A 288358-nucleotide genomic window follows, 5' to 3' on the forward strand; every position below is an offset into this window, starting at 1 on the left:
CAAGACCATGATTCTCATCTACGTCACCTACCTGGGAAGAGACATTCCAGGTGGGGGAAGGAAGAGGGGCCATTTAGAGATGATGGGTGCAGCTGATGGGATCCAGGAAGAAGGAAGACGCAGGGGAGACCTCCGGCCTGGCTTTGCGTGGTTGGGGAGTGCTGGTGTTGGCAGAGCCCCTGGATAATGATAACTGAACCCAATAGCAATGGCCTCTGTACTTCCATAACCTTCTGATGTCCGTGGACTCTGTCAATTCCATGAAGCCTTGGGAGTTACACGCAGAGGCCTTACCCCAGCCATTTGGTAGCTGAGGTGGGCCAAGGTCTCAAGTCCCAGTTAATGTGCCCTCCCCTGCCCTGCACTGATTCTTCCGAGCCTCAGGCCCAGAGGCTAAGACTATCTTTTTTATACCTAGAGAAAAACACAGTGAAAATTATTTAATGCTTTTTGTGTACATGTATTGGGAAGAAAAATAGAGAAACTTAAGAGGGGACAGAAGCAAGTGTATTAGAGGAGAGAGGAGATTGAAGGAGGACATTGGAGTGGGGGCTCCCTCGGGGGCATTCGAGAACTCAGGAGTTGGTTTCCATTGTAGTGAGAGTTGGGGTCCCCTGGATTCTGCCTACTGACCTGGTTTAACCTTGGGCAGGAAGCTCATTCAACCTGGTGTAGGATCCCATCCATGGTCAACCAGCAAAATCCCACATTGTCAGGAGCCCAGTGGAGCGGTCAAGATGATGGTCTCCTGGGAGCTCCAGGCATTTGGGACCTGCAGGCATCCCTGACACTCTGGGACCTGGGGAGGCTGCTGGGGCAGGAGGCTTAGGGGAGGACCAGAATGAGCAAAGGCCCAGCAATCTTTCAGGCCTCTCTGGCTATCAGAGGAGAAAAGGGCCATCCCAGGGGCCTATCCCGCACCCACCCCCATCTTTAGCTTTCTGGAGTGGTACAAGCCCTGGGCTGCCCCACCACCACCCCTCCCTGCCCCTGGGCTGCAGAAGGGAAGCCTGTAATGCATAAGGGATCAATTCCACAGCAGGCTCCTCCCGCCTGCTCAGGTGAATGCTCCAGTGGGAATTATTTCCCTCCAATTCAGTGGGAAATAAGCAATCTCTGCTTTGAACAGCCTCTGAATGGAAGTCAGTGCATGAGATGCAGTCTCGAATGACAACAGAGAGGCTATAAAGATGACTTCACTGATAAAACCTGTTTTTTCCTTGACTCTTTGCCTCTTTTACATTTTTGAGGCTGTACAAAACCCTTTACAGACTTTCTCACCTGTCACTCTTCCCCTGCTCTGGGGAACTTTGCCCTTCTATTCCCAACTCCCTTCTCCCAAAATGTGGTCATCTTTTGTGATTGCATCTGGGCTTGTCTGTACAGAGGCCACTCTGTGCTTGTTCTGAAGTCCATGGAGGCACGGTTTCTCTCCCCTCCTAAACCACAAGCTCCAAGGGCGGAGACCTGCCTGGAGAGAGCAGGGTGCGGGTGGCTGGTAACAGAGTAGCAGCTGACCCAGCACTTGCTTGATCCCATGGAATGTGCCCATGAGCACCTGCCCCCCACCCAGGACCTGCAGGCTCCAGCCTCTTCTATTTGTGCTCCTTGGGAGATGCCAATATTTTTTTTACTTTCATAAAAACCACCCCATGGAGGCCATCTACCCTAGATAGACCCAAGCCTCTGTCAACTCTGTGGGCGGAAATGAGGCCTTGGCCAGGCCCTCCATGGACCCATCTCCGAAGGCTCCCTCTTCTCTTGATGTCATACCTGCAATCCCACCTATAGACTCCACCTCACTTCAGACCTCAGTAGTGGCATGAAATTAAGCCAGACATCTTGGCCCGTCTCTGCACCGTGTTCACCTGGCCTGGAGTCTGTCCCTGGCCTAGTGGCAGTTCTGACCACCCGGCATGTGCCCTGCCTTGATCTCCTTGATCTCACATAGTATGGGGACTCTGTCTTGTTTTTGCAAATCCCCTCACTACCACACTGAGGGCCCCAGCCTGGTTTTTGGAGCCCTCTTCCTGAAGAAACATTTCTCAGGACCCCTGCTACCTGCCTGGGTTCCTGACTAGCATCTCTTTAGATATCTTGTTTCTGAGTACAGCTCTACCTGGGGGCACCTAGATTTCCCTAGACCGCCAGGCTGTGGCATATTATACCCAGACTCTTATTTTGTTGTCTGGTGACTTCCAACATAAGTCTGACTTCCCGAGGACAGGTGATCTCCTCAGTACGTGTCTAACCATCGTGGATGTGCTGAGCTCCAGGCCTGGAGCCTCCAATGTCCCCGTCCCATTGGAAGCAATTAGTCCATATTCAGCAAAGGCTCAGACACAACACATTCCAGTATTGGATACTTAATAGGCTCCAGGCACTGAACTAGGTAGCAGCAATATAGCAGAGACAGCAGGCATCATGGAACTCAGTGGTTATTAGTGTCTAGCTAGGCTGGGCCTGCTCTTGCCTAAATTTCAAGTAAGTAAGTTCCCTCTGCCATTGCCTACCAGCTCCAGCTCTACCCATCTCATCCCGAGGGCCAGCCACAGTTCTTAGCCCAGCTCTGCAACACAACCTCTGTCAGAGGGGGTGGTGAGCCATGTTGCTTGTTGGCTTATCTCAGTCACTAAGCCCTAGAAACAGAAAGAGAACGTGCTTGAATTTCCTGCTATCTGTGAATTCCATGGTGGGGTGGGGAGCAGCCTGTCATTTTCAGAGGATGACAGTGCTCCCGGAGGCCCAGGGCCCTTTTTAAAGCTGGCAGTAAGTCATTTCTCACAACAGAAGTGCCAAAGGAAGTGTGCCAACCATTAGCTGACACCTAAGGCTAGAGAGCAGCTGGAGCAAACGGGGCAGAGAAAGCCCTAGCATGCGGGTCACCAGACCCAGGCTCCTGCTGTCCCCATTTCCAAAGGCAAGCATCAGCCGCCACACAGCTCTGCCGCATGACGTGAGTTTTGGAGCCAAAGAACCTAGTCAACTCCCGGCACTGCTGCTTACTAACGACGTGATCTTGGGCAAGTCACTGTGAGACTCTATATCTTCTTCTGCTGAAAAGGAGACGACTCAGAATGAAATGAAATCAATATAAAATGTGTTTGAAAAAAACAAAGCACAGTGAAATTCTAGTGATAACTGCTGCTTCAATAGCCATTCTGCCCTGGATTGCAATTCTGTTCTTGAGAAGCACATTTAGATGACAAAGTGGAGGCCCATCGGTCTGCAAAGGCCCTGAGGGCAGCAGGCACCACAGTTGGAGCCAAAGGCAGCAGCGGCCCAGGCTCCTGGGCTGCAGGGCCTGGCCCAGAGTTTGGGGCAGCACTTCAGGTGACTCACTTGCAGAGCTTTCCAAAAGCCCTGGGCAGAAGTGGCGTGCTTCAGGGCTCTGGTTCATTGACTCTTTCAGGGCTTCAAAAGTGGCTTGTGGAGATCTTAAAACCCATCTCCTAGCCCTCTGGCATGCTGTGACTAACTGGCACCCATGTATGTCCTTCCATGGCACCAATAGGTGTATGTCTTTCCATTGGAATGAAAAGATCCTCAGTTGGAGAGAAGCCACAGACCCACCTGGGGCACTCGGGCAGGGCCTCACCTTCTGGCTGCCTCCGCATCCATTTCTAATCACAAGAACTTGCTGGTGACCTTGAGACCGTGCCTAGCGTGCTAGGCCCAGTGCCTGCTTTGCATACCAGGGAGAAGAGCACAAGATGATAATCCAAAGTGTTATTTTACTTTGGAATTCAACACATGCTGCTTTTCCTGGGAGAATTATTCCTTTAGTCATATTTAGTTTCAGTTAATAATATATTGAATTTGTATTCTTGGAGAACCTATTCTCTTTGATGACCGGAGTTAGTGGCTTGGAAGCACATTCTGGGGACCGGCCAGGGGAATGGGGTGGGGGCTAGGCTGAGAACCTAATCTTGATGGCAATAACAGCCACATCAATGCTTAAGACTTGTTTGGCTACATTTATCGGGAAATTACCAACCAAATCCCCACTGTCAGAAATTGCCATTAATATGTCAGAGGCATGCACCACTATGGCATTATGAGTCAGAAGGCAACAGAAGAACAGAACTGTAGGGGTCCTTCTCTGTGCTCAGGGAAGGACTGGGCTTCCCAAGAAAACATCTGTGCAGGAATGAGGAGCAAAACCTAGAGATGTGGAAATAGTGTGTTGCACACACAGCTGTATGGTCTGGGAACAGCGTGTCACCACGAAACACGGAAGATCTGTTTGGAGGCAGGAGGGAGGTACACTCACTCAGCACCTGTTACCTGCATGCTGGGCACGGCGTGCAGATGATGCTACTTCTTTTTCGGCATGAGGCCAGGTTCTGGACCCAGTTGCAACCAGGAGTGCTACATGAGTGGTCTCTCCCGACTTCCTCCATGCCATGCATATTTCTTGGGTGCCTCCTGTGTAGCAGACTTCTTGCTAGGTGCTGGGAATGCAGCACTGAACAAAAGAGATGCCAGCCTACTGTCTTGGAATTTACTGGCTGCTGGAGAAGCAGACACTAAACAAGAGGGATAAATATTATGAAAAGGAAGCAGAGGCTGAGGGAGTAAGAGACTGTTATTTAGAGCCTGAGAACAAGAGAGCTTCCCTGAAGACAGGACTTTAAACAGAGCCTTGAAAAACTGGAAGAGGAGGGGAGGGAGAGATGGAGGGAGGATCCAGCAAAAACAGCCAGTGTCAGGGCCCAGCCCGAAGGAGTCCAGAGACCTTGGCACAGCTGAAAAAGAGGAGCCCGCAGAGGACCAGGGGAGAACCCAGAGAAGGGAGGCCTGAGATACAGTCTGGGTTCCATGGTCAAGGGCCTTGCGAACTATGTCAAGGACACATTTTCCTTAGGCAATGAGAAAACACTGAAGGATTTTAATCAGGAAAGTGACAGGACAAGATTTGCATGCCACACATGCTCACCATCTAACGAGCTCAATTTGGCAGTTGTTTCCCTTGAAAAATGGTAATACGCTTAACCCACTGCCTACTTCAGAAAATCAACTGCAGAACAGGTCATCTGTAGCAGCGGCAGAACCTCTAGGAACCATGAGTGAAGGATGGGGACTGAGGCTTCTTTTGGTTGCTGTTGTTGACAATGGCTTGGATAGATTGCTTCGTTTTAGGATTGTCTTGTTCACCCGGAGGAAATCTGCAACCGGCCAATTTGTGCAACTCTGAGATCAGTTGCATCGTCCTTTCTGGTGTCATGTCATACTGTTCTTCCCAGGAGGACAGCCTCCTCCTGGCTCAGAGTGTGTCATCGCCTGGGAGGGGGAAGGCAGTTGGAAGGGTCGGTGCAAGGCTGGATCTGTGTTTGGGGATTGTTCTTGCTGCTTCAAGCCCTGGGCAGCTGTTTCCAGGGGAGCAGAATGCTTGGCATCACTTTCAACTCACGGAACATATTCTTGAAGCATCTTTCAGAGGCTCCGTGGGTTGTAATGGGTTTCTGATATGACAACTGCTTTTTGGCCATGGTTGGTTAGCTCCGTTGGACAGAGCATCGAACTTCAAGCCAAAGGCACAGGCTACATAGACACGCAGCTCTGTTTCATGGGCATGGATGATGCCTTGAACTCCAGCCAACCATGGAGATAAACAGGCCTGTGGTTGAGCCTGGCTCCCCCAATGAGTAGCTGAGACTGGCAGTGAGTTACTGGAATTGTCTGCTTCTGTGTGAATTCTTTCCCTGTTAGATGGGGAGGATAATAACACCTTTCTCCCAGGGTTGTTGCAAGTGTCAAATGACACTGAAGGATTTAAATGAGATCATGTGAGATCACATGGTAATGCACCCGGGGCACAGGCAGCTGCTTATAAATGGCAGCTCTTTCTCTTCTTGGAACTGAGGGCTCCAGACAAGAACATGCAGATGGCTCCGGGCTCTCCCAGGGAGAGAGGGAAAAACAAGTCCAAGTACAGTCTCTCTCCACAATGGGTCAGAGCGCTGGCTTCACGTGGCCAAAGAGAGAAGGCACAGGATCCTGTGTTGCTTGGGAATAATTCCAAAGGTGGCTTCGGAGATACCTAGATTAGAAATGCCAGGGGAATTCAGAGCAGGGCCAGGACTTCCAGGCATCTGAGGTCATTAAACATGACTCGGGGCCTGAGGCTGCACATTGCAGAGTGTGGAATGGGCCAGTCGGCAGGAGGTTCCCCATAGTGTCCTAGACCGAGGACCCGGAATGACCTAAGAATAAGCACAGAATCCTGGAGCCGGAGGAGCATATTCAAACCCTGATTCTCTCACTTCTGGCTGCGTAACCTTGAGCAAGTCATTCAGCCTCTCTCTGCCTCAGTTTCCTTTCCTAAAAATGATGGTAATCGTATTGTCTACCCGGTGGCATTGTGGTAAGAGTTAAATGAGAAGCATGCCAGGTATGTGATGAATAGGTATAGAATAGCTGCTCCTCCTAGGAATTATTATACCTCCTCCAGGTATAGAGTAGCTGCTCCTCCCAGGAATTATGCCAGGCTTTGCACAACTCCAGGACTTGGGCACATTGGCCCTTCTGAGCCCCACAACCTGGCTCCCGTGCTCTCTGGAGGTGAGCAAAGCCCACAGTCTGTGCCCCACACTCGCCATGCTGCATTTCCAGCATCTGTTTTTGTGTCTATCTGTCTCCCCAGCAGACTGTGATCTCCTTGAGGGCAGGCTCTGCATCCCACTTATGCTGCATGTCAGTGGCAAGTACAAGTCTCTAGCCCATCAGAGGTGCTTAGTAAATCTTTGCTAAATGAGCGAATGCTGACTTGATGTCATGGCACCCATGGCAGTCTCCAACCTGCCTGCTGCTCCTAATCTCCGAACCTACTCTCTCCCCTGCCCTGGGCCTCGGTGTTCTCATTTATGGGAGGAAGGTATTCACCTAGAATTAACTTCAGGTCCTCACCCAGCTTAAAGAAACTGTGATCTTTGTGATTCTACAGCTCTTATTTTGTGACCCTGGGCTCAGAGCTAAGAAGATCCCGCCCCCAACTGTGTAGTGGAGGAGAGTAGAATGGCTTATTTTTGGTGGAAGTTGGGGGTAGGAGTGAGAAGTAAACGCTCGAGGAGGAAAAGAAGTTCCTGCCCGGGCTGCAGAAAGACGCCGTGGAGCCTTTGCCAGTGAGTAGCCGGAGGAATGGAGGGTTGAACTGCCAAGATGTGAGGTTTCTCAGTTGCTTGACTGCCGTTCATTAACGTGCGACTCTGCGGAGATGGGCCATGTCTTGGAAAACCATTTTAATAACTGAGAGCAAATGGGATTAAGGATGCTGGCTGGCATCTGGCCAGGACCGCGTGGCTCTCATCCACACGGGGAGTTAATTTGTCTCTGCCGATGTTGCCTGTTGATTATCGCTCATAAGATTTTCTTTCAGGTGTTTCTCTGCAAAGTGTTTCTATTGAGTGGGTCTCCGGCAATGTGGTTTCTGGGGGCTCTGTGAGGGGAGAGGAGTGGGGAGCAGAGCCGGGTAGTGTCTAGGATCAAGGGAGGCCTGGGGAGCGATGGCCAGTCGAGAAGGCAAACCTCGTGCCGCGTCTACACAAGGTGACTATGGTCCTGAATCCGGGGGTCCTGGGGCCAGAGAAGCCCTGGCCCTGCCACCCCCAACCGTGACTATGGCCCTGAATCCGGGGGTCCTGGGGCCAGAGAAGCCCTGGCCCTGCCACCCCCAACCTCGCCCTGGTCGCCAGTCTCCCTGGCTCTGTTTCCACAAGGCGTGCTGCGGAAGTGACTGGTGAACCCTACACAGCTGTACACACGTAGCTTTTTGTGTTATTCCCTCCCAGTCCACAAGCCACAGCTGGCTTTGAATATTCACATTCATGGAGAAGACTATGACCCGCAGAATTTCAAGTAATGGATAATCCAAAAATGTAATTTGACTTGAAGCTTGTAGTGTGCAATCCCCATGCCCTCACCTCATTCTGAGAAATCCTATTTTGAGAAATCGGAGGCTGTCTGGATTTAAGTTTTAAAAATTCAGTGTTTGATATTTAATGACCTGAAGTCTGGGATGGGGGAAGTACAATTGGGTAGCCTGGAAGCACGCCGGACTGTGGGAAGACTGAGATTAAAGGTATGGCCTGGCTGGTAGAATAAACACGTAACACATTAGAGCTGAGGTTGTTGCTTATGCGGTTTCTTGCTTTACCTCCATCCTCACGCACCCTGGCCGCCCCCACTACTCTGTGCTGGCCTGAGGAAGCTGGCCAGAGGGTGACGCTCGAAGTGCCTCCGGCCTTACATCCCACCCCATCCTTCTACTCTTTCTTCAGGCACAACTGCAAATCTGCTCCTGTCGCTTTCGTGTTTAAACCCCACCCCCGATCCCCCCACCACCAGTGGCTGTTTGTTACCTACAGGCTGATACTGAAACTCCTGCTTGCCCAGGGTAGGCTGTCTGGCTCTGATCTCCCATCTTCCATTCACTGTCGAAGCCCCAGCTCTGTCCCCCACCCCCGGAGTCCTCATCCTGTGCACCGCCCTGGCCATACAAACCGTGTGTCCCGCACGCCTGGGCCCCGTCAGCTTTCACTCTCCTGCTTCCCTGATTTCCTTCTGTTGTTATTTCCCCCCACCAATCATGAACCCCTTTGTTGGAACTAGCAGTCCCCCCCCCACCCCCATTCCTCCACCCAGAGGCAACTGGGTGTCCAGTTCTCAATGTCCATAGCACAGAGTGAATATCCCTGATCTAAAATGCTTGCAACCAGAAGCATTTTAGGTTTCGGATTTTTTTTGGATTGTGGATTTTTTTGGATTTTGGAATATTCGCATACACATAATGAGATATCTTGGGGATGGGACCTAAGTCTAAAAATGAAATTTATTTATGTTTCCTATACACTTTACACACAGAGCCGGAAGGTGATTTTATATAGATTGATAATTGTGTGCACGAAACAAATTTTTGGCTGTGTTTTGACTGTGGTTCATCACATGAGGTCAGGTGTGGAATTTCCACCGGTGGCGTCATGCCAATGCTCAAAACATTTCAGACTTTGGAGGATTATGGATTTTCCAACTAGGGATGCTCATCCTGTATTCTGCATCATCCCTCTCTCATTGTTTTCTACCTGTTTGCTGATATAGATCTTTCACCAACTTGGAGCTCCTTGATTCTTGATTTCTTTATTTTCATATTCTAAGAGCATAGGGTATGGCATGGCACCTCAACACATATTGAAACTTGAGTGGGAAGTATTTCGGGCCATTAACAAAAGGACTAAAGAGTAGAGAGTCAGGGATGAAATCAGAATGGGTAGTGTGCGTGGTTTCATCTGTGTGTGTGTGTGTGTGTGTGTGTGTGTGTTGTACACCCACAGACACAGGATGAGTCAGTGTAGCCCCTGAGCCCACTTCCTTCCTGGGTGTAGACAATCAGCACTGACCGCTGTCCGGGCCACTGAGAGGGTCTGGCAGTACTCGGGAGGCCTCAGCACCCTGTTGGGATCTCTGCTTTACTAATGACCTGCCGTGTGGCACTAAGCAAGTCATCAACATTCTCTTAAGGAATTCAGAGAGTGCAGGCAGTGTGGTCAAAGAGGAAGAGGCATCAAAGAGTGGATCTAAGGTCAGGAAAATGCTTGCAAGCTTGTGAGATTTTTCGCTTTCTATTATTCCATTTCATTACTGTTGGTGCTAAAATAGTAATGTTAAACAATTGAAAAATAAAGATCTTCCAGCTTCTAATTAAATCAGAATTTCCAGCAGCAGTTGCGGGGTGGGGGGTGCAAGAGTTGATATTATTATTTTTAGGGACAGGATCTTGCTCTGTCACCCAGGCTGGAGTGCAATGGTGCAATCATAGCTTACTGCAGCCTTGAACTCCTGGCCTCAAGTGATCCTCCCACCTGGGCCAGGAATTACAAGTGTGAGCCACTGCACCTGACCTATTTTTAAAAAATAAAATAAACTACCAAAAATAAAGAAAAGCCCCGCAGGTGATTTGAACCTGCATCCACGGTTGAGAACCCAAAGTAGCCCCTTCACCTGGGCTCATGTGGTCTGGGACACAGTGCAGTCAGGCCAGGGCAGTACTGCCAGGTCTAGGGGGCTGATCTCCTGATTCCAGCGACTGCAGTGCTGGCCAGGCAGCCGGCCACCTGACAGGAGATGGGGCATATGAGAGACCACTTAGCAAGTTTCAAAGGGATGATGCCCAGGGATTAGAGGGGATGTGGCTTAATTTACAGCAGGAGAAGATTGGGTTAGATCAAAGCCCCAGAAGGGTTCCCAGTGAATATCCGTCCTTTGTGATGTGGGGAACCCTGCTGCCATGGAAGCTGTGAGACTCTCACAGATGCCTTACTGGAGTTGTAGGGTTCTGGGTGCAGTGAACCCCCTTCCCAGCACTGAGTGGGAAGAAGTTGCAAGGCTTGTGTGGAGCCAGCTGTGGATAGCAAGGGCAATGGGCCAGGGACCAGCTTGGCTGCTCACTGACCTCAAACCCTGGGCACGTCCCTCCTCCTGCCTGCGCCACAGTCTCCTTCCTGTCTATGATTTGAGGAGGGAGCACAGTGAGCGTAATGAGCCAATTCTCAGCCAGCCTGGCGCTTGTTTGTACACACTAGTCAATGCAGAAGACCCTGTTGGCCGGGGGTGGGGGTGAGGGGAGGATTGGCTAGAGTGAGGGTGCCCAGCATTCACCCTGGGGGGTGGAGCAGAGGTTGGGGTACTTACTGGTCTCTGGCAGAGTTGAGGGAACCCAGACCCCTGTGCTCCCAGCCGCTGCTCAGACTAAAGGCTTCCTGTGCCACCGAGTGGGCTGGAGGGAAGGGGAGAGCAGGGGAGATGGGCCTTATGAATGAAAGTTGCTTTGGGAGGGGGAAGGAGAGAAGGGGAAGGAAGGGGAGAGGGAGCGGGGAGGGCACAGAGGAAGGAAAAATGCAGCTTCATCTGCTTGTTTGTGTTTCTTGTATTTAAGATGCCGACTCCTAGCATATTTTTAAATCCATCAGACATGAAAGGCTGATTTAAATAGACCCGCAGTGTGAAGCTGATGATTTCACTTGCCACAATAGGGAAGCTGGCAGGGCTCTGGCCAGGATCCAGCACCTCCCTCCTCGCCAGGGAAGCTGCCGAGCAAATCGCTCTGGGCTAGATAGACTTCCAAGCCAGGTGCTTTCCCCTCCCTGATGGGGACGTAGAAAGAGTAGGAGGGATGGTGGGGAAGAGGAGGAAGAAGTAGGACAGGGAGGAAAGTGAAGAAGAGACGGGTTAAAGGAGGGAAACTGAACTTGAGAAATGAACTAGCCCCCCTGTCCTCCTGGGCCTGGAAATCTTCCTAGCTCAGGTCATCCTGACTCCCTGTACCACCTGTGCTGTATCCTCTCACTTCGCCCTCAGATCCAGGACTGTGGGGTGTAGATGGGGGCCTTGTAATCCTTTGTACCTAATTTCCCAACTGCATTTCTAAGAGCAGAGCTTCAGAAAGTTCACCCTGTGAGGCAGCCTGTTTCCTTGCTAGACAGCACTGTTGGAGATAAACTCCTCCGTTGGGATAAATTGAAATCCTTTCACTCTGCCATCACCAGTTCTAATCCGGCCCTCCTGAGTCCCTCAGAATAAGCTTAAAGCCAAAGTCAGCCCTTCATCCCCGAACTGCATACTCAGGTTCCCTCTCCAGCGCCAATCCTTCTATGCTGATTTCTAGTCTTTACCGTAAATTATTACAATGCAAATCTCTGCAAAACCAACATATTTCTGGGTGTTAATTAATGTATCTCCTGCTATAGTCAATGCAACAAAATTCCAGGAACCACACAAGATTTCTGCCACTTGTTTTTGTTGTTGTTGTTGTCATTCAACACACTCTGACGATCTACTCTGGGGCTAGGCGAGGGGCTCCTGTTGGCATACAGGATATGAAGGTCTGTCGACCAGAAGCTTGTCTACAGGGTGCGGGGCCACACTCAACAGAGAAGCGTGTTCATGGGCAGGGGTAGAAGGTCCAGGAGCACTGAGCACCCTCCCACTGCGGAGCTGAGAGTCGGGTGAGGTGGGGTGAGGCCCTCAGGGGAAGGAGGGCGGGAATTACGGTAGAGGCATTTGTACGGCATGTTAATTTCTGCTTGTGCATTTCTAGCTGTTTCCTCCCCTGAAGCACAGTGAAGCACCAAAGGCTGTACGTGAGCTTGTCTTCCTTTCCAGCTCTCTCATCTCTTAATATAACCTGAGACAAACACTGAGTGTCTTACAGCTTCAGTTGCTGGGGATCAAAGAGAATTGAATCCTTCCTTCATTCATGGAACATAAATGTTTGTGACAGTGTTTCTTGTTAAAATTTTTTATTGTGGTAAAATATACATAACATAAAATTTACAATTTTAACCGTTTAAAAATATACAATTCAACGTCATTAAGTATATTCCCAATAGTGTGTGCAACCATCACCACCATCCATCTCCAGAACTCTGTCATCATCCCAGTGTGAAAGTGTTTTAGAAACCATATATGTAAAAGCAGGTCAATTAGGAATGTGCTAGCTGAAGTCTTGACCGGACAGCAAATTCATCCATCCACCTACCTACTGTGTTTATGTACCAGGCTTGATAAATACAGAAACGAATGAGACCAGAACTACAAGGTAAGAACCTTGTCGTCTGTGATGCTGGGCCCCCTGTCCTACTTCAAAACAGAGTGGGAAGATAGAAAGGATTCTTAGATGAGTCTCTAATTGAAGGAATTCAAGTTTTACTTATTCTCCTTTCCCAGGGAAATGGGAGGTGCTCTCACCCATGGCCTCAGCCTTTCCAGTTACCAAGAAGTGTGGGATTTTCTCTCTCTTTGGTATATTGTTTTGTTGTGGTCTCTTGCATGGGGAGACAGAGGACGATGTAATAACTATCATTTGTTTAGAGCCTTTCAGCTGACTAAGCTCTTTCCCAGGAGTTCTCTTTTGACCTTCACACGAGCCTGCGAGGGAGTAAGGCAGAGAGCACTATTTTGCAGATTTGAAAGCAGGCTCAGAACATCAAGCAGCTCCAGGTTTTGCCCAGGGCCACCCAACTTGTGTGCAGGTCCTTATTCCGAGCAGGCCTTTGGGGCTAGAGGAAGCTGCTGAGAGAGCCACAGCTGGGTAAGGGCAAGGGAGGCTGCTTTCACAACAGGAAGGAGGAGAACAGGGCAGGGAAGCATCTTTTGTGTAGAGGCGTGGAGCCCAAGTCACATTGAGTTGTTGAGCTGCCTGCGGGTAATGGATTGCTACTAGTGGCAGCTGTGGAGGCCGCGGGGTGTTGAGACGGATGCTTTGTTGGGCACCACACTGTCTGAAAGGCAATTGAATCGCAGCAGCTGGAACATGCCAACACTTTGTTTCAAAAGCAAGCAGCAGCAACTCATTTGCATCAGTGAGGCAAATCCTAAGGTCTACCTAGGCCACAGGTTAGGGACCTGGGACTCCAGTGGAGCGGCTCACCAGGGGGTGGGCCTTGTTCCTGAGAAAGGATGCTCTGCTCTCACTTGTTCCTACAAGGTGAATGTTATTTGTCAGACACTGGACCAAACATGTGGCCACAGAGATGAATGCTCCTGCCCTCAGGAGCTCAGTCCAGTGCCTCTAAATCATTAGAGCCCTGTGGGCAGTGTGTGTGAATAAGCACCATACAGAAGGGCGCAATTTGCTTCAGTGCAGAGTGGCCTGGAGAGCCCATGCGCCTGATGTTGGGCCACACCCTGACACTCTGCCCTTGACCTAGTGCAGCACATGCTCAGTGAATCCCAGTTCCCATCATGTTTCCCAAATTCATTCTGAGCTTCACATGTTTTGATTTCTATTTATAAATGTTTCTTTAAAAATCCCCTTCTCTCTGTCCATGGTCTTCAGGCATTTTTGCTTAGCACTGCAGTGTTGTTTATGGGTGGTATTTGCTATAGGTCAGATGGATCCACTCATAATTCATTATGATAGCACAGGCCTCACTGGTCCTAGGAGTCCTGAGTTGCTGGGAGAGGAGTCTCCCGGTGCTACGGCAAGAGCCTGCAAGTACCACGTTCGAACCAGAGCCAAAGCCTTGATGAAGTCCCAGCTCTGGGAGGGGGTCAGTTCTTGGACCTGACTCAGCCCTAGCCCCAGAACGATACATGACACACTTTGCCCAAGCGCCTCAGTTTCTACATTGATTTCGGGTCCTCTGCCAAGCACCATATGGTTTCCCAATCCCTGTCATTTCTAGCAATGTTCTCCCTAAGTAGGGCACTTTGATTAAATTGGTTCCACTGAATTGTAGAAAAGGTGGAGTTATGATGTTCTTTGTCACTGCTATTGTTAGTAATTAATATGTCTATTAATAGAAACAGCAGCAGAGTTAGGAAGCAGGGGAGGAGATTTAGAAGGTGGCTGTATCCTGTTAACCCTCTCCCCTGCCAGATAAGAAGGGACAGAATAACCAATAAAGTAAAAATCCCATGGCTTTTGACTAAACTTTGTTGGAATTTGTGCAGCCTCTTTCTGCTCCCCAGAGGAAGGGAGGAGAGGTGGCAGTGCTCCTAAGGCCAGCTCAGAAACCAAGCTCGGGCTTTGATCACAACCAGCAACAACAGGCTACTTAAGTCTTGGGTTTTGTATGCATGTGTACCCATAATTTCATTATTTTGAAGTAATTAAGCTGGCTTTTTAAAAGAAAAGCTTCAGATTTGCCCTGATTTGCAGTCTTCCCCTGCAATCCCTTTTGAGTAAAGCTTTGCAGGATGACTGAATTCTTAGAAGGACAGGGAAGATTGTCTGAGCACGTCTGGCCTCTCTTTACTTCCCCTGAGAGACCGGATAACTCCTTGGGCAGCTCACCTCCTCCAGAAGGGCAATAGAAGCTCAGGAAGAGGGGAGGCGTTCTCAGACCTGAAGGGCCTCCTCCTTCTTAGAATCCAGAAGAAAGGAGAGACCTTAGAGAGGAGGGTAGAGGTCAAGCTAAAGAAAAAGGCCAGAGTCCTAGCTGGGTTGTGTGAAGTATGAGAAAGAAAGCAGAGATTGGCAAGCAGAATTTGGTTTGTGCACAGGACAGGTGGCTACCAATTAAGCTCTTTGAGACTTTAAGCTATTTTAAATATGTTTAAAGACCTAAAGTAAATCATGTCTAAAGAACTAAAGGAAAGTGTGAGGACAATGTCTCACCAAATAGAGAATACTGATGAAGACAGAGAAATTATAATAAGGAACCAAATTCTGGAAATGAAAAGTACAATAATGGAAAAGAAAAATTCACTAGACAGGCCCAACAGCATATCCGAACAGGCAGAAGAAAGAACTAGTGAGCCTAAAGATCAGTCAATTGAGATTACCCAATCTGAGGAACATAAAGAAAAAAGAATGAATAATAATAAACAGAGCCTCAGAAACCTGTGAGACACCATCAAGCATGTCAAACGCACATACTGGGAACCCCAGAAGGAAAGGAGAGAAAGAAGTAGAAAGAATATTTGAAGAAATAAGGACCAAAATCTCCCCCAATTTCATGAAAACTATTAATCTGCACATTCAAGAAGCTCAACAATCTCCATGTGGGATAAACTTAAAAAGATCCATAGCTGCACACGTCAAAATGAAACCATTGAAAAACAAAGACAAAGAATTTTGAAAGCACAAAGAGAGAAACAATTCATCAAATACAAGGGTTCCTCAATGATACCAACAGCTAATTTTACATCAGAAACCATGAAGGCTGGAAACAGTGGGATGGCACAGTCAAAGTTCTTTAAAAAAAAAAAAAAGAAAAAAAGCTGTCAATCAAAAATTTTATATCTGGCAAAACTATCCTTCAAAAATGAAGGATAAATTAAGACATTTCCAGATAAACTGAGAAAGTTTATCTCTAACAAGAGAGTTTGTCTCTAACAAGCCTGCCCTACAAAAAATAGTAAAAGCAATCCTTCAGGCTGAAATGCAAAGGCACAAGATAGTAATGTGGATCAACATGAAGAAATAAAGAGTGCTAGTAAAAGAAATTATGAAGTCAGATATAAAACAATACAAATTTATTTTTTGTTGCTAACTCTCTTTTTCTGATTTAAATAAAAAACTGTGTATGGCAATAATAAATGTATGTTGATGGGCACAAAATGTATAAAGATGAAATTTGTGACAATAATAGCATATGGGAGGGGAAAACAGGACCACTTTAGAGCAACATTTTTGTATACTTGAAATTAAGCTGGTATTAACATGAACAGATGGTTATAAATTCAGATATTAATGGTAATCCCCAGGGCAACTACCAAGAGAATAATTCAAAAATACATAGTAAATGAAACATGAGAATGAAAGAAAATATCTATTTAACATAAAAGAAGGCAGTAATGAAAGAACACAAGATTTAAAAAGACATATGATGTATAGAAAATAAATAGCAAAGTGGCAGACAAATCTTACTTTTTCAATTATATTAAATGCACATAAATTAAACTTTCCAATTAAGAGATTGGAAGAATAGATTTAAAATACATGATCCAACTATATGCTGTCTCCAAGAGACTCACTTTAGATTTAAAAGTACAACTAGATTGAAATTAAAAGGATGTAAAAGATAAAGATATACAATGCAATAAAAAGAGAGCTGAAGTGGCTACACTAATATCAGACAAAATTGGCACGGTGGCTCACACCTGTAATCCCAGCACTTTGGGAGGCCAAGGCAGGCAGATCACCTGAGGTCAGGAGTTCAAGACCAGCCTGGCCAACATGGTGAAACCCCATCTCTACTAAAAATACAAAAAAATTAGCCAGGCGTGGTGGTGGGTGCCTGTAGTCTCAGCAACTTGGGAGGCTGAGGCAGGAGAATCGCTTAAACCTGGGAGGTGGAGGTTGTGGCGAGCGGAGATCACGCCACTGCACTCCAGCCTGGGCAACAAGAGGGAAATTGCATCTCAAAATAAAATAAAATAAAATAAAATAAATCAAGTTTGAGACAAAAATTGTTACCAAAGACAAACAAGGACACTTTATAATGATAAAGGGTCAATCCATCCAGAAGAAATCACTATTATAAATATATTTCAACCTAGCGATAAAGCCCCAAAATACATGAAGCAAACTGAGGTCTTTGAGAATAGAGAAGGCAGCTTTGTCCTAAATATTTGATTGCCATAACCTATTATAGTGGTTAATATCCAATAACTAGGGACTCATTCCTTGGAGTTAAAGGTTTGCCTCCCCTACAGTTCTTCGTTAAAGTATAAATATGTCCCTGGAAGCCACCAATTGTGTTGCAATTCCATTTAGCTGAAGTTGGTTTAAGCTCCGTTGGAGCAGTGACTGCTAGTGACAGAGACAAATGGTTGAGCCATTTTTGATAGATTATATAGGTATGGCCTGGCCTGGGCCCAGGAGGAAAGCAGGGAGAAGAAGCATCTCAGAGTGGGTAGAAGTATTAAGAATAGAGAAAGAGTATAGGATGAGGAGCAGGGAGAAAGCTAAGGTATCACAGGGACACAAAAAAAGTATCACAGGGGAACAAAAAATAGTCCCACAGAGAGTGTGGGAAACAAATGCTAGACAAGGAGCAAAGCAACTGGGGCACTGCATTGTGATGAGGTTCTTGGTTTGGCAACTCAGCACTGAGGGCAGCATCAGCCCCTAGAAGAAGCAAAAGGTATAAGAACAGGAGAGCAGGCAAGAGCCGGGGATGGCAATGAGCACAGGCCATTCATTGGTAAATACCCAGGAGTTGTGACCAGGTCTGAGCTGCCGAGTGATTCCTGGACTACCACAGAGAGGGAGGGAGAGAGGGCTGGGTGCTGAGATCAGGCAACAGGCACTGGAAGGCATAGGCACTGATAGAAAAACCAGGAAACTAGGAAACTCATAGGAACAAAGAACAGCGAGAGGCAAGCCAGATATGAGCTCAGAACTCAGGCAAACAGGCTGGGCAAACAGATGCTCAAATGAGGTTGTGTTTGTGAAAGTGCCCAGTTCTGGGCAGATGCTTAGTAACTGTTAGCTGGTTCTAAATATAAAACTGAAGCAAGGCAAGTGGCCAGGACAGCAACTCAATGTTGACAACAAAAATAGCCCCTACGTATTAACACCTCTTATATTCTGGGCACGTTGCTAGGTACTTTACATACATTACCTCATCTAATACTAAAATGACCCTGTGAGGTACACATCGAAAATTCCAGTCTATAGATGAATGTGGATCCTGGTTAAGTGACTTGCTCAAGGCCATTACAACGATGTGAATGACACAGAGCCAGAAGTTTCCTCTGGCAGCCTCTGGGCCACAGTGACATCCCAGGGTGGCTCTGATCAACACGGTGGCTTAAAAGGAATGGGAGGAGGGGAGCTGAGAGCTGGGGACAAGGAACTTCTCAGAGTTCCTCTGGAGTCCCAATCCTCCACTTTTTTTAAAGACAGAACCTCACTCTGTCCCTCAGGCTGGAGTGCAGTGGCACCATCATAGCTCACTTTAACCTCAAACTCCTGGGCTCAGGTGATCCTCCTGGCTCAGCCTCCTGAGTAGCTAAAGCTACAGGCTCATGCCACCATGCTCTGCTAATTTTCAATTTATTTATTTTTTTATTTTTTTATTTTTTGTAGTGGTCGGGTCTTGCTGTGTTACTCAGGCTGGTGTCAAACTTCTGGTCTCAAATGATCCTCGGGCTTAGCTGGGATTACAGGTGTGAGCCACCACACTCGGCCCTCTCCTCTTTTTAAAAGGGGGGTTGGGGAAGAGAGCATCAGAGGCCTGAAGACCCTCCCTGCTCCTTTCTCTCTCCTTTGAAGAATCATGGTGATTTATCCCACATGCCAGAAGGCCAGGCACTAGGTCACTAGGGCCACCCTTCCCTGCCTTAAACCTTGCATGGCCTGTTTCTAAATGGAAGAATGCAGCGGAAAGCAGGGGCAAGGAATTAGGAATAAAGACATTTGTGGGATTAGGGAACCCCAGGAATGGTCTGTTTGCCCCATAAATCCCAATAGCTATATCTGCTTTTTTCAAAAGCAGAAGAGTGAGTTTACTTCCTCCATGGCCACCATGAGCTTCTATCCTTCCTTTCCCTTCCCGCACATGACACACACAACACACACGTGCATGTGCGCGTGCACGCACACACACACACACACACACATTGGAGGGCCACCTCTGGGTGACCCATGCATCCCCTCTCCCTGCCTCATCCTATTAGTGGGGCCACCACCACTGCTCTTCCCTAGGGGAAGGGAGTTTCCTGTGAATTCTCTTTAACCTTGGACTGGGGTCCAGGGCCAGCCTATGATGGAAAATAAATATGTCATCCTGTGCATCTGAGCAAGAGCTCAAAGCATCAGATATCCCATCCCCTCATTTTACTGATGTGGTGGGGACCAAGGAGGGAGTGGGCTTGCTTAGGATCATGGAGCACCTCCTGGTACCCAGTCCTCATTTTTGTTCTGCACCCTCCATGGGCTCTCTGGTTCCTGCAAGTGCTCAATGAAAGACAGAAGTCTGCAAAAAAGAGGTAGGTACTTGCCTGGTGACCCAGAGAGCCTCTGACTGTTTTGGGAGTCTGGAAGGAGGCTATTGGAATGCCTTGAGAACTCTGGCCAGTGGCCTCTCCCCCATCCACGTGGCTGTGTGGGGTTGTCTTCAACTATCTTGTTGGAAGCCTGTGGACACTTTCTGCCCCTCTCCCTCTCTGTGTGCCCCACTTCGGTGTGGACCACTCACTTTCCTGTGGGGGCCTGGGTCTGCAGGCCCAGTGATTGGCAGTTGTCTTTGTAATAACTTTCAATTGACTTCCTACTCAGGGCAAGAGTGCTGTAACAGCTGGCTAGTGATGCCGGAGCTGGCTGGGAACTCACCACCACCCAGCTGCAGGAATCTCACGGGGCCCAGATCATTCCCCCAGTCCGAATGCCCTGTGCTATTGCAATCGGGGGTGCTGAAGCCAGCAGCTACATTCTGTTCACTTCTCAAACACCAGCAAAATGTCAACATCACAGCCACACTGAAAAAAAAATACAGTGTTCTGAAATAAAGTAAAAGAAAATAAAATGAAGTCAGTAACTATGGCCCTCGCGCTGCCTGCATGTCAGTCTACCCTGTTAATCATCACGTATGATTTTTCAAAGATCTATTTTGAGAAACATTTAGAAAATGGCTTTTATATAGCTATATATACCTCATTTATACCCTCCAGAAATGGCCGCTTTGTTTAGCAGCAGATGGCTTTCTTCCACTAGTTCTCTTTTCATTTCTCAGTCAAAGTTAAGTAGGAAGTCAACCTACTCCCTAACCCCAGGCATACACTTATCACCCACAGTCCACCCTGGAGTCAGGGTTGTAGGTGGGGGGTGAGAAGGAAAGGCTGTGGGTTCTCCCTAAGGCACTGTTCCACAAAACCCAAGGGGACAAAGGCAGCGGGCATGGTGCTGAGAGGGAAGGCTCAAAGCTGGGATTAACGAAAGAGCAGAGCCCCCGGGTAGGGGGTAGAATAGAATGTGGCTGCCCTGGTTTGCTGCAGTCAACAACTCGGGTATCTCAAGGTCCACGAAGCATGTATAAGACTATCCCTTTGGCCGCCGCAGAACAGGGGCCAAGAAAGATTAACTACCCCGGTGGCACCTGAGTGCTGTACCTTTGGCCTGCAGGAAGCCGCAAGTCGAGCCCTGCATAGTTGTCATGGCAACAGCAGTGCTGAGGCTCCTAAGGGCAAGGGGAGGAGAAGGGGGGGTGGAGAAGGCACGTGGTGGCTTTTCTGGAAAAGCCCATCTGTTTCTTTCCCCTAGGAAACTAAGTCGGGGAAAACAACAACAACAACCAAGGAGGGACGGCATCTGGGGTCTAGAAAGAGAAAGGAGAGAAAAGACTCTGAGATGCTCCAAGAGCAGCTCTCCTGATGGGATGTGCTTCCCTTCCTTTTGGGGGAGGTGAGTGACTGACAAAGAAAAGGACTGGGCGGGCCCCGGTGGGCGGCATCTGTGCAGGAGTCGTGTGCAGGATCAGGGCAGGCTCTGTGACCTCAGGTTTGCTGGGGGCAGTCCTTGTAGGACCCTATCAGCCACAGCAGGATTTCTTCTTAGCAGGGTGGCCGACCTGAATGGTGTCCTCTCTCACTGTGTCTTCTTGCTCCTTGAGGAACCTGGGAGAGGGGAAGAGATCGTGTCAGTGATGGAGAAGTTGATAGGCCCAGGGGCTGGCAACCTGGACAAGCTACCCTCAGGTTACAGGTCATCTGGGCCATATGGAGAGAACCCACCCTCACCACGGCATCAGAGAGAGTCCTGAACATCTCCCCCTGGACAGTACAGGTGCACAGCTGTAATTGTAAAGCCAGAGAGTTTAGTTGACATGGATCCTTCAAGACACCTCCTCCAGGAAGCCTCTCCTGATCCTCTAGGTAAGCCTAAGTGCCCCTGACAGCATCTGACCCTTCCTCTGTCATGACCCCATCACCCAGTGTCACAATGCGTGGCTTCCCTGGCTGTCTCCCTCGACACAAAATGAGTTGCTTGGGACTGAGACTTATCTTTTGTCTCTGTGCCTCTGCAGCCTATCACAGTAACCAGCACACAGGTGAGGCTCCAAAATATACTGATGGGTCGTGACCTCTGCAGTAGGGCTGTGCCATGTGGCCACAGCTCCACATTAATTGTAGGAGGTGAGGAATTAAAAATAATGGTAAACACCTGTCTCTGCTTTATACTTTCCAAACGCTTTTGCGTTACGCACCTCCTCTGATTCTCTCAACAACCTGTGAGTGGGCAGGAAAGGAAGGTGTGATTGATGTTCCTACCTTCCTGACAAAGCTCAGAGAGGCAGGGCATTTGCCCAGGGAGTCAGGGGCAGAGAAAAGCCTAGAATGTTTCCTTGTGATACTCCATAACCCTATAACCTCGCCAATGCATAGAGGAGTTGTTCTGGGCTCTTAATTACTCAAAGAAAAATATTTTTAAATGCCCCAGAATGAGTGCTGAGCACAAAATGGGCTCTGTTAAGTATTTGCTAGACGGATGAATAGATGGAATGAAATGAAGGCCTAGATGGATGAATGAATGAGTGAATTCTTAAGTATTAGAAATGAGTCCCAGCATGGTTTTGTTGTTTAAATTTTTGGTGTAGACCAGGAACCAGTCTTTTCATGCTACCAGCACAATTACCTTGGTTACCTCCCATTGATTTCCCATCACAGCCCCTCTTCTTTCTGGTTTCTACACCCACTCCTTCCTCCCACACCCAGGAACTCATATTATAACCCATTCTTGCCTCCAGCTGGCTTCCAGCTAGTCCCTGCTAAGACATCAGCCAGTGCTGAGGGGCCTCTGATCTGGCCTTCCCCAGAAGGATTGGCATTTAAAAAGAGCATCCCTAGGAAAAGACAGCCTTTAAGACTCAGAAGAAGACTGCAATGGGGGTGACAGGTAGGGATGCTTTCTTTCCCAACATCATTGTTTCAGAAAGCTGCTCCTGATGTTGCAATCCCATACAAAGGCCTAGGCCTATACTCAGAGGGCTCTGGCCAATAGGGAGGAAGGGGGGTCAGAGGTGTGGCCTGGGTGGAGGGAAACACGGTGCCTCCCTGAAGGCAGACACAGCTGGACACAGCAGTTACTGCACCTGGGGAGCACATCTCTTTACCTGGCCAGATGGAGCAGGGACTCTTTGGTGTTGTGACCAGAGTAGGCGCTGCATTCATAGAAGATCAGATTGTTCTCCTAGAATCATAAAACAGAGCGAATACAAGAGTATTGGAGTGAGAGGGGATTGTGGGGGGTGGTGGGAGAGCCCCCTTGTGCATCTACCTACAGCCTTCACTTCCTCTCGCAGGCCCCTTGACCTTCCTCATAATCCTTCCCCACTCTGTACATGGCTGATTTCTGTCTCCACAGCCTCCCTGACTAATGCAAGCTCTGTAACCATCTCCCAGGTGAGCTATAACAATTGTAAAACAATGAAACCATACGCTGTCTTAGTTCCTCTTTACACTTTCCCAAATTCCTCTCGAGTACACACATGCTCATTCCAGGTTACACCAGCCCTGTGATTCAGGCAAAGACACAAAGGCCAGGGTGGGCAATATTCTTCCCCCTTTCACAGGCAGATAAGCTGTTCTGTGGGTAAGATAAGCTCTCTTTCACAGAGAGGGCACTTGGCTGGCTTGTTCAGTCCCACACTGAGTTAATGGCAGAGCTCCTTGCAGCATGCTTTTCCCAAGACAGTGGCATTCCATAGGCCTTGGGGACAGGTGTCATGAGGCACTCCGGTAGGAATTCTCTTTCGCACCAGTTAATTAATACTCTAGCTGCCCTGGCTGTCAGCACTGGTGCACCAGACTGGCCGTCAGCTCATTAGGATGAGGTTGTGCTGCCTGCGTGGTGCGGGAGCCCTTGGTTAAGGCTCATCATATTCCATTGATCACTCCCATTAATAGATTACTGGTGTCATTATGACAATGCTGATGGCACAGGGCCCTGGCTTTTAGATGGCCTGTTCTTGGAGGCTGATGCCCCGAGTGGATGCAGGCCAGTTGAGTGAGGACAGTTCTGTGACTGTAGCTCAGGAGGCTCTGCCATGCTCCCAGTGCAGCTTTCCCCATCTACACCCACAGGCCAGCTTGACCCTCTGCCCTTTTCACCCAGCCCCATGGGCTCTATCTCTCCCTGCATTTCTCTCAGATCTGCAATCTCTTGGGTCAGTCTGTCAAAGAGTAGAAGTTCCATGGGGTGGGAATAATGGGGAGGGGAGAGAAGGACATAGGACTTAGAACTGGAAGACATGATTTGCCTTCCTGCCTTGAGTTCTGACCCCACCTCGGGTGAGCTGTGATAATACGAATGTATCACTTAACTCCCGAGTCTTAGTTTTTTTTTCACTGACAAAAAAAAAAAAGAAAAGAGAATGGATAGAATCTTTGGGTCCAGGTATATTTTGAAATCCAGAATTTTCTGAATCTTAGAAAGGTAATACATGTATATACCATATATTATATAATACCCTCAGTGGATTTCAGACAGCATTCTATAATCAAACATATTACTATTTCTTCAGTGAAACCTTTGAATATTCACTCAAAGTGAGGTTACAACCATGAATAGCCTTGTGTCATTTCTGATCAGATTTTTCTGCCAGATAAAATACAAAACAACCCTTTCTGTTTTCAGAGCTTTTTGGATTTCGGAATTGTGGACATGTAACTGTCTAGTGACCCTCCATGTAGATACCTGCCAGGCCCTTCCTCCTCCTTTTTCCTTGAGTCTTACCATCTGTGCTCATTCTCCCAGGCTCTGAACTCACGAAACGCTGTTTAGGATGAGCATGCGAAGAATTACAGAATCATGGGGCTGGTAAGCACCCCAACCTCCCAGACACACAGTTCCATGAAAACAAACTCTGAGGCAGTAAAAGAAGCCAAGGAACCACGTTTTGTTGCCTGATTTCCATTAAGCCCCATTGATTCCATTTTTGAGCAAGGGGCTCCATGCTTTTCAATGGTAGGTTTTCCAGTGTGTCTCCTGAGTTTATCTTGAGTTCACGACTTTGAGGCTCAATCCTGACAGAAAGGATGAACTCTCTAACACAGTGGTCTGCAGAAGAATACACTGCTTTGCAGAGAGTGAGTTTTTCATCCCTGGGGGTGATCAAGTGGAAATGCAGATTGGAGGGGGACTGAAATAAGTAAACTATTGCTATCTTAGAATGTATACTTCTGAGTTACAAGGAAGGGACTTTAGGATAATTCCCCATGCCCTAGTGGTCCCTAACCAACTCCATCTTGCAACCTGTGGCTTTCTATGCAAAGTTCTACATGCACAGGAGCTGGGCCATTCCCAGGATACCAAGACACCCATCTTTTCCAGTTGCTTCCTTCCCATGGCACTTCCGCAGAAAGTCCCCACCAAGGCTCTTGGGCACTTGCCCGACTTCCCTCGGGGTCACACTCTGTCCAGAGAGATGGAAATGCTTGCTCTTTACCGTGGCAAGCTGCTCTCCGAGGCCCCGGGGGACTTCCCGCTCCTTCTCGTTGTCAAGCTTATTACCCAGCAGAAGAACAGGCACCCGGTCTCCCACAGCTTCCTGCAGAACAGAAAATGTTTTCAACTGAGAGGGGTGTCATAGGATTGCCCAGAGGGCAGGCTAACAATGCCGGCTGGACAGATGGGACCTTGCTTGAGAATCCCCTGCTGCCATGAAAGGTGAGGCCGTAACAGAGTCATCCTGAAAGCAGAAAACAGCCGCCTTCTCCAAGAGCCTCAGTTTATCACGCTTCTGCAAGGTGCCTGAGGCCTGCCTGTGGTGTCTCCTAGTCCCTGTGTGTGCAATGACCGCTCCCCCTTCACGATGCTCCTTGGATCTTAGATGGAACAGCAGGCCCCCCAAGGTGTGCTGGATGAGGGGACAGTTGATGCCAACAGGCCGCATGCCTCCTTCCAGAGCTAACAGCACCCTGAGGGCGTTCCTAATTGGCCAGGCTTAGTCCGATGGACCAAGGCCATGAATGCCCCATGGTTTGGAGTTGTTCTGGAGGCTGCTTTGATTAGAAACTGCATCACTAGAGGCCTCCTGATAGCACATAAGCTTCTGAGGGTTGGATCCAAATCTGCCTCATGGTCTTGCGCCCACAAGGCTCCATAAATGACTGCCATGTGCCTTGCTGGAGGCGGGCACCACAGACCCCTGTCACTGGGCGCTTTGGCTCTGAAGAAAGCCCTGTGTAAGAAGGAATGTTGTGGCCATAGCAGCTGCACTGCCTGGGCCAGAAGTCACAGGTATATTCAAGGTATCACATTGTTTACTTCCCCAGTGGCTGTGGCTTACCAGCCAGGGGCCTGCTTCCCGGGTCTCCACCTCCTCCCTGGTGAAAGGGGCACCGTATGTGTCTCTCCTGAGGGCGCCCAAAGGGCCCGGGACCACCGACTGCCATTCAATGAGTAAATGCGATAATGTGCACATTGAAGAAGGTTGTTATTTTTACTTAAATATTTAATTAGGGGCTTTTAATCATAATTTAGTAACAAATAGTTATTCATTGTAGCTAAATGTTTTACTAAATAGAGGGACCTGTGGGATAACAGAAGCTAATAAGCAGTTACAGTTTTGCCAATACTTTAGCTGCTTTACTTGAGCATTTCAAATAAATGTCCAAAGTCCATCTTACAGATATACCAATTTTAAATTTAAATGCTATTATGTTTGAAATTAAGCCTCAATGTTTCCTTAATCTATGCATTCATTTTTACTGCCGTTTAATAGGGGGAAAAAATTCTTATTTACCAAATGAGAAAGTTAAGGCTCAGAGAATCAAAAAGAACATTCAACACCATAAGCACTGAATTATGAGAACTCTTTAGTATATGGGTCCTCACTTCTCCAACCTTTTCCTCTAGATTCTTATTTCCAATCAAGTCTCTGCTACTTAGTGTCTTATTAACTGGAACTCTCTAAAAATGGTATCTATTGGTGAGATGGTAACTTGTGTTTGCAATGATGACTCAAAGGCACTACAAGATCTTACAGTGTCTTCTGACCCATCAAAAATAGATTAAATTCTGGACACTGCAGTTGATGTCCTAAGTGGATTGTACACATTCCAACTACTTGAAAGTGAGAAAGCCACTGATGGCATATATGGAACCCTGTGGCCCCCTATTAGCTAGAGCGTTCGCTAATGGGAACACCCCCTCCTCTGACCATGCTGTGCCACAGGATACTTGTGCGAAGAGCTCTTCACGGAAAGGGAAGAAAGGAGGAGGAAGCAGGGAAATGGGCCAAGCGGCTTGCTGTTTAGAGCACATGGGAGAGAGATATTTGTAGATTTATGTGTGAGGAATGATTAAGGCTTGTGGGATTTCTTGACATGGAAACTCTGAAAATATGAGCATCAGACTTGAAATCCCAGGGCAGAATTCTACCCCAGGTTTTGTTATTATTTGGAATGGGCACTGGCTTCTGTTTCCTCGCTTGCAAAGGGGATGATGGATACTGAATGACCCAACAGGACGGGGTAGGGAATGGGTCATAAGCCCGACATCTGGGTCCTATGCACCATAAACAGCAATGGTGCCTCTTGCGTCCTGGGAAAAGAAAGGGCAGGTTTCTTCTTCTTTTTTTTTTTTGGGAGGCTGAGGTGGGTGGATCATGAGGTCAGGAGTTCAAGACCAGCCTGGCCAAGATGGTGAAACCCTGTCTCTACTAAAAATACAAAATTTAGCCAGGTGTGGTGGCGGGCACCTGTAGTCCCAGCTACTTGGGAGGCTGAGGCAGAGAATTGCTTGAACCTGGGAGGCGGAGCTTGCAGTGAGCCAAGATTGTGCCACTGCACTCCAGCCTCGGTGACAGAGAGAGACTCTGTCAAAAAAAAAAAACAAACCAAAGCAATTCCTGGATATAAAAATAAAGGAGCTTAGAAGGAGCAGAAAAAAAAAATTTAAAAGCAAAGCACCCAGCAGGAGCTGCGGTTTCTGTTCTTTGTATTGTTCCTCTCTTACACAGCCACTCTGGACAACTGGCTTCCCTGCAGGGACCCTGGCCTGCCACCGATAAAGGAGAAACAGACTCATCTCCAAATATTTGGCAAAAATAAATGAGAATACCCATAAGACCAGGGAGTGTGCTAACTATCACAGTCAGTCACCATCACCCCGGCCCAAGGTCATCAGTCTGTGGCACAGGGGCAGGGAGAGGAGCTGGTATTGGGGTAGGTGTCTCATGGTCCTCTCTGACTTTGACCCCAAAAGTCTTGAACTATCTGTCTAAACTTTACACCTTTCTCATACCTAACTAGGTTTTCAGCCTGCATACCACTCAGCACAAGATGTTCAAAATTACCTCCTAGATGAAGCAACACCTCCTTCAAGCCCCTAGGGCTTTGGTGAACAGGTCTCAGGTCTACTCAAACTCTGTTGTCTTGAGACTGTGAGAGATGTTGGTAGAAATCCCATCAGCATTGACAGGTTGGAGTGAAGTCATCTTAGCTCCTTCATCAGGCACACAATCTCTCTTTAGGAGACGTGGGTTCTGCCCTAGCTCTGTCACCATCTCTCCATGTGACTCATCTGAGTCTCTCCTCTTTTTTTCTGTGTCTCTCTGTTCCAAAGCCAGGTTCTGTTCTACGACCCTCTAACAGAGAGCCTTCCCTCCACCTTCAGTTATTTCAGCTGCCTTTCTGTGAACTTGAGCTTGTTGGAAGACAGACTTGTTGAAATTCAAAAGATCACCCATCTCTGACTTTAAATAACAAGAGCTGTCAACTTGGAGCAGTGGATTGGCATTCAGCTCAGAATGTGCAGCTGCTGGGTTTGGTTGGTTGTTGCCTATGTGCATGTGTGTGTGTGCGTGTGTGTGTATGTTTTAATATCTATTTGCTAGGAGGCATGAAAAAGCACTTAGCTGGGATAGTGCTGCTATTTCTCTGGAGCTAGAGCAAAAATTTTTTCAGCACATTAAAGCATGCAGTTATGCTAAGAAAAAAAATGCCTGCAAAATTATATCTTGGGGGTTTCCATATTTATCCATCCCCTGGACTATGAGTCAAAACAAGATTTATTTGTGTGGTTCATTTTAAACTGCCAGCACTTCAAGCTCAACTTGGAACGTGGAGAAAAAAAAAATCAAACTGCTATTTTTTGCACCATGCTGTACATTGTCACCAATGACAAAGATCGCAGAATGAGGTTTAGCTAGCAGCCCAGGAAGGGAGAGGGAAGTGGGCCAGGACCCCTTGAGCTGAAGAACTGTTCTGCTTTGAGAGAGAAGCAAGAAGGACTGAAAAGTAAATGAACACCTGCTTTTCAGGAGCAGATTTCAGCCATGGACCACAGGACAAGAGAGAAGCAGTGCAGTGTGGCAAAGCCCTCGCTTCCAGATCGGGTGGTGCTGCTGACAAGTGTGGGCGCCTTTGGGAAAGTCACTTCCTCTTTTTGGATCATAGTTTTTCTTACTTATAAAACAAGAGGTTGCATTAGATTAATCTCCACGTTTTTTTCCAGCTCGGAAACACTGGTCTATTCGGCTTAACTCCGCCAATTCTATTTCACTTCCTCGACTCACATGCCCAGGAATCTAGTGCTATCAGAACGGCAAGAGGCTCTAAACAAGAAGCTCAGCATCCCAGGACTGCAGACACTGGGGGCCAGCAATCTGGCTCTGGGGGAAATACCAGCCCATACAGGCTTGTACAGGCTGGCATTCTAAATGCTATTTTCTCTACCCGACACAGGCCCCAGAGTCTTCTGATGTCCAGTTTGTCCCATGGCCACACGTGGGGCCTTAGAGCCTGACTAGTTTCTTTTCCATATTGGAATGGTTAAACCAATTCTACCCAATTGAGACAAGAAATTGGGGGTGGGTTGGAAATGCCGAGTTGGCCGAAAGACTGCCTGCGGTGACTTCCTATAAGGCACTCAGGAGAATCGGAACAGAGTGCATCTGCTTGGGCCTCTTCTGCAGAAGGCCTGCAGGCAAGGTAAAGTTGCCTAGACTGGGTGAAATAGCAGAACAAGGGCAAGGCCACAGTCTTCCCACCTCATCAAGCAGTGCTGGTGCTCTCTTGCACCAAAGGATTTTGGTTCCCTCTGGGCTGGAAGGACCCTCAAGAATCTCCTCATCCACACACATTCCTGCTCCGTCTTGGCCTCCCAGAGAGACAGTCAAATGCCATCATACACTGTAGAATTTGGGGGCCGGGAGGGAGCATTTGGTCTGCTGCCTTATTGAATGATTGGCCAAAGTTTCATGGCCAGGAAGTGATCAAGATGGGATAGTAAGAACTTCCTTTCAGGGAACTCCACTACCTCCCCTGAGCATCTGTTCCCACCCTACACAACCTCTTCCAAGAGTCTTTCCCATGCAGGCATGTACAGCAACTGAAGCCCTTTTTTCTTGTATGCTTTTCAGGTTGAGGGAGGAAGGGGGACTGTGAACAGCTGGCCACCATTCACTTACTAATAAGGCTTCAGAACCTTGAAGACTGTTATTAAAGCTCCCCCTCCACCCTCCCTTCTCCAGGCGAGGGAGTTGGTAAAGTGCTCGGAGCTCTTTGGAAAAACAAGGTGCTCCACAAATATAAGGTACTTATTATTTTCAGTTCCCCTCAGATCAAATTAGGTGTCAAGTTTTAATCTATCACCTGACACCTCTGATTGCTGGTTGCCAAGGCAGAATGACTTAGCTTTTCAAGAATCTAGAGAATAATTGCATTTATGATGGCACCGTTCCACACCTTCAACACACACTCTGCCATTTGACACAGCCTCCTGCACTTGTTTCTGAAACTCTGTGCTGCTGAACTGAACGCATTGCCTGGTCTATCATACTGAGTCCCAGAGCTCCTAGTGTGTGCTGGACATGCCGCAGATGTGTAGTAAATCCTTGGTGAGGGGTCACAGGCATCTTCGGAAATGACTTAGAGCTCTTCTACTCACAGGGTCATCCCTGGACCACCAGCATCAGCCTCACATGAGAACTTGCTAGAAACACAGAATCTCAGACCCCAGTCCTGACCTGCTGAAGCAGAGACTGCATTTTAAGAAGTTCCCCAGGAGAGTCCTATATATGTTAGGGTTCAAGGAGCACTTGTTTAGCCGGGAACAGTGGTGGCTGAGAATCAAAATTCCCTGGGGAGCTGTTCGTTTTATTTTTTATTTGCAGGCCCTGAACCACTCTGGGAGAGAAGGCCCTGGCCTCTGTTCCCTTTAAAAGCTCCACGTGTGATCCTGATGTTCACCCAGGTTTAGAATAATCAATTAGAGCTTAAATGTACCCTTGGCTAATATCTAAAAAAAAGGAAAAACTCAAACTAGAAATCATATAGAAAAGCCCTGTTTACACATAAGCAATTCTGATTTAACTATGTATAGATGTGCCATCTCAGCCAGGCTTCCCGAGCCCACAGACACACCAAGGCTTCCGTGGGCCTCTTAGCAGCCACACACCGCTGATGCATTTCAGCCCCGTCCCACAAAGCAACGTCTCTGGAGGATGACTAAGCTGATGCTTCGAGCTGTGATGGTGGCCTTCTGAGATGTCTTCACCTCCACCACCAAACTGTTCCACCTCTTCTTCCAGATCCCAGGCTCTGTGCAAAACAGGAGCCTTAGAAACGACACCCCCTAATGACAGCAGAGAGCGTAGTTCCCCGAATTTGTCACCATCCATTCCCATTAATCCCAGACCCCCTGGAGGCTTAGCCCTAGCACACACCAAAATTTAGATACTGGGGGACAACTAAATGTCTGTGAAAAGGACAGGTGACCCTGGAGAAGTTAGGCCTTCCCTTTCTTCACTTTTGAATGAGATGGCCATACTAGATGGGAGATTTTCAAAGGGAAACTCTTTTGTCTAACAAAATTGTACCTGACCTCCAATATGCTGAAAAAGGCAAGGCAGCTCTGACGGAGATGGGGGATGAGGGACCTGGATCCGTGACCACTAAACCTTCCCCTGCCGCTCCGCAATCTCTGGGGAATCTCAGTCTGATTCCAGGGCTCCAAGGAAGAGAGTCTGGAAACCCCTGGATTAGGTAATCCCTAACATCCCTCCTGGTGCTTAACTTCTGCAAAGAAGATAAATCTGCTTGGTGCTTCCAACAACAACAACAAAAGTAAAAAAAGAAAAGAAGAGAAAAATCGTGTCGTAAGCTCCAAAGTTTAGAAAGGAATTACTGCTGGATTCACCCATACCATTTGCTTCCATTATTAATTTGGTGTACAGGCAATCTACTACCTACTTTTCAAAACTTGCATTTTCTCATTTGTAAGTGTGTTAGGCACAGTAATTTTGAGAAATAATAGGTATTAGGCAAATTCTTGATAAACCCTTGAATCTGGCTTCCATTTTGTTCCTTATTTTTCTTGGTAATCAGAAGGATGCAGATTAACAAAAGACAGATGGGTGACCCAGACATGCAAAACTACAGAGAAACTGGCAAAACTACAGAGAAACTACAGGCAAAACTACAGAGAAACAGATTTGGGTGAAAGGGATCATGGATCTTAGGGCCAAAAGGGTCAAAGAAATGGACAACTCCAAGAGTCTGCCTTCATAGCAATGTGGTATCCATTCATTCATCCAGGAGTTGTTGGTCTCATGCAAAGCATCCAGGTTATAGCAACGAAGATGCAGCTTCTGTTCTTAGGCAGCACGGAGTCCAGTGGGACACACAGGCCGGTAAATAAGCGATTTGTAGCAGCATGATAAATATGTGATGGGATATGCAAGGTTTTATGGGCTTGGAGCAGAGAGCTGAACATAAGCTTCATGAGGGCAGGAGCTTTGTCTCTTTTATTCACTGCTAGGATTCCCAGGCTCTAGAATAGTGCCTGCCGGTGTTTTGAACAAATACATGAACAAACCATGAATCCTGCTGGTGGAAGGGGCGGGACATCCTACTTGGCTGTTCTGTGAAGGAATCAGCCGAGGCCTGGCAAACAGCAATTTGTAGCTTGTCCACACTGGCATTGGCCTTGAGAAGCCTGCACTGGAGTGGTGGAAACACTAAAAAAAGAAGCATGTACAAAACGACATGCTGCAAGTAGGAATCATAAACATAGAGTCTCCCAGATAATTCAGAATGCAAAGATAACACAGTTGCTCTTGGGCCCTGCCAAGACTCTTGATTTTGAGGTGAGCCTGGAGCCCTCACATTCTGGATCAACCTCCCCTTGTGTGCAGAGCTGTGACAGAGGCCCCCAAACATTGCACGGTGTGGCTCCCGGGCAGGGCATAGCTGGGCCTACTGGAGCCGGAAAGACTCAGGGGATAGGGAGAGACGCTGGTGAGAATGAAGGAAGAATCTGGTTGTGACTCAAACACTGATTTCTCCAGGACCCTTCCTTGACACTCCACTGTGTCCCCTCCCCCAATCCAGTCCCACTCAATCATGGCCCAGCAATGACACAGCTGCTGGCATAATCTGGATTTTCCGTGTCCCTCTCTCCATGAGGGCAGGGACTGTGTCTGTCTTGTTCACTTCTGGGTCCCCAGGAACTGGCCTGGTACTGGGAACTCAGACGAATAGAGGAACACATGCCTGCATCAGTTTGTTCCTGGAAAAGGCAAGTTCCGAATCAGATTTTGAAAATGCAGAGGCCCGCGTGGGAGATGGACAGAGAAGAAAAAAGAAGCCACAATCAAGCCTAAATGCTCCTAGGAAGGTCGCCAGCTCACCTCCACGCTGCTCAGCCACCGCCGGACCGACAGGAACGACTGCTTGTCTGTGAGATCGTACATGACGATGACACCATCAGCCTTTCTGAAGAACTGCTGGGTGATGCACCGGTACCTGCCACAGAAGGGCCACGGGTCAGGCACGCATGGCCTTCCCTCTGGAGCCCAGAACTTCGGGCAGCTCCTCACCTCTCCTGCCCAGCCGTGTCCCACAGCTGCAGGGCCACCTGAGAGTTGTCCACATTCAACGTCTTCACACGGTAATCAATGCCTGCAGGGTGAAACGGGCCTGTCAGGGCTGCCCTGGGCCAGGGGCACCTCACTTCCAAATCAGGAAACAATGCTTCCAACATCTGAAATCACATCAGGCCCAAGGTGACAACCCTCTCTGTGCAGCTCGTGGGAGGCAAAATGGAGAAAAGAACAGAGCACTGGATGGGGAGGCATGGGACCTCAGCTGTGGTCCTGTCTCTGCCACTTATTAGCTGTGGAACATTGATCAAATCACTTAACCACTCTGAACTGCGGGCTCTTCACTGTAATACAAGCCATACGCTCTTTCTTTCCCTCCTTCCCTCCCTCTCTCCTTCCCTCTCTCTTTCCCTCCTTCCCTCTCCCCCAACTCTTTCTTTCTTTCTCTCTTTCTCTCTCTCTCTTTCTCTCTTTCTTTCCTTCTTTCCTAAAATTCTTTCAGAGGACCCCTAGTAAAATTCAAATGTCCTAGGGGTATGGCCTCCATCAACCAATGCAAAGGTATGTGGAGGAGGAGGAAGAAGAAGGAGAGGAGGAGGAATAGGAGGAGGAGGGTAGGAACTGGCAGGTAGAGGAAAGGACAGAACAGAAGGGGTAAGAGAAAAAATCACAGGCAACGTTCACCCTTGAGATGGATTAGAGCTCCTAATCCTACCACTGGGTTGTTCACAACCATCTCTCCAGGGCTGTGACCCTACCTGGGGTCCTCAACCCCAGAGAGAGGGGGCAAGGTCAGTGAAGTGCATTCTGCATCCCACAGCAGCCCTCATAGGTCAGGACCTCAACACAGGTGTTTTGATACAGGTATTCCCCACTCCTGCATCCTGTAAGAATGTTTGCAAAGGCATAAAGAGGTTCGAAAGTACATCCCCCCACCACCACCATAAGTTCCAGATCTTAGAACTTTAGGGCATCTCCCGCAACCTTCAGAAAGGCCTCTGGAGGGCTCAGGAAGACAAACAGGAACAGCAGCTTGGACAGATAGAGACAGAAGAGACCAAACAGATAACAAAGAGGCAGTAAATGGAAAAGGTCATCCCAGCCACTGCCGCTGGGCAAAGGCTAGTGCATTAAGACCCACGAGTGAGGAGACGTGGGAGGATCATCCACTTCCAGAATGTCAGGGGCAGCAGGGAGTCTAGAGGCCCTCTGCTTCACAGATGAGGGCCAGAGAGGAGTGCAATCGTCTGGGCTGAGAAAGAGTGATTTCTCCCATTAATAGAATGCTTTCTATTTCCAGCATTTCTATGTGCTGCCTCTCCACCTTCACAGAGTCCCACCGTGACATCCATGTGAGTTATCTGCACACACATGCGCACACATGCATATGTACTCATACATACATGTTCACACACACACCGAGAGATGAAGCAGGAGTCACGAGCCGTCATGCCCTGCCCGAGCTGGTCGGTAGCAAGGTGAGCTGCAATCCCAGCTCTGAGGCTCACTGCTCCTCCTGCAGCCAGACTCAGGGCACAGGACACAGGCAGCTTTGTTTCACCTAGAAGGCCCAGGGCTAAGTGCTCCCAGCAAAACAGATTACAGTGGCTGGGAGGTGAATCCAAGGGTGTTTTCTTCCTGGCTAGAAGTGGAGGGGCTGTCCTGGTCTGTGCTCTGGGAGACAGAAGGGGCTGCCTGCTTTCTGGTAACAACTCAGGGGAAAGGCATCCATGGTCATACAGCTTCAGGGCCAGATCCGAAACCAGCCAGTGCTGCCCGAGGACAGAGGCCTCTGCCTGCTGGTAAGGCTTGCAGGTAGACGGGCGGGGAGTTTGCTGGGGCAGCTGGGTCCTGGCTGCCCTCAGCTCCTGCTCCACCTCATGGGCTAGGTGCTTTGCTGGAGGACAGGCAGCTGCCTCTGGCAGGGAGTGAGACGGGCAAAAGAGTGTGCTGGAAAAATGTTCTGTGCTGTGGTGAGCTTGGTGAGACTCCCTGCTGGACACGCGATGTGTTTCTCTCTGCAGCCTCAGACAGGCAGGCCGAGGAAGCAGATAAACAGGCTCTTGGGGGCTGGGTGTGAAGGACACAAGGAAAAGACAAGGGGGTGGGGATGAAGAGGCGGTGTGTGCAAACATGAAGCCAGAGAACACAAGTCCAACGGGATAGACAACACGGAATAACTGGGGACCGGAGGGCCTGGATTAAACTGATTTTAAGACTACCACCAGTTCTGAAATCTCAGGAGTCAGGAGACCGTGGTGTGCGTTCCTGTCTCAGCTCTGCCACTGACCAGCAACGTGACCTTGATGGCATTGCTGCAGCTCATTTTGGGGGGTTCTCTCTCCCCGTCGGTAGATGGCAGTGAGATGGAGGCATGAAGGGATGGAGGGGCTAAGTTGGATGCTCACAATCTTTAAGTGCAGCTGGAGCTTTCGACCCTCACGTCGAGGTGACCCTTGTTTGCAAATGAATTGCTTCCCGAAGGACGGCTCAAGTCAGGAGCCTCCTGGCACCTTGGAAGGTGCTGTGGAGATGGTGTGGGTTAGCGCTGGGCTGATGGTTGCCAGGAGGGTGACCTTAACCTTTCTCGAGGTGACAGCCCTGAGCTGTCATAAGGCAGGAGCGACGGGGAGCAGGGGCAGCAAGTTGCTCTGGAGAAATACCTTAGGGGGCTGCTGCAGGGATTTCTCTGTACAGATGTGCAGTGGGACAGACCCTGGACAGGTGGCCAAGAAAGGGCAGGGGCATTCTTCCAGAAACAGCTTCTGGAAGAAACACCTTGGATTCTGGCCTGTGATTTAACACAGGGAGGTTGTGAACCAAAGTGGAGAAGTGGGAAGAATGCTGGACTCGGAGTCCTGGGTTCCAGGGAGATCCTCCATTGTGGATCTCAATTTTCTCCCTTAAACACGAGAGGATGTAATTAGACCATTCCCAAGGTTCCTTCCAGACCTCGCATTCTGCTAAAACCATCCGTGCTGTCTCCAGGATGCCTGCAGGGCTCAAGCACCTGCTCTTGACGGAACAGGCTGGGCCCTAGGTGGGGCAGGCAGGATGCCCCAGTCACCAGTTGCACTGGAGCAACTGGCATTTCACACAAGCCACTGGTGCGGTATAAAACATGCTCTTATGAGGGAGCGGGAGAGCAGGAAGTTGGAGGACCCCTCGGAGGATGGAGGTGAGCTGGAAGAACAACCAAAGCCCTGCCACTGTGCTGTAGCTGCTGCCCTTGACAGGAGATGGGCTGGAGCCCTGTGGGGTTGGATAGCTTTGGCCCGAGAGGCTGTGACTCTGTGGCTGTTATATCTCTTTAAAGGGGGCAGCCTGCAGGTGGCTGGTGTGACATCTGCTTCCTGACATGTGTCCCAGAGCAGGGCCTGCAGTGTGGCAGGGAAACTAATTTGAGCTGCTGCTCGAGCATGTGTGGAGTGGTGTGATGAAGGGCATCCTGATTTGGCACTTTTGATATTTTTTCCCCTTCCTAAATTGGAGGGTGTTTCCATAATTGGCCTCCTGGGAAGTGCAAATGAGTCTGATTTTCTATTTTTCAGAGCCTACCATCTCAGGGCCACAAGTCGAAAATGTAAACGGACCCTGATTTTGTTGTCAGGAGAGGCAGGCCACATGCACACTGCTCAGGGGACATGGCTCTGAGGCCTGCAGGCGGGGCACCCTCTCCCTGCCTCCCCCAGGCCTGTGCCAGAGCCGAGACTGTAGGGCCTCCCCCATGGAATGCCCTCAGGGAGGGCAAGTCGACCTCCCAGGCGCTGTCTCCTGTGTTACCATGCTCAGCACACTCCCAGCTGCCCCTCCCTCAAGGCCAGACAAGGCCAGGCTCTTCTGAGCTTGGTTTGCAGGCTCTGCGCTTCTTCCCATCTGGGTCCCAATTTTTTGTCTTGGGATGCTCTCAGTCTCTGGGTGAAGTTGAGCCAAAGGAAAGGCATGGGAAGATATTCCAGGTGTGATAACAGTGTAAGAAAAGGCCCACCAGTAAGGATGGGACACCTGAAGCAAGGACAGGACACCTGAAGCACATAGGCAGGGACCCCTCTCTGGGAGAAATGTTAGAAGGGCCAGTTTAGGGTAAGAGAAAGAAAATGGAGTCTCCCCAGGCAGGACTCTGGACCACTCAAAGTTGGTCTTGTAGAACCAGCTTGTCACACAGCCAAAGGTTGAAGATGGTTGAGTCAGAGACCCAGGCTTGGAGGCAGTCTTAGGGTGCTGACATAGTTTGGATTTGTATCCCCACCCAGACCTCATGCTCAATTATAATCCCCAGTGTTGGAGGTGGGGCCTGGAGGGAGGTGATTGGATCATGGGGGTGGATCCTTCATGAATGGTTTAGCACCATCCCTTTGGTGCTGTCCTCATGATAGAGTTCTCATGAGATCTGGTTGTTTAAAAGTTTGCAGTACCTCCCCTGTCCTCTCTTCCTCCTGCTCTGGCCATGTAAGATGTGCCTGCTTTCCCTTTACCTTCCGCCATAACTGTAAGTTTCCCGAGGCCTCCCCAGCCATGCTTCCTGTACAGCCTGCAGAACCATGAGCCAATTAAACCTCTTTTCTTTATAAATTACCCAGTCTCAGGTATTTCTTTATAGCAGTGCAAGAATAGACTAATACAGGTACCCAGTTACAACCTCTCATTTTTCAAATGAGAAAACTGAAGCCCTAAGAGGCACCACATCCTCTTGAGGTCACACAGCTTGTCAGTGGCGGGGCCCAGACGAGGACTCAGGACTTCTGATGTCTCACTGAACCTCCACAGCCCCTCCTGCCTGCACCAACCTCTGCCCACCTCCAGAGGCAGAAAAGCGTCCTCACCTCTCATGGGGTGCTAAGTGCATACAACTCAATTTAGGGACACTATGGCATGGAAGAGAAGGTAGTTGAGGGGAAGGTATCAGCACCAACCAACTGAAGGGAATTGTGAACAAGCCTCTAACCTCTCTGGACCTCAGTTTCCTGATCTGTCGACAGTGCTGAACAGTACCTGTCCCCCGGGGTTGTCGTGAACATAGATGGAAAGGATGACTATAAAAGCTTCTGGTAAATATTCAGGTCATACAAATACATTTTCAAGTACAGTTGACTTATCAGCTCAGTGAAATAGGCATGCAATGTATTTGTTTTTTATTGAGTGATTCACCCTTCTGTTGAGTGATTCAAGCTGAAACGTCCATATGCCCTTGGGTCTCACCACATATTCCAGTGCAACCCTCAACTGTGGGTGAAGGGATTAAAGGCCTCTATTTAAATAAAATATCACCCAGAGTGGGAATACATTAAGCCATGATCATCCATTAATAGCTGAGCCTAATGAGCTTCCACATTGAAGTCCAGCTGTCGCCCAGCAGGCTGGGGACTTAGGACAGATACAATGCGATGGGTAAAAGAAGCCATCCAGGAGCAAGGCCAGGATGTAGCAGGCCCTCAGGAAGACAGGGGGAGGTGTGGCAGGATGTGGGTCTCGGGAGGAGTCCCGGTCAGTTCAGGGGGAGCAGGAAGACCCAGGACCCTGCTGACAGTGGGGAGGAGTGGTCAAAAGGAGGGGGTACTCATTGAAGAGGGGAAGGGGACCCAAATCTACCTTTACCAAATTTAGTTCCATAAACCCAGGGTTGGACTTACAAAGTACTCAGGGGTCCCATCACACACAGGATGAGCTTAGCAGCTAGCAGCGTGAGGGGAGGTGGCTTCATCTTGCCCCTCCCAGCCTCTCTGTTGAACAGAGCAGACACCATTATCCCTACTGGCCAATCCCCATGGCCCTTCCCATGGGCTTCTAACGCTCCCTGCCCTGGGCCCCCTTCTCACAAACTCCCTTCCCAAAGATCGGCCTAGGACCCACCTCAGGGATGAGAACTCACCCACAGTGGCCGCCATGCCTGGGGAGAACCGGTCCTCACAGAATCTCCTCAGGAAGGATGTCTTCCCCACCGCGGAATTGCCCACGAACACAATCTTGAAGAGCCGGTCAGGGGCAGAGGCAGAGCTTTCCTCCTGTGGACGGCACACAGTCTGACCAACTGCAGGGAATGGTCTTGCCAGCCCCTGCCCCAGCCACCAGAGGCCCTTTACCCATCCCTACAGTGGCCCTCAGGAGGTGCAGACCGGCCTCCAGACCTGCACCAGGAGGCTGCCACAGCCTCAGAATGCAGTGAGCATAGTCGGTCTTGGGGCATGGAGGCTTTTTCCAGCATCTGCAGGAGGGAGGAGAAACAGCCACCCAAGCGACATTTGCTGTCTGCCTCCTGTGGCAGGGAGGCAGAGGCTGACCCTCGATTCCGGTGGGGTGGAGGAGGGAGCACGCTCACGGATAAGGACAACTCGGTGCTCCAAGTGTGATAGGGCACAGAGGAGGGGATCTGAGCGGTGGCTTCAAGAGGGGGCAGGAATTCTTTCTGTGGGGAAGGACAAGGTGGGGCATTTGCACAGAGAAGGAGAGAAGGACGAAAGAAGGCTTATCCACATCACAGGGACAGAGACGTCCCAGGTTGGGACAGGGAGCTCCTTATTTCTGCCCTACCCTGGGAAGCCTGGACTAAATGGAGGATGCTCTTGCCTCCCTCTCCGTCCATCTCATCGGTTCCCATCGAGGCACTGCCATCTTCCTTGGGTAACTGAGGCACGAGGGTCTCCACTTAGGAAGCTGGGAAATGCTAGGCTGCTGGGCAAAGCTTCCCAGAGTCAGCCAGTCACTGCTGCCCTGTCTCTTGGGCCCAGCAGAGGGAAAGGGCTGGGACAGGAAAGCCCAGAGGGGAGTGAACTTGCTCTAGGACAAAAAGCAAGCAGGAGGTAGAGTAAGGAGCCACCTTCCAGCACAGCATCCTTCTGAGGAATGATCATTCATTCCAGCAGCTGCCTCTCAAACGCAGGCATCTTGCCTTCAGGCCCAGCTCAGTGTTGCCTGGTCACATGGGGAGGCTCTTTTAAATCTATTTAAAAGTGAATTTGGGGGAATTAGCTCCTCTCATTGAGCAAATACTATAATGTAGTGGCAGGTGTATTAGCAGTACTTGAGTTTCAGATAAAAAGCCATTAACTGCCTTTTGAAGAGAAATCAATTCCATGCAGTATTTAGGAGAGAATTCAAGGTCATCTACAAAAATTTAAACTAAAAGTTAAAAAAAAAAATAACAACCAACGTGCACTCAAAAACTATGCCTCCTGCCCCATTTTCTTTATTCATGCAATGCACAAGGGCACCAACTCTCTGCTGGTCCCTGTACTTTTAATTGTTATTTATTTGAGACTAAAACTCAATGTATCAATCTAATACACCCAAGCACAGTACAGGATAGGGAAGGTGAAACCCAGGATGGCAGGAAATGGTCCTGGTGGTAGAGGTGTTGCCTGATCCTTAGCCCTGTGGCCACTGCCCCTCCCTGGGCAGAGCACTTTTATTCTGCAGGCAAAAGCCCATAGACATATCAATGGCTCAGCGTCAGGCAGGACTCACCTCACAGGGGCAGCAAACTCTCAGGTATGTTCATGCACTTAACCCACTGTCCCCTCTGGGGGACAGGCCACCTGCCACAGGACAATAAGATGGCTGGATTGTGGGGAGGGGGCCGGAGAAGGAGTACCTGGCTGGGAAATCAGAAGATCTCTTCTCACCCTCCCTCCCTTCATGCTTTTTAATTTAAAAAATAAGGCTTTAAGAAATAAAATGTATGCTAATTTTTAAAATTAGGAAATACACAAAAGTAGAGAGGAAATTAATTCTTCATAGTCTACCCTACCATCCTGAAATGGTCACTATTCATATCTTTTTATTTTTATTTTTTAAGAGACAGGGTCACATTCTGTTGCCCAGGCTGGAGTGCAGTGGTGTAATCACAGCTCACTGCAGCCTTGAACTCCTGGGCTCAGAACTCCTCCTGCCTCAGCCCCTGGAGTAGCTATGACTACAGGTATGCATCAACATGCCTGGCTAATTTTCTTATTGTTTGTAAAGACTGGGTCTTCCCATGTTGCTTAGGCTGGTCTTGAACTCCTGGCCTCAAGCTATCCTCTCAACATGGCCTCCCAAAGTGCTGGAATTACCACCATGGCCTCCCAAAGTGCTGGGATTACCACCATTTTACCAATTCATATCTTGATGCATTCCTTCCAACTTTTCTTTATATCATCTTTGTTTTATTTACAGAAATTTGAGATATATAAAATTTTATCCTACTTTATCATATATTATTAACTTACAAATTTTTTTAGTCATTGAAGAGTTTTGAAAATACTTTTAACAGCCGTATAATATTCTAGTGAATTAATATACTATGTCTTATGTCCCTATTATTGGACATTTTTTTAAAACTGTTTGCTATTATAAATAACTCTTGCATTCTTGAGTTAAATCTTTGTCTGATTTTGGTTATTTCCTTATGAAGAATTCCCAGCAGTAGAAGTGCTGGTTCAAAGGATATGGTATTTTTAAGTTTTTGATTCATATTACCAAATGGGTTTCCAGAAGGGTTGTACCAATTTACACCTCACCAGCCTTGTATGGCACGGCCGGCCTTGCAGTAGCCTTCAAACGAGCGTACCTTCTCTTGCTGGAGCTGTTATGTGGCTGCTAGTGAATCATACTTCTTCCCTGCTGCAGTTTCTGTTCCCAGCAAAACGGCAGCAGGACCTCGTGGAGTGGGCACAGAAGTGAGAGAGCTCAGTGAGGAGGGCTGGACTCCCCATCACTGTGGGGCTGGCCTCTCTCCCCTCTGAGCTCTGACTTTCCCATCTGTCAATGGGGAGAATAAATTTCTGATCTGACTCATCAGATAGCAGTGAGGATAAAATGCCATAGCAGATGTTTGAGCAGACGCTTAAGCCTTTTTCCTCAACCCCAGCTCCTACTGACCTCTTCTTTCACATTTTACGGGGACATCTTGGAGTTATATAAGGCCCTATTTGTACCCACTGCCAGCAAGTGTAGGTCTGTGCATTGAAGGGGATGTGGAAGGGCATGTAGGAGGGAGGGGGACCCCACATTGGTGCCACCCAGCTCTCCACTCTCCCCTGCACCAGGGCCCTTGAGGAGTGATCTGCAGGCATGAGTCTTAATCCTGGCCTGAGAATGGTAACCTATGCCGGGAAGTCCATTAGGTAGCTCACACCCTAATGCAGCCACTGGGAAAAGTTCAAGGCGGCAAAGGCTCAGTTCTCAACGGCTGCCGCGGCGTGCAGGGCGGAGCCTCTTTCACACTGCCGTGGATCGTTCTAAACTGTTTCAGAAGGCTGAGTGCAGGATGAGGGCTCGAGGGGCCTATTCCGAGGCCTGGGTCCCAAACGAGGCAAAGAACATCTATCACCATGAGCCAGGGGAGCCGCTTTTCATATGGTCTCCCTTTTCCTACAGAATTTAGCAGGAAGACCTGGAGGGAAGTACAGGGTCACACTGAAGGGAGGAGCAGGCAGGGAATGTCAGGATGAAAGTGTGATTAGCTGATTAAGAACCAAGAGAAAAATGATGGTATGCAAACTTTCTAAAGCAGGGCCTGGTTCTGCTAAGAGCAGTTACAAAGCATGCAACTTTAAAAGTGTATGAAATTGTATGCTAGGAGCTTGGCATACAGTCTATCTTAAGTAGGTGCTCAGTTAATGCTTTTGAATCTGAATCGGAAGACAGAGCACAGGGTCGGGAAGCGGGCAAACAACTGTGGGATGTGATGAGGTTTCTCTTCAAATAATCTGATCAATCTTTTCTTCTTTAATTCAATTTTCTCAATCCCCAATTTTCTCCTTTTTTCTCCTTTTTTTCCTTCCTGCCTTTGTTAAATGCCCAGGCATGCCACAGTACCAAGCGTTATCAGTACCAGCTCACATTTCTTTCCTTATTTGGAAAGGGGACTAACTTTCTGGCTCATTACAGACACCCCTTCCCCTTTCCCTCCACTTTCTTTTACGTGCCCACCCTATCTAAAAAAAATCAAATGCTGAGCCAGCCAGGATTAGTTTAGATTGTATGACCCGACCCCAGCCAATGGGGAAGGACTTGCGTCAGAAATAAAGGCTCTCGTGCCCCTTTGTTGAGGTGTGCTCTCATGGCAACTGGCCAAGAAGGCACCCCTCTGCGCAGAAGTAGAACTGCTTTGCTAAGAATCCTTTGTTCAAATGTTCAGTTTCCTTAGGATTTTGAGCGTTATTACAAACACAACAGAGATTTAAGGAGAGTTTATCAGGACCCCTGAGTCTCCCCCCATGACACTCAGCTAAGCAGGGGAAAGTGGTATTTGGAGGACACATATGTGGTGAATCATAAGACCTGCAGCATCTGACCTCCTGAGCTGCCTCTCCGGGTGCTTGGCCTCAAATGCAAGAGACAGATCATAGAAGTGATGTGCGTGAACCAAGGTAGGCTGTGCCCTTACCTTACACAGGGCTTCTTTTCCAACAGGCTGCCCTCGGGGGGATGTGGGGGTGAGTTTCAAGGGTGGGGCCTCCGGGATCTGTCCCTGTACCCCCTGGTCAGAGACCTCTTCCTCTTCTGAGCATTTGCTCAGGGGTTGCTCAAAGCCACCATCCAGGAGCTGGGGCAGGGGGTCTTCTTCAATGGAGATGATTCTGCGGAGCGGCCGGGGGTATGGACCCCCAGGCCCTGGCTCCCCGGTTCCTGGCTCCTCTTCTGTTAGGGGATACCCACTCAGGCCCAGGGAGCTTCTCCTTGGGATGCCAAACACCTCCTCCTCCTCCTCTGACTGGCTACTGGGGCGGGGAAGAGAGAAGAGTTGGGAGGATTTCACAAAATATTTCAGTACGGGCTGCATAACAGCTTTTGTGACTAACAGATACCCAAGGAGCATCACACCTTCGGACAAGAGCAGTCCGGGAGAGGGAAAAACAAACCAGCCAGCATTCTGCAGCTCATTCATTCAACACGCTTCCACTAAGTGCCTGCTGCCACTGCTGTGGCAGATGATGACAAAGATGATGATGATGATGACCAAGTATTAAGTAAAGATGCCATTTACAGATGGACATAATCCCCGTCCTCACAGAATACTTGATTTAGTGGGGGATTAAAGCAATAATGACACAAATAAATACATCATTTACAAATTGTGAGACTGCTATGAAGGAGAAGGAAAGGTTGTGAAGAAACATGTCTCAGACTCAGATATAAAGCACCCCGATTAACATTAGCAGGTGGCCTTGGCTCTGCTCCCAGCACCAGCCCTTACTCACTGTGTGTCCTTAGGTAAGACACTTCAACTCTTCAGGCCTTGCTGTAAAACGTGGCCCATCTGCTCTATTCCCAAATAAGTCAATGCATAAAAACAGACATGTTTGCAAAACATCCTCAGCAGTGTGAGGGGTGCTGTTGCTTTGGGAGGGCCCCCCACCTCCAGACATAGCAGGTCTGCTGGCTCACAGGCAGCTTCCCCCTAGACAAGAGGCTTTGGGTCAGAAGAAAGCCAGGCAGAGCATCTCCATCCACCTCTCCTTCCTCTCCCTTTCTCTTCCTCTTTCTGTATCCCTAGAAGTCACAATCAGGAGTAAGTGGCTCAGAGGCCTAAATATCTTCTAGAAGCATTTGAGCACTAAGGGCAAGGAGAAGCTGTAGGCAGTGCAGGGAATCGGGGAACTGGATGTGGGGGTCAATGCAGGGTCTGTATTTTCAGTAGGTTTTGAGAGCAAAGGCCTCACAGAAATTGTCTTAAAGGAAGTTTGACAGGGAGGACCTTAAGTCCAGAATTGAAACACACACACACACACACACACACACACACACACACGCTCATGCACGCACGCACACAGACTAGAAAAGAAAATGGAATGGGGATGAAGCAGTGGGGTGATAGAGCCAAAGGAGAAAGGAACTAAATGAAGGACACAGAATATGCAGAACAGAGAAATACACTTTCTTTTGCTCCCTGATTTAAAATATGTATTACTCTTAAAGATCAACAGTAGAAAGGAAAAAGAAAAAAAAATGCAGGTATCACCATCCTGAAATTAACTGCGATTCTGCAAGATAAATTACGATATAGTGCTTGCTTGAAGAAAGGGTGAATTAGTTTGGATTCCTTGATATAAAAAATAAAGGATTTGCAGCAATTAAAGCACCTTTCCTTTGACTTATAAAAACAGTTTTAAAAAAGCCAAGTGTCTTCTTTCCAGTAAACTTCCTATATATTGCATCAAGCTTATTAAGTGCTTATTTGTTTAAGAACACAACTGGTATTCCCATCTACTTTTACTCTCTGCTTACACACACACAAGTGACTATTTGTATGTACACATGAGCAACTATGCATACACACACACAGAGCATGTTTTTTCAAAGGCTTTGCAACCAGAAAAGAAATAGTCACTTAAACAGGCCTTAAAACAAAGCATTTCTTGGAAAAAGCTTTCTGTCTGGGAACTTCTCAAGCACTACTGCCATTCTGTAATACCTGCATCACGGCATGACTGAGTTCATTTTTGGTTTTACCACCAAGTGCTCTCTGCCATCCGTAGGGACAGCAGCTACTTTTGTCAAAGCCTGCATTAGAATTCAGGGCTCACAATTTGTTGCTTACTTGATTATTGTCTGCTTCTTCCACTCAACCAGAAATTCAATGACACAGAGGTAGGTCCATTTGGCTCACTACTGTATATCCAGCAAACAGCACAGCACCTCACACATAGTAGACACTCGATAAATAGTTATTAAGTGAGCATTTAATAATGGAGATTAATGGTAGGACCCATGTCTAATTTATTTTTGGAGGCTTTACAGAACTCAAAAGAATGTCTGGTACACAGTAGGTAATCAGTAAACGTCTGTTGAATCAATCAATCAATCCATTCCATTCTGAGGAACCAACAGGCCAACCACTATTGCAGAGATTTGGCTCCCAAATTGTATCTCATTATTCAGCTATTTAGAACAAGAATTCATGATGATCAGGCCCAAAGGTTTTACTGATGAGCTGATTTACATCTCCAGAGTCACTTCCCCTCTGCATATCTTTTTCATTTCATGCTTGCAGTCTTCAAGGTCTCTCTGGGTCTGATACTGAAGAGTCGGGATGCCTCTATCTCTCTGTGGCCATCTATGTGGACACAGCACATGCCAAAATGAAGAGTGGGCAGGGGACTGGTTTGTCTCTCAATGACCAATGAGCCAAGCCTTGGGTACTCAAGCTCAATCATGTGCTGCCCAAGAGCAACAAAATGCGTTATGTTTGAGTTAATTAAATATAAGTCATGGAAATGATCTGTCAAGCACAGGCCCCAGCCTTGTCTGTAAAAGGAGTTAACTACTGGAGATTCTATTTGACAGTTTAATTAACCTTCATAGCCAATATAGTCATGTTCCTAAAAAACCAAGTGCATCGGCTGGGCACAGTGGCTCACGCCTGTAATCCTAGCACTTTGGGAGGCTGAGACGGGCAGATCATGAGGTCAGGAGTTCAAGACCAGCCTGGCCAACATGGAGAAATCCCATCTTTACTAAAAATACAAAAATTAGATGGGCGTGGTGGCGCACCTCTGTAATCCCAGCTACTTGGGAGGCTGAGGCAGGAGAATCGCTTGAACCTGGGAGGCAGAGCTTGCAGTGAGCCGAGATTGCACCACTGCACTCCAGCCTGGGTGACAAAGCAAGACTCTGTCTCAAAAAACAACAACAACAAAAACCCCAAAACCAAGTGCATCCATTCTGCTCAGCAGACAGCAGTGTAGTGTTGCCCAGCTACACACTCCCTCCCTCTCCCTTGACCCCTCTCCTCTGCTGCTCTGCAGTCCCTCTCTGCGAACACACAGTAGGGTGGGGCAGCCTCAGAAGACAATGGTCTGTCCTGTGGGGTTTGCTCTGCACATTCCCCCTCTGGCTTGGATGTCAGAACAGGGAGGGGCATGTGTTCCAAGATTTGAGGGGAGTGAGTGCAGCTGACCTCCGTTTCCGCACCTCTCAAGGGGTCAGCAGGCACTGAGTATGGGCCCAGAGCCAGCTCCCAGTGAGCCTGAGAGGAATGAAGCGATGAGCAAGTGGAGATGACTTACCTCCTAAGAATCCCTCTGCTGTCCACATATTTGCCTATCACAGAGCCAGATCTCTTTTTCCAACTTGCTCTGGAAGCAGCTGTGTTTGCCTTGGCTGCCTTATTTTTCTGTAGAAACACAAAATGTCCTCAGATCCATGCCTATTTGCCCCGATGTTTGAACAGAAAAGGGCTCATGGTTCCTACCTCATAGACTAGGCTCTAGGCAAAACTCTGAAGGGAGTAGGCAGGGTTCTGGTCTCCCTGTTAGCATCTAGCCACTCTTCCCTTTTGCCATCATCCCTTACCAGAATCCCTCCATCTCCCTTCCAGTCATCTAATCAAATGAACAAGTACACAGTTTACAGCCTGGGGTCCATCATGCTATTCACAGGAGCACTGATGATTTGTAAAAGGAAAAGAAGAGATAAGTGTTTAATGCATATTTTCTATACATATTTCTAATGCATCTAGAAAATATACATTAAACACTTATCTCTTCTGAAAAAATGTATCTATATTTTTGAAACAGGGTCTTGCTCTGTCTTCCAGGTCAGAGTGCAATGGCATGATCACAGCTCACTGCAGCCTCAAACTCCTGCACTCAAGCAATCCTCTAGCCTCAGCCTCCTGGGTAGCTAGGATTATAGGCGCCCTACCATGCCTGGCTAATTTTCTCATTTTTTGTGGAGATGGAATCTTGCTATGTTGTCCAGGCTGGTCTTGAATTCTTGGCCTTAAGTGATCCTCCTGTCTCACTCTCCCAAAGTATTGGGATTACAGGAGTGAGCCACCACACCTGGTCAGACAGAAAAAAGAAAAAATATTTACAGGCATAAAAAACTCTGTGAATCTTTAATTCACACTCTTCTGTCTGGCTCCAATCCCTTTTTATTTCTAAAGCCTCAGATGTAATGAGAAAGTAACTAGCCAGGAGGATCAATTAACTCAGTGTTCTGTCCTGAGCTAGCACAAGGTAGTTCAGCTCTTTGGTGGAAGTAGGCTGGGTGTAGATAAATTACTAACATCTGTAACACAGAACCTGGGTGGAGCAGGGGTTTACAACCCCCTTTGCCTATGCTCCCTGACAGATGTCTTCCAGGAGATGAGGAGCGGGAGTTAGACTGCAGGAAATCTCTCTCGTTAATTAGCCATCCCATGATTCCCAGTGATCCTTAATGAGAGGAGAGGCTGCAATGCTCCCAGAGCCCCTGAAGGTATGGCTATGCTGATTCCAAATCAATCTTCAATTCTTATTGAATTTATCCCTTTCTTTGATTCCCCACAGAAGTTAATTCCATACCCCTTTCAAAGCAGAATGAGTTTGGCAGGTAAAGGGAAGGGAGGTGAAGGGATTTGGGTGACATTTAGTTAGAAGTTTTAAAATAAATTCAATGTTACTTCTAAAACAATTATAACCATTATCATCATCAAACAAACATGTGTAGGCTCAAGTCTTGCTCTAATAGTACACACAGGTGGGTGGCAGAGATGTTTGCTGCCAGTCAGCAATGGCAAAGAAACTGTGGCATAATACAGTCCCTCAGGGATTTGCAATTATAAAGCAGGTCAGATCTAATTTAGGGCAAACCAATTGCCTTCTGCTGACCATATCTAGGTCACCGTTCAGCTAAGGGTGCAATCCACATCATCCCCTTTCCAAGAATCTTTCTCAAAGATTCCTGTTGTATGGAGAGGGGATGGGAATTCACTTTCCTCGTGTGACAGCGGAGGTCATGGTCCAAGGCGGTAAATGACTTGCCCAGGGACACACATGAAATTCATAGGATGGTAACCCTGATAATTAGGAAGTCACATCAATCAATTTGGCCTTCATTTTTCTTCCCTTCAAAGCACCCAGTGGCTCCTGTCTAAAGGGAAAGATGAGTAAGAACATGGAATCCTAGGTTTTGGCCAATGTGGTCTACAGTGAGGACCTTCAAATAAATATAGGATTTCATGTCGTTTAGGAAAGTGTGTGTGTGTGTGTGTGTATATACGTACATACATATACACACACATATACACATACATACATATATATGCACACACACACTATATATAAATATATATAGTTTATATACATATATTTATATAATATATATTATATATATATTTATATTATATATATATATAAACTGCAGAATGCACTTTGGGGTTCATAGCTGGGAATTTCATCCGTTAATACTAGAGGTGGAGAGGGCAGTCCAGATGACCTCAAAGTGCTTAGCAGTTTTGTGATTCTACAACTCATATATATACATATATATATACACACACTACATATAGAGAGAGAGAGAGACATGGTACTCAGGTATGGAAGAGTAGGGGTCCCTATAGGATAGAGAAAAATTGTTCATAAAATCAAGTATGAAAACAGTGAAATACACATTTCTAATGTGGTCTATGACAGTATAAAATGCAAAATTTTCATCGAGATAAAAATTTAAATGAAGAAGAAAGGTGTGAGCATTTTGGTTTAGAAGTGATAATGACATTTCAACTGCACCATCTCATGGATAGAACTATCATTTCTGCATCCAAGAAATGTGCGACCCTCCCAAATATTTCAGTCTTGTTGTGCCAAGAGGAAACTGCATTACTCTGTGGAAAATTAACACATTGTTACCCAGTAGGCCACCCTGAATTTTTATTATTTGCAAAACGTTTTCATGCCGTCATCCTGCCAAATAGATCCCGAGTGTCAGGACATTGCTGGGCCAGTCTCGACATGGATCTGGCTGTCCAGTGGACCACAGCCCTTGGTCCCCCACAGGTAAGGGAGAACTGGCCAATTACCTGAAAACATATGTCCCGTTCATCCCGAAGGTGCTTGTTCCTTTCCCTGTGGATGGTAAAGGGGAATCTATTCAAACATGGAGTTTGCAGTTGACAGATCCAACGGCAGCCAATTTGCTAGTCAGATGGGCGCAGGGGAAGGTGTGGTATGGAAGACAGGGGAGTCTGTGGAATCTCCTTCCATAGGGATGTGATTAATGGTAGAGGATAGTTTGTGTGTACAGATAGGTACACACAGATGTGGGGGACAGACTGAATGCCCTTGAGACACCCGTGGCCCATCAGGATTATGCATGGCCTCTCTTATTATTAGGGGCACCGCCTACAGAGGGGACCTCAGCATTCCAGCTCCACCTGGGAGCTTCCTGTTGGGCTCCCTCTTTCTTTCTCTCTGTGCACCATTCATTCATTCATTCACTCATGCATGCATGCACGCATTCACTCAAATGTCTCCTGAGCACCCACTGCATGTCAGGCACTCTTCTAGCCATCAAGGTCACACCAATGACCAAAACAAAAAGTTCCTGCCTCACAGAACTTGTATTTTAGTAGAGGGATAACTGTTATTGAGAAAATAAAGCAGGAAAGTGGAGTAAAAGAAGCCAGAGTGTGGAGTAGTATTTCAACTACAGTGGTCAGTGATGCCCTCACTGATAAGACAGCATTTGCACAGAGCCTTGAAGGAGTGGGAGAAGCATTCCAGGCAGAGGAGAGGCTAGGGCAAAGCCTTGTGCTGGGATACACCTAGTGTGAGCAAGAAATAGGAGGAAGTAGAGTGCCCAAAGGGAGAGTAGTCAGGAGATGAAGCGAGAGAAAAAGTGGATGGTGGTCAGGACCTGTCTCTTCACAGCCCAGTGGGACACTGTACGAACTTTGATTTTTACTCCAAATGAGATATGAAGCCAAGGGGCTGGGGGTGGTGGGGGTGAAGCAGATGGCAAAGAAGTGTCAAGATCTGGCTTCAGTTTTCAAAGGATCCCTCTGGATGGGTGCCAAGAACAGATTGCTGGGGGCAAGGGTGGGGTCCTGACACTTGACGAATATTTTTAGCAACATGGAGGTCATTGGCGACCTGGGTAAGAACTGTTTTTTTGGAACAGCAGGGGGAAAAGGCCTGATTGATGGGTTGAGAATGTGAAGAAAAGGAGTGGAGACAGTGAATGTGAACAACTCTTCTGAAAGTTTTGTTGTAAAGGGGTTGAAGAAATGGCAAGGCAAGTAGCTGGGTGGGGAAGTGAGGACAAGAGATGTTAGACAAGAAACATTAGAGTATATTTGTAGGTATCTTCAAAAGAGATAAAACTGACAAGGGAGGAGAGAAAGAACAAATGCTGGACTAGTCCTTGAGGAGCCAGGAAGGGACAGGCTCTAATTCTACAGTGGGAGTTGGGCACGGGGGTGGGGGGTGGCCTCTGTGACGAGTATGGGGAGTACATCCACCGTAACAGAGAAGAAGGCAGAGACATGGGCATGGGAGGAAGCTCTTATTGCATGGTTCCAGCTGTGAAACAGGAGCAAGCGTGAGGATGGAAAAGGAGGAGTCTTTTTTCCAGGACTTAAAGTAGGAGCAGTTGGGAAAGTGAGTTGACTGGGTCTGCAGCGCGACTGCAGAATGCACTTGGGGATCACAGCGGAGAATTTCATCCGTTAACACAAGAGGTGGAGAGGGCAGGCCAGATGACCTCAAAGTGCTTAGCAGTTTTGTGATTCTATGACTCTTCTGGCCAGTGGCCTCTGAACAAACCCACACTTTTGAAGGGGAAGGGAGGGCACAGCCATGGTTAGCCCCTGATCATCATAATGCAGCCATTTATGGAGCACTTATTGTGGGCCAGGTGCTCCGCTAAGTGTGTTGTAAACTATAGAAAGAGATTTTAGGTGGGGCCTGAGGAGTCACCACCTGGGCAACTGACTTCCAATTCCACCAGTCTTGCAGAAAACATTAGGAATGTGCCAGGGTTGTTTTCAGTTACCTGCATGAGGTGAGCAGGCAGGCACACAGCCAGGGCCTTCAGAATAAGTCAGGAGGGACATGGAGGTTATTTCACAAGTCCTGAGAATGGCAAAGTGAGCTGCTCATGCCAGAGGGACCCTCGCTCCGCGCGGAGCTGTGAGTTAGCACCCTTGCACATGAGCAAGGACCTTGGGAGACCTGGAAAGTCCCACGTTTTTTGGAAAGCAGGCTGCGTTGTTTCCTGCTTTGTGGCTTCCTGCTTAATGGGGATGTGGCCATCCCCATACAGAAGCCTCAGTATTTAAAGAAACATATCTGCTTTTGTTTGCATCGCTGCTCTACTGTGATTCCTACTCACATGCATCACCTGATTCTCAAAAGAAGCCAGTAAGCTAGGCATGGGAAAATTAAGACTCGGATTGGTTAAGTCAACTGCCCCAGGTCACACAAGCTAATGAGAGGAAGTGCTGGGTTTTGAATCAGATCCAGCTTCAAAGTGCATGTTCCTAATCAAGTGCCCTGAAATTGCTTGCGTTTGTAGCCACCGTCCTTCGGATGGCAGCCCTTCTCACCCCGTCACACCCCAGCTGTTGTCCTGATTCCACCACCGTCCCACCCCTACCCTCCCCCGACATTCCCGCTGTCCCCCACCCCCGCCTCAGCATTATCTCTCCCTTGATTCCTGGTGGTTTCACTGTGAAGGGGAGATCTGCCATAAGGCCTTTCCTCCACCTCTCAGCTTTCATTAGCCATTGGGGCTTAAGCTTGGTAACCCTGGATCGATGGCACAGAAAGGCCTCAGGCCTTTTGTGATTCTGCACAAATGCTAGCCTTCATTAAAAAGACCCATAAGTATTTGTAGAGAGCTGCCTTGTCATTCTCCCCTGGTCATTCTCTTTGAATCTACCCTTTCATTTTTTTCTAAATGCAATAGAAAAAAAAGACCCCAAACTCGTCCTTATACGTTTTGTTCTCTTCCTTTTACTAAAGTCTTCCTAAGAATCAAGACCTTCTCGCAAATGGATTATAGCCTGGTCACCTAAGAACCCCTTTACATGCTCCCTGGCTCTGGAGGCTGAATCATGTACTGAGCACAATCAATCTGAAACGCATTCGGGTTAAAGCACTTTTCCATTTGGTAGCATCATAGATGCCAGACACAGTGAGCTTCCCTTGCTTTCACAAAAACAAAAGCCTTCATAACATAACTGGGAAGTGATTCAAAACCACCTGCACTTCAAAAATCAGAACCCAAGGTCCTTCTGTTTCCTCACCATTCCCCAAGAGGTGCTCAGCAGGCAGTGACTTAGAAACCTCATGGGCAACATCAAAAATTCCATCTTTCCCCACACGGGTTTGTCTTTCTGAGGAGGGGAGGGTGGTGCACATTCCAGACCAGTAAACTTTGAGTTTATTGCTGGGGGTCTTTGAAGGCTGAGAAAGCTTCTTGGTGCTCTGTTTGTGATTCATTTACTCATCCAACAAACATGAACAGAACACAGCCGAGTTATGGATTTCCATTCTGGCCCCGTCAGCGAGTAGCTGTGTCGCCTGTGGTAAATTACTTCTTTCCTCTAATATCAACTTCCCCATCAGTAAATTCCTGTGAATGAACTGCCCTACTCACCTAACAGTTTTGCTGACAATGAATGAGATAGTATTTCTAGCATAGATTAAATGCTCATTAAACCCAGCTCTGCTCGCATGTGATCAAGTACCAAGCACAGTCCTGTGAGGGACTCAGAGGAATGGGACAGAGCCTCCCCACCAGGAGGAATAAACTGGATGTGGGCGCGTGTGTAAACGGACCAAACATAATACAGTGGCTACTCGGTGGTCCAAACACTGCACCGGGGACCAAGGGAATTGAGGGCGCTCTCTCAGCAGGCACGGTTTTCCAGCACGTAGGCAAGGATGACCCTCAGACTGGTCCTTCCGACCCCAGGCTTCTGGGAGGTGCTCTCAGCACAGGCCAGTACCCACCGACGCACCTTAGGAAATCCAGCTGCTTGAGGAGCCCGGCCTTCTCGCGCTGTAGACTCTCTGTCACACGGTACACTTCCCTGAGGAGGAGGCAAACACATTGCAGTGAGCTCCGAGGTGGAAGCCGGATGCCCGGACCCCTCATGCTGGAGACCAGCAGGTGATGCCACGCTGGGGACGGAGGGCATTGGAGGAACGTGGCCTCCTCCTGGAGAGCTCCTACAGTATGCAAGTGCTTTGGGCATCACACATGGCCAATTTGGGAGGTGAACTTATCCTCATTTCACAGACTCTGACCATCAAAGAAGTCTGCTAAGTCTTTCCAGTTCACACAGACAATCCGCGACTGAACCAGGGTCCCCTCCTAACCCCAGACCCAGCTCATTCCACAGCCACTTCACATGCCACCTGTGAATAGGCTGGATGGTCACTAAAGAGTTGGTCCAGGCTCAAAAACCAAACACCACATGTTCTCACTCATAGGTGGGAACTGAACAGTGAGAACACGGACACAGGAAGGGGAACATCACACACCAGGGACTGTTGTGGGGTGGGGGAAGGGGGGAGGGATAGCATTAGGAGATATACCTAATGCTAAATGACGAGTTAATGGGTGCAGCACACCAACATGGCACATGTATACATATGTAACAAACCTGCACGTTGTGCACATGTACCCTAAAACTTAAAGTATAACAATAATAAGATAAATAAATAAATAAATAAAAAAGAGTTTGTCCAGGCTCCAAACTGCCCTATCCTATCCAGACTTCAGGGAATTCAAATCAATATTCTTCTCCAGTCAGATCTTGAAGGGTGAGAGCAGAATTTGTATTACCTTCCCTCCCATTCTCACCCCACCCAGAGGCTGGTTCAGTATGTTTTTAGGAGCTCTGGAAGAATCACCTTCTCTTTCCCACCCTCCTCCCAAAGTCTCCAGATATCTGGGCTTTTCACTATTGGGCACTCATTTCTCTGACTTATGATCCAGCTGTAATGCAGAGATTGAATGTATCTATTATAATCACTGATATCACTGTGCAAACGTGTTAATTATAACACGAGTTGTGAGGAAAGGAAGAGAGAGGCAGGCAGGCTGTGAATCAGGGCAACTAGAGGGCAACGCAGGTGGGGAGGTAAGGGCTGTGTCTGGTTTGTTTACATCGATACCCTCAACACAGTGCCTGGCATGGAGGTGTAATCAGCAAATAGTTGTAGGAAGAAAGAAAAGAGAGAGAGTAAAAGGTGAGGGGGAGCAAAGAAGGAAGAAAGGGAGGGAAGGAGGAAGAGAGGAAGGAAGGAGTGAAGGAAGGAGAAAAAGAAGGAAGAAAAAAAGAGGAAGGAAAGATGGGGTAACTGGGGAGGTCTTCAGCATCACTCAGGGAAGAAAGGAAAGAAAAAATAAGAACTCAGGTGATAATGGGAAACTGGCTTTAACTTCACAATTCTGTCTTCATTTTTCCTTCTGTGTTCTATACCATGCTTTAGACATTTTTTAATCACCCTCCGATCTTACTACAAGGGTTCATAGTTTCACGTTTCCAAACTGCAGCACAGCTTTTCATGTAGGGAGCATCTCGCAAGTTGATACAGGCGTCACTTTCCATGGGCTGTCAGGGCTGCCAGGCTGTGCACACACTGGGCTGGGCAACGACCCCTCTGCCACCCCATCAGTATCATTACTGAGCTGGCAAAAACTGCACCAACATGCTGGCCCACAGGACTCTCCTGCCAAGCTCCTATTAACCTGATTCCTTAAGCACAATGTTTCTTTTTTTCCCCAGTTTATAGAATAATTGTAAAGTTAATTTACAGCAATAACAGGCTGAATGAAATTCTAAGTTCAACTCAGACAATTCCAATTAAGCAACAAACTTTCCCTGGCTCCTGCAGAGATGCAAATTCCTGACATTTTATTGCCAATTATATTTAATTTCAACTTGAAGTAAAACAATGTATTTCCCATTATCCAAACTGGGTCTCTAAACCCCTGTCTGGGACTCTGCTGTGATGAGTGCTCTGTGAGCAGAGCTGCCCGCTCCCGACTCTGGGCCCTGGGAGCTGAAGATTCTGGTGCTGTGCTTTAGGGTCCCCCCACCCCACCCTGTGTCCTGCCTCTCTCCAGGGGTGGCCAGGAGCTCACAGCTTTTTCCTCTGCTCAGGAAAATCATTCACCAGGGACTTAAGGTCTGGGTTCTCATGGAGTGTTTTACCAAATAGCCAGTTACCAAATTCTAAGTCTTCTCTGGCTCTGCATACACAGCACCAGTGACCACTGGAGCTACATATCCATACATATGTATCAGAAATACATGTGAATACAGGTACTGTTCTATTTGTCTAGTAAACATATATCTGCTTGGATATTTGTACATCCATATATACACACATATATTCAGAAATACATTTTTGTGTCAACAAAAGAAAGGCACTTCTGAAAAAAGAAAGACACTTAGATATTTGACTAAATGACCTCTAAAGTCCTTCTAACCTAGAGGTTCTAAAAGTGTATGCATGGGTAATATGTAAACTGAAAGGGAAAGAACCTGCGTTTGTTTGGAGTGGTAATTGGTGAGGCGTTTATGGTTACCCTTAGGGAACTGCTGTTGGCTGTTTTAGGGGAGGGATGAGCTATGGAGTAATTCACAAGCCACACTGTCAAGTGAAAAATGCAATGCAAATGCAGAACAGTATGCTTAGTATGCTACTGTTTTATAAAGGAAAAGTGTGCCTGTATGCATGCGTGTGCATGTGTGTGCACGCACATATATGTGCCTGTGCCTGCATATACACAGCATACTCTCAAAGGATCCACAAGAAACCATGGCCAGTGGCTCTGATGACTGCAGATCGGGGCCATGTGGGGGACACAGACTTCTTTTTGAACGTATAATCTTTTGTGCCTTTTGAATTTCCTGCCTTGTCATAACTACTTACTCAAAATAAAAGTTAATTAAAAAACAGAGTTGCTGCTTCTCAGCTGACCTTCATCTTTACATTATCTCTCTGCTTGATAGTTCTTTCTTTATCTCATTTTAAAATCTACTTCTGCTACCTTGAGCATCTTCAGAGATCAGGAAAATTAATTTTGCCTGTTCAGAATTCTTGCTGATCAGTGACTAAGCCTGTTTACCTCCCAGCTCCACCCTTTCCTCTCCCAGCTGCTCTGCAGTAGCACGGGGCAGCAAGACCCTGTCGGAGAGCATGGGACTATCAGGAGAACTGGGCTCCGTCCTTGTTATCCGGCACTAGCTAGCTGCATGGCTTTGGGCAGGTCACTACACCTCTCTGAGCCTCAGAATCTTCATGTATGAAATGAAGGAAGTAACACAAAGCATCAAAGCCCTCTCCATCTGCCGGTCTGCAACCCCACTCTATGGAGAACAAGCTAAGCCTCTCGCTGCAGTGCTCTCCCGGCCTCCCTGGACGGGACACGCTCTCCGGGCCCCAGCATGCTCACCGGCTGCACAAGAAACTGCAAGCTTCTTGAAAACAAGTTTGTGAAGGTTCTGGAGTCATATTTCTCTCTTCCTCCCAACCCTCCCTCCCTCCCTCTTTTTCAATTCCCAGCCTCCAGAGATTGTGTCTCTGGCTTGGTTAATTAAGAAAAGACTTCAGAAAGCTTTGAATCCTCATGCTGTGATGTGATGCTCCAGCACTGGGTGTTTATTTCCATTTGCTGTTCTAATGCTTGTGCCTTCAGATATTTGTTGCTTTTAGAGCTCGATTGAATTTCAAGAGCCTGCATCCTTAATTCTGTTTGTAAAGCTAAATGCCTGTACCTTGTTGACCTGTTCTCAATGAGGAGGAACTGATTTTGCTTGTTCACAATGAAATATGTTGTCCTTCCACAATTGGTCATCCAAGAATTGGAAGTGAGGGGCTTATTTTAAGTCAGCTACTTGGGAATTTTTTTGTTTTTGCTTTTTTTTTAGGGTGAAATTCCCAGCTCAAACATGTCTCCTTCCTTTTACCCCAGGCAATTAGTGCCAAATGGTACAGGATTCCGCACATAAGTCAAACCAGCAGAGCAGTTTTATTTAGGCCTACGGACCAAAATCCTGCCAGCAGTCAGACAGAGTGAGCACCTTCACTTTCGAACAAGGGGAGTTAACATCTATAAAACAAGTTCTGGTAAGCAGCACTGCCCTTTTCCCTAAAATCAGACTTTCAGTACTACCTGGTACCTTTCAGGATCAGACACACAACTACCTTTTTCAGAATGAATAAATGAATGAAGAGTGCATGAACGAATGCGTGAGTAAATGATAGCCAGTCCGACTCTTGTAAGAATATTTTCTGCAGGCTTGTTATTCTCTAGGGAAAATCGGCAAGACGTGCCTAACTCTTAGCATCTTGGGATAGTTACTTAAACCTCTGAACCTCAGTTTCCTCCTCGATAATAGCAGAACCTGCTATACCAGGATAATTTTTTTTTTTTTTTGAGACGGGGAGTCTCACCCTGTCACCCAGGCTGGAGTGCAGTGGCACGATCTTGGCTCACTGTAACCTCTGCCTCCCAGGTTCAAGCCATTCTCCTGCCTCAGCCTCCCGAGTAGCTGAGATTACAGGCGTGCGCCATCATGCCTGGCTAATTTTTGTATTTTTAGTAGAGATGGGGTTTCACCATGTTGGTCAGGCTGGTCTTGAACTCCTGACCTCGTAATCTGCCCGCCTCGGCCTCCCAAAGTGCTGGGATTACAGGCGTGAGCCACCGCGCCTGGCCCAGGATGATTTAAAGATCAAACGAGAGGATGTCAAATTATCGACATAAGTGAGATATATTGAATGCCCAGCATGGTACCTAGCACAGAATAAATGTTTGCCAAATGAATAAGTCATTGACTATATGGATGCATGAATATACAAATAAACAAATGAGAGTCCTCTGCCCTGAGCCTCAGAGTACATTTGTTCTAAAACCTAATACTCCCAAGACAAGATAAATGACTGACTCTTCAGGGACTCCTCCAGCTTAAGGTGCAGACCCAGGCTTGATTCTGCCTCAGGTGTGCCTCTGCCTAGTAAACTAACCCCCATGGCTGGACGCCATTGGCAGGTCGGGCCCTGAGGGATGTGGGGTTTCCCCCTACTGGGACCACACAGTTGAATCTGAGGAACATGGTGAAAAAAATGGGCAGAGATGGAGAGGCGAGTCCAGGGCAGTGACACATGCTCCATCAGATCATATGCTGACCCTGGAAGCCTCCCTGCTTCCCTCTGGTCCCTCTTGGCCTCCCAGGTCTCTACACGACCACAGTCACTTAGGGTCTGTCTGCTCACTCAGCATTTGCCCACATACTATATAAAACAAGTTCTGGTAAGTACTTGTTTTATATAGTCATAAAGTAACATATGAGTACATATAAGTAACCTCATATTTGTTTGCGGAATAACATGTCTTTCAAATCACAGAATGCATTTTCTGAGAACGGGGCTGTACATTTCTTGTCAATCCTAGGCAATGCTGGACACAGAACTGGTCTGCTTAATAGTGTCAGAATCCTAGAAGAGTGTTAGAAGAGTCTCAGGGAGGAAAAAGCCTAAATCCTCTTTTCACAGGCAAGGAGACAGGGTCTCTGAGCGGCGAGGGGACATGCCCATAGTGGGGGGTGGTGCGGGAGGACAGCAGAGGAGTGGACAAAGGCTGGACTCACATCTCCTTCTCTTGGTGGAGTTTGCAGGCCTCTTGCTGCAGGCTTTCCAACTGCTGCTGAGCATCCTGGAGCTCCCAGGAAGTCCGCTCCAGCTCCCGGGCCAGCTCCTGGTTAGTGAGTTTCAGCTTGGTATTCTCAGCCTTGGTCTCATGCTTGTCATGATGCAGGGCTGTGCACTGACCTTCCAGCTGCAAAGGAATGGGGAGCAGAGGGGAATGAGGAGTGACCACCATTTTCAGGAGGGCCTGCCCTGGCCTCGCCTTGTTTTCTCCGCTTGGCAGGCAGGAACCGTCACTGACACCCCTCACTGGCCTCAAGCCTAAATCAGCATTGTCGTCTCCTCAGTTCACACGTACACACTCCTGTAGGCAAGAAGGAGATTTCAGACACATCTTGTCTCTCCCCTGTCTCCACATAGGACCACTAAATAGTCCAGGAGGAGCTGTTCCACTCAAAAAGACCACTAGCAAAGGAACTTCCACAATCCGTCTGTGTGAATGGCCTTGAGATCTAACCTAAATCCATCCTGTTGTCCTTTAAGCCAATTTCTTTTCCTTGGTCCTTGATGGAGAAGGGGAACAGCTAGATGGCCTGCTTCATAAAACCATCCTTCCCAATTTTGCACGCTGATAGCAAATCTATATATTCCCTTTTCTCCTCTCAACTCCAATTCCATTAATCTAGAGAAGCTTTTAAGAGTAGCCAGAAGCCCTGAAAATTCTTAGGAAATAACTAAAACAGTTCAAACAGAACACAGACCTTTTCTATGTCCCTAAAGCAACTAAAAACCCTGCATTTTTATAGCTTCAGCTTCTCTTGGCTGTTGATTATGCTTTGCAGAGCTTCCAATCCTCTCACCAGAGGAAGAATCAAACCAAGGTACATATATCATAATAAATTTAGTTTAATGAATATGGCCAGTAAGGGGAGGAAGAAGTAACAACAAGGAATTTGGCGTGATTCTCAAGAGGCTCCTGTGTAATCAGGCAAGCATGCAGTAATTAAATCGAGTGGCAATCATTCATTTGAGGGATAAATCTAATTGCTAGGAACTTAATGCATAATAGAGAGGAAGAGAAAGAGTAGGAGAAGCAAGGTACAACTGTGGATGGGGAAATGGGGAGGCAGCTGGCAGTTCCCGGAGTAGAAATCATCTTGCTGCAGAAGGAAAAAGACCTAAATTCATAGCTTGGGTAGCAGTAGCAGTGGAATAGTCTCTAGTCTTAGCAGGGCTGTCTTCAAGTAGATTTTAATGTGCTGCTAAAAATAGCCCTCTCTATTGAAATGGAAGCAATGTGTCTTGGTCTGTCCAGAGCTGGATTCCTTCCAGCACCAGGCACAACAAAACAGGAGGCCAGTGGCACCCTAGCCTGTCTCCCTCAGGAGCCCTTGCTAAGCAGTGGAGGCCACTAAGTAGGAGGCTTGCCTAGGTAGTCAGTCTTTCTGGGGTCGTTAGCCAGGTACTCCCAGCCATAGAGACAGCCATATAGACACTGCCCTGCAGAGGGCACCACCCAGCCTGCCTCCTGGAGGCTCGGGTACATCAGAGAGGAGTGTCTGGTGTCTGCATCCTTCCTGCAGGGAATGGAAGCAGCCACAAAAGATGCCAATGAACCAGTCCAGGCACCAAACAGCCAGGGAAGAAACAGGCTGACCTTAGAAGAACCTGTTCCAGCAGAGGTATCCATGGACATATTCTAGAGGGAAGAAACTTATCTGCAGCCTCCCCCCAGATATAGTGGTAGACAGTGTCTCTTGTACCTCAGCATTCCCCTCTTTTCTTATACAGGAGGCAGGAAACAAATTCAAATTTAGGCATTCTCGTGGCTCCTGGGTATAATTATAGGAACATGTCTGCAGATACCTCGTGGGGGAATGCTCGGCAACTTTTCCAAGTGAAACACCTGGTATTGGAGAAGTAAAGGTTTTATGTTGGGATCACCTGTGATTTTAAATGCTATCTTTTGCGCGACTAAATAGTTCTTCTCAGGTTAAAAACTCAAAAGTCCTTAAGTGAATGGCAGGGAAAGTGGGCAAGAGGCAGAGAAAAGGAGAGAGTGAAGAGCCAGGTACTCTGGGGCCACGGATGGCAACATACCCTTTTCTGCTTCTGGGTGAGCTGCTCCAGCTCCTGCTCCTTACATAACAGTTTCTGCTCCAGCTCTTGACTGCGGGCTTGAAACCTCTCTGTGTCCTGCCAAGCCAGAAAGAGGGACACACGGGACCCAAATGTAGCACACCCGGGTTATAGATTTTTTTTTTCCCACCTTGAACCTACTCAACATCAGGGCCCATCCTATTAGACCATGGGGCTTTTCCCACAGCACTGCAGGGCTCTGGTAACCTGCCTGCCCCATCAGGGAGGACCAAATGAGACAGAGATAGTGCAAGCGCTTAGTGAGGCAGGATGCAAACTCCCAGCAAGTGTGGCCATGTTCAATGACTATGCACCACCACCCTCCTCTCCGCCAAAAAAGGGGCAGTGTCAGCCAGTTGTGGAATACTGAATGGGGAGAATTGGGGCTGAGTTCAAACATCAGGCCTTGGTCTCCTCGTGTGCAAATTGGGGGTGACTGGGGGAGGCAGATGACCCCTCGGACACCTTCCGACCTGGATATTCTGTTCCAGGTTGGGCACTGGCATCGGATCCCTTAAATTGGCCTCACTCTGGAAACACAGGGCCATTTCCTCTTCCTCTTAAGGGTCTAAGTGTTCATATTTGCCCACTGTGACTGAAGTCTCCCAAGCCCTGCTCCTCAGGATGTTTTAATATCTGCTCCTTCCCTAGGCTGGGCTTCCCCCACAGAGAGGTGCTGAAGCAGGTGAGAAGGGGCCTGGCTATGGGACGAGGAGGAAAGTGTGTGGGCTGTCAGGTGCCTGATGCTCTCAGCAGAGCCAGATCTGTGGTGTAAGGCCCCTGAGCCGAGCGGGACACAACTTGGGTTTCAGCCCTGGCTTCATCCAACCAACTTGCTTCATTCTTCTGGATCACTGTTTGTTCACAGAATAGAAACAAAAATACCCATGCCATCTGCAGCACTCCACTTGCCTGAAGGCGGAATGGAGGTACAAAATGTGCAGGAAGAGAAGAAACCATTGTAACTGCCATATAACTCACTACCGGAGCCCCCTGGGGTTCCTGCGATATGGAAGGACTCTTTCCCAAGGAGGACAGCGTGGGATGCTGCACTAGACGGGTGTCCTGGCCTGACAGCAGCAGCAGCGCGGTGGGGGAACACGGCCCCCTCGGGCCAGAGGCCTTTGGACACCTCCATTCAAAGGCTCAGGATGCTTCCTTGCGTATCCTCTATCGATGTTACCAGGTTCTTCTGCCCATTTCTAGGCGGGTAAATGGGCAGAAGAACCACTGGGACAGCCTGTGATTATCCTCATGTTAACCACATGAATGGCAGAGGTACGATCTGACCAGACAGCACCTGCTCCCAACATTTGCTTCCAGAGAATCAGCCCCAGGGAATTTGCCTCCTTCAGCTTGGCTGCTGCTCTCTGTGAAAAATGCTGGGAGCAGCGAGTGGCTCCAGAATCCCCATGATGATGTGGCTGTACCCACAATGGGCCTACAGAGCATCCTCGCAATGCGCCAGGACAGGGCGTTCAGGGGGTCTAGCATCACATCCCGGGGTTGGAAGGTGCAAGTGATTAGGTACTTCCTTCACGGTCAAACAAACTGGTAAGTGTCAAGCCAGGATCCAAATTCTGGTCCGAGGGTCCAGCCTTTTCCATGATGTCAGAAACTGTAGCGCCACTATCCTTGATCTATCTCCAGGCAAAAGCCTTTGTATCTAATGGCTTAATAGTACTGCAAAAACATCTGAGCAGTTTCCATGTTCACGCAGAAGGCATAAATCTAAGCACTGAGCTTTAAAGGCATTTGGTGTCAAGAAGGGAGAAGGAGGGAGCAGAAGGGGACAGGGAGGCTGGGTCACCTACAGTGATGCAAACTTGTCCTTGAATTTTTTTCCTCTGACCTCTGCCCTCGCCCATTCCCCATGCCCTGGCCCAGCATTTACTTCCGAAATCACGTCTTTTCCTTTAGCTAGGACCTCTGACCTATAGTCATGGCCCAGGCAGAGGGGACAAGATGCCCCATGGAGCTCAGCCTCTCTGTGCAGGATGTCATTTGGGATAAAGGGGGTGGCTGTCCGATGGCGGGGAGTTGGGGTGGGGAGCTGCTGTTCTCAGGAACTATTTTGGGATCTGCTGATGAGAAGTGTGTGAGTTCTGTCTGCCGTCAACTAGGTTGAGGGGCAGGAGCAGCCAGAATGCTTTCAGGCGCTGCAAGAGGGAGGAGGCCTGGAAATGCTGACAAGCCTCCAGAGGGCGCTAATTGGAGGACATGACCAGATTTTCTTGAAAAGCACTCCGATTCCCTCTCGGTTTGAATGACATCTGCGATAATAAATGCAGCAGTGGTGTCGATAATCTGAGGCAGCATAAAACTTAAAATTGGCTCAACAGAAGGGGTCGTGATAATAGCCAGGCTTAGTGCTGAGCGGCAAGGGAGGCTGCCATCTAAGATCAAAGCCTTTTCTGCTGAGAACCGACCAAGTAGATAGTCCAAAAATGGGTACGAGAGAGTTCTCTGAAGCTTTTTTTTAAAATTAGTTTTATGAACATGTTTCCAGAAGGATCCTGCTTACCTTGGCAAAGAAGAGGATTTCGCCAATCCTGACCTCTTGAGACAAATGGCAGGGCTTGGGAAGGGGCTGATAAGGGTCAGACCAGGAAGAGGGAAGGGAGTTACCACTTCCTCCATGGTATCTGTGGAAGGTGGGATTTGTTTTTTCTTGGCTATTAAATTTTCCATGTGTCTAAGGGTAAAGGATGGGTAGCACAGGCTCTAATGCTTGTCCACTTAGGGGAGCTGCTGGGCACAGGGTGAACTGGGCTGGTGCATTTGGGTGCATTTGCCATATAAATCTAGGAAGTCAATGTCAGATCCAATTTAACAGGGAAAGCATGAGCCTCCATCCTTTCATTCATTCACTCATTCACTTGTTCATTCATTCATTCATTTAACAAACACTTGTTGAGCACCTAGTATGTTCCAGGCATTGTCTACGTGCTGAGGATACCTTAGTTAATAAAAGATAAAATCTCTGCTCTTTTGCAACTTATATGCTAGCAGGAGGAGATAGACACTCAATAAAAATAAACAAGGATATTACATGTCCTGTGTGAAGGTGATAAATGCCTTGAAAAAAAAAATACAGCAGAGAAAGAGGGAATCAATAGTGCATGGATGGGGGCACCAAAATCTTAAACCTGGGGGAGACAGAGCAGATATGTCAAGCTGGCCTCAGAGCCAAGCCTGGGGAGCATACACTTACCTTCAGGAGAAACTGCTCCTTCTCACTTTTGATTTGTTGTTCCATCTCCTCATAGAGATGCTGGATTTCTTCATCATAAGCAGCAATTTTCCTACAGAAGTGGCAAAAGGAGAGTCTCATCGAGGTTCCCCTACTCCACAGCGGTAGCTCCTGGAGCTCAGACACCAGTCCCCCACTCTGGAGCTGTGGGCGTGGGGGTGACAGCATAGGTCAGGTCAGCCAAGGCTATAAGATCAGTCCCTCAGCATCAGCTAACCCGACAAGGGATGCAGACCACAGAGGCCTTGCGAGACCTGCCCCTGCAACTGGTAGGTTTCATGTGGCCTCTCCTCCTCCTGTCCCCCAGCCATCACTCCTAGATGATCCCTATGCTCCTCGGTGAAGCTTCCCTGGACCATCTCCCTTTATTTTACTTTATTTCAACACAAGCCCACAGGCCTCTGCCAGACATATCATCCCTGTTCCCGCTGATCCCCACGCTCATAGACTATATGAAGTTGCATTGTGTGGGTTTCTTTCCTGTTCCGTTTCCTGGTTTATCTTGTCCCTGTTTGCATGCTTTCTCTCTGCCTGTCCACATCAGGACCCTCTGACCCTGCACTCTCAGGGGACTCTCCCTGTATGCCTGAGTTTGTGTGATCCATGTTTCTCACGAGATTCTCAAGAGATTCCATGATGATGACAACAAGAGCTACCACACCCCCCACCACAAAGCAAAAGCCACAATGTCTAGTGTCCGTGCCATCTCAGGCTCCAGGGCACAGGCAGACAGTGTGAGACAGGCGAGACCGGTTGGAGGATGGCGATGACAATGAGATGTCCTCATCCCCACTCTCCTTCTCAGCATCCTCTCCCCACTCTTTCCTGTCCCCCGTCAGAAAGTAAGTACCTAGAGAGATGAAGACAAACACACAGCCTATAGAGAGATGAAGACAAACACACAGCCATGGGGACAAGTTTTGTAGGTCATCCCCAGGGATGACCCTTTTCTGTTTCCCCCCTCTCCCCATGATACATCCAACTTCAATGCCCCTCCAAATTCAAACAGGAAAGATCTGGTATTAGCATTGGAACTGAAACTGGGAGTTACCACACTGAATTATTAACATTCCCAGGTAGTTGCATTTTTATACCTTTTTTGCTGACCATGCAGTGAAAGACCCTCTCTGTGGCCCCTACTCCCTGTCCTCTCCCCATCCTGTTAAGGAAACTTCAGGCTCTGTGAACAGGCTAATGTGGCTATCAAGGCCTGTTCTGAACATGCAACACACACACACACACACACACACACACACACACAATTGTGGCCCCTGCCATTCTAACTTAAATGATGGCAAGCCCACTGTGCCCTTTATTTAAGAGACTTCAATAATTGAGGAAACAGCCCTGGTTCTCAGTTTTAAGAGGTACTAGGAAGATTTCTGAACTGAACATAAAGGATGGGAATATATTTATTCCCCTGAGCCCTCCATCATTTTAACCCCTACCTCCCATGTCCACTTGGGCCTCCAATCCAGGACCAGATCTTCTCTGCTGTCCAAGGCTTTGCCACAGCCCAATTTCTGTCCCTTTCTCACCTGCCACCTGTTGGGAGAGCATTTTCACCATGTGCACAGGTGAACAATGAACAGGAGTCATTTTGATTGGCATCCTTCCAGCTTTACAGAAACCACAAATCTGACCCAGACAAAGGAACAGTGTGTGAGACTCCATGGTCAGGGGCATTCATCACAGAGCACAGCCTTGGAGTTCCCTTGCTTGGCTGCACCCCCAAGACCAGAAACTTGATTTTGAGTGACTGTACAATAACGGCCCAGGGTGGGCTCAGCAAGAGATGACAGTCCTCCCAGACCTCCACAAGCTGGGACCCCATCTTTATGGATACGTCCTGCATCCCTTACTCTTTTTGGCTAAGAGTAAGAAATCTCTTCTTGTTAAATGACTGATGTTTGGGATTGTTACTTTTGCTCTGAGATAACTCATAAGAATTAAAATAAAATCTTGGAGGGAAAGTAAGGAAAAAGGCTCATGCTATTGACCCTGATACTTCAGTGACAGAAGCAGATACAGTTTGAAGGAACTTTCAGAAAGCAAGATGTTTTCTCTTGGTCCCTGGAATGACCTTCCTGTGTTTGAAGAAACTCAGATGCTAGATGGTAAATGATATCAACGAAAACTTTAGACAGAGATTCCAGCTATATAAATACTGTAAAACTAATAAAGTAAGATGAGAGAAACTTAAACATTGATTTGGCTCTGCTAAAGCAATTCATATAAAGTTATTCATATAAATGGCTTACATTTATTTCTAATAACCATGCGGGGCATTAATTCTATAATATAATTAAATGTGCTATAGTAACTTTGATCTACTTTTTATTTGATTAAATTAACACACTCTAAGTTTTTCGTGCTCACATACCAGCTTGCTGGTATGTGAATTAAGTTATTTTACAAACCGCTAAAAAATAACTGGCAGGAAGATAGATACAGGGTTTGAAGAGTGCCTCCTCCTAGCCCTCACTCACAAAGGCTAGGCCTACCACAGAGAAGCCCTAGGATTCCAGGTGGGCATCAGAGATCCTGGGCCCAACCAGACTCATATATGGAAGCAAGCTTTTGGAAAGCTGGTCTGCTGTGAGACTCTCCAGGCTTGAATGACTATGAGAAGCCTCGATTAGAACACACTAATCCCAGGAATGGGGAAGATTAAGGTGCTGTGCATACCAGTCATGTCACTAAACCAGCGCAGGGATGAGAAGACTTGCATTCTGATCCCAGAACCAGCTCCTTTCCTCAGTGTGACCTTGGGTAAGTGCTCTGACCTCCTCACATCCTAAGGCGGTACCTGCCCTATGTTTCTCCCTACATTGTCATAAAGAACAAACGAGAGTGGATGTGAAAAGTGTCAGAACCACAGAGCCCTCAGTAAATGTAAGGGATTATTTACTGCTGTCATTTTAATCATGGACTGTGGAGGGCAAAGGGCAGTGCTCCCCAAGGGGAAGAGAGTCTTGGTTTCAAGGATAAAAGACCTGCTGGGTTTGGAAAGGCTGATGCAATTGGGAAGATGAAGAAGAAATAACTCAGTCAATAAAAGTGCCTGTCAGACCAATCCATCGGAGACCCAGGCTGTGTGCGAGCAGGAGCTGCAGAGCCAGGAGCCTGTGTCTGCAGGAGCCCCGCAGTGGCTGCGCGGGCAGTGGCAGCAAGAGACACTAAAAAGATGTGCACATATGGTGAGTCACATTCAGCAAGGCTCGCCATATTCTGCCATCAGGGGAAAGAGACAACTCATCATGTTTGCTTATCATATACATCCTCGTTGCCACAATTTCTAAAACCACTTCTATTGCCTAATGCATATAAACGGACTTTGAAGTCTTCTCTGTGAAGATTTTGCCATCTATTCCAACCCTCATGACCCCTTCTCTGAACTCGGATGACAGCATATGTCTTCATTTGATCATTTAACAATTAATCTTAAATAGTCCTGAACAACTGTTTCATTTGGGTTCATGTTGTCTCAATTAGGTTATAAACACGCAGGCATTTATGTCACCCACAGGGCCTGAACTCAAAATGTTAATGCCAAAAACCTGTAAAAACTCAATTTACAATTTTGGGTACCAAACTCAGAAGCTCATGGACCATTTCGAGGGAATACTAGATACCATGGGAGTTAAAGAACTTCAGAGTTGGAAGGTTTGTCTGATCTAACTACCTGTTTTTCCAGTGTTAAAATTCTTGCGACAATACCACGTCAAGGACTTAGCCAGACTAGGTTAGAATACCCCCAGTGACAGAGAACTTGCTGTTTCTCTAAGCAGTTATTTCATCTTTGGGATATTCTGGCTCACAGAAATCTGTCTTTCCATGACCTTACTCTTCTTCTGCATAAAAGCCTTTCATGTATTTCAGAACGGCATCAAGACTTCAAGGAGTTGCCTTGGGTTCAGGTCAAGCCTCTCCACTTCCTCCAACTGTGTCTCACATGGATTTTTTACAAATCCCTTTACAATTCCCTTCATGCTTCTTCAGATGGGCCGTAATGATCTTTCTCAAGCCATGGCAGTGCCAAACTGAATGCCCAGTGTATGAGTCTGACTTGTGCAGATTAGAGCTGACTATTGCCTCTCTTGTTCTAGATGCTGCATATCTATTCATACGGCCTAAAACCTCATTAACTTTTCTTGGCAGCCACATTACAGTTGACGTATGCGGAACCCATTTGTCAACTAAAATCTCTAAATCTTATGTCTGTGTGATCATTTTTGTTTTAAAGATAGTACTACTGAATCAAATCTCCTCCACTTTGTGCTTCTGCCATTGGCGTTTTGAACACAGAGCAACATCTCAAATGTAATTCTGTTAGATTTTGTGCTTGCTATTTCTAGTCCATCTTTCCAGCCTGTCACTATGCTAATAGGTTTCAGTTGGTCATGCAGTGTTTCAATGACCTTCCAAGTTTCGTTGACATTTTAAATCTTCAATCAGGATGTAGGCTAAATAATCTATAATGTTGGTTTTTATAATTTAATGTATCTGAGAGTTATTTAAAAGACAGTTTATTAAAAGGTACAAACTATTGGTTTCTAGTTTTATTATATTATAGTAAGAAATGGTTTTGGAATCTATTGGTTATCTTTCCTCTGTAGCCACAAACATGATCAATTTTTGTACAACTTCTAAGAGAGGGGTATATATTCTATTTGTAAGGCACACAATTCTATATTCATCTCTAAAGTGTATTCATTGATGGCTTCAAATACTTTATATCCTTCTTGTACTTTTGCCTGATTAATGTGTCAAATCTGAAGCAAATCTGTTAAAGTCTAAAGTCTTTTTTTTTATTAAGTTTTCTTTATTTTTTCTAAAAGCTTCTGCCTTATGTGTCTTCCTGTTGTGTTGTTTGGTGCACAAAGCTTAATATATGTTGTATCTTCTTTATGGATGGAATTTTTTTATTACTTCAAAACATTCCCCGTTTATCTTCCTATACTCATGCCATTGGAAAAATATTAGACAAAATGAGGACGACAACCTGTAGCAGAGATCTCTGAGATGTTAATTAGTGACATGTAGGCATAGCTATTCAACCTATCTTCTCTTAGCCATTCTCAAAACACTCCTTCTGGCTGGGCACAGTGGCTCATGCTTGTAATCCCAGCACTTTGGGAGGCCAAGGTGGGCAGATCACCTGAGGTCAGGAGTTCAAAACCAGCCTGACCAACATGGCGAAATCCCCTCTCTGCTAAAAATACAAAAAGTAGCCAGGTGTGGTGGTACACGTCTGTAGCCCCAGCTACTCAGGAGGCTGAAGCAGGAGAATCACTTGAGCCCAGAAGGCAGAGGTTGCAGTGCGCCAAGATCAGGCCACTGCACTCCAACCTGGGTAACAGAGTGAGAATCCGTCTCAAAAACAAACAAACAAACACTTCTTCACCTGGCTCCCAGAACTCAAATGGTATCTATTTAATTATTTCATTTTCTACCATCTGACCCTAATCATTTTGAGTTATGTAATGCAGAAGACACGAAGAAGAGGTAGATGAAAGAAGAGTGAGGGCAAGAGACATGAGTTCTCAGTGGAAGAGAAGGACAACGATGTGGAGGACCAGAGTTAGCAACAGTCATGAGCACTAATATTTATCCTCCCCGTCCTTTTCTTTCCCCATGATAGCTGGGTAGTTCTTCTGGCATGTTTCAGGGTAGTCTAGGTCACAGACCGTTTGCTGACACGGGTATGGTTGCCTCAAAGTTCATTAGATCCAGAAACAGAAGGTCTGGGTTCAAGTCTTGGTTCTGACATTTACAAACTTCCTGGCCTTGGATAAGTCACATTACCTCAGTAAGCCTGAAGTGTCCTATATCTGAAAAATCAGTTGGTAATACCTACTTCAGATAGAAGTTGTGAAGATTAAAAAAGATAATGCATGTGGAAGTGTCTAGCACAATAAGATGCATTTAACAAATTCTAAATAAATAAGTTTTCTGATTCTCCAGAGGCCAAGGACCCCATTCTGAGAGCCACTGCTCTATAGCTCCTTCAGATGTCAGCCAAGGGTCAAGTAGAAACTGGGGGGGTGGAGGATCAAGTGGCAGCTTGTTGTATGTGGTGTGAAGAAATGTGTGCAGGAATGGTGAAGGAGTTGGGGACAGAAGACACAGGGGTGGATAAAACCTGACGAGGCTCAATAGAGAAGACTAAATGTGGAAAGAGAAGTCCATACATCCCACCAACATTGAAAAGTGTCGATTAAGCCCTTCTTACAGTATGACTCTGGGCAAAATATTTTAGACTGAAGTTATACTCTCCGTGTAATTTAGCATCTAAGAATATTGAGCCCAGTGCTATAGTGGCAGGGAGGAAAGGAACTGATAGAAGAAGCCATGCACCATGAGGCAGACCCAAAAGAACCCTCCTAGGTTCTGGCTGATGGTCATCTGTGACCTCAGAGCCCAGCTAGGGGGAAGTAAAGGAAGCTACCTGCTCTGGTGGTGGGGAGGAGGGGGCAGTTATCAGGGGAAAAGCTAAGAAGAGGTGAGTTCAGAATAGGGAGATTTTCAACAGCAGAGGGGAGAGAGTACCAGTGAGATACTGCGGATGCCATAAGGGCAGCAGTGGATTGGAAAGAATGAGTCCTACTGAAAACCCAGATGAAAACCCAGGTCCAGCTCAGGGCATTAAACATCTTCACCCAAGATATCTGGTTCTGGCAAATGTCCCTCCCTAAAGGACGGCTGTGTGTGTGTGTGTGTGTGTGTGTGTGTGGTGTGTGTGTGTGTGGTGTGTGTGTGTGTGTGTGTACGCGCGCGCATGCACGCACACGCTCATGTGTACATCTTGTGCTGGGTTACTGGGGAGCTAAGGATGGGAGGCAGATGGGATATGAAAGAAGGATATAGGGGTGAAGAATTCATTATTCTAATGTAAATACAAAGCGTAGCTTGAGAGGCCTTTACAGATAATTTGCAGGGAACTAGAAGGTGAGATGTAGTTAGCGTTAACTTATCCTGCCAGCCTCCCACAGGAACTGTGAAAATTAATTAACCTTCACAAAGTGTTTTGCACATGGCGAGTTAAGGTGCTACGCCGGAGCGAAGCATTAATACTCAACATCACTGGAGCTCCAGCTAACGGCACGTAGGCCAAGGCCTTCCTGCTGTGGAATACTGCTTGGTCAAAAGATTTTTTTTCTGCTTTTTCTCTCCTTTGTCCTCCCTTTTAAATAAAATCTGTTGGGATTTCAGAGGGTCTTAGAAAGTCATCCATTCCCCGGCCTAGGTTGTAGGCAGGGGTGTGCTGAAATCATTCCAAGAAAAATGTAGCTTCTGCCTTTTGTAAATGAAAGTGTAGGCTTGGCCTTGGAGAGAGGAAATGGCATTTCTCTACAATTTAGGTACATTTCAGGAGCTTGAACTCAAGGCAGAGTTTCAGAAATGGCCCCTGGCCTTGGAGAGTTGCCATTCTGATTGCATGTGTCTTTGGGGCTGTGGTTTGATCAATTATGTCTCCCAGTTTGCAAAGTTAGATGCAAAGAGAAGGAGAATCCCTCCTCCCCATCACAGAATGAAAGCTTATAAAGCTCATGTATTCCCTATGCCTTTGGTTTTCAAGTGAAGAAAATGAGAGTCAAAACAGTGAAGTAACCAAATTTCCAAGGGTCAGAGTAGCAGGCAGAACCCAGGCCTTGACTCGGGTCCCATGGTTCCATTCACATCACTACAGTGTCTGGCCCAGCAGCCTAGGTTGTAAAATAGATAACTCCATACATTTGCATTTAGAATTGTCAGTCTTCCAAATTACACCTGGAATCTGTCAACTGGGGAGTGAGCACGAACTGGAGCAAGGTTATGGGGCCAACAGTCCACACTGCCATGGCCAAAGAGAGGCAAGATTATGGGAGTGGCTTGACTTCCATTCCCCCATGTTACCCACATTCCCTCCCACCCCCCGCCTCAACGTGCTGATCACAGAATGAAGACCCTCAACTGCAGAAGTCTCAAGAAGTCTGCTCTTTGCAAGAGAAGAACATGGAAGCAAATTCAGCTTCAGCCAGTTTTGTGCTTGGGATGGGAATGGTAAACAGGGTTTTAGACTCCCCACTGCCCTCTGCCACCTTCTTCAGGCAGCTGCAGTCCTCTGACAGCTAAGAAGCTCTCACTAGAAAAATCCTGTTTAGAGTTTTGTTCCCCTGAAATCAGTCTCTCTCAGTCTCTGTAATTATCTGCTTATCTCGGTCTCTCTCCATCTCCATCTCTCTCACACACACGTGGGCGCATGCACGTGCACACACATACATGCATGATTAGAGTAGAGCTGAATGAAAGGAAAACGTAAGAGTTTGTAGAAAATTCTGCAAAGGCTGTGAAATTGCCGATTGGATTTTCAAGATGGATGGTTTCTTCCAAATTAGATTCTGCTGCCTGTATAAACCAACTTTGCAGCTTTATCCTATTCTATAAAGCAAACCATTTTTTATTAGTCAGGTTTACAAATCATGCCCATGGTGTACACAGAGCACAAACTGTCCTCACTTTTCAATTTGCTCTCAGGGCAATGTTAACAGTATGCTCAACATAATAATATACCCACAGAAGACATGCATTAGATTAAGTCACAACCTCGTCACCTAGAGTCCTCGCCGAGAACTTCACCCTAAGAATAGGACTAGCATTCCAGATTGGAAGGGCACCATGGGATATACCTTTTGCTGGCTGACTGATTCTGGAAGAACTGGCTAAAGCAGCATTTCTCAGAGTGTGGTCTACAGCCTGCCTGTATCAGAACCGCCTGGGATGTGTGTTATGGTGCACGTTCCTGGGCCCCTTCCCTGAGACGCACCGATTTAGACTCTCTAGGGGAGGCGGAACTACCTTTTAATTTAAAAATCCTCTGGTAAATCTAAGCAACCTACCATTCAAGAACTATGCAGCTGAGGCCTTCCCCAAGGTCACTAAGAACTCTGTGGCATGTAAGGGCCACCTGCCAGGAATATGAAGCTTTATTTGCTGCCCTATCTGGAGGCAGGGCCAGTGACATGATGACATCTCTTCCCTGAAAAGCTTTGGGGACAGTTTCCTTGTCCCCGAGGCTCCACAACACAGGCTGCCGATCCTTAGGCTTGTGTGGGTGTGCAGGCCATCATAGCTGGGGCTGCTTGTCAGTCTGTAAGGTGCACTCCCTCCTGGTCTGGACACCTTCCCAGAGCACAGGGAATCACCATGGACAGGAAGTGGCTCAATAGCAGCTGGTAGGGGCTGCAACTTAAGGGCCTGTGAGCTCCTAAGAAACTGCCTGAGGTCTGATTCAGATGGACCAGGGAACACTGTGCAGATAAGGAGCTGATTCCAAAGAGGGCATGGGGACTGCTGCTAAGCTTGTCAAGGCCGATGCCAAACAGGCAACAACCAATGATGCCAAACAGGCAGCCAGCTGGTATTCCCAGGCTACAGAGCTGCAGAGGATTGAGCCGGAGCCCTCCCAGAGCACAGCCTGGGGTTGGCCTTTGATCTAGAAAACACTTTCCTTCACAGCTCAAAGCACCCCACTCAGATGCTGCCTAATTTATCCTCGCCCCCATACGTTACAAATACAGACGTTAAGCCCCCACCTCAGACAAGTGAACTGGTGCCCCTGGGGTGGGACCTCTGGCATCCCAAAATGGTTCTGGTGAAAAGTCTGGATCTACTGCTGCCTCCAGACAGCACTGCTCTATGTGCCCTGGAGATCTCAAGCTTTTGTTCCAGAAAAAGGTAAATGCAGGGGATGCTTTCCATGGCAAAGAAATTCCCAATTCTAAGTTCTCCCCAATGTCTACACTATATCCCTCATGCTAAAGTGTGAAGACCTCCACACATCTGCACTGTGAATGCAGAAGGGACTTGCTCAGTGGAAGTCTCACCTCCCTTCCTTGGAGAGAAGTAGAGGCCCAGAAGGGGCTCAAATTCGAAATTTCTTCAACCTCTGTGCAAAAGGACAAGGGTGTGGGAGACTGAATGCTCCCAGACTCCTTTCCTGCTCCTATTTGTGATATGCAGGTTAAAAAAAATTCATGGCTGTGAGTGAGGACTCTGGGTTGTTTCTAACAATGCTCCAGGACACTCTGAGGGGTTCTCCTGGCCTTAGCTATTGAGGGCTTGCCTAGCACTCAGCCACCTCAGTTGCCACCTCCTCCCTCCCAGGAAGTGGGGTAAATGTGAGGAGGAAGCTGGGGTGGGCCTTTTCCACTCACAGGCACAGTGCGACCTGGGGGATATGGCCCAGCCTGGGAGGCTGGGGACAGGGAGTGTGTGTCCTGCCTAACCTGCATAAGGCCAGACTCCCCCAGAGGTCAGCCTCATTTTCTCCGGCCCTGTGGGAGAAAGGTGTGTGGTCTGCACAAGGAGAAAAATTAGAGGCTATGCTGCCCATGGCAACGCTGTCTAATGTTTCATTTGCAGGAGGATTTTCTGGTCTGTCTTGTGCAGAATTTCCATGCATCTAAGCGCTATCTCCTTGGTGTGATCATGAACTCCTGAAGGAGAGGGACTCTATGTTCCCTTTGCTTAACTCAGAGCCTGGCATGGAGGGAGTGCTGGTTCGATGCTAGCTACGGGTTACACACAGACTGTGTTCCGCCTGGTGCCTGGCCTGGGGCAGACATGCAGCAGTCGTGACTTGAGCTGTCATCCCCAGCTTCTGGGATAGGCATTCATTGAAATGTCATCCACTGTAATGAAAAGTGAGTGTGTGGAGGCGCCTGGGAGATATTCTCACAGCTCACCAGAACCCGCTCTTCTTGGGATTCCTCTAGGCTCCCTCCCAAATCAGGCCATCCCCAAGAGAGTCCTCCCACTTCCTCTCTAAAACCTGAAAATGTCCCTCCCACAAACAACCTCACACCTCCAAACTCACTTTCTAGATGTCTCAGAATCACTAACCTCACCCTGAGTCATTTGCAAAGAATCCCAGTTTCGTATCCTATACCCTATTGGGATTTCCAGTCTCTTGTTTGACGTCTGAGTTACAAGTGCCTTTATACATAGGTCCACCAGCAAGGTGTGACCCACCTTTTTTTAAAAAATAGAAGGGACTAAAAGAGGCTCTAGTAGAAAACATCCGATGTTGCCAATAAGGAAACTGATGCACAGAGAGGTAATGCAAGTTGCCTGAGGTTACACAGCTGGTAAGTGCCAGTGGCTGGGCAAGAGCTCCAGTCCTTCCTGCCTCCTATTTCAGTGCCCTGCTCAAAACAGTCTGCAGTTCTCTGGTTCTGCATCCAGAGAATACCTCTGGAATGGGACTGGCCAAAGAGTTCAGTGAGTCCCCAATCCCAACACGGTTCCCTAGCAGGGAGTGGGCCTTGATCAGCTGACCCCAGAGCAAGCATGGCTGGCAGGGATACTGACTGAGGATGGGCATGGAGAGGCTGGAACCTTTGGCTGAGCTGGTTTTGCACATGCAGCCAAGAGTGGCTTGACTTTTATCTCAACAACGTTTCGAGCACAATTACTAAATGAGGACAAACCACGAATACAGCCCCTTAAAGATGGATGCCAGGGCTAAGCAGCTCTCCAGCAAGTCAGGGGTACTTGTTTCTTCCTGCAGAAATGCAGGCTAGCAGAGGAGGTCCTGCAGATGAGATGCCAGGCTAAGGCTGGGTAATTGCCCACTGTTTCAGACTGCAATTATCTCCTTAGAGAACAGAAGAATGCCTTCCTCTCTGGGAGAGACCACTTAACTTTTGCTGTGGCTCCTCCAGGTGATCAGTGCTGGGGTCAGAGAGGAGAAAGGGTGAAGTGGGGTCAGCCACTAATCTAGCCCCCTTATTTTATAGATAGGAAAACCAAGGCTCAAGAGAAGCCAAGAAATGTGAGCAGAGTCACAGAGCTAGCTGGTTGCAAAGCCACACATGACTCAAAACCAGAAACTCCTGATTCCGAGCCTCCCACTTCCCAAAGCTACACACTAAGCACCTGGACACCCTGCTAAAATGCAGATTCGGTGGGGCTGGGGGCAAGACTCTGCATTCCTAAGATGTTTCCAGGTGACGCCAATGTTGCGGGTCCATGGACTACACTTTCAACAGCAAGTCTCTACACTGTTGTCTGGAAGGATACAGGGATCCTTAAACTTAGCCTCTGATTATATTCAGGCTCAAACTCTCCACTTCAGCCAGACAAATCCTCTAAGACTAACAAAGATACTTATTTAAAATACTAATAATTATTATTTTGACATTCATTGAATACTTATGTGCCAGCACTGTTCCAAATACTTACATGCATTATCTCATTTAATACTGAAAACTCTGTGAGATGGATACTGTCCCTATCTTACAGATAAGGAAGCTAAGACTCAGAGAGGTTAGGTAACTTGTCCTAAGTTGCATAGCTAGTAAATGGCAGACTCAAGAATCAAACTCAGTTCTGTCTGATTCTTAATTAGGTAATGGCTACATAAAAATATACCCTTTAATCCTTCCCTTCTCTGAGCTTTGGGAGCCTCTCCCCAGAATGTTCTTAACAGTTCTCCAGCCAAACTATGTTTCCTCCAGTGATACTTGTCCTCAGCTTCCTCATAATGCAGAGTCCTAAAAGTCCTTTCTCCCCAGATCTGTGTATACCCAATGGACCTCAACAAGTTATTTTTAGAGTTAAGGTCGGGGAGACACAAGATGAAAAGGAGCCGGGACTCAGAATAATGTGTAAATAGATGATCTACACAGCAAGACACATGGTGATCTCTTCCTGTTCAATTAGAGGCTGCATGTTTGCTCTAAGACTATTTCAGCACAAACTCTGAAACTGCCTTCCAGGCTTTGCTGGAAGTATCTGAATGGAGGAGCAGGTGGTCTGTGGAACTGCATAGCCAAGGGATTGTTGAGGCTTCCTACAGAATATGAGCAAATCTCTGGGTGTGTACAAGATTTCATGGCAGAAGCATGAGGCAGGGCCTCCTCTGTATGCTTCCAAGCTCTACTCAAACCCAGCCCTGTGTTGTAGCCTCACCTTCAGGGTTATGAACCATCCCTAGTCATACCACATCTAAGTCCATGTTCATAAAATGCGAGTTCATGGCTGTAAATGTTTGTTAAAGGACTATGAACAGCACAGTGCCCACAACCATGCGTTAATTCTCATGAAGGGACTGGTGTCTAGCGGGCTTGCCCCAGTTTTGTGATATACCTGCCTGTTCTGACTCTGGTTCAGTTCTTCAGCAGCTTCTTCAGGGGTGTGAGTGAGGAGGACTCTGGGTTGTTTCTAACAATGCTTGGTCCTGTCTCCTGGAGAGGTCTTGGAGGCAAATAGGGCAGACGAAGAGACATGAGGCCGTGACGGGAGAGAGCGGCCAGGAGGAGGGACATTCAGCAGGGCTATAGGTCACCTTACCAAACACGCCACCTCTGCAAAGTGGGCTGATCTGGCCCTGGGGGATGGCCCAGTATGCTGGGGTCTTACTGCCTGGAGGCAAGCAGAGTGATTTTTCTTCTGGTCACGGGCACCTGGCTAGCTCACTCCCAGTCCTGGCTCTACTGTTCACAAGCTATGCCTTCTGGGGTGTACTACTTAACCTTTCTGGGTTTCCAACCCTCCGCCTGCAAAATGTGCAGATAATAAATGTGCAAAATGATAACCAGTCCCTCCTTCAAAGGGTTGTGGTGAGAACTAAATAAGCTAGTGTATAAAAAGTATTTAGAATAGTGCCTACCATATAGCTTAAAAAGGTGACGGAGAGCTTAAAAATACATATATCGTGACAGACACAGGGCCCGGTCCCCACTTTGGCAGACAGCAAAAGGAGGCATTGCACGATGTTTTGGCAGAAGATCTAAGAGAAAGTGCACCGTGTCTCTCTCTTCTTCACACATAGTTACAGAAAGCGGCTGACACTGGGGTACCCACCTTTTTAGGGCACACTCCAGTTCATTCTTCTCCTCATGGGCTTCTTGGAGCTGGGAGATGATTCTGGTCAGGAAGTCTTCAAAGTTGGATAGTAAATGAGGTTCCTCCTTCTTCAGCTGCAACCAGAGCTGCTTGACATCACTTTCACTGCAAGAGAAGGGACGCTCGTGTGGAAGTGTGGAGATGAGGCTTCACGGGAAATACAGAGGTTCCCAGACAGGAAACTGACAGCCAGAAACAGTACCGTCAGAATCATTATAAAGATGACAGTAGCTAGCGTGGACCGAATGCTTGCTGCATGTGAGGAGCTTCAAGGATATCAGCTCATTTCGTCCTCACAATAACCCTACAAGGCAGGAGCTGCAATTACCCCATTTACAGATGAGGAAGCAGGTGAAGAGAGGTGGAGTGAGCTGTCTAAGATCACCCAGCAGTAACTGATGGAGTCAGGGGTCCAGCTCAGGGCTGTCTGACTCCGGTGTTGGCCTCCTTCCCCACCTCGCTCTGCTGCTTCTGTTCTCCCGTGGCCTTCACGACGGGCTCATGGGGCTGAGCGTGCACAGCAACGTGCTCTGGTGCATCTCCAAATGCCAGGAAGAAGACAGGAGGACAGGAGCCCAGTGCGTGTAAGGACACACACTATGGAGCTAAAGCAGAGAGCTCGTTGCCCCCAGGAAGGATGGCTCACTGCTGAGAGGTAAAGACATGCCATGTGATGGATGGCAGAAAGCAATTGTCACTGCAGGAAGGGAAGAGAATATGCAGCACCCCACTGTGGCCTAGTGGCACTAGGGATGACTGACAGGCAAAAAGAAGGGAAGGAGCAAGTCTGAAAGATGTGCACACACAGAAAGACAAGGCGAGAGAGACTTGGGAGACGCAGAGGCCAATAGACAAAGGCACAGAGGCACGTGTGTACACAGCTCAATGACAGAGATACAGGGGCTCAGGCTGACACCCAGGGAGGGCATGAGGAGGAGACACACATGGTGGACCCTGTTCTCCCTTTCTGGAGAAACTAAAAAATCTGTGGCCAATGATCAAGCTAAGTTAAACATAAATCTGAAAGAGGATAGGTTTTAATTCAAGAAAAGTTAATAATTTCTCACAGCTAGCAGACAATAGAGTGTTATAGCATCAAGTTTGAAAGTTATATAACAATAAACAGTAGAGTTCAAGTGAAATTTCACAGGCTAGTTTATTATAAATTATCAATTAAACTTTATTCTAGCAAAGTAGAGAATAAACATAAATCTTATCCCGCAAACAATCAGGCTTTTGATTTTTTAAATTAATGGGCACAGATGTATTTTCCAACACTTTTTTCACATTTATATAACAAGATGTAATAACTAGCTCAGTTCATTGTCTTCTCAAAGTCTTTTGTTACTTAAATATTCACTCTGTGTCTTAATCTTTCAAGTTTCCAGCTATTGAAAATATAAGTCCTTCACCTCCTTCCATTGTTTCACATAATTACATTTTGATTTTTTACTCTGTTAAACTTTGAGACTTTATGTAATGTATATTTCACATTTAATTAATTTAACCTAATTATGGAAAATCGCTTATGACCCTCGTTTTATGAGGATAAAGTTATCTGTATGCCTATACTTCTCTTGAGCTCTTTCCAAAATTTGCTTGTCCATTACAGTCATCTGCACCTTGACAATCTGCCACCAACAGATTCCTGTTGGCTCCCCAGGAATCCTCAGGATAAGGAATAAAATTATCTGTGCTTGTATAACAAGCATTATATTTTAGAAATTTTCTTCGGAAGTGATACTTGTTAGTGCCATGCTAGCAATGCCCCTGTGGTATAGACATTACTCTCTGCACCCTGCAGAGAAGAGGCCCACTGAGAAATGGGTGGTGACCTCCCATCCCTGTGGCAGCTTGCTCCCTGCTGTGGTGTGAATGTTTATATCTCCTACAAATTCATATGTTTAAATCCTAACCCCCAACATGATGGCATCAGTAGGTGAGGCCTTTGAGAGGTGATTAGATCATGAAGGCAGAGCCCTCACAAATGGGACTAGTGCCATTGACACTGTGTTCTATAATTAGTATTGTTTTAAAACTCTGTATGCTAACTCCCAAATATGATATTAAATAAATGTTTATACTATTATGACTACATAAATAATACCCCTGGAGAACCAGGACTCTTCCTAAAATTACGCCATTATTTGTTTTACTTCCTTTCCCTGTCCCACTTCCCCAAATCCCTTACCAGTTTCTTCTGGGAGTACCTCACTAATAAATCACTTTAAGACAAAAACCACAAAAACAGAAATGTAAATGTGACTTGTCTTCCATTAAATTCCAGAAACAGAAGATCTGAGGATAGCTCTGACAAGGAACCCTCAGGAGAAGGAATAAAATCCTTTGAGCTTGCGTATTAAGCATTATATTTTAGAAACCTTATTCAGAAGGGATATTCAATAGTGCCATGCTAGCAATGCTCTTGGGAAATGGACATGACTCTCTGCACCCAGCAGAGAAGAGGACCACTGAGAAATAGGCCCACCTCTGATCAGTTATCTGGTCATCTCTAACACTTCATCCCTCTCTCCCTCCTTTCCTTGCTCCATCACTTCCACCAATTCTTTCTTCTATCCCATCCAAACATCCGCCTACTTATCTAGACCATCCATCCATCCATCCATCCACCCACCCACCCATTTCCTTATTAACTCAACAAGTATTTATTATGATCTGTTGTAAACCTTGCACTGTACTGGATGTCATGGGTGAATCTGGGAAATGGGAGAAGAGGAGGTAAGGAACCTCTCTGTTTCTCAGAATGAGTTCCATTCCTCCCAGCCCCACAACACACACACAGCATGTTGTGGGGGTCTTATTTCATCCTATAGGTAAAATTTAGATGTGGCAAAGGGTTCAGAGATAAGAGGGTCTCAGAGAGACACCATGGTGACCTCCCATCCCTGTTATAGGTTGTTCCCTGCTGTGGTGTGAATGTTTATATCTCCTACAAATTCATATGTTTAAATCCTAACCCCAACATGATGGTACCAGAAGGTGAGGACTTTGAGAGGTGATTAGATCATGAAGGCAGAGCCCTCACAAATGGCACTAGTGCCCTTATAAAAGAGGCCAGAGGAAGCTCATTCACCTTTCCTGCCATATGAGGACACAGTGAGAAGACAACTGTCTGTGAAGGAGGAAATGTGACCTCATCAGAGAGCAAATCTGCTGGCACCTTGACCTTGAACTTCCTAGCTTCCAGAACAGCCAGAAATAAATTTTGGTTATTTATATAAAGTACCACATCTATGGCAGTGTATTACAGCAAACCAAATGGACTGAGACACGCCACCATGAAGTAAATGCATTGTAAAATCAAGGTTCACCTTGCCAGCCCAGGTCTGTCTGTCCACACCTGCCAGGTTCCTGATGGAGCCAACTGAGCTCAAGTCCCCAGTGAGATTTGCAGACCCACCTGCTCCTCTTCCAACACTCTTTGAACTACTTAGTCATGGCAACAACATCTTGCCCCAGATTTCTGGAGAAGGGACAAGTCTTTCAACTTTTGATGAAAAACAAGCCAAAGCTCACTAAGCTGCCAAATCGCTTAGCCAATCGAACCACCAAGAAAAGTCAAAGTGCAGATGCCCAGTCTCGAACTTCTAGAACACACCAAGGCCACCCCTCCTGGGAGGATATGGGAGTGTAGGCTAGAAGGGATTCTGGGAGGTTTATCAATCCATTTCACTGCTTCCAGAACAACACACAAATCATTTTGGTGAGCAAAATCTTTAAAGAGCCCTCAAATCTTCATAGCCTTTTCTATTTCCCTATCTGAGGTCTCACAGCTGTGAATGTTTCCCTCATGCTGCAATCTAAGCCCACTTCAGTGAGGGTGGAAGTGGCTGGTCACCATCTTCTGTGTATCATTTTTTACAGACCGCTCTTGGAACCTCCACAAAACCTCCTCTTCTTCGGGACATCTCATTTTGGCTCAGTTCTGCACTGGCCTCACTATAGGTCCTCAGAGTCACGTCTGGTGGACTCTAATTGAGAACCTTGCCAGTAAGGCTGCTACCCTGCAGTGAGGGCCGGGCGGAGAGGCCCCTTCCTTCCATTACAGTGCCTCAGCTCACCTGCACTGCCTTCTCCTTCCCCCTTCTCCAGGAGGAGGTGTCACACTGTCACCAGGAATGGTCTCTGTGCTCTGGCCTGTTGTCCTTGGAGAAGCTGGGTCAGGTGTATGACTAATGAACTTCCCACCCACCTGTGCCCCTTCCACCTGCCAGCTACACCTTCTGTGGTCGACACCTGCTGCAGCCCCTTCCAGGCCTTCAGCAAAGCTGCTACTGCTGCTGGTCTTGAGTTCCACTTCCTGTGTAGCGCCCCCACCAGGATCTTCCCCAGGCACTTGCCTGTCCCTTTCTTGCCTGGAACACACTTTTGCCAGCCTTTCCCAGTTCTGCCACAGTCTACCAAATTGTTTGCTGAAAAATTCACAGAGCTTCGGCCTGCAAATCGTATACAGGCCTCTTCTCTCTTGTCTCCTCTTTATCATTTTCCACCATAGCCCCTTCTCTTCCCAAGCTCAGGAAACGTCAGCTGTAATCAGTAGGGCATTCCCACACTACAGGAAACACACACCTAACCCAAGACCTAAGGACCCCAAAACAAAAAGGCCAAAGGCAAAGGCTAAAGGGGCAGAAGGTATTACATGCTTTTCAGGCCCTCTGTTTGGTTTCTACTAGCTGTAACGCCACATTTTCCTTATTTTATTTTACTTTACTTCAATGTCAGGGCTTAGATCCCTGTGTCTATTCCAAAGCACTTTTTAGGGAAAAAAATGGTGGAGGGGTAATTATGTTTTGTTTGAGATCCCAGCCATCTACAATTTTCCAAGTAGTGGCCTGCTAAAAACTGCTTCATTTCCCACCTTGGCTTCCTGCACAAGCCTGGTTTGCCGAGGACACCGTGTGCAAATGCTTCCACATGATGGGTTTTGGCCAGGAAGGTGCCCACAGCTGGGGCAGCTGGGAGGCACCGTAGCTCTAGAGACCCAGGAGAGGTAAAGATGCTGGGGAGCTGACGGTGATAGGAAGCCTTAGGGAGAACTCCATGAAAAACCCTGAGAGCATGGTACAGAGCTCTGATGTGTGAGTGCCTCATGAGGAGCAAGGCTGAGCCAAGGACTGGGGGATAATGCATGGCCAGGAGTGAGGAAGGTAGAGGGGGTGGGAGAGAAGGAGAATAGGAATGATTCCTAAAGAAAAAAAAAAATGTAAACAGCAGAGACAGAGCCCAACACACAGCCAGGTCATCACAAAGGACAGGCCCCCACTGGCAGAACCAGCGGGCCTTTCCCTGCACTGCATTCCAGTGCAGGGACCAGCACCACATGGTTAACAAATGTTAATTGTTGAATGGACACAGGAAGAGGTTCCTACCAGGCTGGTCTCCATTCTACAAATCACTGTCACCACTTACTCTTCCAACACCTTTTGGGCTCCAAGTCTGTCCATCAGCATCCGGAACTGGGCTTCCTCATCTTCGCCCATCTCGCCCAGATCCTCATCCCCTCTGGACAGATACACCTTCTCTTCATGGCGCTGGGCCACCTGTTCACCTGCATCTTCCTGACTTGGGTTATTCTGGCTGAAGAAGAAGTGACCTGGGGGGTGCAGGGCACAAGGATCCGAATTAGACCATACCCATCCAGGAAAAGCTCAGCTTTCTCACCTGCCAGGAATCATTGACGGTTCATCTGAGAGAAGGAAAGGGAAGGGAAAGCCCCTCCAGCAAAGATCCATGGACATGGGTCCGTGGACACGTTCCAGATTCTGTGACTTTTCCATTTCCACAAACACCCCATCAGTGATGCTAGAATCTGGGAATGGCAGAATGCAAGACGGATACGGTGTCTCCTTTGTGGTTCTCAGTCCCTTAACATCTGGCTTAGAACGCATCTCTGTTGATTTCTTCTTTAAGCAACAAGGCCTTTCCCTGCACTGCATTCCAGCACCCTGACTGCAGAGGCTCCTATTGTCATCCTACTCATCCTCCCGCTAGCATCACTAGACTTCACATCTACAAGCTCCTTAACAGTTTCCAGTGTACTTCCTCCATACTCATACTGTCCAGTGTTACAGCAGTCTGTCTTATCCTCCCAAGTCAACTAGAAGCTCCTGAAGGTCAGGAAAGGCATCAGATACTTACAAGAAAATTATATGGCCCCACACATAAGGCAGATGTATGGCTTTTGATGTATCTGATAGGATAGTGTGTCTGGTTTCCTTATATTGTTCATAGATCTCGATTCTTCTTCCTCCTGGTTACCTTGAGAATGGCTAGTCTGTTCAAACCTTCTAGAAATTCCTCTGACAGCTGTTATCCCTCAACCTGGAAAATTCAGCCACACTTGGGTTGGAATGAGCCATCCAGTTGTCCCACCTTTTGGCCACTTTTCTATGAAGGCAGAAAAGGAGAGGCTGCAAATCTCATCACAGCTCCCCCTTTTATGCTATGCCTTCTGCAGAGCTTCTGTCCATCTCCCTTGCCAGTCCCCGTGGGAGGGAGCTTGGTAATGGCAGTGCAGTGGGCACTGAGCAAGCGGCAATGTAAGCAGTTGAGATGGGCAGGTGAGGAGGCCCAAGCAATCTAGAGCCTGGAGACCTTGAGCTCCAGGTCCCTGAAAGGAGGGCAGGAAAGCTTTACTACCTGCCCCCCAGGTCTACAAGGGACAGGAATGCACCTTATACAGTGTGAGGTAGACCCATAACCCTGAGGTCCCCAGCACCCATCAGAACTTACTAAATCCAGTAGTGAACTCCTGTGGGGTCAGATAGCCATTGCCATCAGCATCCAGGGCATCAAACACATCCTCCAGTTCCTCCAGGCTGAGCGGTAGCTCCTTATGCAGCCTCTGAAAACAACCCAGAGTGTACTGGTTAACACTGACACTCACTGGTGGGGGAGGTGACCTGGGACTGCAGAGCCTTCTGCCAGAAAGTGTCTAGAGTTCGGCCCAGTCCTACAAAAGCCAGTAGAAAGCTTCTGCATCCAGACTGCTTCACCATCCCTCTCCTCCTTTGCATGTTAGCACAACTACCATTGATTGGGTGCCTACGAATGTACTAGGCCATTTGCTAGGTGATTTATAAATAAACAAATATGTAAATATGCATTTATTTATCTATCTGCATTTAATTCCCATGACAACACTCTGAGCTAGGCACTATTATCTCTGTTTTACAGATGAAGTTTGCGGTGAAATTACCTGCTCCAAAGTCACATGGCTAGTAATGACATAGCCAGGAGTCAAATCCAGCTCTGATTCCAAAGCCAGCACTCTCAACATCTGTAAAGGACTCAGACTGTACAGGACCAAATACTTTCAGGATAATACACAGCATGGTGTTGTAAAGTTGAATGCAATCATGAATGCAAAGCATATAACAGTGCCTGCATACAGAAAGCATTCAATATAAAGTAGTAGGGAGGCAGAGAGAGAGAGAGACTCATGGCCCACTGAGGCCCCTCAAGGAAGTACATGGCAGAGCCAGGCTTCAAACCCTGTCCTCCCTGCTCTCCCTAAGCCCCCTTTCCTCTCCCGTACCATGATGCGGGTGTGGGTCATTTACTTTTAGAGGCCTCTCCTGCTGGAGGCCCCTGGTGTCCCAGTGCCTCAGCACTGCATTTGTAAGTGTCTGTGGACACACATTTTGGTCCTTGAGCTCTGAGGGGATATGGGATAATCCCCCTTCCTACCTCTGAGTGACCCACACCCAGGCCCAGAGTCCAGGTTCCACTCCAGCTCCCTGCTGACTGGTGAGGAATTCCTAATAAGATCTCAACTGCCATTGGCTTAAGGTATCAAGGCCCCAAGAGTATTTGTGTGTTAAAGAGGGACTGGACAAGACAGTGTGAGGAGGGTATCGCTGGATTTGAGTCTAGAGCAGACTCAGACCTCACAAGGAGGGAAGGGCAGAGAACAATTCATAGGCCCAAGAGCAAAGTAGCTGAGCTGTTGCTGCTCCCTTCTGGCCTTCTGCCTGATGTGCAACGGCCCCAAGCCAAGGCTAATTTGCATAGTTGAAGCAAGTGTCCCCTCATACCCAAATAATCTAGGTCTCCAAATGAGAACTCCCCAGAGAGTTATATCTCAGCCGATCATCTCCCCTCCTCCCAGTTACCTAAGCGGTAACTGTGCGAAATTGCCAGTGTGGAAGTGACTGACAGCTGAAGACAATGAATGCAGGGCTTTGTAAGAAGAAAGGTATATACCAACCTCGACAATAAAAAAGAGCCAGCAGGTGTGAAAGCCCATAACATAACTGGCAAGAATACTTGGCTTGATCCTATGGCAGTTCTAGCTGATAAGCCATAAAGCTTAATTTGGCAGGTACATGCATTAAGGGAGACTATGATGCATTATGAAGTGGGAAGACAGGCTGATGTGGAAGCCATTTAGAAGAATTGAATTAAATATGAATGGGCTTTTCAGAAAAGGAAGGAGAGTGAGAGAGAGTGTGCAAAGATTCTGGAAGTACATCTGCTTAGCATTCAGCAGAATCTCTGACTTATCAACAATCCATAAACCAGCTGTCTCAAAAGCTACAGTAGGAGAACACGGGTGAGGAGAGAGTCAATTTTGCAAGCAGGGATTTTATTAGCATCATTGGAAATAAGAAGCATCACACCTGAGGTAGGGTAAAAGCGCAAGCTCCTGGCACGCTCACATTCCAGTCCTTCCTTGGGATAATCCTTCCTCCTTCCCCACCCTCAGCCTAGGATTGCTGGATCTGATTCAAAATGTGGTCTCTCGCACTGGGCTGGAGCAAGAAATGAGCTACAAGAAAATTCCAGAGATCAACGGGACCCTCAACATGCCTTTCACTCAAACACCCCACACACTTTTCTCATGTTAGCATGAACCAGGAGAGGCTAGTTCACAGCTCACCTTAGGCACCATTCCTGAATCCAGCAGCACTTCGAACCCCAAATCCCCCTGTTGTCTAATCCCAGTCCTTCTTGTCTACATCTCAAGCCAGTTTCCTCCTCCCATTGTCAGCAAAGATGGGGAAAGCAATATTATAGGTTCCAAGTAATTCTTACTATTCAAGTGCTGGCAAATCAGCGCTGAGCACCTCTTCAGCCTTCTCTGCAACTGATTCTTCACTACACCTGATTCTTTCACCTTGTTTTGTTGGCCCTCCTTGAAAAATCTTTTAGTCTTAATAACCATAATTATCTCTTATTTATCGCTCTGCTCAGGGCCTGCAGAGCCACAGAAAACCGGCTCATTCTGGTATGGTCCCCTGGTACTGTTTACATTATTTTTATCATTTTTATGATTATTATTTTTTTTTTTTTTTGAGACAGCGTCTTGCTCTGTCACCCAGCAGAGTAGTGTGATCTCGGCTCACTGCAACCTCCGCCTCCCGGGTTCAAGCGATTCTCCTGCCACAGCCTCCCAGGTAGCTGGGACTACAAGCGCCCACCACCATACCCAGTTAATTTTTGTATTTTTAGTAGAGACAGGGTTTCACCATCTTGGCCAGGCTGGTCTTGAACTCCTGACCTTGTGATCCACCTGCCTTGGCCTCGCCTCCCAAAGTGCTGGGATTACAGGCTTGAGCCACCGGACCTGGCCTACATTTTTAACTAAGTGAGATAAGCAGGGTGGAGGGGAGCAAGATTATTTATTCCACTGTGCAATAGGCCTGTGAGGCTCTGAGATTAGCCTAAAGTCACAGTGCAGACCACAGCTGGGAAAAGAACTGATTTTCCATCCAGGGCTTGAGCAACTGTCTAATAGTTCTCCAGGGCATTCATTCTGTTATTCCCTCACCTTCATTACCTCCCACACCTACCCACCTACCAGCACCACCAAAATCAGAACACAAAGTCTCTCTTGCCAGCACCAAGACCCAGCCTGCCAGAGATTCTGTGGCACGCACAGCTTTTCACACACCTGGAAGGGTGGGCCAGGGAAAAAGAGAGGCATGAGGAGGAACTCAGCTTCCTATTCATACTGCCCATGGCCCTAGGAGCTCTTGAGAACTCCTTGGCTCCTTTAAACACCAGCCTCACTCTTTCTTCACTCTCAGCTCCTGCATCACTTCCTCCGTAAGGCCTTTGCACCTCCCCAGGTTAGGTCAGGTTATACAAGCTCCCCAAACTACCTTTCTCTCATTCATAAATCTTTCCCAATTAGCATTTTATATACTGATAGATGTGACTCGTTGATGAACGTCTGCTCCCTCAGTGCTCTGAGAACAGGGACCTCATTCGTTAGGCACTGTTGTGTCCCCAGGATCTAGCCCAATGCTGACAAACATGGACTATTTAGATAAGTGTTGAAGGAAGGCATAGATAAGCGCTTGACTAAGAGCAATGGCAGGAGACCCTGAGCTCCTATGTACAGAGTGCTGGTCTAGACCTCACACACTCCAGATCCCGACCAGCCCAACTGCTAATTCTCAGCAAGACTCATAGTGACTGGCCACCTTCCAGAACCTAGAACATGAGGCATCTACAGCAGCAGTACTGAGAGTTCATGCCCCAGAGCCACGGGAAAGTGATGTCTTTTGTTGCACTCCAGCCAGGCTCCTTTACCTTCCTGGTCACCAGCCCAGTAACATACCCCATGTAGCTTAAAGTGTACGGTTGCACAGCTTCAAACATGCTTCCATGACATTTTTATTGAGGAGAAAATCAGAGGATATCCATTTTTTATGTCCAGAATTACACTGTCCCTCCTTTTGGGGCAGTCACAGCATTCTTTTCAGACCCCCATTCCAGCATCAACCACCCTCTTCCCTGTGGTACAGCTCAGCTATACCAAATCTCTTTAGGACGAGAGTGGGAGGTGGGAGGGCAGGATCAACCTTTATCCTGCTTTGCACCTTGATGTGCTTGGCTTGGGCTGATTACGTGGTATAGGCCACAGTTTCTCAACCTTGGCACTACCGACATTTTGGAATGGACAATTTTTGGTTAACGGGGTAGTGGAGGGGAAGGCAGGGGAGGGACCATCCTGTGTATTATAGGATATGTAGCAGCATCCCTAGCCTTTGCCTGCTAAACGCTGGCAGCACTTCCCTCACCAGTCGTTTCAATAAAAAATGCCTCCATACATTGTGTAAGGAATATGGCTGTGCTTTGGTCAAAGATAGACTGAGGTAGAATGTTTACATCCTGCGTGACTCAGCAAGTTTAGAGTGCAGGCGTATAATTCCACTTGTTATCACAGCCATGTAGCCATAACATGAGAAGGCCATCACTTGGCTGTACACCACTATTGTCTGTAAAAGGTATAATTGTCCTGTTGACACTGTGCAGGCATGCTTGCACTTGTGCCCAGAGAAAGAGAGAGAGTCAGAGCTGTCTGCCATTGCAGACAGACTGCGGGGAGCCAGGACACATGCCCAAAGAAAGAATTAAGCTGCTGACCCTGAAGGCAAGGGAGAGCGGGCCACGCAGCTGTGTGTGGGGGCCGCCAGATTAAGTAGCCAAGACAGGGTGGACAGTGTGAGAAAGCTGTTGATGAAAGCTGCTGCTGAATAAAACCATATTCACCTGCCTACGGCCCCCTGAGTATTGTTTCTCCTCATCCACTCACTCCCTCCGGACCTCAGCATGGGCTGGAACCTATCCCCAAGCATGACAATTGGTGTAGTCGTGAACATGACACATTGCCATATGTCCTCCAGGAGGCAAAATTGCCGCCACTCATGTAGATTGGACACAAAGAATAACAGCAGCTGGATACGAGTGGAAGGTTCCCTTTTCAGCAGAAATGCCCGTTTCTTTTCTCTAAGACAGGACAGACAACTTGCACCTTAAAATTACAATGTGATGGTGCAGCTATTGTATAAAATGGTATGGTGTCTCCTCAAAAAATTTACAAAATAGAATTATCCTATAATCCAGCAATTCCACTTCTGGGTATATACACCAAAGAATAAAAAGCAAGGACTTGAACAGACATTTGCCTATCCATGTCCATATCAGCATTATTCACATATAGCCAACAGGCGGAAGCTACCCAAGTATCTACTGACAAAGGAATGGAGAAACAAAATGTGGTATATACATACAGTGGAATATTATTCAGCCTTTAAAAATATTCTGACACATGCTACGATACAGATGAACCTTGAGGACATTATACTAAGTGAAATAAGCCAGTCACAAAAGGACAAATATTATATAAGTCCACCTATATATGATACCTTGAGTAGTCCAATTCAGACAGACAGAAAATAGAATGCTGGTTGCCAGGGGCTGGGAATAGGCGAAATGAGGACATTCTTTTATGGGTAGAGAGTTTCTGTTTTTCATGATAAAAAGAGTTCTGGAGATAAATGATAATGGTGGTTGCAGAAGAAAGTGAATGTACTTAATGTCACTGAACTGCACACATAAAAAATGGTTACAATGGTAAATTGTGTGTTATCTGTAACTTACCACAATTAAACACAATCACAATGCAGAGGACATCAGGGACTGGGCTAAGGGACTGGGCTAAGACGTGGCACATACACAGTGCATTTCCAGGGATTTCCAGGTCCCAGTCTCAGGGCTGAGTGTGCTACATGCTTAAGCTCATTCAATTCTCTTTTAATGCTGGGAGGTAGCTATAAATAAATCACAGCTGAGAAACTGTAGCCTAGAGGGGTTAAGAGACACAAATTCGTATTACTAGCAAGTTGCAGATTGAGGATTAAAACCCAAGTTAATTTACTATAAAAATCTTTTAAAGTTTTCTAGTTAACCTAAATCAGGAGATAGCTGGCGTTTTCTGAAAACAGCCAGGGAATGCATATTTTAGGCTTTGTGGACCATTCGGTCTTTGTCACAACTACTTCCCTCTGCCACTGCAGTGTGAAAGTAGCCACAGAAAACACATAAAAGAATGAGCACATCTGTGTTCCAAGAAAACTTTACTTACAAAAACAGGTAGTGGCCCAGATTTGGTTAGTTTGCCAACTCCTAAATGAGTCTTAAGTTTGGCATAGCCAAGAATTCTGGGCAGTGTTGGGGAGGCAGGTGCTTGGTGTTGGTAGACAATCCTTTTACTCCTCCAAAAAATCAGGGAAACAGGGCTTTTGAGGCTCTAGGTTTTCTCAGAGAGATCTCCTGCCCATCCTCTCTCCCTCTCCCTCTCCCAGCTGATGGAGTCTCTTCATGCTCTCTGTAGCCTTTTCCTGTCTGTCCTTTCCTCTGAGGCAGGACTGATTCAGCCCCCCATGAAGCTTCTAGGGTACTGCACCAGACCTAACCCTGCAAAGCAACATCTACCCCAATTCTGTCTGGAGAGATCCCCAGGAAACCCAGAGAGATTCCTCATGAAGGACAGTGTGACACCTGAGGAGTCATAAGGGAGGCTGAGGACTCTCTAAACTTGGTTCACGCAGGTCAACGTCCATTATCTGCTACCCCTAGAGCAGAACACATGCATTTCACATGCCCGAGCAGAGGGCAGCTTGTGCTCCTAGCTTGAGTGTAGCACACATTGGGCTCCTCCTGGGTTTCTCCAGGTTTCTCAGGGACCCTGATTAAAAACAGCTTAAGCACCCTGCCCTTTCTCCCTGGGGTCCCTGCTCTATCTGGGTGAGTTGGCTACTTACTGGTGGGCTCCAATCACATGGCAGTCTCCCCACCCCTTGACAATTGTAAAGCCAATCTCACAATCCATTTTTAATAAGAAGAAAGAAGAAAAACAGCCCTGGAGGAGGGGCTTGCTCCTCTCATCCCATTTTCTTTTTTTTTTTTTTTTTTAACTTTTAAGTTCAAGGACACATGTGCAGGTTTGTCACGTAGGTAAACTTGTGTCACAGGGGTTTGTCGTACATATTATTTCATCACCCAGGTATTAAGCCCAGTACCCATTAGTTATTTTTCCAGATCCTCTCCCTTCTTCCACCCTCCACTGTCCAACCAGCCCCAGTGTGTGTTGTCCCCCTCCACCATGTGTCCATGTGTTCTCATCCTTTAGCTCCCACTTATAAGTAGGAACATGTGGTATTTGATTTTCTGTTCCTGAATTAGTTTGCTATGGATAATGGCCTCCAGCTCTATCCAAGTTGCTGCAAAAGATATGATCTTGTTCTTTTTATGGCTGCATAGTATTCCATGGTATATATGTATCAGCTTTTCTTTATCCAGTCTACCATTGATGGGCATTTAGGTTGATTCCATGTCTTTGCTCCTGTGAATGGTGCTACAATGAACACATACATGTGTCTTTGTGTCAGAATGATTTCTATTCCTTTGGGTATATACCCAGTAATGGGATTGCTGGGTCCATGGTAGTTCTGTTTCTAGGTTTTTGAGGAATTGCACACTGCTTTCCACAATGGTTGAACGAATTTACACTCCCACCAACAGTGCGTAAGTGTTCCTTTATCTCCACAACCTTGCCAGCACCTGTTATTTTTTGGCTTTTTAGTAATAGCCATTCTGACTGGTGTGAGACGGTATCTCATTGCGGTTTTGACTTGCATTTCTCTAATGATCAGTGATGACCTTTTTTTCATATGCTTGTTGGACACATGTATGTCTTCTTTTGAATAGTTTCTATTCATGTCTTTTGCCCACTTTTTTATGGGATTGCTTGTTTTTTTCTTATAAATTTGTGTAAGTTCCTTGTAGATACTGTATATTAGACCTTTGTCAGTGCATAGTTTGCAAAACTTTTCTCCCATTCTGTAGGTTGTCTGTTTACTCTGTTGATAGTTTCTTTTGCTGTGCAGAAGCTCTTTAGTTTAATTAGATTCCATTTGTCAATTTTTGCTTTTGTTACAATTGCTTTTGGCATCTTCATCATGAAATCCTTGCCCATTCTTATATCCAGAATTGTATTGCCTAAGTTGTCTTCCAGGGTTTTTATAGTTTTGGGCTTTACATTTAAGTCTGTAATCCATTTTGAGTTTTGTTTTGTATATTGTAAGGAAGGGGTCCAGTTTTGATATATTCTGCATATGACTAGCCAGTTATCCCAGCACCATTTATTGAATAGGGATTCCTTTCCCCATTGCTTGTTTTTGTTAGCTTTCTCAAAGATCAGATGGTTGTGGGTGTGCAGCCTTATTTCTGGGCTCTCTATTCTGTTCCATTTGTCTATGTGTCTGTTTTTGTGTCAGTACCATGCTGTTTTGGTTACTATAGCCCTGTCGTATAGTTTGAAGTTGGGTAATGCTATGCCTCCAGCTTTGTTCTTTCTGCTTAGGATTGTCTTGGCTATTTGAGCTCTTTTGGTTCCATATAAATTTTAAAATAGTTTTGTCTAGTTCTGTGAATAATGTCCTTGGTAGTTTGACATGAATGGCATTGAATGTATAAATCGCTTTAGGCAGTATGGCCATTTTAGTGATATTGATTCTTCTGATGCATGAGCATAGAATGTTTTTCCCTTTGTTTGTGTCATCTCTGATTTCTCTGAGCGGTGTTTTTAGTTCTCCTTGTAGAGATCTTTCACCTTCCTGGTTAGCTGTATTCCTAGCTGTATTCCTTAGCTGTATTTTATTGTTTTTGTGGCAATTGTGAATGGGAATATCTTCCTGATTTGGCTCTTGGTTTGGCTGTTGTTGGTGTATAGAAATGCTAATGATTTTGTACAAAGTACTGAGACTTTGTTGAAGTTGTTTATCAGCTTAGGGAGCTTTTGGGCTGAGACTATGGGGTTTTTTAGATATAGAATCATGTCTTCTGCAAACAGGGATAGCTTGACTTCCTCTCTTCCTAAATGGATGTCCTTTATTTCTTTCTTTTGCCTGATTGCTCTAGCCAGGACTTCCTATAGTATGTTGAATAGGAGTGGTGAGAGAGGGCATCCTTGTCTTGTGCTGGTTTTCAAGGGGAATGCTTCCAGCTTTTGACCATTCAGTATGATGTTGGCTGTTGGTTTGCCATAGATGGCTCTTATTATTTTGAGGTATGTTCCTTCAATACCTAGTTTGTTGAGAGTTTTTAACATGAGGTGCTGTTGAATCTTATCAAAAGTCTTTTCTGCATCTATTGAAATAATCATGTGGTTTTGCCTTTAGTTTTGTTTATGTGATGAATTACATTTATTGATTTGTGTATGTTGAACCAACCTTGCATCCCAGGGATAAAGCTTACTTGATCATGGTGAGTAAGATTTTTGGTGTGCTGTTGGATTTGGTTTGCCAGTACTTTATTGAGGAATTTTGCATCAATGTTCATCAAGGATATTGGCCTGAAATTTTCTTTTTTTGTTGTGTCTCTGCCAGGTTTTGATATCAGGATGATGCTGGCCTCATAGAGTGAGTTAGAGAGGAATCTCTCCTCCTCAATTTTTTTTAATAGTTTCAGTAGGAATGCTATCAGCTTTTCTTTGTACATCTGGTAGAATTCAGCTGTGAATCTGTCTGGTCCTTGGCTTTTTTTTTTTTTTTTTTTTTTGGTTGGTAGGCTATTTATTACTGATTCAGTTTCAGAGCTCGTAATTTGTCTGCTCGGGGATTCAATTTCTTCCTGGCTCAGTCTTGGAAGGGTGTATATGTCCAGGAATTTATCAACTTCTTCTAGATTTTCTAATTTGTGTGCATAGAGGTGTTCATAATATTCTTTGATGGTTATTTGTATTTTTGTGTAGTCAGTAGTAATATTGCCTTTGCCATTTCTAATTGTGTTTATTTGGAGCCTCTCTCTTTTCTTCTTTATTAGTTTTTCTAATGGTCTATCTATTTTACTAACTTTTTTTTTCAAAAAAAGAAAAAACCTCCTGGATTCATTGATCTTTCTAATGGTTTTTCGTGTTCCAATCTCCTTGAGTTCAGCTCTGATTATGGTTATTTCTTGTCTTCTGCCAGCTTTAGGATTGGTTTGCTCTTGGTTCTCTAGTTCTTTTAATTGTGATGTTAGGTTGCTAAATTGAGAACTTCCTAACTTTTTAATGTGGGCATTTAGTGCTATAAATTTACCTCTTAACACTGCCTTAGGTGTGTCCCAGATATTCTGGTATGTTGTATCTTTGTTTTCATTAGTTTCAAAGAATTTCTTGATTTCTGTCTTAGTTTCTTTAATTATCCCAAAGTCATTCATGAGCAGGTTATTCAATTTCCATGTAATTGTATGGTTTTTAGTAAATTTCTTAGTCTTCATTTCTAATCTGATTGTGCTGTGGTCTGACAGAGTGGTTGTTATGATTTCAGTTCTTTTGCATTTGCTGAGGAGTGTTTTATGTCCAATTATGTGGCCAAATTAAGAGTATGTGCCATGTGGTGATGAGAAGAATGTATGTTCTGTTGTTTGGGGGTGGAGAGTTCTGTAGATGTCTATCAGGTCCATTTGGTCCATTGCTGTGTTCAGGTCCTGAATATCCTTGTTAATTTTCTGCCTCATTGATCTGTCTAATACTGTCAGTGGGGTGTTGAAGTCTTCCACTATTATAGTGTGGGAGTCTAAGTCTCTTTGAAGGTCTCTAAGAACTTGCTTTATGAATCTGGGTGCTCCTGTGTTGGGTACATATATACTGAAGATAGTTAGATCTTCTTATTGAATTGAATCCTTTACCATTATGTAATGCCCTTCTTTGTCTTTCTTGGTTTAAAGTCTGTTTTGTCTGAAATCAGGATTGCAACCCCTGCTTTTTTTCTGTTTTCCATTCGCCTGCTAGATTTTTCTCCATCCCTATATTTTGAGCCTATGTGTGTCATTGCAAGTGAGATGGGTGTCTTGAAGATAGCATACCAATGGGTCTTGGTTCTTTATCCAGCTTGTCACTCTCTGCCTTTTAATTGGGGGCATTTAGCCTGTTTATATTCGAGGTTATTATTAATATGTGTGGATGTGATCGTGTCATGATGTAAGCTGGTTATGCAGACTTGTTTGTGTGGTTGCTGTATAGTGTCACTGGTCTGCGTACTTAAGTGTGTTTTTTTAGTGGCTGGTAACAGTCTCTCCTTTCATATTTAGTGCTTCCTTCAGGAGCTCTTGTAAAGCAGATCAGTGGTAACAAATTCCCTCAGGATTTGCTTGTCTGAAAGGTATCTTAATTCTCCTTCACTTACAAAGCTTAGTTTGGCTGGATATGAAATTCTGGGTTGAAGTTTCTTTTATTTATGTATGTTGAATATTGGTCCCCAATCTCTTCTGGCTTGTAGGGTTTCTACCGAGAAGTCTGCTGTTAGTCTGATGGGCTTCCCTTTGTAGGTGACCTGACCTTTATAGCTGCCTTTAACATTTTTTCTTTCATTTCAATCTTGGAAAATCTGGTTATTATGCGTTTTGAGGATTGAGGATGATCTTCTTGTGAAGTATCTTAATGGGGTTCTCTGCATTTCCTGAATTTGAATGTTGGCCTCTCTAGCTAGGTTGGGGAAGTTCTCATGGATGATATCCTGAAATATGTTTTCCAAAGTGTTTACATTCTCCCTATCTCTTTCAGGGACACCAGTAAGTCATAGATTTTGTCTCTTTACATAATCCCATATTTCTCAGAGGTTTTGTTCATTGATTCTCATTCTTTTTTCTCTATTCTTGTCTGACTGTCTTATTTCAGAAAGCCAGTCTTCAAGCTCTGAGATTCTTTCCTCTGCTTGGTCTATTCTGCTATTAATACTTGTGATTGAATTATGAAATTCTTGTAGTGTAGTTTTTCAGATCTATCTGGTCAGTTACATTGTTTTCTATACTGGCTATTTTGTCTGTCAGCTGCTATATCATTTTATTGTGATTCTTAGCTTCCTTGGATTGGGTTTCAATGTATGCCTGCATCTCAATGATCCTCATTCCTACTCATATGCCTAATTTTCTTTTTGTCACATCAGCCATCTCAGCCCAGTTCAGACCCCTTTCTGGAGAGGTAGTGCTATTGAAGGCACTCTGGCTTTTTGAGTTGTCAGAGTTCTTGCACTGATCCTTTCTCATCTTTGTGGGCTGATGTTTCTTTAGTCTTTGAAGTTGCTGACCTTTGGATTTTTTTTTTTCCTTTTATCCTATTCAATGACCTGGAGGGTTTGATTGTGGTATGAGGTGGGTTCAGCTGACTGGCTTCATTTCTGGAAGATTTTAGGGGGCCAATGCTCTGCTCCCAACTCCTGGACTGTGTGCTCTAACTCTAGGGGACCTGTATCAGGCCCTGGTTTTTTTTCTCTGGCTCCTCAAGGTTAGGAATCCATGCTGGGGGTGGGGGTGGGGTTGGGGGTGAGGTGCTTCTGGACCATTGGTCACTATGTTCCAGTGGGTGGTGTCAGCCAGCCAAAGCATTTTGTAGTGTGGTGGCAGTGGGATCTGTCCTTCTTTGTATGTGCCAACAGCAGCAGTGGCAGCAGCATGGTGGGGTGCACACTTATTGGCTGCAGCAGGGTGCCAGTGGGTGCTAGAGTGCCTGCCTCTGTGTGGGTGTTCACTACAGTAAAGAAGGCAACATGGCTTGGGGGGCCAGAGGCCCCTGTGGGCAACTGTGTGCATAGTTGTGCTGGTGGTGGTGTTAGCATGGGGGTGGGGCACTGGCTGGTGCAGGTCTACGTGCACTCTCTCCATCACCACAGTCATGGGTGATCACTCAGGGCAGGGAAAGGGTTTGCTGTTCTCTGTGCCTAGTTTCACTTCTGTGGCAGTGTTGGCATCAGAGTGGGGCACTGGTGAGGGCGTGGCTGGCTGGCTCTGTGCCCCCCAACGCTCCAACTGCAATGGTGGTCCAGCAGAAGAGGGAGGCAGAGTGCACTCTGGCCACAGCAGTGGCAGAACAGGGTGCATGCACACGTGCGTGCTGGCAGGGCAAGGAAGGCAAAACCTGCCTGCACACACATGCACCAGCAAAGCAATGCGGGGGTTGCCGTGGGCCTGGGGGAAGCTGCAATGTGAGGAGGGAGCAGGCAGGCTGGCGCATGGCCTTACGGGCTGCCCTACTGGAGCTCTCTGCCAGTCAGCCACAAGTCTACCAGCTATGATGCGGGCCCCCAGGACACCTGCGGCTGCTCCACAAGCAAGTGCATCCAGGCTGGGTCCCTCGGAGAGGCCAGCAGACCAACGGGTGCTCAGGTCAGACCAGCCCTGTCTGATGGACAAGACCGCCCTGCAGAGTTCAGGTCTGACAGTTCCTCTAGGACTAAAGTCTCCTGTGGGAGTAAGTCGAGCCTAGGGAGATGGGTTTCTTGTAAAACAGGTCAGTGCTAACAAATTCCCTCAGCATTTGCTTGCCTAAAAAGGATCTTATTTCTCCGCTTATGAAGCTCAGTTTGGCTGGATATGAAATTCTGGGTTAGAATTTCTTCTCTTACGGTATGTTGAATATTGGCCCCCAATCTCTTCTGGCTTGTAGGGTTTCTACTGAGAAGTCTGCTGTTAGTCTGATGGGCTTCCCTTTGTAGGTGACCTGACCTTTCTCCATAGCTACCTTTAACATTTTTTCTTTCATTTCAGTCTTGGAGAATCTGATTATTATGAGTCTTGAGGATGATCTTCTTGTGAAGTATCTTACTGGGGTTCTTTGCATCTGGCCGTGCTCTCCTACAGACGCTCCCACATCAAACCCTCTGGGCTCTGCATCAGCTGGCGTGGCGCCTCTACTTCTCTAAGCACTTCTCCCTGTCAAATCAAGTGTCCGTGGTGGTTGAGGGGTCTCCTCCTGCTGGGTTCCAAGGGCCCGTGGAGAGAGTGGGTTGCTCATTGCCAGTTCAACTCAGCCATTCCCCTGGAGTTGTTGGGAGCTGGGAATGAGTCCCCGTGCATGGTAGCCCCATGCAGGATTCCCAGCTTCCTCCCCTTTCAGCCCAGATTCTGTGTCTTCCCTCCAACCACTCTCAGTGTCTTCCCTCTGAAGATCTGTTAGGAGTGCACCAGTCATCTTGCTTCTTTGGTGGCAGCTGTTCCACCTGGCTGCGTCTAGTTGGCCATGTTGGCCAGCACCCCATTCCATTTTCAAAACAAATGCAAGCTGTCTGTGACTTTCTTCCCACTTGGCTTCTCCACTAGCTCCTCAGCCTCCTGTGTTCTCCCTCCCACATGGCCTGCAGCCTCTCCTTCCTTGAAGACCACTCTCTGCTGTCAAGGACATTTCCTGCTTTCTGAATTTGTGTGTATATGAAAAATGTGAGCTCTTTCCCTTCCAGTTCCCATGAGGCTGTGCTGGGAGCCTAAAGTAAAAAAGGTGGTGGTGGCCAGGCCCAGGAAGCTGGACACCAACCAAAGGGGGTGACTGTATGCACACCGCAGCCCCATGCGGAAGTGACAAGCCAACAACACAGATGACTGTATGCACACCGCAGCCCCATGTGGAAGTGACAAGCCAACAACACAGATGCCTGGAGGACCTGCTCCAGGAGAACCAGGGGGCATGGGGACTTTCTGCAGAGAGCCACAGCTGACCATGAGAAGCCTTTTGTTCTTCTTCTTCATGCATCTCCCCCAGCCCATCTTCTTTCAGAGGTGGCCAGCCGAAGCAGCCAGAGATGGTGCTTAAATGACATGCTCAGTTCCCTCTCTTGACAGCACTTGCCAGCCTGAAGAACTAAGCATTTCAAGTGCTTCACTGACCACAGATTCAGAAAAACTTTAGAAAATTAAGTAGACAGCAGAAATAAATGCTGTGGATGCCAAGTTATCGGCTTGATGGCTTGTTGATTCAGGTGTTCTCCTGCCTGGATCAGGAGTGAGGACTGGGGAGGAAGGTTGAGTCAGTATTTCTGGGACTTAATGTTTCTGACTATATTTCAAGTCAAATACAAGCGATTTCTTTAAAACTTTATACCTAGTTTCAATTCTCCATGCCTCCTCATCCTTTCATTAAAGAGTGGAGCTCAATGAGAGTTAATTAGGTTATATACAGCAAGAGTGCTGAGTTGCACAGTACATGTGGCCCGGAGTTGACCTCCATAAACATGAATTTCCTTTTCTTTCTGTCTAGAGGGAATAATCGAAAGTTAAGCGTGATTTTGAAACTACTACCACCAACCACCGCTACTGCAGACCTGTGAATGCCAATTATGAAGTTCACAGACAGGGGTTTGTCAAAGGTTTCCTCAAAACACACTGAATCTGGCCTTCCACATGGAGTGAGCCTTTGAGGACTGGGTTTTGGTGACAGAAACTTATTGGGGGAGTCATCACTGCAAAAAAGGGTAGGATGGGCTCAATTGTGGGCTGAGCTGGTGTTCCCCAGGTCTTTTCCCTCAATTTGTGCAACAGTTAGAGAGTGGAATAGCTCCAGGAGAAGCATAAGAACACCACCACATGGGGCCAGGGAGAGAAAGAACTGCCACACTTCACCTTGGGTCACACGGCTCCTTTCACAGCCTCCACACCTCGGAGCTCACATGCATGAGCAGAGATGGGGCTGAGCCTAATGAGGGTCCCCATCTCATTGCCCAACTTTGGTATATTCTGAAAAACTAGACTTAAAGAAAGAGAGCCTAGCCATTGTGCTTCCTCCAACAGCACAGGGATGCGTCCCTTCAAAAACTATTCTGATGGAGTGAGTGACACAAAGACTCAGGGGAAAAGAGCTGCTTTCAAAGTACTCTAGTGAAGTCTGTATTTTATTCACCCATGTTCAAGTGAAATCCTGACTGAAGCATAAGAGACTTCAGTCAGACACTGAGAAGTTTTTGAAACTAAAGAAAGAAAGGCACCAAACCAGGAGTGGGCAAACTCTGCCCCTGGGCTAAACCAGCAATCCCCTATTTTGGTGTGGCTAGTGAGTTAAGCCTGGTTTTTACATTTTTAAATGGTCAAAAAGAAATATCAAAAGAATAACAGTACTTGGTGACACATGGAAATTATATAAAATTCAAACTTCCTTGTCCATAAATAAAGTTTTATTGGAACATGGCACCCTCATTTGTTCGCATATTGCCTATGGATGCTTTTGTGCTGCAACAGCAGAGATGAGTAGTTGTGATAGAGACTGTAAGGTCCACAAAGTGGAAAATATTTATTCTCTGGACCTTTATGAAAAGGCTGCCAGGCCCTGCACTAGGCAATGGTGTGCACTGATGCTCTGCACACCATCTCTCTGGAGAACCTCTTCAGGAGATTGCAGTGTGTTTGGGTTTGAAGGTGAGACATGGGTAAAATGACCTCAGAAATGCCTTCCTCCCATGTTGTGGGAGAGGCTGTACCTATTCCTAAGGTACAGACAGCAGGAATGACTTTGTTATAACTCAAGTTGATGCCTTTCTACTTTTAGTTTCAGAAGGTTCTTCTCGTGTCTTACTTAAGTCCCTTATGTTACTGTTATCATTTCCCACAATCCTGGAGAGCTACTGAGGCAGAGAGGAAATAGCCCTGGAGTCTGACAGCAAGTAAAGGCCAGAAATAGAATGAACTCAGGAGGTCCGGCTCCTAGTAGAGTTTGGGCAGATCCTTCCTTCCAAGACAGAACTGATGGCATCTTTTCTGTTAAGCATGTCACCTCCCACGGGGCAAGCTCTAACCCAAGACAGGAAGACATTTGGCATTCTCGGTGGGCAGGCCTACCTGGGACCCCACTTACCTGCATATCCTTCCTGGCGATGAAGCCCTTGCCTTCAGCATCACAGGTCTGAAAGAACTCCTGTGCCTTCCTCAGCATGACTAGCTGGCCCGACGTTTGCTCCTGAGTCTCCTTCTGCTCCAGGCTGTCCAGGGGATGCAGGCAGGCTCCACTCCCCTTTGGCCCCTGGCCAGACCCCTGACCAAGTCTCTGGGGTCTGGAGACTACCCTCCCGTCAGGGGCAGCCATCGAGATTAGTCAGTTTCTTGAAGTCTTTTTCAGAACCTGAACATGGAAAATGGGAGAGAGAAGTGGGTGTGGTGGGTTGGAGTGAGGCTGAAAAAGAACAAGAGGGGATGAGAAGGAAGCACAGAGCCATCCACCAGTGTGTCCAGGAATTTCTTAGCAACTACGTCTTAATTAGCAAAAGCTCAGGACAAGGGGAAAATATTCCATGATCACTAATAGATCAGCAAACCCATCAAAGGGAGGAGGGAAGAGTGCGGAAAGAAGACAGACATCTCCAGATTGAAAGGAGATGGAATAGGGGAAGCCCAAAAATAATTTCTTCCAATTTAAACAACCAAACAACAACAAAATAGATCCTGATAGACCAGCTGCCATTTATAGAGCATTTACTTAGACACCATGCCATGGCCTCTATATACATTTTTTTCATGTAATTCTCACATCTCTCTGACATAGCCATTATCATCTTCATTTTAGCAGTGTGAAAACTGAGGCTCAGAGAGGTTGAGTGACTTGCCCAATATCACACAGCAAATTACTACAAAAGCTGAGATGGAAATCCAAGCCTGTACAACTTGTATGATCTCAGTCCCACCCTGTCCTAACTCCTCATCATTGCCGAGGGTGGCAAGCTCTCCTCAGGTGGATGCACTTGCTCCTACATCATTCACAGTCAACAAGTTCTTGGTGAGCTCTTACCCAGTGTCATAGACCTCGGCCACAGCTGTGAGCTCTGCAGTTTATTTACGTAGGAGAAAATGTGCCCCATTCTCAAGGAGCTTCATGTTGTAGAGGACTTGCCAGGCCTGGTTTGGTGACACCCAAGGCTGTTTTCAGCCCAAACCGAATCACAAATCATACACCTCAATCAGACTTTTAAAGACCCTGAAGGAGTGTTTTCAGAGGGTGTCTTGCAATGTGATGTGGAAGAGGGCATACAGAAACCTGGCTTCTAGTCTGGACTCCACTGCTGCTTATATGACCTTGAACAAGTCGGTACCTGTCTGGGCCTCAGTTTCCTTATCTGTATGAGGAGAACACTGGACCTGTTTGTCTTTAAGGTCCCTTCTAGTTCTGAGCATCTGTAAGTCTGTGAAATTGCCACATCATAAAATGTTATGAATTATAAATGTTATTAATACAAAACTCAGTTCACGGGATAAAAGGAAATAATAATATCCTTGGATTTTTTTTTCCATCTGAAGACTTTTTGGAAGTAGAATAGGTCCAAATTTTAAATACACGATGACATTTGGGTTTAAAAATAGAGATATGCACTGTCATGCATTTTGTGGCGAGCTGGAGAACGTGATGCTCTGGATCATATTTCCTGTGTCCATGTGAGTAAGAAAGGAGGAAAATAAGTGAATCACCAGGCAGGTTTCTCTGATTACCAGGCCCTGGGCCTCTGGCTCAGCTATACCATGTCCAAAGCAATCTAAAATCTGTTGATTTCAGTGATCATCTTCCACTTACCAGATTTGTCAAGAGCTGTGGGCTAGAGCTGGAAGAGCTCCTGGCCTCAGGAATGAACTTCATGTAATAAGGCCTTGACATTGCAGATCAGGCTACACCCTTTGCTCCGTGTGGCTGAACATGTAATTCCCACACTGACCCATCTGACCAGCCCCATCCTCAGGAAATGTTCTTTCTTGTCATCTCTGTGTGTGAACTGACCATCACCTAATCCTAAGCAGATTTAACATTTTCATTCTGTCTTCCCCAAAGGGAGCTGCCTTGGATGGAAGCCTGAGGGGGCAGGGCTGTGTCTCCATGGCTTTTATGTGCATTGTTCAGCCCACCTGCATGAAGTGCTGGCTTTGGAAGGGCTTTTGGATAATGATGGTGGTAACGTGAGCTTCTGTAAATATACCACATGAGCAGAACAGGCTGTTGTCTTCCTGGTACCTTGCTGGGACTCTGTCTGCAAGGTCTCTGCACCCAATAGGCCCCACCCTACTCCCACCTGCTGCTCCCAGGAGATGAGGTTAATAATATCTGTCATTCCTTGAGTGCTTTCTCTTGCCAGGCCCCTAGCATACTTCATCTTATTGAACCTGACATCCTCCCATATGGTAAGTATAATTAGGATTCCCATTATACAGATGAGGAAACTGAATTTTGGAGAGGTTAATTTGTATCAGGGTCTAGCACAGTCAGAGACCTCTTCTGCTATACACATTGCCTTCCTGAGACCCAGTTGTGGGCTTGCTCTTAACAGTGTACTCATCCCCAACTGATCTAAATCACCTCCCAGAGGCATATTCATCATTTTAACGGGAACGTCTTTAATTCATTCATTCATTCATTCATTCATTCTTTCATCCATTCATTTATTTCCATCTACTGATTACCATGCAGCAAGCTCTGAGCTAACACTGTGAAATAGTGTTAGGTGAAATAGTGAACAGGACATGGTCCCTGCCCTTAATGAATGAGTCTCTGAGAGTCCCTAATGGTGGGATTTCAATAATGGTGACTGATAGTTGGGGAAGATGTCTTAGATTGAGTCCTATATAGACTCTGTAGCAATCAACTACTATTAAATAGCTGTGTGACCTTAAGTGAGCCCTCAAGTCACTCTGGGCCTGAGAAATAGTAGAGAGGATTTCTTAGTTCCAGATCTGATGTTTGCTGGCTTTCTAACTTCCCTAGACCACTTTCCCTCTACCTCTGCCCACCTGGTAACAGGTGATGCATGACATGAAAGAATCAACTAGTAGTTCTAGAGAAGTCCGCTATGAGCAACCAGTAGACAGGCACCATGTCTTATTTGATTTTACTGCCAGTTTCTAGCCTAGGATATGGTACATAGTAGTACTCACTGATCATTGCATGAAGGAAGACCAATCTTTTGCTGAAGTCTTCAGAGGAGGGCCTGCAAGCATTTTTATTTCAGGCAGGTAGCTCTATATGTGGAATTTTTATCTTATAATGAGTAAGTCTAGACTTCTGTTTCCAGAAAAGATGTAGTATCAGAGGCTGGATTTACCCTCCCAATTGAAATAACCAAAATTCCAGAGAGAATATAACTTTAAAAATGGTTTTCAAGACACTAGACACCAGGAATGAAGGATGGTGATCCTTAAGCAGGGGCAGGACTATATTGAGCTGAGTGAAGCCCCTACAAAACAGGATTTAAAAAGACATCTACTCTCAGGAGCTAACCCTGCACTTACACAACCCTGAGAATTAGTATCTTCCTAAGAGCCAGCTGCTTAGGGTACAAAAATCTAAGGAGGCTTTCACTTGCAAAATTGTGCATCTGACAGTGATTTCTGCCTTAAATTTTTTTTATCATAGGGGCTTCACTCATCTTACTCTAGTTCAAGCTCTGTTCCTGAGACATAGGAAAGAAACAAAATGAACCCCAAGTGTGCCCTGTCTTATTATCTAAAGAGTTTTTAGGTCATGGCACGGGGAGGGGAAACACAGGCACAGCTTGGTAGACTACCTGTGTTGAGGAAACCCAACTATATCCTGCCTACGAGAAATGTGCTTTACACATAAAGACACAAACTGTTAAAAGTAAAAGGCTGGAAAAAGATATAACACATTAACATTAGTTAAGAGAATACTGCATATTAATATCAGGCAAAATGGATTACAGAAGGAAGGATATTAGCAGGAATTAAAAAGTCATTTCATATTGATAAAAGGTCAATCCATCAATATGCTATAATAATGCTAAACATTTATGTGTCTAATAGCAGAACTTCAAAATACACAAAGCAAAAACTGATTGAACTTCAAGGAAAAATAGCAAAGTCACAATGATATCCAAAGATTTCAATAACTTTCTCTCTCAATAATTTATAAAACAAGTAGACAGAAATCCATAAGGATACAGATGATTTGAACACTATCAACCATCTTGACTTAATTGACATTTATAGAACACTCCACCCAATGACAGCTAAATATACTTTTCAAATACACATGGAATACTGACCAAGATAATCCATATTCTGGGTCATAAAATGAGTCTTAACAAATTTAAAAGGATTCAGTTTGTACAAAGTATGTACTGTGACCACAGTGGAATTACATTAGAAACCAATAACAGAGAGACCTCTGGAAAATGTCCAAGTATTTGGAAAGAGAGTAAAACACTTCTAAACAACTCATGGGCCAAAGAAAAAAAGGAAAGGGGAAATGAAAAAATATATTGAACTAAATGGAAAAAAAAAGCACAATATATCAAATGTTGTGGGATACTGCTAAAGCAGTACTAAGGAAAAAATTTATAGCGCTAATCATATATACTTGGAAAGAAGAAAGGGCTCAAATCAATGACCTCAGATTTTACCTTGAGAAACAAGAAAAATAAATACAAATTAAACCCAAAGTAAGGAGAAAAAAATAATAAGGATCGGAGAAGAAAAAATGAAATAGAAAGCAGAAAAGCAATGGAGAAAATCAACAAAACTAAAAGCTGGTTCCTTGAGAAGATTAATAAAGAGACAAGACACAAATTACAATAGTAGCAATGTGAGGTGATATCATTACAGACACTATAGACATTAAAAGGCTAATAAGAGAATATTATGAATAACTTTATGCCAACAAATTTGACAATTTAGATTAGATGAACTGATTCCTTGAAAAACACTAAATACCAAAGCTCACTCAAGGAGAGATAGATTACATGAATAATTCTATATCTGCCAAAGAAATTGACCTGATAGTTAAACAAAAAATCTTCCCACAAGAAAACTTCAGGTCCGCATAGCTAAATTGATGAATTCTATCAAATATTTAAAGAATAAGTAATACCAATTCTTCTATACAGACTCTTTCAGAAAACTGAAGAGTAGGAAATACTTCCTAACATATTGTATGAGGCTAGCATTACCCTGATACCAAAACTGAATGAAGATATTACAGAAAAAAAATAGGCCAATATCCCTTATGAACACAGATGTAATCATTCTTCAGGAAATTGTAACAGATTGAGTTCAACACCATATAAAAAGATGATAATCCTGACCAACCAGGGTTTATCTGAGAAATGCAAGAATGGTTTAACATTTGAAAATCAATAATGTAATTTACCATATTAACAAATTTTAAAAGATAAACCTTTTGATCATCTCAATAGATACAGAAAACACATCTGACAAAAGCTACTCCTGATAAAAACTAAGAGAACTAGGAATAGGAAGGAACTGGCCCAACATGAAAATGGGCATCTACGAAAACAACAGCTAACATCATACTTAAGTGTGAAAGACCAAATGTTTTGCCCCTGGGGTCAAGAAAAAGACAAGAATATCTGTTCTTACCACTTCTATTCAACATTGTGTTGGAGATTTTAGCTAGCTCAATGGAGCAAGAGAAAGAAATAAAATACATTCAGATTGGAAAGGAAGAAGTTAAATTGTCTTTATTCCCAGACAGCAGGAGTGCTTATATAAAAAAAATCTGATGAAATTCACAAAAAGCTACTTATAAAATAAGTGAATTTGACAAGTTGCAGGACACACACTCAGTATATGATAATCAATTGTATTTATCTATAATAGCAATAAAAAATTAAAATTTAAATAAAAATATCATTTGCAATGGTATAAAAATATGAGATATGAATATATCTGACAAAGGATGTGTAATACTTATACACTGAAAGCTATAAAATATCAATGAGAATACAAAGAAGACCTAAAACAAATGGAGAGATATGCCATGTTCATGGGATTGAGAGACTCAATATTATTAAGATGTCATTTCTTCCTAAGTCCAATAGATTCATCTCAATTCCAGTCAAAATCCCACCAGGCTTATTTGTAGAAACTGATAACCTGGTTTAAAATTCACACAAAAATAAGAAAAACCTAGAATAGCCAAAACAACTTTGAAAAAGAAGAACAAAATTGGAAGACAAACACTACCTGATTTCAAGACTTATTATAAAGCTATAGTAGGCAAGACAGTGATACTGGCATAAAGACACACAAACAGATAAATGGAACAGAATATAGAACAGAGAAGCCAAAAATAGACCCATGTATATAAATGATTTTTGGCAAAGATGCAAGGCAATTCAGAGGATAAAGCATAGATTTTTCCAACAAATGATACTGAAACAATTGAATATCCATTTGCAAAAACAGCTTTTTTGTTTTTTGTTTTTTGTTTTGAGACAGAGTCTTGCTCAGGCTGGAGTGCAGTGGCGCGATCTCTGGCTTACTGCAAGCTCCACCTCCCAGGTTACGCCATTCTCCTGCCTCAGCCTCCTGAGTACCTGGGACTACAGGTGCCCGCCACCACGCCCAGCTAATTTTTTATATTTTTAGTAGAGATGGGGTTTCACCATAGCCAGGATGGTCTTGATCTCCTGACTTCATGATCCGCCCGCCTTGGCCTCCCAAAGTGCTGGGATTACAGGCATGAGCCACCGCACCCAGCCGCAAAAAGAATTTTAATTCACACTTTGTACCATATACAAAAAATAACTACAATGTATCATAGACCTAAACGTAAAACCTGTAAACATAAAACTTCAAGAAGGAAACATCTTTGTGACCTTAGCTTTGGCAAAAGTTTCTTGGGTATAACAACAAAAGTGCAATTCATTTGAAAAAAATATGACAAATTGGTCTTCATCAAAATTTGAAACATCTGCTCTTTGAAAGATACAATTTAAGTGAATGAAAAGCAAGCCACAGACTGAGAAAAAGTGTTTACAAAACACATATCTAATACAGGGTTTTTATCTAGAACACATAAAGAACTTTCAAAACTCATTAATAAGAAAACAAACAACCCACTTTTTAAAATGGGCAAAACATTTGAACAGGCACTTCACCAAACAAGATATAGGGATATCAAACAACTACATAAAAAGATAGTCACCCTCATTAGTTATAAGAGACATGCAACTGAAAACCACAATGAAATACCACTACACACCTATTGGAATGGCTAACATTATGAAGATTGACTGTACCAACTCTTGGCAAAGATGTGGAGCACCTGGAACTCTCATATATTGCTAGTAAAAATGTAGAGCAGTGCCATTCCTTTGGAAAACATTTGACAGTTTCTTAGAAAGTCAAACAAATGTTTAATCCAGCCATCCTAGTCCTAAATATTTACTCAAGAGAAGAAAAGCATGTGTACATACAAAGACTTGTACATGACTGTTAATAGCACTTTTATTTGTAATAGCCAAAAACAATGACCCAAATGTTCGTTGACAGGTAAATGGATAGACAAATTACGGAATGCCATTCTTAATTAAAGGGAATGAACTGTTGATCCTAAGCAACAAAATGAACAAATCTCAAAATAATCATGTGAGTGACAGAAGCCAGACAAAAAAGGCACATACTATATGATTTCATTTATATAAAACTCTAAAAAAATGAAAACATTTGTTAGAAGAAAAGAAGTGACAGTAGGCAGGAGTGAGAAGGAGGGATTACCAAGGGGCAACAGGAAATTTTGGGGGGTGTGGATATGTCTGCTACCTTAAGTTCATGAATATGATATATGATTCCATGACAGTTTCCTGGACTTATTTATTCATACACACACACATATACACATATACAAATGTATATTAAAACTGATCAAATGGTACACTTTACATATAATGCAGTCTGTTATATGTCACTAGCTGAACACATCTATTAAAAAACAGAAAAGAAGAATGGGTCTGGGTCAGAACCTTCTTCTGTCTCCCAGGCCTTGCAAATCTAGTCCAGTCCATTGTACTTATCCCAGGAGCCTGATTCTGTCTTTTACATTCAACTCTGGCAAGCAGGAAATGGCTGAAAATTAAGCAATTTCCCTATGAAAACTTTCAGTCTGTTTGTGTAGGGAGCTAAATAAACCCTACAAATAAAGAAGCAGGCAGAGCCCCTTGTGAAGACCACCGATCTAACACGGCTTCAGCCTCTTCTCTCTTAACACTGTGTCCCCTGGCTAGACCTGCAGTCTTTGCTGAGCGTCTGTGGCTTTCTCAAGACCAGTGGGAAAAAAAACAGCAGAAGTGCTTCTACTTTCATTTCCAAATAAAGTGGAAGCCCTGCATGAGCTCGGCTGTCTCCCATTTGGATGAAGCCCAAGGATGCCTTAATCTCAGGGCTAGACAGAGCTTTTTGTCTCACAGATTTGCCATTAGACCAACAGACAGTAAGCACATCCATAAAGGAGGAAATGGTAGAGTATATTCTAAAGGCAAAGGGAAAAGACCACCACAAGGAGAAAAGAGAAAATACTTTTTATCTGCCTGACTCTGTGAGAGTTTCCAGGCCACTCTCCTCCCTCCAGAATGGTTCCATAAAAGCCGTTATAAACAGATGGGAATTATCCAGTCCTTAAATATATCCAGGAAGATCTCCCAGATATCCAAGGTAATTCTAGCAGCTTAGTAACTGCTACAATCAGAAAGTTCGTAGATCAAACCTAAATCCCTCCTAAGGGTTCTAAGCTAATTTTCCCCTTAATCTAGAGAACAGCTGGTATCTCCTTCCACACCACACCAGTGGCAAACCTGAAAGCAGCCACTAAGTCATCCAGATTTCCCTTGAATGTCTCCTGCAGCACAGAGTTAGGAAATTGAATGGCCAAAAAGCATCTCCAGGATCCACTGACATCTCTTTAATCACCCAGGCTTCAGTGGGTGGGATCCTCCATATACAGCAGTACCTGGAAGCCCCAGTGATTAACTCGGAGCTGGCGATGTCTGATAAAGGCAAAGAGATAGGTGGGTCTCTTCAAACTGCAGAGAGGAGGAGGACTTGGGATTAGTGTCTGATGTGAGTGCCGTCTTGTGGAACAGACCCCTTAAACCGTGGGGTCTGCACTAACTGGATAATGTCAGAATTGAATTGACTTATAGGATACACATTTGGTGTCAGAAAAAAAGACACTACAATATTTAACAATCAATTTTCTGGGTTGGTGTAGGGGGCAGCCCTAATTTGTAGCATCTTCCTATCTCTGTGGTGTCAATATTCCCACTGTGACCAATTTCAACCTAGCAACAATCTATGGGCTCTCACCAAGAAAGAGATTGAGTGGCTGATGTTTCTGGAAAAGGGAATCAGCATCCCTAGTACTGTTTGCACAGGTGATAGTAGCTGATACCTCTTTAGAATGTATCCCCTCAACCCTAAACGTATAGGGCAGGACCCATTATTAAATGTCTTAGTACTTGGGGGGAAATGTGGGGTTTCACAGGGGGATCACCAGTTCTTCATGCCTGTGCCTCTTCTATACACCCCACAACCTGGGCCGGCCCTTGAGTGGGGGCAGGAGACAAGGCAGATGCAGGGACCCTGATGGCGAGGAACAGAGATGCTGAGCTGCGTCTCACAGGGCTGCTCTCTCCACCCCCCGTGCAGGAGGAAAGCGCTTGGCACAGGAGCCAAACCCAGCCAGAAATGAGACTTGTCCCTGTTCCACAGGACAGTGTTATTTATTTCTTTGACACACAGTGAAGTAGGGGGCTTTGGACAAATACCACCCCTTCTCTGATAGGCCTCCTGCTGTGGTGGATAAGAACATAAATTCCAAGGCCAGAGTGCCTGAGTTAGCTGTATGACTCTGGCAAGTTTCTTAAGCTCTCTGAACTTCATTTTCCTCATCTGTAAAATGAAGGGCCAGGGTAGCAACTTACATGTGTCAGCTATTACTTATTTATTTAGAGATGGAGTCTCACTCTGTTGCCCGGGCTGAAGTGCAGTGGCAGGATCTCAGCTCACGGCAACCTCCGGCCCCTGGATTCAAGCAAGTCTCCTGCCTCAGTTTCCCAAGTAGCTGTGATTACAGGTGTGTGCCACCATGCCCAGCTAATTTTTTAATTATTTTTAGTAGAGTCGTGGTTTCACCACGTTGGCCAGGCTGGTCTTGAACTCCTGACCTCAAGTGGTCCACCTGCCTCAGCCTCCCAAAGTGCTGGGATTACAGGCATGAGCCACCACACCCAGCCTGTCAGCTATTATTACTATATTGAAATCAAATTGGCTTCCTCCACCTCAGATTATATTATAATAAAACGAACTAATAAAAGAGCGAAAAACAAAACAAAACAAAATTACATGAAGAGAAACAACCAAGAGGTCCAAAAATCTACCCTTGACTCCCCCAGCTGGACAGGATTTCCTGGTGTGATTTTCCCTACCCCAGGCCACCAAGAAGGTGAATATGCCCCACCAGCCATATAAAGGGGCAGGTGGATGGAGGTGCATTTGACTGCCTTTGAAATGCGCAGTCTTTCCACTCTGCAGCCTGCTGTAGCTTCTGCCATGCTCCATCCAGCATCCCTTCTCCTCAAATTAGGTCCAATTTTCTTGTTCTAGTCTCAAGGGAGACAGGGAACAGCTGTCTCCTACCTCTGTAAAATACTCTTCCAGGTCTGGACAACTATTATTAAACAGCCCCCTTCACACTTCTCTTGCTCTATTATAAAATACATTAAAAGCCTTGATAATGATTTGAGGTCTCTGTGAGATGGTTGCTGTTCACCCTAATTCCTTCAATAATTAGTGGTTGTAAACCACTTCGAAGATAAAAGGCATTTTATAAGAACTAAGCCCTATTATGATTAGCTTTCCAATATTTCCTTGCTAAAGCCAATGAGAACATCAAAGCCAAACATAGCCACAGCATGGTATCTGGTGGTTAATTAGATGTATTTCAAGGCGTCTGGTATATATTAAAGAAACTGCTGCAAAATTTATCAACATTAAAAAAGTGTCTGCTTTCTTCCCATGAACAAGCTTTTTTCAAAGGCTGTCAGTGCTGATGCCTGCAAGACAAGTGCCTGAAGAGGACAAATTGCTCATGTATCCCCTGGGCCTGGAAAAGAGAGATGTAATAATAACACCTGGCTTGGTATAACATCCTTTCTTATCGTTGTCTATACAATTCTATATATACCAGATCTCCTTTTGTTTTGTTTTTGCAATTATGCTGTAATATAAGCAAGTAAAGTAACACTATCCCCACTTTACAGGTAAGGAAGTTGCATATGATGATGAAGTTTAGAAGCAGATCAGCGTGATGTACCTGGCCAAAGTCGGGGCTGCAGATCCGTTATCAAGGTGGTATTATCGATGCTCCATTCAGATACCCTTGAATACTTTTTGTGGACCCTCCCTCAGCATCCGTGTGCTTTCGCTTCTATCTCTCTGAACCTGTAACTCTTAGAAGGTGGACCCTTGAGCTATTGATTGACCCACTTTGTCCACATGGACAGAGCCAGAAGAGCCTGGAAGTTTCCCCCACCCCTCTAAAGAGCCCTTATCCAACGACTGACAGGCGTGTAATTATGAAAGCCCAGTACTCCTGCCTCCAGAGGGGACAAACTCTAGTTGTGATTTACACTTTAGAACACTTTTGTGGGGACAGAGGCTGGAACTTTGCTGAGATCTCACTATGTGTGGCTTTCTCCTACCTCCCATCCTGCTTCCCCATCCCTTATCAGGTTCCCCTGGAAGCCTTTTCTTCCTCCCCTCCCCTCCCCTCCCCTCCCCTCCCCTCCCCTCCCCTCCCCTCCCCTCCCCTCCCCTCCCCTCCCCTCCCCTCCCCTCTCTTCTTTTCGAGACGGAGTCTCACTCAGTCGCCCAGGCTGGAGTGCAGTGGCGCCATCTTGGCTCACTGCAAGCTCCGTCCCCCAGGTTCACACCATTCTCCTGCCTCAGCCTCCCGAGTAGCTGGGACTACAGGCGCCCGCCACCATGCCCGGCTAATTTTTTGTATTTTTTAGTAGAGATGGGGTTTCACCGTGTTAGCCAGGATGGTCTCTATTTCCTGACCTCGTGATCCGCCGGCCTCGGCCTCCCAAAGTGCTGGGATTACAGGCGTGAGCCATCATGCCCGGCCAGCATTTTCTTAATAAATCACCTGAATATGACTCTTCCTCTCAAGGTTGGCTTCTGGGAGCCCAATCTAAGATAATTCTTTTGACCCAACATTAATGACAACATTTTATATATTTTCTATGCGATATATTCTCCCAGTTCCAAACCTTCCTTTTCAAGTCTCCAGACCTAAATATCTATGTTTTCTGTGTCTGCTCCTAGGCCCTTAACTCTTAGCACTCTATTCTCAAAGCCTCTCTTTCTCTTGGATTATGATGTTCCAACTCTTTCTGGAAAAATGGTTGCAATTTCTCCAGCTATGTGGAAGGCACTGAACCTGGCAGCTGATGTGGGAGATACAGATTTGTATTGCCTTTCACAATGCACTGACGATCTAGCAGGGGACAACATACAAACAGCAGAGGTAGAGGAGGTGAGAAGAGCCACTTGTGTGTGCAATAAAAACTGTAGGCACAAACAACTCTCAGAGCAGTCCCCAAAAATAAAACTACTCTCCAGTAATTTTCTACACCATACAATTCTGACTCATTTTACTTAATTTTTGAAGCAGAAACTTCTCTCAAATGTTTAAGAAAATGAAAGTCAGCTATGGTAGAGATAATCCAAATGAGTGGATAATCCAATAAAGAGGAGGTTTTCTTTAAATCTGCTTTGCATTATTCTTTATAGTAGCACCACAGGAAGCTGTTTCAGAAAAGTTAAGTAATTTATTGCAGGAAAACAGCTAATTCATGAATTCAATCTTAAGTCTGCCTGACTCTTTACAACTTCAGTTTCTGGCCAGGCGCAGTGGCTCATGCCTGTAATCCCAGCACTTTGGGAGGCTGAGGTGGATGGATCACTTGAGGTCAGGAGTTCACGACCAGCATGGCCAACATGGTGAAACTCCGTCTCTACTAAAAATACAAAATTAGCCGGGCATGGTGGCACATGCCTGTAATTCCAGTTACTCAGGAGGCTGAGGCAGGAGAATCGCTTGAACCCGGGAGGTGGAAGTTGCAGTGAGCCAAGACTGTGCCACTGCACTCTGGCCTGGGCGACAGAGCAAGACTCCTTCTCAAAAAAAAAATTAGAAAGTAAATAAAACCTTGGTTTCTTTATCTGTAAAATGAGGCTAATGATTCTTACTTGCAGAATTGTTGCAAGGATTAAACAAAAATAATGCACCCAGCGTATCGAAAATACCTGATACAATATGGACTACATGGTAGGTGATTGTTATTATTATCATTCCCAGATATAATATGATTGAACCAGAGGCATTTTGTATGCATATATTAAAGGCTCCTAATGTGTATTACTAAACTGCTTTCCAGAAAACAGTTAAACAAAGCCCTAAGAACACTGCTAGGAAGACCTGTCTAAAACGCAGACCTGATCATGCCTCCCCATTGTTTTCAGTATCAATCTTAAACACACAGGACCACTACTACTTCTTTAGAGTCATCTCCCTCTTCTCCTACCACATTCACCTCCTTCCAAAGTAGTTCCTGTTCTCTCAGCTTTTTTGTGCCTCAGCATCTTCAAATGTATAGCTCAGTCATCTGGCATGCCCTTTCTGTTTGCCTGTGCTAAGTCTTACCAGTATTTAATATTTCACTCTATTCCAGCTAATATAACAAAATACCATAGACTGGATGGCCTATAAACAATAGACATTTATTTCTCCCAGTTCTGGAGGCTGGAAGTCTGAGATCAGGTGCCAGCATGGTTGGGTTCTGGTGAGGGCCCTCTTCTGAGTTGCAGATTGCAACTTCTCACAGTGTTCTCACATGGTAAGAAAGATGGGAAGTTGGCCAGGCGCAGTGACTCAAGCCTATAATTGCAGCACTTTGGGAGACCAAGGTGGGTGGATCACAAGGTCAAGAGATGGAGACCATCCTGGCCAACATGGTGAAACCCCGTCTCTACTAAAAATAGAAAAATTAGCTGGGCATAGTGATGCGTGCCTGTAATCCCAGCTACTCGGGAGGCTGAGGCAGGAGAATCGCTTGAACCCAGGAGGCGGAGGTTGCAGTGAGCCAAGATCGTGCCACTGCACTCCAGCCTGGCGACAGAGCGAGGCTCCACCGCAAAAAAAAAAAAGAAAGATGGGACGTTTACTAGGTCCTCTTTTATCAGGGCACTAATCCCATTAGAGTCCTCAAAGGCCCCATTTCCTACTATCATCCACTTGGGAGGTTAAGTTTCAACATAATGAGTTTTAAAGTGACACAGTTATTCAGTCCGTAGCATTCCAAGCCTGATTTCCCCAACTCATGTCCTTCTCACATGCAAAATACATTCGTTCCATTCCAACAGCCTCAAAAGTCTCAACTCGTTCTAGCATAAACTCAAAGGCAGAAAGTCCACAATCTCATGTAAATATCATGTAAATCAGATACGGCTGAGACTCGGTATTATTCATTCTAAGACAAATTCCTCACCAGCTGTGAACCTGTGAAATCAAACAAGTTATGTGCTTCCAAAAACAATGATGGGACAGGGGCACGACAGATGTTCCATCTCTAAAGGGACAGGCTGAGAATGTTCCAAATCTTTAAGTTCTCTGCTTTTGAATCGCAATTTCATCTTAAGTCATAGTCCTCCTCTCAAATTTTACTTTAAGCAGTCGAGAGAAACTAGGCCACCCCTTTAAACTTTGCTTAGATATTTCCTCAGTCAAATATCCAATTTCATCACTTGCAGGTTCTACCTTCTACAAAACACTGATGTGAACACAACTTAGCCAAGTTCTTTGCCACTTTATAACAAGACTGGCCTTTCCTCCAGTGTCTAATAACATGTTCTTCATTTTCATCTGAGACCTCATCAGAATGGCTTTTATCATCCGTATTCCTACCAATGTTCTGTTCAGGATGACTTACATCTTCTTTAAGATTGAGGCCTTCTCTACAGCTCTTCTCTTCTCCTTCTGAGCCCTCACCAGAACCATCTTTAAAAGTCAGGTCATGGCAATGTAGGCTTTTTCTAGCATGTACCTCAAAATTCTTTCAGCCTCTACCTATTACCCATTCCACAGCCACATCCACATTTTTAGGTATTTATTACAGTGGCACCCCACTCTTGGTAACAAATTCAGTATTAGTTAGAGTTTAACATACAAGATGCTATACTGAGGTGGAATAAAAAGCCATCCAAAGGGCTAAATTTTGACATTTTCTCCAAACCATAGTCTTTCTTGTATGAATCACTATGAGTTTGGATAGCATATTATTATCATGGATTTTAGTGGCTGGTTGAAAATGAGAGGAAAACAAAGACAACAATGAATCTAGCCTGCAGAGATAACCCCACTTGGTATCTTAGCCAACAGTTCCCAATTATTTCCCCATCAAACCCCTAGTCTTCATTCCCTCTCCCTTCCCTATTCTCGTCCTGTCTCAACCCCATCTGTCAAGAGGCTAGCAGGAGCATAGTATCATAGAAAGGTTCAGGCATCAAAAATAAAGTTCAAGTGTGAACTTTGCCATCCTGTGACCTTGGGAAGTTGGCCATTTTTTTTTTTTTTAAAGTGGGGATAACAGTTTCCTCCCTGCCTATCTGTATTAGGTCATTCTTGCATTGCTATAAAGAAATACCTGAGACTGGATAATTTAAGAAGAAAAGAAGTTTAATTGGCTTATGGTTCTGCAAGCTATGCAAGCATTGTGCCAACATCTGCTTGGTTACTGGGGAAGCCCCAGGGAGCTCTTACTCATGGCAGAAGGTGAAGCAGGAGCTTGCATGTCAGATGGCAAAGCAGGAGCAACAGAGAGAGAGACAGTTGGGGGTGAGATACAACACACTTTTAAATGACCAGATATCATGAGAACTCACTCACTATGGTAAGTACAGCACCAAACCATGAGGGATAGTGCTAAGCCATTCATGAGGATTCACCCCCATAATCCAATCACCTCCCACCAGGCCCACCTCCAAAACTAGGGATTACAATTCAACATGAGATTTGGGCAGTGACAAATATCCAAACTATTACTATATTACTATCCCATGGGAAGTGGCTGAAATGAGACAGCAGATGTGAAAGTGAACAGTGATGCTGTACACCAAAGTAAACACACCCTCCTCATTGCCAAGGGAGGCTGGACAGCAGGGAAATCAGGATTGGACAGGCTCCACAGTCGAACTGGCTCTGTGAGTGACCAGTGGCTGAGGAGCGGCTCTTTGCAGAGAGAGGCTAGCAGACCCTCTCTGGAGGCTTCCAGACCCTCGTGCCCACATGTAAAAGAGCTGGGCAAAGTGACAAACCCCCTCTCCCAGAGGCCTCCCTTAAATGAACTTAAGTGATACCCCAACAAGGTGGAATAGACCCTCCATCATCTAGTATTTTTAAAACTGTCCTCAAGAAGGCTGATGAATTGTTTCTCAAATCTAAGGGCCCACTGCTGATCCTCATGAATATTAAAAAACAGCTACAATAGTGCTAACAAGGCAGGGCCTGAAGTTGGGGTCTGGGGTGGGGGCAGATCTAGTACTCTGCAACCTGTCGCCTTTTGTTCGCTCACTCACCTTGCAGCTCCCGGCTCCTCGGAGGACCTGCAACTCTTCACACCTGGAGGGTACTTTGGCCACTGGTGACTTGAATTCCACCTAGGAAACACACAAGAGATGAATCACACCTTATTTTCCACTGAGGGTTACAACAGAAGTGGCTTTATAGCAATTTTGGAAAAACTTGGGAGGAAACATTGCTCCTACCGCATTGCAGTGTTCTGGAAGAAAACAGGCCTAATTCGTCCTCTTCCAGGTTTTGGAGAAGAGGAGGGAAGATGAAGGAATAGCAATGATAAGTCTGCTTAGTGACCCTGAATCCAGAGATTATGTCCAGCCTGATGGGAGCAGGCCCTTGTGCATGAGAAGGGGGTAGCCTCAGGGTTAATTGGACACTGCCCCCCCCCCCCCCAACAGAGCTCCAGCTCTCAGCAAGTGCTCTTGAAATTCTTTCCATCCAGTCCACAGACGCTGTCTACGCCACGGGAGCTCACCTTTGAAGATAGCGATATAAGCATTGTGGCAAGAACCACTGCCTTCCCTGAGAAGAAAATGCAGTAGGATGTACAAGAAAGCCTAGGGGCTACATAAGGAGGGAAAGCTGAAAAACGATGGAGGAGGGACAGGCTTAGGGACAGGGAGAGGATGGGCTTCCTTGCACAGGACAGTTTGGGAGTGTTACGACTGAACCTGGAGAGCAATTTTACAGAATGCTTTGGCCACATGCTGAGTAGCATGGTCTGAGAGCATGCTTGAAATGACTGAAGGGAGCAGTAGTGATTACAAAAAGGGGATTGGGATTATCTATTGTATAATGCCAAAGCTCAAACCACAGCTAGACCTGAAGTCCAGATGTATATCACCAAGGAATCTGGCCTCTGTGCCTCTCATATGCACAATTCACTGGAGGCAAATATTCATCAGCTGTTTCCTGTTCTATACGAGGTAACACAGCGCTCATGTTCATTCATTTGTTCAATGAATATTCACTCTGTGCAGGCACTTTTTTTAGGTGCCAAAGGCAGCAACAGGCAAATCCAGCAAGGTATTGTCCTTGTGGAGCTTATATTCCAGTGGGCAGAGACAAATAAAAATACACAGACCAAATAAGCACTTTTAGATAATGAAAAGTGCTGGAGCAAGATAACCCCCTCTCTAAGCCACCTGTTGGCACCCCTGTCCCCTGCTCCACTGGCATTGCTACCAGGATGCTGGAAGCAAACAAATGGGGAGACTTCACTCTCTGGTGTTTTCCCAGGCAGCAGCCCTCAGCAAAGCCAGTGCAGTGGGAAAACAGGAGAGGAAAGCTGCCCTGTCTTGCCCCCACTGCTGACACCTGGGAAACTCACTTAGAAAAAAATTGTTTAGACTATAAATAAGATATGAACAGTGTTATTTCTAGATGGTAACCTTAAGAGATGATTTTTATTTTCTTCTGAATTTTCTGATATTTTTATTACTACAATGCATTATTTTGCAATAAGGAGAGAAAAATATTTTTTAATGAGAAGATTGGCCTACCTACATTAAATTAATAAGAAATACATTTGGACAAATAGACAGGGGCCAGATCTTAGGGTGATGAACAACATCTTACCATATCACTTTATGGTTTACAAAGCAATTTCACAAAAACATCTCCTTCAACCCTTATAAGGCTTTCTCGAGGTTACATAGAAAATGCAGTAGAATGCCTGACCCTCAGGTCCCTGACTTCTAGGCCAATGTATTTTCCATTATTCCACTGCCCATCTGTAGCAGACCTTACTTCTCTTTACAGCTGAGGGATTCAGAAAGCCACTGAGCCCCAGATCTGAACTCTCTTGTCCCAAACCTTGCCATCTCCTAGAGTGACCATGCTAATTAATTCATGCATTTATTGATCTAGTCTTTACAGACCCCCTACCAGGTTCCAGGCACTGGGTGCATGGGATATGGTGAAGAAGCAAATAGGTCTCCCAGTGGGTTGGGGGAAAGGCTTTAACAAATGAGTGAATATATGATATAAATCATGGTAACTGCAGTACAAGGAACGTAAAGAGTATTCTGTGAGTGGCTAGTATGAGAGGGAGCTCATTTGGATGGTGGCACTAGCCCTTCACTCAATATCCCAGCAATATGCTGTCACTGAGTATACAACCAAGGTAAGTAAGACAGCTATTCTAAGATGGAGGCTGAGATTACAAGAGACCAACCTGAGTCTCAAAGTGTGTATGTTTTGGATGCCTAGACAGTTTGCAAAGCCACATGAAAAGTTAGTTAAGAACATCACACGTACTTATAATAATGAAACAGCTCCCTTAAACCCAGTCTGAAACAAGGTACAGTTTACCAACCAGATAGGTCATCAGAGATGTCCCAAGTCCACATATGATTGTCACTGGGAGAGGTCACTGAAGGCCAGGAATGTGAAAGTAAAGGTTAAACCAGACAACAACATGTAGCTAACAATAAAAGGGGACTTCAAAAAGTTCATAAAAATGGAATTAAAAGATGAAAATTACAAATATAAACTTGATTTCCCAACATAAGTTCCATCATGTTTGATACACTTTTTTAAGCAATGACAACAGCCATATAGTCCATCCCTAAAGAAATGAGGGTCCTGGGAACTTAATCATGTCAATGCAGTCTTTTTTGCATTATTAACTGAAGAAAAATGAGTGCCCTTTAAAGATTTAAGATTAGAAAACAAAAAGAAGTCAGAAGGAGCCAAATCAGAACTGTACAGTGGATGCCTGATGATTTCCCACCAAACCTCTCTTGAAATTGCCCTTGTCTGAAGAGAAGAAGGAGCGGGAGCATCATCCTGGTGGAGGACTCTCTGGTGACACTCTCCCAGGCTTTTTTTTTTTTCTTTTTAGGTGTTTTTCTTCTAATGCTTTGGCTTTCTCATAATAAATGCTCTCATAATAAGCAGATGTTATTGTTCTTTGGCTCTCAGAAAGTCAACAAGCAAAATGCCTTGAGCATTCCAAAAGACCATTGCCATGACCTCTGCTCTTGACTGGTCCACATTTGCTTTAACTGGGCCACTTCCATCTCTTGGTTTGATTGTGCTTTGTTTTCAGGATCATACTGAAAAAGCCCTGTTTCATCCCCTGTTACAGTTCTTCAAAGAAGTCCTTCAGGGTCTTGATCCCACTTGTTTGAAAGTTCCATTGAAAGCTCTGCTCTTGTCTGCAGCTGATCTGGGCACAAGGGTTTTGTCAAACATTGAGTGGAAAGTTTGCTCAATTTTAATGTTTCAGTCAATATTATGTAAGCTAAACCAGTTGAGATGTCTATGGTGTTGGCCATCGTTAGTTCTGTTAAACATTGCTCCTTTTTAGTTAGGGCACAAACAAGATGTATCTTTTCCTTGCAAATTGATGTGGATGGTCTGTTGCTATGGGCTTCATCTTCAATACCATCTCATCCCTTCTTAAAATGAGCTGTCCATTTGTAAAAGCTGATTTTTTCGGGGCATTGTCCCCATGAACTTCTTGTAAAGCATCAATAATTTCACAATTCTCCTGCCCAAGCTTCTCTACAAATTTGTTGTTTGTTTTTGCTTCAATTTTAGCAGAATTTGTGTTGCTTTGATAGGGGCTTTTTTCAAACTGATGTCTTTTCCTTCTTAGTGACTCAAACTAGATCCTGTTCAGATGTTATACCAAGTTAGTATGAGTTTATTTTGGTGCTAAAACAATTTTGAAATTCTTGTATTTTTTCTTAATAATATGCATTTTCCAGGAACTTTTGGAAGACGCTTTGTACAACAAGCCAGGACACTTCAGTGTCTAAGTGGATGGCACAGGCATTCCATACCACAGGACTTTAGATGGGGAGAGGACAGGAGCTGAAATGTCAGGAAAGGCTTCTGTGGAGCGAGTGGGATTTAAACTGGGCTTAGAGAGTGAATGGGATTTGGATGCTCTTCAGGATAATCCCATTTAGCAAGGTCACGAGAAATGCCCAGGAAACCCGCAGCAGTCGATGGGCCTTCTCTTCCAGATGCTAGAGGCTGGCTTCCTGGCCTCTAGCCTATCCTGGGACTTCAGAGTGAGGCTGTACCCGCTCCATCATGTCTGCTGGTTTCCAAGTGTCTCTCTAACAATGCTCTGAAGAGCCAGGAGTGCTGCTGGCCACCAAAGCTGAACATGAAGACTGATTTCCGCACTGGGCAAGCTGGCAAATGCTGAAAACACCTGGCTAATTAGCTCGTCTGCACATTGGGCTTTTACTGCAATATATCCATACGCACAACTCAAATACTTCCAAGTGCTGGGACCCAGTGGCCACAGAACATTCAAGTCAGGTTATGTTCTCAGCTGCCACTTGATATTGCAGGCCTACCACTGCGATCTGGGCTAGGGTAAGCTCCCCGGACACACCACCGACTGAACGATAACAACAGCAATAACCATAAAATGATGAGAGCACACTTTTATATGGTGCTTCAGAGTACACAAAGGATTTTGTCATTTATGCCTCTCATTTATGAGTCACTATCTTATTTGTAATACACCTACATTATTATATGGCTTTCAAAGATTACGCTATCTTATTTGTAATAAGAACATGCCAGCAGTTACGGATCCTGGTTGACAGCTGGGGAGGGCTGGGCCTGGGGATGCCAGATGTCTCCCATATACTCCTCCATGTGACACTTAGTCATCTTCAATGACACCTCCATCTCCAAAGCATTCCAACTCGGCGGTGTGGCCTTTGAATGGATGAAGAGAGCCTTAGATGAGGCTCAGGATTCTGTGCTCAGTTCCCATGTGACCCTAGATGGATCTCACTCTGTCTTAAGAACACTAGGCTTTGGTTTTAGACAGCCCTGGGTTCAAGTCCCAGCTCTGCCACTTCCTACCTGTGATCCTCAGGAAGTTATTTATCTTCTCTGAGCCAATTTCTCCTGTGTTAAACATGGATGATAATAGCACCTCTCATAAAGTTGTTGTGAAGATGATAAGATACACAGCACACAGAAAGTGCTTAGCACAGGGTATGAGCCGTACTTAGTGCTTTAAGTGCTAATTATATCATTACTATTATCATCATAGGGAAGATAGTGCAGTGTTGTTCCCTCGCCTGAACCCACAGACTAGGTCAGGACCCAGGGGCGTGGGCATCCTTCCTCTTTCTGCATGAGCTCAGCATGCTCCAGTGGGTGGAACCGAGGGCCCTGGGTGAAGACACCTTTTGTGGAGCAGGCAGCATTCTCTCTCAAGCAGCCGGGCTTGCAGGGATGCTCTTCTCCCAGTTTCCACGCCTTGGGGGGATGGTAGAGTCTTGATCCCAAGCCATAGACCTGTACTGTCCAATACAGTAGCCACAAGCCACATATGAAGGTGAGCACTTGAACTGTGGACAGTCTAAAGAGAGATGTAAGAGCAAAAGAGATTTCAAAGGCTGAGTTCAAAAGAAAGGAATGTAAAAGATCTCATTAATAATTTTTAGAGTGACTGCATGCTGAAATGATTATATGTTGCATGTATTAGGTTAAACAAAATGTTATTACAATGAATTTCATCTGTTTCTTTTACTTTTTTAAAACAATGTGGCCAAAATGGAAAATTATACAAGTGGCTTATGTTGTATTTCTAATGTGCAGTGCTGGTCTGGAGTGTAAGCTCCATGAAGGCAGGTGTCTCTTTGGTTCACAGCTGTATCCCTGGCATCCAGAAAAGCACCTGAATGAATGAGTGAGCCAGTGAGTGTGTGAGGCTGGAGGAGAGTTTACAAGAAGCTGGAGGTCCTACTTGAGCAGACAGGAACAACTCCTGGACTCCTTGAGTTAGGGTTGAAAGTAGGAATAACACAGGCTCCGTTCCAAAAACTTCAGGGTGGGGAGACTGGGACCAGGTCAGGAGGGGAATTTGCTCAGGAGGCCAAAGGTTAAAGCAAAGAAGAGCACCCAAGAGAGAATGTTTTGGGGGAATTAACACAGCAGATGTTATGATTAACACAGCCTCGGTTATGTGCAGATGAGGAAATGGAGGCTGGATTCCAACCAAGCACATCTCAAACCCATGCTCTTTCTGCTGAATCCCTTACCTCCCACAGGCAATGTAGAGGTGCAGAAAGAAAACCAGACTTGGGATTTTTTTTAAAAAAAGCATATTCCCCCATGTCACCGCTGATGTCCTAACCTCGGGAAAGTCACTTGGCCTCCTTGGGCCTCGGGCTCCTCTTGTCCTCCTCCATAGTAGGTAAATCACCAGATCCTGTCCATTTCATTTCTTTCTAATGGTGTGCAGAGATAGGAAATCCTATCCCGGAATGTAGTCTCAAAGGCTGAGCCCTGCATAGTTCCCCTCCTTTCATGCTCCAAAAGAGGTTCTCTGACTGAGGTTTCTTTGCATCACCCATATCAATGATTTGTTTAAGGGTTCTCTTTGATTTAACTTGGTTTTAGATGCTTTTCATCAGAAGCCAAAACCGTGCAGACTCTTTCCTTGATCTGGTAATGAAATTCCCTCTGAGATATTTAATACTAGAAACAGCCTCTGCTATACCATATTCTCTTTCAAGAAAAAAGACATCTAAATAACAAAAATCCTGCCATATCCAAATAAAAATCTCAGATTGTGAATGGACTTATCTCTCTTATATCTGCTTTCATTGTCCTGTTGCCATCCACACCAATGAATTTCCTACATTTTTTATAAAAATGGAAGGTGGCCAGGTACAGTGGCTCACGCCTATAATCCCAGCACTTTGGGAGGCTGAGACAGGTGGATCAACTGAGGTCAGGAGTTCAAGACCAGCCTGGCCAACACGGTGAAACCCCATCTCTACTAAAAACACAAAAAATTAGCTGGGTGTGGTGGCGGGCGCCTGTAATCCAGTTACTGAAGAAGCTGAGGCAGGAGAATCGCTTGAACCCAGGAGGCGGAAGTTGCAGTGAGCTGAGATCGTGCCATTGCAATGCAGTCTAGGCAAGAACAGTGAAACTCTATCTCAAGAAAGAAAGAAAGAAAGAAAGAAAGAAAGAAAAAGAAAAGAAAGAAAGAAAGAAAAAGAAAGAAAGAAACAGAGAGAGAGAGAGAAAGGGAGGGAGGGAGGGGGAGGGAGGGAGGGACAGAGAGAGAGGAAGAAAGAAAGGAAGAAAGAGAGAGAGAAAGAAAGAAAGAGAAAGAAAGAAGGAAAGAAAGAGAGAGAGAAAGAAGGAAAGAAAGAGAGAAAGAAAGACAGAAAGGAAAGAAAGAAAGAAAGAAAAAGGAAAGAAAGAAAGAGAGAGAAAGGAAAGAGGGGGGAGGAGGGGGGGAGGGAGGGAGGGAGAGAGAGAGAGGAAGAAAGAAAGAAAGAGAAAGAAAGAAAGAAAGAAAAAGAAAGAAAGAAAAGCAAAAGAAAAAAAGAAACAAATAAAAATGGAGAGTACTTAATACACCGCCAGGCTCTTGTGCCTGCCACAGGTCTCGACGGGATCCTGATGCTCTAAAGTTTTCTACTGCGTTAATCCCTCACAACATTCTCTCTCGTGTGCTCTGCTTTGCATTGACCTGTGGCGTGCTGAGTGAATTCTGCTCCTGACCTGGTCCCAGCCTCCCCACCCCGAGCTTTTTGGAAGAGAGCCTGTGTTATTCCCACTTCCAATTCTCGCTCAAGAGCCTCTTACATTTTAATCTAACCAGAGTATTTTAGAGCCAAAACTGACTTCTTAGAGAAGAAAATCTCACCCACTCCCACCCAGGTGAAACGCCAACATTATTTTTGATCAGAAGGGATAAAGAAAGATTTGCCAGTATCAACTGTGTCATTCTAAAGCAAGACGAAGTCGAATCATGGCGGGCAGAGCTGCTTTCCAACACAACCCCATGCAGGATGCAGAACTCACTTTATTACCCGCCTGTGGCTCAGCCACTTGTTGAATTATTATGGATTTTTAGTCTCTTCCCTCACCCACTCAGCAGAGTGGTTGACTGGCCAGCACTCTCAAGTGCTCATGAGAATGCCTGAGTTTTAAATAAGCAGCACGCACCAGCACAGCAAAGCTGCTCTCTCAACAATGATTACATGCAGAATTCCAAAGCCAAACAAATTCACCCAGCAGCTCTATTCAGCTAACATTTACAGAGTGACTCCTAGTATAAGATGCTGTGTTAGGAGCGGGGTAAAAAGCAAGTGAGGCCAGGCATGATGACTCACACCTGTAATCCCAGCACTTTGGGAGGCTGAGGCAAGAGGGTTGCTTGAGCCCAGGAATTTGAGACCAGCCTGGGCAACATAGCAGGACCCCGTCCCTACAAAAAAAAAAAAAAAAAAAAAGAAAAGAAAGAAAGAAAAAGAGAGAGAGAGCGAAAAGAAAAAACTAGCCAAGTGCAGTGGTAGATGCCTGTAGTCCTAGCTACTTGGGAGGCTCTCTTGAACCTAGGAGTTTGAGGTTGCAGTAAGTGAGCCATGATCACACCACTGTACTCCAGTCTGGGCAACAGAGTCTCAATCATGTCTCAAAAAAAAAAAAAAGTGAATGAAATGTTATTCTTCTCCTCAAATAGCTTATAGTCTAGTGGAGATAAATGCATGTGAAAAACTAAAATGTAAGGCAGAATGAGAAAAGGGCAATAAGAAAAGACATGTACACTGAAAAAAGACTAGAAGGAAATGTACCACAATATCAATGGTGGTTATCTTGTTTATTGGGTTTATGGGTGATTTTTATGATGTTCTTTAGTATTTCCTATATTCTCTGTGTTTATGTTAACCCCCAGGGCTGTGGGGAAGGGAAGGGAGATGGAAGACGTCCAGCACGTGTTTGGAAAAATGTGAGTAGGGAACAGGGTGCTCTGGCACAAGGACAGAGTAAGAGATAGGACAGGAGGGCTAGAAAGCCTTGAATGCCATGCCAAATTGACTCGGTTGCTCACTCTCAGTGTTTCAATGGCCTTTTGTGATTGTTGCTGATGCATCACCCATCACTGGATTAGACTTGTGTACACGTCTACCCCCACACATTTTTAGCTCCCTGAGGTCAGGGATCATGGCTCATTCATTCTGTAACCATACTACCCAGCACAATGACTAGCACATAACAGGAGTCAACAAAATCTTCTTGGATGTGTTGGATTCTAACAGGGTTATTCCTTATTTTGCAGGTTATAAGGAGTCATCAAGGGTTCCAGGACCTGATATATTTTAGGGAGTTCATATGGAATATATACCAGGCACTATGCCGGGAGCCTTAATTGTCTTAATTGACCCTACCTATAACCCTCATTGTCCACATTCATTTACACATGAGGTTCAGAAAGTTTAGGTAACCCGTCTAAGGTCATACAGTCTGAAGACAGTGTGGGCGCTAAAGTCAAACAGAAAGAAGTAAGGAGACTAGACCCATGAGAGGCTGTGGGGACCTGGAATGGCACAGCCACTCGAGAATGAAGTGTGGAGCGAGGCTGGCATCTGGGAGGCCGTATGGAGGTAGCACTTACAGCTGAGGGGTGATGAGCTCCGTGGCTCCTGCATCAGGCACATTTATCATTTCTGATGTCAGCACAGGACACACAGTACCAACAGGGACTCACCCTTGCCTTATTAGAATAGCTACCAGAAGTAGGATTTGTGCAAACAGCCCGTAACCACGCTGTGAATAGTCCCCCTCCATTCTCTCATCCACTGGCTTTTTCATGAAATTCCTAGACCCAGACACTTTCATGAAAATGTTGATACAACTGGCTCTGACTACAAATGTAAATCAATTTCCCTAGCCTAAACAAAAACAGAATTGGGAATCAGAAATGCTTTCTCATCCCATCTCAGTCACTGACTAAATAGGTACTCTTCATCTATTTCCTTCCCCTCTCTGAGCCTCAGTTTCCTTATCTGTGGATTGATTGGGCTGGACAAGATGATCTTTAAGATCCTTCAGACTACATCCAAAACTGTATGTTCTCAGGAACTTTGTATTCCTCCTTAGCATTTATGACCATCGTAACTAAACAATTCCTGGTGTAACTGGTGAACATCTATTACTCCTGCTGGACTGCGAGCTCCTTGAGCCCGGGGACTATCTGTCTTGTTCCCAGTAATACTTGCAGCCTTGACTAGAGTGCTGAGCATGGAGTAGCATGCCATGTCTGCAGCACAGACACATGGCGGCTCCCTTTCTCTGGGTTGGAGCTGTATGTGGACAGCAACCAGCCTTAGGCCTTCTCACCATGATAGGGCTTCTCTAATGGTGCTTGCTCTCTGGAGGACACTGTTTCTCTCCATGGTTCAGGTGGCCAGTTAGTGTCAGATTTATCCACCCTTCCAGCCAACCCTGGAAAACTCTTTTGGATTTTCCAATAAATAAGAGGAGGTCAGTGGGGTGGGGGGGGGGGAGGGTTTGGAAACTGTGTGTGTTTGCATTCAAAATACCCTACTGCTCAACTGGAAACGTTTTCACACATCTCTGACTCAGTGGCACAGAGAGATGCCTAGGGATGCCCCTAGGTGTCCCTAGGGGCAGCTCAGTGCCCCAGTGAGACTTAGCAACTCCAGCCGTGGTCCTCCATCCTGCTCCCTAACCTCAGCCCCACATCTCACGTTAAGAGGCCAGGCCTTTCTCTCTCAAGCCCATAGTAGGCAAGGATGCTGGGGTTCTTGTAGGCAGGAGGATGCCTGGAATGACCTCCACCAGGGTCTCTTATCCAGGGGATCCCAAAGCTGCTCCTTGGAGCCAACAGCTGCATTTTGGCCTGTGCTTACCATTCTGCAGTCTCTCTCTCAACATTAAATCAGTAGCCACTGACATTACAGTGTCAGTCATATGACGGTGTCCATAGAAGGAAGAGATCTCCTTCCTTTAAAGATGTTTATTTCCAGAAAATGAAATGAAGGCACTCCTATGCCCTTCCTTTGTTTCTAGGACAATGGGTAACGTCAAATCCCCCATAGAGCTGACAATCAAAGACTAAGAATAATCATGCATCAGTTGTTCCCGTCTGTTTCCTCCTGTCTCCTTCCAATCCAGGCCCCCAGCACCCGGCCCTAGTGCTCAGTGCATCACAGTCCCTAGATTCTTCTTGTCAGGCGGCATTTAATTGCTTTTCTCTACCCTTAAGGCCGTATTATACTCAGGGTTAGCTTTCTGCTCCCAGAGTATTGGCCCTTTCTGAGTTCACTGTTCAAAACAACACCTGGGAAATGCATGCACAGGATCCAGAAATGAGATTGGTGTGTTCTTGCACGAGCCCTCTCACACCCTCTCGGCTCCTGCTGAGCCAGCCAGAGAAGTCAGCGAGGACTCTGCTTTCATGGGCATTGTTAATGAAAGTTTCACTTGCTTAAGTTTGCAGAAAGTAGGGCATGGATCTGCGCTTCATCATGCAGTGCCCCGCGAGACGCCTCCCCAAGATAGCTAGCTGGTTATTAACTAAGCACAGCTGGCATTGTGTGTGCTCTGAGGCTGGCTGCTCTCATTCCAGCTTGGTGGTCTGAGCATAGGAGAAAATGGTCCCTTAGGAGAAGCTTGTCAGAAGTGATGTGACTTAGTTTAGATATCTGCAGGTGGGACTGACTTCTAAGACATTGGCAGGGCCATCCAATGATGTCAGCAATATCACCCGGACCGTCTGGGGCTGCAAAACAAATAGCTTTGCTGGGATTCATAAAGCCACCACCGTAAAGTGGAACGGCTGGTGTTGGGGAGGGGTGGAGTGCACCCTGGAGGGAGTGACCCTTACATTGATGGACAACAGAACACTAAGTGTTCAGACATCCGACCTCACCCTTCACTGGTTCCCACTGCTATGGAATGGAGTGTGAACTCGCTTCCTGGGCTGCTTGAGCTCTTTTGGTCTAAGGAGGCGCAGCAAGCACTATTTTCCAAAATAGGACAGGAGAGAATGGAGAAGAAGAATGGAGAGGAATTCATCTTTCCTAGAAAAAGGAAATATTCTCTGGTGGGGTTCTCCACAGAATCAGTGCCTGCTCCCCCTGGACAGTCGCTGTCCTATAATAGTGGTCCTGCCTCCCATTTTCCCTCCAGCCAGGCCTGCCTGCTTTCACTCACTTTGCTTCCATATGAGAAAGGCTCTCCCACATCTCTTCCATCTCACCAAATCTCCTCCACCCATTAGGCAGGGTTTTAATCTATAAGGGTTGCCGACGAATTATCAAAAACCAGGTGTCTTAAAACAACAGATTTCTTCTCTCACAGTTCTGGAGGCCAGAAGTCCTAAATCAAGGTGACTGCGGCGCTGTGTCCCCTCTAAAGGCTCCTGCAGAGAATCTGCTCCTTGCTTCTTCTGGCTCTGGTACCTCCAGGTGTTCCTTGGCTTGAGGCTATATCGCTCCAGCTCTGCCTCTGTCCTCATTTGGCCTTCTTCTCTCTGTGTCCCTCCTCTGTGTGTCTCTTTATGAAGACACTTGCCACTGAATTCAGGGCCCACCCAGATAACCCAGGATGATCTCATCTAAAGATCCCTCACTTCATTACATCTGCAAAGACTCTTTTTTCCAAATAAGGTCATATTCACCAGTTCTGGCAGTTAGGACATGGGCCTATCTTTTTACCATTCGCCCCTCTGCACGCACTGATTCTCAACCCTCAGAGTACATCAGATCCTCTGGGGAGATTTTTAAACACTCCAGATGCGTGGGCCTCGCTCCAGAAATTTGTTTTCACATGATCCTGGATGGGAAATTAGATAATTATTTTCTTTTCTTCAATTCCCCAGTTTCTCAAGTGCAGCCAGGATGGTGGGGCAGGGGCAAGGAGCGCCACATCTCCCAGACAGTACTTCATTGAAGAAGACATTGTAAAGAATCCCAGCTTTCACTGATCACTTTCTCCTCCAGGATTTTTTTTTTTTCTGACTGAGTCACGAATCAGGCTGTCATCCATTGTTTTGTAAATGTTGCACAAAGAATGTCAGAGACCTTGGAGATCATTTAATCCAGTGGTGCTGCACCCTATCCAATCAATGCCCTATTTTTGTAACAAATATTTAGAAACACCCTCTTTACCACCTGAAATAAAATTCCTAGAAAAGTCGGTCGACCCAAATGCATAAAGTAGCCCTAATTTTAATAAAAGGATAAAAAGGAAATGTGATTAATATATATAAATACATACTATATGTATATTTTATATATATACGTATATACACAGAGAGAGAGAGAGAGAGCGCACACTTGGCATGTCATCTTGTGCAGGAGCCATGCTAATCTTCTCTGTATCATTCCAATTTTAGTATACGTGCTGCCAAAGTGAGCACAGAAATGTGATTCTTAATAAAATAATATGTCTGTCAATATGTACGTGCTCATGCATGCCTGCAGTGGAACACATAATGAAGTAGTCAACACTTCCACCTACCTATAATGGATAAGTTTAGATTTAACAGAAGACAAATAGAAGACACTTCATATAAGAAGTACAAGGAAATAAAAGATCAGAGGGATATAGGAGGACGATAGAATAAAGAAGTGTTACAATGAGTTACTCCCCTTTCCTGGCCGTATATGATAACAGGAAGAAGGAAATAACCTTCACTGAGGTACAGATAACAAGCCAAATCAAATTACAAATGTGCAAGCAGAGAAAACAAGGAAGCACAGGATCCTGTCTCGTGAGCTCAGTCTTACGTATAAGTGTAGCATCATGATAATTTATTACGCTGTGATATGGGGCAGGATAGTGACAAAGTGTCACAGAAAACATGTTTCCAGTCTGGAAATCCCACCCACTGTGTTGAGGCATATATTCAGTCTTTAGCAGTAAAGAAAAAAAAAAAAGAAAGAAAGGAAAGAAAGAAAAAAAAAAAGTGGCTGGGCGTGGTGGCTCACACTTGCAATCCCAGCACTTTGGGAGGCCAATGCGGGTGGATCATAAGGTCAAGAGATTGAGACCATCCTGGCCAACATGGTGAAACCCCGTCTCTACTAAAAATACAAAAATTAGCCGGGCGTGGTGGCACACCCTGTAGTCCCAGCTACTCGGGAGGCTAAGGTGGGAGAATTGCTTGAACCCAGGAGGCAGAGGTTGCAGTGAGCTGAGATCGCACCACTGCACTCCAGCCTGGCAACAGAGTGAGACTCTGTCTCAAAAAAAAAAAAGAAAAGCTTTTAAAATGACATGCTTATAGTATGGGCGGTGAGAAGAAGAGGATGGATTGGGAAAAGTTGTTGGGTAAATCTTGAAGGAGAATATCAGAGTAAGAAGGAAGAACAAAAGGCAACCCCAAAGAAGTAACCATGATAGCTAATTTTTGCAAGAGATTTCTTATCATTGTACTACAAATATAAATATATGTGATAAGAATATTATTTTTAAAACAGCTTTTATAAACAAGTTTGAGGCACCTCTGCTAATTTAAACTAGTATCTAATTCTACATCGGCTCGATGAAGTCTCAGATTTCCTGTTACAGACCTGCGCGTGGGTTCCTTTCCTTGCTTTGCGGTAACTGCATATTGCACTGTGCCCTTTTCAGTTCAGTGTATATTTGGAAATGCTCTGATCTAGACAGAGCAGATCATGAAGCAGGGAGATCATCTCATCATTTCGAGGTTTTGTCTTTATTCCATTTAGGCTTCTCTTCCTAAAACAACCATTTCCTAAATACCGGGCTTTTGGCTTAACTTCTTTGAAAGTGTGAGAGGCATTACTCTAGGCGACAGCCTGACCCCATTAGAAACACTCGCCAAACAAGGGCTGAAAAACTATCTATTGCATACTATGTTCGTTATTTGGGTGATGGGTTAATTAGAACCCCAAACCTCGGCATTATGCAATATCTCCATGTAACAGACTTGCAGGTGTACCTCCTGAATCTAAAAAAAAAAAAGGAATACTGATCAAGTGTAACCTCATTCATTTCTGTAATGAGGAAACAGGCCCAAGAGGGTAGGCCAACTGTAAATTTTGCTCTCCTTCCTGTCACTAAGTTCCTTGAGGGCAAGGAGGGTATGGGATACTTCTCTTGTATCTGCACACAGCTGCCAGCACAGAGAGGCACACATACCTGTCTGTGGCCCTAGACGTGCCTGCTGTCTGTATTCCATCAGGACTCTGGAGTCTCCTTTTCAACCTGAAAACCACTTGTTTCTAATTACTCATCCACAGGAAACACAGGCAACGGATCCCCAGAAGTCACTTGGGACTGAGTTTCAACATTTTTGTTTCACACAGTTTCAGCACTCACACGAGCTGCAGCTGAAGACCATAGCATTTCAATGAAAAGCAACTGACTCCCTCCCCAACCCCTCTGCCCGTAGGCTGCTGTGGTTAGCACTGCACTCAGAGAAAGAATAAATAAAAAGCAAAAGCCTCAGTTGTTCTAAGATAACCACAGAGATGACAGATGCTGTTGCATGCAAACTTGCAGGAGAAGAGAGATAAACAGCACATTACAAATCCAACAAAGCATGGTGACAAGAAGCCTTGGCGGGCAAGTCCTGTTGCTGAGGTGTGACTTCAGAGATCAGGTGGAATGTGCCCTCTTGGTCCCATCCTCCCCTCACCCCTGCACTCTTCCTCTTTCAGCTGGCTGGGTTTAGAATTTCTTCAGTAGGGAAGAGGATTTTGCCCCGCTGGAAGAATGCTAACTCTCAGGGTGAGTGATCCTTTGGGAGACCCCCAGCTCCCAGTTTACAGGATAAACAAATGGCCAGGAATGAGAAAAGCTGAGGTGGAGCAGCAAAGGGAGGGAGGGTTCCTTTGGCCCACCTTTCAACCCCGAGTGGCCTCCAGAGAGCTGCCAGTTGTGGTCATGTTCATCCTGGGCTGCGGGCAGAAGGATGGCTCAATACCTTAGCTCATAGCCACCACTTCTGGGTCCCACTTCCTTCCTTCATCAAGTAGTGTAAAATGACGAGGACCCAAGACAGCTGGAAGCCACTCGCCTTGTTGTCCATGGTTGCTCCATGGTGTATTTGTCTCTTTTGTCACATTCTGGACACAACCCAACGCATCCATGTCACCAATACCCCATGTAGCTGGTGGCACTGCAGCTTTCTGTTGACCTGCCTGAACTAGCCTCCAGGCACCAGGCTTATCACTCACACCGAGCGCAGTGCCCAGCATTCAGAAGGTACTCAATACATGTTCTTGGATTGAAAGAGCAAAAGGGCAGGGGAGCCAATTCCACTCTATGAAATGGGAAAAGCTGTCAAGGAACAGCCGTCATGTTAGTTACAAGACCACAGACGCATTGTCACCCACCTTTTTTGCAGCATGTAGCCATCTGGCCCATTTTCAGAGCTGCTCTTATCTTTGTCATGACTATCATCTCCACAGCATCAGTAATGACAAACTTAGAAGGTGAGAGGCTTAACTGTAAACCACACCTTATTTAAAAAGACTTTGGGGCCGGGTAAGCTGGCTCATGCATGTAATTCCAGCACTTTGGGAGGATGAGGCAGGCAGGTCATGAGGTCAAGAGATCAAGACCATCCTGGCCAATATGGTGAAACCCCATCTGTACTAAAAATACAAAAATTAGCTGGATGTGGTGGTGCGCACCTGTAGTCGCAGCTACTTTGGAGGCTGAGGCAGGAGAATCACCTGAACCCGGGAGGCAGAGGTTGCAGTGAGCCGAGATTGCATCACTGCATTCCAGCCTGGGTGACAGAGCAAGACTCTGTCTCAAGAAAAAAAAAAGACTTTGGGAGCAGCATGATAGATTGGCTAAAATGTCAGGTTCTAGTGACAGAAAAACTTGGGTTCTGATCCTAGTTCTTCTGTGTACGAGTTATGAGTCTTGGTGAAGCCACTTCACTCTGCTACTGTTTCCTTGTCTGGAAAAGGTAGCTAGTGCTACCACTGCCTTGGAGGGTCTGCTGAGAGAATCCATGTAATGGAGCAACACTTCTGACTGTCTTGTATTTCGTTTTTATTGCTGGTCTCCATGCAGTTACTCAGATAGTTCACAAAAGCAAGAAGAGAGCAGAGTTCTTTCCCTTCCACTTTTCAGCTCCTGAGATGAAAGCCTGGACATGGCAAGGCAGGGGCTTCAATCTCAAGCATACAGAAGATTAACAGAAATGGGCCGAGTGGTCAGGGGCCGATAAAGAAGAATCGCTTTCATATTAAGTCTGCCCTCCTCCCTCTGCTGGAAAAAGACAGCCTCCTTGGTTTTCAGTTTCCCCCTTGAAGAGACATGAGTACATGAGTGATTTCCCTTCCTCCTTAATACTCTATGAGAGAAACAGCACAATGTTGCTAGATGGCAGTCAACGCTCAGGCTGAACGCAAGAGGGTCAGCAAGAGGTGGTGGGGAAGATGCAAGAGGGGGGCAGGGAGGTCTCTTTAAAAGGACAGCTGCTACCCAACCCAACCAGTTGTCCACATACTAGAACCGAGTGTTTCCAGTTCTGTTGATTATTCAAAGATTTTTCAGAATTTTTAAATGTTACACACTTTCAGGGTCAACATGAAATGGCAGGTTTATTCCGTGCAGTGTTTCTTGTAATATTAACAGCAAATGACTAAAAACAACCTGTGTTCATCAGTAGGGGATTGCTAAATTATGGTAAATCCATACAATGGGATACTACACCCCTGTAAAAAAACAATGAGGAAGCTCTCCACATACTGAGAGGGAAAGATCACCAAGATAAATTGAGTGAAAAAGGCAAGGTTAAAAATAGTGTGTAGAGTCTGCTATAATTATGTAAGAAGTAGAGGGATGAGGCAGATATATATTTGTACTGACTTTTATCTGCAAAAAGAAATCCTGGAAGGTTGTATAGGAAACTAAAAAAAGTGGTTACAAGGGAGGGGCAGGGCAGGACTGGCCAATGGAGGCAGGGATAAGATTTCGCCGAATACCTTTCTATAGTGCTTTAATTTTTGAACCACACAAATATATTGCTTATTTGAAAAATAATACAAAAACACTGTGTACACCAGCTACTGGGAAGAAAACACATCTACAGGCTACGAACAGCCTGCAGGCTTCTGGGTTGCACCTTCACATTAAGGGCTCCAAAACTGGAGAGGCAGAAAAGTTGGCAGCATTGGGTCCAAGCTTTACTAGGTGTGGAGACAAGTAGGTTGTTCAGTATCTGGTGTCTGGAACTCTCTCTGGATTGCCTGGCAATGAGCTAGTTGGGCCCAGCAGCCTCCGCCACCTCCAGGGGGAAAGTGATGCACTCCCAGCCTCTCTGGAAGAGACTGCTCCAAAAGTCAACTTCCCAGGAAACTGAGGAGCTCCAGGGTCACCAGGTGCTGGGCAGACAGAATTTCCTGCCATTCCTCGATAGTTAAGGCTGCCTGGAACCCCAGTGGTGTGTTCCCCCCATCAAGGCTCTGTCCCACTTGTCCCATACAAAGGAGAGCGATAGGTGAGTGCAGTTCCTCCTCTGGAGCACAGCATCCAATGTGTCCATCTGGGCCCCAGCTCAGCACACCTCTCTAGTGAATGCTGAGAACAGAGGACATGCTCCCCTGCTGACACTGCTGCCAGTCACTTTCAGGCAGCACCATGGAACACCATTCATATTCACCCCGGCCCTTTGTATGTCCGTAGTCTTGTCACTGTGAATGAGCTCACTTAGTGTGGCAGCTTGAACTGTGATCTCCACATTGAAGTCCTAACCCCTAGTACCTCAGAAGGTGACCTTCTTTGGAAACGGGGTTGCTGAAGATGTAATGAGTTAAGATGAGGTCATACTGGAGTAGGGCGGTTCCTAATATGGCTGGTGTCCTTATAAAAATGGGAAAATTTGGAAACACACACACACAGGGAGAATGCCATGTGATGATAAAGGCAGGGATTGGAGTGACGCAGCTGCAAGCCAAGAAAGACCACAGTCGGCCAGCAAATCGTCAGAAGCCAGGGCGAGGCAAGGAGGGGCCTCCTATACACCACAGAGGGGTCAGGCCCTGCGGATACCTTGGTTGCAGACCTCTCGCCTCTAGAACTGGGAGACCTGACATTTCTGTTAATCACCCAGTTGGTGGCACTTTGTTAAGGCAGCCCTAGAAAACTCATACACTCAGCAACCTCAGGCCAACTCGGGTGGCAAAAGTTCGCCACTGCTCCTTCTCGGCAGGTGCCCAACAGATACTGGTGACAACACTGCTCCTATGAATGAAGATTCCAGGACCTGGCCTGGTCAAGTTTATTGTGTCGGAATGCATCAAATACTCAACCAATAAACAATGGCTGAGTACCCGACCTTGTGAAGAATGCAAAAGAAATAAAATATTCCATTACTACCCTCAAGGAGTTGACAATCTGATTGAAGATTCAAGAAAGACACGTGTAATAATGGCCAAATTAGTATTATTATCTTCCCCAAGCCCTCACCCATGACCAGCAGATGCCACAGAAGCCACTCTTAACTAAATTGCACTGTGCTCCCAGCTGGATTCAACCTTCTACTGCACCTCATTTCGCTGCTCCCTGCATGTGTCTGGAAGAACTGCTTTTCCAGCTCTCTGGGACATTCTTTAGGATGTCAGGCTATTAGACAATTTCTAGAAGCGGTCGCCACTGCTCCTGGCATGGAGCCCACACTTCTTGCCCACTGTGGACACCCACTCCTGGCCAGAATTGTCTGCCACCCCTGGTGAAGCCGCTCCCATCAGTTTCTTATGAGCGCTTTTGTCCCAGTCAGAGAAGCAGACCCTGAGGGATGTTGAGCCTATTCTGCAGCTCTCAATGAACCTGACAAGCAAAAAACATGAGATCCAGGTGGTTTGAGAGTCCACTTTGCTAGGCTGACAGTTTTCAAGCCAGGGACAGGCTACAGAAAATCAGAGACCCTCGGGAGAAATGCTGTTTTCTTATCCTCATTCAGAACATTTGTTTGTTTGGCCCAGCCTTCTCGCAGACGGCTGCTCCCAGTACCCCCTGAATCCAGGAACTCTGATTCTTACCATCAGCAAGACTCCTGCGCAGCCACACACCTGGCAGGAGAGGAGGCAGCACACCTGTGTTGAATTCTCCTGGCACTCCTGCTGAATCCCAGCGCTCTGGATCCGGCTCCTGCAGGGTTTTTCTTGTGCTAAGTGCCCAGTGGAGGCTCTGGCTGGGCTCATGGAGGAAGAGTGGCAAGTTGCTGCTGCCCCACCCTTGACAAACAGCCCAATGGCCCCAGGTGGCTCCGTGCCAGCCTCCTGAAGGGCAGCTGTGGTCAGGGCATGACCTGTGGGTAGAACAGAGAGAGGAAAGGGTTCTTCACTTTGACTTCAAGCAATTCATTTTAGATTATCTGGGTTGGGCTTTGAGGCACACTGTGGCTTGCTGAAGCAGCATCCATTTATCCTTTCCTCCTTTCTAGCAGAACTCCATTTCTGTTCACTCAGGACAGTGACCTCCTCCCCAGCTCAGAGGCCTCATCCAGCCAAAACAATGCAAGCTTCTTGCCAGTGGGTAGGTTGGGGTGGATTCTACTCCATCTCTGGTTGTTAAGACATGAGAGGAGCCCTGCTAGGGGTGCTCAGAGAAGTGTTTTCCTGGCTCTTTTCCTCTGCTGGATGCTGTGCCATCTAATGTGTTGACTACAACTTCTGCAGCCACTTTGTGACCATGAGGAGGAAGCCTGAGGCAGAACAGAAGGACTGAATCTGGGCCCTTGATGACATCGTTGACCACTGGATCAGACAACACCAATGTCACCCTTCCTCCAGACTTCTTATTACACATGCAATAAATATCCTTGTTTAAATCCATCGAGTTGTGGGTTTTTGCTACTCATAGCTAAGATTATCTGAGGTGATGTGCACTGAGATGTTCCTGACACCACAAGACCACATTCTAGAATCCAATCCCACTATCCTAACCACAACATTCCCACACTTTCAGGACACACACACACACACACACACTTTTCTCTCCACCTTTTCTTGGTATTCAGTCCTTTTCCTAGACTGGACACATTTTGCCTTTTTTTTTTTTTTTTTTGAGACGGAGTCTCGCTCTGTCGCCCAGGCTGGAGTGCAGCGGCATGATCTCGGCTCACTGCAAGCTCCGCCTCTCAGGTTCACGCCATTCTCCTGCCTCAGCCTCCCGAGTAGCTGGGACTACAGGTGCCTGCCACCACACCCAGCTAATTTTTTTTTTTTTTAATATTTTTAGTAGAGACGGGGTTTCACCATGTTAGCCAGGATGGTCTCTATCTCCTGACCTCGTGATCTGCCTGCCTCGGCCTCCCAAAGTGCTGGGATTACAGGTATGAGCCACCCCACCTGGCCTGTATTTTCAATAAATTCTGCAACATATGCCAATTCCATCATTTAATTAAGAAACATTTTTTACCCCCACTGATGTACCAGACACTTTGCTGGGCTCCCGGGACTCAAAACTGAAGTCAGGGACTAAACCCTGAAAATAGCATGGAAGTTCCTCAAAAAACTAAAAATAGAACCAGCATATGATCCAACAATCCCACTTCTAGGTATATGTCCGAAGGAAACACGATCAGTAGCTCAAAGTCATCTCCGCACTCCCGTGTTCACAGCAGCAGTATTCACAATCACCAAGACATGGAAACAACCTAAGTGTCCATCAACAGATGAATGGATAAAGAAACTGTGGGGTGTGTGTATGTGTGTGTGTGTGTGCGCACTTATACATAATAGAATATAATTTATCCATAAAAAGAAGAAAACCCTACCATTTGCGACAGCAGGGGTGAACCTCGAACCTTGAGGGCATTATGCTAAGTGAGGTAAGCCAGACAGAGAAAGGCAAATTTACGATGTCACTTATATGAGGAATCTAAAACAACTGAACTCAGAGAAACAGAGAGTAGAATGGTGGTTGCAAAGGGCTGTAGGTGGTGAGAGAGGGGAAATGTTTGTCCAAGGGTACAAAATTGCAGTTATAATGTGGATAAGCGGGTAAGTTCTAGAGATCTAATGTACAGCATGATGACTTAATACTGTATTGTATACTTGAAATTTGCTAAGAGGGTAGATTTTAAATGCTCCTACCACATACACAAAAATGGTAACTAGGTGGGGTGACGAATGTATTAACTAACTTTATAAAAAAAAATTTTCTCTTTGAATTCTATGTTAACCAACTTGATTGGGGTATCATTTCATAATACACACATATATCAAATCATCAGGTTGTACATCTTAAATTTATAGACTTTTATCTTTCAGTTACACCTCAATAAAGCTGGAAGAAAATGAAGCCCTGCGGAGACAGAACAAGTGAGCCCAACTCCTGGAAAAGAGGTGAGTGCAGGGAGGCAAATGCTAGGACAGGGTGCACGCATGCCTGTGTGGGCACAAAGAAGGGTGCAGGGAGACCTGGCGCTGGGAGAGTGTTAGCAAAATGCTCCTCAGAAAAGAAATGAATTCTTGAAGGGAGACAAGAAAACTGCAAGCAATAGAGGCAGGCAGACATTCACAACTGAGTAAGTAAATAATAATAAAATAACAACCAACAATGGTGGCAACTAACAGTTCCTGACACAATGACCCAGGCAGTGTTTGAAAGTTTTCTGGACTACTAACCCATTTAATCCTCCTCCAAAGCCTGTAAGGTAGTTCAAGGATTAGCCCCATTTTATGGATCAGTAAACTGAGGCATGGAGAGGTTAAGTGATACAGGAAGTGGGTAGCAGAGGCAGGACTTGGACCCAGGCCGTGGAGCTCCGAGGCTCACATGCTTTATAGGCTACACTGGTGGTTCTCACAGTGGCCGCCAGGAGAGAAGCCCCCGCAGCCCCTGGAAACTTGTTACTGATTCAGATCTTGGGCCTCATCTCAGACCCACAGAGTTAGAACCTCCGCAGGTGAGGCCCAGCATGCCACGTTTTCACAGCAGGCCTTCCTTGTGATTCTGATGTTTGAGAACCCTGCTTGACACTATAAGCCTGTACTGAGAAGGGATGGCATGCTCAGAGGACCATGAATGCTGCAAAGAGAAGCAAAAGCCAGAGGGAAAGACAAGTAAGCTGTGAAGAAGCCCATCAGGAGGGTGGGCTTTACTGTATGGGCATGAGGGAGAAAGGTGTGGGGTGAGGCAGGGAGGTGGCTTGATTGGGCTTTGTTCTCTGTGACAAGATCTCTGGCATGAGTGCTAGTAATAGACTAGATGGGGAAGAAGATGGAAGGAGGGGGGCCAGGTAAGAGGCTGATGCTATGACCCCAACAAGTACAGCAGGGTCTGCACTAAGGCGGTGGCAGTGCAGAGAGAGGAGGGATAGGGACAGATTCAAGAGACAGAGTGTGATGACAGCTGAACATGGGTACTGAGCTGGTAGAGGTATCTAGGATGACTCCATGACATCTAGCTTCAGAGGTTAGGTAGATGGGTGACATTATTTAGCCAGATTGGAAATTCTACAGGAAGGACAAGTTTGGCAAGGAAGATAATTAGTTCCACTTGGAAATGTTAAGCTTGAGGCTTCCATGGGACATTGGGGTGGAGGCATTTAGGATGCAGTGAGAGAAAGATCTGGTGCGCAGGAGTGGGGACAGGGCTAGACATGTAGGTGTGGGATTCGCCAGTTGAAATATATGAGGGTTGAAGCCGCAGACATAATGAAGGCTGCTCACAGACTGTGCAGAGGGAGCAGAAAAAAACTGAGGGCTGGAATCATGCAGGACACTAACATTTAAGGGACATTCAGAACACGTCAGCCAAGGAGGCTCAGAAGCAGTGCTTAGAGAGGAAGCAAAGGAAATAATGTTGTCTCAAAACCCAAGGATGAGAAAAGATGGAGAACGTTTAACGAACTAGAGGCTGACAGCAGGTTCAAATGTTGTAGACATGTCAGACATTCCAGAGAAGAAACCCTGGACTTATCAATGAGGAGGCCACGGGTGAACTCAGTAATAGCAGTCCCAGTGGAGGGATGGAAGCAGAAGCCAGATTCATTCACAGATACATTCTCCAATAAGCAACAGCTACCATGTGCCAGGCTTTGTGCTTTGTGCTGGGATAGGGTGATGAACTCAGCCCTTACCAAGTAGTGGACAGGGGAGAAAGTGGACAGAAATTACAACGATTACAGGATCACAACTGGGATAAGTGCTCTGATGAAGACATGAAGACACACAAAGGGCTTGCTATAGGGAGCCCAAATTAACAAGACCAACACAGAAGATGAGAGAAAGGAAATTACATTTCTGTTGGGTCCACGGGGTGAATAGGAGCAACCCAAGGAAAGGTGGGTGGGAAGCCTGTTAAGGAGGGAGGACAGTGGGCATAAATACCCTCAGGTAGAACACGCTTTTTGTGTGTTCAAGAAATGGAAGGAAACCAGGGTGGCTAGAACAATCCTAATGTGGAAGAGAGTGGTAGGAGATGAGGCTGAAGAGTAGGACTTGATGCGCAGGTTAGAGATTTGGGACTTTATCCCAACAAGCTAGAGGAAATCACTAAAGTTGAAATCTAAAAGGTTGGGAGAGACATGATCTGATTTGCATTTTTAAAAAGATGACTTTGGCCGCTTGTGGGGAATGAAATTGGAAGAGGAGGGATATGGAGTGGATACATGGAGGCTGGTTGGGGGAATCACTACAGCCCAGGCAAGAGATGGCAACATCTTGGACCAGGGCGATGGCAGCAGAAGTAGGCGCAGGTAAAGAGATTCTAGAGCTATTTAGAGGTGGAATCAAGAGGACTGTGTGGCCAATGGGATGTAGTAAGTGGGGGGAAGGAGCAGTTGAGGCCAGCATGGACTCTGTGGTCCCATCTACATCTATTCTTGGATACTCCCACAAGGCCACTGGGATGGAAGAACACATATCCTTTGAATTCCAAGGCATCAAGTCCTACTTGCTTTTGTAGGGCTCAGATCAGAACTAAAGGACAAGTCCTACCAAGCCTTCCTCTCCTAAAGGAGCCTCTTATCGATAAAATGATGTCTTCTAAATAGGCCTCCTGAAAATCTCCTCACCTTGTTTGGTGACACTCCTTCTGGTGTCATGTCCTGTGGGGTGGGGTGCCAGGCTGGCCAAGCCCCATGGCGAGTGACTTCTCATCACAACACCCTATGCACTCTTCAGGGAATTCATAAAGTGCATTCAGTACATGTGGGCAATTCTAGGCTCCTAATGCCAATCTCCATCTGATCAGTTTTCCCTCTCCTAATTTTATCAATTTTCCAACAACATGCTAGATTTCTATTTTCATCATTATGGCAGGCTAAGTACCTAGATGGACCTTACCACTAGAAACTACTAAAAAGTCTTATATAAATTTTTTTTTAATTTCCAAAAGCACTGATGGACTGACAAGAAAGGAAGGAATTCACGGGCCAAGCGCTTCTTTAGATAATATATATCCAGATACTGACCATAAAAATGACTGTAACGTATTCAAAGAAATTAAAGCCAAGCTTGAAGATTATGTGCAGGAGACAAAAAGTCATGAGGAATAACCAAGAAGTTTTGAAGAATGAACCGAAGAGAATGTTTAGAAATAAAAAAGTAAATAATTGAAATTTCAAACTGTGGATAGACTTAAGAGCAGATTAGATACAGTTTGAGAAACAGACAGTAAACTGGAAGCCGGTTCAATGATAAATTAACCAAAATGCAGCACAAAAAGACAAAGACACTGAAAATATGAAAGAGAACTTAAGAGACATGAAAAAGAGTCTAACATACTTCTGTTTGGAGTTTCAGAAGGAGAAGGAAAAGAATATTTAAACAGGTAATGACTAAGAATTTTCTAAAGTGATGAAAGATACCAAGACACATATTCAAGAATCCCAAGAAGAATAAATAAAAAGAAATCCATAAGCAGACACATGTCAGTGAGGCTTTAGACCACCAAAGACAAAAAGAGTGTCTTAAAAGCAGCACAGAGAAAAGAGAAATTACCTTCAAGGGATTAACAGGTTATTTCTCATCAGTGATGAACAAGACAGAAGGCAGTGGTAAAATACCTTCAACATGCTAAAATCAGGTCACTGTCTTCTGAGAATTCTATACTTAAAAAGATATCCTTTAAGAACAAGAGAAATAAAGACATTATCTGACAGAAAAAAAAAAAACCTGGGAGTCGGCCACATGGAGACTGTCACTGAAAATGAAAATTTTAAAAGATAGACATCAAACAGAAAAAGACAGAATCTAGGTGAAAGATCTGAGATTAAGGAAGAGATAAAAAATAAAGAAGCTGAAAATGGATTTTCTCAGTGTGTTGTTGAAAAAGTTACAGATTGGTAGTCAGACATGCTTATACTGGTATCTTGCTGCCATCTCTTGCTATCTGAGAAACTTCAATCAAATTACTTAATCTCTGAGTCTTGATTTCTTCATCTTAAAAATTCATCTAACAGTGTCACTTATACGAGCATTTTTTTGAGGAATAAATGAGCAAATACCTACGAATGCTCCCAGCATAGCTTCTGTATCTGGAAGGTGTAAAGTAAATGTTAATTTATTATCCCTTTTAAAATTAATGAATACATTTTAAAAATAAGACATTGCTAACAACAACGAATGACTCCCTTTGCTTCAGTTCTAAGATAAAATTCTGGCACTGTTGCAAATTGTACAAATATGAACTCGTGTTCAGCAGTTATTTTCATCTTTCCAGTATCAAGCCTAAGATCTTTTGAACAAAATATTTATGATCTCTTTATTTAAGAAATACTGGCTGGGCACGGTGGCTCATGCCTGTAATCCCAGCACTTTGGGAGGCCGAGGCGGGTGGATCATGAAGTCAGGAGATTGAGACCAGCCTGGTCAACATGGTGAAACCCCGTTTCTACTAAAAATACAAAAATCAGCCGGACATGGTGGTGCGTACCTGTAATCCCAGCTACTCAGGAGGCTGAGGCAGGAGAATCGCTTGAACCAGGGAGTTGGAGGTTGCAGTGAGCCGAGATCACGCTATAGCACTCCAGCCTGGTGACAGAGCGACTCCGTCTCAAAAAAAAAAAAAAAATTATTGCATGCATACACACAAGCCCCAGGGATATACCCCAGATTCTAGATGAACTCACAATTTTAAAATAATTTGTGGTCACAGTGTTATGAGGTTATAAAATAGATGCTGGTCCATCCGTACTGCAAAACGACATATCCTGCTCATCCTCTTTCCTCACATCCTTGCCCAGGGCTCTCCTTTCAACTAGGAGATCCCTGGAGATCAAAAATGATCCCTCTGCAGCTTCTGCTACCCCAACCCCCATGCTGGAGAGCCCCCCAGCTTCTTCCATGACCCGACTCTCAGTTTGATTAGGGAATGAAAAAGGAGAGGAAAGCCAAAGTTAATAAAAGGTAGCTAAGAAAAGTTAGCTTATTCTTCTTTAGGGTCTCTGCCCAATTTTTATTTGGCAACACTTCCGGGGAAACAGATAAAGTCAGAGTGAATCTTTCCTTGATGGTGTCAAGGAAACAAAAAGCACTGGTCCTGAAGTTCTAAGTTCTACCTCCTGGGGTGGCGTCCTTACTCGGCATTTGCAACTTACATGTCCTTGGGCAAGCCACTTAACCCCTCTTATTTTATTTATGAGGCAATAATTATATCATATTTGTAGAGCATTTTACAATGTATTAAGTGCCTCCACAGTCATAATTTTATTTAATATGCTTGGCCAAGTGTATAATACTCAGTACTAATACCTTACTGCATTGCTGTACACATTTGAAAGCAGAGTCTGCGGGTTGCTGTGTGAATTGCAAACACCTTCATCAACAGAGAGATCATCTCCGTGTACATAATTTAACCCATTATGGTTATTGAGTGGCCTGGATTTGAATTCTGGTTTTACACTTACTAGCCATGTGACCTCGAGCAAGTTGCTTAGCTACTTTATAAGCCTCAGTTTCCTCACCTTTAAGTTAAGGAAAATAATACTTGTACCAGCTTGTAGTGCAGAGCTTTGCGTATGGTGGGCTCTCAGTGAGAGGTGACTTGAATTTACACCAAGTTGAGTTGACAGCTGTCTGACCACACATATGTACTCAAGAACACCCAACCTCCTTCTTCCTTTCTTCTCCATGGTTGCCTCCACCCTCTACATCCCTAGGCAAATATTTGCAAAGGGAGGGCAGAAGCTCCAGATAGCAGGACACACCCAGAATGACTTTCTTAAAAGTAACAAAGCCTCATTTTTCCATTTTCCACTTTCTGTAGGCTTTAGTTCCCACTCCATTTCAGGGGGGTCTCCATGCTATTTTGGTTGGAAACATAGCCCAGACTTCTGAGGGTCCCAGTCAGCCTGGACCCCTTCCTACTTCCTCCTGAGGGTCTTGATGTGACAGGCTGGAGAGCTCTGGGCTATGGGGCACCGGCTGAGCCTCAATCACCTAACTGAATTGTGCAGTTCACCTGTTTGATAAAAAACACTGATGACTGAGCCAATGCTAAATGGATCTATTATAATGATATAAGAAGCAAAGGTTAATTTCAGCCAAACTGATGAATGAATGGAAAATACTTTGCTGCACAAAAATAAGCAACCCCCATTTAAAAGGCTTTCTGTTCATAAACGACTTTCATATTTTCACTGTTTAATTCCATCCTTATAAATTCCCTAAGGAACATGAAGGGCAGCTCTTTTATAGATGAGGCAACTGAGGCCCACAGAGAGCAAGTGGTGAAGCTGAACATAAAACACGCTCTTCCTCCCTCACACCCAATGCTGCTGCCTAGCACGGCTTCCCCACCTGAGCTTTCTGACTTTCCTGTCTGCCCGCTTCCAGCTTCTGTGGACCAGTTCCTAAAGGAGCAGCATTAGGAGTCACATCACGTCGGCATTTGCATTCAGAATGGGACAGGGCAGGAGGATAGGAGACATGGCTTAGTCACTCAACTTACATCTTAGTCCACAAAAAGAAAACACATCCTCAAGAGCTCCAATTAGGCCCAATCAGCCTGGAGTTCACAGGCTAACTGCCTGCAGCAATGAAGTGGGCACATGTGTCCTGTCAGTGAGGGCAAGAGAGTCACCCGTGACTGTCACTCTGCTAGTTAACATTTCTCTCCAAAGCACCTCTGAGACAGCCCAGCCATTTCACAGGTTGCAGACAGAGGCTGTGTGGCTGCTGGGGTTGAACGCACATGTGAGGTTAGGACAGGGAGGGCTGGACTAACCACCATTACCCAGGCCTAGGACATGGGCAAATCGTGAATAGCTGCCTTTGGCTCTATAACCAGGACTGAAAAGAAATCAGGCAGCAGGCATGAAAGAATTCAATAGTGGGCCTGTTGGTAAAAGACTTACCCTCTGGGCATCGCTCATTTGGTTTTGGTTGGCTTTTCCTGGTGGATAACTGTATAAGGAGAGGGTGAGTCTCTGAGGGTGGTCCCATCTTCTTCCACTCTATAGCTCTCTGGCACCTTCTACAGGGTTCCGAATACCATATCCATCCTAATGGGACATAGTCCACATCATACATGCCCAAATCCGTGCTGATTCTAGAGACCTTCCAGAGCACATGCAGAGGCGGGGCCGGCTGTGCTAGGTTCTATTTGACAACATCCCCGTCTAGACGAAGGAGGAAGGATCAAAAAGTCCAGAATTGAATCCTGGCTCCCTGCTGGGAGAAATCTCACTTCCTTCTAGATTATAAACTAGTCAGTGAAGGCCAGCAGGAGGAGAGTGTGACCCTTACAAATATTGGTAGGCACATTCTACAGCCTGGCCAGAACGTCACTGGTTTAATTTCCATAAGAATGACCCTCAGACACTGTCTATAAGATGGACAGAAGGACACTCATGGAACAGTCCTCCCAGGACCTCCTGTCACCACTTACCTGCTGAATTCTACCATCTTTGAAGACAAAGCTCAGTTCCCACCTACTTGGCTAAGCCCTCTCCAAGGCCCAGTTTCTTTCCAGAGCACATTCATTCTGTCCCATCTCCTTGGCAAAAGTTATACATGCTATCTGGGGAGGTCAGCTCTCTCTGCGCTTGTGTCTGGTCAAAAGAAATACTGTGTCCCTTTTTCTTTTTCCTAGTACAAAGCACTTCATACAGTAGGTGTTCAACAAGTACATATTAATTCATTTTGTTTTTTGTTTTATTGGCACTAAATCACTACAATGTAACCCCTAAAGTGTCAGAAAATTCAGATGTGGTGTGTGTTACAATCTAACTGCTATTGAGTACAAATTAGAACTTTTCATTCTATTTCAAACTTCTGTAAATAGGGTTTGTACATTTTTAAAAAATACGTTTAGTTTGCGATGTGTGACTACGTAATGGAAGCCGAGTAACTTTTCTTTCTTCATTGACACTCATTTTACCTGGCAGTTCCTTTTTGTGTCTCTGGTTCTGCTTCAAGCTGCAGTTCAATGTACTAAAATTGCATTCCTTAAAAAGAAGTACTATATCCGACTTTTAAACTGGCCTTTTCCATCCCTGTATCTCTGGATGGCCTGTGCCTGGGGCAGCTCACCTGGTATGGCGTCGGCGGCTTCTGGCTCCCATTTTACAGGCGTGTGGAGAGAGCTCTGTTATGAAGCAGACCCTGCAACCCAAGGGGTCGGCCCTTTGTAGGAAGCCAGTCAGGCACAGGGGGATCAACAGCCTGGGGGAGGTGCCCATGGTGCAGGTGTCTATACCGGGACTAGGTGTCTGGTGTGAACCCACACAAGTTGTTGAACCTGTCTGAGCCTCAGTTTCCTCAACTGTAAAAAGGACATGGTAAGACCTATATCAGAAAATGCCTGGCACATGGCAGGCATTTGACAAATTATCTTATTATGAAGCATGCGGCCCACGCAGAAGTTTGTTGAATGCTTTGCTGTTTCCCCAGCTGACTTCATTCCCAGAGTTAAGCCACATCAGAACCCTGTGTCCCAGAGAAAGTTCAACCCAAAAATCTGAGTTCTGAGACACACAGTAGGGGCTTGCAGTCCATGGGGAGGGTAATGACAAGCAATAGGAAATGTGCCGGAGGACACATCGCAGAAGATGTGTCAGATGCCAGAAAGAATGCTCGCTGGGGAAATAGCAAATACACTCTGTAGTATTTGTGGCCAGGACAACCACAGCCTAGGAACAAACTGTGTCCTGAGTAAATGCAGAATCAAGCTGTGGTGAGATACCAAGAGGGGACAGGAAAGCAAAACAGATCATGACCAAGAACAGGAGCTGAGATGGTGACCAAACCCCCGCTAGCCAGAGAACGTGCACCAATTCTCCGCCTTGGGAGGAATCCACGGTCAAAGCTAAACTCACACTTTCATAGTATGTGTGTAATTAGTTGAAAAGCTTAATTTAACAGTTTGGTAAATTCCATTAGCAGTTTATCTGTGGTATGTAATGAAGCTATTTTTAAGTGAATCCTTTTTGGCTAAAGGCCCCAGTGAAGAATCCTAATGGAACATGGTTCACATAACACAAACCCAGATCCGTGCAGACGCTAGAAACCTTCTCGAGTAGACACTAATGTGCCCAGACAGGGAAGCTGTGCTTGACTCTGTACAATGACACCACTGTCTAGATGAAGCAGGAAGAATCAGAGAGTCCAGAATCGAGTCCCAGCTCTGAAATTACACTGCCTCGGGTATGTTACTTACATCTGTGGTGCTCACTTTCCTCATCTGGAAAGGGTGGGTGATCATACTACCTTACAGGACCCTGGGGGGAAATATACAAGGTTCTGTACAAAGTACGTAGCCCACAGGAGGGCAGTCTCACAGAAGCGCTTTTGATTGAAGCAGATAATTTTTTTTTAAACCCAAACAAACAGAAAGGAATAAGAGAGAAACGGCAGCAGAAAGATTACCCAAGTCGACAGGACATCTGATGGTGAGGCCATTGTGCAGAGAGCGAACTGAGACGGTATCACTGTATGACTTCCTGGAGCCACAGTTAAAACCAAACCTTCTCCAACCCCATCAGTTTGAGAAGAGGAAACAATTTGCAATGTGAATATACTTACTGCCACTGCGCAGTATACTTAAAATGGTTAAAATGATACATTTTATGTTATGTATATTTTATCACAATGAAACAGTGAAGATCCAAAAACAAACAAACAAAAAACCCTAAACCTCAACTCTCTGCCCACTGAAGACAGTACAATAAAAATAACATAAAGAAGAGTTGGATGGCCTTCCCTCTGTGGGATTCCATAGGGAAGGCTGTGTCCACGCACCCAGATGCCACACCAAAGGCCCTGTGAGTCAAGATCTCCATCCTGTGGATGATCTGTATCCGGGGTGTCTATTCAATCCAAACTCCCAGAAGACCCGAAAACCAAAAAGCTACCGCAGGCCATGGCACCACTGAAAGATCTAGAGGTTCTTCTGCTGAACAATGTGTTATTCCTGATGGTATCTCCCCAATGGCAATTTCTGACCATGATTCAGATGACACTACCCACAGAAATGAACTTCCAAGAACTCCTCCTCCCTCACTCCCACCGTGTCCTCCTCTGGGGATGGTGGCGCTGCTGCTGTCTTGCTCACAAAACCTGCCTTGGGAAGAAAGCCCCTAAAATTTCAGCCCTGCTCAGGTTAAGAGATAGTAGCTTTGGGCCAGGTGCGGTGGCTCACACCTGTAATCTCAGCACTTTGGGAGGCCAAGGCAGGCAGATCATTTGAGGTCTGGAGTTTGAGACCATCCTGGCCAAGATGGAGAAACCCCGTCTCTACTAAAAATACAAAAATTAGCCAGGCATGGTGGTGCATGCCTGTAATCCCAGCTACTTGGGAGGCTGAGGCAGGAGAATCGCTTGAACCCAGGAGGTGTAGGTAGGTTGCAGTGAGCCAAGATCATGCCATTGCACTCCAGCCTGGGCAACAAGAACAAAACTTCGTCTCAAAAAATAACATAAAATAAAAAAAATAAAATAAAATAAAATAAAATAAAATAAAATAAAATAAAATAAAATAAAATAGAATAAAATAAAGAAAAGAGAAGAGAAAAGAAAAAAGAAATAGTATCTTTGACAAACCATCTCCTTCCCTACAGAAAAACAAAACCTGGCTGAAGGCAGGAGGTGTCTCTCTGGCCAGTGTCTCTCATCTCCCTCCCGCTGACCTCCCTGACCCCATTCATGTCTTCAGAAGGGCATGGCCCTGTCGAGGGGGTGAAGGGCTGTTCCTGTGCCTCAGGGGCCTGTGCTGTAAATGCTTCCCAGCCTGGGCTGTACTTCTAGGTGCAGCTCAAGTCCTACCTCCTCTCTAAAGCCATAAGAAATATACTTTACTTACTTGCCTATAAACATTAACATCATTGGTTATTTTTCATATCATCTCCTGCTATGAACTAAATTATGCCCCCCCGACAATTCATATGTTGAAGCCCTAACTCTCAATGTGATGGTATTTGGAGGTGAGGACTTTAGGAGGTGATTAGGTTTAGATGAGGTCATGAGGGTGGGGCCCTCATGATGGGATTAGTGCCCATCATGAAGAGATACCAGAGAGCTCTCTCTCTCTCTCTCCCCCCATCTCTCTCTCCTCCCTCTTCCCCACCTTTCCTCCACCCTCCCTCTCCCTTCTTCCTCTCCCATTCTCTCCCTCTCTGTGCCATGTGAGGACACAAAAAGAAAGTGGCTTTCTGCAAGCCAAGGAGAGAACCTTCACCCACCAAACTGGCACCATGATGTTAGACTTCCAGCCTCCAGAACTGTGAGAAAATAAATTTCGGCTGTCTGTGATATTTTGTTCTGTCTGCCAGAACAAAGACATCCCCTCAAAGGGAGTATGCATGCCTGCTACAGGGACCACCCCTCTCTTCTTAGACCAGACCCCCTGCAGGACCCTTTGCTGGCACAGCAGGGACTTAGCATGCATGGAAGCTAATTAGGTGAGAGACTCTGCTTCTGCCTCCTGGAGAATTTCAATCCAAGACAAGCACAACAAGTTGTGAAGGACCAACAAGGGGAGGAGTACACCCTTAGCATGGAACTCAACCACAAGCTCTCAAAACAGGTAATGTCACCATGACCCATGGGAGCACATGTGCGTGGACCACGTGCTTCCTCACATCCCTTAATTCACCTGACATGGATCAACAGGTAGCTCCTGTATTCTCACTTGAATGAAGAGAAGAGAAACTCAGGTTTAGAGGCTAATCCCAAAGACATGTGACTGGTTAGAGTAGAACCCAGACTCTGCACTAAGCATTCAGAGGCGGCAGGCTGTGGAACGCTTGAGGACTTGGCCCTAGAGCCAGACTGCCTGGGTTCAAATCCCAGCTCGGCCTCTTATCAGCTGTGTGACCCTGGAAAAGCTACTCAGCCTCTTGAAACAGATGAGGAAGATGGCTTCCTCATCTGTAAAATGGGGAGAATGATGATAACAGTGCCTATTTCATAAAACTGTTACAAAGATGAGTTCATTTATGCCAAACTCTCAGCCATGCCCAGTGTATTTCTGTGCATCAACCTTGAGGTGAAGTGGATAGAGAGTCCCTGGAATTCCATCTTTGGTCAAGATGGGGCTGCAGGAAGCTGGCCTCCCTCCTGCATCAGCACCAATCCAACCCTCTATCCCAGTGGGTGAAGGTATGTGGTTATGTGCAGTGGACAATGTGGCAAAGCTGCATCCATTTACCAAGAGAACTCTGATGGACTACAAATCCTGGAGCTCAATGCTGAGCAATCTCTAAAGTAAACAAAGTGAAAATAAACCAATCGCCCAGGTAATAGAAGATTTTCCTCTTGTCTGCACTGGTAATTGGGTCATTGTAGCCAACCTCCCACGTCCCCTGGTGCTGCTGTGAGTTAAAAAGAGAGTAAAGGAAGCTGTCTGGCCAGAAACACGAGTGCAGGTTCCGGGAGGAGGGCAGCCACACCCGCTGGTTCCAGCTTGTCCTGGTGCACCTGTAGCACGTGTGCTACGTCTCACCCTTCTCACCTTTCCTCTAACTAAGCCCAGAAGGGCACAGAGTTCCACAGGCTCAGGGGTACACTACGAGCACAGGGCTGGGTGTTAAGCCTATCCAACCTCACTGCTGGAACTTGCTTGGGTAAAACACGGTTTCCACTTTCCCACAAGTTCTCAGGCCCAGCCTCACATTCTTCCACCCCCAGGCAGAGCAGCTCTATTGTGTGAATAAGGGATCTTCAGCACAGATGGGGTGGGGACAGAGGCCCTTGGAATCTGAACCACAGGGGAAGCTTGCCTGCTCCTACCTCCCTGCATCTTCTAGAAACACCTGGAGCATCACCCAGAGTCAGACTCCACCCACCATAGAGCCTGCTGCCCCATAAATGCCTCCCTTGGCCAGCCCCATCCAGGATGTGTCAACGAACAGACAAGGGAAGAAAGTGTCCCGCTGGCATTCTGAGAAAGCCAGGGCTGGGAGCCAAAACACACCGAAAAGGGGGATGCTCTGTCTCCTGAAGAATCTGTCACAAAAGAAAATTCTATAGCCCTCAAGCTGGAAGAGGCCCTGGAGATAACTTTGTCATCACAGGGTGGCACCCTCTAGTTGCCCCAGGCAGATGAGGTCCTAGAGGAACCCGTCCCTAACATTGAACTTCAAGAGGTCCTTCCTGTATCTAACTCAGCCTTCAGAGAAAGGGCAGAGCAGTTACAAGGCAAGGATGACTGAGAACTCCAACATCTGAGGCCAAGACTCAGCACTGTGTACAAGGTGTGGAGCCTGTAGAGGACAAACCTGACTGAGGGTTGTCCTCCCCCTCACCTCAGCCTGACTGCAAATTTGTTTATGTCATCCGGATGACATCATGCTAACTTGACCAGTTGGAGCAGCTGTGACGGAAAACAGACCCCAAAGGTCCCTCTCCTGAGTCCTGTGAGGGGAAGGGGGTGTCTTTGTGTGGATGCTGTTGGTGAGTAGAAAGCCAATGGAGCATAACGCTTACAGTGCAGGCTCTGAAATAGCCAAGCTGCCTGAGTTCAAATCCTGCCTCTACTGTGTATCGGCTGTGTGACCGTAGACATGATACTGTGCCTCTCTCTTCCTCAGTTAACTTTTCTATAAAATGGGCATGATGGCAGTGCCTAGCCAATTGGGTTGTAGTGAGGCTTCCATAAGGGAATACATGGACAGCCCTTGGGCCATGCCTGGCACTTTCTTTGCATTGCTGTTGTGAAGGTGACCAGTTTGCCTGGAACATCCTGGCTATGCTTGTGGTCCCAGCATTGCTATGAATATTCCCCCTTTCACTCCCGGCAGTGCCCGAGGTTGGATGATGTATTATAAGAGTGACTCCCTTTGGCTGCTTCATGTCCACCTGGTTATCTCCCTGCTTCATGCTGCCTCTGAGTACTAGGGAGCCAGGTTCCCAAAATATAGGTCCCCAAAGTAGGTTCTGCCCATGCCACTGAGGTGTCTGCTCCACAAACTCAGCTCTTCCTCTTGTCCTTCTCCTCTGCACTTTGTCTCTTCTCCTTCCTTGATCTTTACAGCCATCCTCTCCTTTCCTGCTTCCCTGTCCGTGCCTTAGGATTCTGCTGGTGCACACAGGTACCGTCTGGCTTTATTGGGACCTCTCCCTGACCCTGTACTTGGACGGAACCCTTTATGGCTCTAACTAAACTGTGCCTTATCAAATTTCTCTCAGAGGAAAGGAAGCAATTTGAAGAGGCAAAGAAATGACCAATAGATGGATGAGTGGAACAATGTGCTGGTTTTTGTTGTTCTTGTTGTTGCTGTTTCTTTGTGTGTGTGTGTGTGTGTTGTGTTGGTAGGAACAAAACGTGTACCAGTTTGAAATGGTCCATTGAATGCTAGACCTGTCTATAAAACTGTCCCCAGGGCTATTTTTTTTATTTTTTATTTTTATTTTTTGAGACAGAGTATCGCTCTTGTCACTCAGGCTGGAGTGCAATGGTGCAATCTCAGCTCACTGCAACCACCGCCTCCCGGGTTCAACCAATTCTCCTGCTTGGCCTCCTGAATAGCTGGGATTACAGGTGCCTGCCACCATGCCCAGCTAATTTCTGTATTTTTAGTAGAAATGAGGTTTTGCCATGTTGGCCAGGCTGGTCTCGAACTTCTGACCTCAGGTGATCCACCCGCCTCAGCTTCCAAAGTGCTGGGATTACAGGTGTGAGCCACCACGCCTGGCCCCCAGGGCTATTTTATAGGAAACCCTGGAGGCTCCTCTGCAAGACAGCGGCCTCCGTGTGTGTCAGTGCAGAAAGCAAAACCTCTGGAGCCCAAGGGCCTGGACCCATTTCTGCCACTCACTAACAGCTGACAAAGGACCATGATTTCGCAAAGACTCAGTTTCTCCATCCGTAAAATAGGGCAGACTTGTCTCTAGAACACCGTGATTCTATGACATTGTAAGAGGCCCTGGACCTGCTCTTAAGATCCTGAATTCTGCAATATTCTGCAATATTTGGCAATTACATCTTTTAGCTCTTCTCTAGGGGAAACATACGAGGGAAACAGGGCCTTGGAAAATATAAAATCTGAACTAATTCTCACCTAAGGTATCATGGCAAGTGCCTGAGTCCTCTGTGCATTGCAACAGAATAGACACTATTTTGTGTGGAAGAAAAGCAAGAGAGAGATGTGAACTCAGTGGGTGATTAGCCAGTCCCTGAGGAATCCCTCACTAGCTCTCCCCCAGCCTAGCTTCTCTCAGCTGCATTGCCAGTACCCAGGCAGCCTGCAGATTCAACCCTCCCTCCCCACAACAGGTTCAGCAAACCATTGCAACAAGGAGCCCCAAGGCAGAATGGATGGCTACTGCGGCCACTGCCCCAGTGCTGGGGCCTGCCTTCTGCAGGCTCACCACAGGCTGACGCATCTCCAATCACCCCCCACACCTGGGGTTCCATCTCTGTCAGTGGCATCACCAGCCACTCTAACTCTGGAACCCAAATCGCCATCATCTGGGTCTCTTCTGCTCTGGTCCCTGACATTTATTCAGTTACCAGATTGCATCTACTCCATTGTTCTCTGGGTTAAAATCCCCATCCCACCACTTATTTTCTGTATGACCTTGGATAAACCACCTAACCTCTCTCTCAGTTTCCTCCTCTACAATATGGAACAATCATAGCAATCTCCTCATGAGGTTGTCAGGAGGATTAAATGAGATTAAACATGAAAATCTCCTACCACAGGCCCTGGCACATAGCAGATGACTTTTCCCCCACCCCCAAGCCTTTTAGCCCCTTCCTGTCCATTCCCACCAGCCCTGTTCAACCCCTCATGGTGACTGCAATGGGCTTCTTCCCAGGTTCTCTTCCCACAGCTTCCTCCACTGCAGTACATCCCATACCCAGCTGCAGATGACATGTTCTTCTGAACCCAGCTCCAGGAACAACACTTCCCTTCTTAGAAACCATCAAAATATCCCTAGGCTTAATAATGAAGTTTCTAGACTCGTAACACTCCAAGCCTCTGCCATCTCTCCCAGGCAGCACTCCTCACCAGATTGTCCACTACATTATTCCTTGCTCCTCAGGTACATCCCACCTTCACGGCTTTGCTCAGCCATCCTTCCCCAAGATGCCCAGACCCAGCCTCCTATTCAAGGCCTGGCCTCAGTGCCACATCCAGGATGCCCTCTGCGAGTCACTCCTTCCAGAAGTAACCTCCCTCCTCCAAACTCCCTCTACACACTTTATAGTATAGAACCGAGAGGTGACAGGACCTCGGAAGCCATACCTGAAGCCTCTCACTTATCACTTAAAAACTGTGCATAAAGTAGCTCTTATGGGCAAATACTAAACCATGAGGTTGTGCATATTCATTTCACCTGAAAAGGGGCATGAACTCCGGACCCTTCAACAAAAATGCTGATTCCATGTGGAGCAAACTGCTCTGATTTCATATCCCTATGCCCACATCCTGGATAAAAAGACTCTTCGGTACATGCTGCTTTCTTCCAGAGACAAGGAACCCATCACCTCATGAGTTAGGTTCTTCCTCCTGACCCTCTGACCACCCTGGGGACTCCCACGGATTGGCCCTTTCTGTCCTCTTGAGTCACACAGAACGAATTCCTTTGAGACTCCTGGTGTCCTCCACAGAGCCAAACAGGGCAGGTTCCTAAGCACGCCGTGTAAACAGATAAATGAATTCAGAGGGCTTTCCCACGTGGCAGGGTACATTCGCTGCATCCCGTGCATGCATGGGTGCACAGACACACACTCGCACACACACGGACACACACACACACGGACACACACACACACACGGACACACACACAGACACACACACACACGGACACACACACACACGGACAGAGTCAGCACAAGGCCTCTGAGCCACACAGCCAGGCCAGCACACGCTGGGGCCAGGGCGGAAGCCAAGCTCCAGCAGCCGCCCACTTCCTGACCTCCTTCCTTTGCTCTGGGAGGTTCTCTCTTTGTGTCTTTCTGACTGTCTGTCTCGGTTCTTTGTGTCTAGGCATGGCAACAGTTGTGGATGCTGCCTGCGTGGCCAGGGCTCCTAGTAGCACTGACCTGCAAGGTAGGAGTTTTGGTTCTTAGACTTGAGACCTTGGGCAAGTCACTTTACCATTCTGAGCCTCAGTTTCCTCATCTGTGAAATGAAGAGGCTGGATGAGGCTGGAGGGTTCCTAAGGTCCTTTCCTGACCAAAACCCTAGTGCTTCTCGGCTCTCCTCCAGTCCTGTTACCGAGTGACAGGGAGGGGAGCAAGGGCCAGGCCAGGCCTGGGGGTGGCAGGGGAGCCAGCTGTTCCCACCCAAGGGCACACAGCCTCCATCCAGACCCTCTGCGAATTCCATGTGCTGCAGACACGCGCTCACACTTCGCAGCCGGAGCAGCAGGCAGGAAGCGCCGCCCCCCGGCTGCCCCGGGCGCCCACCCTCAACCTTCCTCCACATTACCTTGGGCGTGTAGGCTTCCCGTGGACCTGCCCGCGCCGCCCGCTCGGCTCTCAGCTGTCAAGCAGCCGCCTGCTCCGCCCGACTCTTTCCGCTCCGAGCCGCGCAGGCTGGACCAGCCCCTCAGCGGAGCTGAACGGGAAGCGGCGCCCCCTGGGCGCCCTCCGGGACGTGCGCGCGCCAAGCGGTGGGGTCCGGGCCTGCAGGCGCGACCTGAGACTGCCAGGGAGGCTGGGTGGCGAGGGCGGGGCGGCTGCCGACTTAGCCTGCCTGACTGGTCGGGCTTCCTGAGTCCCTCTGCTCCCTAGGCCCCCTAGGCCCCTTGCCCCGATTCAGGTTCCCAAGGTGGGGCATCAGTCCGGCCCTTGCTGGCTCACTGGAGAGTTGGTGTCTGGGAGTGCACCCCCGAAAACCCGGCAACAGCCCGGCGTCACTCCAGCTGTTATCTCTGGGAACAGAAACTAAAGGGGATCCTTATTCTTTATACTTTTCTGACTCTTCTATATATTCTACTGTGGGCATGAATCGTTAAAAACAAAACGAAACACCAAAAACCCAATACGTATTTGTTAATAAAGCACTGAGTAAATCTTCAAAGGCCTCCCAAAGTGTTCAGGCTGTAGGATAACCCCTCAGCCTAGCGCACAAGGCAAGGCCCACCCTGCCCTCTCTGGCCACAACCTAATTTTCCAGCCTCACCCTCTCTCCCTCACACACACACAACACTTTCGCTCTGGACACACTAGCTGTTGCCAAACACCAGCTGTTCTTCATGGCTGCTGGGAGTTCTTCTTTTTGCCTGGAACACCCTCCCCTTTCATCTCTGCCTGTTGAAATCCTACTCATCCATCCAGCCCCTCTGAAATGTCACCTTTTTGGAGAACCCTTCCCCAGACACTGCCCCTGCAGAGTGCCCCAGTTCTTTCCTGGCAAGCCCATCTTTCTGGTACTGGTTTATGTAGTAGCATCCCCCTCACACGCACTAAGCCCTATTCCAAGGTGGAGAGAAACAAATTAGCACTTACTGAGCAGCTGTTATAAATTACTCTGTGGAGTCCTTTCTTCTTGCAGCCCAGCCAGCCACTAGCCCACAACCTCCCTCCACCCTGCCAGAGTTTCAGAAGGCTGTCAGGGGCTCTGAGGCCTGCCCTCTGGTGTGTCCCTACTGTGTGCCTTGGCTTTTCTGGCTCTGTCCTGTGTATGTTTCCCTGTGTCAACTCCCAAGGTCTGCAAGCTGGTGGCTTGACCTTCTCTCAGCCTTATGTGAGGAAAGAAGGACCTTTCATTATCAGAATCTGAGAAGTGGAAGGGGCCTCAGAGATTATCCAGTGTAAAGCCTGCCCACCCATTTTACAGAGCAGAAAACTGTGACCAGAGAGATAACGTCAGAGGCATCGGAGGTACCTACCATTGTTATTGTTGTTTTTAATAGTGTTAATACTTGCACGTTTAGATCGCCTTTCACTTCTAAATCAATGTGTTGTCATTCATTTGCCCCTTACAGTCTCAGAGGTATTACAGTGGTTAGTGCACAGACTCTGGAGGCCAAAGCCCTGGGTTTGAATCTCGATGCTCCAACTTGCCAGCTACATCCTTGACAAGTTACTGGAACTTTCTCCATCAGTACAATGTGGATAGTAACAGCTCCTGCATCATGGGGTGTTCTATGAATCGAAATAAATGTGTATCTTTAAAGGGCTTAGAATAGTAGTAGGTGCATTAAAAATGCCAAATGTATTTGCTCTTATCAAATTTTTGTTATTGTTAATTGTATCACTTCACAGTTGGAATAACAGAGGCTCAGAGAGGCTGAGACTCATCCAAAAAATTGCTGCTTTGAGGATGGTTTCTCACCAAACTCCATGCAGTCATCTTTGTCTCTGATACCATTCTGCTTCCTGTTCCCTTGTGTCTGAGTCTAACCACCTATTCAATAGGGAAGAAAAGCAACTGTCCTTCAGCCCACCTCAGAACAGCTAGACATTTTGTGTTGCAAACATTAACCACATCTTCTGGCTTCTACAGGGATGTCTCTAATTTGCTGGCGTTTTCTTTAACAGAACACCACACCTCATGGTGCCCTTCAGAATCACAGAGCCACCACATTAACTGCTGCAAGTTCAGCTTGTACATTCGTGCCTCTTTTACTCTTGGCCTGTGGCAGAAAAGCGACAGGGAAAAGATGGTTCTTCCAATGTATGGATGTAGGAAACTGAGGCACAGTTGATATTCACTGATTGGCCCCAGGCTATGGAGCTAGCCTGGACCATGGGAAGGATGAGGATCTCCACCTCCTCTTTCCCCATGGCTACATGATTCAGTGTTGCAGGAGAAACCCAAACTCATTTATTCAATGAGGATTTATTGAGCTCTCTCTAGGTGATGACTAAGACCTAGGCAAGGCTGGCTTCCTGGGCATATGACCTATGAAGTCACATAGGCCAGAGGTCCCCAACCTTTTTGGAACCAGGAACCTGTTTCGTGGAAGACAGTTTTTCCGTGGACCAGGGGTGGGAGTCGGGGGTGGGAATGGTTTCAGGATAAAACTGTTCCACCTCAGATCATCAGGTATTAGTTAGATTCTCATAAGGAGTGTGCAGACTAGATCCCTCACATGCACAGTTCTCAATAGGGTTCACGGACCAGTACCCCATTACCGGTTCGTGGCCTGGGGTTGGGGACCCCTGACATAGGCCACTCACTTAGAAGGGCTTCATACGTAGTTTAATGCTGTCCTACCACCTTCTTGAAATCTTAACAATTTTTGAACAAGGGGCCATATAAGTTGTATTTTACACTGGACCATTCAAGTTGTACAGCTGGTCTGGACCTGGGCTCTTCCCTAGGAGCTCTGTTTCACAGGGAATCAGCCAGGGAGTTGACAACTGCAGTTCAGTACGATGGGGGTTTGACAGAAGCAGGGTAGCCGTGTGAAAGAAGGACAGGACCTTGGCCAGTATTCAGCTCACTTGGGTCATCCTCCCCAGCTGTGCAGCCTGCCCAGCTGCCAATGACTTACCACTGTGCTCCTTGCTGGGAGGATGGCCTTGGTTTAGCACCAGGGCCTGTAGCCCCAGACAGCAGCTGCAAACCCTGCCACCCTAAGAGGCCACCGCTAGGTCATGTCAACACCAGGAAATGTGTGTCATTGGGGCCCTAAGCTGTTCTCATGTCCTCCAACCCAGGACTCATGTCCCTGATCTCATGTCCCCGATCACCAGACTGCCAGTGGACTCTACTTTCCGCTGCCTGCCCAGACCCAGTCAACTTCCAGAAAAGGGCACATAAAGTGATCCACACTGAAAAGCAATTGGCAGACAAAACCTAATGGGCTATTCATCCAAAGGACACTTGGGCTTTATTAGAGGTATTTGGTGTCCTCCTGGCCTGCATTCTGACATATAATAAGCATCTGAGTCATGACAGTTGAGTGAACATACGAAAGGTAAATACATATGGCAAAGCCTAGAATTGGAATTGGCAGTTTGAAGGCCATTGGCCCAAGAACAGGGTATTTTCCGTTGTGTTCTGTTTTCTTTTCTTTTCTTTTCTTTCTTTTTTTTTTTTTTTTTTTTTTTTTTGGATGAGTGCTGGAAGCCCCAACACAATTGTTTGGGAATAAATGGAAGTGAGGAATGGAGAAGTAAGGAGGTACCACACTCTCAAGGAGGCTGTCAGTAGAGGGGACAAGGAGTGTGAGACAGGAACACAAGAGCCAAGCAGGAGACTGGAAGAGGTTTGTAGACTGAGGTTAAGAATCTGATGAAGAGAGAAAGGATGAAGAGTGAGGAGGGGTCAATGGCCCTGGTATAAGAAGAGGCAGGAAGGACTGGCGAGGACAAGGGCTTAGGAGGAGCCCATAAGTCTCAGAAGCAGGGGGAGGAGGTAAAGATGAGTGAGGATGGGAGCAAGGTGGTGGGAGGAAAGTGGATGCAGAGCTCCCAGATCATAGTCCCTGTTTCATCTATGAACCAAGAAAATAGGTAATGGCTGGAGGGTCTGGGTTGATTGCTGGGGTAAGTAACATTTAGATGCTTGTGCTGTGAGTTGCTGCCTCCTCTGGGGTGGGGCAGGGAAGAGCCAGTGTCAGGGGTGGGGGGAGTAGAAAATTGGCTTGAAGGGCACAGGGACACTTCCAATGAGGCGTGCTACCCTCTTCCAGAGTCACCTTGATGCTCTATGGCATTCTTCCTCCTGTCATCTGTAACTTCTTTGTTTTTTCTTGTTCACTTGCTGCTTTCAACTCTAACTTAAGCCCAGTTCCTATTATTGGTCCCCTTAGAGGAACAATGAAAACATTCACTGTTCTAATACAGGAATCCCTCTGCTGTTCCTTCTTCCTTATTGTGAATGGCAACAATTACAGAGTTTCCAACAGGTGGAGGCCAAAAACCAAACAGATTTTTCAATGTTGACTTTCTCAGGCTGCATACAGAAGGGCAGCATCTGCCCCACCTCCCAGAGCTTCGCCAGCAAAGGCCAAATCAAACAGCGGCCCGGAGCAGAGGGCTGGCCAGCTCTACAGAGCCAGCAAACACCAGAGGGAAATCACCCTGGATCCGTATCTTCTAACCTTTGCCTCTGTGAGCATGTTTGGGAAGGAGACATCTATGAGATTGCAGGAGCCAATTCAGGCTACATGCTTATAGCTGCAATTGAAAAATTAGGCTAGAATGCAGGGCCTCCCTGAAGATATTTCTGAAAATCATGTACTTCCTTTAAGGGATTTACAAATCTGGAGTCCTTCCCAAACAGGACAAGTAAGACATGAGCAGTGACTTTCTACTCTCCATCCAGCAGCCAACAATAGACTTCGTCATTCAGATGGAGCTGCAGAGGTACAGACCTGACAGAGCTGGAAGTCATAGAGCCAATCCCATGTATTACTGACGAGGTAACTATGGCTCAGGGTGACTTGACCTGTAAGCCACAAGCTTGTGGGTGACCACTCCAGGCCCTGAATGGAGGATTTCATTCCATCCCCCTGCCCCACAAGTGGCCTCTGAGAGACAGAGTACCTGATGCCACCTTATGTGGGATATTGTTTTTGCTGTCACGAATTTCTGAATCCCCTCTTTGTGGAATAGAGAAATCAAAGCCACCATACATTCAAGGGTATCCACTAAAGAAGCCACATGGTTACTTCAGCTAAAAATAAATTAAAGACCTAACAATGAATTATCATTTATCTAATCATCTGGGAATGATGAAATTAATGTTTCATATCTACTATTTTACAGTTATAAATTGCTTAGAAAGTATAGATATTTTTCCCTCATAATTCTGCTTTCCCGTGAGTGCACATGCATACACACAAGACCCAACCACAGTATCTTGACCATGAATGTAATAAATAAGGAAATAACAAATGTAGTAAGGTGAAGTAGGGGGTTCTGTCAGCCCAAGAATGTTCTAGGCCTAGTGTTTGGTGGAGCCAACCAGCTCCTACAAGCCAGCAAAAACAAAGAAAAGTGCCTGGCCATTTCATTACGGAGTGCTTCCCAATAATCTAATTCCTCCACCATCAAAAGTTGGTCAGGGAACATCACCATTTTTAGAGAGATGCTTTGTTTTGATAAAACAACCCTTCTGTATTAGTCTCTTCTCATGCTGCTGATGAAGACTTACCTGAGACTGGGTAATTTATAAACAAAAAGAGGTTTAGTGGACTCACAGTTCCATGTGGCTGGGGAGGCCTCACAATCATGGTGGAGGGCAAAAGGCACGTCTTATATGGTGGCAGACAAGAGAGAGCTTGGGCAGGGAAACTCCCCTTTATCAAACCATCAAAACTCGTGAGACTTATTCACTATCACAAGAACAGCACAGGAAAGACCCACCCCTATGATTCAATTACCTCCCACCACGTCCCTCCCATGACAGATGGGAATTGTGGGAGCTACAATTCAAGATGAGATTTGAGTGGGGACACAGCCAAACCATATCACCTTCTAAGCTTATGTCTCACTATTCACCCACAAATAGGCTGTAAAGAGCCCAGCATTTGCTTTCTAGCAACGGTGTCATACTAGCATTGCTTTCCCTGCCTGCAGGGCCCTCCATGCATCTCTGTTTAAAGTCTAAAGCCAGATCCAGCTTTCATGCTGCCTCCTGCAGAAAGACACCTCTGGTGTTTCTCAACCAGAGGAGCCTCCCCACCTCTCAATTCCGGACCACTTCTCTTAAAAACATGACCAATGATGCCAAAAGTCTAATTTATGTGTAGAGTTGGTGTTGCAGAGTAGAAGGGGATTGAGAGGTTGAGACTAAATAACTACTTAGCTTTGAACATGTCAGGAAGTTTATCCATTCTTCAGCTTCCTAATCTGTAAAATGTAGTTAGGGACAGGATCTACCTGATGAGGTTGTTGTGAGAAGTAAATGAAATAATTCACGTAAAAAGCAACTAGTACAGTGCCTGGTACATAGTCAAGGCTTACAGTGTCAGGAAAGGAAAAAGGGAGGGAGGGAGGGAGGAAGGAGAGGAAGAGGGAAAAGCAAAGCAAAGAGAATGACACCAGCCTAGGCAACACAGTGACACCCCATCTCTACAAAAAATTATAAATTAAAAAAATTAGCCAGGCATGGTGGCTGATATGGTTTGGATTTGTGTCCCCGCCCAAATCTCATGTCGAATTGTAATCCCTAATGTTGGAGGAGGAGCCTGGTGGGAGGTGACTGGATCATGGGGAAGGATTTTCCCCCTTGCTGTTCTCATGATAGTGAGTTCTCACAAGATCTGGTTGTTTAAAAGTTGATATGGTTTGGCTGTGTCCCCACTCAAATCTCAACTTGAACTGTATCTCCCAGAATTCCCACGTGTTATGGGAGGGACCCAGGGGGAAGTAGTTGAATCATGGGGGCCAGTGTTTCTTGTGCTATTATCATGATAGTAAGTCTCACAAGATCTGATGGGTTTATCAGGAGTTTCTGCTTTTGCTTCTCTCTCATTTTCTCCTGCCACACCATGTAAGAAGTGCCTTTCACCCCCCACCATGATTCTGAGGCCTTCCTAGCCATGTGGAACTGTAAGTCCAATTAAACCTCTTTCTTTCCCCAGTCTCGGGTATGTCTTATCAGCAGCATGAAAAGGGACTAATGAAACATGTATAGCACTTCCCTTTTTGCTCTCTTCCTCAAGCTCCAGCCATGTAGGATGTGCCTGTTCCACCTTCACCTTCTGCCATGATTGTAAATTTCCTGAGGTCTCCCCAGACATGCTTCCTGGAACCATAAGCCAACTAAATCTCTTTTCTTTATAAATTACCCAGTCTCAGGTAGTTCTTTATAACCATGTGAGAATGGACTAATACAGTGGCACACACCTGTAGTGAGCTATGATAACACCACTGCACTCCAACCTAGGCAACAGAGCAAGACCCTGTCTCTGAAAAGAAAGAAAAAAAAGAAAAAGAGAGAGAGAGAAAGAAAGAAAGAGAGAGAGATAGAAAGGAGGGAGGGAGGGGAGGGAAGGGAAAAGAAAAGAAAAGAAGCAAGCAAGAAGAGAAGGAAGAAGGAAGGAAGGAAGGAGGGAAAAAATATCCTTCTCTCTCTACTGAAGTCAAAAGCACCATTGCCTCTTCTTAGATGAAATACATATATGACCTCCTTGGAGGCACAATTTTATGTAACAATGACACCAAAGATCATGGAAAGGGTGAGATCAATTAATTTTTTAGATCTCCTATGTAAAGACATTGGCTGAATTCTGAATTCCATTAGAAACTGAATATTTTCAGGATGGAAGGAAATGCAGCAATCACCCTGTCCAACACCCATTGATTTTCAGCTAAGGGAACTGAGATCTGCAAAGGGTAAGAGCCAGTGTGCAGCTGAGTCCAGATTGGAAAGCTTCCAGCCCAGACCTCCTCCCCTCCTGCACATCCCCTCTCCCAGCTGGGGAGAGACACCATAAAAACCTGATGTCCAGAGAAGAACTTCTGGCATAAGAGTGTGAAGAGATCGATAATCTATTTCCTCAAAAAGCAACTATAGTCCCCACTCAAAACTGTCAAAAACAACCATTTCATTTCTCAAAAATGACTGGAGGCGTGCAACAAACTGAGAAGTGCTTATATTCATGAAAACTACTAAACTTACAGCAACATCGGCGTGAATCTGTGGTGATTTGTATGATTCCTGCACCCCTGCCCCGCCACCAGAGTGCTGTTTGATAGTTCAATGAGGGCAAGCCAGATCTTACAAACTAGCATTTTTTTGTCACTGCCAGAGGGGGTTCCCTTGACTTGAAGCAGTATTATTTAAGCGATTATCTCAGAGGCAAGTAATCAGAAAGGACCAGAAGCTCTTCTTGCCTGAAACTGCAGAGCAAGCAATGGGCTAGTGACTAGCTGGGTACTTAACAGGGAGTTCCAGGAGGTGAAGCAGATATGAGGGGATTAGTAAACTCTCCCCATATTATGAGTTAAACAAAGGTCGTATGCATATGCTGCAGAGACGGGAGCATCCTAAGCCACCCACACATTCCTGGCCAGTGGAGTCTTCCCCATGTACAGTGGAGATGCAAGGGCTCAGGGGAAAAGAGAAGCCTCGGCAGACTTGGGGGGAAAATGCTTGACATTTTGATACATTCTCCAGCTGACTCACAAATCTGCCAGCAGAAAGTAGAAATCTTACTGGCTCGAGATATTTGAGCATAACCTCTGACCAATCTTTGGCTGAGCGCTAATCTAGGCAGACACATGGGCAACTCTAGGAAGCCAGGCTTAAGAATAAGAAACAAGGCCAGCTGGCCGGGCACAGTGGCTCATGCCTGTAATCCCAGCACTTTGGGAGGCCGAGGCGAGCGGATCACGAGGTCAGGAGTTCGAGACCAGCCTGACCAACATGGTGAAACCCTGTCTCTACTAAAAATACAAAAATTAACCAGGCGTGGTGGCGTGCACCTGTAATCCCAGTTACTCAGGAGGTTGAGGCAGGAGAACTACTTGAACCCGGGAGGTGAAGGTTGCAGTGAACCAAAATTACGCCACAGCACTCCAGCCTGGGCGATAAAGTGAGACTCGGTCTCAAAAAAAAAAAAAAAAAAAAAAAGAAACAAGGCCAGGAGTGGTGGCTCACGCCTGTAATCCCAGCACTTTGGGAGGCCGAGGCAGGTGGATCATGAGGTCAGGAGATTGAGACCATCCTGGCTTACACAGTGAAACCCTGTCTCTACTAAAAATACAAAAAAAAAAATTAGCGGGGTGTGATGGCATGCTCTTCTAGTCCCAGCTACTCAGGAGGCTGAGGCAAGAGAATCATTTGAACCCAGGAGGCAGAGGTTGCAGTGAGCCGAGATCACACCACTGCACTCCAGCCTGGACAACAGAGCAAGACTCTGTCTCAAAAACAAACAAACAAAAAAGAATAAGAAACAAGAAAAACAGTAGCAGAGACAGTCATAGATGTACGCTGCAGAGGCAAGCTTCACAGATTTCTTCCAGACAAGTTATTAAATAAACATACAAAACAATAACAATAGCAACACTCAAATTAAAATTAAAATCCAAAGTTGCTACAATATACTATGTAAAATATCCAGTTTTCAACAAAAAAAAATGATAAGGCAGGCAAAGCAACACAAAGGTATGACCATATTCAGGAAAAAAAAGGAGTCAATTGAAATTGTCTCTGAATGTCCCTGGATGTTGGGTCTAGCAGACAGTTTTTAAAGCAGTTATTAGAAATATGTTTAAGGAACTACAGGAAACCATGTTTAAAATTTTAAGGAAAGTATGACAACAATAAATAAACAATATCAACAAAAGAAATTACACGAATGAATCAATTCTAAAACAATGGATGTCACAAGGCAGTGAAATGACATATTCGAAATGGTGAAAAATATCTGTCAACAAATTACTTACATCCATCAAAACTATCCTTCACAAATGAAGGCAAAGTAAAGACATTCCCAGGTAACCAAAGAGTGAGACAATGTTTTGCTAGCAAATGTACCTCACGATAAATACTAACGGAAGTCCTTTAGGCTTAAAGAAAGTAACACCGTAAGATACTCAAATCCACAGAAAGAAAGGAAGCAGTTCAGAAATTATAAATATGTGGGTAAATATAAAAGACTCCATAAATATATTTTTTCCAATTTTTTTCTCTTCTTTAAAAGACATAAAATTGTATAAAGCAAAAGTTATAACACTGTATTGTTGGGTATATAACACACATAGAAATTGATACGATAATGATGGAACAAAGGAGGGTAGAGAAAAGAAATAAATATTGCAGCAATATTTTTAGAATTAATGTAGTATTATTCTGAATTAGATTGCAAGAAGTTGAGATGCACATTGTAATTCCTAAAACACCTAAGAATATAACTCAAAAATACAGCAGAAAAATCAACAGAGGAATTAAAATGCTACACTAAAAATATTCATTTAACATGAAAGATGGAAATAAAAGAGGAGCAAAGGAATAATAACGAAAAATGAGAAAAATAGAAAACACACAGAAAAATAACAAATATCAATCCATACCAATAATTACACAAAATATAAATGGACTAAATGCCCTACTCAAAAGGAACAGGTTTTCAGACTGGATAAAAAAGAACAAGACCAAATTTTTGTATGTTTGTATATGCTGTCTACGAGAAACATAGTTTAGCTTCAAAGAAACAAGAAACATAGCTTAGCTTCAAAGAAACAAAGAAAATTAAATGTAAAAGGATGGAGGACTTCCAGTTTCAGCTATGACATGTGAAGAGCTTGGAAGTTATCACTTCCATTCTTACAAGATAAAAGCTGCACAAATGGAAAACAAACTTTTCTTAGAGCCATCAGAAAATTGACATCGCAGGGCAAAGAAGCACCCTGAAATCTAGAGAGACAAGTGAATACAAAGAACCACAGCCTAGGTCAGCTCTTGTAAAGCAGAAGCCACGACAGCCGTAAACGGACAGAAACACTTACATAGTAATTCTGATGGATTGCTGGGGGTCGAGTATGGATTTGCTTGAGTGAGTAATTCCTGGAGATGCAGTGTTAGTATGCTTCCCCCACTACACTTTGATGGATTTTACCTTCAGGAGCCTCACCAGATTCTCACAGTGAATATCCAACGAAAAAATCCCTTATGTTTCAGGCAGGGGTGAGGGGAAAAGTAACCATTTAAAATATGCCAAAGCATTCTCCATTTCAAGGGCCTGCTCTCTGAGGGAACCAACTTTACCAGAGCCTTATCTACCTGAGAGAAGGACGATTAGCCAACTTCAGCTCCTTCTAGCCTTCCTGTCTCACTTGAAGGAAGGGAAAAACAAAATGAAACAAAAAACATCTGAAGGTTATAGCCCAGAGACTCAGGAAAAAAAAAAAAAAAAAGGAGTCAATTGAAATTGTCTCTGAATGTCCCTGGATGTTGGGTCTAGGAGACAGTTTTTAAAGCAGTTATTAGAAATATGTTCTACTAAAATAAAATAAGCCTGATATTTAATCATAAAATTATAGATCATTTCACCTCACCAACACCTTTTGTATTAGGGTTCTCTAGAGGGACAGGACTAATAGGATAGATGCATATATGAAAGGGAGTTTATTAAGGAATATTGACTCACAAGATCAGAAGATGAAGTCCCACAATAGACCGTCTGGAAGCCAGGGAGCAAGGAAGCGGGTCTGAATCCCAAAACCTCAAAAGTAGAGAACGCGACAGGGCAGTCTTCAGTTTGTGGCCAAAGGCCCAAGAACCCCTGGCAAACCACTGGTGGAGGTCCAAGAGTCCAAAAGCTGAAGAATTTAGAGTCCACTGTTCCAGGGCAGGAAGCATCCAGCACGGGAGAAAGATGGAGGCCAGAAGACTTAGCTAGTCTAGTCCTTACACCTTCCTCTCCCTGCTTTTATCCTAGCCACGCTGGCAGCTGATTCGATGGTAACTACCCAGAGTGAGGGTGGGTCTGCCTCTACTAGTCCACTGACTCAAATGTTAATCTCCTTTGGCAACACCCTCACAGACACACCCAGGAACAATACTTTTCGTCCTTCAATCTAATAAAATTGACATTCGGTATTAACCATCACACCTTATTATATCAACAGAGCTCTAGTATAGCAGATTACATCTGAAAGACCTGAAAAACACAAGTTCTATTTAAGAAAGGGTTCTGGCCAGATGCGGTGGCTCACGCCTGTAATCCCAGCACTTTGGGAGGCCGAGGCGGGCGGATCACGAGGTCAGGAGATCGAGACCATCCTGACTAACACGGTGAAACCCCGTCTCTACTAAAAATATAAAAAATTAGCCGGGCATGGTGGCAGGTGCGTGTAGTCCCAGCTACTCGGGAGGCTGAGGCAGGAGAATGGCTTGAACCCAGGAGGCGGAGCTTGCAGTGAGCCGAGAGCATGCCACTGCACTCCAGCCTGGGCGACAGAGTGAGACTCTGACTCAAAAAAAAGAAAAGAAGGGATTCTTATGGGAACCCAATGACAACAGGACAGAGGGAGGAAAGCAAGGATGCTGGAGGTAACTAAACTCTCTGGCACCTATAGCTATGGTAAACATTAAACATAGCCCAGCTTGTAGCCAGATTAACATAAAACCTCACACAACCGCCTCTTTATCTTAGTTTCTACTACCCAATGCACCATGTCTGCTTTCAATAGAAAATTACAAAGCATGCTAAAAGGCAAGAAAAAACAACCTGAGGAGACAAGCATTAGAACCGGACTCACATATAACACAGACTATGGAATTATCAGGTAAGAAAATTAAAAATAATTATGATTAATATATTAAGGGCTGTAATGGAAAAAGTAGACAATATGTAAGAACAGATGGATCATGAGCAGAGAGGTGGAAATTCTAAGAAATAATTGAAAGAAAGTGCTAGAAATCAAATATACTGTAGAATAAATAATGTCTTTGACAGGCTCATCAGTAGACTGGAAACAGCTGAGGAAAGTGTCAGTGAGGCTGAAGATATGCCAGTAGAAACTTCCCAAACTGAAATGCAAAGAGGAAAATAAAAAGAAAAAACAGAATATCCAAGACCTGTGGGATGATCACAAAAGGTAAAACATATGTGTAATGGGAATATCAAAAGGAAAAGAAAGAGAGAAAGAAGCAGGAGAAATTTGAGTAACAAATGCTGAGAATTTTCCAAAATTAATAATAGAAACCAAACTTCAGGAAGCTCAGAGAACATCAATCAGGATAAAATTTAAAAATCTACAACTAGGTATATCATATTCAAATTTCAGAAAACCAAAGACCAAGAAAATCCTGAAAGAAGCCATGAGGGGTGGAGGTGAGGGGAGGACATCTCGCCTATAGAGGAACAGAGATAAAAATTACAGTGAACTTTTTATTAGTCTGGGTTCTCCAGGGAAACAGAACCAATAGAACACACACACACACACATCTCTCTCTCACTCTTTCTCTCTTTTTCACACACACACACATCTCTCTCACTCTCTCTTTTTCACACACACACATCTCTCACTCTTTCTCTCTCTTTTTCCCACACACACACATCTCTCTCACTCTCTCTTTTTCACACACACACACACACACCTCTCTCACTTTCTCTCTTTTTCACACACACACACACACACATCTCTCTCTCTCATGCATACACACACACACACACGTCACATCACATCTCTCTTTACACAAACACACACATATGTGTGTATGGGTGGGGAGAGAGAGGCGGGAAGGATAAGGAATTAGCTCATGCAACTGTGGAGGCTAAGTCCCAAGATCTGCCATCAGCAAGCTGGAGACCCAGGAGAGCTCATGGTACACTTGCAGCCTGAGTCTGAAGAACTGAGAACGAGGAGAGCCAATAGCATAACTTCTAGCCTGAGTCCAAGGTTGAAGGCCGTAGAAGAAAAACGTCCCAACTCTAAGACAGGCAGAGAGAGGGAATTCTCTTACTCCAACTCTTTGTTCTATTTAGGCCTTCAACGGATTGGATGAAGTCCACCCATACTGGGGAGGGCAATCTGCTTTACGCAGTCTACCAATTCAGATGTTAACCTCATCAGAAGCACTCTCACAGACACACTCAGAACAATGTTTAACAAAATATATGAACACCCTATGGCCCAGTCAACATATCAAATTAACCATCACAGACTTCTCGTCAGAGAGTTAAGTGAAACATTTGAAGTGTTGAAAGGAAAAACCTCTAACCTAGAATTCTATACTCAGCAAAATTATCCTTTAAAAGTGAAGGCACAATAAACAAAACAAACAAAAACAAAAACTAAGAAAACTCTGACAAACAAAAACTGAGAAAAACTCATCATCAGTAGATCTGCCTTACAAGAAATGTTAAAAGAAATTCTTTAGAGAGAAGGAAATATGATAGGAAGAGTATTGAAGAAGGAATTATTAAAATAAAATACAATCCTTTACTTTTCTTATTCTTAATTGATGTAATGGATAATAACTTGTTCAAAGAAATCATAATAACAATGTATTAGGTGATTATAACATATAGATAAATAGATAAATGAGTGATAGCAATGCAATAAGGAACAAGAGGGAGAAATTAAGAATATATAATTATAGATAAATATTTGAAAGTGGACTTAGATTAGTTGTAAACACACATTATACACACTAGGGCAACCACTCAATATTTTTTAAAATGTAATTGATATGCAGAAAGGAAAGAAAATGGAATCATACAAAATGCTCAATAAAAATCAGAGAAGGTGGGAAAAGGGGAAAATTTGAAAAGGAAACAAAGAATAAGTACAAAAAAATGAAGATAGTTAGAAGTGTGATAGATAGTAATCCAACCATATCAAAAATCACTTTAAATGTGTGTTCTAGGCTGGGAAGCCTAGGAAGCCAGGCTTACGAATAAGAAACAAGGCCAAGTGTGGTGGATCACACCTATAATCCCAGCACTTTGGGAGGCCGAGGCGGGTGGTTACCCAAGGTTGGGAGTTTGAGACCAGCCTCACCAACATGGAGAAACCTCGTCTCTACTAAAAATACAAAATTAGCTGGGTGTAGTGGCGCATGCGTGTAATCCCAGCACTTTGGGAGGCCGAGGTGGGTGGATCACCCAAGGTCGGGAGTTCAAGACCAACCTGACCAACATAGAGAAACCTCGTCTCTACTAAAAATACAAAATTAGCCAGGCGTAGTCGCTCACGCCTGTAATCCCAGCACTTTGGGAGGCCGAGGCGGACAGATCACCCAAGGTCGGGAGTTCGAGACCAGCCTGACCAACATGGAGAAACCTCGTCTCTACTAAAAATACAAAATTAGCCAGGCGTAGTGGTGCATGCCTGTAATCCCAGCTACTCGGGAGGCTGAGGCAGGAGAATCACTTGAGCCTGGGAGGCGGAGGTTGCAGTGAGCCAAGGTCGCACCATTGCACTCCAGCCTGGGCAACAAGAGCAAAACTCCATCTCAAAAAAAAAAAAAAAAGTGTGGTCTAAGTAAACAAAAGACAGAGATTGTCACAATGGATTTAAAACACAAGACTGAACTAAATGCTGTTTATAAGAAACTCACTTTAAATAAAAAGACACAGATAGAATAAATTAAAGGGGTGGAAGAAAAGATGCCATGATGACATTACTCAAAAGAAATCTATAATAACCATATTAATTTCAGACAAAGCAGACTTCAAGAAAAATTGACAGGCATAAAGAGGGGCATTACATAGTGGTAAAGGGACCAGTTCTCAAAGAGGACTACCATAGTTGACACGTATGCGTCTAACAAGAGAGAGTCAAAATGTGTGAGGCAAAAACTGATGGAACTGCAAGGAGAAATAGACAAATCCACTAACATAGCTGGAGATTTCAACATCCTGTTTCAGTGACTGACTGGTAGATTCAGCAGGCAGAAAATCAATAAGCATAGAGTTGAACGGGATAGCACCACTAAACAACTGGATCTAATAGAGATTTATAGAATGTTTCATCCAACAAAAGTAAAGTACACATTCCTATCAAGCTCACATGACCATTCACCAAGACAGACCACATTCCAGGCCATTAGGCAAACCTTAACAAATTTAGAAGAATAGAAATCATTCAAAGTATGTTCTCACCACAATGGAGTTAAATGAGGAATCAATAACATAAGACAGCTAGAAAATCTCAAAATATGTTTCTAAAAAATACACGGGTCAAAGAAGTTCAAGAGAAATTTAAAAATAGTGTGAACTAAGTGAAAATTAAATAAAACCTCAAAATTTGTGGGAGGCAGTGAAACTAGTGCTTAGAGAGAAATTTATAGCATTGAATGCATGTATTAGAAAAGGAGAAGATCTAAAACCAACAACCTAAGTTTCCACCTTAGGAAACTAGAAAAAGAAAAAGAATAGCAAACTAAGTCCAAACTGAGATCTTTATAAATGAAGATGAAATGTTTCTGGACTGGAAGATGCAATATTGTTAAGATATCACTTCTCCTTAAATTGATCCATAGAATCAATATAGTAGAATCCCTTCAGGATTTTTGGTAGAAATTGACAAGTTGATCCTAAAATTTATACGAAAATGTAAAACACCTAGAATAGCCAAGACAATTTTATAAAAGGCGAAAAAAGTTGGACGATTTGCAATGCCCAAAACTTATTCTGTAATAAAGGCAATGTGGTATTGGCATAAAGACAAGCATACAGATTTTTTAAATGGAATTTAGAATCCAGAAACAAAAGCTTACATTTATGGTCCATTGATTTTTAACGAAGGACACGACAATTCGATTTGGAAAGGATAGTCTGTTCCACAGTAGGGGCTTGGGTAGGGATATCTATATGAAATAAAATGAACTTAGACCCTTCTCTTACATTCTCCTTAAACTCAAAGGGGTCACAGTCTTAAGTAGAAGAGCTACAACTATAAAACTTTTAAATGAAAATATAGGAGAAAAATCTTTCTGAGAAACCTTCTGCAAATCTTTATGACTCCAGAAGGATCCATAAAAGAAACAATTGGTAAATCACACCTTATTAAATTTAAAAACCTTTGTGCTTCAAAAAATAACCCTAATAAAATTAAAAGACCAGCACAAACTGGGATGAAATATTTGCAAAACATATATCTAATAAAGGTCTAGTATCCAGAATATAAAAGGTACTTTTACAATTCAGTAATTATAGTAATTTTAATTACAACTGATTAAAAAATGATAGAAGACTTGAATAAATATTTCACCAAAGAAGACATATTAATAGCAAATAAACACATGAAAAGGCACCCAGCATCATTAGTCATAAGGAAATGCGAACTAAAATCATAATGTGGGTTGGGTGCAGTGGCTCACGCCTGTAATCCCAGCACTTTGGGAGGTCAAGGCAGGTGGATCATGAGGTCAGGAGATCAAGACCATCCTGGCTAACACGGTGAAACCCCGTCTCTACTAAAAATACAAAAAATTAGCCAGGTGTGGTGGCAGGTGCCTGTAGTCCCAGCTACTCGGGAGGCTAAGGCAGGAGAATGGCATGAGCCCGGGAGGCGGAGCTTGCAGTGAGCTGAGATCGCACCACTGCACTCCAGCCTGGGGGACAGAACGAGACTCCGTCTCAAAAAAAAAAAAAAAAAAAAAAAACATAATGTGATACTCTTATATGCTCAGTAGAGTGCTATATTCAAAGACAGGTAATACTAAGTATTAGTGAGGGTGTGGAGAAACTGGAATGCTTGCATGTTCCTGGAAGAAATGAAAATGGTACAGCTACTTTGGAAAATTATTTGGTTCTTTCTTAAGTTAAACAAAAACTTACCCAAGACTCAGTGGCTTCACTCTGAGGAATCTATCCAAGAGAAATGAAAACATCTCCATACAATGACTCATAATTGAATGTGCATAGCAGCATTATTTGTACTAGCCAAAACCTGGAAAAAATCCAAATGTCTACCAGTTGGTGAGTGGATAAACCCAATATGGTATACCCATTCAATGGAATACTACTCAGCAATACGAAGGAATAAAATACTGGTACATATTACAACATGAATGAACCTAATAAAAAGTATGCCTAAAGAAGACAGATGCAGGCCGGGCGCAGTGGCTCACACCTGTAATCTCAGCACTTTGGGAGGCTGAGGCAGGCGGATCACGAGGTCATGAGATCAAGACCATCCTGGCTAACACGGTGAAACCTGGTCTCTACTAAAAAAAAATACAAAAAAATTAGCCAGGCGTGGTGGCGGGCGCCTGCAGTCCCAGCTACTCTGGAGGCTGAGGCAGGAGAATGGTGTAAATCCAGGAGGTGGGGCTTGCAGTGAGCCGAGATCGTGCCACTGCACTGCAGCCTGGGCAACAGAGCGAAACTCTGTCTCAAAAAAAAAGGAAGACAGATGCAAAGAGTATATATTAGATGATTTCATTTATAGTAAGTGTCCAGAAGAGGCAAATTATAGAGACAGAAAGCAGATTAATGATTATCCTGGGGAGGTGGGGTAGAAGTTGGTTTGGGCTGCAAATGAGCTTAATAAAATGTTTAGGATTATGACAGTGTAATAAAACTGGATTGTGATGATGGTCATACAACTCTATACCTTTATTAAAAATCATTAAGTTGTATACTTGCAATGGGTATAAGGTATATAAATGACACCTCAAAAAGGCTGTGAAAACAAAACAAAAAAAACACAAAAACAAGACAAAACAAAGCAACCTGACTCTCAATACTGACTCAGCAATGGAGGTGTGAACTCTGGACATGCAATGACAAGCTCCTCAACTGTGTAGGTGACATCTTGTTGTGACATAAATTTTCTCTCCTTCCTCCTGACCAACACTGATCGCATGTAGCCACAGTCAAAGCCAACCCTGCTCGGGCCATGCCCTGTCTAGCTATCCAATGTCCCTGTGCACTCTCAGAGTTTGCTGCCAGGATCTCTGGGACAGTGTGCCAGGTTTCCAGCCACCTGCTCAGTACTTTTCAGCATCACTAAAATGGAGTTATTTTTGATACCAGTAATGGCAGAAATCCAACTAAAATGAATTTTTATCTACAATCTTGGCCTTTACCAAAAAAGAACTGAAACACTGCACACACATATTGCTATCCCCATTTCCCCAGCATATAGTACCTGAGGAGAGAATTCTGGATGACACTTTCTGCCCTACCAAGAATACTTACCAAAATTCTAAAACGTATTTGCTGTCTGTCCCCTAGGCATGAGTGTGTGTGTTTTGAGAAAGCTAGGTGGAGGATGAGGGGTGAAGATGTAGTAATTTGGTGTTTGAGCTATTGAGTTTAATTGAGTGATACATCTGTGCAGAAACGGAATGTTGACGTCATCACTTCCTCTGCCAACTTTGTTTGCTGTTTTTGTTTTTTTAAACGAAATAGATTTCTTTGGGGCTGCAGCTGGCTGCCTCCAAAGAGAGATCAAACCAGCTCACTTCCTGCTCCTGCTCTTCTCTTTTACTCGGGACCCAGTCACCAGCTGAGTTTTTCAGGATTCTAAAATTCCTTAACTACTCATTTCATGTTTCCTTAACTACTCATTATGTGATTCTCATTCATTTCCCAACAGATGTTTGTTGAGCTCCTATTAAGTGTGAAAGGCTGTCTTAGAGGCTGTGGGGGATACAGAGATTAAAAAGAATGACCCTGTCCGCAGAGAGTTTACAGTCTAACTAAAGCAGGAGGTAGGGAAGGTGAGTATACAATAACTAAGCTATAAGGTAAGGTGATAACAGACAGACAAACTGAGATATCAGAGTTTCAAGGAAGGAGAGAGGCCTTTTAGCTAGAATGATCAGGAAACCTTCCTGGAGAAGGCGTGATTTGAATCAGATCTTAGGGATGGATATAATTTTGATTGACAGATTGCAGGAATGTGAGAAATACAGATGGAAGGAAATAACATGTGCCTGGAGAAAGAAGTTTTTAGAAATGGAAACGCACAAGGTGAATTTGAGAGAAAAATAATATTATTTTGCTAAAATACAGAAATTGGATTGAGAAGCAGAAGCAGATAAGTCTATAAATACAAGCTGGAGTAAATTATGTAGACACTGAATGCCAGTTATAACTTGGACTTCTCTCCAGACAGCCAGTGTTAACCTTTCCTTGACTCAAAAGGCATTTAAATAATAGGGACACAGACTCAGGCTCTATCTTGGCAAGATCCATAAGTTACACATGGAGAACTTCCCGGTGTGATCACAAGAATATAAATGGTTGTACTGCATGACCTTTGGGCCCCATTCTGTCCTGAGACTAAAGTTTAGGGGCTGTGAACAGAAAATGAACTCTCTCTTTTGGTGTCCTGGGTGGCCAGAGCTATGTATGGGTTATGGGGGAAAGATCTGTCCACCTGCAGAGGTGCCAAGGGCATGCCTTGCTTAGAAGGCAGTTTCTTTGGAAGCTTAGAGAATGAAGACAGCTTTTTGCACAATGCATGGTCCCTTCAGATGGGTGGTTCTGCCTAGTGTTTTAAATACTGGGTGGGCTGGTTCTGCTGTTAGCACAACAATAGACAAACAGGGGGTGTGCACCTGTGCTGCATTAGGATCTGTCTCATCACTGCTTACTCCGCTGTATAGACAAAGATTCTTAAGTAATACCCCATGAAGGAACAATGAAGCCCCAGGCAGACTGTCGGAAGAGCTTGAGAAGGCTGACAAATATGCAAAATCTTTATCAGCTTTTCCTTCCCTAGACTACTTGGGCTGGCTGGTGCAATGAATACAAACACCCACTTGGGCCAAAAGTCCTTCAATGGAAGCAGAAAAGAAAAGAAGAGAGAGGTGTGTATTTCAGAAAGAAGAACACAGAGATGGGGATAAATATAATCTGTCAGACTTAAGAGTGTCATTAAAAAAAAAACAGACATATTTTGCTAAAGGCAGTCATTTCTCCATAAATCCACAGGCAGCAGCTGGAACAGCTCTGCAATGGAAAAGGATGAGGTTTGGTGCTGCCTGTGATAGTCAGAAATGTCAACTGAACTGGGCCGGGCACGGTGGCTCACGCCCGTAATCCCAGCACTTTGGGAGGCCGTGGCAGGCAGATCACGAGGTCAGAGATCGAGACCATCCTGGCTAACACAGTGAAACCCCATCTCTACTAAAAATACAGAAAAAAAAAACTTAGCTGGGCATGGTGGCGGACACCTGTAGTCCCAGCTACTTGGGAGGCTGAGGCAGGAGAATGGCATGAACCCGGGAGGCAGAGCCTGCAGTGAGCCGAGATCATGCCACTGCACCAGCCTGGGTGACAGAGTGAGACTCCGTCTCAAAAAAAAAAAAAAAAGTCAACTGAACTAATGTGTGGAGAAAAGAGCAGCACAAACATACCACCAGCGTTCTGAAGACTTCTTCCATTGCAATCAGGAGCTGAGGTTCAAATTCAGTGCTGCTCAATGGATTTGATGAAATATCCCTTGAGTTCTTTTCCTAGTTCAGCCACTTGGCAAGCTATATTTAACTTGGGACTTTTCTTCTCCTCAGCTGAACTAAATGACCTCTTGATATGGTTTGGCTCTGTGTTCCCACCCAAATCTCATCTCAAATCCTAATCCCCATGTGTTGAGGGAGGGACCTGGCAGGAGGTGATTGGATCATGGGGGCAGTTTCCCCTATGCTGTTCTCGTGATAGTGAGGGAGTTCTCACTATCATGATGGTTTTTAAGTGTGATGGTTTAAGCTGATGGTTTTAAGTGTGGCACCTCCTTGCTCTTTTGCTCTCTCTCTCTCCTGCTGACTTGTGAAGAAGGGGCCTGCTTCCTCTTCACGTTCCACCATGATTGTAAGTTTCCTAAGGCCCCCCAGCCAAGCAGAACTGTGAGTCAATTAAACGTCTTTTCTTTATAAATTACCCAGTCTTGACTAATATACCTCTGAAGCCCATCCACCTCTAATACTCTCCATTTCTTTGATTCAGTGAATTTCACTAACTGGGCTCAAAGTATGTTTAGGATGTGAAAAGTCAAGTGGTTCAGGAGACTTTAAATATTTCAAACAACTTTATATTAGAAATATGGGGAAAATGCAAAATCTTGATCAGACCATTAAACCGTGATATTGACTTTATGGCATTTTATTTGATTGTATCAGATCAAACACTTTTCTAAAGGTAAGAGAGGAGACAGAGAATTGGAAATAGAATTAGAGAAAGCAACTAGACTCAGAAATAATGTCTTAACATATGACTAAATTTCAAAAACGTAGATGTCAAATGAAAATATCTACAATCTAATTCTACTTGCAAAATGTTCTTAGAACCCTAGCCAGCTCTACAGATCAAGTTATTGTCATGCTTAACTCTCCCTAGCCTCATTGCTCTTGCACTCCCCCTTGCTTTATCCTGCTCCTCTCCCTGAATGTCGCATCACATCAGTGGCATGCTTCTGCATCTAGCCAAGAAATACCTTTTACTGCTTTTCCTCATCCTCACACTCATTCAGTCACCAGGTCCTACTGACTCAATCTTCTACATGTTTATGGAAACCTCCTCTGCTTCCCATCCTGACATCAATTCACTGAAGCCCTCATAATCACTCATTTGAACTACCATCACAGCCCCTACATGAACTATGTCATCCATGACGTGCATTTTGTACCACGGTCTCTTTCAGGTTCTGAGGACACTGTGGTGAGTGAGAAAGAAGTTGCTAGAGTCATGGGGCTTATACTGTAATAGGAGAGCCAGAAAATAAAACAACTAAGATGATTATAAATTGTCATGTTTTCTAGGAAGAAAATAAGCAGAGTGATGTGAGAAAGAGTAACTGAGCACGGAGGGCCCACAGAGACAGGGTGGCTCTAGAGGAGGGAGCTGAGGTCTGAAGGAGGAGAAGCAAGCATCCAGCCTTGCCCAGAACATGCCAGGAAGAGGGAAGGATTAGTGCACAGTGATGGAGGGACTGAAAGAACAATGAGGCTGGAGTGTAATGAGCAAGAGAGAGCGATCTAGGTGAGGATGGGCAGACCAAATAATGGAGAAGCCTTTGGTTCTCAGATTGGAGTTGAGAACTTTTTAAAGTGCAATGGGTACTAACTGATAGGCTGTAAGCATGGGAGTGATATAATCCAAGTTATGTTTAAGAAATCACTCTGGTTGGTGTATGGTCAAAAGGAAAGTAGGGATCACAGTTAGAAAGCTACTCCAATAGTGCAAATGAAAGATCATGTTGGCTTGGGCGAAGGTAATAGTGGAGATGAGGAGAAGTGGATGGAGTCAGGTTATGTTTTAGAGACAGCCCAGATGTGATGGATTGGTGTGGGGCATGACGAAAGAAGAGGATGTCTAATGGGGAGTGGTTTGGGTAACTAAAGGGATGGATGATGGTGACACTTACTATGCTGGAAAAGACTAGGGAAAGAACAAGTTTTAGACAGCCAAATGAAGACTGAGAAGGCTTTTAAATATAGGATGCAGTGGGTCAGAGGGGAGATCTGGGCTGGAGATATAAAATTGGGAGTCATCACTCAACAGATCCTGTTTAAAGCAGCAGGACTAGGTGACATCACCTCTCATAGCAGCACAAGGGGGTATAGCTAGAAAAGGAAAGAGAAGAGAAAGGGAGAGAAGAGGTCAGGAAAACAGAGAGTCGGCAAAGGAGGCTCTAGCCTTCACAGCTCTAATCCATCCTTCGTATTGAGGCCAGAGTGATGTCTCCAACACCCAGCTCTGATCATGACTCCTCCCTGCCTAAAGCATTCCGAGGTTCTCTATTGCCCTCTCAAGAAAGTCCAAACCCTTAGCATGATATACAAACACCTTCATGATCTAGACCTAACTTAACTTTGCAAGTTCATCTTCCTTGCCCTTTATCATAGCACTCCAACATTGTGTTATGATTATCTCAGTACATATCTGTTTGTGTTGTTAGATGTAACTTAAGAAAGACTATGTCATTATTACCTTTACATTTCCAATGCCTGGCATAGAGTAGATAGTAACATTTGTAGGAATGGAGGGAGGGAAGGAGGGAGGGAGGGAAAGGACAGAGGGAAGGAAGGAGGGAAGGAAGGGACTATTTGTCATGTGAGAACCTTCATAAAAAGAAGAAAGCATGACAATTAGCACCTGCGCCGTCTTCTTCCCTGGCATTTCTGGAGACTGTGAAATCAGGATGAAATGAGAAGAGCCCCATCTAGAGGTAGAAAGGTGCAGGAATGGACTCATGCATCTGAAGATTTTCTAGAAACAAACCGCTGACCAGGCAAAGCTGGAACTTACCTAAGCCAAACTAAACTTTTGTAGAAGCCAATTAATAGTAACAATATCTAGAAATCAATTCACAATAAAAGCTATTTCTCAAATTCTCTATGGAGAAATCAGAACCAAAAAACACTGTGATCTGATCAATGAACGTATAATCTGCCATTCTTCTTTGACAGTAAAGCCCTGACATTTGTGACTTCATACAACTGGATGTTATGAACTTACTAGGAGGTTCTAGCTATTTCATATCATAGTGTTTCCACGATAAAATGATGCTTCTGTGCTTGAGGAAATCAACTGCTTCCACTATGACTGCACTTTTAGGAGAAACATCCACTAGAAAGGAAGAAGACCCTGAGTGCACTAACACTCCTGCAGTAATGGGTGACTGATGTCTCAGACAAAACAGCTTCACATCTATCTGAACTTCATAACAAACTCACATGTACAACAACTCTGCTGATTAATTGTAAGTTGTCAACCAGAATTGCTGTTATTGAGTGGTTTTCCTTTACAGTTTAACACAGGGTGGTGTAAATGATGGGATATGGATTGCAATATAAACACTGTGCCATGCCCATGTGAGATATCACTGGAGAGGATATTTTTATGTTCCTGTTTTTATTTGGGTCCCACTGCTTCAGAAAACATACAGGTTTGCTTTGGCTATAGAACATCACATTCCATTCACTTATTTACAAAAGACCACATATATTGTGTTCATGGTTCAGTTTAAACCACTAAATAGTACATTCAATAGAAAGAAGACTGGAACAGGAGTAAAAGACTGAATTCTTATCCCAGATGTGTGATCTCAGGCAAGTCATATAATTGACTCAAACATTGAATTTCTGAAAGGTGAAACAGGGAGAGTTTTTGCTGCATTCCTCTCTCTCAAGTTACTGTGACAAACAAAATGGTGCATATGAAAGCATTTCTTTAAATTTTAAATAAAATTTTATTGAGGTATAAATTCACAGATCTTAAGTGAAAATTCATAGATTTCATAATGAAATTCACAGATCTTGAGTGTACAGTTCAATGAGTCTTGGCAAATGCATATACCTGTGTAACTCACGCTCCAGTCAACATAAAGAATATTACCACCATCCCAGAAAATTACCACAGGCCTCTTCTCAGCCAATACTCCCCACTCCTGCTTCAGATGCAACCATATCTCTGACTTTTTCAATGCAGATTAATTTTTTTTGCTTCTAGAAATTCAAATAAACAGAAGAATAAGAGTATGTATTCTTGTGTCTGGCTTCATTCACTCAACATGTCTGTGAGATTTATTCACATTGTTACATGTATCAGTAGTTTGTACCTTTTTGTTGTTGTCAATATTCCATTATTTATCCATTCTGCATTTTAAGAGTGAAGTTTGATGAGTTTTGACAAATGTATACACTTTGTAACCACGACAAAGCAAGATAGTAGATTTTCATTCCCCCTAGAAGTCTCTTGTACCCCTTTACCATCAGTCCCTCCTCTCACCCATGGCTCCAGGCACTACTGATCTCCTTTTTATCATGATAGTCTTGCCTCTTCTAGAATTTCATGCGAATGGAAACATACACTTTTGTGTCTGCTTTTACCTAGCATAATATTTCTGAATTCACCCACGCTGTAATATGATTGAATGAGTAGTATTCCAATGAATAAATATATCCATTATATTTATTATTATGTATCCATTAACTAGTTTGTGGTACTTCGGTTGTTTCCAGCTTGAAGCTATTATAAATAAAACTGCTAAGAAAACTCAGGCATGTCATTCTGCAGACACACATTTTCATTTCTGTTGGGTAAATCTGCAAGAATGGGACTGTTCAGTCATAAAGCAACTATATGAGAAACTACCAAACTGTTTTCCAAAGTGGCTGTATAATATCTGCATTCCTCCCAGCAATGAATTAAAGTTCCAGCTGCTCCACATCATTGTCAACACTTGGTACTGCCAGTCTTTATAATTTTGGCCATTCCAGTGGGTATGTAATGGCATCTCACTGCAGCTTTAATTTGCATTTCCCTAAAAACTAAATAATGTTGAGCATCTTTTCGTGTGCTTGTCATTTGTATATTTTCTTTACTAAGTATCTGTTAGATCATTTGCACTTAAAAACATCAGGTTGGGCCGGGCGCGGTGGCTCACACCTATAATCCCAGCACTTTGGGAGGCCGAGACGGGTGAATCACGAGGTCAGGAGTTCGAGACCAGCCTGGCCAACATGGCCATAACATTGAACAAAATATTTATTATTTCTTTATTTAAGAAATATTGGCTGGGCGCAGTGGCTCATGCCTGTAATCCCAGAACTTTGGGAGGCCAAGGCGGGTGAATCACAAGGTCAGGAGTTCGAGACCAGTCTGGCCAACATGGTAAAATACCGTCTCTACTAAAAATATAAAAAATTAGTTGGGCATGGTGGCAGGCGCCTGTAATCCCAGATACTCAGGAGGCTAAGGCAGGAGAATCGCTTGAATCTGGGAGGCAGAAGTTGCAGCGAGCCGAGATCATGCCACTGCACTCCAGCCCAGGCGACAGTGCGAGACTCCATCTCAAAAAAAATAAATAAATAAAAATCAGGTCATTTTTCTTACTGAGTTGTAAGAGTCCTTTTTATATTCTGGATACAAGTCCTTTATCAGATACATATTTTGCCAATCCCCTTACCTGGGCTATAATTGCATTTTTATTTTCTTTTGCACTGTCTTTTGAAGAGCAAAAATCTTTAATTTTAATAGTTTAATTCATCAGTACTTCGGGTTTGTACTTTTTGTGTCATACCCATGAAATCTTTGCCTAATCCAAGGTCATAAAATTTTTCTCCAAAAGTTTATTCTAGAGTTTTACAATTTTAGCTCTATGTTTGGGTATATCATCTATTTTGTGTTTTTTTTTTCTTTTATGAATAGTGTGACATAAGGGTTAAAGTTCATTTTTTTCTATATGGCTATCCAATTGTTCCAATACTATTTGCTTAAAAGACTATCACTTCTCCCATTGAACTGGCACCTTTGACCCAAATCGACTCCATATGTAAGAATCTATTTCTCAATTTGCTTGTCCATCTTTATTCCAATATGATATTGTCTTGATTACTGTAGTTTTTAATATGTCTTGAAAACAAGTAGCATAAGCCCATCTAAATTTTCTTTTTCAACACTGTCTTGTCTGTTCTAAGAACTTGGAGTTTCCACATAATGTAAGAATCAGCTTATTATGTGATTCTACAGAACAATTTGAGGACAACTGACATCTTAACAATATTGAGTCTTATGATTCATAAGCATAGAGTTTTTCACATAAAGGTCTTACATGTATCTTGGTAAACTTACTCCTTTTATTTATTTTTTTGAAACAGAGTCTTGCTGTCTCATCTAGGCTGGAGTGTAGTGGCGATCTTGGCTCACTGCAACCTCTGCCTCCTGGGCTCAAGTGATCCTCTCACCTCAGCCTCCCAGGTAGCTGGGATTACAAGCTCGTGCCACCACATCCATCTAATTTTTGTAGTTTTTGTATTTTTCACCATATTGCTAAGGCTAGCAAACTTATTCCTAAGTATTTCATGTTGTTGAACACTATTGTAAATGATATTGCGTTATTTAAATTTCTAATTATTTGTTGCTGGTATATAGAAATACAATTGCTTTTTTTGCTATATTGGCTTTATATTGTGCAATCTTGAAAAACTCTGATTAGTTCTATTCACTTTTTTGTAGGTCCTTTAAGATTTTCTACAGACGAGATCATGGTGACTGTAAAGACCACTTTACTTCTTCCTTTCCATTATTTCCTTTTCTTTCTTTACTGCATTGCCAAGAACCTTCAGTATAATGCTGAGTAGAAGGGGAGGGAACAGACATCTTTGCTTTCTTTCCAATTGTAAGGAGAAAGCATACAGTTTTCACTAATAAGTATGATGTTAGTTTTTGGTTCCTCAAAGATTCCATTTATTGAGCTTGAAAAGTTCCACTCTGTTCCAAGTTGGCTAAGAGTTTTTATCATGAATGAGTTTTTTTTCTAATGCTTTTTCTTCATCTATTGAGATGATCATATAGTTTGTCTTTTTGTCTATTAGTGTGGTGAATTACATTACTTGATTTTCAAAAGTTAAATTAATATTGCACTCCTGAAATAAACCCCACTTTGTCATGAAGTTTATTCTTTTATATATTGCTGGGTTTCATTTGCTAATATTTTTGTCAATGATTTTTGCATCTATCATCATAAGGGACTGATATGGTTTGACTCTGTGTCCCCACTCAAACCTCATATTGAACTGTGATCCCCAGTGTTGGACGTGGGGCCTGGTGGGAGGTAACTGGATCATTGGGATGGTTTCTAATGGTTTAGTACCATCCCCCAAGGGCTGTCTTGTGATAGAGTTCTCACGAGATTTGGCTGTTTGAAAGTGTGTAGCACCTCCCCCTTCTCTCTCTCTCTGACTCCTGCTGGCCATGTGAAATATGCCTGCTTCCCCTTCACCTTCCACCATGACTGTAAGTTTCCTGAGGCCTCCTCAAACATGCCTCCTGTACAGCCTGCGGAACCACGAGCCAATTAAACCTCCTTTATTTATAAATTACTAGTCTCAGATAGTTCTTTATAGCATTGTGAGAATGGACTGATACAGGACACTGATAAATTTCCAGTAATAATTCTCTTTGGTTTGAGTATTAGGAAAATGCTGGATTCATAAAATGTGTTAGAAAGCATCATTTCTCTTCTACTTTATAAAAATATATGTAGAATCAGTATTATTTCTTCCTTAAAAATTTGATAGAATTCACCAGTGGTCTTTTGGGTCTGAAGTTTTTTGGTAGGTTTTAAATTAAAGATTTGATTTTTTTTTTTTTTTTTTTTTTTATGAGATGGAGTCTTGCTCTGTTACCAGGCTAGAGTGCAGTGGCACCATCTCGGCTCACTGAAACCTCCACCTCCCGGGTTCAAGTGATTCTCCTACCTCAGCCTCCCGAGTAGCTGGGATTATAAGCAACTGCCACCACAAACAGCTAATTTTATTTTGTATTTTTAGTAGAGACAGAGTTTCACCATGTTGGCCAGGCTGGTCTTGAACTCCTGACCTCAAGTGATCCACCCACCTCAGCCTCCCAAAGTGTTGGGATTACAGGCGTGAGCCACTGCGCCTGGCCCAGATTTGAAATTTTAAATAGATATAGGGCTCTTCAGTTTATGTATTCTTGTTTGGGCTTTTTAGTTTGTGATTTTCAAGGAATTTTTCATTTTATTTGTCAAAGGTATTGGCCTAAAATTGTTCATAATATTTCCTGATTTTTTTTAACGTCTGTAGAATCTGTAGTGATATCCCCTTTTTCACTCCTGATATTGGTGATTCGTGTCTTCGTTCCCTTCACCATGTCAGGCTACCTAGAGGCATATCAATATTATTGATTTATTTAGCAAATCTGCTCTTGGTTTCGTTGGTTTTTCTCTACTGCTTTTCTGTTTCCTGCATCTTTGGCTTATACTCTTATCTTTATTATTTCCTTCCTTCTGCTTACTTCAGGTTTAATTTGCTCTTCTTTTTGTGGTTTTGTAAGGTGAAAAATAAGATTATTAACTTAAAATTCTTTTCTTTCCCCTTTTTTTTCTTTTTGAGACAGAGTTTTCCTCTTGTTGCCCAGGCTGGAGTACAATGGCACGATCTCGGCTCACTGCAGCCTCCGCCTCCCAGGTTCAAGCAGTTTTCCTGCCTCAGCCTCCCGAGTAGCTGGGATTACAGGCATGTGCGCCACCATGCCCAGCTAATTTTTTTGTGTTTTTACTAGAGACAGGGTTTCACCATGTTGGCCAGGCTGGTCTCGAACTCCTGGCCTCAGGTGATCCACCTGCTTCAGCCTCCCAAAGTGCTGGGATTACAGGCGTGAGCCACCACACCCGGCCAAAATATTTTTTATTTTCTATTATGATAATTCAAGGCAAGAAATTTTTCTGTAAGCACTATTTTAGCTGCATCTTAAAATGACTTTTATTTTTTTTATTTTTTATTTATTTGTTTATTTTTTTTTTTGCAGGGGGCATGTTCTCACTATGTTGCCCAGACTGAACTCAAACTCCTGGGCCCAGGTGATCTTCCTGCCTCAGTCTCCTGAGTAGCTAGGACTATAGACACTCATCACCATGCCCGGCTTGCATCTCACAGATTTTAACATGTGCATTTTCATTTTAATTCCATTCAAAGTATTTTTATATTTTTTATTTGTTTTTGACCATGAGCTATTTAACAGTGTGATAATTTCCAAATATTTGGGGATTTTCTGGAAATATTTATGTTATTATTTCTGTTGTAGACAAAGAACATATTGTGTATGATTTAAATATTTTAAATGTATTGCAACTAATTGTATGGCCTGGTATATGGTCTATCTCGGTGTATGTTCTATGTAGACATGAATAAAATGTGTATTATGCTCTTACTGTATGGAATGTTCTATAAATATCAATGAGGTCATGCTGGTCGATAGTGTTCTTTGAGTCTTTTATTGCACTATGGTTGTCTTCTATTTGATTCATCAGTTATTGGGGAGAAGAATAATGAGGTTTCCAACTCTAATTGTGTATTTGCCTATTTCTCCTTTCAGTTCTATCAAATATTCCTTCATGTATTGCATTCTTTTGTCTTCTTGATGAATTCACCCCTTTATCACTATAAAATGTCCCTCTTTATCTCTGCAAATAGTCCTGGTTCTGAATCTACATTGTCTATCATGAATATAGCCATTCTAGCTTTCTTTTAATAAGTGTTTGTGTGGTATTTCTTTTTCCACCACTTTTAACCTATCAGTATCATTCAATAAATCATATACACATATATATGTATATATATGGTTTCATATATATGTGTGTATATATATAGAGTTTCTTGAATATAGCTTATAGTTGAGACTTGCTTTTTTTAATCCAATCTTACAATTTCTGGCTTTGAATTGGGTTCCTTAGTTTAAATTTGCCATCTTACTACCAGTTTCTATTTGTCCCATCTATTCTTTGCTCCCTTTTTGCTCTTTTCCCTTTGAGTTAATTGAATATTTTTTATAATTCCATTTTATTTCCGTCATTGGATTATTATTTCTCTTTCAAGGAGTTGCTCTAGGGTTTACAGTATCTATCTTTAGTTTTTCACAGTCTACCTTCCCATAGTATCGTTCCTCTTCCTCTGTAACATAAGAAACATACAACACTATACCTTCATCCATGCCTTCTGTCCTCTGTGTTATTGCTGTCATATATTTTACTGCTACATATTTTATAAACTTCATGATACATTGTTTTTATTTTTGCTTTAAACAGTCAGTAGTCTTTATACGAATTTTTTTTTTTTTTTTTTTGAGAGGGAGTCTCACTCTGTCGCCCAGGCTGGAGTACAGTGGTGCAATCTCGGCTCACTGCAAGCTCTGCCTCCCGGGTTCACGCCATTCTCCTGCCTCAGCCTCCCGAGTAGCTGAGACTACAGGTGCCCGCTACCACGCCCGGCTAATTTTTTTGTATTTTTAGTAGAGACGGGGTTTCACCGTATTAGCCAGGATGGTCTCGATCTCCTGAACTCGTAATCCGCCCGCCTTGGCCTCCCAAAGTGCTGGGATTACAGGCGTGAGCCACTGCGCCTGGCCTATAGGAAATTTTAAAATATGAGAAAAGATATCTTTTTTAGCCCCCATGTTTTCCATCTTCGGCATTCTTCACTTCTTTTTATAGATCCAGATTTCCATTTCCTATCACTTTCCTCACTTTCCTTTTGCCTGAGGAATTTAAATATTTATTTTAGTGCAGGTCTACTGGCAATGGGTTCTTTTTGATTTTTAATCATCTGAAAAAGACTTTTTTTTAGGTAAGAACACTTAACATAAGATCTACCCTCTTAACCAATTTCAAATGCACAATACCGTATTAACTGTAGACACAATGTTGTGAAGATCTTTCAAACTTAACCATCTTGCATGACTGAAACGTTATGCTCACTGAATAGCAACTTTCCATTTCCCCTCCCCCAGCCCTTGGCAACCACTATTCTACTCTCTGCTTCCATGTGTTTATTTTATACACTTTATATATGAATTATCAGGTAGTGGTTGTCTTTCTGTGACTATGCTTCATTTCACTTAGCATAATTTCTTCAAGGTCCATTAACATTGTCACATATGGTAGGATGTTCTCTTTTTTATGGCTGAATAATATTCCATTGTATGTATATAGCACATTTTCTTTATCCACTCATCTGTCAAAGGACATTTAGGTTGTTTCCACATCTTAGCTATTGAACATGAGAGTGTTAATATATCTGAGACCCAGATTTCAACTCTTTTGGTAAATACCCAGAAGTGGGAATGCTGGATCATTTGTTATTTATATATTTTTTTGAGGAACCTCTATACTGTTTTCATAATGGCTGCACTATTTTACATTCCCAACAATAGTGTACAAGGATCCCAATGTCTCCATTTCTTCACCAACACTTATCTTTTTGTTTTTGATAACAGTCATCCTAACAAGTGTGAAGTAATATCTCATTGTGATTTTGATTTGCATTTCCCTGATGATTAGTGATGTTAAACATCTTTTCATATACTTGTTGGTCATTTGTATGTCATTTTCGAGAAATTTCCATTCAATTCCTTTGCCTAAATTTTGTTATTTGTTTTGTTCTTGAGTTAAAGGAGTTCCTTATATTTTTGGATATTAACCACTTATCACATATATTATTTGCAAATATGTTCTTCCGTTTCATAGGCTGCCTTTTCACTTTGTTTCCTTGCTGTACAGAGGCTCTTTAGTTTGATGTAGTCCAAGTTGCCTATTTTTGCTTTTATTGCCTGTGCTTTTGATGCTATATTCAAGAAATGATTGCCAAATGGATACATTGCAAAAATTTTCTCCCATTCTGTAGGTTGCTTATTCACTCTGATGATAGTTTCTTTTGCTGTGCAGAAGCTCTTTAGTCAGATCCGATTTGTCTATTCTGGCTTTTGTTGCCATTGCTTTTGGTGTTTTAGTCATGAAGTCTTTGCCCATGCCTATATCCTGAATGGTATTGCCTAGGTTTTCTTCTAGGGTTTTTATGGTTTTAGGTCTTACGTTTAAGTCTTTAATCCATCTTGAGTAAATTTTTGTATAAGGTGTAAGGAAGGGATCCATTTTCAGCTTTCTGCATATGGCTAGCCAGTTTTCCCAACACCGTTTATTAAATAGGGAATCCTTTCCCCATTGCTTGTTTTTGTCAGGTTTGTCAAAGATCCTTTCCCCATTGCTTGTTTTTGTCAGGTTTGTCAAAGATCAGATGGTGGTAGATGTGTGGCGTTATTTCTGAGGCCTCTGTTCTGTTCCATTGGTTCCAATGGTACTGTTCCAATGGTACTGTACCAGTACCATTATAGTTTGAAGTCAGGTAGCGTGATGCCTCCAGCTTTGTTCTTTTTGCTTAGGATTGTCTTGGCTATGTGGGCTCTTTTTTGGTTCCATATGAAATTTAAAGTAGTTTTTTCCAATTCTGTGAAGAAAGTCAATGGTAGCTTAATCAGGATAGCATTGAATCTATAAATTACTTTGGGCAGTATGGTCATTTTGATGATATTGATTCTTCCTATCCATGATCATGGAATGTTTTTCCATCTGTTTGTGTCCTCTCTTATTTCCTTGAGCAGTGGTTTATAGGTCTCCTTGAAGAGGTCCTTCACATCCCTTGTAAGTTGTATTCCTAGATATTTTATTCTCTTAGTAGCAATTGTGAATGGGAGTTCACTCATGATTTGGCTCTTTGTCTGTTATTGGTGTATAGGAATGCTTGTGATTTTTGCACACTGATTTTGTATCCTGAGACTTTGCTGAAGTTGCTAATCAGCTTAAGGAGGTTTTGGGCTGAGACCATGGGGTTTTCTAAAATACAATCATGTCATCTGCAAACAGAAACAATTTGACTTCCTCTTTTCCTAATTGAATACCCTTTAACTTTTTCTCTTGCCTGATTGCCCTGGCCAGAACTTCCAGTACAACGTTGAATAGGAGTGGTGAGAGAGGGCATCCTTGCCTTGTGCCGGTTTTCAAAGGAAGTGCTTCCAGTTTTTGCCCATTCAGTATGATATTGGCTGTGGGTTTGTCATAAATAGCTCTTATTATTTTGAGATATGTTCCATCAATGCCTCCAGAATCTACAAAGAACTTTACAAGAAAACAAATCTTTAAACAAATTTACAAGAAAAAAACAAACAACCTCATCAAAAAGTGGGCAAAGGATATGAACAGACACTTCTCAAAAGAAGACATTTATGCAGCCAACAAACATATGAAAAAAAAGCTCATCATCACTGGCCATTAGAGAAATGCAAATCAAAACCACAATGACATACCATCTCAGTCCAGTTAGAATGGCGATCATTAAAAAGTCAGGAAACAACAGGTGCTGGAGAGGATGTGGAGAAATAGGAATGCTTTTACACTGTTGGTGGGAGTGTAAATTGGTTCAACCATTGTGGAAGACAGTGTGGCGATTCCTCAAGGATCTAGAACTAGAAATACCATTTGACCCAGCAATCCCATTACTGGGTATATACCCAAAGGATTATAAATCATTCTACTATAAAGACACATGCACATGTATGTTTATTGTGGCACTGTTCACAATAGCAAAGACTTGGAACCAACTGAAATGCCCATCAATGATAGACTGGATAAAGAAAATGTGGCACATATATATCATGGAATACTATGCAGCCATAAAAACTGATGCGTTTATGTCCTTTTGCAGGGACATGGATGATGCTGGAAACCATCATTCTCAGCAAACTAACACAAGAACATAAAACCAAACACCATATGTTCTCACTTATAGGTGGGAGTTGAACAATGAGAACACATGGACACAGGGAGGGGAACATCACACACCGGGGCTCATTGCGGGGTGGGGGACTAGGGGAGGGATAGCATTAGGAGAAATACCTAATGTAGATGACAGCTGATGGGTGCATAAAACCACCATGGCATGTGTATGCCTATGTAACAAACCTGAACATTCTGCACATGTACCGCAGAACTTAAAGTATATATATAAAAAAAGAAAGAAATCATTGCCAAGATCAATGTCATAAAGCTTTCACCCTATGTTTTCTTCTATAAAGTTTCAGGTCTTATGTTTAAGTCTTTAATCCCTTTTTGAGTTGATTTTTTTGCATTGTGTAAGGTAGCAGCCCAATTTATTTTCTTGCATGTGGATATCCAGTTTTCCCAACACCATCTGTTGAAGTGACTATCCTTTCCCCATTGTATATTCTTGGCACCCTTGTCAAAGATTAGTTGACTGTATATGCTTGGGTTTATGCTGGCCTCTCTATTCTGTTTTATTAGTCTACATGTCTGTCTTTATGCCAATAGCATACTGTTCTAATTAATGTAGCTTTGTGATATATTTTGAAACCAGAAGTATGATGCCCCCCAACTTTCTTTCTCAAGATTGTTTTGGCTATTCAGGGTACTTTGTAACTCCAAGTGAATTTGGGGGTTGTTATATTTTTGTAAAAAAAAAATGCCACTGGTATTTTGATAAGCATTGTATTTAATCTGTACATTGCTTTGGGTAGTGTGGACATTTTAACAATATTAAGTCCTCTGATCCACGAACACATGATGTCTTTCCATTTATTTGTATCTCCTTTAATTCCTTTCATCAGTGTTTTAGTTTTCAGTATATAATGATTTCACTTCCTTAGTTTTTTCCTAGGTATTTTATTCTTTTTGATGTTTTTATAAATAAGTTGTTTTCTTAGCCTCTTTTTAGAAAACCTCACTTTTCTAAGATGCAACTGATTTTTGTTTGCTGATTTTGTATCCTGCAACTTTATTAAATTTATTAGTTCTAATAGTGTGTGTGTGTGTGCATGCGTGTGCACATGTGTGTAGAATTCTGGTACAAAGCTTATTGTCAGCTTTCAGGCCAGATATTTGTTGGTTTTGATGGGTCTCTAAACGACCCACTGGTGTGAGAGAATTCCATTCCTAGCTCCTTCTAAATGCCTGTCTGCAAACTTCTCTTTGTGTTAACATCTTCCTTTCTTTGAAATAAAACCATCCATCATCAAGAGTCCTAGCAAAAATCTTGCTGTCAGCTTTCAGGACTCGATATTTGTAGGTTTTGCTGGGTCCCTAAAAGGGCCACTGTTGAGAGAGAATTCCCTCCTCGCTCTTTCTAAATCCCAGCCTGCAAATGTCTCTTGGTTCCCTTTAGATTTCCTTGCCCTGCACTGCAGTCTATAAACTGCCTCCAGTCAGCAAGGTGAGAAAATCATAGGGCTCACCTAGTTTGTTTCTCGTCTTTCAAGGGATCAAGGTCCTATACTGCCTGTTGCCCGATGTCTTCTAATTCTGTGACATAGGAGGGCAACTGCCAAAGTAGTTGATCCTATTCTAGGTCTCTTATGTGCACACTAATTCTCATTATAGCCCATCAAAATGGAAGCTTATAGTCATGGCAGAAGGCAAAGGGGAGCCAGTGTGTCATACAGCAAGAGAGGAAGCAAGAGAGATGCCAGGCTCTTTTAAACAACTAGCTCTCACATGAACTGATAGAGTGAAAACTCACTCATTACCATGGGGCGGGCACCAAGCCATTCTTGAGGAATCCACTCCCCTGACCCAAACACCTCCCACCAGGCCCCACCTCCAACACTGGGGATCACATTTCAACATGAGATTTGGAGGGGACAAATACCCAAACCATATCACCTGGTGATCTGAATGCAGGAAGTCTGGCCCATGGTTTTAATCACTCTACTGTATGGACTCTCAAGGAAGTATTAGAAATATAAAAATATCTAAAGCATACTAAGATATTTAAAAATCTCTAAAGATACTAAGATATTTAAGATATTTAGGAGTAAGATGTAGCCCTGATCTCAACTTTAAGTAAGAGGATGAATGCAAAGCTCTGGGCTGTAGATAGGAGTTACTTTCATGTCTACAGAATGGTCTGGGCTTTTACTCAATCAATGCAGAATAGGTGCAGGGTGGGGGGCAGGTGTTCCATAAATACTAAGAGACATCATTGATAGGGGAGGCAGGAGGGTGAAACATGCTTCCAATAAAAAGAAGAGTGCCCCTTGAACTAACCTTGACAACATCAATATTCCAAAGAGTGATGTGTTCAATTTGCCCAGCAAGGCTGAGAGTCAGCAGTTTGCAGGACAGACCTGATTGTCTAAAGAGCAAATCAGAGAGGATACTTTGCAATTAGAGAAGCTGCTATGAAGGCAGGAAAGTCAGGGTTCTATAGAAAAATAAGTAACTGCTGACTATATAGAATGGCTACTGTCTCACAACGAAAAGTAACAGACCTGATGTCTGATGTATTCTTCACATTGAAGAAACTGTCTCTATTAATCGTCCTCTTAGAATTATTCCCTCTGGCAGTGAATGGGGTCCTCACAGTTCATTGAATCTATGCACTTGCCTGAAAAACATCACTCTTAGATGCTCCAGAAATGTCAAGAGTTCAGGGGGTAAATGCTATTTTACATTGTAAATGTTTATCACTATCCTTTTGAAAGTAATAACTAAGGAGGCTCCATAAAGGGTGACTTATCCTTTTGTGGCTGGTTGTTGTCTTTTTTTTTTTTTTGACTCAACTTCTTACAGGATGAATTTCTCAGCTATATTAACGCTGTACCAGGCATTCATTTATTCGGTTGAAAACCTCTCAGTCTTCTGTATATATTTACACAACAGGCTTTATAACACCTTGTCTTGCTTATCCAATACCTTGGAGGCAGGCTGCTCTACTCCAAGAGATGTGTCCCTGTAAACCTTCAGTATTTTATTTTTTTAATGTAAATGCCTCTCTCAGCCAATCTGTCTTCCTTTTGTGTGATGATGTTTGGGGCTTCTTTCTATCCTTGGGTTGAAAAATGTACTTTCCATCTGTATCAGTTATTAATTTATTGTCTTTCAGCTCCAATCCCAATTTCTTCATCCTGCTTTGTAATACTGGGGCTGAACTCTACAGGCCACACTTTTCCTTTGCCAGCTGGCTCCATGTTAGGCTTTGACAATAAGGAGTGTGGAAGGAACAACGCATGGCTGGAAGACAGAGGCCTTTTTCTTCTTCATCTAGTTTTCTGTTTTCCCATGTAGTGGCAGGCAGATCGGCACGCGGTTATCCCGGTCAGGGTTTACAACAGTGGCAGGCTGCCCTATGCAGTTTAACAGCGGGTACCCTTCAGCAAGTTTCCTTGGCACCAGGACTACAGGCAGCATGTTCCTGTAACAACCAGGAACTCTCCTCAGAGGTCTGAATCCAGCCTTGCAGGGACCTTTTCCAATAGTTTGTAAGTTCCTTCCTTGTTCATTTTTCCCTTAGTCTTAGGTGAGGAAGCCACTTTCTGCAGTTAACTGCCTTGCTGCTTCTTAGAGTTCTTTTTCCCCTTTTAGTAGTTAACAGAACTTTACATAGTCAACAATTCTTTATATTAAATTTTCCCTGTCCAAATTTCTGCGGTGATTTCTGTCCCTTGCTTGAACTCTGATACAACATCTAAGGACGCTTTGGACTTTGATTCTTATCTTCGAAAGACGATGGCAAGGATAAAGGAGTTGTGTGTGTGTGCGCGTGCGCGCGTGCTTGCCATTAATACAGACTTGAAAGCAGCAGAGTAGCAGAGTGGCTAGTACAGGGTACTCCAGCCAGATTGGCTTTGCAACTTCCTAGCTATGTGCCCTGGGGTGAGGGGAGTTGCCTCAGTGTCCTCATCTGTAAAATGGAGATAGAGCGGCTAGAATATACCCAGTTAAGTTTGAATTTCAGAAAAATCACAAATAATTTCTTAATATAAGTATATCCCAAATATTATACGGGTATCCTTCCTGTATTCTTATTTGCGAAATCTGACAAGACTAGTATTACATCATAAAAGGTTAAATTAAGGCCGGGCGCAGTGGCTCACGCCTGTCATCCCAGCACTTTGGGAGGTTGAGGTGGGTGGATCACCTGAGGTCAAGAGTTCGAGACCAGCCTGGCCAACATGGTGAAACCCTGTCTCTACTAAAAATACAAAAAATTAGCTGGGCATGATGGCAGGCGCCTGTAATCCCAGCTACTCAGGAGGCTGAGAAAGGAAAACCGCGTGAACCCAGGAGGTGGAGGTTGCAGTGAGCCGAGATCGCGCCATTGCACTCCAGCCTGGGCGACAGAGTGAGACTCCACACACACCACCACCCCCGCCCCCCACCAAAAAAAAAAAAAAGGTTAAATTAGTTAACACATGTGAAGGGCTTGGTAACAATCACCCAGTAGTTAGTAGCCCTTTTGTTTCTTTGCTACAGTGTACTAGCACCGTTTTTTTCAGGGACACTCGGCCATGAATTATAATGTTCTTGCATCATCTATTGATCCCTCTAACTGCATTTCCCACAGCTCCCCGCCAACCCCCATCCTTCAAAGTAGCAAGGCCAGGCAGTCTTTTCAGGCAGGAGTGGTTACTGATTAGACTGGAATATGCATCTGACCCAAGGAGCTCAATCATAGACTGGGATTCAACCCATGAGGCAGCCCAACAAGAAGGATGTTGTCCAATAAATGTAGTAGGATTCTACATTAAGCAGTCAGAATTTAGGTTGGGGAATACGGAGGGAATGGATCAATGAGTACCAAAGGAAAGAAGGGCAGATATGCAGAGATGAGAAAATTTGTCACGTGAGATAGTTTCAAAGGGAGAGAAAGAGGGCAGGTTAAAAACTGCTGAAATCCTGATTTTTTTTCCAGTTCCAGTTCTTATGTAGTCCTACAATAAATTCCTTTTTCTGCTCTTTGCAAACAAAACACATACACACACACACAAACACACAAACAATCAAGTAAATAAGCATTCCTACTTCATCTACCAAATTGTGTGCTGGGCACTATTAGAGAAGGTGGGGATAGACTTGAGAAGCAGCAGCTCTCTCCGAAGATCTTGGAGTCTAGACAGTGGGGAATGCAAGGAAGACTTGTGTATAATAAGGGACAATATAAATGTTCTCATGCTAGGAAACTATGAAATGGTGGCAAATCTCTCCTTTTCTTGCTCTGACTTCTAGGCACTGAACTACACCTAACATTTGGTGTCATGTGAATGTTCTGAGATTACAATTATGGAATAGTAGAAGGAACACAGGAAGCAGAAAGCCTTCAGTACTAGGAAAAGCAAGATATTTTATAGCTTAGGGCCATGTGAGTACAAACACCATATTTTTTTAACGTATAGATGTGTAATTTGATGTGTGTGTGTGTGCACATGTATACATGCACACATATATATTACAGACATAGTAAAGCCAAATGGATCTGCCACATCTGTAATGTTTACGAGACAACCAGACAACGCTCCTCTGCTGGATCACACTCATGTTTTCTATGATTTCTAAGTATTGTGAATGGCTGAATTATTCTTAACCAAAGGCTTGGGGGGTCACATAAAAGTGGACAAAGAAGGATGGGGAGAGGTGGCACTAATGGTGTAAGAAGCAGGCACCAGGAGGTAAAAATGCAACAGAGGCCAAGAATCATACTTGGGAGACTCAGCTACAAGATTGCCTAGAAGTGGGTGAAGCTAGCAAACCTACTGGAAAGGTTTTGCGTATTCTTTAGCTCAGGATATGTCAATCTCAGTGCCAACAAATAAGCAGAAACTTAGCTGTGCCCCTACTGGAACTCGGTGGCATATTTACAAAATAGACTGGCACACTGCAAATCTACGTGCTATGATGTATGATCTATGTGAGCAGAGGACAACTGTTTTCTCTTGTTTGAAGAATTTGCAGTGCCATTTTCTCTCTAGAGGCCTCCAACTCCTTGTTAATATGCAGGACTATACATGGGAATCCTGACTGAGGAGAGTCAATATGTTCATAAGAACCTCCCCCAAAATATTTCACTCCCTCCTTGGTCAATCATTCCAACTATCTACAACGTTTTTTCCTCCAGAAATTTATCCCTACCTTTTTGATCTAGTAGTGATGATACCACGAAGATATTATTACAGGTGAATGATGGAATGCTGCTATTCCTTCGCAGACATTTATTAAGCCTACTCAGTGCCAGACTATACAGTTAGATATACAGTACTTAGTATAGCCCAGGCTGCGTCCTGTGCCCTCTACATAGGTTAACTCACTTCACCATCACAACAGCTCTGAGACAGGTACTTTTACTGATAAGGAAACTGAAGTACAGAGAGGTCACAGCCAGCTAGTCCTCGAGGCAGGATTGAAACCCAGGCTGTCTGGCTTCAGAGTCTATATTGCTAATCATTATGCCATGCTACCTTGAATACAAATGTCTAGCATAGGTCTCATCCTCAAAGAATTTAAAAGTCTAGTGGGTGTAGGCCGGGCGTGGTGGCTCACGCCTGTAATCCCAGCACTTTGGGAGGCTGAGGTGGACGGATCACGAGGTCAAGAGATCGAGACCATCCTGGCTAACACGGTGAAACCCCGTCTCTACTAAAAATACAAAAAATTAGCCGGGCATGGTGGCGGGCACCTGTAGTCCCAGTTACTCGGGAGGCTGAGGCAGGAGAATGGTGTGAGCCCAGAAGGCAGAGCTTGCAGTGAGCCGAGATCGCACCAATGCACTCCAGCGTGGGCGACAGAGTGAGACTCCGTCTCAAAAAAAACAAAAACAAAAAACAAAAAAAGTCTAGTGGATGTATCCCTAGAGTCTGTCATCCTTTCAAAATGAGAGTTCCAAGTTCCAGCTCCTCCTGCCCTCTTTAAGCATGGAGGATGGCAGTGGTTGGACACCAAGATAAGGGCCATTGAAAATAAACCTGCATTTCCTTTTCAGCTTCCCACTGTAGAACAGGCTGATAACCACTCTAAATGATAATTGGACGATCTTCTCGGGCTTTGTAATAACAAAACTTCAACTGAAGATTGCTTTAGGGTGATTCATTTGATCCAAGAAAATGATGCACACATTAAACCACACTTTCCCAGTGAATTACACTATAATTGCAGGGAGGGAATTTACTACTTTCTTTAAAAGGAGTCTGGGCAGATGAACACATTTGGTAGAAAAACAACTCAATGCAGACAGCCCATGGGCAGTGTGCATTACAGGTTTAAGTATTTGCTATTACTGAAATAGCAGCTAAATACACCACAGCATTGGGCCTCTAGGATCCAAGTCTGATCAAAATTTCCACACCGCGGGTTAATGATCCAAGCTGAGAACAAAATGCAACTGGAGAAGTGGAAAATAAACAGTCAAAGGCACTGTTGACAGAGAGATCCTATTTCCAGTGGTTCAGAGGCCAGAAAGGGAGGGATGAAAATTAACTCTTCAGATGGATGAAATGCTAGAGTCCCCAGGTTGCAGAGCAGTAACATAAGCTCAGATATCCGGGCCCTAAGTGCCTCTATAGATTCTGGCACCTGACAACCTCCCACCCTAACAGACAACCTGGGGAACTGCCTGCGTTTTGCAGGCACTAAGCAGTAGTTGGGATGGAGGCAGGGAGGACTAAGCAGCTGGGATGCCAGGGCTGATCTTACATGTAGCTGAGGTTTTCAGTTCCTCATACAGCCCAATTTATGTCTCACTCATTCCAGTAGCAGGGCTTGCTATTCTCTTTTTGGATACTAATGTCTTTGGGCTCTCCTCCTTAGAATCTTTTTTAAGTTTTGTATTTTCCTGAGTAAGAAAACCCACTGTGTCTAGGTGCTGGGCTTTGGGGTCAGACAGATGTGAGTTTACATCCTTCTTTGCTATTTAAGCTTCGACAGGTCACAATCTTAGCTTTAGACTGCTTATTTGCAAACTTTGGTTGATGATGCCCAGTCCACTGAATTGTGTTAATTGAAATGATGTATATAATTAGAAATCATTATTCTGTTACTAAGGAACATTCGTGTGTGACTCATAAGACCTATCTTTCTAAAGAAAGGCAAAAATGGTATACTAACAACATAAGTAAACCCAGACTACTAAAATTTCTGAGTTGGAAGAGACTTTGGAGATCACTTGGGATAGAAAGGGTGCTGAATAAAAAAGAGGGTGGAAAAGAGGAAGGTGAGGAATTGAGGCATTTCAAAGACAAATATCATCTTAATTCATTCTCACACACGCAAAAAATCTTTCTTGAACGTCAATTGTGTGCAAGGCACCATGCTAGACATTGTCATTGCCTAAAGATTGCTAGAGTCTAGTAGGGCAGATAAGGTACGAACCCATTTTGTGCTAAGACTTATGAGAGAGTGGTTCTAAGGACAAGCACATGTACTCCTGGAGGGAGATCAAAAAGGTAGTTTCTATGTCACACCTACCCTGGCAGGTTGCCTCGTCCATCTGCCAGTCTTTCCTTCATTAAAAGTCCCCAAGAAAAGCAGTTTCATAGCTGTCCCTGGTCACCAATTCCATGCCTCAAACTGTGACAGGCAATTCTTTCTAATGTCTAACTGACACATCTTGTGCCATGGTTTAAATCCAATTCCTCTTGTCTGTTCTCAAAGAAGATGGAGAGCAGCTGGCCCCCAACTTCTGCATAATAACCCTCTCAGGGGTTGGACACTGTCATTAAGTTGCCCTTGAGGTCTGGATTCATTATCCATTGTGGGCTGACTGAAAAAACAAAAGATGCAGACATTGTACTTCATTTTCCCAGCAAATGGGTTCCTGTGGGAATGTGGTGACACAGACGACCGTGAAGTTGCCTTTGGCCATGGACAAGATGTTGGGGTAGGCAGCTGCAAGGCAGTCAGTGATTTTCTCCCAAGGACAGTAAATAGACTATGATGCATCCTGGGAACACGACATCACTACCGTCACCCACAGGCGTTCATCTCAAAACTTCAGTTGTAGAGGACAAGAGAAATTTGTGCCCTATCCAGACAGTCATCTTCTTAGGGAGAATCAGGCGGCAAAATGAGGAGTAAAGTGAGAAATAAAGACTGTATTTTAGTTCAGTCCTAACTAATTTTATCTCATTTTGTCAGTTATTTAAAAAGATACACTTATTTATGTATTAATCATAATTTTTATTTTCTAAATTTTGTAGTGCTCTGTTGGCCAGGGACAGACTGGCCCTCCCAGGGCTGGCTAATTCCTAGACAGCAAAGAACTCTGCTGAGGGTGTCTTTCATATGCACACCAAACAATCCAAAGGCCGTATCTCCAACCACAACTTTATCTAACTCTCATACAGCAAGCCAGTATTTCCCCTGACCTAAATCACCCCAGGACCAGGTGTCAAACAACCAGAGACCACCTTTATAATCCAGGGCCTGCTGAAATTACCAAAACTACTATCCAACCCCCAAACTTGCTCATATTTGCCTTTCTTGTCTCATCCATTACTTCCCTGGAAAACCACAATAAATGCTCTGGGCCACGCTTTCCCCTCTCACCTCCTTCTGCCTCCTGACTGACCCTGATACTTCCCCCATGTGGCCCTGCAAGGGCATGGCATGGACCCTTCTCTTAAGTATAAGAAAGAAAACTTCTTTCAAACTCTGTGTCTGTCAACTTATTGTACCTGATTAAAACAAATCCTGAGTATCTTAGCCTGTTTTGTGCTGCTATTAAAAACAAAACAAAACAAACAACAACAACAACAACAACAACAAACCTGACAGTTCTCCCACAGTTCTGGAAGCTGGAAATTCCAAGATCAAGGTGCCAGCATCTGGTAGGGGCCTTCTTGCTGTGTCCTCACATAGCAGAAGGTAGAAGAACAGGAGAGAGCAAACCCACTACCTAGAGTGCTTTTTATAGCAGTATTAATCCTAAACACCTTCCGAAAGGTCCTACCTCCCAACTGTTGTATTGATGATGAAGTTTCCAACATGTGAATTTTGGAGGGCACAGAAACATTGAAACCACAGCACTGGGTAAAAATCTGGAAACAATTAATCACATCTTAAATCATTTAGATAATATGCCTCAAATTGTAGTAATATTAAACCACAAAGTACTTAATATTGTTGGGGTAATATTGCCCATTGCTGAGGTAGTAACTTCCAATCTAAGGAGTACTTTGTTATTTGCAAATATTGACCATTAAGCTTCCCTGTATTTTGTTATACTTCTCTCCCAGAAGTTCAACATTTGACAGATGTCAGCTTTCAAGAGGTATTCAGTGGTAACTCATTCATCATTTACCTGTCTAATGGTGTTCAGACAGATAAATATTTTCTGTCCTTTAAGAACTCTATGAAAGGAAACTAGATTTTTGTTAAGTACAAACAATACTTACATTGTATGCAAATATATCACTCTTTTGCTATCATCAAAACAAAAAACATCCATGGACATGCATCTTAATTTCCTTGTCAGAATTTCCATCTTCCTTTTTTTCTTTTCTCTCTTATTTTCCACATCGTGCTGTCAGTACTCCTTGATTTCCATCAGAGGTTCTTTCCATGCACTTAACCTTTAAGATTAAAAAGGCCTTTGTTCTAATCGACCTTCACATACAGCAAATCCCATTTTTGTTTGTATTGTAGCTTGTCTCCTCAGACCAGACTGACATGGGGACCTTCATGTACAGCAAATCTCATTTTGCTGATAAGGAAAGCAAGAGTCTTGGCTAAGTGTCTTGGTCAAAATCATACACCAAGGTACACAATGAATTCAGGACTTTTGACTTTTGGCAACCGATGGGAATCTTGGGCAATAACATTTGTTACAGGCTAAATGCCCCCAAATTCCTATGTTGAAATCTTATCCCCCATGTGACAGTATTTGGAGGTGAAACTTTTGGGAGGTAATCACATCTGCAGGCACCTTGATTTGGGACTTCCCAGCCTCCAGGTCTGTGAGAAATAACTTTCCATTTAAGCTGCCCAGTCTGTGGTATTCTGTTACAGTAGCCCAAACTAGGACAATGTTCTTCCTAAAAAAATATAATACCAAATCTGAATAGAGGTGTGGAGATGGGATGAAATGATCTTTTAAGAAGCCTTTCAGTCTGAATGTATTTTCTAATAATATCCTGCTAAAGAGTAATCTAGTGATTAAATAATATATCCAGGTATGGTTACTGTAACCCAAAATTCAAGTGCATCCCTGGATATTTACTGCAGACCTCTATACTTGCCCAGTAGTATAAACACTTCTATGTCCTATTTGGTAGACCAATTTTTGGACAGCACGAAGGAGAGAGTAATGACTAATAATTAGGTAATAGAATTAAGATAAAAAATTTTTTTGAAGCTGGGATAACGGGTTAATACCAATAAGATAAAATTTAACAGGGACGTTGCTTCTATTACGTCTGAGTCACAGTCCCTTTCCTGGTGAAAAGACCTTTGCAATTTATTACATATGGTTTAAACCCTGCATCTTTCTTAACATTATACCCTAAGCACTTTCTCATGTCACTAAATATTCTTCAGAAAGATAATTTTCACAGACACATGATATTCCATCTTGTGTTTATATTTAATATTACCCTATTTTTGGCCAAGTATGTTGCTTCTAATTATTTACACACATATTAGGCTACAGTAATTATCCTTTTGTATAAAAAATAATTTAACAGGGACAAATGTAAAGGCCTTTGTTTAGGCTCAAAACTTCAATCATATAATTATAGATTCTATTTTTCTGGGCTTCTAGAAATTTTTAGAAAAAAATCTGTGATTTTTTTTGTTAGTGACAAGTGCAATATTCCTCAATAGTGCAACCAGTATGAGGTTAATATCAGGAAGACACATTAGTTCCACTGTACTCTGTGATAGTCACATTACAGCTCAAATAAAGTATCTGTTTCAGATTTCACCCTTCATAAGCAACATGGAGAGATATTTAAAAGACATCAATACAGTTTGACAATTTATCAGACGAGGGATGGCTGAAAGAAGGGAGGGATTTAATACTGAAGAAGAGAAAACATTTGGTTATAAGATCTTAGATTTCAAATACAGGAAGGAATATGTTGGGGAAGCTTATATTTACTCCAATGACTGAGAGCTATATGAGGCAGATTTCAGATGTGGCCTAGAGCAGTTTAAAAAAAAAACAAAAAAAAAACTCCCAAAGCTAGGGACACTATAATGAATTCTAATAGACTACCTTTTTCCCACTGAGGACTTTAAGATTGGAAGGGCTGGCTAAAATCAGAAATGGTACGAGTTAGAAACAGCTGCTTCCTCCTCTTCTGCATATTCTTGGATATTAGCATTCTTCAAGGTTCCATCCTTGGCCTCTCAACACTTTCCACACTTATCTTGGGTGAACTCAGCCACTTCTATAGCTTTAACAACCACTTACCTAAAGGTGGCTTTTACATCTATATTTCTAGCCATGATTTTTCTCTTGAGTTCCTTACCATCTAGAGAAGTCTTTTCAAATGTAATATATCAAAATCAGAGTTAATTATCTTCCTGTTGTCATTAGTCAGGACTAATGTGTCAGAAACACCAGCCAGCAAAGGCAAAAAGAGTAATTTATTGGCTTATGTTAACCAAACCATGGCAGGAATTAAGCCAGCTTCAGGATGCGTGAAATCAGAAACCAAAAGGCCACCAGAACTCTCCTATCTCTCATATTTGCTTCTCTCTGTGTTAGTTTCAGTTTTCCCTACTGAATACCAGCTTATTACGCATATAAAAGACAAAACCACTAGCATCACTGGAGTTGCAACTTCCCAGATCCATCACCAGATTTCCCTTAGTGACAATTCAAAATTCAAAAATACCAGGGAAGGGGTCAGACTGGGTCACGCACCCCTACTTAGGCCAAACACTGTGGACCAGCGTAGAGTACGAGACACTATGACTGAACCAGCTTGCATCTGGTATCCACCCCAAGAACAATCACTATAGATAAGGAGATAGCGTCTTGTATTCTAAAAGGTGGGAACAGGGGCAGGGGTAGAAAGCAGCTCTTCTTAGGTTCACATATACAAGTTGAAGCAGGGAAGAAGAACAGGTTACCACTGCTGTTCCAGGAAAAAGGAGCAGTGCCCACCACACTCTCCAACGACGTTCTGTCTTCCACATTGTTAATCTCCACTAATGACATCTCTACGTACCCAGTCTTACAAACTGTGCCCCAACTTCTTAAAAACTCTGCTCAGTTCCTCAAACAAAACCCAAACTCCTTAACTTAAAATACAAATCCCTTTCCAACCATGCTTAACATTTTTTTTGTCTCCCCAAATTATTCTGTTCCATTCCTACTCCCTGCTTTCCCCACACGACCATGTGTTGCTGCTGCACACACTTCAGACACGCAGGGCCCTTTCCTAGCTCTACATACTGGTCCGTGATTTGTAGGGATTGGATTGTCCTTTTTCACTTCTGTCACACGCTATTTTCCTCCAAGATTCAGGTAAAACGTTGCCTTATTACCCTTAGGTTACACCTACCCTACTCTCCAGGAATAGCTAATCCCTTGGCTTTCTGCATTTCCCATGATAGGGAATTCATGTCTCTGACCAGCACTTCGCACATGGAATTATTTGTTTGATTACATAACTATCTCCTCAGTAGGCCAAGAGCTTCTGGAAGTTAAGGACCACACCTTGTTCATCTTTGATGTTAATCCAGCACAGGGCCTGGCATATAACTGCTGGCACATAGTGGATAGTAAATAAATACTTAATGACTAAAGCAACAATTTAAAACTTCTAATTTTAAGATTTGTTTGGTAGTTTTAACACCTGCAACCACATAATAACAAAACTAAGACTTTCTTCCTCTTTCTTCCTTCCTTCCAGAAATGAGAGTGAATTAATGGATAATGAATGTTTCCTTTGTTTTCATTATTTCTATCCAAAATATTTCAAATTTATCCAATTTTATTGCAGCACCCGCCACCAGTATTGTCATCAACTTCTGAACCATTTTCCCTGTCATTAGTCCAAAATGGTGATATATTTTATTTTCCTTGGGTTTGAAAATATACACTAAATCTATGACAATCTAGATATTATAAAAGTATCAGATGACTATTGCTGCTTCTGTTGAAGTTGGCAATGAAAAGTATAACAGATATACAAAATCATACTATCCTTATCCATAAACCTGTCTGGCCCCCTGGCCCACTAACGGTTTTCTGGAATGGATGAGAAACAGATATGCCTGGAAGCCAAGGGAAATGGACATTAATAACTCAAAATCACAGATTTGTTCTCATTTATGTTGCCTGGCCTTTCTGTGGCTTGTTTTTTCTCCCCTGCATGCCAAGTTCCTTACTTATGTTTCTTGAGAGGCGAAGGATAGGGTGAGATCTGACACCATGCCACTGCAGTATGACTTCTCCCAGACTAGCAGGGGTTTACTCATGGCCCCACAGAGGCCCTTCTCCTGGAACACGACAGCCAGCAGTGATTATTGTATCTAAGTCTTGAGCAACTAGCATATGTCAGACACTGTGCTAAGTGCTCCATATACTCACACAGCCTCAGGTAATTCTCACAACAGCATTAAAATGTGAGGAAACAGCTGTTCTGAGAAGCTGGTCAACTTCTCCAAGGCTACATGGCTAGAAAGTAGCAAAGCTGGGTCTGTTGCTAGGATCACCTGACTCTAAAACCTGTTTTTTATTAGAACACATTGCTTTTCAAACACAAAATCCTGACACATACCTTTCACGATGCTACTCTCTTGCTACAAAAATTCTTTAAATGAACAATATCAGTGCCAAGATCTCGCATATATGGCGGTAGCACAACACGATTACATTGGAAGATAGATCACTAGACTGGGAATCACAGTGTCTGGGGTCTCTGCCTGGTTCTGACATGGAAACATGATCGCAGGCATTCAGTTCTTCCTGTCTTCCACAGTCACAAATTATTTGGCCTCACCTCAATTTTGTAGGAAGAGTATAAAAATTATACCTTTAAAATATTTGTGGTATACCACTTCAAGTCCTAAGACTTTGAGAGAAGGACTTCAGAAACATCTGGAGTTGATATGTCCTCTGTTTCGATTTGAAGCTAAGTTTATGGCCTATCTTTTCTGACACAAATTTTTTTAAAAAGCGCATAGAATATCATATCTCAGAGGGCATATTGTGTTCTGAGGTGTTAACTTTACAATGTTAAGAACCCGAGTTCTTAACCCGAGCCCCCAAGGAAGACAAAACTTGGGGGCTCCATAACTTAAGCATGATGGAGAACACAGCCAGGAGGCAGTGCCAGAGGTAAATAAGAAGCTGGGGAGTACAGCCAGAAACACGTTAGGCGATTAAGAATCTTTCTGGCAAGGTGAGGGATGGGTGGGCTGAAGAAGCAAGGTTGACAGGGAACTCACTGGTAACGGTCTTTTTCTGTACAGCCTCAGAAAATGGCCAAAGACCTTTTTCTAAATTAACTTAAATTAATGCGACTTCACCTGAAGAAAGAAGGAAAACAGATTAGATGACAGTATGTGGCATGGTTATTTAGGAAGAATTTTCACCAGGCAAAATTCTAAAATAATAGACTAGGTTCCTATTGGGAAGATGTGTCCTTTTCCTAGCAGTTACTATAAACGGGATAAATACCTATGTCGGTGGATTTGACCAGGGGTTGTCCCACCTGGTGGCAGGGACTAGATAACTTCTGGAAGGTCCTTTGACCCTGCTCTCTAAAATGCAGCTATGAACTCAGCGCCCAGTTTGTTGTGCCAGTTCCGAAGCAAGATGCTGCCACCTAGCGTCTGCTGTTCTCACACGCAGTAGCACCTAACTGCCTACATACACTTTCATTAGAAAAGCCCTGATAATGTAGTCTGTCCTTCAGTCGGACAAAATAGGCCTAAACACTAAATCCATGTGGAAAATGGAATCAACATTAAATTATTTGTTAAACTAAAATATTCTTTTGAGAAGAATGTAAGAGCAGTCAGCATAGCACAGAATCATGAAAATCCAGAGTTCACCTACATTGCCCGTGGGTCGACTATGTAAACAGCTAGAGAACATGCAGGGAACTCATTCTGAGTGTCTTTAATGTATACATATAGACCCAAGCAGTGGAATATACGAGCAAAGAAATTATAGATCAAGGCCGGGCGCGGTGGCTCAAGCCTGTAATCCCAGCACTTTGGGAGGCCAAGGTGGGCGGATCACGAGGTCAGGAGATAGAGACCATCCTGGCTAACACGGTGAAACCCCGTCTCTACCAAAAATACAAAAAAATTAGCCAGGTGGTGACAGGCGCCTGTAGTCCCAGCTACTCGGGAGGCTGAGGCAGGAGAATGGCGTGAACCCAGGAGGCGAAGGTTGCAGTGAGCCGAGATCGCACCACTGCACTCCAGCCTGGGTGACAGAGCGAGACTCCGTTTCACAAAAAAAAAAAAAAGAAAAGAAAAGAAAAAGAAATTATAGATCAAGGTAAGAACCAATTTTCTAGCATTCAGAATTGTCTACAGTATGTAGTATTTCCTAATCATTGAAAGTATCCAGTACAAGCTGGAATACTTGTGGGAAAGCTGAAGAAGGCATTTAAACTAGCAAAACGGTTAACTGAAACACAATTTTATCCAAGACTTCTTATCCAAGACTTGGAGAACCTTGAGGGCAGAGATTTCACTACTGTGTCCTGTGTTTAGGATCGTGCCTGGTATGGAGTACAGGTACTCACTTGCTGGTTTGTTGAATGAGTAAATACATTCTCTTACAATTTCCCAGGAGGAAGAAAAGTAGCCCAAACAAAAGTTAGACAAGTTGAGAACAAAAAGAACAGCCTCTGACATTTAGAAACTGGCCTGGTACTCACAGCTAAGGCATGTTATTCTGATGAACCTAAACTATCTCACAGAAAACCAACCTCTGACAAGGTTATTCTGAGACCACAATAAAATGAGACAAAACAAGGTCATTTCATAATTGTGTCTAAGAACAGACAAAAATAAGGTCACTGTGCCACCCACAGAATACCAACCACTTCTCTCAGCCAGAAGAGCAAACTGCTTCTGCTTTGCTAATTACAGCTTATCCTCAGCTAGACTTCCCTCTCTATAGATAAGATTTATGAACATGCCAAATCATAGAATTGCCCCTGCTTTCTGACGGCATCCAATTAGAGTGAAATCCTAACTCCTCAGACCCTTCCCCAAATCCCCAAAGCCCAAACCCTACAAAAGCTTTTCTTGCACCCTCCTACCGGGACACCCCATAGTTCCTCAGGGTGTGTGTGCTCTCTGGCTGCCATGAGTAATAAACCTAATTTGTTTAACTTACAGGGTTGCTCCTGGTGGTCTTTGGCCAAAGGGCACTGACCAAGTAAATGCTAAGAAAAAAAAAGTTATGTCCCTACCTCCAAGTACACTATAAATACTGTATGAATCCTAGCTTGTGAGGGTTGTATTAGGTATAGAAGACTTCTCGAAAGATGAGGGGCCTTACGTATTAATACCCATCAGCATTTACTGAGGCTTCATGCCAGGCATCATCCCAAACACTTCACAAGTATTACTTCATCCAGTTCTCACAATAACCCTCTAGGGTAGACACTATTATTATCACCACTTTATAGATGAGGAAACAGCAGCACAGAGAGCTTAAGCAACCTGCTCAAGTGAAACAGGTGGTAAATGGTGGCGCCAGGAATCAACCTGGACATCTGACTCCAGAGCCCATGCTTCAAATAGAGTTTTCAAGAGGGAGGAATATGACTGTGTGTTCTAGAGAGAGGCAAAAAGGCATAAGAAAAGGCATGGGGACCAAGAAGGAACTCCTTTACCCAACAAGCTTCTTGATTCCCTTAAACTGTATAAAATCTTCACAATCCCTTCTCCACATACCCCTTACTGCTGGTTCCTGGTTCCCTTAAGGCTGACCCCAGGACCAGGTGCAGGGGTTTGGGGCAACACAATTTGAATGGTTTTGATTCTGTCATCTTTGTTTTAATGATAAAAACAATGTTCCAACTTTGCTTCTACCCATATCTGGTTTTTCTCATCTCTCCAAAGCCTGATATGGCAGAGATGGGTGTGGCTGGGGGACATAAAATCCTCCTTCCCTTAATTAACATCTACTTATCTTTCTATCTTCACATTCAAATGTCACTCCCCAGGAAAGCCTTCCCTAATTCCTGAGGACAGGTGAAATCCCTCTGTCAGAGCCTCACAGTGGCCTGAACTTCCCCTTCAGGAAAGTTCATCACTTTTGTCATTACAGTTCATTATGTCTTCCCTGCTAGACTTTAAGTTCCATGAGAGCAGAGGCCATGTCTGACTTGTTCAGTCCCTGGCATGCCACAAGAATTCAGAGCTGTGAACTAGAAAGGGAGTGGGGAAACTAATTAGTGGCAGAGTTTCAGGGACAACCAGGTCCATTCTTTTTCCTTCCTACTGCAAGCCCTTGCTTCTCAATGCATCATGATCCCTGCTATTCTATTTTCCTGACCCAAACTCAAAAATCTTATTCAGTCAGCTCAGATGTTGCCTAGAAAAATCTAGCTGTGCTCCATCAGGTCTTTTTCTCTCAACGAGAGTCTGATTGGTCTATCATAAACTTCACCTTCTGAAAAGTGAACCTTCCCTCTCTGGTGAGTTATCCAAGGTCACACTGAATCAAACAGCAAAGCCAGGAATAAAATTCAGATCAGCTGGCTCCCAAGTTGAGGCTTGATCTTCTTCTTATAGGAATAAAGTGGAGGAAATGAGCTTGCACGCTGATTCTCTAAGACTGTTCATCAAACGTGGGCTTATAATGCCTACAGCTTCCACATGTTATCTAGGAGACATTAAAGCATAATGAGCCCTTCAGGAAAAGGTATTTTTAAAAAGGAAAACACAAGTGCAGTCTGGATGTATAATCAATATTGCAAAGATGATTTAATTAAATTCTGGATGGTGACTCTCCTTAAGTTGGTTTACAATCATGAAGTCAGCATAAGCCACAGAATCAGAATCAGCTTACCGTATAACCTGTTGGTAGAGGGTCCACCAATGCTAAGAAGCTGCAGAAAACACAAATATCTTTGGCATAAAACCTATGCTCCAATCTTATGAAAAGCCACTTAAAAATAAGCAAGACAGTATCTAAATTCTTAGATATGCAGCCACACAGCAAGAGAATTCAAATAGCCAGGTTCTTGGCCTGTAGTGCTGAAAAATGGAAGCCAAGCAATTAAAGCTGAGAAAATGGGTTGCAAAATCTTACAGCAGGAGACTCAGATCAGTTACGAGGAATTTACTGTTTGGGTTTAGAAATAACTGAGACATCCTTTTACCTGAGATGGATCAAGTAGAGCTCAATATAGGAAGGAGACAGGAGGAAAGAGAGAGATGTGAGTTCCCAAACCACCTTCCATCCTAGAGTTTCTGAAGACATGAGAAGTAAACTACCACTGCTAAAAAGTCAAGGTTAAAAGATGAACTTTCAACTTCTCTCCTGGATATTCAGGGCTCACCTCTCCCAGCATAATTACTCACACTAATCAGGCAGCCCGCAAATAATTATGTATTTCTTAGTTCTTTGAAATGTTCATTTCTTCCATCTGTGTTGCCCCAAGTAACATCATGAAATGACTCATAAGAAAGTGTGGCAGACTATCTTGTATCACCAAAACTCTTCCTGCATAGAGTGCAAAGGGATAAAAATAACTAAAATCACTTTGTTAAAGTTTCTAATCAACACTAATTTTTGACAAGGGTCTTTTTTTCTCTTTCCGTGCTATTTTTCATTACCTTTTATCTCTTTTACAAGTACAGAGTGTATAATTTCATCTAGAAATTGACTGTCTCGTTGTTTTAAGCAAAAGAAAATATTTTAAAATAAACAAATAATCCTTAAGGAGAGTGGAAAATCTGGAGGCGACACAACTAGGATCACCATAAGATTGTTTCTTGTGTTATTCCTAGAAATTTGGGAGGTAATCACAAACACTCGAATGGCTAGGGAACAGAATTTGGAAGGATGTGGCACTTCTAGATCAACAATCAAAGCTCAACTGAATTTTTATCACAATGAGTCAATCATTCTGCCCCTCATTTCTCTCAGTTCTAACATGAGGAGAGCCTTTGATACCATCCTTTCTTGCCAAAGGTTGAACGGAATGTTTAACTCAGTTCAACAGGAATGATGGTAGACACAGTGCGAGTGGCTGGAGGTTAGATGGGCTGTAGGAAGGATACTCCTTGGGTGAAGGCGGACACACCCTACAGACCTGTTCCACTGAGCCAGGGGAGCACACCAAGAATAAAAAATGCTGCAGATGCCAACTCTTGGCCTGTTTGGGGATTTTTTTTTTATAATAGCACACGGTAAATGATTTTTCCCATAGGTTATTTGATTAGCTATTGCTCATGATGATTCAAACTAAGAACAAGAGACTTCCCCCATCTGCAAGTGGGGTACATATGAGTTACAGGCAACAAACTCCTTGGGTCCACTAAGATTAAGCTGAAAACTTAGGTTTAAATAATACAAGGTGGAGATGAGGTACATAAATCACAGAAACAAATATATGATATACACAGACAACCAAGAACTGCTAATGGAGAGCTTTAATCATCAAATGTAAAAGCAATACATTCATAGATCAAAATTGGCTCCAAATTCTTTATCATCACCACCATCAACAGTCTAGAAATGAAATGACACACTAATATAAAACTTTCCTGTTTATAACTAAAAGATTTATGAAACTTTTTTTATAAACACATTTTTTTTACCCTGAGGCTGATATCACCAAAGTGAAAAAGAAAAGTCATTATCAGCTGGAATGTATTCAATATAGAGTTTTAAAAACCATTTATCATTATTCTAGGTTTATTTCTATTCATTCTCCCCACCCACTCTATGGGATGATAACAGGAAAAGATGGCAAATGGTTGTGTCCAGTATTATTATATACTGGTTATATAATTCTCAAATGTACTGATCATATGATTCTCGATTTAATCTACTTACCAAAACAAAGAAATAAAATTTTAACATCCATTAACTCTATACTATCATATTTTAAAATATGTATCAAAATCAGTTCTCTCTTATAAAAGAGGGGTTGGCAGTACATTCTCAGACCAAACAACAACAACAAGCCCCAAAAAACTGGTACAGTACCTTCTTATAATGGCTACTGCAGTGCATTCTACATATTTCATAGAAACCAACTAGGTAAGTTCAGCGTTCGCAGAGATTGCCTCACAAATACTTAGCTCTGGGCTCCTAGTCACCTTGAGATAAGATCTGCAAATGTCTAAAAGAAAAATAACTCCCAAATGCTGTAACAGTTTTTCCATTCAAGTGCTGAGAGAGGTATGCATATAAAACTTGAAAAAAGATAGCCATGTTGAAGGGAGGACTATTTTAATGTGGTTTTTTTGGTATGTAAATTACAAATAAATAGAAAAAAAGATTTTCAAAACCTGAATTCCTAATGTCTCTAACATTGTTTTTTGTGAACGGGTTTAGAGCCATGGTATGCTGCCTCTCACAAGGCAGCCTAGTGACTTTGTCTCCAATTATTTTCATGATAATCTCTAGATGCTTTTTAAAGTGCTTTTTCTAAATATTCTCAGCACTTCATCTAAACCAGCAGTTGGGGTGCATACCTGAGCCAGGAAATCTTTGTTGCCACTTTGTTTCAAAGTATTGCACATGCAATGTCCTGGGTACTACTTACCTCCCACTGCACAATTACACATATGTTGGTCTATAACGGAAATCTGGGATAGATGGCACTTGAAGAATTACTATCCCTAATCTGTCTGCACTCTTTGCTTTTATTATTTGTAGATCCCTTTCTAATTCAAATGATTCAAGTGAGCAATATAAGCATAGACACTGGAATTTTTCTAAGAAGTTAAATTGTGTACACTAACTCTCAGCCAAAATTGGGTGAGGATAATAGAGAGAAAATTCAGCATTAGAAGGAGTTAAGAGAAAAGCTTTCTGAAAAAGGCTTGGTATACGTGCTGTCTTTTAAAGGCAGAATCATAGAAAATCAGGCCGGGTACAGTGGCTCATGCCTGTAATCTCAGCACTTTGGAAGGCTGAGGCAGGCGGATCACCTGAGGTCAGGAGTTTGAGATCAGCCTGGCCAACATGACAAAACCCCGTCTCTACTAAAAATACAAAAATTAGCTGGGCATGGTGGTATGCACCTGTAGTCCCAGTAACTGGAGAAGCTGAGGCAAGAGAATTGCTTGAACCCGGGAGGTGGAGGTTGCAGTGAGCCGAGATCACACCACTGCACTGCAGCCTGGGCAACAGAGCAAGACTCTGCCAAACGAAAAAAAAAAGAAAGAAAAAGAAAAAGGGAGGAGGGAGGGAGGGAGGGAGGGAAAGAAAGAAGGAAGGAAGGAAGGAAGGAAGGGAGAAGAGAAGAGAAAGAGAAAGAGAAAGAGAAAGAGGAAGAGAAAAGGAAGAGAGAGAAAGAGGAAGAGGAAGAGGAGAGGAAGAGAAGAGGAAGAGGAAGACAGAAGAGAAAGAAGAGAAGAGAAAGAGGAGAGAAGAGAAGGAGGAGAGAAGAGGAGAAAAGGAAGAAAATCAATGTGAGAGACTCTTCACCATCACATGGGCAATTCCCCATCTGGTACTTAACTCCTATGCAACATGCCTGCCAAGTTGCTGTCTCGCCTCTGCTAGAATACCTTTAGGGGAGGGAAGCTGTTCCAACACTTCTCATCTTCCTTACAATGAAACAGCAAAACAGATGGAACAGGTAAACAAATTTCCACTAAACATGATTAAGAATTATATCTAACTTTTCAAGAGAGTAGGTTGTCAATAGCTACTTCAAAGGAGAAACCAGATTTGTCTCAAGCATCCCATGCTTTCTATAATGTTTCAAAATGGAGAGATACAAATTTGAAATATGAATTTTAGAAATCATTGTTGAATAGCTGTGTGTGCTGCAGAGGGGAAGGTAAAAAAAAATCTTAGAAGTGATCATTGTAGGGACTCTTTTTAAAACAAAAGGAAAATAAATGTTTGAATAATAATTTAAAGTTTCACTTTGAAGATGCAATAAACACCTTGCACAGCAAGTCGTGGTGTAAGAATCCAAGAGCCCTGATGGATGAAGTGTAGGCTAATGACATTTTGCAGCAATTATCAATTCAGATGTAGGAGACAGAGGAGAATGACAGGATCAAGTCTGAGGCTGCAGCCTGCTATCCTAAGGCAACTGGAAAGTGGGGCATTCTACCTTGATTTTCTCCTTCTGGCTTGTTTGACAGCACTGCAAATAATTGTCTTGTTTCTGATTTCTCTCAAGGTGCTCAGACTGTTTCAGAGTTTTAAATCTCCCCTTCAGAAGACCAACAAAGCAACAGATGGATTGGTGGATGATACTACTACCTGAATTCAATTTACAAAGGATCAATTCCTCTAAAGCGACACATTTATGTCTGTATTTTTTTTCAACATTTATACGAATAAGTCTATTTAAACTAAAATAATTTATCCTGATAACACACACGTAAACTTTAAAGATCTCAATGACCACATTAGTTGAGACTCAGCTGATTCCATTTTGAATGGTATCTTTCACCCCTATGTGTTAAAACATCAATGATATCAACTTTTAACAAACAAGACTACAAGAAACAGGCAAAAACAAAACAACAAAAACCAACCTTGAAGTCAGTATGTCTTTTTATATGGAGGCCACTTTTTTCATATCTGTTTCAAAAGTATCAGATAATTAACATTTAGTGGCTAGATGACTGAAGAGCAAACCTTCCTGCAAAAAAGAATAAAGCTTCCTTGACCACCGAGATTTGGAAGTGAAATCAATGAAAGTCGATCAAGTACTCAGGATAGATTTGGTTGGCATCAAAAACCACAAAGATCTTTGGGTTCCAGGTATCATCCACACAGCTGTCATATAAATTCACATAGCTCCCGTCTTTGGAAGGAGGTCGCATGTATTTGGAGTCTCCATTTATGTAATCTCCAATTAGCACTCGAGCAAGAAACATAGATTTATATGTTCTAAACAGATGCCGCTGTTGCAAGCTGACACCATGAATTTGGAATGTGTTCCCATGCTTTATGTCATCTTTGCAGAAACGACTGGAATAAGCAGCATCTCTAGCAAAATAGGTTCCTTAAACAAAGAGGACCAAGAAAAGCCAAGATTACTCCAAAGAATATATTAAAAACAAGCAAAAACATTTTGTCAGGAGAATAGATGCATAGAATTGTATAATAAAAATAGATGTGGAACTTCCTCATCTGCAGATCTTTAAGAGAAGAATAGAAATCCATCTGTTATGGACAGCTGTAGTATAGACTGCCATAGGAATAGATTTGTTGGTACAGACCAGTCCTCACCACCAACACCATCCCCTGCCCCCACCAAAATATAGCTATCAGACTTCTGTTTCTAAAATAAATCTTACAAAGAAAACAATTAATAAAACAGATAAAACTGGTTTAATGATTAGAAGTGTGGTTGGACCTGAGTTTTGTTTTGTTCTGTTTTTTTGAGACAGAGTCTTGCTCTGTCTCCCAAGCTGGAGTGCAGTGGCGTGATCTCAGCTCACTGCAACCTCCGCCTCCCAGGTTCAAGTGATTCTCCTCCCTCAGCCTCCTGAGTAGCTGGGATTACAGGCGCGTGCCACCACACCCAACTAATTTTTATATTTTTTTTTAGCAGAGACAGGGTTTCACCATGTTGGCCAGGCTGATCTTGAACTCTTGACCTCAGGTGATCCACCTGCCTCAACCTCCCAAACTGCTTGGATTACAGGCGTGAGCCACCGTGCCCGGCCCTGAGTTTTACTGCTTGGCCCTCCCTCCCGTTTCTATTTCCTTTCACCACTTCCTCACCCTGTTCCCTTGTCAACATCCAGCAAAGCTCTAGAGAGCACAGTGGAAACTGACGGCCTACAGGGATTCTTTTAAACCCCAAGAAACCGTATTTCTATGATACCGGATAACAATTCAGTAATATTTCTGGAAACAATAGAATCCCATATCCATGAAAAGATTTCTGAGAGAGTATAATGCTATTCATATCTGAGCATTCCAAAACAAAAATGATTTTACTGGCTCACTGCCTACACATGAAAACTCGATAAAGCAGCCAACTCTTCTGAAATGGTAGACACAAGAGATAGACATCATTAAGGGCATTCTTACTCTAAAAAAATGTGGAAATGAATTGCAAAGTCTCATATTTACCTAACACTGATGGGATTTATGTAACACCTTCTGACCTCCTTACAGTTAAATAAGTGGAATGGCCTTTTTAGTAGTTATTTTTAAAATTAATTTACATTTTCAAAATGCAGCATATCCTGAGCCTAAACAGTAGTCAGTTCTCTTGCTGGAGGTAAGGTACAAAGTAAGGACCAGAAAATTAAATGTACATCCCATACCTTTTCCCCTCACCTCTCTCCTTAATTTGCCTGAGTACCAGACATAAATTGAAAAACCTGGATTTTCACAACATTATAAATAACATGAAGTTTTTCCCCACTATTCCTTATTGCTCACTAATATTCTTACCTATGATTTGCTTAAAAACAAAATAAAACAAAAACACTAGTACCTATTCTGGTACACAATGCAATTATAATCCATTTGTTTTATCATTCTCTACATATTTGCCATAAAGCAGTTCATATTTATATTTATATTCCTCTAAAAAGAGGAAACTCTCTCCTGGGACTCAAATTGGACCTGGAATTCTGATAATTACCTTTTCCAAAGACAGCACCATGTATACCATTTACTCTCCAATCAAAGTTATGAATGCAGATTGCTTCCACAAATTCACTGCTGGTACCATGAAACAGCATTTGTTCATTAATCTGAGGCACACCTCTTTTTTTCTTGAGCTGAGCCTTTTTCCTAAAAACACAATATACACAGACACAAAAGCACACAGAAATATACCATAAGTAGCATTTATTAATCTTAATGAGCAAGGTTCAATAGAAAGTGTAAAACAGGAAATATTTTAATATAAATAACAAGTGGACAAAGCAAGTCTAGAAAAGAAATAATTTCAAACGTTCTTGGACACATAAATCATCTCATCAAAAATTATTAGTTAACACTGAAACTTGAAGGTTGAAAATTATGCCAAAAACTATAGTTATCCCATGCTATGCCCCAATATCATAAAGGTAATTGATTGTCTAAACCAGCTAAGCTTTATAGATGCCTAAAAATGAGACAACAAACAAGTAATACAAAGTTTGCAGAGACTTTAGACAGTGAATTCCTTGAGCAGGGATCATGTCATATGCTTTTTATCCTCAGAAACTAGAAAATGTTGGTTCAGTTGACTAAATTTTGCACCATAGGGTTGGGAGGGACATTAAGCCATCCAGTTTAATCCTCTTCCCAAGGATAAATCTATCCTAACACATAAAAGCATATTTAATGTAGGACTGATTGTAACAGAAAACAAAAACTGAAAACAGCCTAAAATTATTTCACAGAGAAATGAATAGTCATGTATTTACATATAAAAGTTAAAAGTAATGAAGTAGATCTATGTGCATTAACACAGTAAATCTTAAAAAATAATATTGAATGTAAAAAGAATTTTGCAAAAAGAGATAGAGAACTCAAAATAATACTGTGTATTATGTAGATATACATACACAGGTAGTAAAAAATACAAAATACAAACAATAAGGCACCATACCAATCTCAGGAGGAAAGAAGGAGAGTAGGACAGGGATGGAGTAAACACTTCACCTGTATCTGTGTGAAGAGGAAGGAAATGTGACAAGTATCAAAATGTTAAATCTGATTGGTAGATACATGGGAGTCTGTAAACCTTTGCTGCATTTTCATTCTTGAAACATTTCATAAAAATCATATTTTAAAAATTAAAAAGAATCCCCTCCCCCGACTTCTGATAGCTCTTTAATGCCTGCTTCAATTCATCCAGTGTCAAGTACTCACAGCATCACGTGCTCACTTTGCAAAACAGCACAATCTATTTGTGATCAGCTGTAATAGTTGGAAAGTACATCCATCCCAATGCCAAACCAAATCTGCCTTCCGTTACTTCTACTGATTGGTCTTAGTTATTCTCTTATGAACACTAACAACTCAAATCACTCTTACACAAAACAACATTGCAAATATCCAAAAATAACTATGAACACCTACCTAGGCTTTCTTTTCTTGGTTAAATATACACCATTCCTTCAACCACTCCTGACACAGCATAGCTTCTAGGTCTTTCTTTATCCCAGCAGTCTTTAGTTAACAAGAATCTGCTGGATACTTTCTAGTTTATAAATGTTGGCATGAAATAGCAACAGTCCAGATATCATCAGACAGCACTGACTCCACCGACACCACTGAATGTATTTTGGTAACAGGGCAGCAAACTGCATCCATAATCAAGTGTGTAGTCGGTTAAAACTCCCAGGACTTTTTCAAACCAGACCTCTCTTAGCTTGCTAAATCTGTACAACCGATTTATAAACTGAATGCAATAGATTTATTTCAGTTAAGCTTTACTTGATATAGTAATTTAAAAAGTAAAAATTAAATAACAGTAAAATATCCATATCTCAGACTGAGTTCTGTAAATGATAGGCAGCTGGATGAATATGTTCGGGAACGGATACCTGCATTTAAATGGCGACAGAGATGAAAATGCATACGGTCTTTCTCAACAGTCGCTTGGCAGTATGTATCAAAATTTAAATGTATATGCTTTGATCTATTTGTGACAGTCTTTTCAGACCATTAAGCATGACATCAGAAGGTCGTGCATTTAGCAAATGTTTACTTTACAAAAAGTCAGCATGCTTTCACTAAGAACTTCCTTTTTCAGAACTTTATGTTCTCACTTTTTTTAAACAACGCGCATTTGTTCCCTTTATAAAAACAAAGGAAAAAAGTTTTTTAAATTAAAAAAAGAAGATAATACTTGTTTTTACCCACTGTTTCAATCTTCCAAGGTCTTTCTGACTGCTGATTCACTCACTCAACAAATAAGCTACCCCTTCTAGTTTTGAATCCCTCACAAGTGTGATAAGCAAGCCCTCTACATTTTCATCCATTTCTGATAAAAATTTTGAAGGATCCAAGAAGAAAGCATGCATGCCTTTCGAGTTACTCTTTGCGTAAGACTTTTTGTCTACTAGTTTTTCTCTTTGAAATACCCACCAGCACATATTTCTCCATCTTGTCTTCCTGAAAAGAAACTTTCTCAACCACTATAAAGTGAGAAACCAGGCTAGACTGTCTAAGGGGCCTATCCATCTACCACTATGGTAATCCTATTAGTTAGTTTGGCATTAGTGAATCCATACTGGTTTTCTCAAAGAAACATTAGCATCATACTCAACGCCAGGCTTCATGGTCTGTAATGTCAAACTTGTCAATGTTGTGCTTCATGATCTGCAATGACTAGAATCCACTCTAAGGAAATTCTGTCTCTACTAAAAGATACAAAAATTAGCTGGGTGTGGTGGCACACACCTGCAATCCCAGCTACTCGGGAGGCTGAGGCAGGAGAATTACTTGAATCCAGGAGGTGGAGGTTGTAATGAGCTGAGATTGCGCCACTGCACTGCAGCCTGGGCAACAGAGCAAGACTCCATCTCAAAAAGAAGGCCGGGCGCAGAGGCTCACGCCTGTAATCCCAGCACTTTGGGAGGCTGAGGCGGGCGGATCATGAGATCAGAAGATCCAGACCATCCTGGCTAACATGGTGAAACCCTGTCTCTACTAAAAATACAAAAAATTAGCCGGGCGTGGTGGCAGGCGCCTGTAGTCCCAGCTACTCAGGAGGCTGAGGCAGGAGAATGGCGTGAACCCCGGAGGCAGAACTTGCAGTGAGCTGAGATCGTGCCACTGCACCCCAGCTTGGGTGTCAGAAAGAGATTCTGTCTCAAAAAAAAAAAAAAAAAATCATTTATCGCTACTTTTCGGGCACAAATTCGATTGAATCTCGGTTTGAAAATTCACTGGAGTTTCTCTTAGATATTATAAGTAAACTGTGGGTTAAAGGGCATGGAGTATGGGCATAGGCAGGCATGGAAAACAACGCTTACTTACTAGATTAGATGGTGCATATATACCAGTTGAAGGCAGAGGGCAGGGGCATGGTGGTTAAAGCTTTGTATCCCCACAGCACAGTTTGTTCTAGTGCCCACTACTCCCACTACTAAGGCAGCCACGAAATGCGGACAGTCACAGACTATGACCTTGGTGTTCCAGAAAGGCTAAAGGTGATTTCCAGGGCCTCATGAACTTTAGTTACATCTGCGAGGAAAGTCACAGAACTACACTAAGTTCTTCACAACCCTGCCCACCTTTGTGCAGATCCACAATCATTCCTGAACTTACTGAAAGTACTGTCGCACCCACTTCTCAAAGATGTCTCAAAATTATCCACCTCTTAGGGACTAGAGTGCCAAACTGGCTAAAGTGTGTATGCCACACGCTCTGCACTGGAGCAAGAATACTTTCATGCTCTGGATTAAAATAAATTTGCCTAGATTTAGAACACCTGTCATCCTGCTGAACATCAGAGCCACTTATGGAATTTTTTAAGGTAAAAATGTCAGAACCCAGAGGTTCTGATTCAGTAGATCTGTGGGGGGTGACAGGTATCTCTACTTGCTAGTAAATTCCACTGGCAATTCTGACCTGCAACTAGCTTTGAGAATCTCTGATCTAAATTCACATTACTAACAAGATGCTCTTATTTCCTTGCTGCCTTATACTTCCCAGCTCTGGATCAATCCAACCATTTCCACTATCTGCCCTTACATTTGTACTGCTGAAGTACATTACATAACATGGTTTGCCCTATAAATTCACATACTTTAGCTAAGCCCTCAACGCTGACAGAAATCCTGTGGTTCCCAAGACAGCTCGTTCTACCCCATTTTCCACAGTGGCCATTTCAAATCTCCTCTTTCCCCTTTTCTTTCCCTGTTATCAACACCTCCCTACACTTCATTCGCTGTAGGTGACCTCCCTTCTTCCTTCACAAAAGAAATGGAAGGTATCAGAAAAGAACTCCTTAACCTAACTCCTCTTTTCATCCTCTACCTCTGCTTATCTGTAAACATAACTGGACCACCCTTCTCTATCTCCTTTCTGACATATGTTCTCAGAATTTCATCTCACCACACTTCTTCAGGAGCTAGAATCCATCAACTGCCCTTCCACTCTTTCTCTAAGAGTCTTTTAAATTCTCCTTCTCCATAGGTCCTTTCCAATTACAATGTTCAGTTCTCTCCCATGATTAAATTTTAAAAACATAACATAACAATAATCCCACATTAGCTGTCTTCTCATATCTCTCATCCTCCTCACTGCCAAGCTTCTTGAAAAAGTTGTCAACATTTGCTGTATACACAATATGATGTCTACCAACCTTGCCTTCATCTAAGTTACCAATGGCCTTCTTATTGAAAAATGCAAAGGAACTTTTCAAATTTATCTTGACATCTTTTCAGTATGTAATCGTACAGATGGCACCTACTTGTGTAAACCACATTCTCCCTCCAGCTTCTGTGATTACATCTATTGGTTTTCTCCCGCTTTCTGTGGTTGTCAGTTTCCTCCTTGGGTTTTCTCTTCCTCTGTTCATCCCTTCCAGAATTTGACCCTTGGCCCTCTTCTTTTCTTAATGTACATATGCTCCCTGGTCATCTTCTTCATTCCTATAGTTTCTATTACCCCACATTTTCTAACAACTCCAAAACCTTTGTCTCTAGTCTACACCACTCTTCTGAACTCCTGACCCATATGTCAACTGCTGTATATCAACTAATACTCCCTTTCCATCATCCCTAAAGATGTCCCTACTGATATTCCCTTAGTCAAGTAAAACAAGCCAAAAACTTGGGAGTTATCTTTCTCATCTCCCTTATTCACTCCATCGCGTACAATAAGTGAGGCACCAAGCCCTACCATTCTATAACCTTAATACCTCAAAACTCTCTTCTTTGCTCCAACACAGCAGATACCACTTCGGGTCAGGCAGCCCAACGTGTCTCAGTTTAATTACTGAAACAATTTCCTAAACTGGTCTCTCTGCTATGAACTGGGATTTCCATTATTGAGATTTTGTGTTGGACACTTCTTTGTTGTGAAAGGCTTCTTCTTTGTTGTGTCATGCATTGTAGGATGTTTAGCATCCTGGCTTCTAGCCAGTAGATGCCAGGAGCACCCCCACCCTGCCATATTAACAATCAAAAATGACTCCAGTCATTACCAAATGTCCCCCAGCAGGTAAAATCACTCCCAGTTGAGAACCACTGCTTTAAATCCCTTCTCCACCGCACAGCCTAATTATTTTTCTAAAATGCAGATCAGATCCATCACTCTCTTGCTTAAAGTTCTACAATGGCATTCTACTGTCCCAGGAAAAAATCCAAACCTCTTAGTTTAGCTTATAAGGCCCCAAGTGGTCTAGCCCCCGCTAACTCTCTGACTTCCACTCTGGTTCAATCCAACTCAACTAAGGCTACTAAAGATGATCACACAACCACCCCAGTGGTGCTACTACAAACTCCTGCATGCTCTGCCTCTTGATACCATTCTAGCCTCCTCTCTCACCATTCTACCTAATTTCTGTTCAATCTGAAGCTGCTTCAATTTTCTGTGCTCCCTCTTATATCCAGACTTTGGCTCTTACTGCCCCTGATGCCTGAGATGCCCTTCTCCTATCCAACTGGTGTCTGGGGCTCCCTAATTCTACCCACTCCACTCCACATCCCCTGCTTTTGTTGGCAAAGGTGGATGGGTCCCCCCACTTTGTGCTCCCATGACTCCCTGTGCTGACCCCTACATTTCTGTGTTACAGTGGTCTGGCTCTCCAAGCTATGGTTCTCTGTACCATTATATCCAAGTGCCCAGAACAGTGCTTGTCATAAAGCAGGTACTAAGACATTTTTGTTAGAAGAAGTGGGGGAAGTAAGAGAGGCCTAGGCAATGTGAAAACTATTGCTGGATGGACTCACGTGGGCCTGACTACCTATACGGTGAGTCATAGGTTATGTGACAGTGAAACAGACAAAGTTATTTTAGTTCTTCAGGATGATGTCAAAATGACACGCTGCCCTTATCATGAGACTCAGTATTTTGTACTGTCATGGCAGGTGGCAGGTTCACTTACCATCACAGATTTCTATGTCATTATGTAATTTATGTCATTACATAAAACCATGAAGGGCATCACCACAGTAAAACTGTTCCCAGTGGAATTCTTAGTATAAAATGTTCTAGGGAGTCACTGGTACATTTTTACCACTATGATTTAACTGGGGACTCAAGTTATGGGGGAGACCAATTTGATCTCCACTTCAGAGGGCTGATGAAGAATAAGGAATTAAATTTTCATCAGACTATTTCAGAAAAACTTACTTTATTCACTGAGAGAATAAAGTCAAAGGAGGCAGAGGCTTCTGTCTTCCTCTATAAAAGAATCATCTAAACAAGAACTAAATTAAACTGTCTAAACTCAGTTAAACTCAGTTATTGTCAGAAATAAAAGTTGGTTTGGCCAATAGACCCAAGACTATAAAGAACACAAGCTGAAAGCCCCTTATTACCATAAACTATTATGAGAATAAAACCTGAAATGTACGCAGGCCATATTAACTAGTCAGAACCATGAAAGAATTCCATGCATCATTACCAAACAAAAGTCAGCCTAATTCTCAGGTATATAGAAATGAAATGAGTTATGGTCTGGGATTTGCTTAAAAATACTTCAGCAACAACAATAATAACAAAAAAGGAGATAGTTTATGTGTGGTAAATCTCGACAGATGTTGAATCAGGATGACGGATACATGAGGTTCATTATATTAGACTCTACTTTTGTGTTTATTTGCAATTTCTCTGAATAAAAAGTTAAAAGTCAGCTTACATATTTAAAAATATTAGACACCAAATCTCATCTACAAATGTTAATTGAAAATATTTCAGAGAACCGCTTATTTTAATTTTTTACATGTCATAAAAAATATGGCAGAACAGGCTAATTTGGATAATACCTTTAATAGCTTAAAGTTTTCTGTAATGGACTTTACTTTGGTTAAGTCACCCAACTTAATGGGTCATTTCCCACTTAAATCCAGTAAGGAATTGAGATTTTAAATCTACAAAATAAACTTTAGGCTAAGCAGGAAATTTGAAGGTATGTTTTAAAGTGTTCTTTAAAATAAAACAGACAAAAGACTATTGGCAAGATAGTATGATTTAAAAACAAAACAGTGTTTGCAGAGACTTCTAATAAAAGGCTTAGCCAAGGAAGTCACATCAACAAAGCTAAACAGCTCTGACACTCCTCTGTAATGCTGATTTCAGCCAAGACGCATAGCTCTAAACCTTGAAAGGAAGGAGCTTCTCACATTGCAATGCTACAAGCAAAGTTTACAGAGCACCTCTTTCACTCCCTGAGAATGCTGAACAGCCTTGAGACCAGGTCAAAATACGGCAAGAGAAAAACAGCATGTCTACACCACTGAAAATTAATACAATTCAATATTTATGTTTTAACCATAAAAGACATAGTGGTAAGAAGTTTCAGATTAGAAATCATCTCACCTGCAAAAGAACTCCCACAAATCTAGGTTTTGAATTCTCTGAATTCTTTTAATTCGGTTGCGATCCATCGTCTTCCCAAAGAGATTAGCAACTTCATTATATTCATGTGTTTGACTGTGCAGAGGAATAAGCTGGAGAAATAAATTTGCATAGATTTACTGCAGTCATTTCCGGTTTCTTTCATGGGTATATTCAGTCAATTCTGCTCTTACCTGATATGGTACTTGAGTATTCACATTCTCCCAGTGTGGTGGCATAGGGATGGCCTCGTTTTCACAGATGTAACTTGAAACAGCAAAAGACAAAACAAAATATCAGAAGCCGATTACAATTACTGTCAAGAATTTAGCCTTTCTTCAAAGCTTAATTTTCATTTTCAGGGTATTGTGACAAATGCAATTAAATATAGCCTTCCGTTTCTTTATTTAAAAATTACTGAATGTCTACGTGTGCTACTTTTTAGGTGTTGAATAGTGAACTTTTGATGGAAAATATCCAACCCTATATATCATAAAAATTTCAAAAACAGTTGCTTAGTTCTGTCTTGTTTTTTTTGAAATTTCCAAAATTTCTTTAAAATGTAAAGAAGATTTTAGGCAAAGAAATTAAAAACAAAATCAAGCTCCTGATGAAAACAAAAGGCTGAAACTCGTATTTATATTGTCTATTGAATAAAATCAAAACTCCTCAACCATTCATTCGATGTTCTCCAAGATCTAACTCAAACCTAAACCCTCCTCTGTTAATTGCCCACTATTCTCTCCAACAGTCCACTAACTTTAAGGGTTATTAGCACAGTCAGTCAGTAAATCTTAAAAACTATCAGACATGTTCAAGCCACCAGATGTGAATACAGAAAAACAGTGATGTTGAGGGATTTAATAGCAAAAGGCTGAACATGACACACCAATCGCCTCCAGTGATTGGAGGTTACTAAATAAATTAATAAATTTCAAACCGATCTTTAGTTTACTTTTTTCAAACTTATTTTAATGAAAAAAATCAAATATGTGATTTAAAAATTAATATGTATAAAGAAATATACAGTGAGAAGTTTTCCTCCCACTCCAGTCCCTGGTATGTCCAAGTCTCACTTTTTGCCCCATCTCCTGGTAATTATTTTAGTCTCTTGGGTATTCTTCCAGAGCTTCTTTAGGTTAATACAAGCCAAGCTTTTTGCTCGCACAGATGGTAGCATAAAGCATACATTTATTGCACCTGTTTTTTTGTTTTTTACTTCATAGATTCTTAGAGATCTTTCTGTAACAGTGCATAGAGAGTATCATTATTCCTAGTGCTTACAACAGAGCCTGGTACATAGTACACACTCAATAAGTACTGGATGAATGAATGAATGCATTCTATTTTACAGACGCACAGAATTCCACTGTATGGATATACCATGATAATATTTAGCTTGTCTCCAACTTTTTGCTACTGTATTAAGAAAGCTGGCTGGGCGCAGTGGCTCATGCCTATAATCCCAACACTTCGGGAGGCCGAGGCAGATGGATTGCCTGAGCTTAGGAGTTCAAGACCAGCCTGGGCAACACAGTGAAACCCCATCTCTACTAAAATACAAAAAAGTAGCCAGGCATGGCGGCATGCGGCTGTAATCTCAGCTACTCGGGAGGGTGAGACAGGAGAATCACTTGAACCTGGGAGGCGGAGGCTGCAGTGAGCCGAGATGGCACCACTGCACTCCAGCCTGGGCAACAGAGTGAGACTCTGTCTCAAAAAAAAAAAAAAAAAAAAGCTATGGGAACACATTTGTTCATCTGTCATGTTACATGTCCACTTGTTTAGCTGTAAAATAACATATTTGAAATAGAATTTCTGAGTCAAAGAATATATTTTTTCATGATTTTAACAGACACCAACCAAATGCTGTCTTTGAATGTACCTACTGACCTTCTCACCAGAAATACAGAAATCGTCTGTTTTCCCACAACCATTCCAAAAAGGTGTGTGATCAAACTTTTGAATTTTAGTCAATCTGATAGTAAAAATTAGTCTGGTATTAATTTGTTTTTCTCCTATTACGAGTGAGGTTGTATGAACTGTTCAAATTGTTTGCCCATGTTGATCTTCTATTTAGAGAGTCCTAAAAGTACTTCATATAATATGGAGAATATCCCTTCAACTACAACAATGAATAAAAATATTTCCCCAATTTTCTGTGAGGGAAAAAAAATGCCTAAAACACACTTGGCCTAAAGTATCTTTTAGCTATGACCAAAAAATTTTTTTAGTTTTTATGTAGTCAACAGCCTTAAAGAACTCCTTGCCAACAGGAAGCATGTATTACCTCCCTTGCATGTGATAAATGCTCAATGTATTCCCACAGTAAATAAATATTTCTATATCAGCACCTACTGACCTTCAACACCCTATTGTATCTTACCTAAACAGTCCTCTCCTTTTATTATTATCTTGCTTATTGTCCTCCATTCTGCTTAGTTCTCTCCTTGTGCTGTCTTTGTTCTATGGTTTGTACAGTCTGTGACAGAACAAAGTGTTTGATCCCATCACAGTGCTTCTTGTCTCCACCAAAGCATAGCAGATACAATGTACAATTACAATAACATCTTCTATTATTATGTCTCATTTTTCATTTTTCTCCCAGATTAAATACTTTCTGAAGATAAGTAATTCTTTTATTATATTATTTGTACTAAAGAATGTGGATATGATGTAGCTAGTAAGGAAATACTATTCTCTGTATTCCACAGAAGTACTAGAGCATTCACTTTATAAGTACTTGGAATAACTTTTATATCGTGATGCTAAAATAAAACCAAAATAAATGCTAAAATAAAACCAAAAGTCTTGAGAAACAAACTGACAGAAACTTAAAATATTTCTTTCTTTAATCCTTTCAAAAATCTCCTTGGAAGGAGCAAATAGGCATTCCCTGCAATTAACATGCTACCTTTTTTTTTTTTCCAGTTTCATTTTAAATTATTTGAACAAAAAAGAATTTCAATACTTGCTTGAAGAGTCATTTTAGAAAATAGGAGACATGCTTTAAGATTTTTTCCTTCAAGTCCATTCATTCACATGAATAATAAATATTTATTGTCTTCTGACATTTATACCTCCTTTTTCAGACTTCTTATGGCCAGAGCAAGCAAAAAAGAAAATTTGTAATCAAGTTCCAGGGAACAGAAAGCAATACTGTTGTCCACTGTTCTACCATCTTCCTTATGGTTCCCTTAGTCTCTACAAATTTGAAATTACTTCTAGGAGTTGACCAATGGAGATCAATGTAGGTGGAAACAAAGTGAACAACTACCTAATTCTTACGGCCCCAGTAATTGTATGGCTCTGAGAGAGTACTTCCAAGTTAACAATTTAAACTTATCTCAGTGAGTTATTTTATGAGTTTAGAGCAGAGACCATAAGGCATTTTGTAACTGCAAACTGTTCTAAAGAATTAAAAAATGTAAATATACAAGAAGGAAAAGGATAACATGAAAGGAAGCACTTAGAGTAAATAATAATGTCGCTATTTTGTCAACAAATGAGAGATTTGGTATTTTTTTAATTAATTAATGTATCTTTTTGAGATGGAGTCTCACTCTGTCGCCCAGGTTGGAGTGGCACAGTGGTGCCATCTCGGCTCACTTCAAGCTCCGCCTCACGGGTTCACACCATTCTCCTGACTCAGCCTCCCGAGTAGCTGGGACCACAGGCACCTGCCACCACATCCGGCTAATTTTTTTTTATTTTTAGTAGAGACGGGGTTTCACCGTATGTTAGCCAAGATGGTCTCGATCTCCTGACTCGTGATCTGCCCGCCTCGGCCTCCCAAAGTGCTGGGATTACAGGTGTGAGCCACTGCGCCTGGCCCAAGATTTGATATTTAAAAGATCAATATTATTAAATGACCTACCAAAATATTTCCAGTCTATTTGTTTTTCCGTCCAATAGTAAGAAAAAAAAAACCCACTCTTTCCACCCCTATTCTCTTTACCATACCTGAAAGCACTGATAGAAAAGGGGGCTCTTTTTATTAAGCGCTGCTTTCCAGTGGTGAGATTCATTTGCTTCATTTCTGTATACAAAGATAAGATATTAGATAAGTCATAAAAGCACACTGTACTATAAAGTGTCATGAAGATTAATAGCCACGCTACGCGATGATCAGGAATCACGGAGCTTCGCGAGTAGCTGGCAAGCATAGTGTATTATGGGTACTTTACCATGCAGCTATGTACCATGTTGTGGAGGTGTTACTCAAGGAAGCACAGCTTCATTGCTTGACGTAAGCTCACACATAAAGATGCTCATTTCATCCACTGCTCATTATGCACAGTCTATTCCCCTTCTGTATCACACTTAGGTTAAACAGACACTAAACTAGGAGAGTTCTAAACTTAGGAAAGCTAAGAGTACTAGAAAGAGAGAAATTACAGTATTAAATGTGGTTGGTTTATCAAGAAGAAAAATGTACTTTCATCTCTCCAAAAATTTTGGAAATGATTATAAAACTTGTACAACTCACAGAATTTCAAAAATTTCTACATTTCCTGATTTCTCTTTAATTATATAACTAAACCTAAAAAATAGAAAACCTGGCTAGACCCAGTACAAACTTACATAAAAAGATTCTAGTGATAAGAGACTAAGTACTTAAAGGTATCATTTTCTGCTTTCATCCATGCCTCAGTCATACCAATATTTACCAGGTCCATTTCTTCATTCCTCAAAGTTAAGAAGTGATTCTTAATGTAAGATTCTAGCCAGTTTATCTCACCTAATTGACATCATTCCATTTCAAAATGATTATGTTTACCCACCCAGGCTAAGGCTAGTATAAAGTGTGTTCTGTCCTTTCTGTGTTCTCCTAGACTCTACACATACTGGATTTACCACTGTTCAGGGAAAAAGCAAGATCATCTCAGCATGTGGAGCAAGACCTGTGATGCCATCTTCTTGGACCATCTCATTTTTTAGTTTACTTTTCACCATTTTTATAGAGAAAACCTGAGTTGGCTAGTGGCAGAATGGTTGGAGCTGATAACTGCAAATGTACATGTGAAATGCTAATATCCATGCCTCTGAAACAGGATCATTACACAGAGGATTGGGGAACTCTAGTTATTAGTATATGTACCTCCTATTCCTTAATAATGATATTTTTAATAAACTCTTTTTTCTGAGAGCAAGTTTCCAAAAAGTGTAGTCTACTAAAAAATATTCGTTCAGAAACATGTGGCTTGCTGAATTACCTATCAAATGCTTTGATACAGTTCATCCTCTACATGAGGTCTGGTGTCTGTGCGTATCATTCGGTTTCAGTTCTTCCTCAAAAATACTTGTACACGTGACTAAAAATGCCTACCAGATACCTTCTGCCTAGACTGCAACAGAGGGACAAATGTCAGGGCCTCTTAAATCCTGCTTATTTGCCTAATGGCATTAAAAAAAAAATGGCTTGTCACGAGTAAGGATCTAATGGTTTTTAACTCTTGATAATTAAAAAAAAAAAGCAAGAAAAACAACTTTGGTGGGATAATAATTATTGCATATTTGGTTCCATCAATCCCTTACTGGACAAACCCCCTTCACTGTTTCTGGGCCTTGGTTCATCCAAGGGGATTTCCGAACGTTTCACCACCCTACGCAGCCACAATACACTGCTAACACTGCCATAAAGACACTACTCACAGGAATTGAGAAAGAACAGCTAAAGGACCAAGCTGTGTAGCAAACAAAATGTACTTTTATTAAGAAAGCCTCCCATCCAGGTCTTGTTTGCCTCTAAGCAATAAATAGCTGAAACTAACAGCCTGAAACTTGAGGAGCTCAGTTCATCAGGTTTTTCATGGGATACCCCAAAACATGCCCATATAACACAGATGAAATCCAAAGTGGGGCTGATTTCCAGATTATCTGGCTAATCTGTGGAAGAGCCAAATCAATCAGAAAATGACAGAAGGCAATGTCCATTAAAGAAATTGTTTTCTGACAAAGACATCAAGAGAAAGGTAATTCAGCTAAAAGTTGTTCTTCAAACTACTGCCAGCTACCTATGACTTTCTCACTTAACATCTGTTTGATCCTTAAAGTAAAAAAGTTCTGGCCAGGCAAGGTGGCTCACGCCTGTACCCAGCACTTTGGGAGGTGGAGGTGGGTGGATCAGGAGGTCAGGAGTTCAAGACCAGCCTGGTCAACATGATGAAACGCTGTCTCTACTAAAAATACAAAAAAATTAGCCAGGTGTGGGGGCGGGTGCCTGTAATCCCAGCTACTCGGGAGGCTGAGGCAGAAAATTGCTTGAACCCGGGAGGCGGAGGCTGCAGTGAGCCGAGATCATGCCATTGCACACCAGCCTGGGCAACACAGTGAGACGTCTCAAAAAAAAAAAAAAAAAAAAGTAAAAATGTTCTTATCTATTTCAAAAGACTGATGGGATGAATAAAACAACTGATACGGTGTTTTGTGTTCCTTAGAAGACAAGTATTAAATGCACTTAATAGATAAGACAATCTTCACATACATTAATATATACAAACATATAAACACACCTTTTATAAAAGGCAATGTTGCTCAAGATTTTAAAACTTGAATTTTTATAGAGGTATTTTTGTATATAACAAAAAAGATATACTTCACTGTTTGCAAATATATCAACTAATCCTGACCTTCAGAGCTGTAGATTTTATCATATCAATATACTAAAAACACACAACTATTAGGGAAAAAAACATACCTGCAAAGTCTATCTTGTAGCTGAATTTGGAAGTAGTAAAAGAAATGGAGCCACAAGGGTTTGTTTTGAAGCTTTTTTCGATATCTTCACTGCTAACTGAACACTGACTGTTGGTATCCGGCTTTAAGACAAACCAGAAAGTTTCATTTACCAGCTGTTCACATTAATGACTTGGCCACAGAGGTGGTACTGTGGTCATAGAGACAGGGAATGGAGGGACGAGGGAAACTTACTAATCACCTGTTCTAGTTCCCAACACACAGGGAGAATCACAACTAAGCCAGCATATTGAAAATGGTGTAAGGATCTCCAGTGAAGAAACAACTGGTTATAGTCCCCTTCAATAACAGATATATATAGAAATATAGTTATTTTTCCAGATAATTACAATTTTTACAGATTATTCCAATAATTATACTTTCTAAGTGGCTCAAGTTAAATCTTCTTTATATAGTTTAGTAGAGTAAAAAAAAGACTACAGATTTTGAGTGCGGATTCAAATCTCAGTTTAACTAGCTGTGTGACCCTTGACAAATTATGTCAACTTTTATGAGTTTCACTTTCCTTGACTGTAAGACAGAATGTTAACATCTGCTTCCAAGTTACTGTGAGGATAAGGGAGAAAATCAATGTACAACACCTAACATAATACCTGGCATACAGAAGTGTTTAATACGGATTTGTTCTTCCCTTTCTCTTTGTCCACCAAACCAAACTTGGAGTTGCTCAGATGTACTGACACCATGCAACTCTCAGTCACATTCACCCTCTATTGTTTCTTCTAAATAAATGAGTGTGAAAACTTGGGGAAAAGAAAAGGAAAAGCACTAGAAGAATTTCTAACTTTTCTTTTAGTTAAACAATTTTATTTCCTTAAGGTTTGACTTCAAGTTCTATATTTATACTCATTTTACATACATCAGCAAGGTGATGCTAAGTGAATCGAAAACACTTCTGCTAAATTAAAGGAAAGGAGGTACCTGAAACATATGCCACTTCCCACATTCTGCCAAGTAAAACCAGCCCCACTGGGTATCTGACGTGTCCATGTCATCCACTTCATTGTTTGTTGTTTTAGAAAATAATTCTTCTGCTTTGTGAAACATCTCCTGAAAAGCCAGAAGGAGGTGGAGGAAGAAATAATTCTATTAATAACAAGTATGCTTTTTACAGATCATTTTACTTCTTTACAAAGAGTGGTATTCAAGTGTCTTTCCTCCCATGACACTTTAAAAACAGCTTTCTGTCTTTCATATTGGCTCTGAAGATAAACATTAAAAATGTTGGACATCATTGCTTAACAACTTAGGCAAGTAATAATAATCTTAGGTAGAATATGCCAGTGTCTATTCAACCATTTAAGTAAGCTATATCAACATCAATAAGCACTTCAGGTTTCAGCATAGCCCCAAGCATTTTCAGTTTTATCTTATGCTCATGTATTCGGTCAAAAGGACCCATGCTATCACACTGGTTAAGATCAAATGCATCTAATTTTTATTTTAAACAGTCATTTTATTTAATGGCATGGAAAGATATTTATATGGTGTTGAGTGTAAAAGATTACAAAAAAATAGAAATAGTATAATCCAGTTTTAATAAAAATATACTTACTCCTGTGAATGTGTGTGTCTGTATCTGTATAAGTGTATGTAAATGTTTACACACATATATAGAAAAAAGTCTGGATGTATATATAACAATCTACCACCAGTTTTTCTAAGTGTCAGGATAAAATAACAATAATAGTAACCTTTATATGACTTACTACGTGCCAGCTACTGTTCTAAGGACTACACAGATGATAATTCATTTAGGTCTCACAACAACCTAGAGACAGGTACTATCAGTACCCCAAATTTATAAATGAGGAAACTAAGGCATAGAGAGGTCATACAATGAGGAAGTCACGATTCAAACCCAACATCCTGGCTTCAGGGTCTATGCACTTAGCTGCCGTCATATACTGTCTTATACTTCATTATCAATGATTTCATAATTTTAGCTATACTAATTAACTCACATATGCATTATCTTTGAAAAGTTTTAAACATTCTTGGTTGGGTATTGTAATGAAGAAGTCTCTAGAAAGGAGACAAAGAGGCTGGTCAAAGAAAATTAAACTCAATCTGGAATTTGGCTTCCTGTCCTCATTCTTTGAGGGTTTTTAAATTATTAAGTTTATACAACTACTACATAAAAAATATTCTTCTTGCAAAAAATCAGAACTTTCAAAATAAAGCTAAAGACTTTTTTAACCATCACTTCCATTCCTGGTACCTTCTCGCCTTTCTTCTCCAGGGTTAGCCAATGCTATAATTTCACTGCATATCTTTCAGATCTCTCTCTCTCTCTCACTCTGTGTTTGTGTGTGTATAATTATACACATATAAAAACATATAGAGTTATTGATGATTTGTTAAAAATTTGATTTCCTGTATCATTGATTTTTTTAACAAAGAATATGTACTACTGGGTAATTCAGAAAATATTTGCCTTTTAATTTCATCATTTAAAATGTCCATCCTATTTTTAGAAGCTGTAGTAACTTGGAATAAGTTTCTATTACCTTGTCTAGGCCACAGTTGGCTCTTCACAAAATGAAAAATGATAGACTCCCTCCTCATTGGGATGTTGTTATAAATGAATGAGACAATGTTATAAATGAATGAGACAAGTACAGTGCCTGACCTCAATGAAGGGGGTTTGTTATTTTTTATATATGTTTGGAAACTCAAGCAATGCTTTATGATTATTTCCCATTTTTTTCTTCATGTTTTAAATTTGGTTGGCTTCTAAGAAATGAAAAATAGAACACCCTAGGATCAAAGCCTTCTGGTTTAGGACCCACTATTTACCTTATATATTTTAACCACATAATAAAGACAATGATTTAAAGTTTAAGACCAAACTGTCCAGTAAACTATTCACAATTCCTACTGCTTTTTTTTAATTAATGTTCATTTCATTGGGCCATTTAACTGTGAGAAAGAAGGAAAGAAAGTGTGACCTAAATTTAGTTTTTCTTCTGAAAATAACCAGAAAAATTTGGAAGAATGAGATTGGAGCTAATAGTTAAGAAAAATATTTGCCTTACGAGTTCTATCTTTTCTCTACTAGAAAAGAGAATAGAAAATAGGAAAGTTCCCTTTATACGGCATACATATAACATGTGTGCTCCGCTATAAAACACCTTACCTAAGACTTCGCTTTAGGCCAGGTTATAAATGAAAGTGTTTCAGCAACAGCCTTTCAGAGCTTTCTGTTATAAATCGCTTTGGGTGGGACAGGTACCATTGTATTGAACATTCCTAAAGCACTTCAAATCTTATAAAATTCCTTATCAAATTACACTATTTTTTTCGTCCACAATCCAATGTGCAGGAAAGATAAGTGATTATTTTCCAGTTAAAGTCAGGAAAAAAACCGAAGCAGAGAATAATACAATTTTTTGTCTAGCTTCACAGCTAGCAGTACAGAGAATATTAAAGCAACACCTAAGGCCTCCTGAACATCACTTCTTCCCCTAAGTTACCAAGCCCCACTGTCTCCTTTTCACACATGTACAGTTATTTCTCCTCTCCTATGTTGCTAACATTTAGTTTAATTGCTTTGCTTCACAGATGCTCTGGGTTTCTTAAAAAAGATGCATTTTATAAGATTAAACATTTCAATTTTCTACAGTAAGTTTTCTCTCCAAAGAAATGACTATTTTGCATAATTATGCTCAAAGAGTTAAGTCAAATTTAAATTAATAACTTTAAAATACCGCAACCATAGTAAGAATGGCTTTAGGCTAGGACACATTTATAGGTAATAAAAAGAATATTCACCAGTTATCGGTTATGAAGCAGGTATTTAATAATGTTAGATGAATGAACTTGTTCAGTCACAATGCCATATCCTGTCTGATTTTCCTGTTTGTAATTAGAAGCAGGCTGGGAAGAAGAAAAAGCTAGTACAAAGCGGCAAAGCATTTTGTAAAGTTTCAAGGGCAATGGGTATGCTGGTAGAGCCTGTCTGTAATGTTATCTGTTACAAAGAGAATCTTTATTTACAGAGCCTGGGAACAGTCAGTCTGAATCATCAAATTGAAAAGCTGTGTGGAAAATGAGTTTAAAGTCAAAATCCTGGTCTATATAAGGAAAATAAGGCTGCCTTCCAGACTGGTTTCAAGTTTTCTGATATAAATTTTAGTTTACTACAACAAAGTATAATTTATTTTGTTAGCATGAGTATAGTATCTTCAGGAAATCATATTTGGTAATAATAACTTCCTTGCCTCTACATATAAAGAAGATCTCAAACCTGATCGTAAAAGCTTAAAAATGAACGAGAACTTCCAGAATGACAGAATAAGGAGCTCAGTGGAACTGGCAAAACTACATTTTAAAAACTAGTAGGCCGGGCGTGGTAGCTCACACCAGTTATCCCAGGGCTTTGGTGAGGCTGAGAAGGGAGGTTTGCATGAGGCCAGGAGTTTGAGGCAAGCCTGGCAACATAGTGAGACTCCATCTCTACAAAAAAATAAGATAAAAATTACTCAGGCCTGCTCATGCATGCTTGTAGTCCTAGCCACTTGAGAGGCTGAGATGGAAGGATTACTTGAGCCTAGGAGTTTGAGGCTGCAGTGAGCTAACACCACGCCACTGCACTCCAGCTTGACACAGCAGAACCCTGCCTCACAAAAATTAATTAATTAAAAATTAAAAACTGCTGAAAATTATTTTAAAAAACAAACATTTAAAGTCTCTGGAAACTGTACTAAGGGCATACAAAAAGTGGAGAAACATTCACTCAAGAAAATGTACTCAATCTCAGAACAAGTCAGAGTCTGTGGCGTTTGAGTTACAAACTGCACCATTCCCCACATCCTACCAGGTCTGTATTATGAAGGCTCTACCTGCGGTATATGTAGCCGAAAGACAGGCAGAGGGCTCCCTCTCCCTCAGGCTTCCAGACTGTGGCTAGCTGTACCCCGGGAAGGGCAGGCTGCTGGTGTTTCTCCTCTCCTTCAGCCCAGAGGTGCAGAAGCTCTGTTCTGGAGAGGTGACACAGAGGACCCGCCTCTCTTTCCCTACACAGCCCCTATTCAAAAGGTAGAATTTCCATTCCAGCTACAGCAGGCTGCAAACATTGGGCCCTGACTGCCACCGCCCCAACTTGCTCCCAGAGTAGAGGTTTTGTGCCAGGAGCAGTCAGCTAAGAAGACCAAGGGCTGCTACCAGCACTCCACTGCCCACTCTAAGGATGGAGTGTTACTCTGGGGAAAAAAGACTCTCACCTTCAGCCCCAGGAGCAGTGGCATGGAGACTTTGCTCAGGGGTAAAGACGGGCCATAAGGACAAAGAGCTCTACATTTCCACCTGAGAGGATTGACTTTATTTGGAACAGAGAGCAGAACCCCATGCCTAAGGGCATTATCAAAAACAGTGGGCCAGGTGTGGTGGTTCATGCCTGTAATCCCAGCACTCTGGGAGGCCAAGATGGGCAGATCACCTGAGGCCAGGAGTTTGAGACCAGCCTGGCCAACATGGTGAAACCCCAACTCTACAAAAAATACAAAACATTAGCCAGGTGTGGTGGTGTGCACCTGTAGTTCCAGCTACTCAGGAGGCTGAGACAAGAGAACTGATTGAACCCAGGAGGCAAAGGTTTCAGTGAGCCAAGATCACACCATTGCACTCCAGCCTGGGCGACAAGAGCGACACTCTATCTCAAAAAAAAAAAAAAAAAAGAAAGAAAGAAAGAAAGAAAGAAAGAAAACAGTGGAAATCTTAACGAAAAACAATTAAGAAAGGCTAGGAGCTCCAATATAAGCAGAAAGGCAGAGCAGGCAGAAGTTTAATGCAGAGAACCAGAGACAGCCAAGAAGAGTCCTCTTAGATCATAGAGGAGTCAGAAAGGCAGTATAAAAACACTAGGCTGTATACACCCAGGAATGATCAGGGCAGAACATGGGGCAGTCTTGAAAACATTCTCTAAGCTATACACATACCCATTGACAGAGGGTAGAAACTTCACTGTCACAAGAGTCTTAATCACAACCTCTGGCCAAACACAACTTAACAGAAGCTACTCTGACCCAGGGGTAATTCCTATGAAGCCAGGGTTAAATGAAACAGCACTATCATCCCTGACAGTCTGGAATACTGTGTACATGCTCAAGGTTGGGCCCTCTCAGGAACTAACTTCCAAGCTACTAGCACCTGGCTAAATGTAGGACAAAAAAAAAAAAAAAATGTAAACTCCCTGAACTATAATAGCAGCCACCAAGCCACACACACATTTAACACTTAAGGGTAATAATCTAACTATCTAAGGGAATGTAAGCACAACCTGTGACCAGTACATAGTCTATGCCAATCCAGAAATGCCACATAAGTAGTCAGGTTAAGAGATTAAGAACAATGGGGAAAAGTCTGAGCTGGGATATCAGAAGCTACACACTGTGAGGAAAATGGACTTTACAGAATTTGTTCAGCTGTATCACTAAACACATAAACCAATAACCAAACAAACAACCACAATAGGGATCAGTATCCAGAGTTGCTATGTTACTTAAAATATCCAGTTTTCAACAAAAAAATTATGAGACATAAAAAAACTTCATAAAGATGTGATCAATACACATAGAAAACCAAAAGAAGCTGCCTCTAGATGAGGCACAGGTGGTAGACTGGGCAAACAAACACTTCAAAGCAATTATTACAAATATGTTCAAAGACATAAATGAAACTTTGCTTAACAGGTTAAGGGAAATGATGACAATGTCTCATCAAATAAATAATATCAATAAAGAGAGAAATAATTTAAAATAATCAAATGGAAATTCTGGAGTTGAAAAGTGTAGTAAGTAAAATGAAAAACTCTAGAAAGGCTCAGTGGTAGATTTGTGAACAAGAAAATATCAGCAAACTTGAACATAAATTAATAGACATTATGTAATAGATGAAATGCAAGAAAGGAAAGAAAAAATTGCAGAGAAATAAACAGAGCATTAGAGAAATGTGGGATACCATTAAGTGCACCAACATATAAATAACTACGGTATCAGAAGCAGAGGAGAGAGAAAAAGGCACAGGAAAAACTTTAAAGAAAGTAAAACTATCCAAATTTGTAAATTTTATATATATATACACACACACACACATATATATATACACACACTCACACACATATATATGTGTGTGTGTATAGATATAAATCTACACATCCAAGAAGCTCAATAAATTCCAAAAGGGAAAAACACAGAGATCCAAATGCAGACACATCAAAGTCAAAATTTCGAAAGCCAAAGACAAACAGAAAATCTTAAAATCAGCAAGAGAAAAACAACTGATCACATATAAGAGAATCCTAATGAGATTAACAGCTGACTTCTCATCAGAAACCCTAGAGACCAAAAGTTAGGAGACAACATTCTCAAAATACATAAAGTAAAAAACAAACAAAAAAAAGCGCCTATCAACCAAGAATCTTATACTAGCAAAACTATCTTTCAAAAATGAAGGTGAAATAAAGATATTGCCACAATTACAAAAACTGAGAGAATTCACTGCTAGCAAACCTGCTTTACAAGAAATAATAAAGGAAGTTTATCAGGCTGAAATGATACTAGGCATTAGTAATAATCCATGGGGGATAAAAAAGAACAAAAGAGCGCTGGTAAAAGGTATAATTGCTGATTTCTCCTTTCATCTCTTGACTGATTTAAAAGTAACTACATAAACCAATACATGAACTGCCAGTTCCAAGATGGTGGCACAGAAGAAAGCTGGCTTTGCTCCCTGCCCCCACAGAAAACCAAAACCAAATACACAGCACCAAGATTATCGCCAGCAATATCCCAGAATGCAAATATTATGTAGGGAGAGACAGTTCCCAGGGACACAGAGGAATGAAAAAACTCTGAGCAGACAGTAATGGAATTGGATTTCCTTACCCATGATGCCTCACCACAAAATCAGCCCAGCATCAAGCATACAGAAAACTTTCCCCTGATTCATGATTTCTACACTGGAAAAAGTGAGATTAAGGTGGCCAACCAGCTTTCCCACCATCTTGGGTTCCCTGACAGAAGACCTGTCCCTACCTCAATCTACAGGAAGCACTGGGAGTACCTGAAGGGAGAACTATCCCTGAAAACAGCCAGAGACAAAGGAGTCATGTAGGACTACAATCCCTAACCCTGGAAACTGCTCTGTAACTCAATCAAAGGAGACACCAAATCAGAGTGGCTATTCAGCAACACCACATTGTAGGAGCTTCACTCCACAGGTTTCCCAGGCACAAACTCCAAGTCAGCCTTCCCGCACTGCCAGGATAACCTCTCTGGTACCTCTCCCACTCAGCATGGGCAGTGTCCTAATTATTTACTAGAGCTGAGAAAAACCTGAGTGTAAGGCACCATCTAGTGCTTAAAACGAGGCAGGCCTAGTGGGTAAAAAAAGATGCTCAACAGCTAAATTACAAAGATCTCTAATCTCTCTATAGTACAACTTGTTGAATCTACAAGATGTGTTTGAAAGTCTTGCGGTAACCATAATGCAAAAACCTATAATAGACCCACTAAAAATAAAAACCAATGAGTTAAAACATACGACCAGAGAAAATCACTTAACTAGAAAGGAAGATGTAAGAAAGGAAGAGAACAGTTACAAAACAACCAGAAAATAAGCAACAAAATGAACTAGTAAGGACAACTTTATAAATAATAACCCTGAATGCAAATGGACTCACTTCTCGAATTAAAGAGCACAGAGTGGCTGAATGGGGAAGAAAAAAAAAAAAAAAAAAAAAACAAGATCCAAATATATACTACCTACAAGAAACCGACCTCACCTATAAAGACACACATGAGGATGAAAGTGAAGGGATAAAGATGTTCCACGCAATTGAAAAAAACAAAGAAGAGCAAAGAGTAGCTATATTTATAAAGAGATAAAATAGACTATGAACAAGGCCTGTAAAAAGAGATAAGAAAGGTCAATAAATAATGATAATGGGGTCAACGAAGCAAGTGGACATAATAATTATAAATATCTATGCACTCAACACCCAAGATCTTAAGTATATAAAACAAACATTAATAGACTTAAAGTGAGGGGTAGACTGCAATACAGCAAAAGTAAGAAACTTAAAAAAATAATAAGAAAAAGGGACTTCCAGACAGAAAATCAACAACAACAACAACAAAAACAAAAAACACATCAGATTTAAACTACATACTAGATCAAATAGGCCTGTAGTTTACAGAACATTTCACTCAATTGCTGGAGAATACACATTCTTTTCATCAACACATGAAATATTCTTCAGAATAGGCCATATCTTAGGCCACAAAAAGTCTCAACAATTTCAAAAAAGCAGAAATCATATCACTTATCTTTTCTGACCACAATGAAACTAGAAACCAAAGAAAGGAGGAACTTTGGAAACTACACAAAAACATGGAAATTAAACAACGTGCTCCAAAATGACCAACTAGCCAATGAAGAAATTAAGAAGGAAATTTAAAATTTCTTAAAGCAAATGAAAGTGGAGATACAAAATACCAAAATCTATGGGATACAACAAAAGCAGTACTAAAAGAGAAGTTTATAGCAATAAACAGCTGTATCAAAAAAGGACACTTCTAAAAAAAGAAAACAATCTAACAATGCACACCTTAAGGAACTAGAAAAGCAAAAATAAACCAAATCCAAAATTAACAGAAGGAAATAATAAATACCAGAGCATAAATAAAATTGAGACTTAAAAAGCAATATAAAAGATCAATGGTGCAAAAAGCCACATTTTTCAAAAGATAAACAAAAATGGACAATTCTTAGTCTTAGCAAGACTAAGAAAAAAAGAGAAGATCCAGGGGGAGCCCCCACCCGCTCGCCGCCCCTCCGGCGCCCTCCAGCGAGGTGGGGAAACGAAAGGCCACGTCTTTCTTTTTTGGCTTCCTCGGCTCCTGGCGTGGGGAGCGCACGGGGGACGCAGGCACCGCTTCGCCTGAGCCGGCCCAGCGTGCGCGCCTGGGCCGGGGTTTTTCTCGCTTCACACCGGTACAGACGAGGAAACTTGTGGGGGCGGCGACCCCCGGCCTGGGTCCTGAGTCAGGCAGCGAGGCCGTCGGGAAGTGACTACTCACTCTCCGGGTTTTCCTTAATCCCGCTCCCCCCGTTTGTCGTGGGCGCGTGTTCGCTCCGCGGCGGCGGCCGCGTGCACGGACAGCCATGCATTAGGCAGGGCTCCCCTATGCGCCAGGAGAGCGAGGACCGCTGCCTCGGGCCGCCTGCCACCTGCCGCCTGCCGCCGCTCGCGGAGCCCGAGCCCCAGCCCGAGCCGCCGCCTGCCCCAGGCCAGGGCGTCGAGCAGCCGGCGGCCTGGCCATGTGGGGCTAGCCCTCGCGCCTGGCCTGCAGCAGGACCAGCAACATGGAGGCGGCCTTCGGCGTCCCCGACGGCGAGGACCAGAGCGGCGCGGGGCCGACGCGACGCCCATGGACGCCCATCTGCGGAAACTGGGCTTGTATCGGAAACTGGTCGCCAAGGACGGGTCGTGCCTGTTCCGGGCCGTGGCGGAGCAGGTATTGCACTCTCAGTCTCGCCATGTTGAAGTCAGAATGGCCTGTATTCACTGTCTTCGAGAGAACAGAGAGAAATTTGAAGCGTTTATAGAAGGATCATTTGAAGAATATTTAAAGCACTTGGAAAATCCACAGGAATGGGTAGGACAAATGGAAATAAGTGCCCTTTCTCTTATGTACAGGAAAGATTTTATAACTAATCGGGAACCTAATGTTTCTCCTTCACAAGTAACTGAAAATAATTTTCCTGAAAAGGTGTTACTGTGTTTTTCAAATGGAAATCATTATGATATTGTGTATCTCATAAAGCATAAAGAAAGCTCTGCTATGTGTCAGTCTCTCCTTTATGAATTGCTGTATGAGAAGGTATTTAAAACTGATGTTAGTAAAATTGTGATGGAACTAGACACGTTGGAAGTAGCTGATGAAGACAACAGTGAAATACCAGATTCAGAGGATGACAGTTGCAAGAGTGAAACTGCTGTTGCTGCTGCTGCTGTGAAAGGATTTAAACCTTTGTCGGGCAACGAGCAGCTGAAGAACAATGGGAACTCTACTAGCCTGCCTTTGGCTAGAAAGGTTCTTAAGTCACTCAATCCTGCAGTCTATGGAAATGTGGAATATGAAATTTGGCTGAAGTCTAAACAAGCTCAGCAAAAACGTGATTATTCCATTGCTGCTGGCTTACAATATGAAGTTGGAGACAAATGTCAAGTTAGGTTGGATCACAATGGAAAATTTTTGAATGCAGATGTTCAAAGAGTTCATTCTGAGAATGGACCAGTTTTGGTTGAAGAACTGGGAAAGAGGACACATCAAAGAACCTCAAGGCACCTCCCCCAGAAAACTGGAACACAGTGTCAGGGAAGAAGATGAAAAAACCTTCCACTTCTGGACAAAATTTCCATTCTGATATGGATTACAGAGGGCCAAAGAATCCAAGCAAGCCAATAAAAGCCCCATTAGCACTACCTCCTCGACTGCAGCATCCTTCAGGAGTAAGACAACGTGAGTTCTCTAGTCATTCTTCAGGGTCACAGTCTCAGAAATTCTCCAGTGAGCACAAAAATCTTAGCCGGACACCTTCACAGATCATAAGAAAACCTGATCGTGAAAGAGTTGAGGATTTTGATCACACAAGTCGAGAATCTAACTATTTCGGCCTTTCCCCAGAAGAGCGCAGAGAGAAGCAAGTTATAGAAGAATCCCGTTTACTCTATGAGATTCAGAACAGAGATGAACAGGCTTTCCCAGCCCTTTCCAGCTGATCAGTCAGTCAGTCAGCTTCTCAGAGTAGCAATCCATGTGTCCAGAGAAAATCATCAATCACATGTAAGTGATAGAAAAGGAAACAGGCAGAGAATGGATACAGAAGAATGAAAAGACAAAGACTCTATTCATGGACATAGTTGGATAAAAGACCCGAACCAAGCATATTGGAGAATATTACTGATGATAAATATGCAACAGTTTCATCACCATCAAAGTCAAAGAAGTTGGAGTGTCCTTCTCCTGCAGAACAAAAGCCAGCAGAACATGTGTCTTTGTCAAATCCAGCTCCCCTTCTAGTTTCTCCAGAGGTACATCTAACTCCTGCGGTGCCTTCTTTACCAGCCACTGTGCCAGCCTGGCCAAGTGAACCTACAACTTTTGGACCAACAGGTGTCCCTGCTCCAATTCCTGTTTTGTCAGTGACACAGACTTTGACCACTGGACCTGATTCTGCTGTATCCCAAGCTCATTTAACACCCTCTCCAGTTCCTGTGTCAATACAGGCAGTTAACCAGCCCTTGATGCCTTTGCCTCAGACACTGAGCCTTTATCAAGACCCACTCTATCCTGGGTTTCCTTGTAATGAAAAGGGAGATCGAGCCATTGTACCACCTTCTTCACTGTGTCAGACTGGGGAGGACCTACCTAAAGATAAGAATATTCTTCGATTCTTCTTCAATCTTGGTGTGAAGGCATACAGTTGTCCTGTGTGGGCCCCACATTCTTACCTGTACCCTCTGCACCAGGCCTACCTGGCAGCCTGCAGGATGTACCCAAAGGTCCCTGTCCCTGTTTATCCTCATAATCCCTGGTTCAAAGAGGCTCCTGCCGCTCAGAATGAAAGTGATTGTACCTGTACTGATGCCCACTTTCCTATGCAGACTGAGGCCAGTGCTAATGGTCAAATGCTACAGCCAGTGATTGGACCGCCGACATTTTCTTCACCTCTGGTTATCCCTCCATCTGAAGTGTCCAAAAGTCATGGACAATTGTCTTACCAGGCTGATCTTGAATCTGAGACCCCTGGGCAGCTTCTGCATGCTGATTACGAAGAGTCATTAAGTGGCAAGAATATGTTCCCCCAGCCATCTTTTGGACCCAATCCATTCTTAGGCCCAATTCCTATTGCACCTCCTTTCTTTCCTCATGTTTGGCATGGGTACCCTTTTCAGGGATTCACAGAAAATCCAGTAATGAGGCAGAATATTGTCCTGCCCTCTGATGAGAAAGGAGAATTGGATCTGTCTCTGGAAAATCTGGATCTGTCTAAAGATTGTGGTTCAGTTTCCACAGTAGATGAGTTTCCAGAAGCCAGGAGTGAACATGTACATTCTCTCCCTGAAGCAAGTGTGAGCAGTAAGCCAGACGAAGGCCGGACAGAGCAATCCTCCCAGACACGAAAGGCAGATATGGCATTGGCTTCCATCCCTCCTGTAGCAGAGGGAAAGGCTCATCCTCCCACTCAGATTCTAAACAGAGAGAGAGAGAAACTGTGCCTGTTGAACTTGAACCTAAAAGGACCATTCAAAGTCTGAAAGAAAAAACAGAAAAAGTAAAAGATCCTAAGACTGCTGCTGATGTGGTCAGCCCTGGGGCCAACTCTGTGGATAGCAGAGTGCAAAGACCAAAAGAAGAGAGTTCAGAAAATGAAAATGAAGTGTCATATTTTGAGAAGTGGTAGGTCCAAGCAGTTCTATAATCAAACTTATGGAAGCAGGCAGTACAAAAGTGATTGGGGCTATTCTGGTAGGGGCGGATATCAACATGTGAGAAGTGAGGAGTCCTGGAAAGGACAGCCAAGCAGAAGTCGGGATGAAGGTTATCAGTACCATCAGAATGTCAGAGGACGACCATTTAGGGGAGATAGGAGGAGATCAGGGATGGGAGATGGCCATAGGGGACAGCACACTTGATGGTTGCTGCCAAAGTATTTTCTAACAGAAACTCTTAGGTGGAACGTTTCTGAAGGCTTTAATAAAAAACTACAATAAAGTAAAAACCCCAGTTGGAACTCTTTCCTCTCCCCAGCCTTCTTACCTTCCCTCCTATACTCGACAAGACATTTTGGACATGAGTACAAGGGGGCAGGTTAATTCCTGGCATTGCCAGTTTTCTTCATTCAGAATCTGTTTATTTATCAAGTGACTGTCCCCGTAAAAAGTAGATGTTTGTTAAAGTATTTTTTATAAACAGCTTAATATAAAACATTATAGATTTAGTGTTTGGCTTTTTTCCTTATAAGTTTATAAGTCTGATTTCAAATGTTGGAAATGTGTGCTTTGTAGTGTTTACTAAAGTGACAAGAAAATACACCATTTGACACACTATAGATTCCAAACATAACGTCGCACCAAATAGAAATGTCTATTTTATTATGCAATGCCTTAGTCATAAACTGGGCTCAAACAATTCTCAGCCTAAAACACTGTTGTCTTTTAAAATGCTTCCAACCCAAAGGCCTTTCATCTCAATATCTGTCAAACTTGAATAATGTCTTCTCTTTAATATTCACATAAGGCAGCCTATTAACTGTGTCTTAGCAATGTTGTATATAGTTCTTTTAATATTCATAAGGTATATTTTTGAATTTTGGTATTTGTTGAGATTGCATAGAAGTATAGTAGGAAATCCAATGAAATGGCTGTTTCCACCAAGAATTCTTAGCACTGGTGTAAATATCATGGTGCCTACTCGAAAGAAATGTAGATGGTATGCATTTTGAAAATAATCTGCATCAGTCAGAACTGCAGAAGTTTTTTAAATGCCACTTTAACACTAATGCACTGACAGATTCTAAATATTTTGTGAGAAGAAATGTTAAAAATTTTTAGCTTGACAGGTTTCTACAGTTACTGTGTGTGTGTATTTTTTTTCCCCTTGCACCATTGGTTATGTATCACTTTCACTTTACACTTGCATGTTCTACTTGTCAGGGCTGGAACTATCGTATAGAAGATAATATGATTGTGACTTCTAGTTCTTTTCTAGAGGATGCTGCTAGAAAATGGTTTTGCTTTGTATTTTATAGCTTGTTACCCTTAGGTAGGTAACATCTTCCATTCTGCTTTCTTCCAGTCTTTGCAGTATTCACTAGAGGTTCCCTTTGCATGTTGTACTCTGTCCTCATTTGGAGATTGAACTCTGAATTAACACAGTATTCATTCATCTGTGTTATTTTGTAAAAATAACTAGCTTATATTCCTTATTTGTACATACCAATGTGAAAATCCACTCTTTTATTATGTTGAGATTATCTTCTGATCAGGAAGTTTGAGTGCTATGCAAATAACATAGTAGTAATTTCTCTTTGCATACCATGTGTAATACACCTAGCCAAAACCAGATGCGGTGACTTTCTTTTTTTGTAAAGCAAATTACTTAAGAAAATACAATTCACTTGAATTTGACAGACTGAAACAGATGAGTTTTCTGGGTTCTCTGATAACCTATGGGAATGTGTGGACGCCAGCTGGGCTCAGTGAATTGCCACTGTACTGTAATAATGGTTATTTACCTCTGTGCTGTTTTAATTACCTAACGTCTGTGTAACTGCTGATTTGAGTAGTGATTAGCATTTAGATAATGTAACAGGATTTTAGAGAGCACTTTGAAAGATAACATTTTATTATGATGGTGCTAGGTAAAAAATTGTAAAGACTGGGATGGTTGTGTGGAAAACATTTTTTGAGAGAATCTATTGAAAGGAATTTGTTGTCACCTTCTAAACTAGAATAGTTGTTGAAGGTACCGCTTAAGCCATTTTTTTCTTAACACTGGTGGCTCAGTTAAGAAATGAGAAGATAGAGGGTCCTCCACTTTCAGCTTATGCTTTTTTTTGTAGGACTAGCTTACCTGATTTTAATGAAAATCACATTTTGATAGAAACACCAGATTTGAAAGTTCAATGTGTTTGATCTCAGGAGTCCAAAATAAGTTGTCGCTTCTAGTGTCCTGCATTTTATTGACTGGGGTTTTATCTCAGCTTCTGAAAATGTTTAAAAATTGGAAGGAAATACTATTCATATCTTCACTGTCACTTTGTCTTACCTCAATTGAGTAACAGAATATATAGCTCCTGAAGGAAACACTGATTTGCTTTCTGTTTCCCATATCTCACCTCTAGGATATGATGGAAGAAGCGCTTGAAAGAGAATTTTAGCAGATGGTACTTTTCTCAGTGACCTCCGGAATAAAAGAACTGACTTTTGATAGTTTTAAAATTAATCTTTGCATGAAGGTTGGTTTCGCTTTTATCCTTTAAGTTTGTCTTTAAATGTATTAATTAGTCCAGGGGATTTTGCCTTATGCTGAGGTCAAACTAAGGCTAAGTAAGCTTTTGTCCTTCATTTTAACTGTTTATGTCATACTGTATGTTGACATATTTATTTATAAGAGAATAGAGGCAAAAGTATAGAACTGAGGATCATTTGTATTTTTGAGTTGGAAATTATGAAACTTCACCATATTATGATCATACATATTTTGAAGAACAGACTGACCAAAGCTCACCTGTTTTTTGTGTTAGGTGCTTTGGCTGAACTTTATTCCAGCCCCCTTTTCCCTTTGGTGTTGTGTATGTCTCTTCATTTCCTCTCAAATAAATCTTCAACTCTTACCCCATGTCTCCTTGGCAGCAGGATGCTGGCATCTGTGTAGTCCTCATACTGTTTACTGATAACCCACAAATTCATTTGTATGGCAGACCTAAGCTCAGACCCTGCCTTGTCCTGGCAAGAGTAGGTTTTCCCAGACCACAATGCCGATATATCTTATTTAATGCAGACTGTATTCTTGCAGTGTGTGGTTTCCTTTGTGACTCAAGGTTGAATTAAAATGCCTGTGAACTGCAAACTTGCTTATGATTGACTTGGTGCAATAAAGTTCCTTTCTAACCATTTCTGGTTTAGAAAACATTCAGCCATACTAGAAACTAGCAATATTTATTTTGGCCTCTTTTGTTTTACCCTTCATTTTTAGATGAGGTAAATGTTTTGTCTTTTACTTAAGGGTACTAAGCAAGGTCCACTGTAGTGTAGCTGAAGAGAATGCGTATTTGGCTACACTATTTCTGTGTACTGTGTTTTGCTTCCGACTTTATGTCTAAATGCTATTGTTTTGTTTAAAATCCTAATAATGTCTCATTTCCAATATGTTATTTTCAAATAACTGAGGTTTTGCTACTAGTGTCAGCCATTTACTCTCCCACTAATTGGGATTATTTTTTAAAAGAGGTCTTTCTCCCCCAAATACAAGTTTTAGAAAATCTTAGAAGAGGAGTGGGTGCATGTCTTAATGCTGGGAAGCAGCAACTTTGGGGTTGAACTTACTTGAATGGATTAAAAATTGCATTGTGTTACAGAGCTAGAAAATTTTGTGTATGAAAAACGATAAGAGCCTTACACTGAGTACAAATAATACTTTAAGAGCATGTGAAGATGTGATCATTTGTGATGTTACTTGTAAAAAAAAGTGTATATACGTATCTTTTGAAGTGTTAAAAGGAAACTAGTACTTTATATTCTTTATCATATCACTTTTTGTAAGTGTTGAATAGATTCCTGTTTATTTTTCTATGTTCTGTTTTGTAGCCTTAAGAAGTGTTTCAAACATATCTGAATGTATAAAACAAGAGTAAATGCCCTACATGGTGTGATGCTGCATTATATATAAAACTGTGTGCATATATTTAAAAAAAAAAAAGAAAAACAGAGAACATCCAAATAAATAAAATCAGAAATGAAAAAGGTGACAACTGAGACCATAAGAAATACAAAGAATTATTAGGGACTATTATGGACAACATGCCAACAAATTGGAAAACTTAGAAGAAATGGATAAATTCCTGGACATATAGAATCTACTATGATTAAATCATAAAGAAATAGAAAACTTGGATTGGGCGCAGTAGCTCACGCCTGTAATCCCAGCACTTTGGGAGGCCAAGGTGGGTGGATCGTGAGGTCAGGAGATCGAGACCATCCTGGCTAACACAGTGAAACCCCGTCTCTACTAAAAATACAAAAAAATTAGCCAGGTGTGGTGGCAGGCGCCTGTAGTCCCAGCTACTCGGGAGGCTGAATCAGGAAAATGGCATGAACCCAGGAGGCAGAGCTTGCAGTGAGCCAAGATTGCGCCACTGCACTCCAGCCTGGGCAACAGAGCGAGATTCCGTCTTAAAAAAAAAAAAAAAGAAAAAGAAAAAGAAAAAAAAAGAAATAGAAAACTTGAATAGGATGGGTGCAGTGGCTCATGCCTGTAATCCCAGCACTTTGGGAGGCTGAGGTAGGAGGATCATTTGTGGCCAGGAGTTCAAGACCAGTCTAGGCAACATAGCAAAACTCTGTCTCTGCACAAAATTTAAAAATTAGCTGGGCATGTGCCTGTGGTCCCAAATACTTGGGAGGCTGAGGTGGGAGTATCACTTGAGCTCTGGCAGTTAAAGCTACAGTGAGCTATGACTGCACCACTGCACTCCAGCCTGGTCAACAGAGAGAGATCCTGTAGGAAGAAAGAAAAAGAAAACAGAAGAAGAGAAAGAAAAGAAGAGGAAAAATAAAGAAAATTAAACCTAAACAAACCAACAATAAGTAACAAGATTGAAGCTGTAATTATGTCTCCCATCAAAGAAAAGCTCAGGACCTGATGGCTTCACTGCTGAATTCTACCAAACATTTAAAGAACTAATGCTAATTCTACTTAAACTCTTCAAAAAAGTTGAAAAGGAGGAAATACTTCAAACTCAATTCTACAAGACAGCATTATCCTGATATCAAAACCCAATAAGGACACAACAAACAAAGAAAACCATAGGCCAATATCACCCATTTACATAGATGCAAAAATCCTCAATAAAATACTAGAAAACTGAATTCAACAACACATTAAAAAAACCATTCACCATGATCAAGTGGGACTCACATCCCAAGGATGCAAGGATGGTTCAACATATGCAAATCAATCAACATGACAGATCACAACAACAGAGAACCAAGAAGAAAAACCATATAATCATTTTAATAGATGCTTTAAAAGCATTTGATAAAATTCAACATCTTCTTATAATAAAAACCCTCAACAAACTGGATATAGAAGAAACATATCTCAAAATAATAAAGGCCAGATGACAAACCCACAGCTAATATCACACTAAATGGGAAAAAATTAAAAGCCTTTCCTCTAAGATCTTGAACAAGACAAAGATGTCCAGTTTCACTACTGTTACTCAACATGGTATTGGAAGTCCTGGCAAGAGTTAGGCAAGAAAGAGAAATAAATGGCAACCAAATTGGAGAGAAAGAAGTTAAATTTCCTTTGTTGACAGAAGACATAATCCTGTTCTTAAAGAAACCTAAAAACTCCACCAAAAATTATTAGAACTGATAAATTCAGTAAAACTGCAGGATACAAAATCAACATACAAAAATTAGTAGCATTTATATATGCCAAGAGCAAACAATCTAAAAAAGAAATCAAGAAAGCAATTCAATTTACAATAGCTACAAAGAATATAAAATACATACGAGTCAATTTAACTAAAATGAAAGATCTATACAGGAAAAACTATAAAATGCTTATGAAAGAAATTAAAGACATAAAAAATGGAAAGATATTCCATGCTCATGAATTGAAACAATTAATATTGTTAAAATGACAATACTTCCCAAAGCAATTTACAGGTTCAACATAATCCCTATCAAAATACCATGACATTCTTCACAGAAATAAACAAAAAAAACCCAAAATATCCTAAAATTTATATAGAACCACAAAAGACCCTGAATAGCCAAAGCAATCTTGAGCAAAAATAAGGCTGGAGGCCTCACATTACCTGACTTCAAAATATACTACAAAGCTATAGTAATCAAATCAGCACGATACTTGCATAAAAACAGACACATAGACCAATGGAACAGAATAGAGAACCCAGATATAAATCCACACATTTACAGCTAACTCATTTCAACAAAGTCACCACGAACATAGAATGGGAACAGTCTCTTCAATAAATGGTGCTGGGAAAACTGAATAAAGACTATCTAATTCGCAGAAGAATAAAACTATACCACTATCTCTAACCACATTAAAAAATCAAATCAAAATGAATTAAAGACTTAAATCTAAGATCTGAAACTATGAAACTACTAGAAGAAAACACTGGGGAAATCAGAACATTGGTCTGGGCAAGATTTTTTGTGTGAGACCTCAAAAGCACTGCAACCAAAGCAAAAATGGATCACTGGAATTACATCAAACTAAAAAGAGTCTACACAACAAAGGAAACAATCAACAAAGTGAAGAAACAAGTCACAGAATGGGAGAAAATATGTGCAAACTATCAATGTGACAATGGATTAATAATAATAATATATAAGGAGCTCAAACAATTCAACAGCAAAAGAAAAAAAAAACACAAATAATCCAATTTAAAAATGGGCAAAAGACCTGAATAGATATTTCTCAAAAGACATACAAATTGCCAACAGGTATATGAGAAAATGCTCAAAATCACTAGTTTTCAGAGAAATGCAAACCAAAACCACAATGAGACATCATCTCACCTCAGTTAAAATAGCTTTTATAAAAAGACAAAGAATAACGAATGCTAGCAAGGATGTGGAGAAAATGGAACCCTCGTTCACTGTTGGTGGGAATGTAAATAAGAACAGTCACCATGGAAAATTATGGAGGTACCTCAAAAAAAAATAGAACTACCATATTATCCAGCAACTCCACTACTGAGTATATACCTAAAAGAAAAAAAATCAATACATTGAAGGGATATCTGCACTCCCATGTTTATTGCAGAATGATTCATAATAGCCAAGATAGGGAATCAACCTAAGTATCCATCCATGGATGAATGGATAAAGAAAATGTGGTTTATATACACAATGGATTATCGAGCTGTAAAAAAGAATGGAGTCATGACATTGGCAGCAACATCGATGGAATGAGAATTCATTATGTCAAGTAAAATAAGCCGAGCACGGAAAGACAAATATCACCTGTTCTCATTCATATGTAGGAGCTAAATAAGTGGAACTCATGAAGAGACAAAGTAGATTGGTGGTTACCAGAGGCTGGGAAGGGCAGGGGGAGAGAGTGATTAAAAGAGGTTGATTAATGGGTATAAATATACAGTTAGATATAAGAAATAAGACCTAGAAGTGATAAGACCTAGTGTTCAATAGATCAGTAGGATGACTGTAGTTTACAATAATCTATTGTACATTTCAAAATAGCTAGAAGAGAATAGTTTGAATGGTTTCTAGCATAAAGAAGACAAGTATTTAAGGTGATAGATATCCCATTACCCTGATTTCATATGTAAATTTTATGTGAATTTATTAAATTATCACATGTCCTGAAAATATGTATATCGATTATGTATCAACTTTTTAAATATGTATTTAATTTTAAATATGTATTTAATTAAATACATATTATTATGCCTATAATATACAGAACTGTTAAATATACAATAGCAGCATCAAGAAGGCAGGTGGGAACAAAGCTATATTGGAGAAGGAAATAACACCATATGGTAACTCAAATCCACAAGAAGAATCACAGTAAATAAGATGGTATATGTAATAAATTAAATATAGATGCTACATACTTGTTCTCCCCTTTTTTCTATCAGCTTCCTTAAAAGACATATAATTATGTAAAATAATAATAAAAATGTATAGTTGGGTTGGTAACATATATAGACATAATATATATAGCATAATATATATCAGTTGAACACCCCTAATCCAAAAATCTGAAATCAGAATTCCTCCAAAATCCAAAACTTTTTGAGACTTTACATAAGGCCACAAGTGGAAAATTCTACTCCTGACTTCATGTGATGCGTCACAGTCAAAATGAGAGAGTATAATATACCGTTTATTCAAGGGAAAAAAGACTTTCCCAGGCCCTTTCAGCTGTAATATATATTTTCCTAACATGTCCAGATTCCCCCACGCAAGCATGTCCACAAAGGGTAATAAAATGGTATATGTACAGGCTGGATATGCCAATGGCAGGTTCCTCACAATGCCCCACAAGAGGCCAATATCTATGTGCATTACTGTGTTTTTTTTCTTATTCTCTGCTCTGCAGTATAAAGATACTGTTGACAAGGTCAGAAAGGCCTGCAGATATCACTGTGGATAACAGTGATAAGAAAAAAAGGAAAGCATTTATATTTATCTACAGAACAGAAAGTCAAGCTGTTATAGCAACTGGGCAGCAATGTTAAGTCTGAAATATCTTACAGAAGAGTATGGTGTTGAAATGACCACTATATATATGATCTGAAGAAAGAGAAGGACCAACTATGAAAGTTGTATGTTGAAAGTAATGAACAGAAGTTAATGAAAATGGAAAAATCCTGCATAAAGCTAAAAATGAAATCTTGTTCATGTATTGAAAGGATAGTCCATCAGCATCACAGAGAATCCATGCCACTTAATAGTATGCTGATCATGAAATAATCAAAGATCGTGATGAACTGAAAATCGAAAAGAATACTAAATATTCAACAGGCATGTTACAGAAATTTAAGAAAAGATACAGCATTGGGGGTCCATTCCAAGATGGCCAAATAGGAACAGCTCTGGTCCACAGCTCCCAGCATGACTTACACAGAAGACAGGTGATTTCTGCATTTCCAACTGAGGTACCTGGTTCATGTCATTGGGACTGGTTGGGCAGTGGGTGCAGCCCACAGAGGGCAAGCCGAAGAAAGGCAGGGCATCGCCTCACCCAGGAAGCACAAGGGATTGGGGGATTTCCCTTTCCTAGCCAAGGGAAGCCGTGACAGATTGTACCAGGAAAACTGGGACACTGCTACCCAAATACTGCCCTTTACCAACAGTCTTAGCAAATGGCACACCAGGAGATTATATCCCGCGCCTGGCTCAGCGGGTCCCATGCCCACAGAGCCTTGCTCACTACTAGTGCAGCAGTCTGAGATCAAACTGCAAGGCAGCAGCCTGGCTTGGGGAGGGGTTTCCGCCATTGCTGAGGCTTGAGTAGGTAAACAAAGTGGCCAGGAAGCTTGAACTGGGTGGAGCCCACCGCAGCTCAATGAGTCCTGCCTACCTCTGTAGCCTCCACCTCTGGGGGCAGGGCATAGCTGAACAAAAGGCAGCAGAAACTTCTGCAGACTTAAATGTCCCTGTCTGACAGCTCGGAAGAGAGCAGTGGTTCTCCCAGCACAGTGTTTGAGCTCCAAGAATGGACAGACTGCCTCCTCAAGTGGGTCCCTGACCCCCGTGTAGCTTAACTGGGAGACACCTCCCAGTAGGGGCCGACTGACACCTCATACAGCCGGATGCCCCTCTGAGACGAAGCTTCCTGAGGAAGGATCAGGCAGCAATATTTGCTGTTCTGCAATATTTGCTGTTCTGCAGACTCCGCTGGGATACCCAGGCAAACAGGTTCTGGAGTGGACCTCCAGCAAACTCCAACAGACATGCAGCAGAGGAACCTGACTGTTAGAAGGAAAACTAACAAACAGAAAGGAATAGCATCATCACCAACAAAAAGGATATTCACACCAAAACCCCATCTGTAGGTCACCGTCATCAAAGACCAAAGGTAGATAAAACCACAAAGATGGGGAAAAACCAGAGCAGAAAAGCTGAAAATTCTAAAAACCAGAGCACCTCTTCTCCTTCAAAGGAACGCAGCTCCTTGCAAGCAATGGAACAAAGCTGGATGGAGAATGACTTTGACGAGTTGACAGAAGTTGGCTTCAGAAGGTTGGTAATAACAAACTTCTCTGAGCTAAGGGAGGATGTTTGAACCCTTCGCAAGGAAGCTAAAAACCTTGAAAAAAGATTAGACGAATGGCTAACTAGAATAAACAGTGTAAGAGAAGACCTTAAATGACCTGATGGAGCTGAAAACCATGGCACAAGAACTATGTGACGCATGCACAAGTTTCAGTAGCTGATTCAATCAAGTGGAAGAAAGGGTATCAGTGACTAAAGATCAAATGAATGAAATGAAGCAAGAAGTTTAAAGAAAAAAGAGTAAAAAGAAATGAACAAAGCCTCCAAGAAATATGGGACTATGTGAAAAGACCAAATCTATGTTTGATTGGTGTACCTGAAAGTGACGGGGCGAATGGAACCAAGCTGGAAACACTCTTCAGGATATTATCCAGGAGAACTTCCCCAACCTAGCAAGGCAGGCCAACATTCAAATTCAGGAAATACAGAGAACACCACAAAGATACTCCTTGAGATGAGCAACCCCAAGATACATAATTGCCAGATTCACCAAGGTTGAAATGAGGAAAAAAATGTTAAGGGCAGCCAGAGAGAAAGGTCGGGTTACCCACAAAGGGAAGCCCATCAGACTAACAGTGGATCTCTCGGCAGAAACTCTACAAGCCAGAAGAGGGTGGGGGCCAATATTCAGCATTCTTAAAGAAAAGAATTTTCAACCCAGAATTTCATATCCAGCCAAACTAAGCTTTATAAGTGAAGGAGAAATAAAATCCTTTACAGACAAGCAAATGCTGAGAGATTTTTGTCATCACCAGGCCTGCCTTACAAGAGCTCCTGAAGGAAGCACTAAACATGGAAAGGAACAACCCGTACTGGCCACTGCAAAAACATGCCAAACTGTAAAGACCATCGATGCTAGGAAGAAACTGCATCAACTAATGGGCAAAATAACCAACTAACATCATAATGACAGAATCAGATTCACACATAACAATATTAACCTTAAATATAAATGAGCTAAATACCCCAATTAAAAGACACAGACTGGCAAATTGGATAAAGAGTCAAGACCCATCAGTGTGCTGCATTCAGGAGACCCATCTCATGTGCAGAGACACACACAGGCTCAAAATAAAGGGATGGAGGAAGATCTACCAAGCAAATGGAAAGCAAAAAAGAGCAGGGGTTGCAATACTAGTCTCTGATAAAACAGACTTTAAACCAACAAAGATCAAAAGAGACAAAGAGGGCCATTACATAATGGTAAAGGGATCAATTCAACAAGGAGAGCTAACTATCCTAAATATATATGCACCCAATACAGGAGCACCCAGATTCATAAAGCAAGTCCTTAGAGACCTACAAAGAGACTTAGATTCCCACACAATAATAATGGGAGACTTTAACACCCCACTGTCACTATTAGATAGATCAACAAGACAGAAAGTTAACAAGGATATCCAGGACTTGAACTCAGCTCTGCACCAAGCAGACCTAATAGACATCTACAGAACTCTCCACCCTAAATCAACAGAATACACATTCTTCTCAGCATCACATTGTACTTATTCCGAAATCGACCACATAGTTGGAAATAAAGCACTCCTCAGCAAATGTAAAAGAACAGAAATTATAACAAACTGTCTCTCAGACCACAGTGTAATCAAATTAGAACTCAGGATTAAGAAACTCACTCAAAACCACACAACTGCATGGAAACTGAACAATCTGCTCCTAAATGACTACTAGGTAAATAACTAAATGAAGGTAGAAATAAAGATGTTCTTTGAAACCAATGAGAACAAAGACACAACGTACCAGAATCTCTGGGACACATTTAAAGTAGTGTGTAGAGGGAAATTTATAGCACTAAATGCCCACAAGAGAAAGCAGGAAAGATCTAAAATCGACACCCTAACATCACAATTAAAAGAACTAGAGAAGCAAGAGCAAACAAATTCAAAAGCTAGCAGAAGGCAAGAAATAACTAAGATCAGAGCAGAACTGAAGGAGATAGAGACACAAAAAACTCTTCAAAAAAATAAATGACTCCAGGAGCTGGTTTTTGAAAAGATCAACAAAACTGATAGACCGCTAGCAAGATGAACAAAGGAGAAAAGAGAGAAGAATCAAATAGACACAATAAAAAATGATAAAGGGGATATCACCACTGATCCCACAGAAATACAAACTACCATCAGAGAATACTATAAACACCTCTACGCAAATAAACTAGAAAATCTAGAAGAAACAGATAAATTCCTGGACATATACACCCTCCCAAGACTAAACCAGGAAGAAGGTGAATCCCTGAATAGACCAGTAACAGGCTCTGAAATTCAGGCAATAATTAATAGCCTACCAACCAAAAAAAGTCCAGGACCAGACAGTCCTGAATTCTACTAGAGGTACAAAGAGGAGCTGGTACCATTCCTTCTGAAACTATTCCAATCAACAGAAAAAAAGGGAATCCCCCCTAACTCATTTTATGAGGCCAGCATCACCCTGATACCAAAGCCTGGCAGAGAAACAACAAAAAAAAAGAGAATTTTAGACCAATATCCCTGATGAACATCGATGCAAAAATCCTCAATAAAATACTGGCAAACCAAGTCCAGTAGCACATCAAAAAGCTTATCCACCACAATCAAGTTGGCTTCATCTCTGGGATGCAAGGCTGGTTCAACATATGCAAATCAATAAACGTAATCCATCACATAAACAGAACCAAACACAAAAACCACGATTATCTCAATAGATGCAGAAAAGGCCTTCGACAAAATTCAACAGCCCTTCATGCTAAAAACTCTCAATAAACTAGGTATTGATGGAACATATCTCAAAATAATAAGAGCTATTTATCACAAACCCACAGCCAATATCAAACTGAATGAGCAAAAACTGGAAGCATTCCCTTTGAAAACTGGCACAAGACAGGGATGCCCTCTCTCACCACTCCTATTCAACATAGTGTTGAAAGTTCTGGCCAGGGCAATCAGGCAAGAGAAAAAAATAAAGAGTATCCAATTAGGCAAAGAGGAAGTCAAATTGTCCCTGTTTGCAGATGACATGATTGTATATTTAGAAAATCCCATCGTCTCAGCCCAAAATCTCCTTAAGCTGATAAGCAACTTCAGCAAAGTCTCAGGATACAAAATCAATGTGCAAAAATCACAAGCATTCCTACACACCAATAACAGAGAGCCAAATCATGAGTGAACTCCCATTCACAATTGCTACAAAGAGAATAAAATACCTAGGAATCCAACTTACAAGGGATGTGAAGGACCTCTTCAAGGAGAACTACAAACCACTGCTCAACGAAATAAAAGAGGACACAAACGAATGGAAGAACATTCCATGCTCATGGATAGGAAGAATCAATATCGTGAAAATGGCCATACTGCCCAAGGTAATTTATAGATTCAATGCCATACCCATCAAGCTACCAATGACTTTCTTCACAGAATTGGAAAAAACTACTTTAAAGTTGATATGGAACCAAAAAAGAGCCCGCATTGCCAAGACAATCCTAAGCAAAAAGAACAAAGCTAGAGGCATCATGCTACCTGATTTCAAACTATACTACAAGGCTACAGTAACCAAAACAGCATGGTACTGGTACCAAAACAGAGATATAGACCAATGGAACGGAACAGAACAGAGGCCTCAGAAATAACACCACACATCTACAACCACCTGATCTTTGACAAACCTGACAAAAACAAGAAATGGGGAAAGGATTCCCTATTTAATAAATGGTGCTGGGAAAACTGGCTAGCCATATATAGAAAGCTGAAACTGGATCCCTTCCTTATACAAAAATTAATTTTCAAGATGGATTCAAGACTTAAATGTTAGATCTAAAACCATAAAAACTCTAGAAGGAAACCTAGGCAATACCATTCAGGACATAGGCATGGGCAAGGACTTCATGACTAAAACACCAAAAGCAGTGGCAACAAAAGCCAAAATAGACAAATGGGATCTAATTAAAGAGTTTCTGCACAGCACAAGAAACTACCATCAGAGTGAACAGGCAACCTACAGAATGGGAAAAAATTTTTGCAATCTACCCATCTGACAAAGGGTGAATATCCAGAATCTACAAAGAACTTAAACAAGTTTACAAGAAAAAAATCAAACAACCGCATCAAGAAGTGGGCAAAGGATATGAATAGACACTTTTCAAAAGACATTTATGCAGCCAACAGACACATGAAAAAATGCTTATCATCACTGGTCATCAGAGAAATCCAAAACAAAACCACAATGAGATACCATCTCACACCAGTTAGAATGGCAATCATTAAAAAGTCAGGAAACAACAGGTGCTGGAGAGGATGTGGAGAAACAGGAACACTTTTACACTATTGGTGGGAGTGTAAACTAGTTCAACCATTGTGGAAGATGGAAGACAGTGTGGCGATTCCTCAAGGATCTAGAACTAGAAATACTATTTGACCCAGTGATTGCATTCCTGGGTATATACCCAAAGGATTATAAATCATGCTACTATAAGACACATGCACACATATGTTTACTGTGGCACTATTCACAATAGCAAAGACTTGGAACCAACCCAAATGTCCATCAATGATAGACTGGATTAAGAAAATGTGGCACATATACACCACGGAATACTATGCAGCCATAAAAAGGGATGAGTTCATGTCCTTTGCAGGGATATGGATGAAGCTGGAAACCATCATTCTGAGCAAACTATTGCAAGGACAGAAAACCAAACACTGCACGTTCTCACTCATAAGTGGGATTGAACAATGAAAACACCTGGACACAGGGCAGGGAACATCACACACCAGGGCCTGTCAGGGGGTGGGGGGCTGGGGGAGGGATAGCATTAGGAGAAATACCTAATGTAAATGACGAGTTAATGGGGGCAGCAAACCAACATGGCACATGTATACATATGAAACAAACCTGTACGTTGTGCACATGTACCCTGGAACTTAAAGTATAATAATAATAAAAAAAAAAAAGATACAGCATTAAATTTTTAAAGACATGTAGGGATAAAACACGGTGATCATGAAGCAACAGAGAAATTCATTGATGAGTTTGCCAAGGTCATTGCTGATAAACATCTGACACTAGAACAAGTCTATAATGCCAATGAAACATCACTGTTTTGACATTATTATCCTAGAAAGACACCAATTACAGCTGCTGAGACAGCCTTTACAGGAATTAAGGATGCCAAAGACAGAATAACTGTGCTGGGATGTGCTAATACACATATAAGTGTAAACTTGCTTTGACAGGCAAAACCTCACATCCTCACTGTATTCAAGGAGTGAATTTCTTACCAGTCCATTATTATGCTAAAAAAAAAAAAAAGGAAAAGAAAAGGCATGTATCACCAGAAACCTCTTTTCTGACTATGTCACAAACATTTTGTACTAGTGGCTCATGCTTACTGCAGTGAAGCTAGACTGTAAGATTTTGTTATTCCTTGACAACTGTTCTGCTCATCCTCCAGCTGAAATTCCCATAAAAAATAATGTTTATAACATGTACTTTCCCCGAAATGTGACTTCATTAATTAAGCCACGTGACCAGGATATCCTTAGATCAATAAAGGGTAAATATAAAAATATATTCTTGAATAGCATGCTAGCAACAGTGAACAGAGATAAGGGTGTAGAAAGTTTTCAAAAGTAGTTTAGCATGGAGGATGCCACAAATGCAGTTGCCAACACTCGGAAAACAATGACTGAAGACATAGTCGTGCCTGACACAACCTGGCCTAAGACTATGTTCAGTGTTGATGATGAACAATTGGTGATTTCGAAGGACTCTGTATATCATACGAAGGAAAACAAAAAAGATATATAACCTCCTGACATATGCAAAAAACGTACCTCCAGAGTCTATCGGTAAGCTGGAAGAAGTGAATATCAAAGATGTTTCTAATATTGATAATGAGGCTCCAGTTGTTCATTCAGTATCAATGGTGAAATAATTAAAATGGTTCTGAATCAAGGTGATTTGATAACAGTGATGAAGATAACATTAACAATGCAGAGAAAGTGGCTGTAGATAACATGATGAAAACATGTGATGAGATTACTAAAGGTCTGGAGCAGTGTGCATTCATACCAAACAAGAATTCATGTCAATTTATAACATCAAAGAAAGATTTCTAAGACAAAAACCATTGTTAATAAGGTAGATGACTCTAAAGGAAACATTTTTAAAAGCCATCCAGCAAAATGCTTCCTCGCCCCATAGGAGCCACTACTTGGTCCCTCAATCGCTTCTGATGTTTTACCTAAAGTCAAAAAATACAGTGTATAGGAACATTTTCATCAAAACACAGCATCATAGGTGGAGACAAAGCTTGCCACTGTTTGCTGTTGCTGTTGTTTAACATCTGATAAAGGTATTTTGGTGATGCTATTGCACTGCTTAGTTATCCTGAACACATTATTTTTTCACTGTATTAAACGTATGTCATACTTTTTACTGTTAAGAATTTATGTATGAATATTCAGGCTGGGTGCGGTGGCTCACGCCTGTAATCCCAGCACCCTGGGAGGCCCAGGTGTGTGGATCACTTGAGGTCAGGAGTTCAAGACCAGCCTGGCCAACATGGTGAAACTCCATCTCTATTTAAAAAAAAAAATACAAAAATTAGCCAGGTGTGGTGGTAGGCGCCTGTAATCCCAGTTACTTGGGAGGCTGAGGCAGGAGGATCATTTGAACCCAGGAGGTGGGGGGTCACAGTGAGCCGAGATCATGTCATTGCACTCGAGCCTGGGCAACAGAGCAAGACTCCATCTCAAAAAAAAAAAAAAAGAAAAATATTATATAAAATTACCTTTGAACTGTGTGTAAAAGGCATATATGAAACAAATAAATTCATGTTTAGACTTGGGTACTATCTCCAACATACATTATTATATAGATGTGAATATTCCAACATTTGAAAATAATTAAATAGAAAACAAAAAGTAAAATGGCAGATATAGGCCGGTGCGGTGGCTCACGAATGTAATCCTAGCACTTTGCGAGGCCGAGGCGGGCGGATCACAAGGTCAGGAGATCGAGACCATCTTGACCAACACGGTGAAACCCCGTCTCTACTAAAATACAAAAAATTAGCCAGGCATGGTGGCACACGCCTGTAGTCCCAGCTACTTGGGAGGCTGAGGCAGGGGAATCGCTTGAACCAGGAGGCAGAGGTTGCAGTGAGCTGAGATTGCACCACTGCCCTCCAGCCTGGGTGACAGAGTGAGACTCTGCTAAAAAAAAAAAAAAAAGGCAGATGTAAATAATAATATAACATGCAATTAAATAATAGGATTAAATGTGAGTAAACTAATCCAATCAAAACGTAGATTTTTCAGAATAGATTTTTTTGAAATCCAGCTATATGCTGTCCACAGAAATACACTTTAGATTCAAAGATACAAATAGGTGGAAAGTAGAAGGATAAATAAAAAATACCATGCAAACAACAGTCATAAAAAAGCTGGAGTGGCTATACAAATGCCAGGCAAAATAGACTTCAAACCAAAAAGTGTTACTATAAAAAGTAGGGTCATTTTATCATGATAAAAGGGTTACTCCAACATAAAGATATAACAGTTATAAAGATAACATGCATTTGCAAGTGATGAAATTGGATATTTGACTGAGGAAACCTCTAAACAATTTGCTGAAGGAGTGGCCTGGGTCCTCCTGACTGCTTAAATAAAACGCAAGAAGAGAGAATGACTTAAAGACAGAATTGTTAAGCAAAAAAGAACCAGTACTTAAAGATGCAGAAAATTCTCAACCTACCCATATTGAAAAGTATGAGAAAGTCTGTTCAGAGGACAACACTAAGGTTGTGGCCAAATGATCATTTGATAAGATTAGTATGGATGTGGACCGCCCCAGCAGGACAACTGCCAATTTGAAATGAAAAAATAGTAGATGGGAATAAATGAAGGAGGGTTGGTAGACTTCTTGGATTTTTCAGGATGGGACCATAGAGCAATTCAGCTGCAAATGTGTGCTCTTCTTTAAGACAAGGAAGGACCCTAAAAGCAATTCAGAGATCATCCGGGATGCTTCCTTGGTTCAACAAAAGAAGGGACCACTGCCTTGCTTTCAATAGGCCAGATGGCTCATGAGGGCTGGACCTCTCAAAGCCCAGGGATTGTGAACAACCCCATCAGAGGGTCCAGAAGGCAGCACTTCCACTTCTCTGGAAGGCAGAGCATCAAGCCAATCATTCATTTTGTAGCCTTAAGATTTCATGGAACTTGCTCGGGACCTGTCACCCCTTTCTTCCTTCCTTTTTCTCCCTTTCAGAATGGAATGTCTACCCTATGACTAGCACACCACTATATTTTTTAACTTTTTAATTTTTTTAGAGAGACAGGGTCTTGCTCTGTTGTCTTGCACTTTAGTCTTGTCCAGGCTAAAGTGCAGTGACACATCATAGCTCACTGCAACCTCGAACTCCTAGTATCAAGTGATCCTTGTGCTTCAGCTTCCTGAGGAGCTGGGACTACAAGCACATGACACCACGCCTGGCTAATTAATTTTTCAATTTTTTCAGAGACAGAGTCTTGCCATGTTGCTCAGGCTGGTCTTCAACTCCTGGCCTCAAGTAATCCTCCCACCTCAGCCTGCCAGGTAGCTGGGATTACAGGCACAAGCCACCAAACTCAGACCACCATGGCATTTTGGAAGCACATATTTGGTTTCACAGGGTCACAGCTGGAGGAGAATTTGCCTCAGGATGAATCATACCTTGGGCTCAACTGCATCTGATTTAGATAATATTTAGATGAGATGTTGGACTTTAAAGTTGATGCTGGTATCAGTTAAGACTCTGGGGTGATTGGGATAAAATGAATGTAATTTGCATGCAAGGAAGACACAAATTTTTTGTGGAGGGAAGGGCCAGAGCCAGAATGTTATAGACTAAACGTTTGTGTCCTTGCCAAATTATTATGTTGAAATTCTAACTCCTAATGTGATATGAAAATGGGGCCTTTGGGAGGTGATTAGATCATGAAGGCAAAGTCCTCATAAATGGCATTAAGGCTTTTCTTAATTTTTGCCAATCTGATAGATGGGCAGTATTGTGGTTCTGTTTTCCATTTCCCTAAAGAATAAGGATGTTGAACATCTTTTCATGTTGTTATTTTCCATCTGCTTATCTTCTTTGGTGCAGTGTCTATTCATATCTTTAGCTCACTTTAAAAAATTGAGTTCCTTCTCTTGAGATTTCAGAGTTCTTAATATATTCTATGTACAAGTCATTTATCAGATATATGCTTTTTAAATACTTTCTCCCATCTGTGGCTTATCTTTTCATTCTCCTAGAAGCATGTTTTCAACAGCAGAAGTTTTTAATTTTGATAAAGTCTGTTTTATCGCTTTTTTTTTTTCATCGATCATAGTTCTGGTATTGTAGCTAAAAAGAATCTTTGTGGCCAGGCGTGGTGGCTCACGCCTGTAATCCCAGTACTTTGGGAGGCCGAGGCAGGCGGATCACAAGGTCAGGAGATTGAGACCATCCTGGCTAACACGGTGAAACCCCGTCTCTACCAAAAATACAAAAAAATTAGCCAGGCGTGGTGGAGGGTGCCTATAGTCCCAGCTACTCGGGAGGCTGAGACAGGAGAATGGCGTGAACCCAGGAGGCGGAGCTTGCAGTAAGATGAGATAGCACCACTGCACTCCAACCTGGGTGATGGAGCGAGACTCCGTACCTAACCAATGCTAGCAGAAACCACAAACAAAAAAACAAGCAGATGGAAAATACATGAAAAGATGTTCAACATCATTAGTCATTAGAGAAATACAAATTTTAAAATTTGAAAAAGATTTTTCTCAGCCAGGCGTAGTGGCTCATCCCTGTAATCACAGCACTTTGGGAGGCTGCACCCAGAAGATTGAGACCAGGAATTTTAGACTAGATCACTTGAAGTCAGTAGTTTGAGACTAGCCTGGGGAACATAGCAAAACCCCATCTCTACAAAAAATTTAAAAATTAGCTGGGCATGGTAGCATGCACCTGTAGTCCCAGCTACTTGGGAGACAGGCAAGAGGATTGCTTGAGCCCCGGAGTTCAATGTCACAATGAGCTACGATCACACCACTGCACTACAGCCTAGGCAACCAAGCATGACTCTGTCTTTTTCAAAAAAATAAATATATGTATTTTTTTCGCCTGGAAATTTGTAGTTTTAGATTCTGCATTTAGGTCTATGATCCATTTTTAGTAAATTTTATAGTTTATAAATTTTTCTATACTATATATTTTATTAGTATATTTTATATACTATATATATAATTTTTATAGTATAGCAAAGTACAGAGTGATGTTCATTTTTCTGCATATGGGTATCCAATTGTTTCAGCATCATTAGTTAAAACAACTGTCCTTTTCCCACTGAATCGTACCTTTATTAAAAAATCATTTGTTTGTGGCCCTATTTTTTATTCTATTCCATTCCATTAATTAAATTCCCTAACTTGATGCCAATACTACACTGTTTTGATTATTGTTGCTTCACATTGAATCATTAAATCAGGTAGCATTAGCTCTCCAAACTTGTTCTTCTTTTTCAGAATTGCTTTGGCTATTCTAGGTCCTTTGATTTCTTTTACTGGGATTGCACTGAATTATCAATCTGTCTGGAGAAAATTGGCATCTTAACAATATTGAGTATTCCAACCCATGAATAAATTATATCTTTTGACTTATTTAGGTCTTAATTTTTTCAAGAATGTTTTGTAGGTTTCAACGTACAGATCTTGCAAATCTTTTATGCTACTTTCAGGCTTATTTCATATTTTTGATAGTACTGTAAGTGGAATTGCATTTTAAAAGTCAATTTCTGATTATATGTTGCTACTGTATAGAGATACATTGATTTTTGTATATGAATTCCATATCTAGCAACCTTATGAAACTCATTTATTAGTTCTAAGAGCTTTTTAAAGATTCCATTAGATTTTTACATAGGCATCATGTCATCTGAATAAAGACAGCTTTACTTCTTGCTTCTAAGATTTAGATGCCTCTTTTTTCCTTTCTTGCCTTTTTCCTTAGAACCTCTAGTAGAATACTGAATAAAGAATGGACATCATTGCCTTGTTCTTGATCTTAGGGAGAAAGTAGTCAGTCTTTCACCATTAAGTTGTTAGATAAAGGCATTCTGAAGATGCCCTTTGTGTCAGGGGTCCCTAAGACAACCCTCAGGGTTGATGATTTGCTAGGACTCACAAGACTCAAAAGTTGCTCTACTCATGGTTACACTTTATTACAGTGAAAGAACATAGAGTAAAATCAGCAAAGGGGAAACGCACATGGGGTGAAGTCTAGAAGAAACCACATACAAGGTTCCAAGTGTCCCTTCCCAGTGCAGTCACATGGAACACACTTCATTCTCCCAACTATGTGTGACAATATGTGCAAAGTGTTACCAACCAAGGAAGTTCATTTGAGCCAAAGTGTACAGGGCTTTTACTGGGTATCAGTCATGTAAATATAACAGCACCTGTGTGACTGACCTGTTACTGAAGCTCCAGATTCCCAGAGGGAAGGCAGGTCTTCACCGTAAACTGCATTGCTAGTATAAACAATCTGGACAAACTGGTATAGCACGGCTCAAAGACTCAGGCATGCAAATACACTATTAAGACAAAAAATTTCAAGAGCTTAGTTCCCTGGAGGTGAGCAAAGGACAGTCATGGAAACAAGCTTAAGAATGGGCAAGGTTTCAACAACCCCAGCCTGTTGCGTTAACCCCCTTCCACATACCGTCCATCAGGTTGGGCAAGTTCCTTTCTATTCCTAGGTTGCTGAGAATTTTAATCAGGAATTGATATTCGATTTTGTCAAAGGCTTTTTCTGCATGTACTGGAATCACTACATAGTTTTTCATTTTAGTTTGTTTACCTGGTGAATTACATTGATTGCTGTTCAAATATTAAACCTTGCATTCTTGGAATAAACATCAGTTGGTCATGATGTATTAATCCTTTTATATATGTTAGATTTGAGTTGCTAAAATTCTGTTTAAAATTGTGCATGTATGTTCATGCAGGATATTGGTCTGTAGTTTTTCTATGATGGGTTTTGAAATAAGGGTCTGACAGCCTTATGAAATGAGTTGTGAAGTATTACCTCTTCTTCCATTTTCTAAAACTGTGTTAATTAGTATTATTTCTTCCTTAAATATTTGGTAGAATTCACCACTGAAACCATCTGGACCTAGAATTTTCTTTTAGAATGATTTTTTTCTGCAAATTCAAATTATTTAACAGATGTTGGACTATTTGTGTTATCCGTTTCTTCAGTGAGCTTTAGCAGTTTGTATCTCTCTAGGAATATGTCCATTTGATCTAAGTTGTCATACTGCTTGATATAAAGTTGTTCATAACATTCCTTTATTATCCTTTTAATGTCTTTAGAATATGTAGTGATGTTACCTCTCTCGTTCTTAATATTGGTAATTTGTGTCTTCTTTTTCTCCTGATCTGCTGGGCTAGAAATTTATTAATAGTCTTGATGTTCTCAAAGAACTAGCTTTCGGTTTCATTGATCTTCACTGTTGTTTTCTGTTGTAGTGATTTCCACTCTAACCTTTATTTCCTTGCTCCTGTTTAACCTTCTTTTTCCAGTTTCTTAGAAAGCTGTGATTATTGATTTGTAACATTTCTTCTTTTCCAATACAGCCATTAATTTAGCTACAAATTTCCCTCTAAGTACTGCTTTGGCACCATCCTACAAATTTGATATGTTGTTTTCATACTTTCTATTTTCTCTTTTCATTTCTTTAATCCATGGGTTACCTTAAAGTGTTATTTATTTACCAAATGTTTGGGAATTTTACAATCTTTCTGTTACTGGTTTCTAACTTAGTTCCATTTAGGTCAGAAAGTACATCTTGCTTGACTTCAATTCTTTCAAATGTACTGAGATATGTTTTATGGGCCAGAATATGGCATATATTTTTACACGTTCTCTATGTAGTTGGAAAAAAATAAAACCCATGTATTCAGCTGTTGATGGGTGAATTGTTCCATAAATGCCAAGCAGATCAAGTTAGTTGACAGTGGTGTTCAAGTTTGTTATACTGTTGCTCATTTTCTATCTGCTCATTCCATCAATTATTTGGAGAAAACTACTGAAATCTCCAGTTAACTGGGTATCTTTCTATTTCTTATTGCTATTCTATTAATTTTGTTTCATGTATTTTAAAGCTCTAATATTGGATGTCTAAAATATCTAGGATTGTTTCTGGTTAACTGATCTCTTTATCATTAAGAAATGACATTCTTTATCCTTGATAATATCATTATCTCTGAAATCTACCTTAACAACAATAAACCACTCACACTTTCTCTTCATTAGTGTTAGCACTGTGTATCTTTCTCTATTTAGTTTTATTCTATTCATGTCTTTTTATTCAAAGTGTATTTCTTACAGACAACTTATACTTGGGTCTTGTTTTTTTAATCCAATCTGAAAATCTCTGTATTTTAATTGGGGTGTTTGATCCATTTACATGTAGTATGATTATTGATATGGTTAGCTTTAAGTTTACGTCTTGTTATTTGCTTTTTTTTTTTTTGGTCCCACCTGTTCTTTGCTCTGTTTTTCTTTTTTTTCTATCTTCTTTCAGACTGAGTGCTTTTAGGATTTCATCTTGTCTCCTTTGGTGGCTTATTAACTGTAACTCTTTGTCTACACACTATGTTTATTTCTTCAGTTTCTATGCTAACACCCACTCCAATTTAACTTTTCTAGCTTCTGATCCAATCTTTCCCACCCATCATCACTTAAAAACAAACAAACAAACAAAAGACACTTCCTAGGATGTCTAATGAGCTTCACATTACTAAATCCTATGCTCTTTTCAGTCCTCATCTTACTTATCTCATGGTAACATTTCACAGTTTATCCTCTGTCCTGAATAACTCTTCTCTTGGTTTCTATGACATGACACTCTCCAGATCATCTTATTTTTTTGTTCATAAATTCTCAGTCTCCTTTGCACTTTGACTTCTCCTCAGCTTGTAACTTTTAGAGTTTCTCATGGCTCAGTCCTAGCCCTTCTTGTTTTCTCTCAGAATCTTCAAAAGACGGTCCTCAGGGATTATGAGATATTTCACAGGCATTTTCAGGGGCAAAGTAATGAAATAAATTTGTCTACATACATTTTGAAAAGTTGAAATGTAAGATTAATAATTTGCACAAAAATCACTTTATTTTCTTTAAAGTTACCATTCACTATAATATCCCATTATATTCACTCTCTGTTGATACATTCATATCAGCCATAGTTAGCATTTACTTAAATATAGTAGTATAAAACTCAAGTAAACTTTCAGATTATTTTCACGCAAAGCACAAAGTCCATTTGCTTTGTTAATAAGGACAAAGAAGAAACCAAGAGAAAAGATGCATTCCTCAGCTAAAACAGGTAAAAAATTCTTGATACTGCTGAGAAGCTAGTCAATTCAAATTTAATGCCTGAGAAGAAACAAGCTATTGACCAAAATTATTTATTAAATGATTCTACTGGATGTCATATATTATCATGCAACACAATATAGAAGAGCAATTACTGTCATGTGAGTGTTTTAGCATATATTCTGTTTTACAATTGGACAAACTACCTGTGGAGAAAATATAAATCAGTCCTTGACACATATACAGTATATAAGGTAAAAGTACTCAACAACTTTTTGTTCTACATATCAGTGAAAACTTATAGTACAGGGAAGACAGTTTTTATTTAGACAATGATACTTTTGTGAGCTATGACATAAGTTGAAAAAGGTGCAACACATTCAAAATTGACAGAGCATGAAGTATACAAATAGCAAAAACATACACTGTTATATTACTAAAAGATTCTTTATATGAAACAGGAGTCAACAATATGCCTCCTGATTATAACTGAGTGTTGAAGGAAATAATGGAAATTAAACATCATCAAATATTGACTATTCAGAGTATGCGCTCTCAGATGTTGCAGAAGGAAATGGCAGCGTTTGCAAGATTATTCTTCCCACGCAAGTTTGCTGGCTGTCAAGGAAAAAGGTGCTGACAAGTTTCTGAAATGAGGGATGAGATTTTAAAAAACAAAAAAATTCTTCATAATGCTGACAATACCAAAAAGTAATTCTATGTTTTCTAGAGGCTTGCTTAAGTGGAGTAGAGCAGAGATATATCTATAATTTTAAATAGCGTGAACCTACTACTTCAGGGCCAAAATACCCTGATTTTTAATGCTGAGAATAAAATACCATATTTTTCAAAGTCAGCAAGCTATGTTGCAAATGGCTCAATTGTTAGGATGTGATTCCTTCCCAAAACCTGATGGTTTTCTTCACTTCTCAGAGTGAGACTGATTACACTATTGTGCGTATAAAGAACATGACTAAATGTTAAAACAAAACATGGGAAAATACTTTCCAGATACTGAAGAAGTCAAAAAATGACTTAAGAATCCATTTGTTACTATCTTCCAAACATTCAGGCTGGTTGAAACATTCACCCTAATATTATAGGCTTCTCAGTAACGCAACTGAAAGAGCACAAGATATAATCTTCAGGGAGAAATCTTCTGATAATTTTTCAGTCTGTATTTGACCTTGATATTCCAAAACATCTGACAGCGCCAGCAAACACAAGTTGCAATTCCTGACAATCTATAATTGTGGCACAACATTTCCTAATTTAGTAGACATACAGAGTAATCAAAGTGTGGTCTAACCTACATCTCAAACTATCTATTATCAAATTAGATATAAGTACTTTGTAAGAAGCTGCAAAAAAAAAAAATCATCCTTCTCAATGATAATAAAAACATTAATTTCTAAAATACTGTTTTATTGGGGGCCAGGCACGGTGGTTCACGCCTGCAATCCCACCACTTTGGGAGGCCTAGGCGGGTGGATCACTTGAGTCCAGGAGCTTAAGACCAGCCTGGCCAACACAGTGAAACCCTGTCTCTACTAAAATACAAAAATTAGCCAGGTGTGGTGGTGCACACGTGTAGTTCTAGCTACTCAGGAGGCTGAGGCACGAGAATCACTTGAACCCAGGAGGCAGAGGTTGCAGTTAGCCGAGATCATGCCACTGCACTCCAGCTTGGGTGACAGACTATCTATAGACACTGAGGCTCAAATTTCAATTTCCAGCCCAGCCTTCTTCTCTGAGCTCCAGACTTACCTCCCTAACCAACTGCCTTCCACACTTTACTACCTGATGCTGCATAGGCACATTAAACATAGTGAGTCCAGAACCGAACTCCTGTTATCTCCCATATGGCTCAGTGAAAACATCTTATTCCTGGCTGCCCATGCCAGAAAGCTAAGTCATCATCTAAGATGCAGCTTGAATTGATCTTCTCTCTCCCCACTTAGTAGTCACCTTCACAGGTGACTTCACAGTTTCCCCACATAGTCTAAGTCACCTTCGTCTCTACCCTGGACTACACTATAACCTCCTAATTAGTCTTCCTACAGCCCCTTATCCCCCTCAGTATTTTCTTTTGCTGCTAGAACAAATTACCACAAATGCAGTGGCTTAAAAACAACACTAATTTATTTTCTTACATTTCTGAAGAAATCTTACATGCGTCTCAATGGGCTAAAATCAAGGTGAGTTTGATTCCCTTCTAAAGGTTGTATGAGAGAATCTATTTCCGTGGTTTTTCAAGCTTCTAGAAGCTACCCACATACCTTGGCTTGTGACCTCCTTCCCTCATCTCCAAAGTCAGCCATGTTGTATCTCTTTGACCGTTCTTCCATAGTCACTCCATGTCTTTTGTCCCCATGTTCTACTTTTAAGGACCCCTGTGATTACTTTGGGGCCCCCCTGGATAATCCAAGGTAATCTCTTTGTCTTAAGGTCAGTCGATTAGCTAATTACCTCCCTTTTGCCATGTAACAACATATTTACAGATTCTGGGTATTAAAATGTGGATATCTTTAGGAGGCCATTATTATGTCTACCATATTTTCTAATACATAAACTCATTTTCCACACAGCAGCCAGAGTAATCTTTTTTAAAACATAAATATGTTCATGACACTTCCTTCAATGTGTTACCACTCCTCTAAGGATAAAGTTCAAAATCCTAAACATGTGCCACAAATCCATGCATGGCCTGGTTCCTACCTCCTGGGCTTGTCTTCTGGTGCACTGTGTCCCAGCCACATAGGCTTCTCTCTTTTTCTCAAGCACCAAGCTCCTTTCTGTCTCAGGATCTTTGCTCACACTATCTCTGCTGTCTGAACAGCTCTCCCCACCTTCCAGCCAACCTTTACCTGGCTAACGCTTGCTCATTCCTTCAGATCTCTATAAAAGTTACTTTCACAGGGTGGCCTTTCCTGATTGCCCAGTCTAGTATTAGCTCCCCCTACATTGTCATAGTACTCTTTTTCTTTCATATCTTTTTATCACAATTTAAATTAAATGTATTTGCATAATTATTTGTTTAATATCTGCCTGCCTGCACCAGACTGCAAACCCATAAAGGCTGGAGCCTAGTCTGTTCTGTTCACCAATGTAAACCCTGGGACTTCGCACTAACTAGCTTATAATAGGTGCTCAATAAATAAGTGAGTGACATTACATGTTATTATATGACCAGCAGGCAGGTAGAGTATATGCAGTGTGGATATGCTGGACAAAGGGATGATTCGTGGCCCCAGGCAGGATGGAGCACAATGGCATGAGATTTTATCACACTACACAGTACAGTATGCAACTTAAAAGTTATTAATTGTTCATTTCTGGAATTTTCCATTTCATATTTTCAGACCGCAGCTGACTTCTGGTAAGTTAAATTGTGGTAAGTGAAACCAGGAAAGCGAAACTAAAATAAACTAACAAATTACTAGAGAAACCCACACATAGAATGTTGATTTTTAAAATCAAATTGCGCTTACTGATCATTCATATGCTTATAGGAAGAAAAACTATTAGTAGTAATAAAATACAGTAGCAATAAGACAAATATGTCTTATTTGGGTGGCAAAAGAAGAATGTGAGATGATCTGTGGAGGATTCCCCACTTTTAACAAAAGTCAGCCTGCTCTGCTGAAATTAGCAAAATCACACAGGTGATTTCAAAGAAAACCCATGGCTTACAAAGAAATGAGATAATGATATAACAAATCAAGTATAGAAGACATTCATTAATGCCTTTATAATTCTCACAAACACACAAATAATCCAACAGCAAATTCTGATGTATGTGTGACGCACGAGGGAAAATTCATAGTAGGAGCAAAGAATTATCTTTAGTCCTTGCTGGTACAACCACCACCATGAATTCAACAAATATTTATTGAGTGCCTACTATGTGTCAGGTTCTGTTCTCTAGATGAAGATACTATAGGAAAAATAACAGAGAAAAACCCCTGTTCTTGTGGATCTTACAATATAGTGAAAGATTTAAAACCTTGAGTAAGACATATACTTGGGTGGCTAAAGGGTTTGTTATGGAAAAATTAAGAAGGACTGATAACAAAAATGGAATAATAGCTACATAAAGATATAAATACAAAATGAAGGTTGTTGATGACAGATAGTGAAACTGAATATATAAGCAGAGAGCACATTCTCATTATTCTAAATTATTTTTGCTAAAACCAAATACAAGTAATTACTTTCCCCTAATGCAGCTTGAAGAGAGTATTATACGTATGAATCGAAAATACTAAGATGATGACTATTGTTATATGATGCACAAGAAGGAACCATAATGTGCAACTACCAAATCCAGACCAACAGACTAGTTTCTACTGGATAAAAACTTAACTTAAAAACATAGGGAGATGTACTGATAAACTTTCTAACTTATCTGGAAATACATTCCAGAAATGAGAGGGGAAGAATACTGATTATAGGAAATTATTGCAAATATGGAAATTAGGGGTTATTAAAGTAAATTTACGCAGTTATCTCAGCATAGGAGTAGTTTCTTATGTTTCATATACAATTATGCATTGCATAAAAGCTTTCAGTCAACCATGGATCGCATATACAACAGTGGTCCCAAAGATTGTAACACTTTATTTTACTGTATCTTTTCTATGTTTAGATACATAAATACTTTCCATTGTGTTACAAATGCCTACAGTATTCAGTGCAATACTATGCTGTACAGATTTCTAGGTTAAGAGCAATAGGCTATTCCATATAGCCTTAGGTGTGTAGCAGGCTTATGAAAGTACACTCTATGATGTTGGCACAATGAAAAAAATCACCCAGCAACGAACTCCTCAGAACATATCCCCATTGCTAAGAGGCGCACGACTGTATTTAGTCCAACAACTTGCTGAAATGTGATTCTGCCATTTTTCCAGTCAACTCCTAAGTTTTAAATACCATACATCTACCACCTTACCAGGCAGTTTCAACCATAACAACAGAAGAATACTCTGGGCAAATAGATCCCACTCTCTGAGGGTTGTGTTGGGGCTCAGAAAATACTACCCCGAAGTATGACACTTTGGCATGCTGAATACTTTGAACTAAAAGAGATTGGAAGGCCTCAGAAGCAGCCTCGGAAGCAGTCTCTCCCTCTGATCTCTTGCCCTTCTGTCTCCTGCCCATCTTTCGTCCCAGAAGTGAGTTACAGAAACCAGAATTCTTCCCCAAGGTGAGTGATAGAAACTAGGATCCCTCTCCTACAAAGCAAGCCATAAAAACTGGAACTATTAAGCTTCCCTGCCATTCTCTGTAGGAACTGGCCATAAAGAAATTCTCTAACCTACCTTGCCTGATAGTAGGTCGCTAAGACCCTCATTCCAGAAGGGTCCTTCCTCCTCCGTAGGAGGAAGAAATGATACACAGAGAGGCCAAGAAGAATCTGAACAAACAGACCTTGCTGGGTTTCCTTCCTCAGTTTATTAACATTAGAGTATATCCTTTGACCAATCACATTTTTACACAGTTGTCTGTCTATTCTTCATGGGTCCTACGCATAAAAATAGAGATCTCCCTGGTCTCTGAAGTGCCTGGTGGTGTAAAACTTTGATTAGATTTGCTCTGCTTTTACCTTGTTAATCTATCTTCTGTTTTAAGGAGTGGTGGCTGTGATCCTTACAATGGGTGGTGAGGAAAGGTACTAAACTTTTCTGCCCCTACGTTGCACTTTAAATAAATAAATGTATAAAAGCAAAGTAGACAAAGACACATGAAGTCATAATGAAAATACCAGTCAGCCAAGGAAGAAGGCAGACTTGCAGTTGAAATGCTCCAGATCACTTTGTCCACCGAACGAAAACATCTAAGAACATACAGTCCATACTCCAAGTTTTAAACGACTGTCCACCAAGAAGGGAAAAGGAGAACTGATGGCTCCTCTTAGGCCCATTCAAGACAAGGGGGTCCCAATTCCCTTGCTTTAGACTGGTGGGACTGGCAGGTAAACCTGAGGCAAATGACTGACTACAGGTTCCAAGGCCAGTTACTCCAATTAGAAAGCAAAACACAAAGTTTCAAGAAACAGTGAAGGCAGTCGGGAGGCTGAGGCACGACAATCGCTTTAACCCGGGAGACGGAGGTTGCGGTGGGCCAAGATCACGCCACTGCACTCCAGCCTGGACAACAGTGCGAGACTCCGTCTCAAAAACAACAACAACAACAACAACAAATGGTGAAGGGATGAGGCTGAAACATCACGGGAAGTGAAATAAATAATTGTAACAAGAAAACAATAAAGCATTGGAGAATCCACCGAGGCACTTCCACTGCTTAAAAAGCTACAGACTGCAGAAGCCAAAAGGCCCGGGAACTCCGGTCCCGGAACTCAACACCCAGACTGAAGCGAGCGCGGGGAAGCAGTTCCGGTGACCCCCTCCCACCCCTCTCTCATCAACCCCGCCCCCTGGGCCCGCCCCGTCCCGCCCGGCTACTCACTGGATTCGCTTCCCACATAACGATGACAAAATCGAGCGGAGAGAGCCTGTGGGAAGGGGCTAGCCGCGGGGCCTGGGTGTTGGATTTTTTTTTTCCCGCGGGTCCCCGAGAGCGAAGGGACGGAGATGCAACCCTTACGAAGGCCTTCCTTCTCCCCCTCCCTGTCACAAGCCAGCGTTTACAGACCACCCAACCTCCCGACTTCCGCCCGACGTTGGCCAGTCAGATCTGTCTCCGCCCCACTCCCACAAGCTCGCCCCGCCCCTGCACGCTTATCCGTACGCGCGCGGGCGGTCGTCCTGGGCGGGGCTTGCGAGTCTGTGTCTGACGAAGGAGTTTAAAGGGTTTCTGGTCCAACTGTGTCACCCAGTGATCTTAAAGCCACGGCTGGCTGTATTTCTTTCCTATGAAACAAATTTTTATTGATCACCGTGTAACGGCCAAGAGTCACACAGGCCTGGCAATGGCATTTGGGAGAAACTTCATAATCTTTCAATATCTTCATCCTCAAAATGGAGATGGTAGTAATATCTCCCTAAGAGTGAGATTATTGAAAGCATTTAGCACAGTAGTTGGCACACAGAGTTCAATAAGTGACGGTTATTTGCTCACAAGGGAACCTTTACATACTATCCCTGCCCTCAAGATTTTATAATCTAGAAAAGAAAGCAAAAAGTAGTTTAGAAAAGTTAAAAAGTGCAATATGATTTATAGGTAATATGGTGAATAGAGAGTGCTATGCGAGCATATTTACCTAGAGTAGAGTGTCAGGAAAGCTCCCTCAAGATGTTTAAAACCATGAGGATGTATTCCTACTGATGTAAAGAGAGCTGACAGAGTGAAATAATCTTCCATGCAACAAAGGATCTACCCCATAGGAAATGAAAATTAAACAGCTCATTATAGATCCTTCTGGACTTTTCTATGCCTCTACACATTGAAAAAAATGTAATCAAAGAATACCTATAGATTTAGAACCTGATTTTTTTTTCACTTTAAAGATTATGTGGCTATCCTTCCATTCCATTAAGTTTAAATCTGTTTCATCATTTTATTTATTTATTTAGGCAGAACCTCGCTCTGTCGCCCAGGCTGGAGTGCAGTGGCGCCATTTTGGCTCACTGCAACCTCCGCCTCCCGAGTTCAAGCGATTCCCGTGCCTCAGGCTCCTGAGTAGCTGGGATTACAGATGTGCGCCACCACGTCCAGCTAATTTTTGTATTTTTAGTAGAGACAGGTTTTCGCCGTGTTGGCCAGGCCAGTCTCGAACTCCTGACCCCAGGTGATCCACCTGCCTTGGCCTCCCAAAGTGCTGGGATTACAGGTGTGAGCCATCTTGCACCCGGCCATATTTTAAAGTAGACTCATGGCATTCCATAACTTATGTGTATACTACGTACACACAAATAGACACATACATTTGAAATAATCTACTGAATAGACATTTGAGTGGTTTTCTATTTTTCACTATCCCAAAAAAATCCTTCAACAGGCATTTCTTCACATTTATCCATTTACTTTTTGGAATTAATTCTTGGAAATAAAATAGTTTAATAAGAGATTATTTTTGCCAAATGGTTGACCAGTTGCCCCCATGTCATTTAGTGAATATTCTTTCCTCACTACTTTGAAGTGCCACTGTTAATTACAACCTAAATTTGCATATACATATACATAGGTATACATACACGTATATATCTGTTTCTGAACATTCTCCTCTATTAATTATCTGCTTATTCCTAAAATATGCCACAGTTATAATCATTACATATTTAATATATTTGCCTTTTCATAAAGGAACCTCTCCTAATTCTCTTCTTTTTCAAAATTTTCAATATCATGGGTCTTTCCATTCAGAAATACTTGTTTTCTGTATCTTTAGACGCATTAACAATTTTTTTTCAGATCTGCATCAGCATCTGTAAAAAAAAAAAAAATCACATAGGTTTGCATAATCCTTGGGAAGTTTGTTCCTAGATATTTTATAGTTTTTTTGTAAGTGAGATATTTCTTATTGCTGTAATTTAGGAAAGCTATTGATTTTTGTTTATTTACCTTGTATCCTACCACACTATGAAAAAATGTCTTGTTAGTTCTAATAGCTTGACAGCTCATCTCTATGAATTTGTACACAGACAATCATTATCACCTGCAAATAATGCGTTTCTTTCTTCCTATTGCATTGGTCAAAACATCAGAAAAATGTTTAAGACTACAGGACAAGATAATGGATATCCAGCTTTAATGCAGTAAGGCAAGCATGTGCCCATTTGGTGCTAGTGCTAGTTGGTATTCTTTTTTTTTTTTTTTTTGAGATGGAGTCTCGCTGTGTCGCCCAGGCTGGAATACAGTGGCACAATCTGGACTTACTGCCACCTCTGCCTCCTGGGTTCCAGCAATTCTCCTGCCTCAGCCTCCCAGGTAGCTGGGACTACAGGCACATGCCATCATGCCTGGCTAATTTTGTATTTTTAGTAGAGATGGAGTTTCACCATGTTGGCCAGGTTGGTCTCGAACTCCTGACCTCAGGTGATCCACCCGCCTCAGCCTCCCAGAGTGCTGGGATTACAGACGTGAGCCACTGCGCCTGCTAGCTGGTGTTCTGAAAATACACTATCATCTTTAAAGAAATTTTCTTCTATCCTGTTTTACTACATGCTGTTAAATCAGGAAAGAGTGCAAAATTTTACCAACTGTCTCTTAGCCTCTATCACTATATTTGTTTTTTACTCTGACTCTTTTATATAATGAATTATGCTCATTGATTTCCTAGTGTTCAACACATTCTTACATTTCTGAAATAAACTCTGCTTTGTCATGTTCTATTATTTTTTGATCAAATGAAAGCCATGCTGGGTTTGATTTGTTAATCTTTTATTTAGGATTAAAATGTATTTATAATTAATAAAATTGGTCCATTGTTACTGATTTTTGTGCTTGTCTGTAACAAGTTTTGGTATCAGAGTAATGCTAGCCTTGAAGAATGAACAGTAGCAGTTTAAGTGATTTAGGAAGTAGCTCTTCCTTGAAGTTGGAAGTGAATTTTTACAAAGCAGGTTTAACTAGAAAGGTTAGAGCCAGGTCCTCAATCTTTTGTGAGGCTGGAACTATACTTTGTTTTCTTGAAGATGTGGAGTTGCCTGAGCTGGTGGTAGGAGAGTGGGATGGAGAGAACACAACTGGTTTGAGTACATATTGAGTGAACAATTCCTTAAAATATACTGCTCTATACCTAAGTAACATGAAGGGAAGTGAAAACGGCTATATGAATTTTAGTGATTTTTTTGCTTATTTTTACTGCTTTAGGACCACTGAGTTAAACAGCAAGTATTGGAAGCGTCGTTAATGATTATTTAGCACACAAAAAGTATTTAAACTTTTTAAAATAAATGGCCACTATTTTAAAACTGGGAAATTTCAAATTTAATAATATGGGCCTCCAGTTTTGCTTTCACACTGTATTCCCATATGTCAGCAACTGACTGAAGCCATGTTGACTCCTTTAGACTGGGAATGGGCTGTCAGTCTTGTTTAAATTACCTCCCTAGGCCCTTTTAGGTATTTGGGTTTATACCCAATGAGACACCTCTTATCTTGCTGAGGCAACATAACAGATCTAGGACTTTCTAAAATATCCTCACAGAAAACAACTTTACCGAACTCTCCCATAACTTACTCAAGCTCCATCACTGTAGCCCAAACTCTTGTGGTCTTTAGCAGATGATGGCAGTTCCCCCTTATCTGCAGGGGATACATTCCAAGACCCTCAGTGGCTGCATGAAACCACAGAAAGTACCAAACTTAGTATACACTTTTTTTTCCAACCTGATAACCAAGACAGCTACCAAGAAACTAATGGGCAGGTAACATACAGGCATAGCTCAGAGATATTTCCAGTCCACTTCCAGACTATCACAATAAACCAAATATTATTATAAACCAAGTCATATAAATTTTTTGCTTTCCAGATGCATATATATCTTATGTTTATACTATACTACAGTCCAGTAAGTGTGCAATACCATTATGTCTATAAAAAATGCTCATACCTTAATTTAAAAATACTTTATTGCTAAAAAATGCTAACAATCGGCTGGACATGGTGGCTTACGCCTGTAATCCCAGCACTTTGGGAGGCCAAGGTGAGCAGATCACCTGAGGTCAGGAGTTCGAGACCAGCCTGGCCAATATGGTGAAACTCCATCTCTACTAAAAATACAAAAACTAGCCAGGCGTGGTGGCAGGCACCTGTAATCCTAGCTACTTGAGAGGCTGAGGCACAAGAATCGCTTGAACCTGGGAGGCGAAGGTTGCAGTGAGCCAAGATCACGCCACTGCACTCCAGCCTGGGCAACAGAGTGAGACTCCTTCTCAAAAAAAAAATGCTGACAATCATCTGAGCCTTCAGCAAGTGATAATCTTTTTGCTGGTGGAGTTTCTTGCCTTGATCTTGATGGCTGCTAACTGATCAGGATGGTGGTTGCTGAAGCCTGGGGTGGCTACAGTAATTTCTTAAAATAAGACAACAGCAAAGTTTGCCACCATCAACTGACTCTTTCTTTCTTGAAAGATTTCTCCGTAGCATGTGATTTGGTTTGATAGCATTTTACCCACAGTAGAACATCTTTCAAAATTGAACTCAATCCTCTCCTCTCAAACTCTGTTGCTGCTATATCAACTAAGTTTGTGAAATATTTTCAGTCCTATGCTGACATTTCAGCAATGTTCACAGCATCATCACCAGAAGTAGATTCTATCTCAGGAAACTTTCTTTGCTCATCCGTAAGAAGCAACTCCTCATTGGTTCAAGTTTCATCATGCGATTGCAGCAATTCAGTCACATCTTCAGGCTCCACTTCTAATTCTAGTTCTCTTGCTATTTCCATCACATCTGTAGTGACTGCCCTCCACTGAAGTCTTAAATCCCTCAAAGTCATCCATAAGGACTGCAATCAACTTCTTTCAAACTCCTGTTAATGTTGGTATTTTAATCTTCTCCCATGAATCATGAATATTCTTAATATTATTTACAATGGTAAATTATATACAAAGGTTTTCAAATTATTTGTTCAAATCCATCAAAGGAATCACTATATATGGCAGCTATACCTTTACAAAATGTATTCCTTAAATAATAAGACTTGATAGTCAAAATAACTCCTTGATCTATGGGCTACAGAATGGATGGTGTGTTAGCAGGCATGAAAACAACATTAATTTCCTTGTACATCCTTATCTGAGCTCTTGGGTAACCAGGCACATTGTTAATGAGCAATAATATTTTGAAATAAATCTTTTTTTCTGATGAGTAGATCTCAACAATGGGCTAAAAATATTCAGTAAACCATGCTGTCAACAGAGGTGCTGTCATCTAGGCTTTGTTGTTCCATTTCGAGAGCACAGACAGAGTAGATTTAACACCATTCTTAAGGGCTCTAAGGTTTTCAGAAATGGTAAATGAACATTGCCTTCAACTTAGTCATCAGCTGCATTTGCTCCTAAAAAGAGAGTCAGCTTTTTCTTTGAAGCTTTGAGGCCAGGCATTGACTTTTACTCTCTAGCTATGAAAGTGCTAGATGGCATGTTCTTCCAATAGAAGGCTGTTTTGCTTACATTGAAAATCTGTTGTTCAGTGGAGCCACCTTCATCAATAATTTCAACTAGATCTTTTGGATCACATGCTGCAGCTTCTCCACCAGCCCTGTTGCTTCACCTTGCACTTTTATGTTATGGAGATGGCTTCTTTCTTTTTTTTTCTGTTTTGAGACGGAGTCTCACTCTGTCGCCCAGGTTGGAGTGCAGTGGCACCATCTCGGCTCACTGCAAGCTCTGCCTCCCGGGTCTACACCATTCTCCTGCCTCAGCCTCCCGAGTAGCTGGGACTACAGGTGCCTGCCACCACACCCAGCTAATTTTTTTGTATTTTTTTAGTAGAGACAGGGTTTCACCATGTTGGCCAGGATGGTCTCGATCTCCTGACCTTGTGATCCACTCGCCTCGGCCCCCCAAAGTGCTGGCATTGCAGGCATGAGCCACTGCGCCCGGCCCATGGAGATCTCTTCTTTCTTAAACCTCATTAACCAACCTCTGATAGCTTCAAGCATCTTCTGAAGCTTCTTCACTTCTCTCAGCCTTCATAGAATTGAAGAGAGTTAGGGCCTTGCTCTGGATTAGGCTTTGTTGTGGCTGGTTTGATCTTCTATCCAGACCACTGAAACTTTATCCATAGCAGCAATACAGTTTTTTTCACTTTCTTATCATTGTGTGTTTACTGGAGTAGCACTTTTAAGAATTTTCCCTTTGCATTCACAACTTGGCTGTTTGGTACAACAGACCTAGATGTTGGCCTATCTTGGCTTTTGACACACTTTCCTCACTAAGCTCAATCATTTCTAGTTTTGATTTAAAGTGAGAGACGTGTGTTCTTCCCTTTGCTTAAACACTTAGAGGCCATTGTAGGGTTATTAATTGGCCTACTTTCAATATTGTTGTGTCTCAGGGAATAAGGAGGCCCAAGGAGAGAGAGAGAGACAGGGAAAGGGCTGGTTGATGGAGCAGTCAGAACACACACACATTTATCAGTTAAGTTTGCTATCTTATATGAGTGCGGTTCATAACATCTTGAAACAATTCTAATAGTAACACCAAAAATCACTGATCCCAGATTACCATGACAGATAGAATGATAATGAAAAATTTGGATTATTGTGAGAATTACCAAAATGTAACACAGAAACATAAAGAGAGCACATGCTGTTAGAAAATCGGAACTGATAGACTTGCTTGAGCAGGGTGCCACAAACTTTCAGTTTGTTAAAAAAAAAAAAAAAAAGGAAAAGGAAAAGAAAAAAAAAGCAACATCTGTGAAACATGATAAAGCAAAGTGCAATAAATAAAAGAAGGTGCACCTGCAGACACCATGGAAATAGTGACTAAAGGGAGGATTCACATCTTGGGGAAAACGGGAAGGGAATGGCATGAGATTTCATTATGCTACTCAGAATGGCATGCAATTTTAAACATGAATTATTTATCTCTTGAATCTTATACTTAATATTTTCAGGTGATGGTTGACAGCGGAAAACTGAAATCACAGGAAGTGAAATTGGGGCTGGGGGAATACCATTGTATAGTTGGCTCTCCATACCCATGGGTTACACAATCATGCATTCAACCAACCATGGATCAGAAATATTGAGAAAAAAATAGATGGTTGTGTCTGTACTGACCATGGACAGACATTTTTTTTCTTGTCATTATTCCCTGAACAATACAGTATAACAACTGTTTACATAGCATCTGTACTGTTGTTAGGTAATTTAAAGTATACAGGAAGATATGTGTAGGTTGTATGCAAATATGTGTTAGTTATACGCATCATTGTATATCAGGGACTTGAGCATCCCAGGATTTTGGTATCCGAGGAAGGTTCTGGAAGCAACTCCCCATGGATATCAAGAGATGACTGTACTCTCTGCGTGCAAGGCCTGCAATTTCCCCTGATACGTAGCCTAACGCAGGGTATGTATCATCATAGTTCCTTCTGCTTCATAGTTCCAGGCAAAGAGCCACTGCAGTAGAAACTATGCATACTGACCAGGGTCACCAGTTTTCTCAGGAAAACTAAACATTTTACTTTATCTTTCATATTTTCTACATGTGTTCTGGGTGGAAATGTCTTAAGCCATGCTAAACCTGGCCCAGGAATCATGAGTGATGGCAGCCCTCCCTGGAACCCCATGAAGTTTGTTAGATTTTCAAATGCTGAGAGAGTTAGGAGGAAATTCCCAAGGGGAAATGAAAATCATCAGACGGAGAAAACAGGTAGATGGATGAAGAGAGCAGCAAGGTGAATTTGCGAGAAAAAAAATCAATCTCTTCTAAGACAATAGAAGGAGGAAAGAGAACGGAGTAAGTGGTGAGATGCAGGATACAGTATTACCTATCATTTTACTGTTATTATCATAACTGTTTTTATCCATAAAGGCCACATTTACAACCAGAATTTGGGGAGCTGTAGGAAAGGATATGGGAGACAGGCTGGATTCGACAGAAAGGAAGAAGGCGCAAAAGGAAAGCCAAGGGGGCCAGGAGAGGGTGAGGGAGGAAGCGGGGAAAAGCTGCATTTGTGCCCATCCGCCTTGAATATAAAGACCCAGCCTCCGTCTGAAAAAGAGCCAACAATGAGGCAGCCCCAGAATCAGCCCTGCTGTTGAAGTCTGACACGTTAACAACCCCAGCAGGAATTAAGAGGTGAAATAAGCAGATGAAACATTCACCGAAGCCGAGATAAGCATTCCTGGAAAGGAATTTTTCAAAAAATCAAAATGAATCTCACAAATCTTCCTAATTAGGAAACATGACAAGGAATTAAATTCAACCTAAAAAAAAATGAAGTGCTAAATAACTCACCCACACTAAATGGAAAGGCTCTATTGAGAATACCACTGATTATTAGTTTTCGCTGCTCCGGGAAATTATCTACGCACAATGATGGACATCAGCATTCAGCTCACAGCGGCAGTCAAAAGCAGCAGCTGAGATGTGTGGCCATCCTAATTAGAGGATGGAGAATTCTGAAAAGACTCTGGAGCTGTGACATTCCTGGCTGGGGCTTTCCTTCCAGGAATGCCACATTAGGGTTTTGGTCATCACGTTGTAAAAAAAAAAAAAAAAAAAGGACTTAATAGGAATGATCCGGAAAGGGACAACAGAAATGACTTAAAAAAGAGCGTGAGAAGCTTTGAGGTTCAGAACAGAAAACAGGAAAAGACTTCCATAAGAAATAATTTTTAAAATTAGGAGAGAGGGAGGTAAGTAAAAGCCTTGGGTGGTGGAAAGGGCAGCCAAAAGGTATACTGCCTGGACTTAGGTCACTCCAGACATGTGAAGGTTTAGCCTGTTTCTAATGAGCACACCCAGGGGTGTCAAGAAATTACAACAGATTATCTAATATGAATTAGCCTTCAATTCTTCATTCAATAAATATTTAGCAAGCACCCTCCATGTTCCAGGCACTGTCTGTAGCCTCTTGAATAGATCAGGGAACAAAATAGATTTTAAAAGCCTCTGCCTTTATGGGATTTACATGCTAGTGGGTGGGCAGGCCTTGGGGTAGGGACATGTGGAGATAGACGATAATAGGTAATAAATAAGTACATCGTATAGTGTGTTCTAAGGTGATAAAAACTATAGAGAAAAACATATATCAGGATAAGGAATGTTGGGAGTACTCAGGATGCCCCTCGTTGAGAAGAGAACATTTAAGGAAAAACTTGGAGGAGGTAAGGAAGTAAAAGTAATAGATATCTAGACAAAAGGTATTCCATGCAGAGGGAGCAGCTGGTACAAGCTTCCCAAGCAGCAATATGCCTCACATGCTAAGGAAGAGTGAGGGGAGAGAGAGAGTGTGTGTGTGTGTGTGTGTCTACGTGTGTCTATGTGTGTTTGGAAAATTAGGAGTGGGGGGATGATATGCAGATTGAACAGGGCGTGGTATAATAATTAACAAATACTTAGATTTAGTAAGCAGTGTTATAAGTGACACTTATAACAATGTCAGGCAGTTAGTATGTGCCTGACGCTGTTATAAGCTCTGTTAACAAATATAATTCGCACAAGCAGCCCATGGAAGCAGCTACTCTTATTACCCTCATTTTACCTCTAAGGGATCTGAGACACAAAGAGATCAGTTAGCCTGTCCAAGGTCAAGCACAGGAGCCTTGGTGCATGGGTTTAGAGCCCACGCTCCTAGTTGCTGCCTCATGCCATCTCTCAATGTGGTTTTAAGCCATCTACTTCTGATTCCAGTTCTGATTACTTAACCTCGATTGGATTCCAGTGTACTCCCTAGGATAAATTTATGTTTCTCAAAAAAAAAAAAAGCAGTGTGGCTCACTGCTTTATCACTCATGACCTTTCCTGGCCCTTTGTTCCTTTCCCTACCAATTCAGGAGCCGCTACTTTCTGCTAGTTTATCCCTGAAGTCCATTATTTCTGCCCAGCAAATAAAGCAAATGTCTATGGATAGAACTTCAGTTCAGTTTGTGAGGGAGTAGGGGTGGTGCTTCTCTGGTTTAATAATGCCCTACAGATAACTAAGAGGCAGGACAGAGCATACACTGA

The 288358-nt window shown here is 43.2% G+C and overlaps 2 protein-coding genes, 1 non-coding gene and 1 pseudogene across 9 annotated transcripts; 1 reads left to right on the forward strand and 3 right to left on the reverse strand.

Annotated features, from left to right (window-relative positions):
- Nucleotides 1-20067: 20067 nt before the first annotated feature.
- Nucleotides 20068-159154, reverse strand: CRACR2A (calcium release activated channel regulator 2A). 2 transcript variants are annotated; one of them, XM_055357819.2, is made up of 20 exons: nt 158475-159154; nt 138684-138952; nt 118899-118979; nt 102325-102588; nt 85668-85779; nt 84345-84528; nt 78873-79019; nt 64983-65073; nt 61730-61825; nt 59632-59819; nt 53983-54054; nt 50038-50083; nt 47261-47367; nt 43639-43972; nt 39142-39274; nt 33270-33351; nt 33081-33195; nt 24891-24992; nt 22557-22633; nt 20068-21060 (listed from the first exon to the last, which is right to left on the reverse strand). In XM_055357819.2, exons 4-20 carry the CDS (start codon nt 102550-102552, stop codon nt 20976-20978), a joined length of 2199 nt encoding a protein of 732 aa, XP_055213794.1. In that variant the 5' UTR covers nt 102553-102588; nt 118899-118979; nt 138684-138952; nt 158475-159154; the 3' UTR covers nt 20068-20975. The 2 variants fall into 2 exon arrangements, with proteins under 2 accessions (XP_055213794.1, XP_004052569.4); XM_004052521.5 differs by having other exon boundaries at nt 43639-43969; nt 158475-158571.
- LOC115930270 (U6 spliceosomal RNA) lies at nt 131967-132073 on the reverse strand. Its single transcript, XR_004066923.2, has one exon. It is a non-coding gene; the product is annotated as a U6 spliceosomal RNA (small nuclear RNA).
- A 54849-nt stretch (nt 159155-214003) lies between the features above and the next one.
- PARP11 (poly(ADP-ribose) polymerase family member 11) lies at nt 214004-278480 on the reverse strand. 6 transcript variants are annotated; one of them, XM_019039434.4, is made up of 9 exons: nt 278234-278466; nt 268855-268976; nt 234717-234845; nt 233737-233857; nt 231000-231075; nt 227231-227303; nt 227019-227149; nt 219172-219323; nt 214004-217572 (listed from the first exon to the last, which is right to left on the reverse strand). In XM_019039434.4, the coding sequence occupies exons 3-9, from the start codon at nt 234840-234842 to the stop codon at nt 217256-217258; spliced, it is 996 nt and encodes a 331-aa protein (XP_018894979.1). In that variant the 5' UTR covers nt 234843-234845; nt 268855-268976; nt 278234-278466; the 3' UTR covers nt 214004-217255. The 6 variants fall into 6 exon arrangements, with proteins under 6 accessions (XP_018894979.1, XP_018894980.1, XP_004052570.1 ...); XM_019039435.4 differs by lacking the exon at nt 278234-278466 and adding an exon at nt 277371-278153; XM_004052522.5 differs by lacking the exon at nt 268855-268976 and having other exon boundaries at nt 278234-278480.
- LOC109029252 (OTU domain-containing protein 4-like) lies at nt 244164-247535 on the forward strand (annotated as a pseudogene).
- Nucleotides 278481-288358: the final 9878 nt, after the last annotated feature.

Source organism: Gorilla gorilla, chromosome 10 (assembly GCF_029281585.2).
Source record: "Gorilla gorilla gorilla isolate KB3781 chromosome 10, NHGRI_mGorGor1-v2.1_pri, whole genome shotgun sequence".
NCBI classification, from domain to species: domain Eukaryota; kingdom Metazoa; phylum Chordata; class Mammalia; order Primates; family Hominidae; genus Gorilla; species Gorilla gorilla.

What these genes read in the sequence shown, in the direction of transcription:
- CRACR2A (XM_055357819.2), bottom strand. Translation starts at nt 102,552, where the DNA reads ATGGCTGCCCCTGACGGGAGGGTAGTCTCCAGACCCCAGAGACTTGGT. An exon ending in GGAGTTCACTACTGGATTTA is followed by an intron (nt 84,529 to 85,667) that starts GTAAGTTCTGAT and finishes TGCACCCCCCAG; the next exon opens with GTCACTTCTTCTTCAGCCAG. An exon ending in GCCCAAAAGGTGTTGGAAGA is followed by an intron (nt 79,020 to 84,344) that starts GTAAGTGGTGAC and finishes CTTCTCTTGCAG; the next exon opens with TGAAAGTGATGTCAAGCAGC.
- PARP11 (XM_004052522.5), bottom strand. An exon ending in TTTTCTATCAGTGCTTTCAG is followed by an intron (nt 227,304 to 230,999) that starts GTATGGTAAAGA and finishes TGCTGTTTCAAG; the next exon opens with TTACATCTGTGAAAACGAGG. An exon ending in TTGTGGGAGTTCTTTTGCAG is followed by an intron (nt 219,324 to 227,018) that starts GTGAGATGATTT and finishes TTGTGTTTTTAG; the next exon opens with GAAAAAGGCTCAGCTCAAGA.